At 39.2% G+C, this 288358-nt stretch overlaps 2 protein-coding genes and 1 pseudogene across 5 annotated transcripts; 1 reads left to right on the forward strand and 2 right to left on the reverse strand.

The window, feature by feature from the left end:
- Positions 1–42851: 42851 nt before the first annotated feature.
- On the forward strand, positions 42852–76000 carry WFS1 (wolframin ER transmembrane glycoprotein). Of its 2 annotated transcripts, none has more exons than XM_082282239.1 (8): positions 42852–42976; positions 44801–44992; positions 62145–62227; positions 65936–66080; positions 66917–67087; positions 67696–67776; positions 71556–71701; positions 73348–76000. In XM_082282239.1, the coding sequence occupies exons 2-8, from the start codon at positions 44806–44808 to the stop codon at positions 75154–75156; spliced, it is 2622 nt and encodes an 873-aa protein (XP_082138365.1). In that variant the 5' UTR covers positions 42852–42976; positions 44801–44805; the 3' UTR covers positions 75157–76000. The 2 variants fall into 2 exon arrangements, with proteins under 2 accessions (XP_082138365.1, XP_082138366.1); XM_082282240.1 differs by lacking the exon at positions 42852–42976 and adding an exon at positions 42990–43298.
- Positions 76001–83282: 7282 nt separating this feature from the next.
- Positions 83283–84311, reverse strand: LOC309572789 (pre-mRNA-splicing factor 18-like; annotated as a pseudogene). The gene has a single exon. The product of its transcript is annotated as a pre-mRNA-splicing factor 18-like (transcript).
- Positions 84312–96378: 12067 nt separating this feature from the next.
- On the reverse strand, positions 96379–240943 carry PPP2R2C (protein phosphatase 2 regulatory subunit Bgamma; the record flags this gene model as incomplete). Of its 2 annotated transcripts, XM_082282445.1 has the most annotated exons (10): positions 96379–96886; positions 106858–106949; positions 111615–111784; positions 124042–124206; positions 142883–143060; positions 145277–145389; positions 149618–149783; positions 150368–150465; positions 214348–214434; positions 240874–240943. In XM_082282445.1, 10 exons carry the CDS (start codon positions 240941–240943, stop codon positions 96595–96597), a joined length of 1431 nt encoding a protein of 476 aa, XP_082138571.1. In that variant the 3' UTR covers positions 96379–96594. The 2 variants fall into 2 exon arrangements, with proteins under 2 accessions (XP_082138571.1, XP_082138572.1); XM_082282446.1 differs by lacking the exon at positions 214348–214434.
- Positions 240944–288358: the final 47415 nt, after the last annotated feature.

A 288358-nucleotide genomic window follows, 5' to 3' on the forward strand; every position in this document is an offset into this window, starting at 1 on the left:
TTTACCTACTCCAAAATAAAAATTGTTTGGCAATAATTTAGTTATTACACTACTTATATCTAGAGCTTCTATCAAAGTATTAAACATACACCCAAATATACTAAGCACATCAATTACTGTGTGATATCCAGAAATGCAAGGAGAACCTAGCTGAAAATATGACATAAAATATCAATTATGTGAAATATCACATAAACATGCTTTATCTGGGGATCGAAAACACAGCTGTGAAAATACCCTAAGTCTTGTCCAGATGAAAAAAACCCAACCTAAGTTGGTACAGATAAAAAGCTCAAGGAGAGACAGACTCAAACTAGCAAAGCCACATCTTGTTAAAGCATATGTCACATGTCCACAATACTTTTAACACATGCTAGAACATACTGGATGCATTATCACATTTATTGCCTTGACAACAAAGCTAGAATTAATAGTACAGGATAGTCCTTGCTCAAAAGAACTAAAATTCAGGAAGAAGCAAAGGAAGTCTTAGCTGTATTTTCAGATGCAATCTGAGAAGTTTTTCTGGGAAGCTAACAAAAAGCCAAGATTGTTTATAATTTACTGGTTAACTGGAAGTTCTTCCCAAATGCTGCTCTGTGCCTGGCAAAATAATTTAAATAAAGGAAAAATAAGGAAATCTTTTTAAATAAAAAGTATTTGTAAAAAAAGTTATTTGAAAAGAAAACCTTACCATTTTTCAAGTTTTTTGGTTGTTTTTTTTTTTGCCCTATAGTTGAGGATTAAAAAAGAAGTTTAAAGCCAATGGAAACAGAATGTGTTGCAATAACCAAGTATATTTGTCTCCTACAAGTTTTTTTAAAACACCACATTTTCTCCAGTACTGACCTTGGATACTGGATTTAGGAAGGTTCTTCTGAAAACACACTATATCGAGGTGTGCTTGGTCTCAAGTACTAAATTCTCATTATTATTTAGCAGAAAGGCATATCTTCTTACTAATGTTCCAAGATATATCAGCTTCCTTCTATCAGAAAACCCCCGAGGTACCCCAAAAACATTGTCCTTCTTTTTGCATTTCTAATGCATGACATAACAATTTTATTTCTCTCTTTAGAAGACTGTCATAAAAACACTGAGGTGTTTCTAAAGGAAATACTCCTGTGAGAATTTGGTTTATTCAACATATACCATGTATAATTTCCACAGCTCCTAGTCTTTAAAATAAAGACTTTAGGCAAATAAATATTTCCCTTTTCATTAGTAAATGAAGACTGTGAAATTAATTATTTTATGTCCTCACTAACTTATTAATGTAAACACTATGTTTAGGATGCAATAATATATAAAACCCAGGGAATTTCCTTGCAGCAGTGAATTAAAAGGACTGAGATTCCCAGCTACTCACAGATACACCCTTCAAGATTATATCCTAAATCAGGAAAAGTCAGTAATTCTTTTCATAACTTAATTAAGATACAATAGATTAGTGAAAATTGTGATGTACGTATTTCAAATTTATTCCAGTTTGACCTGTTAATTAATATTTTCATTTTTAAAAAACCCACCCCACCCTACATAACAGCAATAAACTCACAATGAATTCCATTAAAGATGGAATCTTATGTTTTCATTGTCTTCTTTTAAGCATAGCACTGAAAAGGTGGACAAATCAGACTACTGCTGCCAGTCAACACAGACTTTATGGCAGCCAGATATTAGAATAAACTACAGAACTATATTTAACCCAAGAAGATAGGGTCTCTTTTATGTAATCCTACTTTAGGAGCTTCTAATGAGTTACTGCAGCCTAACCCAGATATGCCTTCCAGCAAGTTCCCTGCTCTTTCATGTCAACTCAACGATGAGACAATTTCATTGCAAAAATTGCTGCACAGCACAAAGAGTACTCTTGTTAAAAATGGCAATCATCAATATAATCAGTAACCTAAAAATAAACTTCTGCCTAATTAGCACATATTTATAATACAGAATCTTTACCTTTATTTGTATTGTATTTGCTATATAACTATAGTCATTGTTACTGAGAAGAGATTCCTAGGGCAGGTGAATATGTAGTCAATGGAATTAAGTAAGTAAAAAAAATTGTACAGTTCTTTGACACTAGAGTATTCACTCGAGAGAGCAGATGCCTACATTTACAAGTCAATGAACACATGCAGAAATTACTGAAAGATGCTTTAGGACTCAAATTAAATGTTAAGTGAGTTATTATCACAGTGGCCTCTTTTTGCCTTGAAAATTTACCGACAAAGATGCTCATCCATCTTAGAAATGTCTTCATCTTTCAGAGAGCATCCTCTGGGAGTCAGGCTTCCCCTGCTGAGGGTCCTGCATCCAGCCACCTGCCTGGCAGGCACATACGGCACGTGGGGATCAGCAGGGCCAGGGCGAGCACCGGTCACACGGCAACATCTGCCGGCTGATCAAAAGTGGCATTAATGAAATGCTAAAAGCAGTTTAGTTCACTCCTGCATGCTGAAAGACAGCTGTAGTGACAAGAGGTGTATGGGAAAAGCACCACACTAAGATTAGAGATGGTAAAAGGAGCAGGGAAAAGGATGAAGCTGTTCAGAACATGCTTTCTGACCCACGTCATCTATTGTGAACACCTTGCCAAATACAATCATATTATTGCTTGAAATCAAGCACAGCATGAAATGCAAAACAGTGATGTAAGAAACAAGGACAGGAATAATACTACTACAAACAAGAAATAGTGAAGAATTCATCACTACAATCTGTCATTGCATCACACAACTTCAATTCCTGTCATTTACAGATTTGGCTGTGTTTAAAGGGTTCTTAACTTGAAGTTCATCTCAATAAATGATCTCGACACAAAAAAATGTCTACACATACAAATAGTTTGAATTTCAGTGTCACTAGGTGCTTTCTTTACACTGTGTCTGCTGATGCTGCATATACAGGAAAAGCACTAAAAATGCAGTTCAGAGAGATGTCATTTCCGAACATCACATTGTCTCTGAGGCACTAGAATGCCTTTCTCTGTTATTATACCAGGTCCACAGATTTCAAGATTCAGAGCACAACAACTATACTAGACATGGAGATACATGGAGATATGGCATTCCCAAAAACAAACAAGGCCAATAGACCATAAACGTAGTATCTTGGCTTCAAATGCTAATTATTTCCCTGCAAAGCTAAAGTCCAGTGCAAAGTTCTTTTACTAATTTAGCTCTTCACAAAGGAAACAATGAGGTGCCTCAAAGATAAATAGCTTACATTTATTTTACTTAAATATTTTATTAAAAAACTTCATGACAGAAAAACAACAAATAATGGCCTCCAATCTAGCATAAATTTTGGCACTGACTTGGTTGTTCACATGACGCACATTAATTTTCATGCAGCTCTCTCTGGGAGAAAGGGAGGCATGAATCCTCCTCCAATGACCTGGTCATTCAGATGAACTGCAGAAAAGGGGCCAGGCACTGAACCATCTCACAGGCACCTATGGCTTTGTGTATATCACACACTGCACAATGAGGTGAAAGATTGAAAAGAAAGAGTCTAAAAGTTAATTTTCACTAAATGTGGCTTTGATAAACTGAAAGACTGATTTTTAGCATTCTTCTCAAGCTCAAGAAAGCTAATCTGTATGTCAAGGAAACAAACAATACAATCAGTGGAAACCCTGGCATTAAACAATGACTCAGCATTCTGACTGAGCCTCAAGCTCTGAATATACTATTTATAACATATTCAAAATTTACTCACTCAAAGAAAAAAAGAAAAAATACTAGTAAGCCAGTAGTAAGCTAACTAAAAGCAAAAATCAGAAATTAGAAAATAAGTAGCTTACTATTTAAAGAAAGAAGAAAAGGTCACTATTCTTAATGTAAGGGCAAGTCAGAAAAAAATCATTTAACAAAGACACTGTAAATACTCTGGAAATTTAAAGTCATCCAACATTACATGATCTTCAAGTAAAAAGCTGATGTTGAATTCAGAAAGAGAAATCCCATGCTTAGCACCAGTAAAATTTATTATCAAATATATTTCTTTGGCATTATAAGGATAAATTTGAATCTGATTACTAACATTTATTATTATAAATGCATAGGGCATATTATGAATATTCATGAAAGTGCATTACACAAATGCAAGATGATCTGTGCAGACTGAAATATATATTCAATCCTAGAAAGAAAGATAATCTCAATGGAAGAAAAGAAGCAATTACATAAAAAGGAAATGCAGAAAAAGCTGAAATTCAAGTTACACAGGAGGCTTAGGTGCTCCATGAATAAAGAAAGAAGAAAACGTCAGTAAGTGAGAAATCATGCTATGAAGAAAAAAGAGGAACAGTATCAACTACGTATACAATAATATGGAAATTATTGTACAGAGATGTAAAATATCAGCATATAAACTTTACTTATCAAAAATAGAATGACTTTTAGCCAGGTTAGAAAATGCAAAGCCGGGCTCCAACTTACAGGTCAACATTATGAACAAGGTGCCCTCCTACTGGCAGAAGTAGGAAGTCCAGAAGTCTTCTTGTCCAGAAGGATGACAAAGGCAATTATTCCTTTCCTGCCATGTGATAGGCAGAAGAACAGCTAAACAACCATCAGTTTTGAGTACACTGCTTTCTGCCTTATGAGGAAGAGGATGACAGTTTTGTCTCCTTGACATACTTCCAATAGCCAGTGCTCCAAACACAGACGAAAGAAATCAAATTCCCCTGGCATTAAAGGATGAAATAAATCTCTGCACAGAGAGTATTATTCCTCACACATATACTCAGGAACAGAAGCCGAGTCAAATTCCGATCCAGCTGGCAGATTGTCTCTTTGCTAGTTGCAGTGATGTAGACACCAATTCTGAACTGTATTGCTCAGCATCACTACAGGCATACCCAAGGCAAAAATCAGTCAAATATAAAAGTTTGGCCACATACTGCAGGTTAAGGCCCCTGTGAAACACAGTGTTGTTAGAAATGCTTTCTTTTATTTTTTCTTGTAGTAAAAATAATTAATTTTTTACATGATTTTCAATACAAACACCACAGCAGTCTACTCCAACATTACAAAAACAGAGAAAGAAACAAAAAATTTAATGAAACTGCTTAAGTAATGAAGCTTTGATATTTAATTGATTTGCTTGAAACTATGGATTTCCAAAAGCAAAACATTGTTTTAACCTGACAGTCCCATTGAGACCAATATTGCATACCACACTGCAAGCTTATTCTAAGCTGTTTATCAGGAAAATAGCATGCAGAAAAGACATCACCAATACAGAGCTGCCTTTGAACCTCTGCTTGCCATGGTTATAGGGTAAAGCTTCATCTTCACATCTGCATAGGTACTACCCAGTCTAGTTTGAAGCCCAGATGACAGAACCCAGGGTCAATAGTCTTCAGTGCCAGCTCTACAAGTCAGGATTTCCTGCAACTCATTTGCAACATTCCTCTTGGACTCAGGTATTTATTAGTTTATGTTTATTTAAACAGCATTTAAGTCTTCAACCACCATTTCTCCAACATCCTGCTCACCTAAGTCAAACAACCCTAGATACCACAATGCAGAATATTAGTTAACCAGAGAAACACAGAGCATAATGCTCCAGTCAGATCTATAAGCTTCATACAGCACAGAAGATGGTGCTGGGACGTACTTTAGAAATATCTGTAAAAATAAGAACTCCCTAATCAATGGGATGAAGTCTCTGTAAAGGGATGTTCAAGCTAGAGCACATTTGATCTTGTTTAACTGGCTCTAAGTCAAAAGGACAGCAGTGGTCAAGGAGAGAAGCCCAGGAACAAACCAGGGGTCTGCAGTCAGAGAATGGTGAGTGCATGTGCAGGACCAGATTCCAAAGGGAATCATTTTTGCTGTCAGTGAGCCATAACATCTCAGTGGAGTATACTGAAAATATTTACCTAAAAAAAAAAACAGGAAACAAATCCAGAACTACTTGACAGTTTTCCATAGAAGAGAAATTATTAATAATCCCAGAAGCCTTGCTCAGGAATTTTAACACATGTTTTTCAAGCCATCTCTCTGCTCCTGATTTTTTGTTTGACCTGTCTAGTACAATTTTATGTGTTACCCCAGAAGTGTCACAAGACAGAACTCCAGTGTACCACAGGTCTCTAAGTTGATATCCACCTAAAGCACATGGGGAGGAGAGACCTGCAGTTTGCTTCAACAGATTCAGAACACAGGTTGACTCTCACCTCCCCAAAATTTATGTTAAGATTAAATGTTTATCATCTCTGTAACAGTGGCTTTTACAAAGAGTGAGGTTACAATGAGGACAGCAATGGCTGAGATCCTGTACCAATGGTGCTTGCATGCAGCACTTTCAGGCAGCTAAATGCATGTCACATGAAGCATTTCCACCAAACACCTTGGAGCCTAGAACAGTTTCAAAAGCCACAGCAAAAATTAATGACAAAGTTCTCAAAACATTAAGAAAGACAATTGATACATTACTTAGAGAAAGTTAAATCCTATTTGCCAAAACCTCAGCACCCAATGCATAACATCTGAGGATTTCCACACTGAAGTAGGTCAACTGACAGCTACCAAAACACAACCATTATATTCCCTGCTTATGTGCTCCATGCAACATGGAAGCTGTAGGCATACATGTTACTGACAGAGCCATTCAGAAAGCCCAGTCTCAAAACTGACTCTCTTCATGTGTTCAGTAGGCAGGAGCACCCACCACCTGCACAACTCATTGCAGCCTTGCACCAAACACTCACTTCCCAGTGCCCAGCTGGAGGCTCACAGACCTTTAGTGACCTGATAAACCAGCACTCTAAGGGCAATAGTCACTGCCTACTTTATTGCCTTAGCCATCTCACTGGCAGCAATGAGGGAAACAATTGCATGCACACACTGCGAGAATTCCCCCTTTTCAAAGGCACAGCCATTTCTTGTCATCCAAAACCTACTAGGGACTGGGATGCAGTAAGAACCACCTGCCTTGCACCCGAAGTGTCAGTCTATCAAGAGTCCACAGCAATTACTGACACTGGCAAAACTCCATAGCCAGGAACTGTGGTCTGGCAAGTTAGCACACAGAAGATCCCCCTCATGACCAGTCAACAACTCCAAGTTCAGAAACAAACACAGAATTGCTTGTGCATTTCCAGTGCCTTCTACATGTTGTCTCCACCATCTGGAAGATTTCATCCAGGTCTGAGGTGTGCCACCAAACAGAACAGACTCAAACAGAGAGCACACATAGTTGGAGGTCAAATGCATCAATAGATGAAGAATACAGCTCCCAAAAACACTGAAGTCTTCTGAAAAATGCTAAGAAATAAGTTCTAGGGCAGTTCAAATGAAAGGGCTTAGCACATAAACTGAAAACAAAACTAAAGACAACCAGTGAAGACCTAACAACACAGACAAAGATGATATGAAGCTTTGTGACATGGATGTTCACAGGTAGGTTTAATGAGTTCAAAACTACAATACAACCTGATTAAATTTATTCACATTGTAATTCTGAAGTGTACTGTGTTAGTTTCATACTAATATAGAGAGATACTACTGCAGAAGAAGATCTGTGCACTTCGTCAATCACTAAAGTTTTAGTCTGGGGCTCCAAAGTCACGTCGATCTACTTGAATCCTCAGAATACATACAAGCACCAACCTACAGACCCACTTTTCAGAGCAGGTTTCATCAGTCAGAAACACCTGCAGTATGGGCCATGCTAAAAACTGGGGAAAAAAACCTGAAGTTGACTTTACTGCAGATTATTTATTGCTGATTAAAGAATGATATACCTTTAATCAAAGCCCCAAAACTGTAGCAGCTCTTCCCATGCACAGAGGTCAGGGTCACAACGAGTGTTAACTACTACTGTCAGCCTCATTGCCTAGACTGGTTGTTATTTACATCCAGTGTAAATTCGGAACACATGCAATAAAGTTGATGAATGTATGGATGATGGATCCATGTTATACAGACTGTAGCTGAGATCAGAATCAAATGAGTCAGTATCAAGAGGGTTCTTACTTTTCTACTTAAAAATCTACAACCTTTGCAAGGGAGAAGCCATGACAACACTTCTATCACCCACAGGGTGGGGCACATCTCAGGCAATATGGAACAGGAAAAAGAAAAAAACCGTCTGTGTAATTCAAAACCCCCAAAAATAAGAGTTTCATATTGCACAGTTTCATTGTTAAAGAATGTATCTCAGACTTAATAATTCCTTCCACATTAAAAAAAATTATTTCAGAAGACAGAATGACATGGCTTAATTTGTGCAGAACATGCACTGCTCCATCACGACAAAGCACAACAAAATAAGAACATGCAGCATTTTGACATCAACAAAGCTGCCTACATAGACGCCCACTCTTTCTTATTTTCTCTGCAGCATATTCTTTTAACTCACTCATTTCCTTCTGCATCTTTCTCACCATTCTTGACTTACCTACTTCCCATACAGCTTCTTCAGACTTGTCTTCACATGAAGACTGACCATGGAAATAGTTACTCCCTTGCAGACAGTTCAGAGTACAGCATCCATTTTAATTTTTCCTTCTCCCAATATATTTATATACCAATAAAAATAATTTCCTTGAGAAACAGAGACGTTATTCTAGAGTATCTGGAATAACTAGAACAGGAGAGTTATTCCACAGATCTAAGCTTCATGCTGTGATAGAGTCACACATTTGGTCCCACCTCCCAGTAAGGAGCTGGCAATTACTGCATTCCAGTGCAGGACCATAGATTTTATCTAGCTCCCTTACTCCACATGCAAATTACAGCTGATTGTGGCAGCTGAAGCAGGAATGCATTTTTGCATCAGATGTGCAAAAGCTAGAGTCCAAAAGAGCAAACATGCAGTATATATTGGGGGGGGGGGGGGGGGAGGGAGGGGGTTCTGCAGATTAGAATTATCATTCTTGAAAATCATGATATTTACGGCTCTGCTTTACTGATTTTGCATTGACAGATCTAAATCTTAAGAAATGCATTGTATTAATCAGCTCAAGTGATAAGGGAACACATCCCTTTAAAGGTTTTAGATATTCCTTTGCTTTGCGTGAGGAAATAGCAAATAGTAAATAATTGGAATCCTGTGTTGCTTTTGTGCTGTTTGAAGGATTAGCCTCTCTCAGTTCTTGGACAATATATATATTAAGTACACTAAGTGCTGTGATTAGAGCTTAAACACTGTTTAAATCAGAAGACATATCTCCAACACATCCCCTCCTAAAGCATAATTTACCATTATTATGCAATTATGTTAAAAGTGCTAGTATGCAGGAATCTTCTATTTTACCCAGTTCATCAGATATGCTGTCTCCACAAACAGATTTATCTGTATATTAATTCTTGGAGTATTTTCTGAGTGCACATTTATGAATGCACACAAAATTCTCAGCATTTAAATTTTTAGTCCTAAAAACCACAGCTTTTTTACCCAATATCTACATTCCTAATAGCTCACTAAAAAGACAGACTAAATCTAGCTCAGATATACCTAACTATGGCTATGGTCATGGTTCCCTTCTCTGATGAAGAAGTAGGCATCTACTTTCTAGACTACATGTCATCTAGGAAAGGTTGAGGTGAAAAGATGGAGAAAAAAAGTTGGAAAAAACCTAAAAATATTTCAGGTTTTCTTACACAATGGACAGTAGCAAAAAAAAAAAAAAATCTGCAAACAATAATATATATATATATATATATATATTTGTTATTGACATAAAGGCAAGGTTCGTACAATCAGCTGAATGCAGGAAACCTTTGGGTTTTTACTGCAAGAGGTAGTAATAGCCCCAACCTCCTGGCTGGTTGAATGTAGAACCTAAAAAATTCTGAGAAATTTCAGCATATGATGGCAATCTATTAAAAAAAATCCAAACAAACCCAGACAAAACCCAAAATAAACAAAAAATCCACCACCAAACCAAACTAGAAAATGTTAATAAAGGGATATCATGAGCTGTCAGGAACAAAATAGTCCAAAATATTCACTTTTCAAAGTGACTCATTGCAAAGAACATGAGTTCATGCCATTGACCAGTGAAACTTGATTAAAAATACAAAAAAGGCTCATCTAACCTTCACAATCAAGCATATACATCTTGAGTTCTGGAGCAGGAGGTTTATCTTCAAGACTTCAACCCTTCTTACACATGCAGTTTGAAATTAGCCAACAAATGCAAAAATTAGTCATAGGGGACTGAGAGACAGCAGAAGCATTTAAGGCTCATTTCCGTAGGAAGCAAGGCTACAGCAAATGTAATTTAAGTTTTTAGTAAGACTTTGCTATTTTACTAAAAACCTCAGAATTACCAGAACAGGCCATAAGTGTTGGGGAACAGCATCCCATCCTCCCTCCCATCCTACATGGTAGAGGCCAAAGCCTCACGCAAAAGCTAATAGGGTGATTATCTTGAGAAGGATTATGCTGCACAGAGAAGCTGAAGTCTGCCTTTGTGAGAATTAAGTCCATCATCCTTACTGGTGAGCTGAATTATTTTCTTCTGCCATAGTGCAGATAGATTATCATGTGGTCTTCCTTAAAATGAGTGAAACTCAAAGAACATCGATATAAGAAGGTGGAATAAAATGTATTTGCAGATCTTCCTTTTTGGATTAAGAAATAGGGAGTCCAGAAAAGGATACAAGAGGAAAAGTAATTAATTCTTTTATAAGAAATAAAAGTCTGCCACACTAAATTAGTGGAGTATGGTTATAATACAGTCTATACCTAACAAGCTTAGCAATGAGTGAGACATGATCTGTTCTACAGGAAATGCCAAGATGCGACTCAAGTAGATCAACATAAGGTAAAAACATTGTGAAAGTGGTGCTTTACACCTTGATATGGAAAAAAAAGGTCTATTCTTGGGGTTTCATTTCTCATTTCTAAGCAATTTAGAGAAGGAGCACCTCCCAACACACTCTCTCCATTCTGACAGGGACAAACATCCAGATAGTGCAGAAAGAACTATATGAAGCAGTTACTCCAAAATCAGAGAAGTACTTGCAGCTTAGAGACTCAAACAAAATGAGAACCACTGTCTCACATAGTAAAACCTTCACCCTAGCAACATGTCCTGATTAGACTCAGGGTAGACATGCATCACATCACCGCAAGTATTTACAAACGTGGATAATAAGCTTGTTCAGAGAATTAGCAGCCGCAAGAAAACAAGGCTTGTACCTTTGGGTAGCAGCTCAAATGCCAGCTAGTGAGAAGAAATGCAGAACATTGGACACTTTTTTGCATAAACAGAAGCATTACAGAGCAGTAAATAAACAGCTACCAGATGCTGGATACTGCACTAGATAGAAAATAGAAAAAGAAAATGAAATCTCAGCCTCATAATCACTGACATTTTGGAAAGCCTTACTAAAATAGTCTACTTCAGTTAGATAAGATAGATGTTCCTTGTTCTGACTGTTGAAGAAGAGGAATAAGGTAATTTTGGAAGAATCCATGGAAGATTATTCTGCAATGGCTCACTCTTACTCCTACCATACAAACAATAATAATAATAACAATAATAGCACATCAGTTTCAATTACACTAACTTACCACTTGGCTCACGTCATCTTAAAATAAATAGATAATGTTAGGATTAGATTTTAGTGTGTTATACTCACAGGGGAAAATAAAAAAAAATCACCTCCTCCCCCGCACAGCAGTTGAATCAATCAGATATGCAGACAGTGTCCATAATGAAGGCTGACAACTATGTTGACCATAGCCAAAGGGACACCATTTTTTGAGGTTCCACCCAGGAAGCCAAGCATTTCATCTGTGGCACATGCTGAGCATCAGTGCTAAATCAAAAGTGAAACTACAAAATGCACTATGTGACTCTGCTGACACTTCCTTCCTGGATGGAATGGTAAGATCTATCGCAAAAGCAACTAAAAGCTTTCAGTAGTAATGTCTTGTCAAAGACAATTGAAATGGAGGACAACTGTCAGTTATCCAAGAGGATGAAAGTTCAATTTAAATTGCACTAGGAAATACAAAAAAAAAGTACTTTCTGAAACAGCTCTCATTTCCCTTACTGTCATGGTAGGGGGCTAAAAAATGGGCAACATGGCGTTAAGATGGACTAAAAGTGAGAAGAAAACTGAACAAAAACTTCAAAGAGTTAGGAGAGACATTTTGATCCTCCTACAGTTGTGGCTACGCTAAGCATTTAGTAGAGAACAAGTAAGCAACACATGAACACATACACATAATATAAATAGCTCCTCTCTTAATTTTACACTGATTACAGAATGCCAACTTGCAGATTAAATATATAGGTTTTTAAAAACATCTGCAAGAAACAAATGAACTAATATTTACATCAAAGTTCTCTTATTATCAGAACAAAACAAAGATGTCCTTCAGCCATCTTCCACTAAAAACAAAGTAAAGCCAAAGCAAACCAATGTTGACTGTTTGAGGATGACATAACTACCACAAAAAAGTCTGTTCACTATTTCTAAACATTTCACCATTTAAGTGATTTTTCCTTCACCTTCAGACTTTCACCTCCAGAAGCTAGTTTGAGTTTATTGAGTTATTCGGCATGTTAACAGGACAGCACCAAAACAACTGCATGTGTATGTGTGTTTATATTTTTATATATATTTTATATATATAAAATCTGCATTAGGCAACTCTCTCTTAAAACCTAGGATATAAAGATAAATTAGAAATTGCCATTGACATGTAATTTCCCATTGTGGACAAAATACAGAGTGACTACAAGTTTCTGTGCCTAACAGAACAAAAATAAAATAACAAAATTCCCACTGTATTCCTCACTATATCAAGCACCTTATCCATTCCTGTCTAACTTAACAGCTCCAGGTGGGAGCTTCCCAAATACATCTGGCTCTTCATGTGCATTTATGCATGTGTTTGAGAGCCTATATGGTAAAGAAAGAGTGCATCAAATCCAAAGGTATCTGTGGAATTAAATGCCAGATCTATGAGCTTGGACTGTGTTGAGAGGAAAAGGGGAAGACCTCACCTACCACAGCACATGGCAGAAGCTTCTCTTCAGCTGCCATTCTTATTAGACAAACAAAGAGATGAAATATTGCAAGTAAGGAAGCAACCAACCGAGTTTTAGTGATCTCTAAGAAAGGCCCACAAAAGCATTCCATCTGCCAAAGTTGTATGATTTCCAACAATGTGCAAAGGATGGAAGTATCATGGAGAAAGAATGAATGAAAAATAAGTTTAAACTACATTGTGGTTCCATTTTGCTCCACTGACAATGAATCTATAACACCTATATTGAATTATTATAGATTTTTCCCTATTATGGAAGTTAGAGCTGATAAAGGTTGATATTTTAAAAAAACTTAGCAAAAATTAAACAGAAGTAACAAAATTTGCATACAAGAGTAAAACTTCCCAAGATGGAAAAAAAACCACTTTTTTGGATCATTAACTCAAGATATTCTATTGTATCATGTGAATAAACTATGAAACAACGACCATGAAACTGATTTTCCTTACTAATGCTGAGTAACATTGCAATAAGTACCCTAAATCAGCAATTGTTCTAAATATGGAACTTTTTTTCTTTTAAATGAGAAACAAAAGAGATGGAATGCATTTGTGCATATCAGTACACAAAGCTGCAATTAAGGCTGACTATTGTGCCTTCAAAATGATGTAGAACAGAGTTAATGAAAGTTGAAAGAAAAAAATCAGGATTACAGATAAGGACATGAGGAAGGGTTTGATGTTTTATTTGCTTGATGGCAGAGCAACTTTGGTTCAAAATTAATAAACAGAGATGCAATAATCAGTGGTACCTGTCCATATATCCTCTTAGACAGAGGCAGGATGCAACCAACCTTGCTTCTATACAAAGGGGCAATCCAACCTCACATTCTTCAGTATTTTCTGTTCCCTGACACGTATTTATGCCAGCTTCATCTGGTCTTGCACTATCCAGAAATACAGGCCAGGCCCATTTCTTTCTTCATATACTTGCTACTCTTACGTCTCCCATCTCCTCTATGATAATCTAACCAAAATGTTCTACAAGAAAAAAAAATCTATACATGAAAGTAACTATAAACATTTGCATACTGACAAATAATACTTACAGGCAGAAACTGACAGCAAAGCTGGGATAAACTGCAACAAAGATGGTGCTGTGGACATAAATGTACTAACTATGGAAAACAAAACATGAGCTTGAATGAGATGGACCTCTAAGAGAAAAATCTTAAGCAACCTCTCCTCCATCACTGTGTACTGCGATTAACATTTTAACAGAGCACATCTCTTTCAATTCAAGCCTCATTTATGCCTCACATATGGTTCAACACATGGCCTCTTTTGAGGATATTTCCAGCTCTTGCGTTCCCGTAACAACAATCTAAGACACAAAAGGAGCATGCATTTAAGTGGAGAGTGAGCGTTGCTCAGAGCATTTCCAAAAAGCAAATGGAAATAAAAAGCCTTAATCTACATGCAGAGAACTTAAATATGTTAGGCAAATCTCTACACCAATGGCCTTTTGCAGTACTTGTGTAAGTCTGCTACTTACTGTAGCAGACAAGCTTCAGTGCCTCAGTGAAGGAGTCCTAGGCCTGGCCTCCTTGAAGTTACAGAGCACCTCTGTAAACAGTGATCTCTTCACCCATAAGAAGAATCACCTCTTCTACGAGATGCAAGATTTTTGGCCCTTCTGTTTAAATCTCCAATGTATCTATTCACTTTGTATTAACAACCTAACTGTGCACCAATCCACAAACAAAAACCTCAAACCTCAAAACAGCCCACACTACTTCAGGTGCAAGAAACAAAGTCATCCCAGTGGACCAAGAAGTACAAACAGAGCAGAGACTGAAAACAAATGTTCTAAGCCTTACAGAGTATCCCAGCTTCTGTATCGCAGTAACTAATTTTAGCATTATTAACAGTAAGGCACATGTTGTTTCAATGCAGAACAAAAACACCATCTCAAAAGATAATTAAGGCAGAATTTAAAAGTCTTTAGAAAAACCTTCCTGCCTAAATGCATCATGAATTTGTGTGTCTTACAAAACATTTATTTTCAGGAGGTTTTGGAAAACCAACACAAAGATATTCACCCCTTGCCATATAAAACCTGAAACTGAAGCTGGCATCTCACAGAGATGAAACACAGCAGACCCTAATAAGCATTACAGAATTCTACTCCTGCATAAATACATAGGCACATCACGCTTGCTCTCAGTGAGACCAGCCATGTAAGAAGAGACACTACTGTGTCTACATGACGGGTTCTAAGCATAGAGCAGGGATCTCATGGAGCAAAAGGAGTCTCTGAATGAAGTGGGTCTCAATTCCTTCCCCCTTACAAAATTTGCTAGGATTTCTTTTCTTTCTTCCTCTAATAATTCTATTAATTTTAAAATAAATAAATACCGTCAGTTAAAATTAACATCATTTCTTAGGGTTGTCTGATTAGGCACTGTGGTGCATGGAAGTCATCAGTCAGGCTAGTAAAAATAGAAATAACTAACAAAAATAATTCTTGCTTGTTAGTCAAGCCTGTGTTCACTCCATCCTCCCCTAATTCAGAGATCCTGTAAATCTGCAGTGACTTGCAGGCCTAGCCACTGCTTTAAGGGCTGATGGAAAGAACTTTTTTTAAAATCTCACCCATTCACTAGAATAAACCAGTCTTGATGGGGAACCAAGAGAGGAAGACTACAGTGTGCAGATACTCCTCTCATCCAGCCCCCTGGAGTGATCTGTTCTGTAGTGTTGCCATAGAAAATGGAAAGGAAGCCTCCAATTAGGGACGAGGTCACATTTAAGCAGAGATATTATGTAAATAACAGCCAGCCAGCACTCTGCAAAAAAAAAAAAAAAAAAAAAAAAAAAAAAAAATAAAGGCCTCATCCTGCCAGCCCTCCAAGGGCAGGCCTCGGGTTTGCTCCTAGAACACCCGTGCCAGCAGGACCCGGCTTGCAGGAGCAGGTGCCACCCCCGGAGCTGCCCTGGAGACCCCCGGCACCGCAGGTACAGTCCAGAAGGGGGGCGGGCGGCAGAACCCTGAGGGGGTCGGGATGCTCCGGACCGTCACCCCGCCCTGCCGCGGGTACCGGCGGGGATGGGGGAGCACCGGGCTCTCCCGGCCCCTCCGCGGCCGCGCCCCGGCCCGCTGATGGCTGCGGGGGAGTTGCGGGAGGGCGGGGGCCGGCGGGGGACCGGCCGAGCGGGCCCCCTCGGCGGGCGGGAGCCGTCTCGCCCCGCCTGGGGACAGGCAGCCCTTGCCCCGCCAAGGACCAGCCGCCCTTCCCGAGGCTCCCTCGCCCGTCGGGTCACCAGCACGGACGGGAGAGGAGAGGGGCAGAGCCTCGCCCCGCCCCGGGATGCACTTTTTTCCCTTAGGCATCTTTCACGACCAAAGTGTCCGAGCGCGGCAGCATCCTCCCTCCATCCCTCCATCCCTCCATCCATCCGTCCTCCCTCCCCTGCCACCCCGTCTCCGCGCCGCCCCCGCATCACCCACTCGTGCCTCCCGCCGCCGCCACTCACCCACGCCGCGGCCGGCGACGGCGGCAGGGCCCGGCCAAGCCCCTGCCCACTCCTTCCCCGGGCGGATCCGCTGGCGCGATGCGGACAGAGCGGCGGCGAAGCACCGCCCGGCAGCCGCACCTCGCTGCCGGCGCCGGGTCCCTCCCCAGCTGTCACCGGCGGCCCGCCCTCGGGGGCGGCGGCGGCCGGGCCCTCCCGCGGCCCCGCCCCGCGCCCGCCGCTGCTCGGGGTGCTCGGCTGCGCGGCCGCGGCGGGTCCGCGGGCTGCGGCCCCGGGAGAGCTGCGGCGCACGGAGCCGGGCGCTGTGCGCGGCAGGGGCACGCTGTGCCCTCGCCCGGCTCCCCGCCTCAGCAGGTGAGGGCACGTCCGGCACAGAGTGCCGGGGAGGATGGACCCATTTAATTTTTTATGTCACACACGGCCGTCGCACACAAGAATTAGACACGGAGTTGTCAGATTAACTCAGCTGCCGGACGCTTGTAAACCCTGATGCCATTTAAAACCTCGTTCTTTTGTCAGAATGGAAGAGAATATCAGCTTGAAGCTCCCTGCCCAGGCTTTGCTGTGGGTTTCAAACCAGACTGACTCCTCTGCACCAATGTACATTGGCTGTGAACGCACCTTTGCTAAAATGCTGTTCGTGGTTGTATTTCTGTTGATCCAGATTCAGTGACTGATCCAATGAATGCAGCAGAAATATGTTTCTCTGAGCCAAGTACCAAGACCTCAGGGAGTAGGAATGGTCATGATAACTGACATGGCTCAGTGTTATGTTGATGGCTTATGCAGTGTTTGCGTAAACTGGCCCAGAATCAAGGAGAAAATAAGCAAGTTTACGACTCCATTTGTTTTGCTGTTTTTGTTGCTGCTGTTGTAGTGCTAGGTTTGTGCTTAGTTTAAAACAACAAGATGGCTATCAGATAATAGACTTGAAACAGGAACCATGATACACAAGAAACAAGCATCAGCCTCAAAACGTGCTCGAAGAAGTAGGTTGATGGAGTTCAGCAGAGAGGCAGCTCAGGGCAGCATCACAGGCACAGAAATTTGAGAAGGGAACACTTCAGTGTTGAGGATAAAACTAACACTATTGATGGCCACACAGAATGATTAAAATCCAAATTGGAACACACATTTTAACAGTCAAGGCAATTAAACAGTCAGAAACAACTTTTGAGACTACAAGGGAATAGGCATTGCTGGGCCATGTGAAGCAACACTTAAATCTCTTTCCAGAGGGAGGCATTTCAAACAGGAGCTAAAGGAATTCTTGTAGACAGAATAACCCCAAAAGTTCCCTCTCTGTAGAGAAAATGCTGCTTTTAATTTTAAAATCAATAGGAATTGAATGTCCCAGTTGGTGTTAATTACTTCATATAGTTAATTTGTTCCACTTTCTAAGAAAATTTCAGGTATAAATGTTTGATACTTAAGCTTTTAAAGAAATGCCAACGCATTTCTTAGTGTCTATGTTCCAAGACTGGGTTAATGAAACCATAATGAGCAGCTTGTTATGCTTTAGCTGCTATCTAATTGTTTTTCATTAGAGTAAGAATTTGGAGCCTTAGTTCTGGCCCTGGTCAGAGAGAGAGGAAATTTGATCTCATAAATAATATATGCATGGCTTTATATTAGTGTTATGTCTTGTGCAAGCATGCAATGTTGTGTTCTGAAGAAAGGCAAGATGTTCTGTTAGGATTTGCTTGTAATGTGTTGGTGCATAGGGTTGTTATGTGCAAATTATTTTCTTACTAAATAATTTTTGCTTTAAAGTACTTGAAAATAAAGAAGAAAGTGGAGTTTGTAACTTAGCTAGCACTTTGTTTCTCAGTATTTTTCATTAATAGAAGTGTTTGAGCTTTTCTTTTTTTAATTAACATAAATTTGATTTAATTTAAAAATAAGGTCATGTGATTATCTTGCCTGCACAGAGTCAAAAATATTAGCTTCCTGTCAGACATGGCTCTAGAACCTGCTCTTTTCCTCAGCTGGAGAGCAACCACCACTTCATGAACCCTAAAGCATTCTTTTGAGAGCGTGGAGTTTGATACCCACTAGAAGGTCTAGAAGGTGAGGGACCCACTGCACTCTCTGCACTGCACAGAGGTATTGTAAAGACAGTCCCATCCCCAAAGAACTAATGCTGTTAGTGGTTGTGGAATAGCCAAGAGACTGGCACATTAAGTGAAAGTAAAAATTTATAATCTGGGCTGGTTTTTGTTTGCCTGTTTATTTACAGCAGTGGAGTATCTTACAGGAAGAAAATTACTGGGTCAAGCCCAAGTTCACACAGGAATTCTGTGGATCAGCCAAAAATTATATCCTGGTAACTGTGTGTCCCTGCTGATGTGGGAAGCTTCTGAACAACACAGAGTGTGAAGCTGTGAAACCCAGAAGATGTCTGCAAAGGAACAGAAGTATTTTGCCCAGCCATCGGCTGATTTATTACTACTGATTGTTTGGCTAGTGTGTTACCAGCCTCCTAACTGTGCTGTTAGTGACTGGTAAAGCAGACTGAAATATTGAGTCTGAAAAGTGATATGTGAGCCATCAGCAAGAAAATACTCAGCTCTGTTCTGAATTCCTTAAAAATCAATGCTAATTCTTCATTCAATTCAGGAGGAATAAGTAACACTTTAAAAATGCCTTTAAAACCTTTTGGTAACTTTACAACTATGCAATTTAGAATTAGAAGCACTTTGACTTTATTGCGCTCATGCTGCAGTAACTATATTAAGTAGAAAGCAAAATAAAATTTCAAGGACAGGCCATAATTGAAAATTTAATTCATTTTTAATATTGATATTCTTATTTTAAAGAGCTTTAAGCCTGCAGACTAGCAGAAGAGTATCGGACTCCTTGCTCTAAATTTCCCTTTTAATCATAATAAAAATCTCTTGTTGTTAACAGAGGTGGTCCTCTTCAGTTAAAACTCAAAGTGGAAGAAGTTTTTAAAGTTTCAGCTCTTAACAATTGTAATGCTTTAAGCTTTTATATTCTTTTATGGAAAAAAAAAATCCTAGAGCACATTTGAAACTGGTTTACACAGAGAGGACCAGAATATCTGCTGCTGTAAATGTAAAAGCGGTGCATTGATTTTTTTTTTAAATTGTTATTATTGTTAACATTATTATTATTTACAAATCAGAAATACGCATGTAAAGAACAGGGGTTTTTTTAAACAGTGTAGGTTTTTTTCCATTGAAATGCAGCCATCTGCAGGCAGTTATATAATAGTGCATAGCAACAGTACAACAATTATGAACTATATATGGCTATATTTAAAACTTATTACATCACTGATTATTATGAATGTTAATACTGCACAGGACAGGCAAGAGAAAATTTCTTTTGAGGGGAACCTTAAGTAGACTGACTACAATTATGCACTTTAAAGGATTTGGGTGTGATCTTTTATAGGAGTGATTTTTCTAGAAAAGTTGGATTCAAGACGTCTCTTTCAGAAAGCCTGGGAGATTCAGAGTCATCGAAATGGAATGAGGTTTATTCTTTTAAGTTATTGTGGCATTGTGAAACTTGCAGTGGATTTTCATTTAAAACATTCATGTTTTAACATTCATTTACATTTTTTCAAAAGCACCATTTTCAGATTCAAGAGTGCTGGAAAGAGCTGGCCTGATTTTCTGTAGTGGAGATGCATTTTGCTCAGAGAGCTGGCTGCCAAGTGTCTGTATATGGGACGTCTGGGCTCCCTCTCCACATTGTGGGTCTCTGGCAAGGCTACCTTGGCCCTGGAGCAGAGGTGCCTCTTACACATCCCAAGAGAATCTGTCTTGCTGTGCAGTCATGTACAAAACTGATAGTGGCACCAACACATGCAAAAAACCCTCTCCTACCATGCTGCTGAAATTCAAAACACAGAATGTGTGTCTGCTGCACCAAAAGGGGAAGTGGTGCTGGTTTGTGCAGCTCACAAGGTGGGACTGTAAAGGTTTGGCCAAGGGCAGAACCTGCCCACGCCTGCCACATGTGTGCAGTGTATAAATTCTTTCTACAACACATATTTTGTCAGAATCTAATCTTCTTTTACAAATGGTTTAAACACTGATATGACAAGTTGCAGTATATCTGCTTGGGGATTTCTCCCATCTTTCTCACCCTATTAAAGGATTCTGCCCTAGGTGGGTGATGGTAGAATATCCAGAAATAGCATGTGTTGCAAACTCATGCTTCTAATAGGGAATAATTACCATGCATGGGTATCAATAGCAGCCTAAGGAATTAGACTGCAATTGAGAGTTGAAATATGTAGTTTTAACAATCATAAGTTGTGTTTCTGTATTGTACTGGGTGCACTGTACAATATTCCTTTCTTTTGTGTGTCAGCATGTGTCTGAGCAGATATGTATGCACTTTTAATGTTTTCCTGCACCTGTTTTAGAGAAGTCACTTATTCCTTAATAGAGGGGGAAGAGTCTTCTGGGAATATAGACCCTGAAATTAGGATTTATTATAGGTTTTGTATACAGCTGACTTGGTTAAAAGCTGCCTTGCTGTGCAGTCACATATCAAATTAAAAATGACATTATAAATAGATGAAGTTAATGACTGTGCTGTGGAATATGGGAATAAAACATTTGACTCATGCTAAAACAAAGGGGAAAACTGAAAATTCACAGTATATTAACCCATGTTTGGTCAAAGATGCTGCTATAGAAGCAAGCATAGTGCTTTGGATGGCAATTGATTTCTTGTGTTGCACTACCTGCAGAGCCCTCTTTAATGCGTATGCTGAGATGATTAGCTGTAATAAGGAGAGGCTAGGGATTAAAAGTGTAAAAATAACAGCCATTATACTTGTTAGAAGGAATTCTCGGAGGATGTGTGTCTGTGGCTCACTCACACTTGCTTTACTACCTGATGTATTGAGCTAGTCAGAGCTTTGTTGGAAAAGGCTGCTAAACATGGCTGTTAAAATCATGACATTTTGGTGGACTTCTTTTTCTCTTCATGATTCTTTTTCTTTCTTTTTAAAGATGACTTGTTAACCACCTTGACTTTCTGAAGACAAGACCTTATAATATAGTAAGGATCGATAATATTATATAAGTTCCTCAACTCTTGGGTTGTAGCATTTTTGTTACAGAAACTTAACGTGTAAAGGAAAAAATAAATTAAAATACGCTTTACTGATCTTCCAATTAATACCAGAATTCCAGAATTTAATCATATTGAATATTTTAGTACTGCTACAGCAGCTTATATGTTTAGAGTGTAGGTGTACTTTTCTTGCATCTGTGGATTCAAAACTGCAGGACATAATACAAGGTTATGCATCATTTCAAAGGATAGCAGCTAGTTGGAAATGCCACTTAAGATCTGCCACAGCTTCTGTTATGCACACTGATGCAAAGCTTCAATCAGTATGCAAAATCAAGAAATACTTTACTGCTGTCGTGCAAGGTCTTTGTTTGAGGGGAATATTGAGGAATTCCCCTGGATGTATCTTTCTTAGAGAATGAAAAAAGGTTGCTCTCATAAAGTTGACCTTTGTGAAGAAATAAAGGGTGATAGGGAAGTGAACAGATAGTCTGATAAATTCCTTCCCTTTTCCTTATTAAAAGAGAAGATGAGCCAAAGATTTGTTTATCTTTGGAAATGAGTGTGTAACTGAGCTATAGGAGATGTGTAAGATCTGCTGTTTCTCACTTGGAAGCAGCTCTCTTCAAAGACAGAGTAGGACTTTGAATACCAAATGTGGTCTTTTCTTTAGAGGCAGAAACTGGATAGGACCAGTTGCTAACCAAAGATACTGGAATCAGGGAATGTACCTCATGGAAGATGAAATGGCCCTTTTGTTACTCAACCCAGAGACACACTACCATAGTCAGTGAAGGTACCAAAATCCCTCCTGTACTATCATATCCTTGTAAATGCTCAGACGCAAAATAACTCAGGTTTTTCCTTGCTGTCTATAGATTTCTGGTGGTGTAGATCTGGATGCTTTTTTATGTAAGAAAAGTATATTTAGTCTCTGTTAAGTATGTTTAATTTCTGTTAAGTGACAGCTTAATGTGCAACAGAGAAAAATGAAAATATTTCTCAATTTTAAAAATTAATTGCATCACAAATAATTAATATTATGGTAAGGAAAAAAAATTAATTACCCATATAGCCTTGGTCTCCTTATACCACTTTAAAGGCAATTTCACATAAATTCAATAAAACTGGCTGCAATAAGCAGAAAGTTTAGACAGGATAAAGACATTAGCTCTGTCTTTACAATGTTTGTCCTTAGGAAAGGTACCAAATTGATTATTGCCTTAAAGTACACTGCTCAGAGTTCAGTAACAACTTGAGTAATTAAGAGTGTGTAAACATAGACTTCTGTCCAAGTAACATGGAGTGCACTTGTATTTTCTTCTGGCCCCCTCTTTTCTTTAGGAAAATAACTTTGAGAATAGAATAGAACAGTTTAGTTGAAAGGGACCTACACCAACTCCCTAGTCCAACTACAATATATACTAGTGGAGATTGCCACTACCATTTTGTGAGGGAGGGTGGAGTCACAGATAAAGACTGCAAATAAAGACTAAGGAAAAACAGGGATGCATGTCAAACAAAATTTAATTAAACTGTGTAATTGCAGGCTCAGCTAAAGAGTAACACTATGAAAATGTTGTGAGTATTTGCATAAGGTGGTATTATACATACAACAGTTTGAAAAAGGTTCAGTCCGTTGTTGTCTAGCCACAGTAACGTAATAGTGGATTCAACCAGATCGAGGGGGAACATCATAGTAGCAGGTATCAGTAAGTTAGGCTGTGAGAAGATACAAAGGATGCATAATGGAGGAAAGGGTAGTCAGCAATAGAGGTGACTGAACAGCTGAGATCCCTCAGCTCACACAGTATGAGCTGGTTGTTCACAGCCCAGCAGGTTCATGGCTGTGCTGCTTCCAGAGACAGCTTGGTCAGTCTCCATGAAGGCTCTCGAGAGCTGGCTCTAGCCACAGCACTTTGTAAAACATGGACTTTTTCCTCTGTGGCTCTTCCTTTGGTGATGATTCATGATTTGCTTCAAAAAGAGAGGGCTGCCAAGATGACAAATTTAGGCTGCAGATCCTGTGTGCAAATTAATTCTCTCTCTGTGCAGTCTTTCCGATTTCCCAAAGCTCATCTAAGGAGGCTGCAGGGCAAAAGGAAGCAAAGAGAACACTGTTTGTTAATACCCCAGAGCTCAGTATGAAATGTGTTCAATCTGGTAAACCAGGTAAAGCTTTTAAAGCACCCTGAAAATGCACAGAATTTCTGCATTATTTCCCTAGCTTTTATTTAGTTATTTATTTATTTATGATGTCAGTACAACTGCATTTGGAATTTAGCCTGCCTATCTCCCACAGTAGCCTTTCTTGCTCACATGGAATGAGTCAGGCATGGTGTGTATAAAACTCTTTGGGGTGCCAGATGTGAGATAGTGTAAGGCAAAGTATTTCTCTTCTTCAAAAAAGAAATGTTCTCTTGCCTAAAGTGAAAATGAAACAAAACCTCCAAAGGCCTTTTCTGTTCCTCATGTACCTATCAAAGGGTATAACAGTATTGAATTATTTAGGTAACTTTCCCTATTAGACTGTGTTCTTTTATGAATCATTTCAAGTGGCTTAGGCCCTAACCATAAAAAATCATAGCACATCCTAAAGACTTTGAGAATGGCCCAAGGGAAGGATTTTAGGTAAGTTAAAAATTTATAGCCTAAAAAAATTTGTGAACTTCAAATTGCATTTTAATGAAATAATGTTTTTAATCTTGACAGATGTGCTGGTTTTGGCTAGGGTAGAGTTAACTTTCTTCACAGTGGCTGGTATGGGGCTGTGTTTTGGATTTGTGCTGAACACAGAGTTGATAATATAGAGATGTTTTTGTTATTGCTGAGCAGGGTTTACACAGAGGCCAAGACCTCTTCTGCTTTTCATACTCCACTCTGGCAGGGAAGTTGGAGATGCATGAGAGGCTGGGAGGAGACACAGCCAGGACAAGTGACCCAAACTGACCAGTGGGATATTCCAGACCATGTGACATCATGCTCTTTATATGAAGTGTGGGGAGGAAGAAGTAGGAAAAGGGGGACATTTGGAGTGATGGTGTTTGTCTTTGTTTGTCTTCCCAAATCACCATTACCATGATGGGTCCTGCTGTACTGGAGATGGCTGAACACCCGCCTGCACATGGCAAGCAGTGAATTAATTCTTTGTTTTGCTTTGCTTGTGTGTGTGGCTTTTGTTTTCCCTTTTACACTGTCTTTATCTCAACCCATGAGTTTTCCAGCTTTTACCTTTCCAGTTCTCTCCCTGATCCTGTTGGTGGGGGAGTGAGCGAGCAGCTGCCTGGGGGTTGGTTGCTGGCTGTGGTGAAACCACAACACACAAGTTAAAAAACCCCTCCCCTTCCCCCTCTCACTCCACTAAAATTCCTGGTTAAACAACTAAAGGGAGTCTAACTCAAGAATTAAATTGGTCCCCTTTTTTTAATTCTGTGCCCCAAGAGCTTCTTGAAGATTTGTTTCTTCTTCCCACTCTGCTGTTGAAAGTTTTATCTTAAAACCAGATGACACCTTGATCATGTGTAAAGAGCAGATCTCTATTGCATGAAGTTTAATTAATGCAATCATTCACATAAGTATGTCAACAAAACCACAAAAAATAAAAGGCAGATGTATTACCAGATTTCAAATTGCTAACTGTGAATATTGTCAAACATTGTGTTAGCAAAGCATGATGCTGATTAGATATCTAAACTTGGCTCTTACTAAAATAAGTCTCTGATCAGTGGTCTCAGCTCTGTCCAGCAGAAAAACTTTTGTAGGTTTTTTCACTAATCTTAGTGAGATTAACAGAGGTAGGAATAAGGGAATATTCTAAATATCATACGTTTAAAAAGTGATATATTGCAACATGCAATTGGAATTGAGTACTTATCAATGTTCTGAAGATCCTCAAACCTTCTTTGAAAGCAGAGTGATTCACAAGGTGTGTTAATCTGAAGAATAAAGAAACGTTGATAAAAATCTCAAAGTTTAATGAAATGTTGATACATTATCTGAACTATCTTGTTCTCTGTAGCATTATTCCTAGTACCTGGATATCCCTTATAGCAGTTCCTATTGCTTCCTCTTCAAAAAACCCTCTGATGGTGGTTGCACAGATGGCCTGTTCTCATAAAGTTTTAATATCTAATATAATCTCATATGCTGCAATTTATTATTTCCTATTCTAACCCCTTTGAGTACTAAAAACATTCTCTTTGCAGAAGATTTTGCATATTTTGAAGTATCTTCTTTTCCAAGGCTGAAAGACTACTTTTCCCACTTTTTTTCCTAAATTCCATCTAGGTTTTTGACTCACTGCTCTCTGCTAGACTTTATCCCATGTGATTTGCCTCTTTCCGAAGTATGGACCTGGATTTTGAAGTGTGACAGCTGTGGCCTTACAATCCTGAGTAGTAAAGGGATTACTCCTGTATTCCTTACATGCCACAATGGCACTTGCTTTTATCTGAAATAGAATGACACTCCTGATTTATCATTTTTTAATCTACTGTAATCTCCAATCTACTAGTACACAGCCAGTTATTCTTCATCCTTCTTTGGCTTCTTGATCCATCTTGTTATTGACCTATCCTAGATCATAGATTAGGTCTATAAAATGTAACATACTGTATTAAATTCTTGGGTGGTTTAGGGTTTTTTTCCAATCTATTTGAATCATTTTAATGGTAAAATAAATGAAGAACTGTAGCAGACTGTCTTTGAATGTCAGGAGTCATTTTATTTAATCTTTCCCAGCTCAATTACAGTAAAGTGGATCCTGAATTAGGATAGGGAAAGAAGTAGTAGAGAAATGGGTTTGAATCTCTTCAAGTACTGTGATTTTTCAAGTGATTTTTTTCAATAGTTTTCTTTGAAGTTAACAAAGTCAGCAGGAGACTGACTGAAGACAATCCTCACTAGTGAGATGTGTGAAATGTCGTATTTTGTTAGTTTTAAACTGTGTTGATAAATTCTATTTCCATTCAGAAAACTAGGTTATCTCCTTCAGTGAAATGTACCTATGAATTCTGAATTCAATACAGAATATAATAGTGTCTTCTGATTAGTATATTGGAGAAAACAGGGAAATGCAAACAGGGAACAGCAGATTTTGTCATATGTCATATGAAAATATGCTCGTATTCCTTTTTATGAAAGCCAGAATGACATGATTTATTTGTTCATCAAGGGCAGTATTTCTAGGAAGTATATCCCAGAAGTGTATCTCTTGCTGTACCTGTGACTGATGCAAGTGCATTATAAATGCCTTTATCAGTGGAGAGTAATAAATGGTCTGTACTAAAAGCCAGATACTGTTCTGCATAGAAGTTTGGTTTGGGGGGTTTTGGTGGTGGGTTTTTTTTGTTGGTTTTTTTTTTGTTGTTGTTGTTGTTGTTTTTTTGGTGGGGGGAGGAGCAGGAGGAGATAGAAAAAAAAATTACTGTAGCCTTTAATGTTAAATTCTGTGTTCTTCCTATGAACAATCTAAATGGGGACAGGTGTAAGTACAAGCAACTAAGCTTAAATAAGAACATGAGGTCAAATTTTTAGATGGGTTTTTATTAGCGTTTAATATGTTACAAATTTAGTAATGTTTCATAATACCTGAAGTGTTTGTGTGCCTCCAAGCTTGGATGGCCTTTTCTTCAAATGTATCACTTTGCCTAATAAGCAACGGTAACTTTTGCTAAATCTTTGACTTATTTAACAATTTGTAAGGTCCTTCAGAAGGGCAGTTTAGCTCTTGCAGATAAAGAAACAGAGCTATAGAAAATGGCAAATGTGTGGCCTGAGTCAAGGCAGAAATTCAGTCCTGATCCCAGACTTTGCCAAGAAAGCCCATGCCTTTTCATGGGTGAGATGCAGCTGTTGTGCCTTATTGAGCTCAGTCCTCTGTCCCACTTAAAAGCAATATGAGTTTCCTGCCTGCTTTTCTTTATTGTGGTAATTAATTTTTCCCTCACATTGTTCTCTTTTCCTGTGTCTCAGGTAGAAACCTGCACCACACATTCAGGTAACTGCCAGGATTTCCTGTGTCCAGGAGGAAGCATTTCAGTCAAGATCTGTTTGTCTTCTGATGATCCATCTTCTATTCATAGCTGATTTCAACCCTACTTAGAGTATGTTTATGTTCAGATTAGAGATGTTACATGCAATGCTTGGTAGATGAGAAGACAATCCTGGTCCTCTTATTATAAAGAAAGAAACTTTATTACAGAAGAAAGCAGCTCAGACTGGAATTCTCAAGTAACTCCCTTAAATATTGGCATGCAGAACTCCAAAGAGAAAATAGTGAATGGTATATCTCTAGAAACAAAGTTCCTTTATAACAGAGCTATGGGGGCTTGAAGTTAAACACAGTTTGTCATCTTTCATCCTCTGAGGGTATTGGAGGCTGGAAAGTAAGATGAAAGGGGTGCTGTGTATGCATGTCTATGAAATGGACTTACTGAGCATATGCACCTGTATTAAATGCATTTGCAGAACTCCATCACATAAAAAAATCCTTCTTATCTGTGAAATCAGGATTTGCTGAAAGTTTTAAAAGTAGTCTCTCTATAACCCTTGGTACCAATTTTCCTCTTTCAGCAAATCATGGGTCTGAATTACTTATTATTTAGTGGATATTAGCTTCTAGCTTTACAAAATGCTTCTGGTCTTCACCATTCTGTATCTTTTTCATCTAAGCAGGGGAATGAAACAATGACCTATTTGTTGAACACATAAACAGTCATGCCAGTTTTGAATTTGTGTTTGGTTTTTTTTATGTCTCTTCAAAAAGGTCTCTGCAAAAGAGCACCTTGTAAGAAAGGAGAACTTTAGAGAACTTTTCTGATAACATTTAAGTGATTATTTTCTACTTTATGTAAGCTAATAAACCTAACTTGGCAGTGCATTTCATGCAGTCATATCCATGACATCTGCTCTATGCATTACATCTATCCATGGACATCAAGTTGCTGGCATTTAGACCCATTGTTTTCAGTAGAATCAATGAATGTGCACCAGCTAAATTCAGCAACCTAAAATAATTGAGATACTTCCAGGAGCAACCTGTTGTGTTTCAGTTTGTGCCTGTTGCCTCTTGAACACCACTGTGAAGAGCCTGGGTTCTTTACATCCTTTCATCAGATATTTATAAATACTGGTAAGATCCCCTTCTCCAGACTAAACAGCTTCAGTTCTCTCAGCCTCTCCTCATATGAGAGATGCTCTGGTCCTGCCTACATGGCCATTCACAGTCTTGTTGCCCACCAGAGTCTCCAGACCTTATGCTGTAAATCTGCTTTCAGCTGGGTGACCCCCAGACTGTACTGGTTAGTGTGGTTATTCTCCCCAAGTGCAAGATTTTACTCTTCTTTTGAAACACTTCCATTTTTAAGATTTGATTATTATCACCAGAATTTGTTTTAATTCTGGCATTTTTATAATATCTCTAGGTATACTGGCATGATTCCTTTAAAACATAAAGATGTATCTCTGTTCATTAAAAGAACCATTGCATTATAATACTGATTCTTTCCCATCACTGCTGGATATATATCAAATCTTCAATATTCTATGTCTTCAAAGCCAGAAAATTGCAACTGCATGAGTAGAAATTTAACAAAGAAATTATTAAAGGAAGGATTTTTAAAATTGACATGCTTAAAGAAAAGAGAATGAAAATGACAGTGCATGTCAATTCTAGATTCCAGGCTTCCTAAGTGGCAATAAGTGTTTGTGCAGGTGTTTTTTTACAACTTTGGAATGTGGGCTATCAAACCAGCTGTTTGACTTTCTATTCCAATGCTGAATCTATCTGGAAAGTATTACTAGCAAGCTTTTGGACATGCATATTAAAAACATGTAAAAACATGTAAAAGGCAAATTAGTGCTTACAAAACAGAATCTGCAATTATGAATCTTTTTCTCTATAGAGAGGAATTTTAAAGATACATTTGGTGCTTTAACTTGGTATATTGGAAATAGGTTGACTGAACATAGCACTTCTATGAGAGTAAAAAAAAGAAAGGATTTGGAAGATGGATAATAACATTGAGGGGTATGGATTAAAGAGCATCTGTAGTATAGATCTAGTGAACCACACTAATTCAAAAGGCAATAGCTCTTTCTGTATCTTCAGTGGAACGAAACCATGAAATTCTGTGCCAGAACAGAAACATTCATGTATAGATCTCTGGCCCTGAACATTTAAAACAAAAAAAAAATTACTTTTTGTGTTTAGCCTTTGAGGCAATTTTAGAAAGAGCTTTCTGACGATTGAGCGACATTCTCTGGTAAACTATTCAGGGGAAGACATTTTTCAAGAACAACTAAATACATTCATTTCTTAGGAATAACATTAAAGTTACTAAAATAACATAAAATTCCTGTGTCCCACGGCAGTAGGTACTAGAGACCACCTTGTGGTTCCAGAATTATTCTGCTGATGCTGCACTTCACATGAAAATGCAGGGAATGTTTCTTCCTCAGTCCTCAGACAAGTGCTACACAAAACAGGACTGTAAGGATGTCTTACCAGTAGCTTGCTGTTGTGCCATGGTTGTGCACTGCTGTTTTCATTTCATTAAAGTAGAACACCTTCCAGTTATGACAAGCTCAGCTTTGTCATAGGCAGTCATAGCTAAATTTAATGGCAAAAGTAGGGCTATAATGATTTATTTAACTCACAGATCAGATTCTGCTGTCCTGAACCTCACATTTTTGCTATTGCTAGCCTTACTGTTTCTTATTTCATGTTGATGTTGATGATTCCATGTTTATACATTTAAGTCATTAATGAATGAAAAATTGAAGTCCTTTTTCCTTTAACTTCTGCTACCATTATCCAGAATTCACCATTGCTCTAAAGAGGTTACTCAGTTACTGATGTCATACTTAGTAGAAAGCAAGCAAGCAAGCAAGCAAGCAAGCAAGCAAGAGCTAATACTGGGGTTTTTTTCATTTACTGGACTATTGTTTTCAAGTAGTTTGTACTGCTGTGAAGGAATTTAATTAGGAGCCAACAGTTGAAGTATTAATAATTTTCTTGTACCAACATCTGGCACCTCAAGCTAAGAACTTTTGTTCAGTTTTAGAAATCAGCATATTGAGCTGAAATCAAATTATGCAGCTCTTAAGTTACTTAGAAATTCTTTTAAAGAGTCTGAAAATTCGGACATTATTCTTGTGCTCTTTCAGTTTCATCTGTAAATACTGAATGATGCTAAGTTATTTTACTGTGATAAATCCTTACTTTTATTATTACTAAATTGTGCTTAATATTAAAAAAGCTTTTAATAACTTCTAAGCCTTCTGAGAGCCTTCCTGCCAGAGAATGTTCTGTTCAAAACAAGGAGAAAAGAATCTTGGGGTCATTTAAAATACTCCATGTGTTAACCTTATGTCTGTTTAAAGTATCAGAAATGTTTTCTCAGGCTGATTGGTTTTTCAAAGTATAGTTGTTCAGAACAATGAGCTCAAATAGCATGTGACAATCAAGGTGATTCCTTTTTCCTGCTTTGATAGTTGGACCTAAGCTGCAGTCTGTACTGAATCAGCTATGATCTACCTCACCAAATCAGCAGCTTGCTTTCTCTTGGGGCAATTAATTTGGCAAGCAGTTATAAAATATTCTCCTAATCATAAACCATTTTTTTACTAAAAAAATGGCTAGTAACTATGTTCTGAAATTATAAAACACATATTTTTTACCAGACATCTTACTCTCTTCTGTTCTAGGAGAGGCTACCCAGCCCCAGGAAATGCTTCCTGCATGCTTCTCTCTCTGATTTCTCATCCTACCAAATAGTGCTGCAACTGTAACAACTTACTTTCATCAAGAAGTACATTTCTGGAGAAATAAATTAATTTTAAAAATACTCACAACTCTTTATACAGTTTTCAGCTTTTATCCAGCTAAAAATGGCTCTAAAATGCCTCCATTCTCCCCAGCTCCCAAATGTGAAGGTGTTATTTGAGGCTGCAGGTTGAAATCTGCCAACATTTATCTGTTCACGATGTTTGTTTACAAGACTCTTGGTGTGAAACTATTGCTGTATCCTGGTTTCCTTTACACAGCCCTAGCTTAAGCCAGATCAACAAATTAATAGTGGAAAAATTTCAATAACTTGAGGAGCCCAGAACATGTAGCATTCACACAGATTCATAGCCAGCCACATGTCAGACTGGCTGCCTGTGTGCACAATGCAGTGAACACGGCTGGGGTGCACTGCCATCCTGAACATGCCACCTCTCAGGTTCCAGAATGTTTTGTGGATGTATGACAGTATTTCTCTCTTTCCCAGGGTCTTGCAATATTTTTCCCCTCTTCCAAGAATTTTCTTGCACAATTTTTTGTTGTTCATTTCTAATCAAAACACATAGGAAAATAACATATGGGGTGGGGAGGAATCCTAAGGGTCTATGGCTATCTTATTCAAGCCTTATCTAATCTTTAGTTAATAGACAGCTAATTCTAGGGATGCATCAGGAATACAGTCATATCAAAAGGAAATTAGTACATGAAACTTGAAGGGTGTATTTCATGGACAAAAAGGCACAACAGAAGATTAATTTTAAAAATACTCATCTACCTGGGAGAAAAAGAAGTCAGTCATACATTTTTAAAAAGAGTCTGGGCAAATAGTAATGCTAGAATGAGTATAAGGCAGAACAAATATGACCATACAACACAGTGAGAAAGGAAATACTTATTGTGTAAGGTGTGCCAAACCAAAGAATTTGCTAGTATCTGACTCAGTACTAATGGTGAGAGCCTTTAATTCATATTGAGCATCCCAAAATTCTGGCAAGCTAAATACTGATGCACAAAGAAGAAAAAAAATTTAATTGGTATAACATGATTTTACAGTACATGTGGTAAATCAACCGTCTTTTATTTCAAGTGTATTTGGTTTGCATGGCAAGGTTTGGTAGCAGGGGGGCTACAGGCTTCTTCTGTGAGAAGCTGCCAGAGGCTTCCCCCATGTCCAACAGAGCCAGTTCCAGCCAGCTCCAGGATGGACCCGCCTCTGGTCAAGGCCAAACCCAACAGCAACAGCGATTGTGCTTCTGGGATAACAGAGTTAAGAAGGGAAAAAACCTGTGCAGCTGGAGAGAGGAGACAGCCTATGTGAGAGAAACAGCCCTGCAGACACCAAGGTCAGTGCAGAAGGAGGGGCAGGAGGTGCTCCAGGTGCTGGAGCACAGATTCCCCTGCACCCCCCAGTGCAGCCCATGGTGAGGCAGCTGTGCCCTGCAGCCCATGGAGGTCCAGGGTGGAGCAGAGACCCACCTGCAGCCCCTGGAGGATGCCACGTTGGAGCAAGTGGATGCCTGAAGGAGTCTGTGATCCCATGGGAAGCCCCTGCTGAAGCAAGGTCCTGGCACAACCCATGCTGGAGCAACCTATTCCTGAAGAATTGCACCCCATGGGAAGGACTCATGTTAGACAAGTTCATGGAGGACTGTCTCCTGCAGGAAGGATCCCACACTGGAGTAGGGGAAGAGTGTGAGGAGTCCTCCTTCTGAGGAGGAAGAAGCAGCAGAGACAATGTGTGATAAACTGACTGCAGTCCCCCAATCCCCATCCTCCTGCATCACTGTGGGGAGAAGGTAGAGAATATGTGAATAAAGTTGAGCCCAATAAGGGTTTTTTTTCATTCTCTTACTCTCATTTGATTGGTAATAAATTAAAATCATTTTTCCCCAAGTTGAGTCGGTTTTGCCCGAGTAACTGGTGAGTGATCTCTCCCTGTCCTTATCTCGACCCATGAGCCTTTCATTTTATTTTGTCTCCCCTGCCCAGCTGAGTGCAGTGATAGAGTGACTGCAGCCGGCACCTGGCATCCAGCCAGGGTCAACTCGCCACACTGAGTTTGTTAATCTGCATTATACATTAGCTGTGCCAAAATTAAAAAGAAAATTTGCACCAGAAAGTTTGTAAAATTCCAGGCCAAAGTTGCATCAGTGTGCTACTCATCATACTAAGGCCTGCTTGGGTCCAGAAATTATGTAGAGACATATTTCTGCATGCATGCCTGGGTTGGAAAAGGGCTAGGTAAAATCAAGGGTGATGTAATACATACAGCAGAAAAATATCATTTATCATTAACAAATAAGGGGACAAGAGATTTTTTCAAGAAATTAGGATGAATGGGGTGAGAAATGTAAGCCCGAAATTACCAAAGTATAGGGCAAATAAGTGCATCTCTATGCAGGTTTTGCTATTGACACTTCACCACTAGTGGCAGTCAACTAAGGCTGTATGTGTTCAGGCTTTTTCTCCTTCAAAAATGCAGGATAGGAATAGAAATACAGGATAGGAATATAGCAGCTGTGCAGAACTTATAGAAATACACCTGGATTAAGTCTAGAAAGAGCATTTCTTTTGTAGCTGAAGATGTGAATTTGATCAGTCTAAATATGAACTAAAATTGTGAGACTTCTGTGAGGTTTAAGCTCCCACTAGTAAATTAGCATTTCACACTGTCTTCTCTTTGTAGTTTCATCAAAAGACAAAATTATTTCAGTTTCTCAGAAAGCAAGTGGAATATGTTACTTGTATTTACTTTGAAATAGCTGTTAAGAAGCCAACAGTGGCTATTGCCCAGCACACTGCTGTCTGTTCCCAGACTTTCTGTAAGCATTTGTACCTTGAGAGTTCAGAAAAATAGTTTTCTATCACCTTATTAGAAATCACAATTTTTCCCTTCTAATTGGTACACAACATACATTTCTACCATCTAAAATAATAGCAAATGGTTTAAAGAATGAAGAGTTTTATTGCCACCTGGTGGGAGTCTTGTGTGTAACATGTACTAATTACAGACAAGATTGGGAAGATGGTGAAATACCTCAAGCTAACCAACATCATCCTGTAAGATCACAGTCTAACTACATCTGGCATCATGAGAATAAGTAGACGAGTGCATTTGCTAAGAAATAACAGCATCAGTAAAGAGCTGCAACCTGTCCCTACACTCCTTTTAATGTCAGGTAAAGGCACTGTTAAAGTTAGTAAATTCCAGGTCTTTTGTTGTTAATCAACACACCTGGAGTACTGACATGTATAAATAAAATCTGAACAAGCTTTTAAATATGAAATATAGTAGAAAAGTATAATTTTCATATTACATATGGCATCTGGCAGAAAAATTGTATTTAAAAGATTTGGGGAAGATAGCCTAATGGACAAAAAACAGAGGTTTAAATATGCATTTTAAATTGACTGAACCCTTTCTCTTTATTATTTTATGTAACTGACAATGAATAATGTGAACTTTGCAGGTAATAATTCTGAAATTCTCCATTTATTAATTCCTTGACACAACAGAAGAAGGGGATGCCATCCAGAGGGATCTGGGCAAGCTCGAGAAGTGGGTACAGGAGAATATCGTAAGTTCAACAATCCAAGTGCAAGGTGCTGCACTGGGGTCAGGACAATTTCAGACACGAGTCAAGACTGGGAGAAGAATTCATTGAAGCAAGCCCGTCACAGACAGACTTGGGGATTCTGGTGGACCAAAACTGGGATATGCCACAGCAGTGTGCATTTTCAGCCCAGAAGAGCAAGCCTGTCCTGGGATGCATCAGAAGAGGCACAGCCAGCAGGCTGAGGGAGATGATTCTCCCCTCTCTACTCTGCCCTTGAGAGATGCCACCTGAAGTGCTGTGTCCAGCTCTGCAGCCCCCAACACAAGAAAGATGTGGACCTGTTAGAGCAGGTCCAGAGCAGGCCACAAAGAAGGCTGGAGCACCCCTCCAGTGCAGGCAGGCTGAGAGCTGCCTGGAGAAGGTTCTGGGTAGACCTTGCAGCATTTTCCAATACCCAAAGGAGATTGTGAAAAACATGGAGAGAACATTTTTATACGGGCCAGTAGTCATAGGACAAAGGGGAACAGTTTTAAACTGAAAGAGAGCAGGTTCAGATTAGATATTAGGAAGAAATTATTTACTCAGGTTGGCGAGGCACTGAAAGACGTTGCCCAGAGTTGTGGATGCCCCATCCCTGGAAGTGTTCAAGGCCAGGATAGATAGGGCTCTGGGCAACTTGGTCTAGTGGGTGGTCCCTGCCCATTGCAGGGGAGTTGGAACAAGATGATCTTTAATGTCCCTGCTGAGACATTAAAGGCATTCTAGGGTTTTATGAGTGTGCGAATTCACCTTACCTGGATATGGAATGTCAGGAAATGGTTACCGCAGCAAGTCCTGCTTTCTGATTAAACCCCCCAAGGCCACAATATGACAGAATTTGATATGACATGACTTATAGCATGTATTTCCTGACAGAAACTAAATTTTCGATGTGACAGTTTTGCACATTTTTGAAACCTTAATTAAATTCTGCATAATCTCTAGTACAGAATTCTTTTACATTAAACATGCCTAAAACTGAAACTAGCAAGGCAGTTTTTCAGACAGCAATTCATATGTAATGTTTTGTGGTTGGAGAACAACATTTCCATGTTTGCTGCTGTGTAGCAGGTGGAATCCTAGGAGGGACAGAAAGTAGTTTGTAAGAAAAAAAATTCCAAGTCTTTTGCAAAGTATTTACAGTTTATATCTCAAGCCATGTGCACTTGTCTGAAAAAGGAATGGTCATCTTTATTTGTCCAAAGTAAGCCCAAGATTACTTCCTTCTGAAATGTGTGAATAGGCTTATAGCTTTAATTTTTAATAGTCAAGGATTGAATTAGCTAGTTCTTCAGCTAAATTCTGTTTAACTACCAAATTGCAATTTAACACTGCCAACCATCAGTAATATTTCCTGCTAACTTACTTTCTCTAATGATATCCTCCACTTTTTTCTCCTGCAATTTTGGAGAAACCAAACAGAAAAATCTTTGCTTTAGAGCTTTTCTTCCCCCCTAATTAATGCAAATTGTTCTGCAGAAGAGAGGAGGGAAATAGTCACTTCAATATACTTGGGTGAAGAAAATATATGCACTATATTGATGTCAATTCTTACCTACCAAGGTTAATTCATAGCTACAGTGGAGTCAGGGTTTTAAGAATCTGTACATTTTACAGCAGTTCTTACAGAAATTGTTGCATCACTGCCTTCTGATTTGCATCTCTCATACAAAATCCAGTGCAAGGCTTCAGAAAGTAAAAGCAATCTCTTGTACTTGGGAATGCTGAAAATTACTGGAACCTGTTACCAAATGTATCAAACCAATCGTGAAGTTTTTGATAAACAAAAATCTGATCAAAATGGCACAGAAATTAAAAATCTTTAAATTCTTTATTTGGTATGGCTGAGGGAATGTTTTTGGCTTCATGGTTTCCTGTTCCTCTTTTGCATGCTTAAAATGTGCAATACAGTCAAAGAGATGGCACACACAAGTGTCCCGTCAACCTGGTAACAGTTGAGCACATACGAAGTTCTTCGTGCACTGCCTTGGATCCACTGCATTGTCTCAGCCATTCACACTAGAGGTCACTGTGAGCAAAAGATTAAGCTTGCAAAGGCACGAACACTGATGGATTGATTTACAGGACAAAATTTGTGGCACACTTTCCAATTTGAAAGGCTGACGCAAACCCATGTTAAATATGTGTATTAAATATGTTGTTTGAGGGAGACCATGGTACTTAATGTAACCTCATTTACTGACAAACTATTTACAAGCTGTTAAATAAGAAGTTATTCCTATCAAGAAATCCTTAGTGCTTGAATATGTCCAGTTCAATTTTAGACCAAATTTAATCTCTGGTGACACCAAACTGATTCATGATAAGAGTTCCAGACTTTGTTGATACTTGTTGCTGTTTTTTCATGTATAAAATTTGAGATACTATTCTTTCCTCCTAGGAAAACTGCCCTGCTTTCTCTAGACTGTGGCAGAACAATACAACTTTGGTTCAGGTGCTGCTTCCAGAGTTAAGTGAGCTGAGTCCTGTTTGTATTGTGGATTAGGAATGAAATCAGTAGCTGTCTCAGAGTGAAGTTGTGAATAGAACAAATCTAGAACATTCAAGGAACTGAATCAGAGGAGTGCACTCCCCTTTATCTGTTCCAGGAAGTGCGTCCAACCCAGGGCTTACCTCCCAAGAGCTGCTGTGTCAGGCCTTCCCAGTCTTTCTTATCACCTGCGTATCATTGTACCTGTGCCTGGTTTTAAAACCTTTTCCTCTTTCACAGTGCATGTCCACAATTAGAAAAGATGGCTGAGCAGTAAGTGCAAAACTGAACATCTGATGCCACAGAAGTCACCCGTAGCTTCCTTTAGTGCAGGTATTATTTTGAAAAGGAAAATGTTAACCCTTTCCTCATGACTGAGAGAGCTAATGGGAGAATGAGAGTGATGCTTTTCTATAAAAGCAGTGATGATGAACAATACTTTTGTGCTGCCACCCAGAGTACTTGGCACAAGGACAGTGGAATAAAGAGAGATTAAAAGAGCAGTGGACAGGGAATGATGGTCACATTACCCTACATACTTTAGTGTGTGAAAACAGTACTTATGTGGAAGCTACTCCAACCCTGAGGTAACCAGAGGCATATTTAATATGCAGATCTGTGAAGAATAGTCTTCATCACCATCTTCACAAAACTCCTCAATTCCTATTTTAACTGCTTTTTGTGCCCACTTTGTGTTTTTCCTTCAGTTTCCTCCTACCCTCACCTTTTATTAATTCTTTCCACTCTATGTCCATCCAAATGGCACTAACATCTTAGTTGTTCACATCATATTGTTGATTCTCTGGATTCTGTGTCCCTTGTCTCAGTCTGTTTAATGTATTATGCTCTTTCTGACAGAAAATACTTTCCACTTTAAATTACAGAGAGTTTTAAAAAAATAAAATTAAAAAGAAATCTGGTTTTGTGGTCCTTAATCTAATGAATAGTACCCAGATGGTCATGAGGGATGCTGCAGCTTTTATTGCACTAATATTACCATGATGTGATGCTTCCATCTATTAAATTATACTGTTAAAATGGGTGTGACAGAGTAAACAACAAAACCTATTATTCTGAAATTACACCTCTTGTCTTAATTGGTAAGGTGTGGCAAGAAAAAAAGAGATGATTTTTGAGACAGGTTTTAGGACAGGTTATTTAGCATCACTCAGACATTTTCATTTCCATAACATACTTCCTTTCATAACTACTGAAGATGCACACAGCATTTTTCTATGAATTTTTCAGCTCTTCTTACTCTTACAAGAGCACTGCTGACAAGGTTTTTGCTAAGGTTAACATTTCCAAAGCCATCCAGAGTAACCATGCCAAATCTGTTTCTGAATGTGCCACGGACTACAGAAATGGGCTCTTATTCAGAGGTGTTGTGAAAAACATATGGAGCTGAAGGCCATTCATTGGAATGAATCACACTTCATGCAGGTCTGTTTTCTTGGATGATCACTGCTTTCTCTCTCTTCTAGAAAGACTGATTAAATAGTTTTTCCTCTGGACTGATGAGAAACTGCTTGTTTGCCAGCAATGCTGTGTGATTTCATTTCAGTAATATAGGTAAATCAGTTCAAGTTGATGGATTTAATAATAAAATGTATTTTAAATGTTGCTTAGCATAATCTTTTGCTGTTGCAAATTAATTTTCTACTAGACAGACCTTTCTTAAACATTTCAATACTAAACATATGCCTAGATACAGAAATACAAACTTCAAAACAGAATGTGAAAATGTCAGTTTATATTACATGCAGTTTAACAGAGGCAACAAATGAGTTGCTCAGATTATTAGATATCCCAAGTGTATTTCTACAACTCATTGATGATTATATGGAAAAGCAGTTAATTTTAGCCTGTATCTTAGTACTGCACCTCAGATGGTCAGACAGTCATTTCTACTGCATTTCATCATCTTGAGTAAAAAATGTTTACAGAAATCAGCTAAAGTCAAACATCACTCTGTAAACCTTCAAAATACTTGTAAAAGGACTATTGATTCTCTAATACAGAAAGAATGGGTTTTTTACTTTGTTCTTGTTGCAACAAAGTTTTTGTTTAATCTGTGCTGACAGCAACCTCAAGCAGTTAAACAAGTGTCTAGTTCTGGACTCCCTAATACAAGGAACATGGAGGCACTGAAGTCAGTCCAACAAAGGCATTAAGATGATGAATGAGCTGGAGCATCTCTCCTATGAAAAAAAGCCAAAAGAGCTGGGCCTGTTGTCAGAGACTGAAATGTTATGGTTAATGGCTTAAACATTGTTATGAAGGAGTTTTGCCCATTATGGGAAAACTGTATAAAGAAGATGCAATCACCAAAGCCCACCCCACCATGAATATGCCTCCTGAGTGCAGCCTTGGACTGTGGGTTAAGCCGGCTAAGGGAACTCGAGATAAGGTGACACTATTGCTCAATCATCTCAGGTCTAGAGAAAAGCAAACAAGGCTGAGGGAGAAGAATGCACCCACAAGATAGCCAAACCCAGCAGCTGTTCTGAAAATCATCCCTGGCTGGGCTCGGGTTGGGGAGGCCATAGCCCACAGGCTTATCCGCTGTGGCCAGGTTTGCACAGACTGCTCCCCAACCAAAGGGGGAGGAGGAGAGTTTTGGGTGTGTGGCATAACATCTGGTCAGAGGCAGTGAACACCCATCCTCCCTCACACAAACTGGGCCAGCTGTAAAGCCCCCCACCCCAGGAAGGCCACATCCACAGGACATTCAGTGAGGGGCAGCTGAGGGGGTGTCATAATCCATCAAAGACCCCCCAAGTGCTGCCCAGACTGAGTCCAGAGGCCTTGCACCAGAGCACTGCATGGGATGCAAAGGGATGCAACAGATCCAGAGTCTGTTGTTAAAGTGTGTCAAACTTGTGCCCCTCAGAGCAGGTACCTGGGTGTTCCCACCTAGCACAAATGTGCATTAATCCATTGAACCCTATGTTTTCAGGGGACCCTCAGCACCAAGACCAGATGGAGAGGATCAACGGGACACCACTGGGATCCACAGAGTGGTGGTATTTTCTACTTAATCGGTCTCTGTCATTATCTTTCTCTCCCCTCACCTCTTTTTCTATTTCTTTCTTTCTCTTTTCTCTCTCTCATTTACTGTTAAATAAAATCCATACTATTGACTTTGGCATATGGTCACATTTGCACCTTGATTCAGGCAGAGGCATCTCATTCTAAAAATTTTAAGAACCTGATCATAACACCTGTTTAGCCCAGAGAAGAGAATACTCAGGAGCATTGATCAATGTACATGAAGACCTGAAGGGAGAGTGTGAAGAGGACGGAGACAGGATCTTTCCAGTGGTGCCCATTTGCAAGACCAGAGGCAGTGGGCACAAACTGGAACTCAGGAGGTTCCCTCTGAACATGAGGAAGCTCTTTTTTTACTGGGAGGGTGACCAAGCACTGGCACAGGTTGCCCAAGGTGGTGATGGAGTCTCCATCCTCAGAGATACTCTTAAAGCCATCTCAACGTGGTCCTGGGCAACCAGCCCTAGGTGGCCCTGCACGAGCAGGAGGGAAGAGCAGCTGACCTCAGGATGTCCCTTCCAACCTCAACCATTCCACTGATGCCATGAGTCATAACTGAAATTTAAATAGGTGCTGTGCCATGTTATTACAGTACTTCCATGTTTCTTCTCTGTAGCTGTAACAATTTGCAACTGTGATAATGCCAGATGGGAACTCATCATTTGTGATAAAACCAAAGTGAAATCAGTGGAATTGATAATGGAAGTTGTCATCATGTCTGAGTTTGGTTTACTCACAGTAATATTATCTGTATTTATGTAACACATGTGAGTACATAAGGTGTGCGTGACAATTCATTTACTACAAAGGTTTAGTTCGCCTTAACAAAGGACCTGATCAAATTCAGCAATGGCACTAACGTGCATCTTCAGTGTAGGATCAGACTTAAGCAACCACAAAATATTTTACATCAAGCCTTGCTGTTGTGTGGGTTAGTAGCCAGTATGGCAATTTTACCCTTGAACTGAGCTCCTCTGGAATGGCTTCTGCCATGTGTGACTGTGACTGTGCCTGTGGTGGAAAGCAGCAGGGGAGGCTTTATTTTACACTTCCTTTTTAGTTACTTTTCCAGCTACCACCCTCATTTCCACCTGTTCCCTAAGCATGTTACATCTGTTAAGCACCCCCACTAAATATCAAATCAATTGTATAAAGTAATATCTTGAAGGAAAGGTGAATAGCAGGGGGAGCAGATTGCAAGAGAAGTTTGTCATATCAGAGTGAAGTCATACTGTCAGTCTTAAGAAACAACAGGTAACACATGGCTGGTATTGCATGTTCCTGATGAAACCACATTACACTCAGACTGCAAGTGATCTTCTTAAAAGTAAATGTAGGGTTCTTTTTCAAATTTAAGTTTATTTTGAAGAAAACAGAACCTTAACATGTTTGCTTAAACTTGTTTTGTTAAAAAAAAAAATTTGTTATGCCTTCCAAGGCAAGGAAATGACACTGGGGGCTACATTTTTGTGTGGGGATTAAAAAACTCAACAGGTAGTGACCAAGAAGATCTAACTGATATTTAAAAAACATGAAAGCTCCCCATGATCTCCTGCAAACTTGGAACTTGTGAAAATCAACAAATAACTTATTTGAATGACTGCAGTTTAAATTCAATCTCCTACTTTGAATTTGTAGGTTTGTTTGATTGGGATTTTAATTAAAAGCTACTCAAAGTACCACACAGGGACACTGATTTATTTAAAGTAGCTCGAAAATAAAAATTATTTCTAAAAAGTAGTAAGTTCACCATCAAAACAACAGCAATTGACACATAACTTTACAGCTCGCTTCCTGCCCAGAAAACTTCCACATACGTAGCAGAGATGTAGTAGCAGTAACTTAAAGGACATTTAGAAAAAATCAGTTACTCAGTTACCGCCCTTTTTCCCATTCCCTTCGCTCCTATTGCTCTGTACCGAGAAACGCCGCGCTAGGGGGGAGGGTCGGGTGCAGCACCCGGGTTCGCTCACACCGACCCTGCCGCCGCCAGAGCGCTGGAGCGGGGCTGCACCCGCACCCCGGGCCCGCCGGCCCCCACCCGCCTCACCCGGCACCGCCATTTTGGAGCTGCCCAAGCCCGCCTCGGCCGCCTCCTTCCTGACACCCCCTCGTCCCCCACGGATGGGCGGCCATCCCCCGCCCGCTGCCACTGCGCGAGGCGCGGCCGCACACGAGAGCAGCCCCCGGTACCGCCGCCAGCCGCCCCTCCGCCGGCCGGCCGGCCCTGCATGGCCGCCTCCGCCTCCTGCTGCCAGCCCCGCCCGGGCCCGGCGGAGCCTCACTGGAGCCCTCCCTGAGAGCAGAGGGCGGTGAGTGGCAGTGGGGTGGGGAGGTGGCAGCGGCCGATGGGCGGGCCGGGGCCGCCCCTAAGGGCTGCGGGCTGCCGGCGGAGCCCCACTCGGCGCCCGGCCGCCTCCGGAGCTTCGGGGAGATTTGTCATCGGGGGTGTGCGCTGCTGACTTCGCCCGGCCGGGCTCGGTGAGCGTGTGGGGCGGGACCCCGTGCAGGACGGCCCGAGCTGCCAGCCTCCTCACGCCCCTCGCCGGGGCTTCCTGGCCTTCCGGAGTGGCAGGGCCGCCCGGGCACTCCCGGACTTCGCGACGAGCGAGGCCGAGCGAACTCCGGCGCTCCCGCCTGGGAGTGGCTGGCGGCGGTGGGTGCGGAGTCACCGCGGTGGGTGCGGAGTCACCTCCCGCTAGCTTGTGAGCAACCCGGTGGAAAAGTTGGTGGTACCCTTTGTAGGACAAGCTGAGAGTGACTTTTGGGACGGGAGTGTTTTTGCGAGCTGGCTGACTGGGAGGTGAGCCTCTGCTCGCGGCTGTGCTGGAGAGGTGCTGGTGCTGCCCGTTCTGGAAGGAGCCGGACCAGTCCGTGCCGCGCATCCCCCGCGAGGCGCCGCGGGTGCGGCCTGGCTGCGCTCGCCGTCCCTCTTACAAAGCGCTAAGGTCAAGTTTAAAACTGGAGGCACAGTAACTTTTGTGATTGTATAATGGTTAAAAATACTCATGCTGCTTTACCGGGAAGGTATTTTAATCTCTGTATTTTCCGAGGACTGTTTGAAGGTTGAACTGAACTGTGTTGGTTTATTTATAACTTGATGTAGAAACATAATACAGAAATGCATTTACTTGTATCAGTAAAATATTTTCTGCTTTAGGGAAACTTAATTTTGGCAGCCAAAATTACTTGTCAAATTACAAGTAATACGTTTGGCAGTGGCATCATGGCTAGTACTCTTAGCACCCTGTCGTGATTTTAGTGTTCTTTGAGTTGAAAAAGTTGTTAGTGAAGTGGTGTCTTTGGTTTTGGCTATACTACTTTCATCTTTATAAGGACATCTTCAGGTCGGTATTCTGAATTAATTTTGTATTTATACAGAATTTAAAAATACTGGTTTTTGCTGGATACTGTCTACAATGCTCCTTGCAAAGTGCTTAACTTCAGGGAAGTTGCTCTTAAGCAGCAAGGGTTACTATGTGTTGTGCTGTGGCAGTATATGCATACCTTTCTACTTCTGTCTTGTGAAAGCTAAACTTTCAGTAGGGATTTTTATACAAGTTTACTTATTTAGGGAACTTTTTACTACAGAGCAGAGATCCCCTCTTCTTTTTCAGAGGGCTTACAGTTAAAAGGTGTTCTTGTGTAAGGCCTTTCCCTCCCTGCCACATATGAATAAAATTTTCTAGAATTGAGATATAAAGGTATTTAAAGTAAGTTTATTTTGAATCATGGGCACTTGAGTTGGTAGTGTCCAAAAACAGCATCCTTGGTGGTTCCTCCTCCACTTTGCCATGCAGAATCCTACATCTCCTCCTCCTTTCCCTTCTTACCATTGTCTTTCTCTGTCTCCTGATTAGGTGATGACTGTTAACAAGGCCTTCCATATGAAATTAATTTTTCTATTATTCTAGACTTGTCCATTAAAAGTTAGGGCCTAGTCTTTATTTGTAGCATGTATAAGTAGAACATTAAATTCAAAGAAGTAATTTATATGCGGTATTTACAGGATTGATTAATTAGTTTTAGCATTTATTTACACTTAAAACCCAGTTATTATGAAAAAACACAGTCGTTCTGGCATAATGCTGAATATATGGTCAGACTCAGTCAACTATAGCTGCTCATGCTTGGCATTACTGAAGAATGTATAAATAAATCTTGAAGTTGCTATCAGCCTTCTTGCCCTTTTCTAAGCTTTTTGTTCACCTAATTAAACAAATACATTCATATTTCAAATTTTTATTCAGTTTTACATTGTAATCCTGCTGTTTTATAACTAATCATTATTTTCTTCTTTGGCAGCTAAAATGAATTCAGATCCTGATCCCACCGCAAGTCCCTCTCACCCCCAGCAGCATCTTGGAAGGTCCCAGCTAAATGCTGCTCCTGTGGACCATAGCGAAAACAGTCAGAGATCTGGAACATCTTCAGCAGATTCTGCAGCTTCTTCAGTTCCTGGCAACTCCCGTAGCAGGGAGAAAGCAGAAAAAAAGGGTAAGTATGATAGCAATTCTTATGCAAAATTGGCTTACATCAAACACTGGGAGATTATTGTGTGTATGTTTATTCTAAACTCTGTTTAAAGACACTGTAAAGTAGGAAAATAAATTTCTCTAGTTTGTTTTAACCTGTTGTTGTGGAAGAGTCTTTTCTACTGCAGCTTTCTTTGGGCATATTTTCGAGTTTTCCTATCTTAATTTTTCAGGTTTGTGCAAAGCAATAGGAAAGATGTTTGAAAAATTGGCAGGGAGATTTAATTAAATTTAGCATAATAATGTTTCAATTTCATTTCTTTATTTGGCTAGAACACATGCTAACTGTAGCTTTAATATGAATTCTAATGTGGATGCATAAGATACTACTGTAATGTAGACTGAGGGAGTAATAAGCTGGTACACGAAGCCAAAATTGAAGTTAATGTTAGCAGTAAGATAAGAATTTAGATTTACAGTCATCATACACCGTGAAAGGCAGAATGACGAGGTTCTTTTCCCCCACTTGCTGTGAAACCATTCAGTTTCAAAGATTGTGGAAATTTATGGGATGAGAGAAAAGTCTTGTGTGAAATGTAGAACAAAAAATGCCTAGGTCCTCCTGTATTCACCTGCTGAGTTCCACTTTTAATTCAGTTTGTCAGCTACCACTTGTGCAAGATGGTCTTGTGCTCAAGGTCTAGCAAATCCACTGCTCTTTAGCTTTCTTTAGAATTGGACTTTTGATTGTGAAACTGCTTATGTACATGCCCTTGTATTCACAAATATGAGTCTCTCTACTGAAGATAATAAGGCTATCTAAGAGTTTAAAATTATTAAATGTGTGAATATCATGTGGCAAATACCAAGCACAACTGAGCTCTGCTCATAGTTCAGGCCAGTATTATGGCTGTGTCAGCAAATCTATTGTGTGCATCTAACTCAGAATTGACTGTTGGAACCTTCTGGGTTCCCTATTCCACATGGAGGAGAATTTTTTTGGGATACCTGAATTTCTGACGTGCCTCACTTTTCAGGATCAATTTTGTCATCTAACCCATCTGTAAAAGAATTGAGAGATTATGGAGATTTGACACTTCTAACATTAATTACATGATAATTTAGAGTCAGTGCTAATAGGTATGTTTTCTTTCTTCATTTTCCAGTTTCTTAGTATGCTTCAGCAGGGAAAGAATAGCAACTATAATAGGAATATGGTATGAAGTTATCTTGGGCTTAGTTATAATACAATTTGAAAGAGCAATACATAGGTTTCTGTCGGTGGTTCATGCAAGATTCTGGAAATCAATACAAGCTATTTAGTGGTATTTTGCACACAGGTTCTGTCAGGTATTCTTCTCTAGCTAATTTGGATATTTTCTTACTCTGCACAAATGTTGGACTTTTAAAATCCCACTGATTTTTATCTTAGTTCTCTTTACACTCCTATGCATTTGCTAATGATTACTACATATACAGCATTGTATTAGAGATGCTGCTTATTTGTGCTTCAATAAAAGAGGGCTTTTGAGTATTGATGTATTTCTCCATTTCAGTTGTGACTCATTCCTGATTACTTTAAATCTCTTCCCATTAAAATATTACTGGTGCCTGGTGCCACTGTCATTGCCCTTCCTGTGCCCTTCTTATTATACGCAAATATTTAACACAGCAGAATGAGTTACCATTACTGTTGTGTCTTGCTGGAGTCTCTAAAAACCATGATTTTAGTGGATTTAGATAGAAAATATCTTCAATAACATATAATACACTATTTTCTTATATGGCTGTTTTAGAGTTATGCCATTTGTCTTAGTGCTAACAGTTTCCAGAACTGTATTAAAATAAAGGAAGTTCTGGGCATCACTACTTAGAAATGGGCATTTTAGTAGGACTTCAGAAAGAAGTACAAGTAAAAATACAAATTCAAAGATGTGCATGTGAAAACAAATACAAAAGAAAGTGTTATCTCAAACAGAAAATTGGCACTTCAGCAGTTCTCAAAATATAAGAACTGACACAGAATGTGTTCCTTGGAGTCACTAGAGTCCTTACCAATAAATAACATTCAAGTTGCTGATAGGTCTAGGAAAAGTGAAGGATTTGGACTCTCAGCCATGGTGTGTTGTGATTTAGCCTTATGAAAGGAAATGTGCTCCAGACCAAATGTTCTGGGAAGGGCTGCTCTGACTTCTTTCTTGGAAGATTTAGAAGTTGGGTAATGTTCAATAGTCACTAAGATCATGACTAACTCAGAGCGATGTAGAAGAGGACAGAAAAGACCAGTGCACTGATGTACAGAAAGCTATCTCAAATCTTACTGAATGTGTAGAACACTCCTCTTTAATGGTGACTTAGATATCTTACTCAAATTTAAATTACTTCTATTACAAATTTTAAGTTTGTATAATTTTCAATAAATCAACTGTGATTTCTGTTTGAGGAGATGCACACTGTACATCTTAATTATCTGGAAAGGCAGTTTCACCTCAGGACTATCTGCCACACACCCATGTGTCCTTCTCCCACAGAAGGTCACTGGTATCCTGGGCTACAGTAGTTGAAACATTGTCCAGCAGGTGAGGGGAGATCCTTCCCATTCAGTGAGCACTGGAGTGTTTCATCCAGTTCTGGGCTTCTGAGTACAAGAGAGACATGGAGAGAGTTCAGCAAAGGGCCACAGAGATGATGAATGGGCTGCAGCAGCTCTCCTGTGGGAGACAGCTGAGAGAGCTGGGGCTTTTCAGCCTGGGGGTGAGAAAGCTCAAGGGGGATCTATCAATGTGCATAAATAGCTGAAGGTAGGATGCAAAAAGAATGGAGCCAGGGTCTTTCCAGTAGTCCCCAACACAAAGACCAGAGGCAGCTGGCACAAACAGGAGGTTCCCTTGGACCATCAGTAAATATAATTTTTGTTTTTTCTTGTGGGAGTGACTGTGCCCTGGCACAGATTGTCCAGAGAGGCGATGGAGTCTCCATCCTTTGAGATACTCAAAAACTCTGTGGACACGGTCCTGGGCAGCCAACTTAGGTGGACCTGCATGAGCTGAGGGGTTGGAACAGATGACTTTCAGAGGTCCCTTCCAACCTCAATCATTTTGCTCTTTCTTGTAATACTCTTAATAGTGTATCTGTATTTATTATCTGTGCTTTTTCTTCTGGTTTTTCTTAGTATACACTGTGTTTAAGGCTATAGCATCAATGTGAATGTTAAGTAATTTGTTTCCTGGAAGCACACATCACATCATCTATTCCTGCAGCATTATCCATACCTTGTAGTGTAATCCAGCAAATTAAGGAATGTCTTGGCTCTGACTCAGTAAAGCACTTAAGCACACACCTATCCTCAGCTGTGCAGGTATTTCCTTTAGATCAACCTCTTACACTGCCATTTTTTTCTTAGCAGTTTTTCATATATTTTTTTCTATATTCTGCTAATGGATCATTAGGTAGTGTTTATATTATTCCATGTATAATTTCTTTCACAACAGGATGTAACAGTACTTTGAGAGTTTATTGAGCAAATTGAATCTGGGTTTAATGAAAAAAATGTTCAGTCATTAGGGTAATTTATAGATACTGGTTTTGTTGTGTTAAATAAGAAAAGGAGGGCATTTGTAGTTCTACCCAAAAGTCTTGCATTCTACTTACGTATGTTGTTGGGGTTTGTGTGTGTAGGAATGGAATGAATATCAATATGGCAGCTTTCATGTTTAAAAATAAATGTGAAAAAAAAAGGTTACTCTTTGAAGGATATTCATGGGCAGGTAGCTTATTAGTGAGGAAAGCTTATACACTACTAATTAGGGCTCCTGAAATCTTAAAGCCATTGAGTCATCAGGATCCATGTAAGCAAATTACAGGAGAGTTCTTGTATAGCAGAGAGGACCAGTGTCTGCGTGCTAGTGAAGTCTGTTGAAACAGACTAAGACTCTAATCTCTGTAAGACACTGTTATGCCTCTCAGGTGCACAGGCCCCTCACTTTCTGTCCAGGTGCTATATACCCCTTTCTGGTTTCTGTGTTTCAACCACTCTGTAGAATCTCCTTCATTCAGATACAGCCCTAAAGCAGTGTGAAAAGAGAGAGCACGGATGAGAGCTCTGGAGCTCCCAACACCAAATCCTCCAAGTAAGCTTAAAAACATCATTCTTGCTAGTGAAACCATTTCCTCTACTTATACACAAAGCAGAGCTGGGAAAAAAGCACTTTCAGTGTGGTGACTTAGTTACCATGTGAGTATCTGTTACTGCTGCTCTTAATGTTTTTTAAAAGAGATGCCTGAATTCACAGGTAAGTGCCCTGTATTGCTGAGTTAGAAAGTAGATTTATGTGTCCCAGAAGATGTTTTACTTTTGGTTCAGATGAAAGGAAAGCAGAGTTGAGAGAAACTTTTCACAATAAGATGGTGATCAATACTTGACTGTGATGTCTGGATTTAAGTAACTGCTTCAGCCACAACGGTGACATGAACTGGATGACTCTCACCCCAGGTGAACATTTATTGTGCTGCAGGTTATCTGGAAGAGTTAGCATTTCTTGTAATGCTTGAATACATTCAAGCATGTAGTGTCTTTCTTTCACTGTTTGCCAGTGAGCAGGTAAAAGAGGTCATGCTAAGGTACTAGAGAAACTGGGGGTAGCGTGAAGATGGTAATTTTTCATACTAGAGAAACCGGGGGTAGTGTGAAGATGGTAATTTTTCATATGTGCATAAAACAGATTTTTACTGGTTTATTACATCATTCATGCACATTTGTTAGCCAATAAGTTTGGAAAGGTGAAATTGCAAAGCTAAATTGCAGTGCTTGAGGAAAGGTCTCTTAAGGAACTAGTTGGAGTTTTTTTGTCTGTGATTTTGCTGTAATCTCTTGTTCTAGAATTGAGAACATATGGGAAGGTGTTTGTACAGAGAACTTTGCAGACAGAAATCAATTTCTTGTATTTTGTTTGTAGATATACAGAGTTCTGAGTGTACTTAGGTTATGAGAGGGTTTTGTATCTCTAGGAAGAGAATTATTTTATTAATTGACTGACTTTGAATTTATAAATAGTAAAAAAATCTTTTAAACAGTTTACAATGCATTGCAACAATTTACAACGGTGTGTCTGTCTCCAAGGCATTGCTAAATGATAGCTAACAAATAGGGAACCTTTCTAATTTACAAATATTTTCCAAGTGTTAGCCTCTTCCACTTCAGGTTACCAAGAACCTTTACTTCAAAGCTCTATTTTAGCACTTCTGTGTCTTTGCTTTTTGGCAGTTAGCTATTACAAACTAACTCGAGGCAAAGTGAAATGTTTGTGCAAAGCTTGAAGAAATTTCAGAAAAATCTTTGATTATTTGAAGGAGAAGATTTTGCCTTGAAGTGTTAATTACTTAACAATTTATCTGTCAGTTTATTAATGCGCCTTCAGACTTTACCTTTAAATTCTCAGGCTCCTGGAAAACTCATTTGCCAGGCTTTGCTGTGGGAGAGAAAGGATTCTATCCAAACAAAAGTTAATGACTCTATTTTCTGATAAAATTTTGGGACATCATCATTGTTGGTGCAGAACAATGGAAATGGGCTTTTTGGTGTCTGCTGCTGTTGTCAGCAACATGCTGATATTTTTACCCTATATGGGATGAGAATTGAACACCCATTTATTTGAGGAAACATTCTCCATCTTTCCCTCTTCCACCATTTTGAAATACATAAATAGTTTTTTTGGCTGATAACAAAGATGCTATTACTGCTAACAATTTTTTACATTCACATGATGAACCAGATAATGAGAAGTGCCCTAGCTCAGTCTTCATCTATTATTTTCCAGGTGGATCGATTTCTTAATCTCTTTATGATAACAAAATTTCTAGCATAGTCCCAGGGTGCTGGAAGAAATGAGGGTACAAGTGGAGGAGTATATTCGTATTAGTAAATGATGTAATGAAATGGGAGTGGCCCTGTAAATTCTTTGGTGCGAAGGACTCAACATTCCTTTTGTACAAATTTAAAAGTTTAATCTAATGGTTGGAATCTTTCTATTCAGTTTCCTTTGAAAAGGATCCTGTAGGTGTGTTCCACTGTGCAGACAAATCCCTGTTAGAGTACAGTAATCAAGGAGGGACTTGGAGCTGTTGTGTTGCTGGGGGGGCCCTTGCAGCAGCCGCAGCCCCACTTCATTGTTAAAGTCGGAAGGTGAGACTGGGAACAGTAAACTGGGAAGTAAAGCTAATCCTTTGAAAAGTTAGTTAATTATTGGAAGTTAATTATTATTAAGTAGGTCACTGTGCATTTGCTAAACATTTGGAATGGTCCTTTTTAAGGGCCCCTCTGTTTTGACAGCAAATGGACTGGTGGAGTGTCAATGTGGTGAAGTGCTCAAACTGCAGAATTGCTGAAATTCCATGAGCATTTTGCAGGTTGTTATGATAATTTCTGTCTGCACCTACAAAAATATGTGGACTTGGTGAGCTCTATGGTCTCAACTTCTCACATTGCTTTTCATTGTTTTTTTTTTTTTTTTTTTTGGTGGAAAGGGTTAATATTGATGGTTATCAACTAACAAATGACAAAATGCTAATTTACTTGTAACTCTACAGTTTTCGAACTGCAGATTTATGTCAGATTTATCCCAGCTCATTCATAAAGGATTCATCAGAGATGCCTGCATAGAAAAAGCAGCAGGACTGGCTCATTAGTTATGTGTAAAATTGTTTTAATGACTTTAAAAGATCATTGTACAGTAATAGCTATACTAGAAAAATACGGCTTTGGAGAATAGTTTTTCCTCCACTTTTAAAATTTATAGTCTATAATATCGCTCTTAGTCTTCCACCTACATGCTTTTTTTTTATTGCTCTCCTTACAATTTATGTTCATTTTGTGGGGGTGCAGAAGTTGTTCCCATTTCAATTTAATGCTATTTGATGACTTGCAGTTGTGGTGTGACTAAGACTATTACCATATCGACAAATGCATTGCTCGTCCCAGAGAAAGTAGTGTTGAGTCCTAGACTTGAGCAGCTCTGTAAACAAATGTTATTTTCTTCTCTCCCATCCCTATTATTACCTTTTAAAATAGAATGCCTGCCAAAGTATGCTAATATAAGAACTCCGAATTGTTCTTGGGACAAGTAGTACCATCTTAAGATCTGATCATGGAGGTTAAAAGTGTGAAAGAAAAACATGCAATGTACTCTTAATTATACCTAGTTCTTAATACGCAGTTAAGAATCCAGGCTTCTGAATGGATTAAAGGATTCAGCACTCATGGATGAGCAACTAAGCATCTAAAGTTAATAAAACCTTTTTTCAAATCGTTGATGTATGTTGTGCAAAGTATTTCTTCTTCATCTCCAGTCAGTTCCTCTGTGTCATTATATTTGATATGTACAAATCATGTTTATGACGTGACACTTGATGCCAGCTTTTAAGTGGAATGTCAGTCTTTCCAGAAACTTTACTCCTACATAGTTACTGCACACAATACCACTGAACTTTTGGAACTTGTGGAAAGTGAGTAGGAGGATTTCTCTAGAGACTCAGACTGGCTCTGGTGAACACTGAAAGCTCAACAGTACAATCCAGTGAAACAAAAAAGCTCTTAGAATCTGCATTTATTGTTGTAAAATGTACAGATCAACTTTTTTCTAAAAGTACATTGATAATGGAGTACTACCATATTCTACGTGTGGTTGAATGAAAGAGATTGAACATCTTTCCTTTTGGAGATAAGCTTACACGGCAGCCTCTAACAAAAGAAATTATTTTTATTTTGTCATTAGTTGTGTATGCCTTTACTCCTTAGTGTGTCTGAGATTCTAGAAAGCTTGTTTCATCCTGAAAACAAAACCTGTAATAAAAAGCTGTATGCTGTTCCCTGAAATTGTTGAATTTGTTTGTTTTTTTTTTAATTAACTTACCAGATTTCTGCTTACAGAAAGAACTTTTCCTGCATAAAATCCTGTGTAACACTATCAGAATTACCACCATACACTTCCAAGAGGCACTGGAGGTGTTATGTAGGACTTGACTCCAAAAGGAGTACATTCTAGGCAGATTCTCACAAAATGTGTTGCTCTCCCTGTTTTAGTTGATACCCATGGGCAGCCACCCCTGTAAGATTTCATTTTCCTACTTTTTCTTGATTAATTATTGCTTGACAAATATGCTTCCATTATTTACTTTCTATGTGCATGCAGTCTTTTTGCCTGCTTCCTACCCAATGTTCTAAAATTTCCTTCATACTAGCAAATGAGCTACTACTGAAAATCCACCATAAAAGGATTTTCTATTGCTAGTATATTTAATTTGTGAAAATTGTTAATGCAAATTCATTGACTCCTCTAACATAAATTAACTGGTTCATGTTTATGACAGAGTGTAATTTCTGATGATTCAGTCATGCTTTGGGGTTTGGTTTTCTTGTTGCTGTTTTTTACTTTCTGTTTTTTTTAAAGTAGCACAGTAAAACCACATGATTACAATACAATCCTGTCATAGTTTTGAACAGTGCAGTAAGACCTCTACTGACTTCATGAGATGCTGGAACTTTTTCTGACTGTACTGTAGCAAAGGTGAACACTGGATGAACAGAGAACAAGACTGATGAAAGCTGAGCTATAGGAGAATTCCCTTTCAGCAGTTGTCTGAGAATCCCATTCAGTGGTGCAGAGCTGAAAGATGCCAGGGCCTCAAAGTAGTCTGCAAATACAGAGGTTTTGCAGGTGGGTGATCTTTAGCAGCTGGATGCTTGGTTTTTAAGAAACCAAATTATGATTTTTCTTGTAGTTAATTTTGGGTTATTTCTAGAGAAGGCACTGAAATCCAGGGAACAGAACACATTTCAGCACTCTTAAATGCAAACTGAGGATGAAAAATTAATATTAAAAACTGACTGGCTTCTAGCAAGATGATTATCTTTGTAAGTATTTATGGTAATAGTTAAGGTGATGTGGTCCTTTGGTGTATTGCCGTAAATCTTTTGGCACAGGATTCATAGCATGTTTTTTACCTGTTACTGGCTATTTCTTTTTCAGTCTAATCCAATGCTGGGTTACATAGCGGAATTTTAATTTTTTCTCTGATGACACTTTTGGAAAAGAGTGCATTTGTGATTCTGAACTTAATTGTAGAACAGTTAGACCCTATCTGGAAGTACTACTTATGCACTTTTATTAATACTAAGAATGGGATAAGCTTTGCATGTTGCACTTCAGAGGCATATTTTAATGGAAATTCCTAGACAGAAAAAATAAGTAAAAATCCAGCTTCAAGTTTGTCATAATGGAAGTCATAAAGAGGCTTTTTCAAATAGAAATAATTCTATATCTGTCTTTTCTGTGCCATGTCAGTCTCCACCTACACATTCATTTGTTCATCTTACCTTGTAGAGCATGGTGGGAGGAGTGGAGTTTAGTAGTGAACATACTAGTATCCTCTCACAGTAGAAGCAAGTAATTTTCCTTGTAATTCAGACAGTGCTCCCTTTCAGATTCAATTACAGTAAAGCCTTCCTGCTAAAGCAGTAAAATGATGTATGCCTGAAGCTCCAAGTAAGTACAGTGCTGTGCAATGTGACAAAGTTCAGTTCAGACATCAGTGGTCTTCCTGGTATATAGAGACTTTGTTCATAAGTGGGAGAAGATCTAATGTCAAAGAAGACATTCTTCGCTCCCTGCTCCCACCCCAGTAATTTAGCTGGCAGAAATGCCTGGGGATGAAATCTTGTTCCATGCTACTCTATCAAATGTCTCAATTACTCTTGTCAGTTAATAACATGACCCTGAGGGAGATGCCTGACATCCTGTGACTTCTTATAAGTAGAAAACCCACTTAACTTAAGTAGTGAGCTTTTGGAATAAAGCTAATATAAACAAGAAGTGCAGTTTTTCTTCCTCTGGATGCCATCCAGCTTTTTCTTATACCTGAACTAACATGGGTGTGTTCCAGTTTATGAAGGCTCACTGAAGTTGCTGTCAATACTCAGTGCTAATGCTAGAGGTTGGTGATCGGCTTTTTCAGGTTCAATATTCTTGTTCCTTTTCTCATGAGAATCATTTACAGAGTTATTTACAACACGCCTGTTAGAGCCAGGGGCTTTTTCTAAATGCGGTGCTAGTGCTGTCCTTCCTTTATTCAGAATGTTCTTTAGGCTACTTGCAGCATAGAAATTTTTAAAAAGCCTTTTAAAACTCGTAGAAATATTTGGCATTGGCCAAATATTTTTAATTTGTTCATTCCCTTTGGTTTTTGTATTTGGAAAGACATTGAATAGTGTCTCTGTTAACCTTCTCCATTTCATTCTCAGTTTCTTCCCCAGGTTATAAAGCTCTGATAATAGTGCCTTATTAGCATTGAGGTGTTTTTTTCGTGTTACGCTGAGTGATAGTAGTTCAGAGCTTATCATTGTGCGTGCAATGATAAAGTGCCTTCGTGGTTTGCTGCATTTCATCTGGCCGTTTATCACTTAATTAGTCATTAAATCTTTCTGCCAGTTTTGCTTGAGTTTTTTGTAGTTGTTTTTCCTGGATAACACAGAATCATCAACAGATTTTGGCACCTTGGTTATTACCCCCTTTTTTTTTTCATTCATGTACAAATGTATTGAATGATTTAGGCCTTACTTTATATCCCTGTATGTCTAAACTGATAATCTTCCCCCTGGGAGAATGAAAGCTGTGTTTTTTGAATCTTCATATTCTATTTCTTAATATCTCACTTTTCCATGTAACAACCTGCATTCTAATTTGTTTAGACGACTTATGTGAGAAGCCTTTCTCCCTGTCTTTAGAGATGGAAATATGAGCTGGATCCACCTGTTTAACCCAGTATATCTTTTTTTCTTAATTAGGAAAAAAATGGGTTTGTATCTTTTGGTTTCTCCAACTACTTAACATATAAAGTTATTTATTAAATGTATTTAAAATTACATCCTGTTTCCGAATGTATAATTTTCTGGGATGTAGTTGAGGTCATTTTTGTTGCTTTCTGGCCTTTTTGTGGCTCTCTTTTTTGTCAGTGTATCTTAGTTGTGTTTGTTCAGACAAAAGATTAAAGAAACTACATTTAAAACTGTATACCAAAACCTAAAATTTGCAAAATCGTTTGGAAGACTGCCTACTTACCTTTGCTTGGCTTACTTTACTGGGCAACCTTGATAACAGTTTTCACCTGTGTCAACTGTCTGATCTTCTCATGTAACAGTGAAAATGGTTATGTATTTTTCTAGGTGAGTGCTCAGTGAGCTTGGAGTTGTGTTCCCACTGTGTAGGACTGAACATATCATTTGTGTTGTGCATATGCTTTGCTCTTCCTGACTGTTTTCAGTCACTTCAGGAATACTTGCTGAACTATACAATGGGAAGGCCAATCCAGAAATCCTGTTTCGTATCTTGTCATCTCAGATCCCTTATTCTCCCCAACACATGGGTTTTTTCCTCCTCCTCCTCCTCCTCCTCCTGCACATTCCTGTCACTTCTTTTTGTGAGCCCAAATGAATGCTTGAAGTCATGATCATATAAAGTGTGTGTGCCATACAGGTTTCCTTCATACTCTTAGTGTGGGTGTTGCTTAATGCATTAATCTTTTGTTTGATAGAGTTTTCATGAGCTTTAATATTTGCTTGTAAAACCTGTAATTTCTTTTAAACTTATATATTTTGTATGAAAGCTTCATTGTTGCTTCCTGTCTGAGAAAGTGCTTTCAGTTTTCGTTTTATCCTGTTCTCACTAAGTTTTCACCTTTTCATTCAAAGCACTTAGAAGTCCCTAGCTTGTGTTTGTTTAGAAAAAATTATTTGTTGTGCGTGATAGCGTGACTGTCATGGGGCTGGCCTTCAATAACTGTGTGAACAAATAAGATCTTAAGCTCAAAAGATGTAAGAAATTTTGATCCTTTAAAATACAGTTTTTTGCTTTTTTATTCCCTGTTCATGGTCTTTGGCCTCTTGCTTAATCTGGAATTCAGGTGCTGTAGCTGTGACCTAGGAAGAAAGCTGTGTGCACCTGGCCAGGGGGTGATATTAGCAGGCAAGGGGCTAAAACCCCTTTGAGCTGAGTAAATCCACTGCGGAGAGCTTTAATGTGTTTGTGTTGGTAGGAAAGTAAATCTACAAACACTTCTATTATTCAGCATGCCCTCTATTGATTCTTTCTACATGAAATAACTTTAGTAGATTTTTTTGAAGGAAGGCAGTGATTCCTAGTGTTAGAAGAGCACTGAGAAAATTTAGGGTGTGTGTGTATGATCCATTTTGTGTGTGTATATATACAACTAAAAACCTTTCTTTGTGTGAAAGGACTATTACGTGCCTTTAAAGGTTTCAGAATTCAAGAATGGAAGTGTCATACTCAATGTCACTTAAAATGCTAGGGTTTGGGAAGCAGTGTTTGTCTAAATTGTGTGTAAAACATTTTTGCTAAATACGTGATCAGACACTTCTCAACAAGTCAGCCAACTACAGTGATGCTCACATGATGTGATTCAGTTGTGTATGTTAAGGGTATTAAAAGGGTTGGGAACCTACTACTGATTTGTGCTAGAATACTGGGAAGGAAATCTTACGACATCCCCAGTTTATTTGTCTGTAAAGTCTTTTGCATTGAAAATATTTTTTATCTAGATTGTGTAAATCCATTCTTCAAAAACTTGTGTGCATATTGAAGAGTTTGTTGGGTTTTAGTCTTCAGTATAGTTTAAACCCTAAAGATAAGGTTTAGATATGTTATTTAATCTATAACCTATAATGGCATCTTCCTTTTCTGATTTAAAATTTTAAGCACTGGTATCTTGCAGTCTCACTTGGACTAATCCCCTACTGTGGATTGACTGCCTTTTTGTCAATTTAATGGCTAAATTTCAGAGTTAATGGACAATAATTGCTTCCTAGCATAGTATTTAAGAAACTGAAATGTTTCCTTTTTAAACATTTCCTGTTTCTGATCAAAACCTAACAGAAATAAAATGTAAAAACAGTAAAAATGCCTGCCTATGACAGAGTGAATGCTAAATTCCCATTTGAGCTTACAGCAACAAAGCTGGAATCTTATTTTATATGCCAATGTGCCAAGTAATGTGTAAAGCTTCAAAAAGTAAGTAATCTTTAGTTTTCATCAGCCTGTTTGCAACCTCCCTACATAAACACTTGTGTTTGCACTTCTATATTCTGACTATTTGTCTTGGAGTTGTAAAACATACTTTTTACTAGGAAAACAGAAAGTACTCTGTAGTTATGTTTTGCCAGCACCATTGAAGTCTATCACTTAATAACAGGCAGTTTTAGCTTAGTCTTCTTCTGAATGCTGTATGACGGTGAAACGCTACAGGTCTTTATGAAATGACCTGTTTTATTGTAATGAGTCTTTTTTAATAAATGCTTTCATAAAATGGGTTTTTAGAGACAGCTTTAACCTGTTCAAAGAAAAGCCTGAATATCAAAAATGGATATTTCTGTAGGCCTTCAAAGGTTTAAATGCTTTCTGTAGTATGATGACATAAATGCAGCAAAGTCAGAAATACATCTGCATCATACTTTGCAGATCACAAATAAATTTTTTTGGGGTTTTTTTTGAGTGAAACAGAAAAATTAAAGTATACAGTGTCATTTCATATTTTAAACCTAAGACTTTATCACACTGAATAAAGAAAAAAACACACAAAAATTTTATTAATAATGTTATTGTTACAATATCCATTAACTAATTTGTGTTGAATGATCTGTCTCTTGGAAAGTAGAATTATTTACTGGGAAGTGAATTATAGAGCTGCCTGATGATGAGCTAAACTTTACACAGTCTTGAGGTTCTTGGTGGCAGAGTTAGAACTACAGCAAATATTAAGTACTAACCACCCTTGTACACCCATGGTTTTAATTTCTTTCTTTTGTGAATGGTACGTGCTGTCTAAAACTTTGGCGCTTTCACTTGCCTGCTTTCATTTGAATGACTGCAGTGCTTGTGAGCCTTGAATAACTGATAGACTTCATTGGCTTATATTAATGCACCTGACACAAAACAGCTAGTGAAGTCTATTTTAATTGTCATAAGAGATACATGAAGTATTGCAAGATGAATGTTCCTGTCTTCTGGAAATTTTTATATTCAAGACAGAGTAAAATTTGACATTAAAAAGGCACGAGTTTTTAGCAAAGCTGGAAAATAAAAGCTTCCACTGACAGCATTTCCACTGCAGTACTCTTACGTGGGAGGAATACACATCAAGACATTTTCTGACTAAAAACATGCTTAAGAACAAGGGTGATAAGTTATAGTCATCACTTCTTATGGTATTGTTATGGGGGGAATGCATATACTCCTGTGTAGTTGTTTATTCAGTGTTGAGCTGAATTGAAAGAAAGTGTGTGTTGTCCATGCTTGTTCTAAAACCTTGTGTTTTGGACCTTTTACCTTCAGAGACTGACCTATATACCTTATGAGAAAGTAGATTGATAATGGCAGCCATGAAACTAGTCATTCATGCTTGACCTGTTTAACTGGCCTCTCGGTTATCTTTTAAGCAAAGGAAGAATATTGCTGGTTACAAGAACTGTATATACTAAGATTCTAAATTTGATCTTCACAACCTGTTCTTCCACCTTTGCCCTACAACTACAGAATCAACCCACAGGCATATTTTTAATTAACTATCTGTTATTTATATTCACAGACCACACGTGCAAGTACATGGAATTGATAACTGGGTGGGAGGGATTGGGCAGTAGGTTGAAAATAACAGCAGAAAGTGTTTCTTTCCCCTGGCAGTCAGCTCTGTTAGAACAAACATTTCAACAAGTTTACTGCAATAACACCACATTTTTTTTTCTCATTGAAGGAAGTAGTTCACCATAAGGCTGCACATTTTTAATTTTTCTTTTTTTTCCCCCATCTTTGCAAATACCATTATGTACATGTTAATCTGAAATGTAATTGCAATAAAGTAACTATAATCTGATGTTGTAAGACATTCCCATTTTGTTTCTGCAGTTTTCTGTTGTAGTTAAGTTTTCTTATCTAACCCATTCTTCTGAGCAAGAAGAGCTAAAAGGAGTCAAAGCTGTGCCATGCTCTTGTGTGCCAAGTGCAGCAGGAGAGAAAGGAAGAGGCTTTGCCATATAAACTTCAGAGAACTGCCTTTCTTACTAGGGTTTTTATTAGTTTAGCAAACTGCTTTCTGTCGTTTGGGTTTTTTCTTGTGTGTGTAAATTCTACTTAATTAGCTAATGCTGACTTCTGAATGGTGCCTCCTATATTATCCAGAAATATTTGTGGTGTTCTCAACATGTAGAAAACCCTGAACAGGGAAAGAAAAAGGTATTCCTAAAACAGCTAGTACTGAAATTTTGATGCAAAAGAGCTTAATGAATTTGAAAGCACAGGAAGAAAAAGAAAAGTGCTGCCTTGCCCAGCTTGTTTCATTTGAGTGGGGAAGGTGAATGAATATTATGCTTCTTTCAAACAATATGCTCTTTCCTGTAACAACTTGTTTACTGTTAGCAAAGAGCCCCTGAATGATGTTTGCTGGTGTTAATGGTGCCATCTGGAAAACAGGCTTCCAACTTGTTTAGAGTTCACGTTATGTTGGTTATATATCAGGGCAAGGAGATTAAGTAGTTAATTTTGCTGGGTTGCTGTTTACCTATTTTACAATAATATTTTTACAGCTTTTTGTAAAAGACCAAGTACTAAATGAAAATTATTTTTCATTATGTTCCTTTTTTAGCCAGACAATGTGTTATAATCTGGCGTTAGAATTTTTCCAAGTGGAACTTGGCAGACAAAACAGTGGCATGGTGAAGAAGAAATCTTACTTGATGGTTTGCTCTTGTTAAATACATCCATTTTAATGAAAGTGTTGGCTTGTAGCCTGTTCTTTGAAAACAGTCCCAGTACCAGTGATGTTAAAGAATGCAAGTAACCCTGTTCTTCAGGAGATCATGTGGAATGGAGTTTATTTCTTCCTTCCTGCCACCTTTTGTAGAGGAGCTGATACTGCCTGGCCCCTCAGCTGGCAGGGCTGCTTAGCAGCTTCTCGCATTGCTGCTGCCCCAGTCAGGTAGAGAATGTAACTTGGAGTGGATGCCTGAAAGTCACTTTCCTACATCTGGAAACTGCTTCCCAAGCATGCTTCTCATGCTGCCACTGCCCTCAGGATATAGCTATGAAGTGTCACACTGTGTTTGTGTGGGGTAATGTGGTAAATAGAGGTCACACTTTGGTGCTTATTGTAGAATTTGGGTCTGCCTTTCTAACTATAATTTTAGATTGGTTGGTCAGTAAAGCTGTAACTCTGAATCAGTGGTCAGTTGTCCATTTTTACCCAACTTAAAACACACAAGTTGTATTGATTTTTCTTTTTAAAATTTTTCTGAACTAATTTACAAGAAGACGTCTCATAAAAGAGTAGCAGTTCTGGCCTTTGTCAGCTTTGCCATTAACTAATTCTTCATTCATCAAGTAGCATGCACCATGATGTTGTTTACGAACACTGGATATCAGATAAAGGTCTTGAGTTTTTCTTTATGATTGGCTGATAGAGCAGTGTGATGCTTTTGAAGAAAACCAGTTGTTTAAGTCTGTATCTGTTCAGTAAATGGGAAAGAATAAAAATACTAAGTGGAGTGTGGAGCAAAATGAAAAATACCCAAGGATTAGCAGGTGTAATTGTTAGTTTCTGTATGCTCCAGAGATTGAGGAACTGAACTTTCAAATACACTGCTTTAAACGCTGATTACTTTTTCAAAATTCTAGAAAATGTTCCAGTGGTAAATAGAGATTGACAGGTGAAAGACTGAAGTCATATCAAGAAAAGAATAGTAATAGTACAAAAGCTGATCCATATTATATGTTCCACATGGGCTCATATTTATTGTAATGACTATGAATGTTGTATTGTACATTACATTGAATTGTAATGAAAATGAATATTGAGAAAGGAATTTTGTGGAAGTAAATCAGAAACTGTAAACTATGTCATCCTGTGGCATGTACCAAATAATAAGGGTAAATATACTGAAGTACAGTGCTGAGATGGAGGGTCAATATTGTCATAAGTTAATTTCCACTGTTCTTGCAAAACACTTGTGTTGGATTTTTTAGTTATGATTACTTAATTCTTCAACCACATGTAGCAATGATTTTTAAAATACTTCAAACTATTGCTAGTAAACGATGTTCTTTATCAAATTAATTTAGAGGGCATGAAGGAAGAACCTGAAGTGCTCTTTGAAGAACTGCTTGAGAGGGCCAAAGCTGGAGAACCAAAAGCACAAACAGAGGTAATTTTATATGGTTTTTGTCCAGTCTTCTTTGCTCTTAATTCCAAAAATAGCACTGCCTGCTGTAGAACTGTTATCACTTCCTCAGTTGAACTGTGTCTGCTTAGATGCGAAACTGTTCAAAGAAAGGTGATGCCATATGGTTTCTCTGCCTTGAGAAACGCCGCTTCCTTGAGAGCATGAGTGGCTTCAGGTCCAACTCTTTACCATGGAAAAGAACTGATTTTGCTTTTTTTTTTAAAGAAGCATGTGTGGAGGTGTGCAGATAGGGACTGTTAAATGTTGTTGGTTCAGCACTGCACTGTATACAAAGATACCAGGGCTCTTAGGCTGGACTCCATGGAAGAAACTGCCACTGAGGTGCTTTAGCAGGGTCAGAGGTTGGTTGGCTGATGTTTTGCTCATATACCATTTCTCTGGTGAATGTACACATTTTAGAAAATAAGCCCCTCCTTGTTTATTGAAATTAGCTGTGTTTACTTATTTAATGGCAGATAAAATTGAATTAATAATAGAAATTCTGTCCCTGAATTTGTTAGCACTTCAGGTTTTCCCGTAGATTTTAGAAAAATTGTACCAGGTTTCCACTGCATTCCTTTGTCTGGTGTATTGGTCTATTATAAATAGCTTAAAACTGTCTAGAAGAGTTTTAATTTGTGTTTAACTTGGTTAGTGTTTTACCTGAGCATTCTTTTCCAGCTTTGATGCCAAATGGGAGTGATTGCAGTCTCCTACATGCTCATTGGTGGTTTGGATTTTTCCCCAAGGATCACCACTCTTACTGTAAATAAAAATCAGAAGTGAGGATGGGAAAGAAATTCTTTTAAAGCTGGTAAAAAAAAATACAGCAGTGTTAGGCTTGTTCCCCATTCCATCTCAACTGGTTTGAGGGGCAGGCTGACCTCAGAGTTGCAACTTGAGACAGTAACAAATTTCTCACTTTGAAACAGCTGGTAGGTTTGTGGAGGATGAAACATTATCCTTGAGGGAATCATTGCTGTAAAATCCATCTTTTGGTGCTATTCCTCCTTATCAAAGAAAGCAAACTCCATAATATTCTTTCAGGATATAAGTTCCATTTGAGTAAGAATACTCAGAAATACTTAGAGAATCTTTAAGTCTATGATGCATATGTATGTATATAAATGATGGGGTTTATCTCCTTTGCAATTAATTCCACTTTCACTCCCTTCCTTTATCTCTTTAATTGTGTACATTTTCTATTCCCACACAATAATAGGATTCTTATCATAAAATGATACAGCATAAATTTTGCTTCAGCATGCCTGAAATGGAACGCAAAATACAGTAATTTCTTTTTTATGCAGTCACATTTCTTGTTACTTTTGGAGAGAGAATTAGATTTTAGTTTTTAAAACCCTAAAAGAAATTCATTTCTTCTCTATTGTTGAATACATTCCTTTAGAATCAATTAGAAAAACGTATTTTTATTTCTTACCATTGTAGGAGTATGAATGAGAAGCTGAGATGCCACTTTTGTGCTGTTTGTTAACAATTACGAAATTGAACACAAGAAATCAGATGGTTCAATGGCTGTCAACATGTATTACTAAAACTTCATGTATTTTTTTTTTTTAATTGCAAAATAACTGTATGGCAGTTACATAAATAAAACCCCCACAGCTGGAATTCTCTAATGGAGGAAAGGCAGTTCTGTGTCTTTAACCAGAGGATGTCTGCAAGGGGACTGCTTGAGATGACCACCTCACTTAGCAAAGCCGCAGACGGGAGCAGCCTTTAGAGAAGTAGTGTGAGGGTCTGTGTTAAGTTGTTACCAACTACGACTTAATTTCACTGTTTTAACTCATGGGAAAGAGAGAATCCCAGTCTGCTTAAATGACAGATCTGAGGTTAACACCTTTTCCTATCCATTCTTTGTCCTTTGACTGTTGCAGGCCAGAGCTTTGCAGCTGTTTTCAGGTGGTTTGATGTAGGAACTTTGCTATTAAAACCAGACAAGCCTAAAAGCAATTCAGTCATAAAACAGGTGTTACACTATTATTTTGCTTGTGCACTAGCCTTTCGTGCTATGACTAGTCCCAAGATCTTAGTTGATGTTGCAATAAGTGTTTCTATGTCCAAGAGGTCCTTAGAAACTTAAGAGCTAGATGATTAAGTGCTGCTACTCTTGAAGCTTTGCTCAAAATCTCAATGGCTATAAATACAAACATGCTTAAGAAACAGCTGTTCTTGTCAGATGGATGTTATTTGCCATGTAACTTGTCCAAGCAATTCCTTTCTGAAATAAATAGCTGAAGGTACATCTGCAGTTGAGTGATAGATTACCATGCAATTGCTGAAATCTTTTTTTCTTTTTTGTCTCATACACTCTCTTCTTGGGGTGCGCACTTCCCATTGAACTCTGGCATGACTTCGTAATCAATGTTTGGATTACCTAGCCTAATTTTCTCCTTGTTTCTGTATGGTTTTGGATAGCTTCACTGTATGTGCTATGGATTTAATGTCTCCCCAATAATTGTTTATGTGGAAGTTGTTGGAGCACTCACTTAAGTGTATGACACCAGTTAAATGGCTGGAGAAACAACCTTTACTGGAAGAAGAAAGACCTTTCTGATTAAATCAGTGCATTTAATCTACATAAGGATAATGTGATTTATTAATCTTTCAACAGTATTTCTTTAGTCACCTTTAGTGGCAGTAACAAATGCTGCAGTAACAAATGAAAGTTTCAGAGAAACTTTCAAACTGTTATCTTTTTTCCAGCAGAAAATACTCTGGATTTATGAAGCTATACTCTTAAGGTATTGCATTAATTGCTCCTAGAATGTAGCTGAAGTAACATTAGGGGGAGAGAGAGAGAGTGTGCAGTGAGACAAGCAAAAGCATTTCCCAGATTCTCCAGGTATGCAGATAAAATGTCCAGTAGTTTTGGTAATTTTCTGCCATTTAACTTTTTATTGCCTTGTGTTGTGATAAGCAGAAGTGTTTCATACTATTGCATAAATATATTTACTAGTATATTTTCATATATTTTAGTTTTTAGAAGGAAGAAAAAAGGTGGTGTTTTTTTCTTACCTGTAAAACCTGTAATATAGGCAGCTGCTTGGTAATTTCTGTAATCCTGAATAGCAGAATTTTTATATGCTTTTTCACTGAATTTTCTTGATGCTTAAGCAGTATTAGTTTTATTCCATTCACCAGTTAATCATGAGTTTGCTTTGACCTTCAGTGACTGAGCTGCTGTGAGTCAGGGACTGCACTGCTTGAAGCGTGCTTCCATGTCAAGGCTTTGTCAATAGCTTCATCTGAATTTCTGATTGTCACTGGCACCAGATTATATTACACTTACTTTTTCTGGCTCTAAAATGAGGCTAGCAGTATTGTCTGGTTATTGTTGTAGGAGGAAAAGAATTCAAGAAAACTTTTAACATTGGGAGCTTCACCTGATCTTGCCAGATGCCTGAGCACCAATGGCAGCTAATTCACTGACCTGGCCAAATGTGTTGCAATTCCTTCTTGTTTGCAGTTCTTCTAGATCTTTCCAATCAGAAGATCAGCTTACAACTATGTTCTTTAGTGCTAGGAGCAAATGTTTTGGCCTTTTGTTCAGAGAGAATTTATGTTAGCTGAGTTCCAGGGGGTGAGAAGGAAGAAGAGAGAGAGACATAGAGACAAAGTAGAGTGTATTTCAGTAATTGAAGGAATTTTGTTTCCTATTTATTATAGGTGGGGAAGCACTTCTTGAGATTAGCAGAAGAGGAGGATGAAGAACTTAACAATTGCAGTGCAGTTGACTGGTTCATCCTTGCTGCTAAGCAAGGTCGAAGAGAAGCTGTCAAACTGTTGCGTAGATGCCTGGCAGACAGAAGAGGTATGGGTTCTCTGAGGCTTCCTGCTTGCACTCCCACATTATCTGAAACAATACTGTACTCATTTTAACTCTGAAAGAGGGGCTAAAGTATGATGGAAATGATCGTGGCAAAATTGCATGAGTAGTTGCTAACAGACTATTACGATAGGTAATTCAAAAAGCATTAAATACCAATACTGCTTATTAAAGTATTTTTATTAATTATTTGCTTGAATTCCTTCATTAAATCCATGTTTGTTCTTCCCTTCCTCACCTTTAATTGAAGCTTCTTTTCTTTGACTCTGAAGATCATATATAAGCACACACCAGCTATGTATCTGCTGTTGTTTCATTCTTTTGCCCCTCTCCAACCTCTCTTCTAATTGGTCTTTTTCACTGTCTTCTCCCACTTTAAGATTCTCGTCTTCCTTCATGCTGCTTCCCATGCTTGGTCTCTTCTCATCTGCCAACTATCCGAACTCCTACAAGGGGGGGAAAATCCCCACCAAAACAAAAAAAGAAAAACAACTTTTATTCAGTTCTTGGTGCCTTTGCATGTCACCCATGCATATATGCACTACCTTTTGCCTCATCTGCTGTACTTCAAAAGTTGAAGTAAGACATAGTATAATGCATGTCTTGCACATCTTTGAAGTACAGTTTAAACCTAAGCAATGTGCTTAGATTTTGATAAGCAATAGACACAGATGGACATTTCCGTAATTTACTTAGGTGGTCAGAATGTGGCTGAAACTTGCTAATTTTCAGACTAAACTGAGAAAAATAAATTGTGAGCAAATCTACCATTTCTGCATGTGTTTGGGATAAGTGTATAATGTGTTTTTTCTTTTCTTGAGGCATCACTTCTGAAAATGAGGAAGAAGTGAAAAAGTTATCATCTGAGACTGACTTGGAAAGAGCTGTGCGAAAAGCTGCCTTGGTCATGTATTGGAAGTTAAACCCGAAAAAGAAGAAGCAACTAGCAGTTTCTGAACTACTGGAAAATGTTGGGCAAGTTGATGGTGAAGGTTTGTTCATGAACTGATTCATGGTATTGATAAAATACAGACTTATGAGCACAATACAGCTAGAAGCCTAAAGGGCTTTATGAACAATCAGGCACGAGATAATAGTAAATGTATGATCTACTTAAGATAATGTAACTCTTTCAATGACTAAGTGTCTTTTAATAACTGTGCTCTTTGAACCAACACTTGCTGTAGGTCGTGGGTCAATTAAGCACATACTCAAGTGACTATATATTTAAAATATCTTCATTTAGCACTCACTGTCTTTGGAAAATACGTATTTTATGGCTTTGCTGTATTTGATTTTTTTTTTCCTTCTAACAGTCATCCTGATTATACCTCACTAGATGTTTCAATTTACAAATTCAGTCTTCAAGACACCTGGTTCTCTCTGCTACTACAGCACTAAATGTTAGCTATGGCAGTCCTGTTTCCTTTTCTAATACAGTAACAGGAATATAGAAAACTATTGCCACTTCTTACCTATTTATATGTAAGTTTGTCTTTTCCTTACTTTGAGGAAATACCATTCTCCAGATGTTGCTGTGACTGTTTGATCACTTTAATTGACTGCTTTGATTTTGCATAAACTTCTGTTATTGAACCAGATGGTGAGAAGCAGCCTGGCCCAGTCCCAAAGTCCGTGCAGAAGCAGAGAAGGATGCTGGAGCGATTAGTGAACAGTGAATGTGAGTGCATGCTGCTGCTTTCAGTCTTGGCCAGTCGTTTTAGTTTCTGGTTTGCTTTGGTAAACAACGTTGTGCTGCCAGACTAAGAATGTATAGAAGGTTAGGATTGCAATAAACTGATAGTGTCAGTTTGTTCTGTGTGCAAGACAAATAATTGATCTGCATGTGAAGTCACGGAAGACATCACCATTAAAGTCAACTGCTAAAGGGAGTTTGCATGTCGTTTGTTATTTTTATATTCTTGCCCTTTCAGCACTCAAAAGTCTATTCAGCAAAGAAGATTTTGCACTTGCAATATTTTTTTTGGTTCTAACTGCAGTAAGCTTTCTGATTACAGTGAGGGAATTAATTATGCACCAATTCAATGCAGACAGATCCTTCACTCTATTTGCCTTGTTTCCGTTTGCCCTTCCCTTATAATTAATATTTGTCTTTTCATATTTGTTCAATGACTGATTTAGGAAAGATGCACCAAGACACTTCTTTCATTATTTACAGCAGCTTAGTTCATGTATTACGAAGAATTAAATCCCTTAACACACGCAGGGTCAGATTTGTAGACCTGAGTCTGTGAGTTTTGTAAGGTTTGGTGGGGTGGGGATTGGAATTGAAAGTTCTCCTTAGTCTGGCACAACTAAGAAATGCTGATGTGTTGTTGGGCTTTTAGGAGGAAAGTCAAAGTGTTTTATTAAGAAAATGAGTTATCAACAATGCAGCGTGTGTAGTTTTTCAAGAACAGTATTTAACATAAGGTTCAATTATTCATTGTCAGGAAAATCTCAGTTTCTTGAAATGCACTAAGTCATATGTAATAGTTCATGTGCAATCTAGATCTGTACTTGAAGAGCACTTTAAATGTCACAAAGCATATTATTAGATATATTTATAATAGCAACTAATACATCTGTTGTTGAGATTTTGTGAAACTAAAGTGTCATACATGGAATAGGGAGCCAAATATGGAGGTTTGCAGGTTTAAATTCATTGAAAGATTAGATTTACATTTCATTAGATAAATTTGGGCTTTACCTTCAAGGATTGTGCTCATTACACAGGTGACTTGAAAAATAACATTCCTAAGAAGAGTAGAATATTTCAGTTTTACATTAACTTTGACAGAAGTAAAAGAGGAGCAGAGGCACATACCTGTGTGTGAATAAGGGAGTAAGTGATGTGAGAAATAATATTTTGGAAAGCAAGCTTGTGGTCCTGTTAAACCTTCTGTGAGACTGTGTCAGCTGTTTTTGTGACTTGGCTGGCACTTCTGGGAAGTAGAAACAGTCCTTCAAGGAGAAGACTGTTGTGTTCCATTGTCCAGTCATTGTATAATAATGCAGATGTATTTGGGTTCATTTGAACTCTGTTGCATTGGGGTTCTTTCCATTCCTTTGGGTGAACTGGCATGTGCTGCTACTAAGTGAGTGCACAGCAAGTCATTTTGTTCTGGATTCTTCAGTAATTCAGAGAGTTATCAGAAAAGGAACTGGCAAATACGATTTTTTTTTTAAGGCTTAAATTGCAGATAAAGTAACAGGGCAGTAAATGAACCTATATGTAAGTGCAGGCAGAAATTGATGGGAGTATTTTTCTTTCTCTAGGGTGGATGGGGGGAGGCCAGGGAATTTATCATAACCGAACTGAAAAAAAAAATCTATGAATAATAAAGTAGAATCTACAAAATATGCTTTTTATATCAATTTAAGAGACACTTGGGTGACAAAATACTAATGACATTTAAAATTAAAAGTTTTCATCAAACACTTTAAGTAGGAATTAAGCTGTTACTTCTTCTCTAGAGAGCTTTTATCTTTTCAGGGAGGAACAAGAAAGCTGTTACTCTGCAACATTTACTTCTCTGACTCACTGAGTTTCTTCATTTACTTTGCCAGAAGGAGATTCTTCTTTCAGAGTTAGTACACTGCCAATGCTTGGAAAATAATTTTTAAGCCAGATACGTGTTTGCAGATATCTGATCTGGGTTGTCCTTAATGGAGGTATAAACAGAAAATTAGAGGTGACATTGTCAATGGGCAGTTGTTGCGTGCTTGAGAGGGTACATGTCATTGCAGTGGATAGGCCATCTATACATAGTAATTTAGTAACTCCTTCCTTCCCAGGATGTTGCATGATCCCATAACAGTGCTGTTAAGGTATTTTTGTGAGGTTCTAACCATGTCTGCTTGCTGATTCTGCACAAATAAAACTATTTCAGCACTGTATATTTTTTCCCAATAAGACAGTAAATTTAGATGACATATTTCGTATTAGGCTTAATCTGAAGCCCACCAAGACAGCTAAAGAGTCTCACAGATTTCTTGGTGCAAGTAATGTTGCCTTACAGTCTGTGAATAGTAAGAATAGTTAGCAAAAATAAATCCTTTCTTGTTTCTTGGGAGGCATGCCAGATGGTATTTTGTGGGACATAAAGGTTCACGCGTGGAGGAGGGGGAGTGGTAAAATTCCATGCAAAAGGCAGCATCCATATTCTGAGATTAAACCAAAAGAGAGATTGTAAGATGCTGATTTCTTGTTGAACTCTTAAAATTCCTCTTCCTGTAGTATGTATCTTGAGACAAATACTTTGTTTTGTTCCATATCTACAGTGTTTTCAGTATTAAATACTGAGCTATTTATATGGTGCTTCTATAAATGTAGCATATTTAAATTAAAAATTTTCTGGGCCGAAACCCGTTAATCCTCTGATTTTAAATTTTCATGAAGCACTTCAGTTTTCTGTCTCTTTAAAATCTCAAACTAGTATTAAGCAGTCCAGCTTTCATATCTTTTTGTCAGCTGACTAGTTAAATTTACTGCGTAGGAGGTGTGTTACAGATTTTTGTCATTCAATTCTTTCATGTATATAGCAATGTCATTTGCTTTAGTGTATGGAAAAAAATTGTTGTTAATTATCCTCCTTTACAAAATGCATCAAGCTTGTCTGCAGTAGAAACTAGTTAATACATGCTAATGTAGAGAACTGGGTGCAAAGAGTTTGAACCAGTGCATAAATCATCTTCTGTCCTGCCATTTCCCTAGATTTTTCAGAAGTAACCTCATGCCTCCCTTGTACTGACAGGAGTGGATAAAGATCTTCCAGGGCAGAGGGATGAATTTTGCCTCTATGTAAACTGAGCAGGGTCTATTTTGTTGCTGGCTATCTGTTTTAGATCACAGTTGATACCGTTTGGGGGAGGCCCTTTGTATAGCTACATAGAATATTAAATTAATACACTGTAAGTAACCTGTACTTAGTCTCATAGATATAATAATTGTGTATTTCCCATAATTATGTGTTTGTAACTTCTGAACTCAGAAAAATGACTGTTAAATGACAAATCAGAAATCAGTTTTTCAGTTGATGACATACAGATAATTCATTACTGCTCCTGTCCAAGTCTCTCTTTCTAATGCAGCTGTTAAAGATTTCTCTGAAGCAGATACAATAGTTTATGATTTAAAACCATGACCTAACGCAGTAGTCTTTTTTTTCTGTGGAATACTTGCAGATAAGCTACATTCATTCACTCTGTTCTTCCACTTACCAGTATAATAAACTTACTTGCTGGTCTTACAAGATGTAGAGTAGTCATACATTGCTAGCACAAGGAGCTGCTTGTTTTCAGCAGAGCCCTCAGGACAAGTTGCAAGGTAAACCTATGTTGTCAGTAATTCAGTTTTTGTAGACTAGCTTCTGGCAGGAAAGAAAATTATTATTCCAATTCATAATCAATACAGTGTTGTGATAAAATTTACTCCAAATTTTCATTTTATCTTTCTAGCTAAAAAATTTATTGCTTTGGATGACTTCGTTGAAATTACCAAGAAGTACGCAAAGGGTATCATCCCTTCTAACCTGATTATGCAGGAAGAGGAAGATGATGAGTTGGCAGGGAAGAGTCCTGAAGAATTACCCCTACGACTGAAGGTAAAAAGGCAATGTGGAACAGGTTATGTTAAATGGACTCTTGACTTAAGCATCCCAGACAAAATAAGAATGACTTGCACTTCTCTCTCAATACTGATGTTCAGTCTGTATAGACCAGTACAAGAATTGTTGCTGTAACTTCTTTTTGGACTTGACCTCATATATATGTTTTAAGTTTCATACATATGAGTCACGTATTTTTAAAAAAGGGATAATGGTTTTCCCTATAAGAGGACAATCTACCTTTATTATATCTTCAGTGAGGATTTAAATGTACCTGTCATCACTGCCCTATTTTTATTATAGATGTTATTATCTGCTTCCTATCTTTCTAATTTAAACAGGAGCAAACAGGCAGGAAAAATTATCCATAGCATGCAAATATTCTGAGGGGAATTCAAGAAAGGTGAAACTTGCTGTTAGCTTCTACAGCATTTGTCTCTGCTATATCTCTACATAGTGAAAGGAGAAGGGAAGATTAGGGTGCGTGCCTTCAATATTGGCATAAATTTTAAGTAAGGTAGGGGGTGTGTGGCTGCTGACCTGAGGGTTTTTGCTGTAGTTTTGTTCATTATCATAGTGTAGGGGAGGGGAAAAAAGGGGGAGTGAAAGGTGTCTCTTTCCGAGCTTTTGAATGGTAATCGTCCGAAAGAGATGCACTTACAAAGAACAGAGATACCTTCACAAATAAACAAGTTTTTGCCCAAATCATTGGGGCATGTGTTGTCCCAGTTCATCACAGTGCCACAGGTATTTGCTGGAACATTCTTGGCCTTTCCCTTGAACTAATTAATATAAAAAGGTAAGATCTGGGAAAACATAAAAACAGTCATTTTACGGGGGAAGGAGGATGGATTGCAGCATCTAATGTCCATATGTGGTATTTGAATGTGTGTTTGAAAAATCCTGTACCTTTTAATGGATCATTTGTAAAGGGTGTGGTTGGTGTTCAATCCAGCAGTTTCTCTGTTGTCCAGCAACTGTGATGGAAAATGCCACGTAAAATAGGTAGAATTTTAAGATCCTCTACAGTTATTGTTGTGGAGTTAAAAGAATCTGTAAACGTGTAGTAATTGAATTTAATATACTGCTGCCGCTTCCAAAACAGGTTTTGACAGCTGCATCTTTAGATGCTTGGGAAGGATTGTTTAAAGATAAAACTCCAGCTGTAAAGACTTCCTGTATGTGTATATGAATCATATACACTGCAGGAAGTAATGCCTATGCATAGAATGTATAGCATAATCCTTGCAGAATGTGGCAGTTACATGCTTTAAAGTACAGTACTTGCAGCTCAAGTAATGACTTAAGGTACTGCAGGACTGTAGCCATGTAGTTTATCTTCAGTATGAAGTTAGCAGAATATTTGACTAGGAAGCCATTTAATTATATGTGTCAAAGGTAATGAAATACATCTTGCCTGAAATCAAAATCGCCTCTGAGCTTTGTCTGACTGAATTAATCAAAATGGAGCTAATAATCTCAGACACAGTAATCTTATTTTATTGGCAACATTGATCTGAAATATAAATCTTTGCATGTCAGCTGAGGTTAGACAACTGGCTGCTACTGCTGCAGCTAAGAATATCTGTGATGTAAAGATACAAAACTGCTCATTAATAAAATGCTTCTTTCTCTTTTTCCAGGTTGTAAAATATCCACTTCATGCCATTATGGAAATTAAAGAATACCTTATAGATATTGCATCGAAGGCAGGAATGCATTGGCTGTCTACCATTGTTCCAACACACCATATCAATGCTCTCATCTTTTTCTTCATCATCAGTAATCTGACAATTGATTTTTTTGCCTTTATTATTCCATTAGTCATATTCTATTTGTCCTTCATTTCTATGGTGATTTGCACACTGAAGGTTTTTCAGGACAGTAAGGCTTGGGAAAACTTCCGTGCTTTGACTGACTTACTGCTTCGTTTTGAACCAAACCTAGATGTTGAGCAAGCTGAGGTAAACTTTGGATGGAATCACTTAGAGCCATACATTTATTTTTTACTCTCGGTATTCTTTGTAATTTTTTCCTTCCCTATAGCAAGCAAAGACTGTATACCATGCTCAGAGTTAGCTACTGTCTCAGTTTTCTTCACAGTGACAAGTTACATGAGTTTAAGCACATGTGCAGAGCCTTACACACGAAGGGCATTAATGACTGAGATAGCTGCAGGTTGCTTATCCCTATTGCAGGTATTACCTGGGAATTTTGGCTACTTGAAATTCTTAGGTAAAACCTTCTTTACAGTTCCTGTAGGCCATTTCTTTGTGATCAATGTAAGCATCCCATGCCTTCTGTTTTTGTACTTGTTCTATCTTTTCTTTAGAATGGCCCAACTACGGAATTTTAAAGGCACCTACTGCTACCTGGTCCCATACCTGGTGTGCTTTATGTGGTGTGAACTCTCCGTGGTCATTCTGCGAGAGTCCTCTGGCATTGGGCTCGTTCGTGCATCCATCGGTTACTTCCTGTTCCTCTTTGCACTCCCAGTGCTGGGTGTAGGCATTGCATTGATGTGTCTTGTCCACATCATTAAGTGGTTTTTGTCTTTGGAGCTCATGAAAATTGTGGTGACCCTGGTTTTGTGTGCTGTTCCTTTGCTCTTTCGATGGTGGACAAAGGTTAACTTCTCTGTAGTTGAAGTAGTTAAATCTCTCACTCGAAGCTCGATTGTGAAACTCATTCTGGTGTGGATTACAGCTGTAGTGCTGTTCTGTTGGTTCTATGTGTATCGATCTGAGGGAATGAAAGTTTACAACTCCACCCTGACATGGAATCAGTATGGTTTCCTCTGTGGACCCCGGGCCTGGAAGGAGACTAACATGGCACGTACCCAGATTTTGTGCAGTCACCTGGAAGGACACCGAGTGACATGGACTGGGCGGTTCAAATATGTGCGCGTGACAGAAATCGACAATAGTGCAGAATCTGCAATAAATATGCTTCCCTTTTTTATTGGCGATTGGATGAGATGCTTGTATGGTGAAACCTATCCTCTTTGTGATCCCAAAAATGTTACACTGGAGGAGGAGGAGTTGTGTCGTCTGAAGTTTTTGACAAAGCATAAATGCCACATGAAAATGTTTGATCGGTACAAATTTGAAATAACTGTGGGCATGCCTTTCAGTAGCAAAAATGGAAGCAAGCCTATCGAGGAGGATGATATAACCAAAGATATTGTGCTGAAGGCAAGCAATGAGTTTAAAAAAGTGTTGCTGAACTTGAGGCAAGGGAGTATAATTGAATTCAGTACCATTCTGGAGGGTCGTCTTGGCAGTAAATGGCCTGTCTTTGAACTGAAAGCAATCACTTGCTTGAATTGCATGTCTAAACTCTTACCTGCAGGGAGGCACGTGAAAATAGAGCAGGACTGGAGGAGTACAGTGCATAAAGCCATTAAATTTGCTTTTGATTTTTTCTTCTTCCCATTCCTGTCAGCTGCATAATGTGCTCGCATATTGGTTCAGTGGTATTTTCAGTGTCCACTGCATTTACACTACCAAAGGTGTGGCTTCTTAAGAGATAAAAAAGCCCCAACAAAAATCTGCCTTGCTGTAGAGATGCTCAAAAAGTGTGCCAATATAGAGCATTGATTGAGTTTTGCAAGTGTATATACTGTATCCTGACTTTAAACCCTGTATGACTGAAGTAATATATACTACTTGATTATTATAAATGAATGCAGGGGATTGCTGCTAATTGCATGGAAACTGTTTTGTCCAAAATGGATATATTGTCTGTGGTACAACACTAGATGCATTCACTTGCTCAATGTTAAAAGCACTTTACTCTTTAAGTATTCACAATGTGCCCATTTGTATTTTCACATGTATGATTTAGAATAGGTAGCTGACAACAGCTTATGTTGCATTTACTGCTTGTATTTATTTGGTGTTTTCTAGAAAAAGTCATTTTAGAGTCAGTACCTGATGGTGATGTTTGCGTACAGCAATCACTGTTTCACTGTTTGTCCAGAAGATAGTGACCACTGTTTTTTGAAAGGGCACAACATTTCACACCCAAGCAAGGTTTTATAAAGTCCCCAGGCTTTTACTTAGCATTAAATATTGTGTACAAAATTTGCTATTTGTCCTGATTGGTTACACTAAGGTATAGTCCATGCTGGTGTGTGAAATGCAAATACCAAGGCTGGTGTTGAGATGGTACCAGTAATGGACAAGCCACAGAAACTGAAATTGTACCTAAAAGTCTGTAGTGGAAACTGAAATAGAATGTTTGTTTAATTACTTGTATTTTGCAAATAAACATAAAGTACAAACTTGAATTAAATGGGTACAACATTTGTTCATTATGCTTTGACATTGTGACCAGTTTGTGTTGTGCTGATAGCAGCTTTCACTGAAAACTACGATTTAGAATGTTTAAAATATTCTGGTGTGAGATTCTTGAAGTTGCACTTGGCAGTTTTAAAGCCATCAGTGAAATCTGGTGTGCCAGGTGAAGTTTTTGTAGCTGTCAAGTCTACACATACTGCTTCCCACTGCTTTCATTGTGACTTAGAACCTCTCTGGCCACTGTGGCTGCATGTCACAGATCCATCCTGCCATTTCCCTGACTTCCCCCACTGAGCCTGCTTTAGGTTCCTTTTTGCCTTTGTGTCAGTCAGCACCAGGACCAGGGAGAGGGGTTAGCAGTGAAAACATGATAGAGAAGGGGAAACTTCTGGGGACAGTGAGGCAATGACTGCACTCCAGCTATGAGCACCCTCTTGAGCATTACCCAGAGCTGCAGTTGGGAAGATGCCAAAGGCACCTACAGATGTGCTGCCCAGTGTCCAGTCCAGCCCCCACCATTCAGAGCCCCACAGTTGTGCTTCAGCCCATCAGATAATCTATGAAGTAAAATCATGTCTTCAGGGTGCTTCTAGCTTTGAAAACCTGCCAACTAGCTCTTTCCACCTGGGGAAAAAAAAAGGAGTAAGGTAGCAAGTAAATTCAAGTTTTGACAGCTTCCCTTACTGGAAATAAGCCAAACTTAGGCCTTTCTCCTCCTTTTGTTAGATCATCTGTAGGCTCTTTTTAAAATACCCAAACGTTCTTCCCGGCTCTGAAATTTAAGCACAAAATATTTTAATTTTTTAAACTTTTTTTTCTCCTGACAAACATATGAATAAAAGTTTCACAATTTTGTGCATGTAAGGGGAAAAAAGGCGATGGTCTTGGGATTCAGAATTAACGTTAAAATTTCTCCTTTTAGCTTTTACCCTTTGTATGGATATCTACTTAATAACTTACTATGGTGCATTTGTTAGGAGTTGTTACATGTCCTGAAAATGAAAAAGTGACTCAAGTCAGATGTGGGAAGTTTTGCAAGAGGAGGGAGAGTACTTGTTTTCTTTGGAAAGGTTGCTTTTTAAGAGACAAAAGGCTTAATCCTGGTACCTCATCTGTATCATAATAACAACTCTGAGACTTGTTTTTCAGCCTTTTTTGCGGAAATTGTTAGAGAATATTGGCATATAACTTTTACTGAATTTTCAGACTAAGAATTATTAGCTAAAAATCTGGTTCCTTGGAGGGGGAGAGCTCCCTCAAAGATATTCATATCAAATATTGGTCAGATTCAAAGTTAAACAATTACCGTTTGTGCACTTACCTGAAGGAAAAAAAAAAACCAAACCCTAAGCCAAACTCTGAATTAGCTAAATCCTAGGAAAAATAATTCATGTGCTCTGTAGCGAGAGGCTGATGGGGATACTTGAATTTATCAGGTGCCTCTTTTCAGCACAGCTGGGAAGTTTTGCACAGTATCACATTGGAGGTCATTTTCCATATGTTCTCACTTCAGTGCAATCACAAGGGACAGAGGAGGCAAATTTTACTTCAAGACCTTTAAATAATGCCTTTTAATGCAAGTTCTCAAGTGTTTCTCCTTGATACTTTTAAATTTTTATGGGAAAAAGAGGATACATTAATGGTAACATAATGGATAGGTAGTCCATTATCTTGTCGGTCTAGTGTTCAGTGTTCTGAAACCTTTACCAAATAAATCTTTCCTTTCTAAAGTGTAACTTAGCTGACAAGCACAAAATTGCTCAAATTTAATAAGCAAGGTGTTTTTGCAAAGGGTGCCTCTATTTACTTTGTACCTTGCAAACAGAGCACAAAATAATTTGCTTTCATTCCTGCTACAGATCTGTATTCCAAACCAGACCATCTCCTAGGTTGAAGAGACACAGAATCTGGCAGCTGCTGTTAACTATTCAATTAATCCTACATTTATTATTTTCTTACTCAGTTTTCAATACATGATGAATTAGAAACGGTTCCAAAGGCAGGTGCCCTTTCTCTAGGCTAGTAATTCAGTCTTTTGAATTAGTATTAATTAACTGAAGAGGAGGAGGATATTACATGGCTATTGACACTTCTAAATTAGGTTCAGCTGTTCTTCTGAAAGTTCAGCTTTAGCATTTAGAATAAATATTCACTTGAATCTCATCTTCAATGTAACATGAAAAAGTACTCCTTGTTCTCCAAACTGGTACATTCTTCCATAAGCACAGAAAAACAACACAACACATATAGAAATTCTGAATAACTTAAGAGCCCACTCTGTAATGACTAACAGCATTTTGCAGGAGGCAAGAATGTAGAGTTTTGCCCTGTTCTCACAGAGAAATTACTTCGGTAGGTCTGTAGGAATTACAAATGGTTTTATTTCTTAGAACTAATGGGTCTTTTAAGCACCATAAAATAGCTGTTACTAATTGGAAATTTGTTTGCAATTTTTTTGTAATACGCAGTAATAAAAATGTTGCCCAGAGATGCTGTGGCTTCCCCATCCTTGGAGGTGTTCAAAGCCAGGCTGCATGGGGCTCTGAGAAATCTGGTCTAGTGAAAGGTGTCCCTGTCCATGGCAGGGGTGTTGGAACTGGATGATCTTGACAGACCCTTCCAACCCAAACCAGTCTGTGTTTCTGTGTTACCACTGGGGTAGTGCACTGTTTTCTTATATTCTTACACTGAGCTGCCTGTCTGCCTTCTGCCTTCTCTATTTCCACTGGAAAAGGCAAAAGAAGTTTCCAGATTGTGAATACCTTTTCAGTACTTTTGAAACCCATTGCAGCCTCTCAGGGTAAGGCTCACATCCAGTAATGGCTGAAGGAGGTTGAAAGAGGCTACGCTCCAACCTCAGCTTCACAGGTGAAATTGTTTGAACAGCAGATGGATATAAAGGAAACCAACAACTAGGTCATTGAGTTAGAAAAATACTAATCCATGCAGCAAAAATTAGGTGCAATTTGCCAACTTGTAAGGAGATAACATACCTGCTCTGGCACCTCCATTCAAGCAAATGTTGCGTGCAAATAGGATGCCTGGAAACCAAACACAAAATCACATCACTGTTTATATGCATTAAGATGGTTCATTTATTTTCATATTGTTACTCCAAAGCTTTAATTAACTTTTACTCCAGAAAAAAAAAAAAATCATTGCCATCGCTATTCCTCTTATAAATCATAGCCTGATGTGGAAAAGACAATAGTCACTTTCCCCTTAAGGATGGATGTTAAGCACTGAGAAAACTTGTGTTTTCCTCCCCTCTAACTAAGCTTGAACTTCAGGTTTTGAAGCAGAACAGGAACATAGAAACACTGCTTATAGCCTTCCTTTAAAATATATATTATGTGAGTATGGAAGAAAATTGGATATGTATCTGCCCACTGACAGCTACATGAAGCAGCTTCTGTAAGATTCACAACACTAATTTCAACATTTTCATCTGACAATAATTTTCATTTAAATCTGTGCAAGAAGTGATGATTTTTACTGCACATTGTGATTTGAGTGCTAAGTTAGTTGGGGTGTTTCCTCTGGGGTGGGTTGCTGGTGATGGAGCTGAGGATCTTGGCAATCCTACTGAAAAACTACTGAAAAATCTATGTACGTGTGTGTGTGTGTGTATATAATTACACTTCTGAAAATACACCAGAATCAAAAGAGCAGGAGGTTATTGATGATCAGCTTTGTACACAAGAAGCAGTTACATGTGCAGCACATGCCCCATGTGGGCAGTATTTCTTACACACACAGCCGGTACACGCCTTGTTTCTACACCAGAGCCACCTGACCCTTCAGTTTGCCCACACCCAGGTAAGTGGTCCCTAGAGCTGTCCTGTCCTTGGGGCCCTCAGGACCAGATGTGAGCTGTCCCTCCACAACCTCTGCCATCTGGTAGACTCTTTAAGCCCTAACTCCCCTCTCCCTGTTTCCCACATGACCTGTGGGTTGGCATGTGAAATCCTCCTTCCCTGTCTGTCTCACTTTGCAACAAGGAAAATAAAGCAGTGAAACTCCAGTGCATTCTGACTCACTCACACTTGCTTGTCCTGAAGGACAAGCATGTTTTCTTCTAGTTTGTCCAGACAGTGGGCCACTACCTTCAAACTTGCAAAAAAAAGGAAGATCTGTTCCCAGGGCAGTGACAATACCAGTAATTCGTGACTTGGCAGCCCAGACGTCAACAGCCTGCCTTAGGCTGATGAGTGCACACCTGGAGACATGGCACTACCTGCTCAAATAGGGCTCGCTATGCTTCACAAGCTGCAGTAAAAACAACATCCCCTCTGCTGGGTCTGGCTGGATCCTCTGCCCCAACACATTTACAGCTTCCTGCATCCTATGTTAAATTGCTAGGCTTAAGGCATAAGTTGAGTTAAAGTACTGTTAAGTTTGGGTGTTGTTAAGCTTTTTGGCCGTGTTCCTTTTCATCCTTGCCCACACTGTCTTTTGTCACACATACCCATGCACACCCCTAGATAGTTCTCAGTTCATTTCTGTTTTGATTTCGGATTTTGTTTGGTTTTGCTGGTGCTTGCTTTCCCTTGTTGTGTCTTAGCTGCCCTGTAAGTAGTAGAGTGAATCTTGCCAATGAACTTGTTGTGCTTTGTCACTTAATATTAAATCTGACTTTTGCTCTTACCCTTGCCAGTGATTTTTTAAGTGATCTCAAACACTGTTGTTAGTAACATCACCTCCTGGAGGTCTTTGGTGCTCCTGTGTACAGAAAGTGAGGGTTAACATGGGCCATTTCTCCTCCCAGGCAGTGCTGGGGTCTCAATCCTGGCAAATTTTTTCTGTTGAAACTTTTGTTCTAATCACATTATCTTTTTTAAGGTGCCAGGATCTTCCTGACCTACCTCTAGATAATATGCACCAGGTTGGGTTTTTTTCAGGGGCCATTTGGAGAGGCTTGAGTTTCCCCAACTCAGCCTGGCTTGTTCTACATGCAGTGTCGATGGGGTCTTAATGGAGCATATTCCGCAGTGTCTGAGGTTAGCCAGTGGAGTGTTCCCTTCATTACATATCTTTATTGCTTGGACAGTAGGAATGCTGTAGATTTGTGACATAAGAAGCATTGTGCCTCCAAAGCCCCTTTAGTCCATGTACAGCACAGGTTTGGAAGCTAGGAAGAGTGTGGCTGAAGCACTGTGGCCACCCCCACATATCTCGATGGCATCAGGGTACATTGAGCACCAAAGTCAACTAAAGCCGCATGTCTGTGGGTCAGACATGCCAGGCCATTGGATCCACACAGTCCAATAGATCTGATTGTCCCTTTCCTCTACCTGGCTAGAGGCAGGGCCCTTCTAGTTCTGGTCATGGTACACATTTCTCTCTTCCTGTAAGTGTGACCTGGAGGTCCCTTCAAGAGGATTGGTCATACCATCTTCCTGTACCACCTGGAGTCTTGTCCATGAGAGACCAGAGCACCATTTACCCTACATGAGCTTCTTGCATGTAGTCATTCCTCTTTTCAATTCATGTACCCGGGCTGCTACGGAAGAGGTGGGCTTTCCATCCCACTTCCTCATGTCTTCTCCATGCTCATGAAGGGAAAACACTAGACTGCCTCGCAGAATGTACCCTTTCTCCTTGGCTGAGGGATGCATGCTCCGAATAGCAGAGACTTGTTTGTCCTGGCAAGATATGGAAAATTCCCTCCTTGAGCTTGTCTCAGTTTCTGATGGCCCTGTTCAGTTTTCTCTTCCAAGCTTTGGACATGCTCAGCCAGCTTTGTTTCCACAGATGAGGCATGGGCCCATAAGGGGGCCGTGACAGTGTCCTCATAAATCCTCTCCTTCCTTCCATTGCAGCACTGCCAGGTAACGGGAGTACATCTCTGGTCCAAGCCGTAAAAATTTCAACCACATTTGCAACGTGCACTGGACACCATCTGGGCTCTTAGGGAATCCCTTGTCCTCTGAAAATATGATCTCCACACTCCTCTTAGACATCGGATACCTTGCTCCCTTGTGTTCCATTGTGCTTGCTGCACATGGAGGTCCTCCTTACAAAGATATCTATCCCTTAAATTTGCCAGCAGTCACCGCCAGAGGCTAAGAGTTTCCTGGGTTTTCCCAACCCCCTGGCCAATGACCACATCCTGGGACAGGGATCCCAGTTGCCCGGCTTCACTTCCATCCAGAATAGTGTCATTGGCTGAGACATCCCAGATGCAGAGCAGACAGGTAAGGATGGACTCATTCACCTGGCAAGTGAACTCCCTCCGCGGCTTACCCAGGGATAGAGACCAAGTGATGATCTCTGGCTCCATTTCTTCTGCTGGGTGTGAAGGTCATGCTGCCTCATCATCAGTCACTATGTGGACTGATTTGCTTTTTGATTTCCTTTTCTGAACAGGGGCAACTGCTACTGGCTTAGGCTGTCCTTCTGGCTCAGCAACAGTTTGCATGGATGTGGTGCCTCTTGCTTTGTTTCCTCTTCCCTCTGGCTCAGTGTTACAAATGGAGAGGGGAGTTTTAAACAATCTTCTGCCTTTGCCCAGGCCTCTGGCAGTAGAAAGTACTTTTACCGAGGTGGCCAGTATCCCAAAGCCCACTCTTGTTGCAAGTTCTTCATAATGGCTGATTAGGTCTATTATAAAATGAATTATTTATTTGATAGACAAGTTTAACAGACATAAGACTTAAACAGATTAACTTACTACACAGGATAAACAAAAGAAACACTACTAGTAAATAAACAACGCAGCACGAGTGAGGTACTTAATATTACAGCTAGCGAAGAAATAGTATAGATTAGGATTCAATGTATATTACCATCAAGTTTCTGATGGGGCATACATGGGATCCTTCCTCTCAGTTTTCAGAAAAGTATCCATGGAGAAGCATCCAAACCTCGTGGGAGAAGCCCTGCACGTTTCCAGGGAGCATTTAAGAGGCTTCTGTCGCCGTGAAAATTTGTGTAGCTTCTATATTGTAAAGCAGTGTCTTTAGTCAATGATATTTAATTTTTATCTCTCTCTACATCTGCTCTCCAGACCAAGATGTTTATTCTTAGCTGGGGGTCTCAGCCCTCTTGGCACCAGAGATAACCCCCATCAGGCATTTGTCCCAGCCTGTGTTATCTCATCCCTATGCACCAGCTGAGGTGCTGGTAGAGGTGGGGGGGGGGGATGTCCTGCCACACTCAGCCATGGTTTGTGTAGACACAGTTCCTGTTGATGTTCAGGCACATGCTCTACCTCGTCCATCATCTCGGGGTCTTGGAGACCAAAATGTGAGTCATGGCCTGGCCCCTGCAGAGCCTCACAGAGCATTGTACTCCACACACTTCGATGGGTCTGTTGGGAAGTGCTTCTGGCAAAGGGTCATGAGCCTCTTCAGCCCCTGTATGTATTTCCTTTGAGTTTCATCATTGAGCACATGGGCCACGTGCTTGGAGAAAATCTTTTCCCGCCCCGTCCATGCATGGATGCCAACCATGGTGACACCAATAGGCCAGGGAGCGTTTCCAATGGCCATCCGGAGATAGGCATTGTTTGCCTTCACATATTCTCTTTGCAACATGAATTTAATAATATCTGTTATTGATTCTTTGATGTCTGCAGGAAGTGTCCTTTTGCGGAGTCTCCTGAAGAGCGGCCTCAGGTAGGACTCTGTCTGTTTATGGGTGGCACTGATCAGCTTCCCCTGCACTCCCCGTTTCACATAGTCCTCTCTGGCATTCAACTCCTTGGCCCAAACCCCCAGAAGAAACTTCAAGAACTTTGTTATGACGTCCATATCATAGTGATCGTCACCCCATCCTAAGAAGTCTCCCCAAGCTTCTAGTTCTTCAATAGTAGTATTCTCCTCATGGACTTTCAGGTCGTTCGGGGAGTCATCATCTCCTGCTTCTTGGCCACCTACAATTTCATTCCGATAGTGCTGATCAATCTTATCCAAAGCATCCTTCAGGTCATTTCTCAGGCCCTTGTTCACTTCAGGTGCAAGAATTTCTATCTTCCTCAGACGTTGAAACGTATCATAATCTGTTTCTCCAAACAGCCTGATGGGCTCACCCCTCTCTCACAACCGCCTGATAACCTCCTGTCTGGAAAGAGTCATTGGTAACTTGTCCTCTGCTACTTCGAGTTCCAGCACTGGATTTGATGCAACCAGTGGTTTCTCCTCCTCTTCCTGCTGCCGTACCTTGTAGCCACATCTCTGGAAGTAGGCCTCCTCTTCCTTTTTAGCTAACTCACTGCGTTTGAAATACTTCTTATTTCCCCCCAGAAGCTCCTTCTCCTCCAGCTGCTGGCACTTCCTGCTGATCTCCTGCTTCAGGATGTCCATGGCAGTCCCAGAGGTATCAGCCCAGACTAGGAGAGGCAAACAAAACTGAAAATACATTCCAAATTAAATTCATTGCTTCTGATATTATCGTGCCGTAAACATAGTATATTAACAAAGCAATTTTGATTGTTCCCCTGGTCTTAAAAGGAGCATCATAATGGGTAAATAGGTCCCCATATGCCAAAATATACATAGGGTAAAGTACAACACTGAGATGAATACATTGAGCATCATGATGATCAGGGAGTTTTGTATCCCAATACACAAATGCTTTAGAACAAAATTGTAATTCCAATTTCTCTCTCAAGCCGCACATCAGGTGCCAATACATGTGCTGGTTTGAAAGTAAACCAGCAGGAGAAATGAACCCCACTCAATTACCTTAAGAGAAATTTCAGGTTGGAGTTAAAATTTAATAGAAATATTAAAATAAATGCAATGATGTGGGATATGCCCAGCCACTGCCCTGGAGGGATGTCTGCTGAGATAAGAGATTTTGCAATCGCCCAGCAGGACTCCCTGGAAAGGACTTTTGAGTCATGGTGAGGAAAAGTAGACCCACAATCCTTTGGGGGGCCCTATGCAGATCATTCTGTAACCCATTGGTCTATCCCAGACCCTCTGTAACCCATTGGTCCCCTTGCTGATCCCCTGTATCCCTATAAAAGACCAGTTCACCTCTGTAGGAACAGAGCTCGTCCCTGGCCTTCCCTTCGCCGGAGGGAACCCCCAATAAAGCTCCCTTCGTGCGGAACCAGCCATACGGGTCTTCTCGTCTCTCTCTCCGGTCTGGTTTGGCCTAGAGGCTGCCCTGCAGAGCTGAGCTGAAATCATGAGCTGATAATCACTAAAGAGCTGATAGCTTCTGCAAGGGCTCCTCTGCCAGCAGCTGAGAGGAAGATACCAGACCTCGGGCAGGCGATTCCTTTCGGGACCATCTCCCTGGACCGGTCATATCTTCCTGGGTCGCAGCCACGGACCCCACCACCAGCTGTAATACAATGATACACAGAAAACTGGCTTAAACCTACAAAATCAGAGTACAACCTGGCACCCTATAGGTCAGGGTGGTAGCCACAGTCTATCAAGTGATGGTTGCAGTCAAAAGGGGTGGTCTTGCAGAAGTTCTGGTCCTCCTCTGGATCTGTCCAGTGGTGGTTGTGGTAATGTCCGAAGTCCCCAGTTATGTCTGCTCAGGTTCGGGGGGGAGGGAGGAATGCTCAGTACCTCCCCCTGGGCATGGAGTTTCACAGTGGAATGATGTAATACTGTGAGTCATGGGATATTTGGAAGTCCTTGATTGTCTAAGTCGTTGCAGCTGCCTATTCTGCTGATGCCGTTGAGTACAAGATGGCCCATTAGCAGAGATAACTCCTCAGGATGGGAAGCACTGCTGGTGCTTCCCCGGAGGCAGTTATCACAGCTGAGTCATTGGTGTGCAGAAAAAGGAAATACTACCCTGCCTCGTGGGGTTTGCCTTTTCTTCCTTATCTCATTTAACACCCAGCTGGTAGCCTGAGGTATCAGGTGCGCCCTGGGCAGCTACTGCGAACGACCAATCATTACACTTTGTCAGAAAGAGCACCACAGCCTGGGAGCAAGGCTTTTGTGTGAGTTCTGGCAATTCGGTCCAAGTGGAAATGAAGATCATGCTGTGAGCTCTGGCTGTGCCAGCTCTGGAGTCCTGGGGGTACACACTCTCTTCTGTCACAAAACACTCCCTTGCCTTCCTCTGCAGCTCCACCACGGCACAGGGCAGCCTCTCCACAGCTCGTGCCACAGCTGCTGTATTTCCAGTTGAGTTCCTGTGGTGTTGCCAGTGCATCTGATTTTATTCACACTCTCATGTCAGCTGATATTTCTCTTAACTCTGTCCATGAATCTTATAATTACATGTTGGTGTACATTTTAGAAAAACAAGTTTTATGAAAAAGTGGTCTGTATGGGCTAAAACCTAAACTTCACTTAAAATCCTTTCATTTCATTGCCAAGTTTGTAGCTTCATTTGCTTGGCATTTTGTTTGTTATGAGGCTGGATTAGTCAGTGTTAGTGACATCTGCCTTGGCTTTACAGAGACGTCAGTGAATGATGTACAAAGGTAATTAACAATTCACGTTTCCAGTCTTAATTATTGGCAGAGATTTAGTTCTCATCTGCAGTTCGATGTCAGAAGCATTGCAGTGCATCACCCACCTGTTGGTGAGTTATACTTCTTCAGTATGTTCTTTCAAAAGTCAGAAAGCCCAGACCTAGGGCATCCAGGAGGTCATGTCCTAATGCAGGGGCATTAACCTCCAGAGAGAGCACATCTCTGTCTGGAGCTTCGCTGTGCTTGTTTGCTTTACCTATTCAGGAGTTTTTGCAAGAAAATGTTACGTTTTCCAGTTTGGCAGAGGGCAGGTGTCCCCTGGCTGCAGAGAGCAGGCGTCCCCGGCTGGCAGAGACCTCACCCGGCGCTTTGCCTCCTGTGCCATCAGGTGGCACTCCAGGCTCACGCTGCGCTTTCCTCCCTCCGCCGCTGTCTCCAGAGGGACCGCCAAGGAACAAAAGAATCAGGGTCTGGTTTTACTCCATTTCGAGGAGGAAATGCGGTCAGGGAAAAAAAAAATCCTCTTATGAAAAATAGATAACCATTTGTGAAGCCGATTCCCTGGCAGATACAAGCAAAGTTAAACAAATGCCGAGCAAAGGCATCACTGTGGAGTGTGCCTGCAATCCAAGACTGTGAAAAGGGAGGAAAAAGATTTATTTTTCTGTGTGATAAAAAACTGCACAATGATAAATGAACAGCATATGAAACAGTGCAGGGCAAACTTGTGAAAAGTGCAGCCTGGCTGCTTTGCAGCTCAGCAGGTTTTGAGAATGTTGCTTTTTCTAAGATCTTATAAAATAAGCCTGTCAGCACCAATTTGAATTGTCTGGTTCTGTAGTAAAGTGAGTAGTGACAAAATATGGCTCTAATGGTGCTGCTGGTGGAAACCCTGTTTTTCCTGCATCTTCATGTCTCAGATGCAAAAAAAAAATATAATGATAATACCAGTTTATCAGAGCTTAAATCTTTTTATTAACTCTGTTATCAGCACAAAAAGAAACAGAGAAAATCTTTGGCAGAGTTTAATAAAAACTTAGGTAGAAGCCATGCTGATTTAAGGGAAATTCTAACTGCAACTCTTGCTTGAGGTACCCATGGACTATAGTTAACACAAGGATTTGGGGAATGCAGAAAAATTGTGGCAAGATCACACATCAGGTAAAGGCCAATAAGAGAAACCCTGCAATACTGATTTTTCATCTTTTACAAATCAAATAGATAGATGACAGCAGGTTGCTAGAGACATGTTGTTCTATTTTTGTAGATGGCAGGATTTTTGTGCAATAATAGCAAGTTTGGGAACAGATAGGGCCCTGCAAACATTGCTGTTAACCATGGGAGACAGAAGTGCCTGACAGCAGGAGCTGTGTCACACTAAATTAGAAAGGGCTTGAACCAAGCCCACAGAGCCCGTAATATCCCGGGAATCAGTGTGTGTCAATCTCAGCATGGCCTGTCTTTATCTGAAATAATTTCATCACTTTAAAGAGCAAGGCATTTCAACAAAGCATCTCCTCTGTAGTTCCTCTCCTGTTCCTCCCTCCCTATTCATCGCTCATGACAGCAGAGGTGTTTCCACGACAACGTCATGCTGTTGCCTCAGGTGACAAACTATAACTTCAATAAACAATCACTGAAAATAGCTTCAAACAATTAATTAGGTAGTGGAAATGTTATTTTAATAGGACTTAGATGCTTTGGGAGTAGTCTACAGACCAAATTCAGATCAAGAATTTGTCTACAATCAAAGCCAAAGCTGCCATCTGAAGGTCAGGATGGATATCACTGCCTGAATACTCTAAGAACCCTCTTTTAAAAAAAATCGTTCAAGACCAAAACATATTCAATCCAGAAGATGCAATGCAAAACAATTCTGTGTTTGTTTGGGTTTTTTTTGTTTGGTGCTAAATTTTGTTCAAAGCACATGCTGGCAGGAATTTACCAACTTGCTCACAAAAGGCAGTCCATGGCTGACATGCTCCTCATATGTGTGCCCTTGCACCAGTATGACAGGCAGATGATGAGCCCAGCAATTGGTTTTGCAATAAATGGATTTTTCAGTTTTCTCTTTACAGAAGGTGTTTTCCTCAAGTTATAAATGGATGATTCATAAATCTCTCCTAATACTGCTTCTAGTAACAGTTCAATTGATCTTTAATCATTGTTTAAAAAGTGAATCTCCATGGAGTGCTTCAATCCTATAGCCCGAAGTTTCTCTAGCCCGGGGCAGCTCTTCTGTCTTGCAGCTTAGACATACACAGCCGTTAAGTGCAGATGGATACACTGAGTATATGCCTGTGCCTTATATCACAGTCCTCATTAGCTGGGGCACTCTTTGGGGCTGATAGTTGCCTTGGTAGAATTTCTTTTTTGCTTTATTTATTATATTTTCTCCAGAATAGTGCATCTATGAAGCAAGAGTGAGAAAGACAAGGGCTGCCTCCTTTCCTGTCCCATCAAGTTTGTGGGCTGTGCAAAGACCTGCCTTTGCAGTGCCAGATATGCTCCTACACCTTTCAGAGGCTGGTTATGGATTGTGCTTATGGGTTAAGTCCTAGCTTTCTGTGCAAAATATTTTCAGTCTGTGGATGAGGGACTCTGCACCACTCCTACTCTGTATTTCTCTCAGGCAGCTCCCTTTGGAGGGATTAACAGTCCGTGGAGCTCCCTTTGCAGGACAATGGGGTTCATCCCTGTGTGTCATCACACAGCTGGCATCGGGCCACTGAGAACAATGTAGAATGGAATAGAATGTGCACAAAATATGACAAGAAAGTTTTTGAGGCAGAAAATGGTGACTTGTCTAACCTAGCTTTTGCAGATGCCCTGTTGTTTTCATTACAACTTTGTCAGGTCAAGGATGAAATTCAGGTTTGCTGCAGGCATGGTAAGGAAACCTTGAAACTGCTGTTGTATGGGATATCCACATAAAACAGAGAGAGGCCTTGCTCCTGTTGCACAAACCCTTGGAAGAAAAGAACTGAGTGAAACGTGTATCTGAGAACTCATAATTAAGGTACTACCTAGGAAGGGAAAAGATTGGAATTCTAAGCTGTACAAATCAGGGAATACATCCTGCATCACAACAACTGTTGTGAAGTGATCACACCCCTGTGGCTATTTCACTCTGAGTTTTCATTATGGGACTCCTTTATTTCCCCTTGGAAAATCTTGAAGATCTTGCTTTGGTCCTATGGCCGTAAGATCAATACACAAAACCTCAGTGTTTCGCTGCAAAAAGATGCCTTTTTTCCACTCTCTTCCTGCAGGAGAGCAAAGGATGTGGGTGTGGGCCGTGACAGCACTCTCTCATTTGTGCAGGGAAGGGAGAAGCTTCACCCAGGTGCCTTTGGCAGGTGGATGTGCACAGGGCAGTTGTGTCCCTCAGGGGGAATTGCTGTGTCTCATGCACAACAGCCACGTCTTTGTGGTGGGTTTTATAATTTAAGGTTTAAACGGTTAAACTGCTTTCTTAATGCATTGGTGGTTGCTAAGATACAACCTCTCCAATTCTGTAGATCTTCCACTTGAAATATGCACTTTGGCAAACGGGGCTTTCCCCTCTGACAGCCCAGGAGATGGGGAGCCGACAGGGCACTCATCCTTGTGCTGGTGAGAAACTGCTCCCGCCTGAGGGGGCTGGGTTTGGTCCAGTGATGGGAATAACTGGTGGGTTTTACTGACTTCTGGCCACTGTATGTGGCTGAAGGAGGAGGCTGAAGGGGGAAAACATGAGGAGTCATAGGATGTGGTAGAAGGAAAAGCACAGGGAGAACAGGCAGCACAACAGGCTAGGAGGGTGTGTGGGGTAAGACTGGGGACTGACTGTAGAGGAAGCAAGGGAAATCTTTCTGTCCCCTTCTTTAGATAGCCTCAGGCTTCAATTGTCCTTCTTAAGCAAGAATCATCTTCTCTGCTCTTTGATAATGAATAGTGGCTCTCAGGAGTCTGGTTTTGGGACAGGTTTGACAAGACCTTGGGGATAAGTTATGCAGGGAGAGATTTCTTACAGTTTTAGAAAGTGGTTAGGAGATACAGATTTAAAAGTAGCACTAGACTCCTCAAAATTCATTAGCAATATTACAATAGCAGCTCAAAATAGTCAAGTATTTTTAAAGGAATCCTTACAAAATATGTGGAGGAAGGTGGTATAAAATAGTGCAGCTTATCTCTCATTTCATGCTAAAGTAAGTCTTTACCTGAGAGGGTTGCAGAGAATATTTTGAACATGTTGACAGAGCACAATTGGTGCAGCAACATCTCTCTTGAGTTTGCAGATCAATAGCTGTGAGAAACAGAGAGTGCAGCTGTTCATCCTGGAAAGGTGTTAGAAGAGATGTAAGATGATGATAATTGAACCAGCAGTGTTCTCCTCCCCACTGCCACAAGGCAGTCCAAGATGTGCATAAATTTACTGTGAGCATCACCTCCTGTATTGCAAATAGAGCACAATGATAGGATCTCTCCTATCTGTGGGAAACCTCTGCTGCTTTCTGCACCTTCCCACTAAGGTGAGGAGGAGCCTGGTCCAGAGCACCTTGCAGAGCTGCTGGGGGTGTTCAAGCCTCACCAAAGGGAAATGAAACCAAGAACCTGCCAGAGCTGAGGTGTTGGCACGAGGTATCGACAGTGGGCTGTCACTGCTGTCTTGCTTGGGCAGCATTTATATTACAGGTATAGAATGGAGGAACATCAACCTCTTTTCTCCCAATCTGACACCCAAATCCCAACCTCATTTACTTATCTTTTTTATAATTTACAGCGATCCCCCCCCCCCCAATTGTTTCTTCTGTTTGAGAAATGATGATATGATGATGAAGTCAAAGAAGGTGGTGATGGGGTTTCTGGAGTTCTCTAAGTACTCTTCTCCTTGCAGCACAGCCGTATTGCCATATTCACATGCCTATTGCCAGCTGAGGAATTTGGTCCTGTATTTAAAGCTGATCTGCTTGGATCGGGCCATTGCACAGGACATGCACATTAGTAGTATGATTAGTACTAATTTTAAAACAAGGAGTGGCTGTCCAGAACACTCCCTGCATACTTTGATCAAGTCACTGCTGTAGGGTTTATTTGTTTGAGCAGCCATATTACAAAAAGAATGTCTAGTGTTGTCATGACACGAAATAACTGTTTAATGGAATTGTTGGTTTAAGGATCTTGTCCTACTCATTGACTGCCTCAACTGGCAAATGGCAAGACAAATAATTAGCTGTACCCTGCCTGGCTGATCCATACTAATGGCAGCTTTCAGAGCTGAGGGAACTGAGGAGTTTACTCAGCCAGTGCTCCACGAAAAATGCTTTGTCCCATGGGCCAGATTTATGATCTACAACTGCCTGAAGAGTTGTGTTCACTTTCACGTGTAAAAGTTTGATCCTCATCCAACTTGAGTGAGAAGGAAAATAAAATTTCACTGCTAAGAAATGCTTTTTCATGGTGCACTCTGAGAGCACACCTTTCCAGAGCTGGCCTGTACAGAATATCCAGGCCATTTAATGGCTTCACAGAGACTAAGAAACATACCCTGTCCCTATAAAATTAGGCCTATTCCAGTAATCCTGGTTCTGCCACATGAGCAAGGTGACTTCATACTCTATGTTTAGACTCAATGCAATTTGCTGACAAGACTGCAAATGGAAAATAATTCCTATTGGGAGTGGGAGCAAATTGATAATAACGTTACTGAAAATTTGATACAAACGATCCTTCTACTTGCCCTCCCATCAGGGGCAACCAAAGGTTCCAGCCAAAGGCTCCAAATGTTTAAAGCAGGACAACTTGCTGGCAGCAAACAGCAGAAGCAGGTGGGTCACACCAGTATCTCCTCCAAGCCACAAAGGGTTAAATTGCTGTATTTAGCTACTAAGTATGCGTGTGAAAATTTCAAAAGCATGCAAGTGAGCCATCTGGCTTCTGCTCCTTCTGGGTATTGGGGGATGAAAAGGAAAACTGGAAAGGTAAATAGTGTATTGCTTGATGTGTTGATTTTCAGCTGAGATTTCTCTCTTCAGTGCCTAGTCATATTTGTCCATCTAAATGAGTGGGATTGACTGTGTCTTCCCAAAAAGGGGTGAAAAAAATTAGCATGTAAGCTCTGGGGGAACTGTGCAAAGCCACACTCTGCCTCGTGTAACAGCTGAGGAAAATTTATTCTGGACTGCACCCAGAAAAAGTCCTCAGCCTCTCAGTGTGTAACTCGTGTAGGGATGGCAGGAGGCCTCTCACCATGGGCACAAGCTGGATCATCTGCCTGGGACTGAGATTCCAGAGAGCTGCCCCAGATCTGGGGCAAGCGTCATGATCACCACGGAGAGTCAGGCATCAGCTCGGACTGGAAAGAGAATGGTTTCCTACCTTAAGTGTGTGTGCCAAGCCAGCAATTTTTTGGTTATTTATTTCTGTATTATATTTTATTTTCCCCTGTGGTAGAGATAAAGTATGGTGGGAGAAAGCAGGATGCTGCTCTGCTGGTAGCCCTCTGGTTTGTCACCTGGGCCAGTATTTGTCTCATTTGGGAGGCCAGGCCTGGCCACATCCCTGGCGTGCTCCCACAGCTGGAAGGTCTCAAACCTGGTCAGTGATGACACTGTTGGAAAATATACCAAGTTTACAATTTATTTTATAACTTTAGCCAGTTTTCACAGAATCACAGAATGAACTAGGTTGGAAAATACCTTTGATATCATCGAGTCCAACCTGTGTTTGCCTTTGCCCCCAGGGAAATTTCCAGGGCATTGTTCCACCAGGCGAAGGCCTGATGAGCTTAATATCTCAACAGACTGGAAGTAGCCCAAAAGATACCCAAAATGATAACGACCATCAGCAGAACATCAAGGAACACCTATGCCAGACACTGGCCCCTGGCATGGTTGGAGACACCTGGTCCGGAAAAGACTGATAAGGAAATCAGGGATCGAGGACCTAATTAACATCAGAGGTGAAGAAATCCAGATCCAGTAGGAAACCAAATACTAATAAATACATAACCTGGAACCAATGAACATTGAACCAGTGAATCTCTATGGGTTTTGACTGTATAAAGTTTGTGAAAAATCTGGTAAAATTCATGTGTCATGGAATGATCTTCTCTGCACACCCGGGCTATGTGTGGATGAAATTATTTCTGTTGTACATCCTGGCCAGAACAACATCCTGGCCAGAAATAAAGTAATGCCTTGATTCTCTAACACCAAAAATGTTGTTGGAGGGTTTTTGTTTTTCCTGCAGTTTCGGTGACAACACCAATGCCATTTTTTTTACCTGTGACTTTGTGTGTCAATTCACACTGCACATCTCTGATTCCACCTGTAGGAGACTGAGACTCAAGCCTCCTAAAGACCAGCTTGGGCTATGAGCAGAAGAAAAAGCTGGTCCCGGGACTGAAACTAAAGCATGTCTCCAGCTCTGCTACAGCTGCCCACACTTCATCATGCAACACCCTAACCCCACTCATGCATGGTGTTCCCTCCTCCACCTGCCACAACATTTGAAGTTCCCACAGTAGCTTGCCCTCCAAGTCCTGATCCTTGTGACTCTTCCTCCTCCATAAAAGGAGCTAAAACAGCTCTTTCTTGCCTAGCTTAAAAATAAGCGGTGCCTTGAAGTCATCTATTTATGCCTTGTTTTGGTTGTAGTTTTATTGAAAAAGCTGGTATTAACATATTTATATTTTTATTCAACAACAGTTAGCTAATTTGTGCAACACAAAAAATGCAGCCATGAACAACAGCTTTCAAAACAATCAGATTTACCAACTTTACCATCACTTACTCTACACCACTGAAAGCTCAAACTAAAAAGAGAAAGAAAGTTGGAAACGTTCACAATGACGATGTTAACTTTCCATACATTCAAGAAACCAGAAAACCGATCTGTTACTATGATGTTAAAGACAGGAACGGAATACTGGTCTTTGAAAGGTTTCTATTTATTTCCTTTATAATCACTTCATGGTATTTTGGTTGGGTATTTAATTAGTTTTATAAAGCTCCAAAGATATATTCGTTTATTTAATTTTAACATGTTATTTTTGGTACCCAAAGCTGTAACAGAGTAAGGTACTTCAAATTAAAAATGAAAAATGGTTGCATTAAGATCTGCTTTATAATAAGTTATCTACAGAATCTTACTTGAGAATGTTAAAAGCTAAATATATGTTTTACAGTATCTCTAGCTTTAAATGCCAATATAAGCTGATAGCATTTTTTTTTCTTTTTGAGCTGCAAAGATTAATGGAGGGGGCCAAAATTCAAAGAAATTGTATGACACCCTTGAAGCAGTAGTTTGGCATTAACAAGTTTTCTATACAATTTACCACACTCAAACCTTTTTACAAGGGGAAAAAAAAAAGGAAAAGGCAATTTTGTTAAATTTCATTAGAATAAATATGTACATATACTGTCCATGCCTGCTACAGCACACAGTATTTTATAAACAAACATTCTTTGTTCCCTTTAAAATCACCCCACACATTTCATACCGTATGTGTTTAGTGTGGCTGGAAACTGGTGCACATGCGTTTGTGCTTCTACACACAAAATATACAGCATTGATCTAGAAAACTTCAAACAGACAGATTTCAGGTGTGGTGTTGAATGAAATGTCATATAAAAGCTGTAGACTTCGTTTTTTAATTTCTTGTAAGCAGATTTTCACCCACCCTTCCCCCAAACCAAAATACAAAAGCATGCAGATCCCTTCAGCAGTACATTCTCCACTTACCAAGAAATCAGTCCATAATGGCTTAAAGATTTTTTTTCTGAGGAGTTTTAATATGGGCAGATTAACAGGCCATGTGAGTTGTGCTCTTTTATTCATGGTTAGAGTAGAAATCCTTTGGGATATTAAGTTTTCTGCCAGAGCTACTAAGGGTGCAGCAGAACTTTCCTTTCCTGAATTAAGAGGACTTCCTGCCCACTGCACCGTTCCCATACCATTCCTGCATGCCCTACTTTGTGTGTACTTTCCTTTTCCATTTATGCCACTAACCATAAGAGAATAGAGATAGATCTAAGAGCATTTCTTTGGAGGAAGGTTTTGTTTGGTTTGGATTTTTCATGTTTCTCCGGGACTAACTTTGTCTCCCAGAAGTGGCCTCATTTAAAAGCGTTAAAATTCACTGAGCGGTCCTGCCTCTCACAGTCCCATTCTTTTCACAGTTACAGATACCAGGCATTGCCTGTATTCCCCAAAGGCCAGGATTAACATAACCATTCTGCAAACAACAAACAAGGGACTTTATCAAGTGTCTAGCAGTGATGTAACTCTGTTCCCACTCAAGCTGGTCATTTCCTTCAAGGACAGCACTTCTAGCCAAGGTTCCAGAACTCCAACCCAAACGGTAGCATGGGTTTGTTTGTGAATTGCCAGGCTGTGTCTGACCAGCCAGGCCCTCCAGGGTGGCAATGCCAAGTTTTTTAATAGTCCTTACACAATGAAGATACTACTTATTGTTTTAAACAGAGAAAAGAGAACCATGGAGAATAAAGTCGAAATAAGCTGGCTGAGTAACTATACCAGTTTGTCACTTACTCACTTGGGAAGGTGAAGCACAAAATAATGTGATAAATAAATAAATAAATAAGAGAGTACTGTAAAGAAGGGAATGGGATGGGTGAGATGGGGCAGCTTTTCACCAGCAGGGATTCTGCTTCTAGCTCTAACTCTCATGAGGTCCCTCCAATGTGCCACGTGCTCTAAAGGGATGTGGCTATTCATTCTTTTAAAGAGGCTCGGCTTAATTGAAAGACAGGAAAACAGCACTGGAGAAAAAAAAACAATCAAGAGTTTGAGGCAAAGAGCTCTAACAGTATGGTAAATGCTGTGGACTGCAAAAGCAGGAAGGGCACCAGAAAACCACAGTCCTGCAAACCACTAAGACCCTCAAAAGGATGGACAGGAGTTGAGGAGCCTCAGCCCTCCTCAGGAACACTCCCAAACTGAATCAATACCCCTGTTTATTTAAAGGAACCAATACAGACCACAGTACTGGATTTGCAGTCGTGCCTTTTACTCATACAGTTGCAGTGATGGAAAATAATTGGCTTGCCACCAATAACGATACAGGCTGAGGGATGAAAGGATGCAACCTACAAATCCCACGACAGAAGCCACAATTTTTGTGAAGATCACATCCTTCTACAACTCTCAAGAGGCTGGTTTGTAAATATAGAGGGATATTGATAAATCTAGTGCATTTCTGAGTTCACTTTATCCTGAAATATGTACAGATTGTTTGTCGCTGCTATAGCAATGATGTTCTCGGTTGGGTGCCATGCTGTGTGCAAGATCTTCTTAGTAAAGTCCAAACTGTCAACACTGATGTCATCTTTCCTCCGTTTGCCTCCAACGCAGACCCTCCGGGGCTTAAGAATGGCTCGTGGTTTACTGCTCTCCCGGGAAGCCTCCAAGGTAACATCCCGCTTGGTGTTGCGGTCAAACATTCGAAAAAAGTTGTTATACGCACCTGTCATTATCACACTGCAGAGAGACAGACAGAGAGCGACAACAAAGGCAGTTAAAAAGCAGCTTGTGCAAAGTCTACCAACATGGCTGGATCAGGACAGCTGAGTTTAACCTTAGGGTTTCAGACAGGAAAGAATAAGAAAAAAACAGGAGTTTTCCCAGTACTCCCCAGAATTAATGGTTTTCTTCTACCAATGCCTTCCCCTTCCAAATTATTCAATGAAAATTACAGTTACCCCCAATAATGACCACTCCTTGACATCATGATAACCACATCATAAGATAATACAAGCAACATGTTTTAATAAGTCATTTTTAATTACCCTCCAGCTTTTTATGAGTGCTTAAGGATCATATATTTCAGGCTTTTTCCCTTTCTCTGGAGCTTTACCTTTAATAACAGCTGAGTTTTACCATGATTCCAGAAATAGTCTAAAAAAATTCCTACGTATTTCAAATCTTTTGATACAACAGTAAGGTTTAGTAAATAATTATATATTTTAAAGAATATTTTGAAGAAGGGTGTTTTGAAAGGTTCTGAAAAATCACATTGAGTTTGCACATGTAAATTCTTTCCAGATTAAACTCTTTCCCTTGCTGCAGCCACAGACCTTGCAAGTCCAGACATCGCTAAAATTTGTATCTACAATGCTTCTTAGAAATAAACACACTGGTGTCAGGATTCTGGCATCTCTTATATAAAGTTTGAATGAAACATCAAGTCAGGATATATTTCTGGGTCTGGGAGAAGGGGATAGAAAACATACCTCGATCTGTATAAAAATTACCTCATTAATCAGCTTGCAGTTTGAAATAATGGATTGCCAGTTGCTTCATTCCCCTAGTCCCTAGGGGAGGATATTTTGTCACTAACTTTAATGAATTCAGGATTTCATCCATAGCCCTCAGGTTATTGGATTAGCATAATCATGGATTTCAGAGCCTTGTTTGAAAGCTCATCCTCTGTGAACTTTTTCCATATGTGAAACTAGGGCCATTCTCTACTCTTCTATCTCAGCCCCAGGATGGTTTTTTTCTGAATTTCCATTCTGTAAGAGGGAATCCACCCCAAATGGTCAGGTCTCCACAGAAAAAGCTGTACAGTTTTAAGACTCAGGCAATCAGGAACTATTTGCCTTTCTAATAGAGCCCAAAAGAATTTGACGTGTGTGGCATTAATAAACAAATCTCCATCTCAAATGACAGCTGCTTTCACACTTTACTGTTAGGGGGGAGGAAACTGTGTTGAGCAGCAGACTGGCCACGGAAACATGGAGCATATGGGAGAATATGGGAGAACTCACAGGCATAAGCCATACTCTCCACCATACAGACACTCACTAGCTGATTAGATTAGAAGCTCCTGGATTCAGGAGTGCCTTACAGTGTGTGCACAGCCTCCAGCCAGCACTGTCTTGATCTCATTTGGGGCCATTAGGAGCGACTGTAATACAAATGAATGATACACGGGGAAAGCACAAATGTGAGCTGTGCCCCTCACTGCTGCGGCTACAGCTGGGGACTGAGAGCAGCGCAGGCTGTAGAGCTGCTGCAGGGTAACTGGAGTGGGTGAGCTGGGTTTGTACACTGGGAATCAATCACCCTGCTTCCATGTCTGCTGACTGCAGTCGGATGGCAGCTGGTACCACACTGAGCTCTGCGCAGCTCCTGAAGTGCCAAAGGGAACTGCTGCGAACCAGACGGCGCGGCACAGAGACCCAGCGCGCACTGCCCTGGGCGAGAGCTCACCCACAGCCTTCATCTCACGGAGAGGGGCTGCTTCCTGGAGACCTGCAGGAAGCTCGCTGCTGGGGGGATGCACAGGGGCACTTGTCCACACGCAGCCCCATCCAGCCCCGGCAGGGAGCTCCTTGCTGCTCTCCAGCAGTAGGACCCGCCCCTGGTTGCCTGCGGAGAGGTTTCCCTTTCATTCCGCACCCACAGAGGCCTGGCGCAATCCTGCCTAGCAAGGCACAAGTTAACAACCTCACAAGTTAAAAAACAGGAGTCAGTGTGACAGCTTGATAAAATGTATCCCAGAAGCCGCAGAAAGCCTATTGATCAAGATTAGTGCCCATTTCAGAAATTGAATCAACAGCAGTAAATCAAATGTTTCATTCCTTCCAAATCACCATGTCTTGTCATTACAGCTCCTTCTGTAATGGTAATTTGCAACATGAAAAAGTTGAGGTTATTTCATATCTCAGCACTAACATACACAATTTGTGATGCAAACAGTCCAGCTGTATATTTTCTCCCAGGCAAAATTTTGAAACAGGTTCATAGTGCAGGGGCACCTCTGTGCCATGGGCTGCAGAGCTGTGGCTCCCAGGGGAAAGAGGAGCATCCCCCCTGATGGAGGCAGGAACTGTCAAGGAAGCAGTTTTCATGCTGGCAGAGTACCAGTGCACCAAATGCAGAGAGAGGTGTTTGTTAAGGATCTTATTTTAGAAGATTTTGCTTGCAGTAAAACTGCCTTTACAGTCCATTTGCTTTTTAATTTCTTGAACTCTTGCATATTTTTTAAAGTCTTTCTTCAGTTAGATTTACTGCAGTTTCTTTTTAACATATGTGGATGACTACTTTTCATGCTGGCCCTATTTTTCTGCAGTTTAATGGCTCAGTAAAAACCAGCATTATGTAAATGAGAAAGTGCCCATTCTTGTTCAAGGTCACAAACACAGATGGATTATAACCTTACCTGCTGCTTAAAGTAATAAAAGAGAGTAGAAATTAGATGTAATCCTGCAATTTCTTTCTGTTCAGGAAAATACAATGTGCAATAGTGGAGTCCATGCGATAAGGAGATTTTTTTTTATAAATAGTAGAATATAAATTACAGCTCAATATAGGAGGAGTCTGTTCTGTATTCCCAGACACTGCTCTGCACAGCAGTGTTATGATAAGGGCTTGCACAAAACCCTTGCAAGAGAGGCTGTTTCAAGAAACCAAAGCCCTTCATCCAAAACAGCCCACACTACTTCATAGGTGTGTAAGGCAGCAGCCCAGGAAAGCTGTGTCTAACCACCTTTAATTTTCTTTAGAAGGCGGGTTTACAAGTTGTGCTACACAAGGTCAGAGGTACCATCATCTCTGTCATGCAGAGGTATTTAGGACGCAGAACACGCTCCAGTGCACCCCGAGGAGCAGTGTACTGATAGCTCAGGCTGGAGCAAAGCTTCAGCCTGACTGCATCAGCTCAAACCACCACAGCTACAGGCAGCATGATCACAAAAATCCCCAAACAACACCACACCCCACCCTGCCAAACCAACCAAACAAAAAAGCAGGGAAAAAACCCAATGGCTGCAGCATGACTACCACTACTACATTTCACCCTCTTCAGCCCAGCCAGTGCTCTGGAAGGAGAGACAACACCCCATACCGGCAGGCCCCTGCATTTGCACAGTCCCTCATTAACCCTCCTGCGCTGCCCCAGGCAGGGAACACATTTTCCTCTCCAAGCGGGGCTGCTCTGCAGAGCGCCCGGAGTATTCTCTGCTCCCTCTGTTCAAGCTGCTCCAAGCAAGGTCCGGGCAATTCTTCAGGTATGTGTGTTTGGAGTGACAATCCAGAATTTCCTCCTGTCTGCACTGACACTGGGCATGCTTGCTTATCAATGATGTGATCTGAGGCATCTCACTGCCAAACTTCAGTCCTCATGCAGGGTCGCAGTGACCTAGTCTTACCCCTCCTTTTTCTGTAACAACAATGCCAAATGTATTATTACAGAAGGTAAAAGGGGAAAGGGAAAACTCCAGTGCAGACCAATCCCTACTTTGATTGACTTTTCATTCCCTCCCTAGTTACCATTCTGTTCTCTTTTTCCCTTTCTTCCCCTCCAATTCTGACTCTGGCCTTTACCACGCTTTCCAGATAGGTTTCCCTTTCCCCTTCTCTTCCTTTCCACTCCTCTTTTTTCATTTCCATCTATCCTGCTCTACAATTAAAAAAAAAACCCCACCTTATCTACTTCTCTCTTCCTTTTCCCACCCCTCTCATGTCTTTGTTTTACTCCTGTAAGTCTCACTGCTCACCCTTTCTTGGTGATCTCCCCCAGCCCTCCAGTCTTGCAGACAACTTGCTTGGCTGTCCAGGTGTTTTGGCTTGCATCCCCCCTACCCCCCCGCCTTCTTTGGGCTGAAGGCTGGGGAAACAGCAAATCCCTAAGAACCAAAGCTCATTTAGGCAGGAGATGTGGTTTCCAAATCAGCAGAACATTAACTGTACATCTCCCATTCAGCTGAGGCTCCTTTACACTGTGCCATGTTGATCTGGTAGCCAGCAATAATTCAGGTAGGGTTGTTTTTCCTAAAAGTAAATTTTCAATCTGTAAAATTGTCTGAAATAAAGGATTTGAGAGAAGAAAGTTACTCCTGCTTGCATTGTAACAGTAATACTCAAAAGGAGCAGATGTTTACCTATGGATAATGATTTTATTAAATATGACACCAGTATTGTACCACTGATGTTTAATTTAGGGCCAGAGTTTTAGGGTCTACAGAAGCGACCTCTCAACTACTGATGGCTTTGGCATCTTTAATTATCCTAATACTTTTAAACATCTGAGTCTCAATATTTTGGTTTTGGTAGTGACTCTGTTAAATGAAATGCTTCAGCATGGGGTTTTCCCCTCTAAAAAGTTCTGCTTCTCTTGGGTGGTCAACAAATTCTCTACTTCACCAACCTCAAAGGCATCTGAATAGGATTTTCACCATTTTACTAACCAGCAATGAGATATTCCACAATAATTTTTAGGCAATGAGATTTCATCAAACATGTCAGTCACTAAGAATTGGCATATCTCTGTATTTCTCAGATCTGTTATTCCCATACTTCAAGTCAATCTCTTAAATGTTATCCATGTTGCAGCCATCCCTGCACACAACAGCCTTTATCAAAATTGCTCCATTCAGCTACATTCCTGGATGTCAGGGACTGCCCTGAATATTTGGGGATATCAGCTGGAATTAAGGTTTTTAAGGCTGGCTTAAAAACCAAACCAATACTTGCTCCACATTGTTTTATGTTGTTTTTCTTGTTTAGTTTGTTGTTTTGTTTTTTTTTTTTAAACTGATAATTTTTGGGCTAGCTCTGGCCCAGATTAGTCTTCCTAGATGCATAGAAGCTTTTACTCACCTGCAGATTTCTACTGTCTGGAGAAATTCAGCTCGTATCATAGTTCCCCTCCTTCACTGCTGCTGACGAGACCATGGAAGCCATGGGATGGTGTGACAGGACTAAGAGCAGGGCTCGGCAGGGCTTCAAGGACCCGAACACACCAGGCTTAAGGGTGATAGGGAAACCAAACCAGCCCAGCTGCCCTGCCCCTCAGCACAGAAGTGGCAAGCAGAACACCATTCCCTGGGGCAAGAGAGGCAGGGCTTGGACTTCGAAGGTGTGAGGGGAGGAGACTCAGAGAGCAGCTCCCACCAGAGCCTGCCCCCACACTTGCAAATCTCATCAAAGATGTCCCTCAAGGCACCCAGCATGAAAAGAGAGCTTTTCTTTGACCTGAAACTGTCTCCCAATTATATTTTGAGCCCCTAAATTTTCAATATTTCACTGCCATGTGTACCGGTGCAGAAGAGGACATCTGCAGCCTCCTAGGATTAACACGTAAGGTCCACCAGATCAGGTTTCATGACAAGCTGATCCAATAAAAAAAAGGGTCAGTTCCAGAAAAACTCCTAAACAACATTTTTCATAGGAATAAAAAAAAAAGATTAATTATAACAAAGGGAAAGGAAGAAGTACTGTTGCAAGCAATGAGGACCTCCTGAAATACCGGGAAATTTTCCTGTATGCTGGGCTGTGTAAAGTCTGACTGACTCCCCATCACAAAGAAGGAATTTATTTAAACTTCCTGGGGAAAAGGCTGCTGGAAAAACTTGAGACACAGGATTCAGGGTTGTGGCATCCTGGTACAGCTGGCTGGTATAAGACTGGGAGGAAGAACAAGGGATCCCCAAGTACTTCCAAGCTAGTATTTGACATGCCAAGCTTTGAGAACAAAATGATGTCTTCTAGCTCTCCAGCATGGAGTGTGCTGCCAGACAGGAATAGACTCTTAACATCTCATCCAATGGGATCTGCCAGTTCTGCCCAATTAGAGTGAAGGCTGATGGATATTCAGGGGGATGAATGACAGTTCAGTAGGAAAGGACTGACTGAACGGTTGTATGTGGCTTCACTCATCTGCTTGCAGCATATCACTTATCATGGCAGTATTTAGAAGTCTCCCTGGCAGGGGTCCTATACACCCATTCATTTGAAATCTTGAAAAAAAAATAGTTAACTAAGGTATTCACTTGCTATCATGTAGAATTTGTTCTTTTTTTCCTTTCTTTTTTTTTTTTTCTGGCTTCTTTACCTTACAAAAGGCTACAGAAGTGCTTATTTTTTAAGATAAAACTGAAAGCTGTTGACAGTGGGAAGGAAACAGTGTCCTCCAGGTTATTATTAAAATACCTGACTTGGGATGTGAACAGAAGAGCTAAATGAAATTGCTGTGTAAGTAGAGCTCACCTATTCTACCTAGTCATGTAATGATGTATATACAATAAAGATAACATCATTTTTGTGTAATATATTCAACTATAGATAATACGTGCTCATCTGGATGAATTAGTATAAGGCCCCTGCTTGGCTCCCTCCCCTGACCACTGCTGTTGCCAAAGTACATAGTGATTAATGTGCCCTTCAGCAAATGAGATCAGCTCTGTCTGATTGTATTAGTTCCTGTTCATTGGAGTAACTGAGCATCAATCACGTTCTAATCAGAGCTCACGTATGTTGACTATTTTTGTGAACAGCCTCACCATCAGGTTCTATGATAGCCTAGATTAACTTCTTAGTAATGACAAAACTTAATAAGAAGTATTTTCACCTAAATAATAAACACACTTTCATTTTTAACTGAACAATCCTGTCACTACAAATTGTCGTTATAGCTTTCAAGTCTTGCAAAAGATAAAAATAATATGTTTAGAACTGCAGTTATTACTGTTATGTAGATGGATTAATAATCTAAGTACTGCAGCATCTCTTCTGAGTACAATTGTCAATATGCAATTTTTACCTTTAGTAATAGTCCTTTTTAAAAAGCTGCACACTGAAAGACTCAAATTAAGTGACCTTACTGTTCAAATGAACTGTTTTTAAGGGGTACTGGTACCTAAATATTATTTAAATTATGATCTACCAATAAAAAGATATTCTAGTAATGTGTAGCAATACTTGTCATACTCATAAGCAAGGAGCTCAGAGGAGTGACTCAAAAGATGAGCATCACTTCTGATACATTTGACTCTTAAAAAGAAACAACTAAATTAAAGAGAGCTCTTTTCTTTTGTCAAATGTTTCCAGCTCCTCTACTCAAGAGTTTTTTACAGTCAAGAGTAGCACATTGTGTTTAGTGACAGGTTTGGTAATTGTGCATGACTAATAACGCCTCAGTGTCTGGGCAGTACAATAAATGAAGCCCTCACAATCTAATGTTCCCACTTAATAATTACTCCCTGCATTGATCTTTCTGATCTGTCAAGTAGGAATGAAAATATTACGCTCACTTTAAACCCTGATATTGAACAAGAATTCCATTATTACCAGGCAACTACCCAGAGAGCAGTCTTACCACACTAATGAGGACAGCAGCACTTCATCTGGCCAGAGGAGAGAGACTCTAGGCCTGGGAGTAAGTGGCTGCCCATCCTGCACAATGCACTAGGAATTCCCATCAAGGATAAGCAAAATTGTTTGAAAATACCTGAAAACTTCTGGATCTTTTTCAGAGTTCCACAATATCTACATGATTTGAATGCACTGTTGTTCTGCACCAGACTTAGGCAGGAATCAGCACTGTGTTTTCCAATAAATGCTTTAAATTTTGAATTTCTAATAGTGCGAAACTCAAGCAGTAACCACACTGAGAAAACCCTCTGCTAAAACACCCATTCATGTATGGGTTTGGGAGTTTCAGAGAAAAGTCCCAAAACTTGGATTTTCCCCTAAACTTTCTGTGAGTCATTCCCAATCTTTGACCATACCAAAGCCACAACAGCTGGTGCCCAAGTTACAATGACAGCAATCTGGGAAGTATTTTGCTGAGTGTGGTCCACCTATGTAATTTTGAATGGCCAGCAGTCGGTATCACAGGTGATACTCAATGCTGAGTTAATCCTTGTCAGAAAATACACCACTCTGGTGTGCAGGCAATAGAGATAATGGAATATATATGAATTTTCATTTGCACAATGAATGATACAAGGTAAAAGTTCCATTTCTTAGCAAAGACATTGGGCAGGTAGAGGAACTGCGCAAAGGAAAGTAGTCCAAAGAAAAGGTGCCCCTTACCCAGTGTACAGCACAATATTTGATCTTCATTTATGGAACACAGGACTTGTTCTGCACTTCCAAGTTCAGACACTTGTAATTTTAAGCGATGTTGCATATAACTGCTTTCACAGATTTCCTGAGCACCACCATCAGAACAGCTGGGTTTCTTGTATCTCCGCCACTCAGGATGGGAAGACAGCTTGTCACTCTTTGGACAGGTATGAACTACCTCTAATTTCCAGGTTATAACTACCTGTTGACACTCAACATCTACTTGCTGTTGTGTCATTATCATTCACATTTGCCTTAGCTAGATCTTCTTCCTCCCTACATATATCTCTTTGGTATACTTAATATAAGCAAGTAAAATCTTGGCTTCTCCTTTGCTAAGCTGATGAAAACCAAAGTCCTGGCCTCTCTTCTTTAGAGCAGCTGTCTATCTGCTCGATTAGTTCATCAACCTTAAAGATGAGGGACATGAAATGTGTAAATGCAGTTCAAAGGTCTTTGAATAAGAGCCCAACATAATGTCACCACTACTTCTCTCTCTGCTGGATAGCCCAGTCTTGCCCATTCAAGGATCATATTTGCCTTTTTCACAGATGTCTCAGACTGCCTGCTTCACAGTCCAGGCCCACTGCAGGGTGGGCAGGCCTGCTTCAATACAATGAGACAGACTGTTTTTCCCAAACGAGAGGCTGAGCTGAAGGAGCAGTTCCAGGCTCAGTGCCAGACTTCTGCCTCTTGGCTCCTAGCTCTGCTGAACCAAGAGTCACTTTCTGTCACTCAATATTGGCTCCTGTGCTTTCACATGCATTTTGTAGGCTGCTAATCCCTTCCACAGTCACCTAGCATATGAATGTCCCTGGGAGTTGTTTCCAACTGATAAGATGAAGGTTTGTGCTCTTTTTTTAACTAAAATCCTTACCTTGCATTATACTCTTGGATTTTATCCATTTTTGTTAACCCAGTCCTCTTGGGAGCTCAGCCATTCCTGTCCAATATTCCTACTCCACAAAGTACTGCCACCGTTTGCCAGCATTATGGCGTTAGCCCACTCCATCCTTGCTTGCACTCTCTGACTTGTGCCAGTATGTCTCATTAAAACATTCAACAAGATACTATGTCCAAGATAAAAACAAGGATCTCTCCGTCAGTGCATAGGGAAAGGGACTGCTCTGATGGAGGGAGGTATCAGAAGTGCCATTTGGCAGCAGTTTGCAGAGAATCAGAGGGTGCCTGTGGCAGTCCTTCCTCACACCCATTTCCAGTAAATGAACTGAATTTCTGAGGCAGGTCATGTGCAAATACAGGATCACATAAGTTTCCTTAGTGTGTCCGTGGGATTGTGTGAGTTGGCATCATTCTTTCTAGCTTTTGCAGCCTATTTCTGATTTGGGTGAAAATGGACATAATTTGAAGGGTTTTTTCCCCCAGGGCATGAGCCAAGGTTATTAAGGCATACATCATGTCTAAGGCAGTCAGAGACACAACTGCACAAACATACAAACATCTTCTATCAACCCAAACACTGGCGTGTGATGCCGTACACTGATGTGGAAAAGAACCACGGGTAACTACTTTTGGTTTGCTCCCCATCATTGGGGGGGGTCTTTTGCTAAATGAGGACAGAAGGATGGATTGATTACCTGTCTGATCCATTCCACGCACATTCAAACTTGTCAAAGATGCAGTCGTTTTCATAGAGGGAACATAACTTGCTTCTAAGGTAATCATGGACCTGTTTTAAAGAAAATAACTGTTATTCTTGAAATCAAAGAAAATACAAAACTCCCCAACCAGCCCTTCATGTTCTGCTTTATATTCCACATTCACTTTCAAAATATGCTGCATAGATTGGTAGCTCTGCAGAAGATACTGTGTTTAAACTCCAAAGAAGCTAACTGTACTTTTCCACAGCCCAATTAATAGGTGCTACAGAGTTACTGTTGCAGGAAGGCACGAAACATGCTTCCCTCAGCAGCCTGCAGACCACCCCTCTTCAACATATTTGTTTCCTGCTTGGGTGATTTTCTCAGTGCTAGCCTAATTCCCAGAGACATTTCACCAGCTGATACCCTAGATGTGCTAATTAATGTGCAAGAAATCTAATTTAAATAGTAACAAAAATGCCATATTCCAAGATAAGTGGACTCTCACTTATGGCAGAAAGAACATGGCTCTATTAAAAGAACCTGTATGGTATTACATTTATTTTTGTAAGGTATTTCAGAAGCCAAATACAGTACAAAGTTGTACTTGCACAGGCTGCAAATAAGAACACTAATTTAGCCTAAGGATTTCTCATATTTGGCTGAGACTTAAAAACAACACTGTAAATTATCATTTACTCACTGGAAAAGAGGGACTACCCAGCAGAAGACCTCTGTCCTCTAGGCCACACATCTCTGCTGAACAGCAATTATAAAGAGCATGACAACTGTTTCAGTCTTTTGCTGAATTTGATTAGTTTTCCTTCTGGATGATTTGATTTATTCCATAAGGAAATATGGTGGTAGAAAATTCCTGCCTAGATAAATTTACTAATGCACTTCCACTCCTGATATTTTCTTCTAGCTGCTGTAGAAACTGTAAAACAAAGATGTGTAGGTGACCTCTTGGAGAAACACACCAATCCAATGGAACAGGGGTATAATTTAGCTCTGCCATCCTGAGGTTACAGGTTCTTGCAAGCCAGTGAAATTATTCCTGCTCATGGATGCTCAGCATTCTCCTCTGGCCCGAGAGCACAAACATTTCTTCTAGTAAAATAACTTCTATCAAGACCAGATGAGGGACAATGACCTTTCACTTATATTTTCTTTAAACTGACCCATTTTTCATAGTCAAATTGTACAGTATCCAAAGAATATTTGTAATGTAAGGTTATTAAGGATTATACATTTTTGTTATGGATCAATTTTCATTAATAAATGAATGAACACTGAACTGTACATTAACAGATAATGTCTTATACAGCAATTAATTGGCAAATGGAGGAGAACATTTCACAATTAAATGCATTTACCGTCACAGCGAGCAATAGGTCAGAACACTTTTACTATTGATGCAGTTTCCTACATTCTCTGCAATTAAATCCTTTCCTTTTCTCTTACCTAAAACCTTTTTATGTTAACAGTGTAATTTGTTACAGAACTGGAATTCTTTCCTTTGTCATGTTTGTGAACTCCCAGTACTTGGAAGAAATAGAAAGGCTGCGTAAGGCAGAAGGAAGTAGATCACATTTGCCTCCCTGACTGTCATTTCTAGGTCTTTCTCTTGTTACCATTTCCAGCAGCCATCTGTCATGACCACTGTCATGTACACACCCTGTGCAAAGTGTGTCCAACTCCACAGCTTGGAGCTGAGCCTTTCTATCTTCTTTGTCCAAAAGCATTTTGCAATTCCTGTCTCAGACGTCTTACCTTGTCAAGACTGTCAGACTCACCCTACTGCCTTGGACAACCACCCTGTTCTTTATGTGGACCTTTTGATTACCACATTTGAACACATTCAGACCCTCAGAGAGACTATGAAAAACTAACTGGAAGAAACACTTAATTTTCACTGTTTGCATATTCATGTGCCACTACCGAGGGTAAAATCAGATTTGCCTTGTCTGTTATATATTGTTCTTACCACATATCAATAGTACTTGAATGCAAACCAAATTCATTCCTAATTACCAAGAACCTTTTCTTCACAGCAATGTTTTAGGTCTGACCCTCATGAAATTATCTAGCAATTCTGTGCTCCAGACTAACACAGCAACACAGCTACGCAGGGACCTGTTTTACTGGGACTGAATAGACACAACCAGGAATTGCACTGGTGATGCATGGTCCAAATCACTATGCTACAGAGCTTGCCAAAAGTGGATCAAGCTATTACCAGCTATGAATGCACTCACCTTACTGCTCCTAAGGTTTCTGCTGGGGTAATTCACCTGGCAGCACCAGAAGAGTAACCTGTGAGGCAGGGCTGCCTTGCAACACTCAGGCACTGACCATTCCACCACATTGCTCTTTTAGTGCTGTCCAGTGACCATACTCTGCCCTTTTTTCTTTTGTGCAAAACAAACAGGAGAAAATCATGTTGAAACATTGTCAGCAGATAATGTGTTCCGCAGGGCTGCAACAGCTGCTCTATTCAATAGCATTCTTTGAGCCACAGCACTGATAGGAAAAAAAACCTGCATGAAGAATTAATTTTTGTTTGCCATTTTTCTAATGTTAAAATTGTAAGCTGATAATGAAGCAGTACAGTTAGGGATTCTGCTCTTTATTACAATTCTGTGTGAAATCTCCTGTTGTGACCCTCACTATTGCAGCTAGGCAATATCTAAGTGGCTACCATGCAGTGGATGAAATGAGAAATTCAATCTTTTAATGAACACCTTTTAATCTTTTAATGATATACTTGTCCTCATAATTATGTGGATACATAAAATGAAAATGTTAGGTTTATTTGTTGCCTTCCAGTGATCTACCCCAAAAAACCTTTTGAGAAATTGCCAAGTTTATATATGAGATTTAGGTATGTGAGAGAGAGATATCTCTGAGACAAATTATTTAAGAGAGTAATTTAAACCACTTTTAAAGACAGAATTCTCTCCTCTCTGCAGCTTAAAAACATGAAAGGTTCTCAGAGCAGCTGGATCACACGAATTCTATGGAATCCTGTGCTATTGGCTTCCCAAGGCCCCCTGAGTTCCAGATTCTCCTTTAGTCCACTGCAATGCCCAACAACACATCTGTATATTCTTTACAAGGCACTGGATAGATATTTGAAAATGAAAGGCAATCCATAGATTTAAGTAAGGTGGTAAGAACAGTATTATATTTATTTATAAATAAATATTTAGTTGTATTTTTTTTTATTATATAAGGGGCTTTGTTGTTGTGGGTCTTGGTTTTTTTCCTCTATAAACTTCTGACTGCAATTATCAGTACTCATTTTCCCATCTCAGCATGAAGAAATATAACTTTTTAATTGGCCCTACTGTTGGGTGTCAGACTGATTTAAAAGTGGCCAGCTTGTTTCGCAGCTGCCTACATGAGGAAATAAAAGCAGGTGTCAAAATCAAGACAAACAGGTTGGCTTGACCAGCTATTCCTCCCCAGGGACATGGCTGCCTACTAAATTAGCATAGGTATAAAATAATATATTACCTAAGTTCCCAAAACCCGAGATTCTATTATGTTATATAAAACACAGTCTCGCCCTTACCCTCCCACTCCATTTTCATGGCATATCAACATTTCTAACACATTTAGCATTACAAGCACTGCCATTTTAAGAGCAAACCCAATTCTGTAGTCTTAAAGGTAAACAGGCTCAGACTTTCCAATATTAACACATTGAACAGTGAATGCTATACACTGAAATGTAATGGGTGCACTGAAAAACACTGGGGCCCACTCTGTTTACTGAATGCTAGCTAACAAATACTGGAAATTTTTGTTTGTTTTGACAAGAAATGCTATCAAACTCTCATCATGTTATTTTAAAACCAATCTTAATTATAGTTACTGTGAACCAATGTATCCCACCTGCCATTATTTAGACACAGAAAACAAGGGACTGATCCAGCACTGTCACAGGATTGTCTCTCAGTACGCAGCACAAGCCAGATGAATGGCATTTTTCCTACTTTGCATACACTTTTTTAGGTAACTTAACAGTTTTTTTCTTACTGCATTTTCATAACAAGCAGCTTCTGTGTCACAGACATATTTTCCTTCTTTGAGCCAGAGTCAAAAAATGTAAGCTCAGCCCTCTATTGCCAAACATAACAGATGTCAGAGTACAAACTTAGCACTGGCTGGAGCCACTGGCATTTTGTCTGGATAATATCGCAATGAATTCAGGCAACCAGATGTGTGTGTCTGGCATTTGTGAGCTGCTGCATCAGTGGTGATGCCAGGGTTTAACACGGATCACTTCTAGAACTAGGCACAAGGGAGAAACACACAGATCAAGCTGTAAAAGAAAGTTTGGAAATGACAAAGTTGTAAACTCTCAGCAGTCCCAGCAGAAGCTGAGTTCTAAGCAACATACAAAATCTTTTCCTCAGTTACTTTTAAATGTTAGTAGTGAAATACATCATTTAAAAGCAGATGCCAAAGTGAAGAGATGATTTCTCTTTTAGAATAATCATTTCTTTCAAGACCCTAATCCACAGGGAGTGCAACTTTGACTGCCCAGGCTTTACACTTCCTTACTAATGCTGCGATTGCCCTTTTCCTGCTGTAAGGATGCCACTGTGAGGATTTTAACCACCTTGATTAATTCTCTTAGCTTTCTGCTTCTCAGATAAAGTAATGAGAAGTTTACAGAAACATCCAGTTTTCGAATAGTGAGATCCTTTTATAATGTTGCATTTTAAGATGTAGGAGATTCCTACCTGGTACGTTTCTACAGGCTTTGTTTCCATGTTCAGATCCCAAACCTTGACAGTGAGGTAATCTCTTGTAAGCATGTATCTACCACTGTGACTGAATTTGACATCTGACACTGAAGAGATAATTTCTGAAAAAAATGATCTGTTACTGGGGTCTTCTGGTTCTTCATAAACTGTTCAAAGAAAAAGAAGCAAGACAGAAATCAGAATTGTAAAAAAAATTGCTCTGTTGTACAGTCTGAAGTGTGCATTTCTTGTGAAATATAATTCAATCTACCAAGGAACACGATACAGAATTAATCATATGTCCAGCACTTACTTTATTCTTTAAACTTTATATAAAAATACAAACTGTAAGCTTTAAACATTACAATAATTAATGTTATGGCTATGGACTCAAAGCATAACTTCAGGAAATTCTGCAGATACACTGGTTAGTCGACTACAGAACCCTATAGCAAGACAGTTCATGCCTTGCTCATCCTTTCTGGGGTCTGCGTACCCCATTTCCCAACATAACCAAAATCCAGGCGTCCCTGTCACATGAAAGGTATGTATATGTGGTCTCACAACAGTCCTGGCATCTCTGGGAGATGTGTTCACTCAAAGCCCGCCCTGCTTGCCAGAACCAGCTGGCCTGGTTGCAGGCTACTCATTGGTCATGTCTGAAAGCATCTGAGACTAAGCATGAGAATTTTAAAAAGCAATTGCAAATTGCAATTACCTCTTCCTAAGAGGTGAGCATAAAATAGACAGGGGTTTACCATGTGGATGCATGAACTACATAGTTGATGTGCAACTGCTGACAGCTCTGGAAAGGACTGAACTCACTGAATGTGAATGTCAGCAGCTCTGTGCAATCTGACAAGACAGCAGGTCATGAAATATTGCTTACACGATGTCCATGCATGAAAATCCAGCTCTTGTAGCTATGAGATTGGTCATCCCTGTTCAACTGTATGTAAGAATGATACTGGATGACTCTAGCCCTACCTTACAGGTGCCTAGAGCAATTCTGTTGTATTTCTGCAGGTACCTGTGGCCCTGTGATCCAACTGACTTCTATGGTGAACTTCAGTGGAAAGTCAGGCTTTCAGGGTCTTTTAACTCTCAGCAAAATCAGTAGGGTTTTGGGACCTATGCCTAGAATACTGTTTGAAAACTGGCAATTTAGTGAATGTCATTTTCAAGTTTCAAAAGCAGGTGAAGAAAAGCCATGTGATGAAACATGAAAACATGCTGAAAGTAGAAAAATTTTTTACTGTCAGTCAAAACAAAGGTTTTTATGTAGTCCATTGGGACATTTCTCTCTCAATTATTTTCTCCATGACTATGATTCAGACTGTTGGAAGCAACAAGGTTAGCTTCCGTTAGGTGAAATAATGTTCTGCTGAAAGTTAAGGGTGAGTACGTGGGTGAAGTATGTGGGGTAACGCAAAAAATTATGGGCAATTTTCTTTGGGGGTGGGCAGTGGAATGCAGCCAGGCGTGCACATGAGAATAAGGTCTATATTTAAACATGTGCACCACACATCTGAACAGTAATGAACTACTTCAAAAAGGGGAAAAAACTTTTCTTTTCAGATAGACTGTAAACGAACAACTTTAAATAGCTCTTCAAAATTTTGCCTAGACATTCTGCAAAGCAGGTATTTTGTAATTATCCTGTCAGATTTGCAAGAGAAGTCTGATGAGCACAAAGCAATTATCATTTCTCATACTTCTTCCCTTTAATCTGTCCAAACTATAGACTTGGCTGGCAGGAATTTCATCCTCCTAATTATGATGTGAAGCTGCTATTAAAACCAGGAAAGAAAAAAAAAACCCACACTAACTGAACTACACCTTAATTTGTAGCTTAGATAAATTTTCTTGGCTCGATGTGGCTCATCCAACTCCCGGTGATTAGAAGAGAAGTGATATTTGTACATGAATATTCTCTATTTTGTTAATTAATGAGATTAAACCATTTCATTCTTTATCTGCCCCATTTATTGCTTTTCTATGCTTACTGTGTTAAGTATTAGAAAGGCTTAGATTAATTAACTGTGGAACTAACAGAGGCATGAAAGTCTTGTATCACTACAGAAATAAAGATAGCAGTAGAAATTTTAGTAGCAGCAACTCTTTGGAGATAGTTCCTCTAGTCAGCATAACCAGTGCAGGAAAATTCTTACAGGAAATTAAGGAACAGCTCCTAGTGAAAAGAAGAGAAAGTTTAGCAACTACCAGCACCTGCCTGAGCAACCAGAACAGGGCATTAGCCTCAGGAAATGAAGATGAAAAAGAGTGTTCTTGGGACATGGCTATTTCTGGTTTAGCATAAACATAAGCTTATGCACATACTGCAAAAAAGCACCATCTTTCTTCAGTTTGGCTAATACAAGTTGAGAAACTGGAAACAGAACAGCAGTGAAGGGACAGCCTTGTGACATGGACTTCAGGCAACCAATTCAAATTCAGCCCTGACCTCTCCAACGCTGATAGGAAAAAAAACCCATTGATCTAGCCCATGGTTTCCAAAACACATTTTCTGTTTATTACTGTTAAGACTTATCTTTTGGAGGCTGCTCTTACACCCAGGAGCAATCAGTACCCGAAACACGAGATTTCAAATCTAGCTTACTTCTCTGTATCTAAATAAATCTTGTTAGATCTGAACTTTGCTGACATTTGATTATGGATTCTATTATATTCTTTGACTAATTCCATCATTAATTTCTTAATAACTAACACCTACCATACAAAAGGGTATTTAACTTTCATTACTATTGTTCTTGATAATGGTCACAGTGCTATTTATGTGAAAGACACAAAGTTACCTGTCTAGCTACTTAATGAACATAGGAATCACAAATAACATGATGTGCTGAGTTCTCACGTGACTCAGACTTAAATGTGACCTCGATGACAGGACTCTGGTATAGAGAAATATAATGGGATTACAGAGGGAAGTAGAGCAAATCTCTGAGTACAGCCAGTGTTTAAAGAGGAGCCTTCCAGGAAGACACTGTTCCTGCCCCTTATGCCTCCAGCAGATACATGGGTAAACTGGGAAGTCTGCTTCGGGAAACAAAAATGCTCAATTCCTTTCTGCACAGCTTCCTGCTCACAAGTTAAAAACCACAGTAGCTTCTCAGAGAAGTCCAGACTTTGTAGAGAAGGATGGGTTCATTGAAGGATACATGCCAGAGCTCTGTTTTCCTGAATCCTGAAGAAAATCTGTAGCATAAAAATACGCTGCTTCTTTCTTAAAAGGAAGTGCCATCTGCTGAAAAACAAACTCTTACCCTCCTAAAAAATATTCTTGTTTCCTTGTGAATTTCTCTGATCTAATGCAGAATGGAGACTTTCCTTTTCCAGTGGATAGGAAAGGCATCTCTAAGGTGTGCATTTATCATGCAGAAATATATGCAGATGTCTAAAGTTAAAAAAAAAAAATGGCCAGGAACTGCAAGAGTAGGTGGAAAGGTCCATCTCACAGCTTCCCCCCAAGACACTGGCCAAAAGAAAGCAGATGCCTCAGGGGCAGCTAAAAGAAGTGTGGTGCACTAACACCTTGTGGCTCTCATCTGTACTTGGGGGTCACAGGTGCTGCCACCTCAACTTCCCATCAATATGGGCCTGATTCCACACACCTGAAACTGACATATATTGGACAAGATACATCCAATTAAAAAAAAAAAAACAACCCAAAGTAATTTTCAAGTTCAGTTCTAAACAAGTAGCTGGGCAGAGCTTTAATCATTGCAGGGTGTAAATTCTGGCATATGTGAACTTTAAAAATTATCAAAAATAATGCTAAAATTGTCTTATATGGTGGGTGCAGTGTCACAATCTGATACATTTCCTCCTATATATTTCCTCCTGAAATCATCACAAGAAGGAAAACTTGAAGATGAACAGAAATCTGCTCCACAGATTTTGTAAGAAATTCCATCAGTCAGAGGATAAAATTATAAACAGCTTTAAAGACTCATTCTCTCTAGCAAAAAATCCCCACTGTTTTCTTTCTACCTATGAACAAATAATAACCTATGAAAGCTTTTTTTTAAGAGGATACTGTTTATAGTTTGTATCCTGTCCTGAAAACTTCTGATTTTATAGCCTTTGCTGTTACTTAGATTTAAATCATTGGAAATCCTGCACCATGAAATAAATCTCTCCCTCCCTCCAAAGACAGCTGATGGATTTAGAAATTCATCCAGTTCCTGTTCAAGGGTCACTGAAGACAGCTGTGGCAACAGTGAAACAGAGGCAGTGTGGTTACTGAGAGGGAGAGGACTGTGAAGACCAGGGCAAACCAAGTTGGTGGAACATGATAGAGAAAACAATTTTTCATTTTTATTATATAAGCAAGCAAACACTCTGCAGCTAGACTGAATTAAGAACTTATTACAGATAAACTTCTGGGTTCCACTGGTGCACAAACAACAGGTCTATTTCAACTGGACCTGGAAATACCAGTGGTGGATCAGGTAATCTCTCACTGGGCTTTAATTTCATAAACACAGAAAACAGGTTCAGTCCCAGGCCAAATAATTTATCATTTAAACTAAGTCCCCATTTAATTCCAGATCCCAAACAAAAATGGCTTCAATACCTGATTAAAACATATTGGAAAACAGTACTTTGAAACGTATGGAATTTCATTGGTCTTGACAAACTAGCCACAGTAAGAAAAGGAACAAGAACCAATATGCTTTCCTAATAGCTGATAAATAAAAAAATTTAACCAAAATAACAAATTATTTAACTATACTGTAATATTTTTAGATGGCAAATTTGCACTATTCCTGGGTCAGCTGTAATTTGCTCTATCACATATATTTCACCAAGATTAGCATAAAAAACTTAAAACTAAATTTCATTTGAATTTCTATCAAAATATAAATATTCTTTTTTTTTTTTTTTTTAAGTACATGACACTTGTTCATAACATTCAACACAGAAACCATTTTTTTGGTGCCATTTAATTCAAGAAACGCTACATCTTGAGCTAAGCATAGTTCTGGGCTTATCTCCAATGTGGTAGAGATCTCAAGAAGACATAAAAATGGGCAATAGAAATAACCAGAAGTACCAAATTACTTCCACACAAGGAATGGCTAAAGAGACTGGGGTCTCTCAACCTAGGAAAGACTGAGGGAGTCATAATTAAGAGTGGCATGGAAAGGATGAATAGGGAATGACAGTCCACTGCGTACACTGTCTCTTCCAACCCACAAGTAGGGGTCACCACGTGAAACTAGGAAAGGGTAAGCAGAGAGAAGATGGTTCTTCATACTGTGCCAAATTAACGTACTAAAGACTTTACTGAAAGATACTGTGAATGGTAAAAAATATACACAGGTTCAAAAGTAACTGCACAACTTCAAGGAAAGAAAAAACCTCAAACATCCATTTCAGTATTGTTAAATGCAGTAAGTTCACTTCCACTAAGGTCCCTGAACCTCAAGTTTCCAACTGAAGACTGCAGAGCGTGAAGATTATACACTTAGTCTGTTCTTACATTTTCTGTTGATGTTGCTACTGCCAATATTAGAGCCAGAACACTGGGCTAGAAGGACCTCTGATGTGGCCAGCTATAGTAATTTGTATGCACTGTTTAAAATCTATTTTAGGATTTCATACAAAAGAGTTCCTGTGTTCATTCTAAGTGAATCAAGTCAAACTGCAAGCTTCCATTGAAATTCATGGTCTCTTTATGCCTTTTAGCTTCATTATTCATGATAATAATTTGATTTACCATTATTATTTAGTCTATCTTCGACTATCTCTGAATGTTTTATTGTTTTGTATTAAGCCAATCCACTCATACATTCATCTCCCTTGGAAATTCTCTTTCAATAATAGAATATTCTGCTAATGTGACAATCTTGGTCTATACTGATTAATATGGTTATACATGATAAGTAGTTTTTAAATCTGCTTTCATAAGCAATCTAAATACAATTATTTTGTGAGACACATTTGTTTAACATTTTATATTACCATAGCCTGTAGCTGCTTATCCTGTTTTAAACTAAAAAAAGCACCTTTTTATACTTAGATTTTCTACTTGCTTTTATATAATTCAGAGGGCACCTCTTTGTGCGCTGGTCACTTACACATCATTTTCCTTCTTTTACTCAAAGCAAATTTCTGACCCTACATCAAGGCTGAAGTTTCACCTACTGTACAGCATTCCTTTATCCAATGACCCACTATCAAAACTAGGCTTCTCATCAATACCTCTAGAGAGCATGGCTTTTAAAAGTGGAGCCTCAAATCAATATTTAAGAATCTGTTTTACCATCTGCACTGAGTTGCCGCAGCTTGTCACAAACCATGAGGGAGGGTGCATTAGTGCTGAAAGGCAAAGCCAGATCAATAGCTAAAGATCAGTGGGTGGGAGCTTCACTACAGAGTTGCTTAGATTAGTATAACTTTACCAGTGAGTTTGTTAATAAAGAGAAATGGTGTTAAAGAGAGAAAAGGAATTGAAAAAACACAAAGTCAATCTAGAAGATCAAGCCTCTTTAAACCTCGGTCTCACAAAGACTTACGTGCATGTTTAATGCCACATGTTCTGAGCAATCCCAAGGAGTTATTGGGACATAAAACTACTACTGCTCTACACCCAAACTGATGTGTAAGTCTTTCTGATCTTAATATATAAGACTAGTGATAAGTGGGTTTTTTCTCCCCCAGTGAAATAAGATCTTGAAAGCTGGTTTCATGAGACATTAAAAAGCAGTATTTGTTGCTATCAAAAAAATTAAGCAAACAAGACAGGAATTTTAATAGACTGAATAATTAAATCAATCTTACAGCAATTATTTGCTCTATCTGTGTGTGGTTGGGGGAGAGGGGTTAATGAAACACCTCTTCAATCATAAATCATTTACCATTGCTTCAGGCTTTTCTCTTTCCTCCGAGTATTTGATAGCTAGAAGTATATAATTCAGGTTTTTTCTTCCTCAGATTTAATTTTAACATATCTTGCACAACTGGAGGAAATACTATATAGACATAATTGCATTTCAGTAGAAACATTTTTGAATTTTCATTCGCCGTGTTTTAAATGTCTTTATTATACATTCATCCAAACTGAGCAGAATGGAAGCTTTGGAGCCCATGCTAAAGGCAATCTGTTACTAAATTTCAGTGGGATTCCTGCACAAGGAAAGATCCGTTCCAGGATCTAGTTTAGCATGCATGAAATTGTAGTAACAGACCTTTAGTGACAGTCATAATTACAAAATTATCAGGATATGGGCACATTTTTTCATCGGGGATATAAAATCAGCAATGCATATATGCCTTTGTAGTGCATGCTTAAAAATAAATACAGAATTAGGATGAGGAGAACAAGCCTTCATCAAACACAGGGTCAAATAATTTCAGAAGCTCTGATAAGTTTCACTCCTGTCACATGAAACCTTGCAGATTTTGCCTGAAGTGGACATCACTTTGACAGGGGCCTCTCTGTGCACAAAGGGACTGCCTCTCTCTCAGATGATAACCTGACATGAGACCAGATGCAGAAATAAAAAGCATATTTTAGATGTAAAGCTCACACACAAGAAAAACAAGTTGTTTCTTTTTCAGTCAGACAATAAGCATCATTCATTTGGAAAGGTCAATATTAATTAGCAAATCCAGCAGGGATAGTCTGTCACAGGCTTTTTTGTGCATCTGGTTGTTCTCTGTGGCAAATGAAAGATAATCTATATTCAGTCAGAGGTCTGAAAGCTGTCTTGGCTCTGAAATTCCAACCTGCTTTAAACAACTGGTAAATAGAACTAATTTAATTTTAAAGATTCAACATGTTTAAGTAGATTATCCTTGATTTCTGTCTTGGCTGTTTCCACAGTTCTGAATTCTTTAAAATCAAAGGCAATCTCAAAAAAGCCCACCATATAACACAACTGAGTTACATGCCTGACTGACAGGACAGTGGCAATTATTCTTGGGGAAAGGCTGGCATTTCTTTCAGGCCCGGAATTCAAATAAAAATGTGGAAAAGGAACTCTCAATGGAAAAACCATCCCACTCAGCTTTGGGTGGCATGTCTGAGTCAGGAACCAAACTTGGAATACACTCTGCATTGCTCTGAAAACCATTTTACACTTTTAAGGTACTGATTGTCCAACCCATGGGATTGGGATGTACCAGCTGAGATGCTTTGCTCCGTTCAGGGAGAGTCCAGAGAAGATGGCTGTTGGGATTGCCTGCCACCTATAAAGGCTTCCTTGGTCAAAGGGAGGAGGGCTCTAAATGGCTCCTGCTACAGACCCAGAGGTCAGGAGCTTGAGAAGTCTGTCTGTAGGACAGAAAGCACCAACTCATGGTGACAGAGGCTAGTGCCCCCAAAATCTGTGTTTTTAAGATCACCATGGCACACAGAGCAATGAACTTGAAATTGCAACTCCACTTTGCTCCAAGTATTTTGCTGTAAAATTTGCACATGGGTAATGGATAATTAGAAATAGGGTTTAAGTCTACAAATACATATTAAGAAATGAATACTAAAAAACCCTTAAAGCAACATACAGAATTTAAATAAATTACTACTTCTGAAGTATGCAACCACTTTAAGATGTTAAGGGTATTACATGAAATATCAATGTGAGTTATACTCTTGAGTGACTTAAATTTCCATATTGCATGACTATACAGTTTATATTTACCATTTAATAATGGTTTTAATAATTCTGGTGAACTATTGAAAAAGCTCTTTATTTTTTTCTGACTTCACATGCTCAAGCTCAGTTTTCTTTAGCTGACTGCTTTATATTATATGATTTGTTGAAACAGCCATATGTACCCATCTAGCCTACAAGCTGTTTGGAAGAATGATATTAACTCCATGAACATTTATGAGGATCGCTGAACATAATATTAGCAATAAAAAAATAAAAACCAAATTAGCAACTATTTGTTAATTGAACAGTTGCATATTATGCTGTAAGTATATTTTTAGTCAGGATGATCTTACTACAACAGCATCCCTATGCTTGTCTTCCTTGTCACCTTAACCCCATTAAGAAATGGTGTTAAAGAGAGAATTGCATTTATGGAATTTATGGAATTTATGGAATTTGAGGTAGGGGTTAATTCTTTTATTTCTTCAATGTTCCCAGCTGACCACTCTAACAATGATACTTTTGCTGCTGTCACAGATTTCCATATACTGCCTTTTTTTCTACACTGCACTGCCATGCATGTTGTCTCATGACATCTCAAAGGCAATCTTTGGGTGTTTTGGCAAGTACACTATTTAGGTGAAAAGTTCCATATTATTTAAATTAATTCCCTATTTGTTGCTGAGGTTTGCCTTCCATAAATGTTTTAAATCTTTACCTATAACACCGTGGACTGCAACAACACCTTCCTCATTCCCACTCCTCTAATATTCTAAACAAGCAGGGACATTCATCTCTTTGGCACCTCCTCTCCAGAACATTTTTGATGGCATCCTCTCCCACTACTTGCGAAGTCTGATAATAACATGGAACAGCATTATGTATGTACCTGCTCTGTGGTTACAGATTGTTCTTTCCCTGATATACATTTTCCATGGCTACGTAACATTTTCTTGTGATCCTCACTCAGTTCTGCACGATCTATTACAGCTGTTAGAAGAAGCAGTTTCAGGTAGTCCATTAGAGACACAACACATTTTATCACACCTTATCAGTATCTCAATGACCATTTAAAATTCAGCTACTGACCTGATATTCTTTCAGTGCCTTACAAATAGATTTGATGGTCTGAGATAATTTTTCTTAAGGACAGATATCTCCATTACAACTCATCACACAAATTGGCAGCTTGCTATTAAATCTCAGCAGAGGTACCAAGGACGAGTACATATGGAAGTAGTCTCATCTCGTCCATGTCAAAGCCATGAGGATTTATAAGGGAAACCCTGTAGTGCTGCTGTCACTGATGCCGAAAAGAGGGATTTTGCCACTGAGCTTGGAAAACCAGAAATCTTCAAGACATTATAATTTATTAATATCCTGTGTTGGTGGACTTACACTACAGATATTAGTATGTAATTTATTTTTACAGTATGACACTCTCTAAGCCTGTACAAATGGAAGGGCCCTTCCCCCAAGAGCTGAAATGGACTTTATCAGTGCTATAGGGATTTGAATAAATAAGGGAAAAAGGAGTAGATGCAAAAGTTCACAACATATGCTCATTATCCAGGTATTTTTGTAAGTTTTACATTGGATCTTTCATCCCTAAAAATATGCACATCCATTACAATCTTGGAACAGCATCTGAAATACAGCACACAGTGATACTCGACTGTGCTGAGAAAGCAGGGATGTGTGGCACAACATGAGAGTTTACAGTGACTCCAGTTGTAGTGTTTTGCTTGAGAAGTGAAGTCAGTTATGGGGAAAGACTGAAAGACAAGCCAAGCTAGGAGAGCAGGGTACTGATCATGCATATGCACCAGATGTAAACTTAGCAACTGTAAAGAGGAATCAGATGTACAGTCAAGGTACTAGAGACAATCATGCAAATAACTTGGGTTTGTAGACTGTTTTTGATACATCCTTTTGGACTGCTATGGGCTGTATATAATTAACTTTGCTTGTCTCTGAGAGCTATACTGAAACCACTCCAATCAGCAGTACATGGGCCTACTCCTTTTAACACTTTGGAAATTCTACCATTGCTGTATCAATTTTGTACTGTACACACTCAGATTCTCAATGAGCTTGACTTGACTTCAGTGCAGCAATGCTACATTAAATGGCTATTTTCTAACTCATAGATCTGGAAAATGGGGTCTAATCAATGACCATCAGACCTTGCGCTCCCTTCTGGCATAAAATGCCTTCTTTCATCCAGTGTTGCTGTATTGTGGCTTTAATAAGTTCTGATTGGCATTTGGCATTGAGTTACAGGAGCATGGAGGCCTTATTAGCAGGAAGAAATGGAAGTACTACAAAATAAAACAATTAAGTGGGACAGGATAACTCACAGCATTGTGTCAGACTGTGTCATGCTTACATTTCACTTCATGGTATTGAATTCCCCCTACAAGTACAAGGAGATACAGCTAACAAAGGTAAAACACTTCTCTGCTTAGGAAATTGTCCTTGAAGGTTATTTTCTATAATTGCAGACCACATCCTAAGGGGCTCTGAGCATGTGCATTTTTCCTTGCAGTCAAAAGGCCTAGTCATAGGCTTTTTACTATATTCACTTCAGTTTTAAAAATACCTTATGTACAAAATCTGTTCACCACTTAGTCCTCATTTAATTCTTCACATGCTTTTTCCTCTCCTTTTGCCCCAGCTAATAAGATCAGCCTACCTCAAACAGGTTCAAGTAGGCACTGAATGACATAAAACCTCTTATGTGCTCTGGTAGTAAAAAAATTTCTCTTGAATTTCCTTCCAATGTTTCGACATTGCAAAAGAAACTGATAACCCAATTCTGTGAGCTGGAGGTGTCGTGGAGGAGCCCTAGACCTGAAGGTTACTGAAACAGAGCTACCACAGTTCATTCATGAGGTTCTCAGCTTCTCAGGAACCAAGCACATGACGCCTTTGTCCAGGCATTGTCAGTCTCAGAAGATCAGGAACAAACAGGTCGTTTGCATAAGGCAAAGTGCCCAGGCATGCCATATTACTGGTGGGAAGAACCACAGTCTGTCTTCTCTAGACCATAAAGAGCTGACAGTAAGGCAATATAAACATGCATTTTTCTTCAACTTTTACTTTGAGAACAGTCACATATTTTAAAATTTTACTTCCTTCTTACGTATATTTCAGATATGAACTATCATGAATCAGTTGTTCATCTCAAAATTTCACAGACACATAAAATCACGTAGGACAGATAACTTCTATACCAACACAATTTTCATTTATTCTCTCCTTCCCTCCCCCCCCCCCCCCCCCCCCCCCGCGTACTTATTGCATTTCCTCTGAGTCTGTTCTAACATAACATTGAAAAAATACATATAGGGAATACTGGACTACATTTTTAGGAAGGATACCGAGATTTCCTAATTCAGAAAACAGATTCGAAATTTGAAGGCAGTTTGACAATTAAAATCTACTTGCTGCAGCACTCAGAACAGTACTTGTGTATTCAAACCAGTATTCTCATCTACTTAAATACTCCCTCATCCTCTTTGATTTGTTAGGAATCTTCTCTCTTTTGCTAAAGAGTTCTGGGTTCTTCACTGATCCCTGCAATAAGAACCATAAGGGCAACCAGACACAGACATGACTGTTAGTTACCAAGGTCATAGCTAATACTTGCACAGGTGAAATAAAATTCTTTTGCTGTTTTCTTGTCAAATGTGCCTGCAAGTGAGAAACTAATACACTGGGGTATGCACACATCTACGTGCTGTCTGTGAATAGTAAGATTTTAATGACATCTGGGGCTCAATGGAGTAAGGACTTACGCTTGGAATGTTTGTCACAGAGAGCTGATGCCCTCATGTCGCAGAGTCTCAGGGATCCTTTGCTGCTGCTGTAGACAAAGAGATTGCAGTGATGGGGATGGAACTCAGAGGCTGTAATCACTTCCGTCAGGTCCTCCATGTTGGCTGGCTTTATATCTACAATGTCTGAACGGAAGTTTCATCAAGGAAAATGCAGATGTCTGCAGGTAAACCATGACTCTCACTTGAAGGAAGCATGCAAATGTACAGACATGTAATGCTTTTAAAGATATACTCACTTTTTTGGTAGTAGTGCAGTTTTAAATTTCCATACCTGGCCCACTTAGACCAAAAAGCAATGTCAAACTCAAAGTCTGCACGGTTTTACTGCAGATGCCATTAGCAGGTCACCATTTGTCCATGCTGTGCAAACACATCAAAGAAACAGTGGTGCAGGGATATAGAGTTCTCAGCTTCATTGAAACTGACAGAGAGCAGGTAGCTGTTATCTCCTGAACTTGCTACTGAAACCACTGCTCTATCCCAGATAATACAGACTGAGAGGGAACAATGCACAGCTCAGATATGCTCACTCCAGTAAGGCTCACTGGCTTTTATCATCATACAACTTAAGCTAAAAAATAGATGTAGCTTAAGGTAATAGACTGGGGAAAAAAAAGTACTTTTTTTGCAAAGGCACATGTGGCAAACACAGAAGTATTTATGCAAATAATTTTGGGTGAATCTATACTAATATGATTTCCTTTAAAAAAAATTATGCATGCTATTAGGTTTGCTATTTGAATACTTACAAGGAAGTATCTGAAATGGCAGTCTTAGGCTTTTATGTAAATGACGCCCACTACCAAAATCAGGATGAATTTCTGTGACTGAGAATCCTACACCTGAATCATTTAAGTGAACATCATCTGGAACAAAAATACATCAAATATCTACTTTCCCAATCACAAACTTGTCAGCTGGATGACCAAAGATTACCCACGTGAAGGGTAACTCACATGGTGCCTCTAACACTTACATCTCCACTCATACACATCACCTGTCTTAAAACCCAGGACCCACCCTGAGCCTGTGTTCGGAGGAGAAGGCCAGTTCATGGAAGACTGCTTATAGAGAAAAGAATGAAAGTAAGAGTCTCATGAGTGGGCTGTAAGAAAGCAGTAGATACAGAAGCATAAAATGAAAGAAGGATATATATGTAAAGCAGTACATTTAAATAAGATTGTTCATTTTCACATGGCCCCCAGCAATCTGCTACAGATAAGCCATCCAAATGTTAACAAATCCTTCGAACGAGAAGAGGAGTAACATTACCCTATTTTACTGATGAGTTTGTGTGAGAAGCAATAAAGGATTTGCATAAGATCACATGGGAAATGCATGACAGAACAAACTCAGATCTACTGAGTCCCAGTGCAGTGCCTTAAACACAAATCATCTCAGTGCCTGGATTCCCTGAACATAAAATTTGAATCAGCTGACATTCAAAATTTAAACATCTCAGAGGAAAAGATAAATGAGAAAATCTGTTTTATTGATGGCAAGAGAAATCATGTATCATGATACTAAGCCTGTTTCTGTTCCCACTGTGTCCACTTCCCAAATGGAAGACCAATCAAAGACCTTTGATTGATTTCTGTGGGAATGGGATACAGTCTATCATCACATTTACACTCTATACTTTGAGCTTTCCCAAAAATATAGGTCTGGAACACTACAGTGAAATAGTACAAAAGATTCAGAGATAATTATCTTGATGACTGTGCATACATCACACTGTTGTGGTTTTTTTTTTTTTCCCCATATGGTTTAGAAAGGAAAATATCAGCAAAACTATTAATATCTTATGACATTTAATAACAACTAGGAATGAATTAATGTTGCATTTTAACTGAATTCCTATTTACTTGTACTATCACATTTGCATCCATCTCCAAGAATCCATCATGATTAATATAAGTGCAATGAATGTTAAGATGTACAAACATTGATTTATGTATTTTATAAAGCATCAACAAATAATCCTGAAAAACAACAGAAAAAAAACCCCTTTATTCAGTTATGTGTATTTGGTGAATTTGTCTCAAGAAACACCTTTAAGTAAAAGCAATTGCTTTCAGGGATTGAATTGTTTTGTGGAGTTCAGAGAAATTACAGTTACTCAATAGAAGAATTTCACCTCTCAGCAGAGAGATAAATAATTGCTGAGTGATGAGAAAGATATAAAATATAAATGGAGTATGTGAAATAGTCATGGTAAGTATCATTTTTCTGGATGCTGAGGACACTATTGATGAATTTCCTTTCATTGTGTAAAATGAATAAACCTATGTTGAATAATGAAATTAAATATTCTATCCTCCTGCCAGAAAAGCAGAAAATACTTGAAACAGACTGCATTTCCAGATGTGATCTAAATCTCCACTGAGAAAGACCCTCATTTGCCTACTGAGGATCATAGTAAAAATGAAAATTCATCATTCCACTAGATTTAGAAAAATTAAAACAATAACACTGTGTTGAAGTAAACAACCAAGGGACTAGAGAGTCGCAGAAGAGATTTACCCCAAATGCATTTGTAATAATAGACGGAAAAACAGCCTTTGTTTTGACAGCTATAGAACCCAATATATCAAAAGAAGAATATGTCACACAGAAGAACATTGTCCTCCTCTCATGATTTTTGCCATCTATTTGAAAACAATCAAGTACAGCTTGACATGTGATGTGTGGGAACTGTATTTAAACTAGCATGACATGGTAAGGGCAAGCATCTCCCATGAGACATTTCTCATTTCTATTTTTCTATCTTCCCTTTGTGTCTTTTCTTCCTTTTAAGTACAGCATTGCATGGCAGGAAAAAATACTAAAATTTAAAAAAAAAATTGGACCAGACAGTGTGCTTCAGAAACAGGGCGTTTGGTGAACTTGAAAGGCACGAAACAGAGGGAATCTGGCAGAAATTGATTAAATGAAAATTCCACTGCTAAAGAGAAAACTATGGTAACGGCACAAATCTGTAGAGCTGTCTCTGCTTGCCCCTGCAATTGGATCTTGTGGAGGGTTGTCTCCAGGGGGGCATGGTCCTTCTCCCCCACTGCACTCATCTCTGAAATACCAGTCACATATGACTCTTGTTGTACCATATGTGATCTGCTTCATTTTCAGAATATGGATAGAACACCTAAGACCAAAGGTATCTAAGACAGAAAGAACAGAGTGTTCAGTTCACCACTGGCAGTGTACTAGGATATAATTCTGTTCTCCTAAAACAGTCAGTGTTTCTGTGCCTTAACAGGGTAGAAATTTCCCCTAAGAAAATGAAAAATATCTTCATATTGCTTTGACTCCCACACATGCTTGACAAGAGCAAGGCATTTTGATCCCTGGTAGATACTTGCACTAATGGAAGGTTGAACTGGCACCTTGCCAGTGATGGGCTGGAATGCATTGGCAGTCTTTTAATTCATTAACATTAAAACAAGGAATAGAAAATATCTTCTTGCTTGCAAGAAATAGAACAGGTCCTTCCCCCTTAACTATTTGATATCTTACATACCAGATCTGTCCTCCCCTGCTTGGCTCCATGAAACAAGATAAAGCTATGAAGAGGCCAGCAGACTTTCTAGATGCTCTCCACACCAAAATGGAAATGAAAGGTCAAGTACACTTGGCAACTACAATGGTGAGAGATGACGTTCTTACAGTTGGGTTAGTAGAGCTACAAGGAAAGGCAATTTTGGGAAAGGCAACAAAGCTACTCCAAGCAATACAGCCTTAACTTTGGCTGACCATCTATGTTGCCTTCCCCAAACTATTGAAGAACAGAAGTATAACAAAGGAGAGTGAGCAGGGCAGGGCCTGGCTGTGAGGAGGCTTTAGGGAAAGATCTGAGAGAGGGCAAAGAGGGAGAGAAGAAAAACACTAAGAGAGGAAGGAGGGAAGAGCATAAGGAAAGGCATGATTAAAATCCTGCAATGATATGCAGTGTGAGGTATGTGATGTGAGTACATGATTCAGCTACATGGTATGTTTAGTTCTAATCCAGTATTTTTTGCTGCTGTTGTGCAGCTGATAGCAAACTGAGGATAACAGGAGGAAGAAAATTTGTTCCATTGCCTCTGGGCCACTGATCTAACAGAAATATTCCCCTCTGGGAGAAGTCACTCCAGAAAGTTCTTTTTATTGCAGGTTACAAAGTTGACCCTCACCTTGATCCAAAATTCATATTAATCAGACTCCTCCTCTTGATCAGCTAGAATATAAATGAGCATGCCTGCTTTATGCTCATGCCAAAACATGTATAATGAGAATGTGGAAAATACATAGGGTTCCTGCTGAGCAAAAGAGATCTCAGAATAAGTTTCCTTGTATGATAATGAAAACATAGCAGCCTCCTTAAAACAGATTAAATTCCCTTTGAAGTGAACAGTATGCATAAAGAAATAGCTGCTTCATCTTCCCAAAACCATCGAGGAATTCTACAAGAAACTGAATTTTGTAGAGAACAAATTTGCAACTCACAAGCTATGGCATATAAAGCATTGAATCTTCTATCATTATTTTGGAATAATTTTTAAATGACTTGTGGATTCACTGCAAGAAGGAAATTTTTTTTTTTTTTGTGGTCAGAAGAAGGCTTGAAAAAAAAATTACTTGCCCTCTCCCCCTTTATTCAACTGCAATGGAGGAGGAGAGGCTTTCTTTAGAAAGCCAGACAAAATTTTCCATAGTAACTTCACAAGAAAAACAAAACTCTCATCTTTCTTATTTCAGTATATGCTGATATGACACTTCATTTTTATCCCTGCGTGGGACTTAGGTTTTTGCAAATTTAAGCACTTTAAAAAAATAACCTTCGGCGTAACGTATCTTACCAAACCTGGCTGTTCCCTGTGTTTTCTACAGAGGTTTGTTCAGGCTACTAATTTTGTCTGCATCTCACACCTACATTTCAGCCTAGCTCTAGAAAGATTCAGTGACTAATAGTTGAAATCAATAGCAATTCATGGAAGCTGCCAGGGCTTCAGTTTAGAGTAATTGATTACTGTGGTCCTGCTGAGGCTCTACACTTTTAATATAAGCATTTCTCTGAGTGGTTTCCTCTGTTAGTCATTTAGTGCACACTATTTTCATTACAAGGAGGGAACTGTGATGCTTACAAATCAAGCTCTACCAGTTTTACACTTCCTACATGATGGTTATATCATTCCTACACCACACGCCAGCTGAGAAAACGAATTCCAAATGGCTCCAGTCTTCTTCCAGGCTGGGTACATCAGGCCTTGACAACATCATGATGTGATTACATCATTTATTATCAATGAAAGAAGCAAGCCCTAACTCTTAATTAACCATCAACTCACTCCTTTCTTCCCATTTCTTACAGATAAGCTATATGTTTTCACTGTTGAATGATAATTCTACAATAGGCATAACTTGACAGTATGGACAGCACTGAATAGGGTCAAGCTTCTGAATCTCTGTATTTCAGGCCTGTTGTCCAAGAGCCAAGGGTTCCTGGACTGAACTGTCAGTAGGTTAATAGACATGGCCTTTTCTTCAAATTCCAATATTTTACCTTAGGCAAAGAGAGTATTTGTATTCCAAATATATTCCTAATAGCCACAGTGTCAATTTTTTCAATCACACAGCATTTGCCCAGTGCTCCACTAAAAGCATGTACTACATGGGTTTTATTGTAAGCCCAGAAAGCTGCATTTCGAATGATACATTTCTGTATCATTTGACTCTTGTGAACCACAAAAGCAGGAACTGCTGCATAAGTGTGTGCTCCTCTCCACTGTCTGGAACCTAATACGTGTTAATGCAAGGTATCGATCCATACTAAGTGGTACAATGCCAGCCCAATTCCATTTTTAATTTCATGGTCTTTATAACAGTGATTCTTCAGACATCATACTGGAGTTGGGAACTCTGACAACAGTCTCACACTGGTGGTGATTTGCTGAAAATACCAATTTAAATGATGTGATTTTGACTTTATCAAAGGTGCTCCGACAGTGCCATTATGACAGTACAAAGGCTTCTGCATTTTTCCTCGTATCAGGATTATGAGATACAGAAAGAGCAAAAACCACTATGGGGCCTGGTAGCTCTATGTGGCAGGCCAAACCATAGCCAATTACATTAGGTGCTGTGCAAACACAAAGTAAAGGGATTGCTCATGATATAAAGGACATGTACAAGGAGCATACAAAGAAGAGATTAAGTAATGTTAACACAGTTCTGTGGACTTCTGAGGTTTCTTATGTCAAGGATTACAGCCTAAGCTAGATGAGAAAGTGCTGTTAGTGGAAGAAGGAAAGTCATGGTCACAACTAAAAGGCTGCAGTAGCAATAAACTTGCCAGCTATTCAGCTAGAACTACCCATAAAGAGATTTTGGCCATGTTGAGGTTGAGATCTAGCTCATCCAGAGAATGAGAATATATTCAGTACATCCTCCTGTGTTATTGGCAGTGCACTTTTATACAGTGTGGGTAATAAGGTGTCTGCATGCTGGAATGACGCTCTTTGGGCAATGGCCTCACATTTATCCTCAGCATACCACTGTCAGTACAAGATGGCCCATGTCTCCTCACAGTCTAGTATGTAATGCTCCAGCCAGAGTCAAGCCTAATTTTACTCTCTATTTCTGTCTTCGAACATCATAAAACTTACAAGACACGAGGAGCACAAAGGTGAACACTCAGACCCTTTCTATGGGTTTAGGAACCAAGATGTTACTGATTTATCTGGCAGCTGCTAGAAACCAGAGTGCCTCAGGATGATGGGACAAGAGTTATTCAAGAATGTAACCTAAATATCAAACTTCTGAACCAAAGCTGAAACTCCTGGACTTCCTGTCTCAAGTTTCACTTGGAACTGGAGATACTTGGCAAGAAGTTAAAAGTAGTATCAGAAACATTCTCCATTCATTAAGTTTAAAGCAAAGTAGATGCAGTATCAGTGCTAATGTTTTACAGAGAATGAAACTGAGGCATGAAGTGGAAAAGGCTTGGCAAAGGTCAATTTAAGAGCCAGCAAGACCAATAGCTCTGGATTCTGATCTAGTGGTCTCTCTCCTCCCTACCTGCAGCTGTCCAATCATGGGAGTATTCACTCGGTTCTCTTCTTGGTTAATTGGTTTTGAAAGGTTACTATTATTCTCATTATTACATTTTTGTGACTTTCTCCCAGAATGCATACTGGTCTAAAGACTCACTCTGAATTTGAGGGATCTCATTCTGATTTTTGCAATATCAGAATTACTTTGCATTCCTGTTATCGTGATAGGATAAAAAGAGACAGCAGCAAGGAAGCCCTGAATCTCCATTACACAAATATTACTTGAAAAAAGAATCAACATATTTTAAATGTACTTAGTAAAATTTTATGAAATTGCTTTTACTGCCACAAATTCAGCAAACATCAGACTTTGCTGTATTCAAGTTACAGAAAAACAAATCTAATATAGAGGAGAAACTGCCTATGGAGTAGCTGCAACATTTGACCAAGTGTTGAAAGCAGAGAATTGTAGAGTAGCACTGCTAGGAAAGAGACTATTTTAAATGGTGCAAGTCACATTCAAACTTTATCACAGATAGGCCTGCTCATACACATTGCAACCAATGATTTACTTAGACAATAATGAATTTAGAAGTAAATTCATTTTTTTGTATGGAAAACTTTAATTGGAAAACTTTAATGGAAAACTTTAATTTCTTTAGGAACTTAATTTTTGCTTGTTTTTTTGAACAGAACACCCACATTTTCATCTGTAGACAGAGTAACATGCCTGCTTTAGCAACAACCATATGCAGATTAAATTTTCAAGAGCAAAGACATCATTATCTGCAAATACACAGCTGAAAGAAAAGGGGATGAATCAACAGAGGAACACTTGCCTTTGTAAATGCACACCTGCAGTCACTCAGTCACTGAAAGACTGCAAAGTCATATTTAGTTCATATATTTGCATATGAATTGATTATGATTTGTCTGAAACTAATGTTACACTTGGAACACAAATACCAGAAGAGCCTCAGGTACATATAAATTATTAATAGAAGAGCCTTATTAAGTCCGCCAGCTTAGCTTCTCTTAGGCAGTGCTGTTCTACTTAGTATGGTTAAGTGGCACCATGTACTACATAGTGGCAAGGGTTCCAAGAAATGAGTGATTCAACATCAATAAGGGAAGGATAATTTATAAACAAAAGCAATATAATCTCATCATTCACAAACCTTTCCTGAAATACATTAGATGCTTAACAGAAAACTGAGAGGGATCTACTTAGTTTACTGAAGAGAGTCCCTGGTAGTACAGAGAAATATGACATACAAAACTTCCCAAACTCCATCTTAAAAGTAGACAGGGATTTTTTTCCCACATGACTTGGAAATGAGAGATAAAATGTCCTTTTTTTTTTTTTTTTTTTAATGAATAATCTATATGCTAACAGGTAATCCTACCAAGAAATTTCTTCTTGGTAATTACTAAAATCCCATGCAGCTGAGGAAGATCTGTCTCTTAAATAAAAGCAGCCACAGAAATTCCAGCTGAAGAGTATAGACTCTTTAGAGCATTTAGAGCATAAAAGTCTCTCCTTCCCTGCATGCTTGTTATGGGAGTAGTAAAGTGAAACTATCTTCAAAAATAGCCAGATACTTTAAAAATAGCTACTTTAAAAACACTAATAAAAGCTTACATTCAAATCACCTATATTACATCACATAAGATACCTGATTAAAATCATGTGGCAGGACTTATTATCTAGTTGCTTCATTTACTTGAAAGGATTTCCAAAAATGCCACCAGCCTGCAGTGAGTATGACAACAGTCAAAACAGACTTATTCTAAAATCTGGTGCTATAACTTTGTGAAAGTTAATATGGCCTTTATTTACAGAACACTTCTGTTTCAAAGGCCCAAACTACTGCAATTTCACATGCAGTGGAAGTACCAAAGTGCACTCCTTACCAATGTGTACTATGACAACAGAAAACAAAGCAGTGTCTGCATTAATGAGAGCGTCCCAGCTATTTTAATAATGAGAAAAGCTTCTGAGGTTTCAGGTTCTCACTGCTCACACAGAACACAGAGGTACAGACTTCAAGCTTGACAATACCTGAGAAGACCACGTGAGCATTTTTATGACATCTGTCTTTGTATGGAATACTCTTCAAGCTAAAGATTTTTTAGCTAATGAGCAAAGCAAGTTATATTTTCTTCTTTTTTATGTTAATACTCTGAGAAAGACTGTGCTTTGCAAGGTTAATTTCAAGTCCAAACTCGCATGGGAATTAGAATAATTAGACTCATTTAAGAGAATTCTCCCCTCTGGCAGAGCTGATTAAATTATTTATACATTATCTTTTCATATAATTGCACCTAGAACTGTGTAAATGGGGTTTTTTGTCTAACTTTCAATAAATTCATAATACACATTTTTCAAGTTGGATACACCGACTGCACCTGTGACAACAGAGAACGGCTCATTTTCAAAATGCTTCAATGAGAAATTAATCCGGAGGGAAACACAAGCATGCAATTTAAAATCTTCCACAATGACAACACTGATTAAAACTCATCAACTGAAGAAATAAAATTAGTAAGACAATAAATCTTGGACTGAATCCTGTTACCCATTTCCACAGGAATAACTTCATTGACTGCAGTCACATTACACTAAAATATGAATACTACTTAGATGAGGATCAGTTCCATGATGTGACCCTTTATCTGTAATTTAATATTCTTTGCCATAGTTCCGACGTCCCTCTCTGCTGAGGATCTCAGATTCTGGATAACACCTGAAAGCTCTAATGCAATAAACCACTAGGGTGAAAAAAGAAATCTGGGGGTTGATGCTAACATTCATTTCAGCTCTATTAAGTACACTTTCTCTCTACAATACCAAGAAACTTGAGAAAGATTGAGATAATATTTTAAAGGGGATTCCTGATACAAAATAGGAACTTGTTTGCTACAGTCCCTATTAAATTGGAAAGCAATTGGCTCTGTGGACAGCTGTGAAAAGACATCTTTGCACCTATTGCAAAATTTTAAGTAGCTCCTAAAGTTGCATTGACTAGATCACTCAACAAACACAGAAATTCAGTGAAATCCCAGTTGCGTTCTTTAATGCACTATAAAGGAATTCGGAAATGGTTTTTACAGGCTCAGTATTTCACACTGTTCTTTATCATTTTCTACAACTCCAGTCAATTTTCTTTTTCCTTTTTACAATTCACTATACATTTTTAAAAAGTAAGAGTATTCTAATGCCTCTGGCTATGTTTTTCCTTACCTCTGCAGAAATGAAATAATAGGTATGGGTCTCTATATGGGGACAGCTGCATTAGAGAAGACACAGGGCTAGATAAAGAAATCCATTAAAATAATAACATAATCACATACTTATTCATTCAAGTTGTGTATGGACAAGAGTGATAAGTAAGAAAATTATGTATTCTGATGAACAAATTAATATTTTTATTAAAGAATAGATCTGCAGTGCAGTAATTCTCCAAGGCTATAGCTATGCTCAAACCACCTTAAATTAACTTCTTTAAAAGCAACTGCAAAATAAGGAAGACACTGGTCATTGCCAAGAATGCAAAGGCCTCAGCTGTAATTAGGTTTTCACAGCCAGATTCAACACATCCAATTTATTTAATTTGGAGGATGGCTATATAGGGAATATTTCCGTAACTGTCCCATGCCCTGATGACACTGGTATCACACACTCCAGCCATACACTGTCTGCTTTTGCTGCAATACAGATTTCAGCTGTATGGCCAGGAGGATCTCATTCAGGGATTCAATACTAAGATACTGCTTAACTAGCTCTGATATTGCTCCTTTGGCTATCAGTCATGCTCTGTCATCCAATTCTCTCTGACTGGCTGACAGACAAATTCCTAAGATAGGAGTCAATTTAAGGTGATCAGAATAGTTAAAAGCAATTGTTTCTGACAGGGATCCTCTGGCAAGGTGTCCTCTGGCAAGAAGCAAAACCAAAAAAAGTATTGAAAGACCACTTCTGCAAATTTATTCACTGCTTTCAGAGCTCCCTAAATCTGAACTTATAGATGCTTAAGAGATCTCCTAAAAGATGCTAAAAAACTTCTCTGTATTTCTTGAAAACAAATGATCTGTAAGGTCTTTATAGTGCCCACTCACACAGCGTTACTGCTGTAATTACTATCTAGTATTTGAATTACACAGCTAGTTATAAAGACTGCAATTTGCACAACCTCACATATAAATGCACAACTGTTCTTACTCTGAAAACCCTAAAAGCTGTACTCAATTAAGATATTCTAAATAATGATGACAACATCATTAGAAATAATATTGTATCTGAACTGGATGTAGTTTTACCTCAACAGAAGCAGAAGAACCAATTCAGCACCTGTTTTAGAAGCTGTATCTATGCTAGTGCCTACAAGACAGTCATTTAAGTATTCCTAGAAATGCAGTTCTCTGTTGGCACTTTGCACTGGGGACAAACAGAATTTTTCTTACAAATTAGTCTATTGAGAGTTCATGAAAGGCTCTGTTTACTATCGAGATTCTATGCAGTTCAGAGCAGATGACAACTTACAGTTACACATACTTACCTATTTACTAATTTCATCCCTTGATTGACACTAAAAACATTTCTGGTGTGATTTTAATAAAAGAATCCCCACTGCATTTTCCCTAACAGGCAGCCAAAAACACACACCAAGGACTTGTCCAGAGGGACCTGCACAAGCTCAAGAAATGGGCCCAAGAGAATCTCACGAGGTTTAATAATACCAAGTACAAGGTGCTGCACCTGGGTCAGGGCAAACCCCAGTACCAACACAGGCTGGGGGATGAAAAGATTGAGAGCAGCCCTGCCCAGAAGGACTTCGGGGTGCTCGTGGATGAGAGGCTGGATGCACTCACAGCCCAGAAACCAACCATGTTCTTGACTGCATCCAAAGTAGTGTGGGCAGCAGGTCAAGGGAGGGGATTCTGCCCCCTCTACTTCACTCTGGTGAGACTCCACCTGGAGTGCTGTGTCCAGTTCGGGAGACAATATGAATTGCTTGTATTTTCTGCTTACTTAATTCAAACAATCTTGCAACAAGAGGCTATTTTTCACACAATCTTGCAACAAGAGGCTATTTTTCACAATTTCAATAACTCCCTTAAATAGCCTTAACACCATCCTATCTATACAGCACTTTGTTGTGGTCCCATGAGAAGCGCTTTGTGGAGCTTTACGTTGGAGTTTGTTCCTATCCTAAGCCTCAGTATATGACCTATGATCTGTTGCCACCCAGACATACCTTTCCTGACACAGAAATAATAAGCATTAGGAATAAAACCTGTAAAAGAACTACAGTACCTGCTGCTAATCTATTAAATACATTGTAGCAAAACTTATTACTGAACTACACCAGTGCAAATGACCCTCAAGTTACCAGGTGATCTGGTATCTGCAGTTTCATAGGCAATTTCAAAATAATTTCTTTTTAATGCACAGATACTCTAAGCTGAAAGATCTCAAACCCAAAAGTTAAAAGGCCAAGTCAATGGAACCTGTCATTTTGCAGACCTTTGAGAATCAGATCACTTTAAAACAACCTGAAATAGATCATGAATTGTTGCTAAATGAGTAACAATGAACTTCCCTCTACTATAGTCATTTTTCTCATGAAAAACTTTTCCATTGCTTCAGATAAGAGTAACATAATTGGAAAATTCTTGGGAAAGACAAGGGTCTAGAAGGCTTAGGGACTACAACTCTTTTCCTAAATTCATCATCAAATGGCTAAATGCTAACATTGGCAAGGTAAACATTCATCTCTGTGACATTGAAGTTTTTGCTTCTTATTGCCTTCTGCAAGGTCAGAATTGTCATGCATTTTTTAAGACACTAAATTATTTTTCAAGACACTAAATTATTTTTCTCTGTCCATTAAAGCAAGCAACCCCTAGGAACACTTCTGTTGGTACTCAGTGAAACTCCCTCTCACTGCATTCTGGCAGTTTAGAAATCTCTTAAGCAGGAGAAAAGATACACTGATTTCTATTTCTCCAAAACAAAATCATTTTCACAGCATTTCTACATTTCTGTTACCATTTTTACAAGACTCTCTCCTGAAAAGTCTTCCACTTCACCTAATACAGAATTAGAGTATGGATGGAAGTAATGGAAAGCAGGATGTCTCTGGGCAACATTCAGATTCTGAGTTGAAATTCCAGTACACCTATTTGGTTCTCACAGTCTTTGTTTAACTGAGTATAAAGTGATGCTAAGATTGACTAACCTCAATATTTTCTTACAATTATTTAAAAATACTCTTATCACAAAATATTTGTGTGAAGTATGCCAATTACTTCAATAATACAGAGGGATTCAGTTTACAGTGCAATGATCAGCAGATGAGAAATGGCAATGCAGCAAGGAATCTAACAGTTAAGTATTGATACTTGGTGTGAACTTCATATATTCACAAGTTTCATGCTATAAAATTTCTTCTTTTTTAGTTTTTATCCTATTTCCTCTACATACTGTTCTTCCCCATGACTTTGCAGGGCACTGGAGCCCTCAGTCAACATTTCCAGCAGTTTACCTCAGAGTACAATTCAACATTTTTCAAAATGCACAGAATACAGCTGATCGTACTCAGGTGTAAGTTAGATATGAAAATCTTTGGTTTTGCCATTGTCAACTCTTACTAGAAGACTCTTTTACTAGAGAGCCAGTATTCGCTTCTGAAAAAAGTGGAGTCTAGCGAGGGACTCACATCAAGCCAGAACCTAATCAGCCCACTGAAACAGCTTTTTTCCCCCCCAGCTGTTCACATAGTAGTGTTTTAATGAGAAAGGCAAAGCAACCATTTCTCAATACTTAGAATAAGAGTGCTCTCCAAACCATGGGATCAGTGTGCATGGCACCTCTGCAATCCTCTAACTTACAGACCTGATTTTAGCTTTGCAGACATCTTCATTCTCCTTTAATGGGAAGAGAGACAGACACAACGCATGTGGGAGAGGGAGAAACTAGGAAGTAAGGAACAAAAGAACACAAATTTAAGGAAAAGCTACTCAAACGTCGCTAGTACCAACTCAGCTGGAATATGACTCCATGGTATAACATTCACCTTTTAAATACCTCATGGAGATTGATACCTCTTCTTGACAGAACAGGAAGTGCTAACATGTATTACCCACAGCTCTCAAAAGAGAAAAAAGGTCTGCCAGCTCCCAAACAGAAGGTGTGTTCTGGAGGAAAACAGTGCTGTGCGTGGGGGTGGCAGCAGTTTCTCACACCATACAGACTTGCTTTTCAGAGCACAGAAAATGCATCCTTGTGCACACAGCTTGTGCATAGTCATCCTGGCTCAGGCATTTTTATAGAAACACCCTTATCTCACTCAAGGTATAAACTTGCTCAACAAATACCAAGAGAATACTGCAGATCTGCTTTCAGTTTGGCATTCACATAGTTAGCACTGAGGCAAGTACAGGGATTTTGTAAGGCTGGCTATCTTCCCCAGCCTAGGCTGCCCCCAGAGCTCTGTATATGCCCTATATACACACTACATTCAGATGTGCAGTGGGCTGCCACAAACTTGGTCTCCATCAATGCACCATGTTATTTTGAGTTCTTCTATTTTTTCCCTGTTGTTTACTTCTTAAGTAAATTCATTTTCCCAAGATATGGTGCCTAACAAACTGACTATCTATGATATGCCTCAAATACCAGAATACATTAGACTGTAAGAAGGCCCTATGGTGATTTGTTAATTAGCTTAACCCTTTTGGGACACAGAGAAGGCATTTTTTATTAAAACAGGATAACCCTGGACTATATTGATCTGACTGAGAAATGAGTATTTTAGTCAAGATGAGTCTCAAGATGAGCACATCCTGGAAACAGCAATGTTGTTTCCATAGCAATGCCATGACAGCCTCTAGAGTGAAATAGTGCGCTACCAGGAAATGAAGGGAGTTCAAGTGCTATGAGCTACATAGTTCTGTAAGCAATCCAAATACATTCTCATAAAGAATATTTAGTGCAGCTAGATAGTCCAAAGATTGCTGTTAATGGCAAGTAAGCCTTATCAGTATGCTCCTGGCAGTCCTTTTTTCTCATTCACTTCACCCAAGATGACTATCTAAAGGCTTAACCTATGTGCAACACTGCTAAACCATTTCAGACCAAACATTAACAAGTACAGCAACCCTTACCTTACTTCTTTTCCAGTGCAGAATATCATCCATAATTAAGGTCACTGACTCTCGCTCTCCATAACACAACCAAACACATCAAACCTTTTACTGAAGAAAATCCTAATATGTGCTATTATTTACCAGGCTAAACTTCCCCCTTCCTTTTCTCTCACCTCCTCCTCTCCCTTGCCTCCTCCTGCCCAAACAATACTGAGCAGATCTGCTTGCAAGTGGGAAGCAATGTACAGAAGTCTTGCATACTCCTCATTAAAATTTAGATAGGCATAGCATAAACTCACTTGACTGCTTTTCACCCCAGTTAGTGCTTACGCTAATACAAAAGCAAACCAGAAAAGCATTAGTTGTATTTTATCTAAGGCTTTACCTAAGAGAAATATTCTGGTCAAATTCTGCAGAACTGACTTAAAATATTTTCCAAAGATTAAAGAACTAATTTAAGATCTCCATCGCTCTGTATTTTCAAAGAAATGAAAAATTATCAGTGATTTGTAAAACTGCTAAAATGATGGTGATAAACAAACTGCTCTCAAATTAAATTCTACAAGGCAAAGAACTTTACTTGTAAAACACCTTAGCAGACTGCTGCTGATTCAGTCTTTCTCCAGCATTTCCCATGCAATTTGTGAAGATGTTCAGACATGAACTGAATGTCCAGAAACTCTACCACTGTATTTGTTGTTTGTGTCATTGTCACAACCAGCCTCTTGGGTAAACAGATTGTAGGTCATTATATGTAGCAGTGCTGCCTCTGAGGGAAAATAGAAAGACGAATACTCATTCCTGCCAGACCCCTTATTAACAAAAGCCACTTCAAACCAAAATGTTTTCTATTTATTGTTTAAAACATGCACTTCAAGGAATCAAGCCTTGAATGTAAAACAGCAAGATGCTTCATTTCCCTTTTGCATTCAGTAAAAAGATGTGAAACAAGCATTTTTAAAACAGCCTCAGCCTCCTCCTGCCTATCCCCCTAAATGCGTTACTGAAGGCACCAAGCCCAGCAACATTCATTTATAATTTAAACTGTTTGCTTGGCAGAATTTTTTCACCTTAATATGTCTAGTCTTAATTGCAACTGGCAAACCCAGTGATTTTACCAGAAAATCATCTGCTTCCAGGAGATTTGTAAGTTGGTCTTCTGAAGGACAGAAATGCAGTTTCAGGGACAGATGTTGTTGTTGTTTTCCAGGGAAAAACACGTCCCTGCAATTTTACAAGATGTACAGGGCTCTATATGGACAGAAAGATACCTCTTGGAAGACTGATGCAAGTTTAACTTACTCATCCCCTTCTTCCAGTTATCATGGCCTCCCAGTTAATTTCCCAATACGAGCAATATTCTGTAACTATCTCACCTTCTCTTGGAATGCCTATGTCAAAATTTTTGTTTAATCAAAGAATTAGGTAAAAGTAATATGCCTGCTGACCTGGTTTTGACAACTGAGTAGAGACAAGTACAGCTTATATTGTCTGAAACAGTAGTGGATACAGCCTCTAACTCAGCCTGCTCTCCTGAATACATACCGGCATCCAGCCACAAAAGCCAATGTGCTGCCACCATGGGCACCTTAGCAAGAACATTTTGCCCCTAGAACTGATTATCCTGTTACCTAGTGTTATCTTCTATCACTGCCTAAACTCTCTCATCACAGTCCTCACAGATTTTCATTCAAGTGTAAAAGAAGCAGCAGTATCTTTATCCCAATCCAAGACAGAAATCCAAGTATTCCAAAGCCACTGTTTCAGTTACAGGAAAAGTTTCCTATCCTAAACTCAGAAACACTCTTCATTTCTCTCTCCTCATCATTCTTAGAACATACTTAGAAAATGAGTGTGTCATTATAAATTTTATCATATTTTAAGAGTTAAATCAATGAATCAATCAGAAGTTTTAAAGCATATTTTATCAGCAAATACTCAATAACAGGAATGTGCTAATGCTTGAAACAGAGTCCACACAGCTATTCATTTATGGTGATATTTCTGTCAGTAAGCTCTTAGTGTGGCAAATGACACTAAATCTCATGCTGTCCTCATGAAATATAATAACTATTTACTTGGTTTTTGAAACTTTTCAGGAACATTTGTCTTGGCAATCCATAGTTTATAAAATAGCTTTTAATAAGACAAAAGGAATTGCCAAAGGCAACGCCTTATCTTGCATAAGCATTCTGGAATGTGATCTGTGATCATACACAGGCGCACAGAGATTGCTGTGCTTGGTCTGACCCACTGCTCTGCCTTAGAAGAAAGATGAGGACACAAAATAGAGGAGAACACACAGCAGAGTCACATGTAAATGTTTTCAGGACAGAGAGAAGTCTGAAGGGTGAAGCTGCTGTGAGGAGGACACTGTCAGTCACACTGCTACTCCAAATAGGTGTGCTGGCAAATAATTTTCATCTGTCTTACTAAGGAATGAAGTACAGTTGCTTGGATATCAAGGCAGACATATCTGGACTTTGAAGTCCCACATATAAATTGTTCCTAAATAAACAGTCATATTAAAGAGGGCACCTATTTAGCTTGTTTAATCTACACAGGTGAAAGACAGAAGAACAATGTGAGTTTAGAAACAAATTGAAAAGATGTTCACTACAAACCCCAGCGTAAGGGCACCTGTCACTTGATCCTGCAAAGGTAATTTTTTAAGGACATTAAGAGTTGTTTGATTTAAAGACCATGTTTCCTGTGACATTAGCAAAGTATGGGTTAAGTTTCCAAGATGAAACCTGGCCCACAAAGGAAGAAATACAATCACCAGAGTCAGAGAGAACACCCCATCACATCGGTGCCTTCTCTTAGGAAATCTGCCTCAACAGGACAACTTCACTTTGACATCTAATAGTCCCTCATGTAAACCCACAGAGACATATTCTTCTAACTCTTTTTGATACACTCAAAAAGAAATCGGCAAAGGAATACAACATTCTGACCTGGCCCCATAACCTATTTCTCTTACCAGTCTATTTATGTTCTGCAAAACAACAGAGAATCACTTTTCTTGGCTACAGTCTCTTTTGCTCCCCCTCCAAGACACCCTGTTGTAGTGCAAGGGGCAGCCTCACAGATGGCTGGAATGATTCCACAATGGAGCTTTCAGGAAAACGCCAGCACTTGAAACAGCAATGCCTTCACTAATCACAGGCACAACTCACACAAAGCAGCTGAACCTCACCCCCAAACTGTGCACATCTCAGGCATTAGGGTTCTGGGAAGCAGGATGATGGAGAATGGGAGGCAAGATCAGGGAAAGGACTGACCCTGCAGCAAAACAAGGTGCAGTAGCTCAGCATGAAATGTCTTCAGGAAATAACAGTACAGAGTATTTTAGTCAGGTGGATAGCTACCATGCAGCTGGCATCTGCTTCCTATTTAAATGTCTTTCACCAACACCATCATTTTTCATTAAAAATTCCCTGATTTTTGCAATCTCTTAGCTGTCTCTTACAATATCTGAGCATTTTCTGTTACAATTACTGCAGAGATTCTGGTAAGTAAAGGTATATTTTAAAACCTGCAGAAAAATATTTTAAAATAGCTGTCTTAAGCCCTATTAATAACATGAACACTGAGCAAGGAATCACAATAAAGGATACTGAAACTCCTATCTGTGATAGCTAAATGCCAGAGGTTAATCCTGAGATCATCAGCTGACATGTATGTCTCACAGTCACTGTTGACGGATATTGAGTTGACATGATAGGTGTGACCATTAGCAAAGATTCTCCGGGGAGTGACTTCTACCATCAAATCCATGGGTTTCAATACAGGCACCTGCCAAAAAAAATACCAAAACACAAACCAAAAAGGGAGTAAGACAAAAATACTCTTTACTAGGATGACGAGAATTCCAATAGAGAGAAAGCATTTAGAAGACTGCGATACTATAAAACTTTTTGACAGTGTACATAAGCTGAATTTCCCCATGAATTAGTTGCTGGACAAGGCCTTCCTTGCCAAGGAGGAAGGGAAAGACAAGAGAGCCAGGCAGAGCGATGGAAAGCCTGGACTGTGGGAAGGGAGAGACTGGCAGCTGCCACAGGACAGGTCAGTCCCACTGCAGGAGCTACTGTCTCACACACACAGGAGGCTCCGGCAAGCAGTGAAGCACTAGTATTTTGCTTTTGCTAAAGGGTTTGCCATTAGCTGTAGATCATTTAACTGTATTTGTTTTGCTACTTGATATCTCTCTTTGAAAAAACTCAAGTGGTGAAAAGGCTATAATCTCAGCAAAACATAATAAACAGTCTTGCAAAACAAAGCCAACATGACACACTGTACATACACATGTACCCCTGAAAAGCCAGTATCACAGATTATCACTTGTCAGTGTGCCCTCGTTATTTCCCTGTGTCATTTGAAAGTCATGCTTCAATAAGTAGACACTCAATTTATTCACTATCAATAAAGCATTAAACACTATAAGCTGTGGTCCATGACTGGGACTATTTGATGTTGTTGAACATGCATCAGAAATATCATACATCAATCCACAAGGTAGTTTAAAGAGGAATACAGAGTAGTTAAAGATCTGAGTTTCACTTTCTACTAAACGAACAAAACAAAATTCAACCTTGAATTACAGAATATCTCAAGTTGGAAGGGACCCACAAGGATCATGGAGTTCAACTCCCACCCTAAACAGCACCGTCCCCAAGAATCACACCTCGTGCCTGAGAGCATTGTCCAAACGCTTCTTGAACTCTGTCAGGCTTGATGCTGTGGCCACTCCCCTGAGGAGCCTGTTCCAGTGCCCAAACACCCTGTGGGTGAAGAACCTTTTTCCAATATCCAACCTAAACCTCCCCTGACACAACTTCAGGCCATTCCCTTGGGTCCTGGCCCTGTCACCCCAGAGAAGAGATCAGTGCTCGCCCCTCCTCTTCTCCTCAAGAGGATGCTGAATTCTCAGACTATAAGAAATCTGGAATAATTTTGTTTGCCTAATCATACAGAATAGATAAATATTCCATTAATGTAGTCATCTTTACACTTTGGAAGCTTTTTTTCCCAATAGACAATATTGGCTTGTTTTAGAGATGGAGGTTATTTGTTTATTTTCAATAATAAAGACATTCTAGTGTTTATACAACATAGCCTTCCAGTTCTAACCTTTAGCCACTTCCTTTGCCACAACATCTGGAGTGAATTCAGCCAAAAAAGTCTGAGAGCAAAAATTTACATTACTGTGTAGATGATGGATCTCTTCTCCCAAGAAACAAGTGACAGGAGAAAAGAAAATGGCTTCAAGTGGCACTGGGAAGGTTTATATAGGATATTAGGAAAGATTTGTTCACCAAAATTTTTGTCAAGCACTGTAAGGGGCTTCCCCAGGAAGTGGTTGAGTCACTATACCAGGAGGTATTTAAAAGATGTCTAGAAGCAGCACCTGGGGACACGGTTTATTGAATATGGTAGTAGTGGGCTAATGGTGGGACTTGATAATCTTAAAGGTCTTTTCCAAACTAAACAGTTCTATGATCACACATGCTTATATGAGTTCCATGACTGCATCTTTTCAGCAATGCAGAATCTCAGGTTCACCAGAGCACAGATTACTGCAAATCCCATTCTTAAAATAATTTTTTATAAAACTGAAAAAGAGATGAAACTGAAATTTGGTGTACTGTCTTTAACTCAGTTGCTCTGAATGTGGCAAGAACCCTATTCAAAATTAATTACAAGTAAAATGCCTCCAGCAAACCAGGTTAAAAAACCTTTTATGAAAGCACATTAAATCACACTAAGAGAATTTTATCAGGAACAATAAAACCAACAGGAACTCTCAAAAATATTTGGTCAGTATATCATACAGCATTTGTGACCTGAAAATATACGGCAGATTCAACAGAGTTATCAGTCAGCTAAAGCTTCAGTAAGAATAACCACACAAATGACTAGCATTAGGTACATATTTAAATCCTTTAGTGAGTTAGCACTACCTTTTTCATACAGAAACAACTAAATTTTGGATGTGGACAGAAGCTTACCTGCAGTGATGTTACTGTAGAAAGATCTTTAAGCTTTCCTTCTTCATCTTTTAAGTTGTACCCCTCTGGTCTCTTATCTCTTTCAGTAATTTTCCACAATTTGATTGTTTTATCTTTAGAAGAAAAGACAAGTAACTGTCAGCATAGGAATTCTGAATGCAGTTACTCACCTTTCACAATATATTCCTTAAAGAAGTTTTTACAGCTTGGTTTAGACAGGTCCTGTGCTGAAATAGTCTGGGTCACTTCATTCTGCACATCCAGAAAATGTTGCCAACAGACAAAATACTCATAAAGCACATCCCATATACTCACACCGAGTCAGGGGTTCCTGGCAGCTGACAGACTGTGCAGAGCATGTAGAACACATGCTGCTTGTGTATGCAACCTGGCAGCTTGCAGGTGGAAAAACCCAAACTACTCCATGCTCACTGCTGAAGCTCAGTTTAACAATTTGACTTGGCAAGGAAATAATCTCAGTATTAAAACCAGTTTGGCATTAATGCCAGTTTGCTAGGTTATAAACAGCACAAGAACAGCATGGAGTACACAGCCAGACCAATGATGCCTTTCTGGTCCAATGTGGGAACGGGCAGTGGTGCATTGGTGTAACATCAGGAGCCCCTGCAAATGAAAGGCTGTGTAAAAAACGAGGCATTTCTCCCTCCTAATGGGAAGCAGCTGAGAAATAAGTGAGGGAAAGTTAAAAAACCCCAACCAAGCAAAGAGAAATGTGTTGCAATGACAAGAGAGAGAAGTAAGGAGAAAAAATATATTAATCTTGCATGGAATGGAATAAAATCTAGACTCTTCCTTTTTCATGACGGGTGAAACATATGATGAGAGAGTAACGGCGTCTCTCAGTTAGCAAAGCGCCTCTGAATCCAACAGACATGTTTTAAACATTTCACACTGTGTTTGTCTTTGGGTTTGGTTTTTTTTTGTAGAAGCTGAAGCTGCAGATTTCCTAATGCTGATTGTCCACTCCCACTGTGATCGATCTCCTAACCTGCCAACTCTTAACGCTTCCTAGACTGAAAAATCAATGCCAACTCTTCTCCTGCAAAAAATCTGTCCCTGAAATTCTGATGGTTGTTTTGCTCATCTGCTTGTGGAGCAGCCAAAGTCTTTCCAAAGCTTCTGCCCTTCAGCTGCCACCACTGATTTATTAACCCCAGTTCCTGCATCGTTTCTGATTTTATCCCACTTTCTTCCTTTACCCTTCTTTCCCCAAGTACATAGCAGAGCATAATCATTTCCCCAGTGTGGCTGATCAAAATACTCCTTTCAAATGCTAGTACAAATCACTTTAAAGACAGGATATATGAAAACATGAATTGATTTGCATTTCTTTAGCAAGTTTAACTTTGAACTTTTTTGTTTCAAAATCAGTCCCTCCCTTACTCATTTTTTTACGATTATGCATTTCTTAACGATATTGATATGCTAATACACAAGCAAAAAAAAAATCAGAATACAATTACAATCAATCTCCAGAACAAGAGGTTAGTTTAATCTGCAACTAAAAAGCTCCATTTAAATATTCAATAAATTTCACTTGTATTGTATATCATGTTAATTAATTATGAAAAATACACATGGGTCATGTCATGCACTTGGTTTTTTTGTTACATGTAAATAGTGCCTTCCTGCTGATCTAGTCAAAAGAATTATAAATATAGCATTGTAAAATGAATTATAAGAAAAAACACAAACAATTTTCCATCGTTAGACTTGACTGCTATTAATAAATCTATCCCTTTCCTGAGTGAAAACTATTTTATTAGCAGTTAAGGATATCATGTGTTGGTTTTCTTCTCCTTCATCCACTTCTGGACTTTAAATACTCCTTAGAAGTTTTAAGCATGCCTATATTTTGAAAAATATAAAAAGAATAGAAACATTGCTGTGAGGTTAAGCATTCTGTCTCAAGGGTGTTGTGAAGTTAAAATTAACTAACGTCTGGTAAGCATTCTGAAATCCTCAGATGAAAGGATCTGTATGGGCCAAATTCTGATCTACCCTATGGAGCTCACATTGAAAGTGGCCCAAATGTATTCTGGTACAGAAGACACCAATGAATCAGAAAAAGTTGTTATTATTATACTACAAAATCAGTTCAGTTTACAGTGCAAACTACAAATTTGCTAACTGCAAGCACTGTAAATCCACAGTGGGATTTGAAAGCCTTGGTGATTTCCTTCCGTCTCCTAAAGGCTCCATTAATTAGGATGCCACAATCGAAGCTTAGCTGATAATTTGTTGAAAACGTGGACTGGAAAGGAACCAAGATTGCAGAAACAATTGCAGAATCAACTTCAGACAGAAGTCCTCCTTGGAATGACAGAAACAGATTTGGGCAGTTGCAGACCTGCCAAGTCTCATATATTGAGGGTTAGATTTAGCCTGACCCTCCCCTCATGTTCCTGAACAGCAGGATGCTCCCTCCAGCACATGCAGTGGGCACTGTCCACCTGAGCATGCAGAAGGAAAGGATGCTGTTTCACAAGTCTCATTTTTCTGCAAAAAACCATGCATTAGATTCTAAATTACCAGAGAGCAAAATATCAAAGATTGCATTAAAATAGCAGGCTCAGAATTTAGTAAACAAAGATCAGTATTCAAGATATTTCTACAATCTGTCCAATGCGAGGATGTATGACAGGTAATGCCTTCAAGTTAGGAAACATGCCATTATCCTTTTTTATAGGCATGGAGTTGATATACATTGTCAAAGGCTTCTCCCAGGTAATCTGTAAGGCAGTGAATAATTCAACAAGGGCTGTTGGTACCTGAAGTTAAAACCACCTTTAAGAATATGCCAGGAGGTGAATATTCAGACTTCAACCCTGCTGTGCCAGGAAGCGAGGAACCCTCCTTGGCACACACAAATGTTTTGCAATTCAAAGCCAAAATCCAAAGCCTGTGCCAGTGGAACCATTTCTGTTCTCCTCACCATAAAGAGTCTGCTGGGATGCCCCAGAACTAAGGGGGAAAAACAAAGTACTTTTCCAGGTCCTAGGCTTCACTGTTGGTTGAAACTGGATTAACCACAGCAGCACTAGGACTGATTCTTTCTTTCTTTCTCCCCTCTCATGACAGTATGAACGAGAAAACTCACATCATGGTCTATTATCTATAACTCTAAAAGCTGAAAATCTGAGGACTTGGCTGTACTGCTCTGCGTTTCTAAAAACAAACTTTAAAATGAAGAGAGAGGTTTAGTTTTAATAATCTGCTTTTGTATCACAAGCTTGGAAGAAGCCATTCTTAGTTATCTGAAGAAGGAGGGGTATTTTGACCAAGGGAGAAGAGTAGAAGTAAACTCCCAAACTTCATAAGGTGACTAATCATTAAATTAGCATAAATCACCTGTCTGTAACAGATGTTTCATTCCAAATAACCAACAGTGCCCTGAAAAAGTCAAAGACAACTTTAAGTAGAACAAACTACAAAATATTAAAAAATTACTGTCTACTTTGAATTATTGTAAACATTATTTAATGCTATATATTTTAATGTGAAGCAATTGCTTTGCCCTAAAGTGTCAATTCACAAAGATGAGATGACACTATGTTTTATCAGCAATTCCCAGTTACCCTCAAACTTCTACAACAAAAAAGTCTTTTCTGATTACCTTTAGATCTAAAATTTAAAACCAGGTATTTTATCTCATGCATCATCTGCAGTAATAAAGTTTGTAGGTGTCTCAATGCTTCCTAAATGACACTGTGCATGTTAGGTTACACTCAGTTTTGACCCGAATTTCACATCAGAATATCCCCTCTTAGTAGTAACAGTACCTTCTTTATTCAATAGGCCTTAGACATGCTAGAAATGAGTCAGTATGAATATCCTATTATTATTCCTACTGTCTTCCCAAGATTTGTGTACCTCTTTAAAACTTAAATAAACTATTACGATAATGAATGAAAAGAAAAAGAAATTAATCTGTCACCTACATTCATTTACACATCTACAAATAATAAAAGTTATTACAAATACAGCAGAAAAAATTCTAAATTTCCCATGAAACACAAGCTGCTGAATAAGGTGATGCCTTTGTCACAAGATCTATTTCAGAATAGCACTGCATATTAATAGAAAAATGGATAGCTCTCTAAACATCTATGAATAATCAATCAAAAAACCCTCATGATTCTATGAATAAAATATACAAACAACAGATATCAGAAGCAGTATGACAGTCTTGGTAAACTCTGAAAGAGGAAATTACTAAAACAGTAGATTAAAATGAGCAAATATATACCGTCAGCACTAGAACACATAGAGCAAATACTGCAAATACTGATATGTCCTGCATACTCTCATCAATCTCACCATTTGTTGATAGAAGTGAGTGAGCTGCATTTTGCTGTGGTAACCACTTGATCTTGTTTATTTTTTCTTCAATCTCCAAGCTCTTCAGATAATCAAATTCAGGTTCATGGCTCTGGAAAGTGCTGTAAACATTGTACTCCCCCTGATTGTAAGGCTCATTTTTACTCTATGGAGAATAAAACAAAATGTTGTTTATGACAGCAATATATCTTCATCTCTTAGGAAAGGTGTATAAGCAGCCTTATAAATATAAAAATATTGAAAATGTAATTTAATTTCTCACTTAAAACATTATATTGACAGATTTGTTTCAACAAGAATGAAATTTCCTGTGAGTATTGAAACATTTAATAATAGAATTTTTGAAGAAATGTCAACTATTCAGGAAAGATTTCTACACAAGACACTGCAGATGGAGGGAATTTACAAGTGGAACATAAAGGTAAGCGAAGGTATTGTTTAAAATGGAATGGCACCATCAGGCAAAAGCTATTAAAACAAAGCAAAGTAAAACAAAAATAACCTCTTTTTTTTTCTTATATTGGATTTTGGAGCTTTGAATCATTTTTGTTTGGGACAGCAAACTTAAGAGTTAAAAATCCTTACCCTTTTTCATTTTCTCTCTAAACAGGTGGTGCTCTGTTTTACTGAATCTTGAGATTATAAACAAGTTTGTTAATTCAATTCAAGTATTAAAAATTAAGCCAGGTTTTATCAGGCTATTAAGGACTACATTGGTGACTCACATACCTCAGGTTCCCTTTGGAATATAACAACTCGACCCCCCTTGTCACCAGTAGCCAGCAGTTCTCCAGTGTGGTTGAACTCAACTGTAGAAATAATATCAGCTGGAGGAAGAAAGAAAAAAGGCAGATTTTAGACTGCTGCTACAACACAAAGTCACTAGAAATATCAGGCACTCCACAAAAAAATGCAACAAATGAGGGATTTGAAGGAATACAAATGAATTCACTAACACAAACAGGCTGCATGCCGTTACAATCTAAGGTAGCTACACAATGAAACAAGTGCAAACAGTAACCAAGCAAATTTGTGTTTCCAGCACATCTGCAGCGTGAGGGAGGAGAAGCTCTCTGGAGAGGTTATGCTTCAAGAAGAGCCATCTTGGGTGGCTATAAAGCTTTTTTTCAGTATTGGCAAAGAACAAAACTGGCCTCCTACTATATGCTCTAGCAAGGACGAATATAACATCAGTTCTCTTGCATGTATTATTTATTCCACAACCTTTCTGGTGATTTTAACATAACCCCCTAGCATGAGTTTTCTCAAATATATATTTGAGTCAAGAGTGCAAAAGCAAAGTACATGCAGCCTGTCCTACCACTGAGGAATGAAGGCGAAACCAGAACTGTTCACTGTGAAGTGCTGGCAAGAGCCCGTTCTAACCACTGTTTTCAGAAAATCCTTTCAGCACCGTAAAAATGTGTCATCAGAAGAAAAAAAGAATCTCAGTCTCTCTTTTCTGAATTCTCAGCTGCTTTTCCCTAAGCAATTTCATCAGTTTAAACAAGAAACCTCATCAAAACCTGAGGCCAGTCTTAAGCACATATTACTACACATGAGCATGAGAGGGAGAAAGAGGCTGTAGCAGCTAAAGAACTGGTTCTTCTGTTTGAATGACAGTACATGCTAGAATCATAATCCGCAGTTAATCCTACACTATTAGCATAATTTAAATTAAAATGCCTAGTGCAATAGTAAATTAAGAAACCATCATCTATACAATCACAGGCAAATGCAGGGTATTACCCAGAGATTGCATGTATGAATCCTCTATAATGATCAGTATTCACTCATCAGAAACATGGGCCAGATTTTAGAAGCGTCAGTAGTTAGGAGCTCCCCTTTAGGCATGAAAAGCTGCAGTTCCCAAACACGTTCATCATCCATCAGTTTATAGTGAGAACAATGAAGTGACAGTGGGCTAAGCTCTTTTGAAAACCTAGCCCCAAATGAGTTCACAAAAATTCAAAGGAATTGAAATAACAAGTGGATGTACCATTTACTTGATACATTTTATGAATTGAAAACATCTGTTCCTATTATTCTTTTAATAAACTAGCAGTTTGGTGTTAGACAGCTTCTGTTGCCAGTAGCTCTCATCAGCAACACAGCCATCAAAAGCCAGATTCTTACTCAAATATTATAAACTATTTACCATCTAAAAAGGAAAACTTTGCCCCAACCACAGTAAAGGAAAATATCTTTTCATTTTTTAAACAAATCTTCCCCATCAAATTCTTCTAAATCAAACCAGCATTCCGCCTTTATTTCCTCCACTACTCCATATATAAAGGAAGAAAGAGGAATCATAAATGGATATGCTGACTTTGAGAAAAATGGCACAGAGTATTTTGGGTCTGAACCCAAACGTAATGACATTTGATTTTTATGTGGACTTACACAGACTGCATATTTCATAGGTAATAACTACAAAAGCCTGAGACTCACTAAGGTATAGGAAAAGGAGAGAGACTCTGGTTATGTTTTATGATGCTCTGGGGCTTGGGATGGGTGGAGTTTGACCTCAAAAAAAAAGCTTTTTTTTTTTAAACCTAAAAATCTAATCAACTTTTCTGGCATGTGAAGTTCATTCATACTGCTTCCAGTGGAAGAATACTTCTTGGCTATTTTCCCCTTAACCTGAAGAGTTTGTACAGATAGGAGGTGTGGTCATCTGCTTATAAAATGATACGTGCATGATTTTACTCATTCAAAGCTGTATTTCACCCCAATCACACAGGCACAACTGCAGAAGCCTCATACTGACACTCCTTTTAAACTGAGGCTTATCTTAAGCATGCAATGGGCAAGAAGGGTAAATGCAGAGGGAGGAATGTGATATTTAAATATGTGTGTATGCATGTGTATGAGTCATGTACCTAAGACTTTCCCAACAGGTCACAAAAGAGTAAGACGAAGTAACTGCAAAAGGATGAATGGCATTTGAACTTATATGTGTGAATACACTTGCTCTTGGCCTGGAATACCTCCACAACATCACAAAATACTCTTCTCTTCAGTGACAGTGGTCATAAAACATACTGCACTTTACAGAGGGCACCAGTCAATGCCCAATAAAGTCCACAGCAGTATTTGCACAGCCTTCAATAATAACTGAGCCAGATTGAAATAAAACAGCTCTGCATTTTCTTACTATATCGCATTTGTCATTAAAATACCATGCACAGTTAAATGATTATTGTTTAAAGAAAAGGACTGTGGCCAGTGTGTAACAATGTTGTTCTGAGGCAAAATTCTGACCCCCTCCCAAGGTGTTTCTTCCAGATACATCTCTCCTACCTATTAGAAAAACTAATCCTGAGCTGGAAACTACCTATCATTTTCAAATTAACTTGTTCTGAAAAAGAGCAGATCCGATATTATGACCTTAGAGGCTATGTAGCTTGTTGGTAAAAAATTATCCTTGAATTGGAAGATCAGTTTTATTGATCCTGTAAATAACAGCTGAAAACAACAGCTATCTGTCCCCTGAGCACACACCACCACCCACCACCCCCAAACGTATCCAGCCAGCAGGTGAACATCAGTCATGCTGTTTTCTTACAGAGGATTAGCCAGGCTGGCTCTTCCTAAAACAGAGGAGGTAAGGACAGAATCAATCAACAAAGCTCTTCATACTCTGCTGCAGGACATTTCCCATAGTACTTATTAATGCTGTAGCAACATCAGCCACTATTGTCCCAATCCTACAGACTCTCCCACTCCAGAATGGCCCCTGAGCACACAGAGCAATTAATTCAGAGATTTCACCCTCTCCAGGATATATAAATGCACCACAATGGAAAAGCTGATGAATTTGCATGTACAGTAAGCCCTTGGCAAGGGATGGCGGAGATGAAAGACTCCTTCCAGCCTTCTCCTACACTACACCTTCCATATCTCTGCTGGCAGTGCCAAGCTTTCCACTAACGATTAGGATTATCACAGATGGAGATAATTTACCTATTAAGAATAATTATGGGTAACCTCATTGCCAAACGCTTACAATCAAACTGTAAATCCCATCTTTTCTCCAACATTAATATTCCTACTCCACTTGTAAATTTTCCATTTTGTCTATGCAGAAATGTATATAAATTTGGATTTAAAAGTCAAGATAGTCAGTATTTTCCCTCAATATACACATGCTGACTGAGAAAAGCAAACCCAAAACTTTCAAAAGACAAAAATACAGGCATAAACACCTGATTATCTGGTCCACATCCAGCCACAGCAAATTGTTCCAGTACGTACACTGCATTACAGACTTGAATCCTGAGACTTATTTTACATATTCACAGAAAGATATCACTTACTCTACACAGGAAGATATCACACTACTTTACAGCTTAAACTGTCAAGAAGCTTTTCCTGATCCAGCCTGAAGTATTTAATTCACTGACTCCTAGTCACCCTTGCCCTTTCATACCTCACTAATTCCTCTGCAGCTTCACAATTTGCACTCCTTAAATATTCTTAATGGCTATGCTGTTAATGGCTGCTGCCTAGGTTGATATATTCAGTTTTTGTGATAGATCTAAGTCCATCACTGTACATCTGGGCACATCAAGATAATTCAAGCTGATTGTACTGTCCTTTCCACAACTTCATGAGTGTTCCAGCAAGGATGCAGGCAAACAAACCCTAGAGCAGCCCTCCCTCAGGCTGAGTGCAGGGATGAAACAGAGCACAGGTTAATTTTGGCCTTATTTCACACCATTACATACTTTTCTATGTTCACCTTCTAGTCTTTTACAGCTTAATTTAAAGGAATAAGCTATTAAAAACCATACAGAACACAAACAGGTCCAAATACCTCTACAGTAAATTAGAAAAACCTTATCTATATAATCAATCTTCCCATCATTTTGGGGCACTCCAGCATAACAGCATGCGATTTTCCACCTAATATGCACTCAGTGAAGCTAAGTCTGAACACACTTACACATCTTCATATAGTCTTTTGATCAGAAACTTCAAGCAACTCTGTGGAAAGTTCAACTGCAATTTTCATGTGTTATTTTTACTAAGAATTTCTACCTTTCTGGAACCTTTCATCTGAAGACCCTGGTATATTTTGTTTTGCTTCAGAAGATCAGAAAAGCAAATAAAGTTTTGTAATTATTTCGTCCAGCACAGAAATGCAACTTTTTGAACAGCACAGCCCAAGTTTCGCGGGCAAACATCATGCAACAGTTCAGGGAAAAAAAGATCAGAGAATATGATATTCAACTGAATTCCAGGGTAATCCTGATAGAGAATTAAAGGACTTGGAATGGACCAGAACACTGGAATTAACAACAGAAGTCTTCTCTAAAAAAAGCTTTGAAATCCTACCAGTCAGAACAGGTCAGAACTTCTCATTAATATCACACCCACCATAGTCAGCACAGCAACACTGCCACCCTGAACTGACTGAATCAGCATCTGGGTCAGGTTTTTGTTGTGTGTGTTCCCAGTGGCTAGCAGGCAATCTTGTAGTCTACGTTATTTCAACCAAGTTCTGACCTGGCCTAACCTTGGTTTGTGAAATCCAATAAGATCACAGCACAATCTGGCATGGCTGCAAGCAATGTTCAGTCATACTGATACAGAAGTCCCTGAGGAGCACAATCTGGAAGAAACAACAAAGAAGCCTGCAACAAAGAGAACCATAAAACAAAAGGACAAATGGCAAATAAAAGAGGAGCAGCATTACAGTATCTGGAATAAAGGGAAGGCCAATACAAAGAGCTGTGCTGTCAGAATTTAGTCTAGACTAAGTGTTAGGGACCGAGTCCGGAGAGCTGGCCGGATAAACAACACGTACACCGGTAAGATTAAGCATCGTTCTCCCTTTATTGTTCAACTATGCAAGCTTTTATCTACTTTTGCAAAGATTCACGCCCAGTCCCTCTAGACGGCCTCCAATCAGCGGGGGAGCCGACCAGTGCATAACTTTGCCAAGGACTCTCAGGGCTGCCTGCAGCCAGGTGTTTTCCAGGCCTGCCTGCAGCCAGAGGCCTGTTCAGGGGCTTTTCCTCAGCAACCCTGGGTTGTCCAATCTTTCCAGGGGTATCATATGCCCCTGTTCCATAAGGAATCCCTCTACACATCCCCCGTTTTCTTTTTGGGCAACCCAGGTCTGGTCAATGATCTTTCGCAGCCCTGCTTTGACTCAGGAAAAAATGCACCCAAATACTATTAAGCCTATTATAACTACAAATAGCAATCGGCAGCCTTCTACTACCAAGGTACACAGCCATCCGGTGATACCCAGACCTTAAGCCAGTCTCCAATAGGGTCACCCATCTCCCGAAGGTTGTACAGGCCCTTCTGGAGGTCGGAGAGGTGCTTGTGAATTGCGACAGAGTGGTCAGAAAGATCCATACAGCACATACCCTGGAACTCTTCACAGTCGTGGCCGTGGGCTAATAGTAGAAAATCAGTGGCTGCCCTATTTTGTAATACCACATGCCTAATGCTAGTAACATCTGTGCTTAGCTCGTCAAGCATCTGCGAAGTTATGTTTAGTTCATCCCTCTTCGCCGCACCAGAAACAGGCTGCTCCACCCATCTGGGGACCAGGAAGTGGGCCAGCAGCCCTCGCCCCCTTTTTTCTTTGCACCCCCCCCATCAGTGCTGCAGCAATGACTTGTCCCTGCTTTTGCAGGACATTTTGCAGTGTTGTGGTAAAGGCAGCTGTTTGAGACGACTGCTCCACACACCTAGCACACATGAACATCTCGTCTACTCCTGCTCCCTGGGGCAGTGTGGCAAGAATCATCTTAGTTTGCCTATTAGCATTTTCAATGGCAAGGGTCTGGAACATTTGCTCCTGGAGCTCTTTGGAGAGCTCAGTTACGTCCTTCAAGGCTGCTGACAGACGGTCAATGAACTGACCATATGGCTCCAACAGCCCCTGTCGGACTGCCGCATACAGAGGAGACTTCTTCTTTTCGGGTACTGACAATAAGGCTTTGTGGGCAAGAGTCTGTAACAACTGATGAATGATTGTGGGCATGGTCAGCTGCGTCACTGTCGCTCCATAAGCCCCGCTCCCAGTTAGCACGTCAGCTTGGAGTGCATACAGTGGGTCTTGTGTATCACCTTGGTGTTTGCTAGCTTCTTCTTGTGCTAGCCGCTTCCACATTCACTCCCAGAGCAGGAACTGTGAAGGGGTCAACAACAACTGTGTGATGCTGATGCCATCATTAGGACACAGGACATCTGCTGTAAAGATAAGCTGCAAGATGCAACGTGTAGCTTCGGACCAGAGGCCGTGCATGGTGACCGTTTGCTTCACCTGCTGCAAGATCTCCCAGTCATGGGGCTCCCACCTTGCAGTGTCCCCCTGTATCAGTACAGGGCAGGCTAAGGCATCTACGGCTTGCCAATCTCCTTCAATGATTGCGTTACGGACAACTCCGTTCCATCTCCTTCACAATGGATCAGTCCTCGCCATCGGGGCTGATGGAGGCAATGGCTGCACATCCTCTTGCTGGGAGGGAAGGGCCGTAGGCCCTGTGCCCAGTTCTCCCAACGGGAACGGAGGAATTCTGGTGGCTGTCTTGACCGGTGGGTCCACGGGACGCCACGGTGCTGATAGTGTGGTTTCGCAAGCCTTAGCCTCCAGTGCGTCCTAATGTGCAGACAATTCAGCGAGCTTCTTCATGCATCATCTCTTGGTGCTTCTCCTCCTCTTGGGGCTGACCCCCGGCAGCCCTGGCTGACTCTGCCTCTGCTGGTGACAAAGCCATAGAGGCTGTTTTGCAGTCGGATGATGATCCACTGTCCAGTAGAGCCGGGTAGCGCGCTGCCATTTTCGGCCGGAAGCTAGGACTGCTTGCTTCTCCTCTGCTCGCCTGTGCCCCACCCCCCAGAGTCAGGAGGCTCCGCTTCCGCCTTCGCTTCCAGTTCTCCCTCAGGCTTCTGTGGGGTAACTTCCTTCCCCGCCGGGTCCAGCAGCTCCCGCAGCAAGCATACAGGTGCTGATGTCCCCTTCATTGGCCGACCCGCGGTCACTCTGAAGAGTTGTGCAACCCTGGACTCTGCCCTGGCCTCCGGCCGCCACTCCGTGAGACTCCCCTCTCTTTCTTTTCCGGTGCCACCACCCACCAGGGCTTCCATGGCTGCCGCGGCCACCTTCCTCTCTGCTTTCATTTCTGTGAGGGTATTAGTCACAGCTCTCCATGTTAATCCAAGAGCTTTAGCTTCTTTACCTTCCTTTCCACTCTCAATCGTGGACTGCCACAGTCTGTTTCCAACTTCCCACCACTCTTCGGTCAAAAACAAAAGTGAAGTGCATTTCAAAAACCCTTGTTCCCGGGCCCATATTATTAGGGCATGGAGATCTCCATCTTTTACAGTCTCGCCTCTCTTAGGCTGGCTAGGAGATGAGTGGCAGCCTTGTACTCCATAGCTGTCTTACCTGCGGGGCTTGCTCGGGCGTGCGAGCTCCGGTCTCCAGCACCACTCAGCTTTTTGCTGGGACACTCCCGCTCCAGCTCTCCAGGCTCCCCACCATCGGTGTGATGATTCGGAGTCTTGCCATGTTTAGGCGAACTGCATTTAAGCGAAATAAACTGCATTTAAGCGAGTAAGATCACTCGAGTCCCTGCTCGGGCGCCAGGCGTTAGGGACCGAGTCCGGAGAGCTGGCCGGATAAACAACACGTACACCGGTAAGATTAAGCATCGTTCTCCCTTTATTGTTCAACTATGCAAGCTTTTATCTACTTTTGCAAAGATTCACGCCCAGTCCCTCTAGACAGCCTCCAATCAGCGGGGGAGCCGACCAGTGCATAACTTTGCCAAGAACTCTCAGGGCTGCCTGCAGCCAGGTGTTTTCCGGGCCTGCCTGCAGCCAGGGGCCTGTTCAGGGGCTTTTCCTCAGCAACCCTGGGTTGTCCAATCTTTCCAGGGGTATCATATGCCCCTGTTCCATAAGGAATCCCTCTACAACTAAGAAAGAAAAAAAAGTAGGGAAAGAAAAAAATAAATGGAAAGAAAAAGCTTACTAACTTTTTTAAAGCTGAACTTTCCAAGATTTCCTCAAACAGCTAGAAAATAAAGTACGCAAAACCGCAAAGGTATGAAGGTCAGATGAGTCCTTTTCTGAAATTGCTGGCAGAGAGATCCTTGACAACTGAAAAAATTCCTGCTTGAAGTAGCAGTCTCTGCAAAGTGCATTCACTGTGGGCCACAGCAGTGTTATTCACCATCTTGGATCCAGGGATCGTAGGACATCAGAAAGCATCCTCAAAATTCAAGTAAGCACAGTGCAAACTCTCCCACATCACACCATCCACCTTGGCTGGGTCAGATACTTAACACTGAGAACCAACACACCAGAAAGCCAACCCTACTCTTGACAAGACAGACAAGACACAGCATCATAGAATCACAGTCATCAAGGTTGGAAGAGACCTTTAAGATCATCAAGTCTAACCATCAACCCAGCATTAAAACTGTAACCCCTAAACCACTAAACCACATCATCCAGATAGAAGTTCCTTGACCTACACACAAACTGCCTGATCTCCTCTCCAAGGCACCAAAACAACACAGGTTATGAGCACCAGCTGGGTGGCCAGATGAGGACAAATGAGAAAAAGGAAAGCACAAGAATGCAGGAGATGGAAAGAGAAGGAGAGAACATGCAAACATTAAAAAGAGCATGAGGAAGGGTGCGAAAGAGCACACCTGAGAAACTACATGCACACATGAGAGCTTAAGAAAGCATGAAAGGAAATGCTACAACAGAAAAGTAGTTTGAAAATAAGGATCTCTCTGCCCCTTTGCCCCTAGGATTATTTGTAACTCTGGTAAATCTTTAACTTTGTTTTTCTTCCTCATTTATTATGGCTTAAAGTCTGATGAGTTTGTGCTCGCTCCATGTTAGATGTAGGGACAATGCAAAACACAACAGGAAGCTGATTTTGGCTAAGGCAAGCCTTGAACACAGATGCTGCTAACAGCGGCAACAGTGGAAAAGCTTCAGGAATCACTGAAAGAAGGTGATCAGTTCAAATGAAATCCAGAGATTGGTGTCCACTACACTTCACATAGTTATTTTGTTAACTGGCACGTTGCCTAGCCTCTCTGCTAACACAGGCAAATATATCAAGGGCAAAAACCAAGCAGCCCCATTTAATCTTGTCATGCAAGAACAAGGTTTATCAGGCTAAATATCACCTTTCTTCCTGAGTACAACCTCTTCCTGACATGAAATCCAAAACCACACAGTCAAATGCTGAACAGGTCTTGAAAGACTCCTTGAAACATTCCTTGAAACATAACCCATTCAGCTAGGGATGGTAGTACATAAAAGTCAAAAAACTCCAAAGAATGGAAGCAACAAATTTTTCTTACTTCAAATCCTGGCAAGCACTGAGCTAATCTTTCCCTTTTCTTCATCTTTAATCTCCAACTTTGGGATTTTAGAAATGCTACACAAACACACCTTGGTGGCCTGCATCAGGCCTAGGTGACCATGAGACCACCATGAGACTGCTGAGTTTCACAAGTCCATTCATCCCCATCCTCAGGGACCAAGGAAACACCTTCCCATGATGAACATCTGAACATATGTTCAATGCTCACTCAAAGAGAAAACTTACTTGAAACAGAATCTAGAAAAACCAAACCCAAAGTCTTTACCCCCTCCATGAGTACTTATAACCACTGCGATTTATTCTTTCCAGCCTGGAGATTTAATAGAGTTGGGTTTTTCCTCCACTTTTTTTTGCATGTGTTTATTTTAAGGGCTTAGAAAAATTTTCAACAGCTTTTTAATCACATGCTAATTTCTAGCTGTATTTCTCAAATTAGAAAAATCAACTATTAGAACACAGTGTGGAAAAGAACTGCTTACAGGACAAATATGTAAAATAGATTATCTGGGTTCAGTGTTCTGTGCTAAAAACAGCACTTTATACTGAATGCAAGTCACTGAGATTCAGTGTTTTGTAAACTGACCCTCCCACATATGTATTCCTCATTTAAAAGCTCAAAGCCCTTATTTCAGAGGTTCTGGCACCCATCTCCCACCTGCAGAGTACAAGGCTTCCAGGAAAAGAGGCCCAAGAGACTTGACCTTCTGTCCACTGAGGTAAATGCACAGTTTCCCACCACTTAGGTAGTAAACAAGGTCAAGGAGCATTTGTCAGATGTAGCATAGCTGAAAATTAGGACACATTTCTCAAAAAATTGGCTACAGTTTAGGTGCACTTCAGTGTCTTCATGTTCAAGGTGACCTGCTTAGACCAGCAAGGTTGCAAAGGCAGAATGGCTAATTAATATTATGAATATTATCCTTGCTGAAGTCACCAAGTGCACTGCTTTATGCCTTCTTAATCTGAAACATGCAGTGGAATGATAAAAAGCTTCCCATGAATCCTTTTAATACCAGTTTAGGGCCCCCCAATGGTGGCACTGCACCCCCGTAGCACCCAAGCAGCTTCTCTGAGCCGTGAGCCTGCAGCCCTCCCTGAGCACTAACAGGCAATGCAGGGGCTGCTCCAGCTCTGCTTCCAGCAGGTACCTCAGCCACTGGGGATGGTCAAAGACAGGAAGCTTGGAAAACAATGATCCCTCCACCCTGTTCAGCCTGAACAAGATGAAAAAAAAAAGGCTAGAAAGCCTTTCAGTACATCCAAACCATTTGGTAACACTGCCTGTATCCATTCTTACAAGCAGTGCTTAGAACTAAGAAAAGACTGCAGATCAGTATCTATTTTAGCATAAAGATATGCACAGAAAGCTTCTAAATTTCACATTTCCTCAAATCTTCTTCACAGCTTACACTGTGTAACACATGCTAGTCATTTACTCTTCTGAGATTTTGGGGCGGCAGGGTAAAAAAAAAAGGAAAAACAAAAAATGCAGCCAGATCTTTCTTTCTTTGCTGACAGATGAGACCCTCATCTAAGCTAAGGACTCAGAAACAGGCTTGAAACATTCCACTTGATAAACATGAGCACATTTAGAAAATGTGTCAGTCCACTCCTCTTACCAACCCATGCTGAAGGACAAAAGAGAAAAAATTGCCATGGGCATCACATCATGCATTTACAATTTCCAGAGAGGGGTTTAAACTGGTACCCACAGAAGGAAGCCTGCCTGAGCTGGGAGCTGCTGCTCAGCTCCATGTTACTTCCCACCGAGGAGCTGCACAGCCTGGCTGTCAGCTACAGACAGATTAGAAATGGTGCTGCCAAGTGTTAAAAATGCTAGGCAACCGGGTTATTGAGAGCACAGAAAGACCTTGAACCTCGCCCTTCATTTTGGAGCAAATATAAGCCAAATATGGAAAGTGCACAAATTATTAATATACACCAATTTTACTTTTATTGTCAGAAGTGATTATGCTTGTGCACAATAATTACAATGATTTACAATAAGAAAATATCAAGTTTTGTTAAAAGCCTATTATAAAACAAGGACAAAAAAATCCCACCCATATTTAGAATTTTAAAGGAAAATAATTAATTTAAAATATATCAAAGTCTAATGAAAAATCATCCAAAATTTAAAATACACTCAATAACCAGATTCAATATGAATGTTATTTCCATATATTACATACAAACTTCAATAGAATTTCACTGCCAGCTGGTTCTGAACTTTCCCACCCCAACTCCTTAACTGAGCAATTAAATTCCAGAAGCAAAGCCCTCAGTAATTCTGTCACAGCAGTTCTCATGTTCAAAGCACTTTCCAGGCATTAAACTCCACAGCAACCCAAGGAAGTCAGCAAAGAAATGTCAGCATTCCCATTTTACACAAAGGAAAAAAATGAAACAGATCCTCCAGAGTTTTTATCCAAGATCAGAGAAGCAGTTTTGATTATACACATACTGAGGGACACATAATCCATGCTGTGGTTTAGCGAAACATTTCTATTTAATAAAGCTCTTAATCACTTGTCTAGAGACTTAAATGTTCCTATATTCAGCTCAATGAGTATGCATGTTGCTAAATGAATATACTGATGGAGTCCCAACAAACAAAGCCTCACAACAGCATGCACTCACGGAGAAAAAGCCCAGTGAACAGGCTTTTGGGTGAAGCTAGGGGGATATAATCTTAAAAATCAAGAAGGGGTGGAGCTAGAAGCTGGGCTAGAGCCAGTCTTTAAACACAGAGTGATGACAAGGCAGGCAGAGACACACCAGCCCTATCTGCACTAGCAAATGAAGAGCTCCAGAATGTTCTTGGGTTTTGCAGTGCTATGAGTCACACTGTTAAAGTGATAAAGAGAGGATCTTGAGAGGCTTTTGGCTGTTATAAATTGCTCTCCCCCAAACACCATTCTGGCATGGCTCAGAGGCTACAAGGCAGGGCCACTTCTCAACAGGCAGCGCACAGATGGCCACCATGGTTTGGAAGCTGCAGAATATCACCCTCATGGGCATGAGCCTCTCTGTGCCAGCTGGTCCCAGTGCTACCAAACATCCAGTTTGCCCAGGCAGATGTACTTAGGAAGTGCAGCTCATAGGAATCAGTGTGGCACACACGCAGTAACATTCACACTCAGCTATGCCAGATTATATTAGGGTTTCCTACTGCAACTGGCAGAGGCTGAGGTTTCCCAGCATACAAGAGGCTTTGGAGCCTGTAGAACTAGCACAAGGAAAACAAACTGTGTTTGCTTTTCTCAGTCGTAACCCAAGAGGGTGGATGGCAGTGTTTAAATCTTCTCATCAGAGACTCTGACTACAGGACCCAAATAAACTATATTCAAATACCGTGAGTAACATACAGCTCTAACTCATCCTTCACTAGACGTCTCCTCTGTGATTCCCAGCAGTGGACCAGCAAGCTAAGGTCACACACAGGGCTTGCTGCCTGTCATGGGAGCTCCATGCCAAGCCATGTAGATACTCATCTAACATTAGCATCTGTTTGCTTGGCAGGCTCCAAAGGCAATTCAGCTGACAACTCTGAATTTGCCTCTGGGTCTGTCACAAGATCATATAACTCTGGGACTTCTGGGAATACCTAATATTTCTTTGATGAAGATCATGCACATCATAATATATTAGCTCCATGCTAAGCATCCCTTGAAATCAGTGTTTGTGACCTCTCAAAATTATTCAGATAGTGTGGCCAGTTGAAGTGTATAAACTAAAGCCAAGTTCAAAGATTGTGCAAGCAGCTCTTGCTTGCATCAAGATCTCTTCAGCAAATTTACATAATGATCCCAAGAAGACAAAAATTAGATTTTTCAGTGTTAATATGGGTTGCTGTTACTGATGGAACACCAAATGCTGCTCCCAAGCTTGTCTAAAACGATCAGGCTAACTGTATCAGCTTTACTATCACCCTACTGCTTTAAGGTTGATATGCATGTGAAAATGATACTAAAAAAAAGGCTTGCACAACTTTATATTGGTCTAAAAGCTCATTTCCTAAGATTCAGTTCATAAAGGGCAAAAGTCTTTAGTTTCTACCTATATACACATACATACATATATATAAACACATATATAAAAATGCACACACATACATGTATGTACCCAACTGAATAAATGTGAGGAAAATGAGATTACTCATGTGCTTAAAATGAAGAGCATGCTAAATCACTCTATTATGTCAGGAAACAGATGAACTCCTGGCCCTGAAACATTGAATTCTAGATAGCTGGAGTGTGAAAAACCCAATGTTAAATTTGCCCTCAAGTTTAAATGCATCGTATTTCTATAATTACTCATTAAAAAAAATTACTGAAAGAGCAGAAGACATTAAAAATCAATGCACCTTTCCCCAGTCTGTGTCTGATAAAGAAACTTCAAACACTGTTAACAGCCTCAGGAAATAAACATCTCTGTTTGGGGATATTCCCGATGGACATCAATTACATAACAGGACTAGAGCAGCATATATTACAAATGCTATGGACAATGTCTAAAACAGGAACCACTTACTGGTCAAGCAGTTTCTGGTTTGTTGTTTTTTTTTTTTACTTCCGAATGTAGCAGCATGCAGGGAACACAGTCATTATTGTAGAACAGCCCTAAAAGCTCCTTGCAGACTAATAGTGCAATACCGCAAGTGGGAAATCAGACCATTCCCACTGTGTTTACAGCTATGGAACACAGACTTCAAAGCTTCAAACCTATGTTTTAACACTAAGCAAAATCAGTCTTTCTTCATCAAAAGGTTAAATGCCAAATGTAATTTTTTCCACCCTATCACTAAACCGGAAAAGTAAAAAACAAAATCATCTGGAAAAATAAACATTACTAATCAGATTTCTGTCTCCCATACAAAAACAGACCTAGAGGAATTTCCTTAGGAGGCTCCCCAAATCAGGGGGGCTTCAAAGCAAATGGTGGTAGCTCACAAATCTGCAGGCACCTTCCCCAAGGCCATGCCTCCTGAAGCCATATTGCTTGAGAGCTGCTAATTTGCAGCCCACATAGATAACATTTAGACACCTAAGCCCTTGACAGAAGCACAAGGCTTCCAACCTCCCCTAATATTCTTGAAGTTGTGCCTTGCAATCATTGTTGGTTGTTAAAACACAGTCCACAGTAATTACTGCTGTGCTCTCAAAGCAGAGCAGCCTTTGCTGCAATACAGCAGTTCTGAGATATGAGGCCAACTGAAGCCTCAAGTCTATTTTAGTCCCACTATAATTATAAATTATGGATATGTAGTCGAGATGCTTCTGAATATTTGTTTGCATGAGGGTGGTATTTATGCATTGCAGAGGAACACTGCAGAGGAATATCTGAGCTTGAACTGAATGAAGTGGCATCAGAGCCAATGTAAAACAGCACAACGCTGTGCCCGAGACATTGCTGCTCTCAGGACTCACTGCCTGTTCAGAGCTAACAACAAAACATACCTTTTCACCATCCTCCATTAAGCCATGTTGACAAATCCATCAAATACAGAATGAAGAGAAAAGGTGTTGACAGGTTTCTCCAAGGCAAAACAGAGGAGAAACACACTGGTTAGTTGTTCAAAGGACCATGATGAGGGAAAGTATTATTACCCAAGTCAGAACCACAGAGTAGATGCTGGAAAATTTGCCAGACTGGTTGAGTGGAGACGGGGACATTGTCTTCCCCATGCCTGCACCAGCATGCAGCTGCCATCAGGCCTCACGCTGCTGTGAAGGGGACAGATGCAGACCCTGGCACCATTTCCTAACCCTGGAAGAAGTCGACTCACTACAATAATTTTTTATCTTACATTGCTAACGCTATTGCATTAGTGATGCAATATTTATCAGCAAAGTAACAAAAACCCCTTTTTTTACTTCAGAAAGCAACACATCACTGTAATTTTTTAGGAATACCACCTCAGATCAAATACCTGATGTTTTTAGTTTAATAGCCTCCTGTGCACTTGCATAATTACCAACTAATTCTTTCAGAAAGAGGTTTGCCTCTACACATGCTCTGCACTAACTGGAGGGTCCACTGTAAAGCAGTAGCATATTGAGTAGACTGTAGGTACTGAGTACATTTTCTACCACAAACAATAAGGAGGATTTCTGCAATCGGCCTCGCAGAGGGATCTAGATAGATTGGAGCACTGTGCTATGATGAATGGGATGGAATTTCTAAGTAAAAATGTCAGATTCTGCAAGAAGGACTGAGTAATGCCAGGCACAAGTACAAATGAGGAGAAGAGCAGCTGGAGAGCAGCCCTGCAGGAAGGGTCTGGGGGTGCCGGCCAACAGCATCTCAGTGTGAGCCAGCAGTGGCCATGGCAGCACCAAGGACAAACCCTGTCCTGGGGTGCACCAAACACAGTTGGTCAAAACAGGCGACTGTCCTGCCGTGCTCAGTGCTGGGGTGGCCTCACCTGGAGTGCTGCGTGCTGTGCTGAGCACCACTGTTCAAGAGGGGTGTTCGGGTCTCTGAATGCATCCAGAGGAGGGTAACAAAGCTGGTGAAAGGGCTGGAAGGAATGTCCTGGGAGGAGTGGCTGAGGACTCTGAGCTTGTCTAGTTTGGAGAAAAAGACACTGAGGGACGACCTCATTGCTCTCTGCAGCTTCCTGTTGAGAGAAGTGAAGGGAGAAGTGCTGACCCCTTTTCCCTGGTATCCTATCAAAGCTGCATCAGGGCAGGTTCAGACTGGACAACAGGGAACATTTCTTTACTGAGAGGGTGGTCAAATATCAGAAGAGGCTTCCCAGAGAGGTGGTAGATGCCCCAAGCCTGTCAGTGTTAAAGAGACAATGCCCTTAACAACATTCTCTAACTTTTGGTCAGCCCTGAATCAGTGAAGAAGTTGGGCTACATGGTCACTGCAGACCCCTTCCAACGTAAGTAGTGTATCCTATTTTAATTATTTATTATAATACCTATATTTAATTATGGTATTCTCCGGATCACAACTGTCATGTACTTTTTTTCCCCAAACACTAAAAAGAACCTAGACATGAAGAAAGAGATGTGTCATATCATCATTTTGCAACACAGATAAAAAAAGAAAGATGGAAAAAACAAAATTATTTCCTCAGGATGCTGTCATTCAGAGAGGATCAAGTCAACCTCCTAAATCTTAGTCTGATGCCTTAGAATATACAACAAATTACTGTCTGTTAGCTGTTCATGAGAGTGTTCTTGAACCTCCTCAATCTTCAATCAAAACGGGGACTTATATTATTAGAGTGAACTTTAATTGGAATCAACAGGAAATTGTTTAAATAATGCATCATGCCAAATTTTAATGTGCTTCCTGAATATTCAGAAAATGCGTTCTCTGCACACAAGGTAAAAATATAAATTTTACCTTAAAAAAAAAAATCATGTGTCCTGCCTCAGAATCTTAAGAAGAGAACTAGCTCTTATTTCATTTTTCTATGGTTAGAATGGAGGCCTGAAAAAAGCAGCCAAGGCCTGAAAAATCTATACATCTGTGTCTCTTCTTAAGTCCTACAAACTTCCAGACTACTTAAGGCAAAAAATCCTTGCAGAAAGACATGAGGAAATACAGGGACACTACTTTAGGCTAAAATAACCTACCAGAGGGAAGCACCTACCAGAGTTTTAAAGGCTCAATTCAGCATTCCCTAAAAGGACTGCAGAACTTTACCTGTATCCAAGTACACTCACACAGGGAAGCTGAAACAGGCAGCAAAGCTTCTTTTTCCAGTAATTTTGCACATAACTTTGAACTCCTTTCAAGAGAAGAGACCCTTTTATCTGGCTTCTTCCATCACACATTGTATACCCTGGGAAACTGTCTGCAATAAACATCCAACCATCAAGCAGTCACTAAAATATTTCTTTTTCAGAAACTAGGCAAATGAGAATCATTATCATAAAGGCCCTACTACGAGAAAAGAAATTTATTGTTGTACTAATGTTCCTCCCGACGATGTGAGATAAAGAGTCTTTCAAAAGACGTCAGAGTAGTACCTGGCCTGCTGGAGCTAAAAGCATACTGATAGCTTCAGAAAGTCAGAATCAAACCATACAAAAATCTGTATTTTTCTGGTAAAGGAAAGCAGGACACTATGAAGCACACAGAAAAACTTCCAGCTCTGGATGTTTTTTTTTCTTAGTAACTGACAAGATTTACTAGCCAGCTGGTAAAATAATGAAGGAAAGAGGCCAGCGAAACTATACAAAACTAAGAGAAACTGCCTTGTACTAATTAGAAAAAATGTACAGCCTGATGACACTTTATAGACTTCAATTACCATACTCGGCAGGAAGGAGCTTTCAAACATCTGTATGATGATTATTCTCCACTGGGATGTCATTTACAGTGCAAAGTATTAAAAACAGGGCCAAAAAATCAATTATAATCTTTGTAAATGAGCATATTTTTTATCTAAGGGATTCGAACTTGTATGTGGAAATTGGCTTTAAAATAGAGACAGAATTTGATTTGACAATGAAAAACAGCACCCCCTCCCCATCTCATTTGCACAAAATTAAACTTAAGGATCATTAAGATAATAATTTGTATATAAAATGCTAGAACAAAATATTATTTGAAGTCAAGCCTAACAAAGCAATGGCTAACCACTGTTTTTTAGGTAAACATGCAGAAATACAGTCCATCGACCAAGATTACTTGGATGATTAAAGATATGTACACACTAGACAGGAACAAAAAATCAGGTTTTTTTACAGTTCTAAACTGTTCTAAACAATTATTTTCATATTTACATAGAAAAACACAAATATGCAAAAGTAATAGGCAGAATAGGAAGCAACCAATACCCAGTGAAAATGCTATTTCAATTGGTCCCTATTTAATACATTACAGTCGAGAATTAAGTATTTTAGCCTATAATAAAAGGAGAACAAAATAATTTGGAAAAACATAAATTACCAGACAAAAATATAAAAATCTAAAATTTACCACAGTAAAATAAAAAGGAAAAAAAAAAAACCCCCACAAACAAATAAAAAAGGTTGTTTGAATGGATTGAAGGTTTTCTTTTCTCATTTACTGATTTTCAGACATGGTATTTATCTCAGAGAATATGCTTAGAAGGTATGAGAAAGTAATGCTGAGAAAATGGCCAGAAAATTTACCAGACATTTCATCACAATCTTTAATCATGGGAGAAAATCTGGCAATGTTAACCTGACTTTGCCGATCACTGTTGACCAAGCACCATGAGTATTTTGTACAGAAAGCAAGATGAATTTAACTATCCTCTTGGAGGCAAAACTTATTTGTCTTTGTAGGGGCAGATTAATGACCTATAAACATACAGCCATACTACAAGAATATTTTAAAGCATGAACTAATGGAGAGTGCAGACACTTGATGAGTAATGCCAAAAGCATGCCATTCCTGTGCTCTAAAGGTTGTCTCCTGGTAATTAAGGAGGTACTAACCTAAGGTGTTGCATTTGACCTTTAAAGCCCTAAGCAAGCTGAAAACCTAGCCAAGAGACCAGGCTTTCTGTGCTCTTTACCCCTCTTTCCTTTTTCCTTCTGCTTTTACAGCAGTGATTAGAGAGAATCTGTCAGTCCCCCTCAGCCACTGTGTCATTTGGCCAGACAGGACCTGGACCTATTAAACCCTCATTCAAACTTCACAGCTCATTTCTCCTGGTGGGTACCTGGGGAGAAACTAAGAGGATACCCAGGAAGAGTTGTTTTATGAAGCTACCTCTCTGTTTTGTAGTAGGTTACTTGGCAGATGAGCAACTTGAAAATGCTAGTGGTACTTTTATGGTTAAGGCAGTTCAGAAGAGGATGAGATGCCAATCAGCTGTGTGTAATCAAAGATAAGAGGATGGAAGATGCTTTCACAATGCCTGGGCCTCTTCATTGACATGGAACATCATGGCTGTCACTGGTGTTCTGGAAAAAGGAACTGCACAACCTATTTAATATCATGTGTTCTGCAGAATTAAAGTAAAGTCTGAATTTCACAAGAAAATTCAAGATAACTAGGTTAATGCAGGATGTCTGCAGCAGAATTTCAGCTGCACAGCAGTTTCAAGCTATTTTGAGCAGCAGCAACTACTTACTTAAGTAGAATCAGCGAGAGGCCACATTCCCTATTGTTTGGGAATAACAAAGCTGGAACACCTCTAACAGGCTACCTAGGGATTACTTCAGCTAAATGCAGCTTTGTTATCAAAAAAGAAAAGAATTTTTTTCAGCCTGACAGCACCATAAAAACTCTTGTTCATAGTGAATGACACATGAACAGAGACTGGTGTTTATAATTTTCTGCTGGTTAAAGACTCATTCTTGCTCCCATTGAACTAAATGAGGCAAAACTGCCATTGATTTCAATCAGATTGTCAGTAGACCTTAAAGATACTAACCATCAGCACTTATTAATATGGAATTATCAGCAGAAAACATATTGACTAGTTGATCTAAATACTTTATCTTCATTCATCAAAACACTTAATCCAAATGAACAGAGACAGAAAACTGAACCCAGAGCAAAGGTCAGGCTGAACTTACAAATTGCAATGACTGCTGATACACATTACCAGCAGCAGCAGCAGCAGCATAATGGGTATTGTACCCAATCAAACCAGTGGACAGAATATTAAATGGAGAACACACAGCATGCACACACCCCCACACACCCACCTTGCAGTTCAAATCCTGCCTCAATCACAAACATCCTCCACCTTTTCATAAACATGAAAAAACCATATAAAATTCACAAAACTGTCTCCTTATCTGCTGAAGCTTTTATTATAAAAGCCAAAAATCAACTTTTGTCACTATAAATGCTACAATTCTTGTAAAAAGCTCTTAAACTCCACTGGTATTATTTTAACTTCAGAGAAATAATTGATGTACTATAAAGGAGAAAAAGAGTGGTAAAAAAATCTGAATTTAATTATATGAATGGTATTCTGTATACACTTAATTGCATAGCAGTAACACAACCACTTTCATTACTCTTTATAGCTTCAGATGCCCATTAGCACAATCCCCAAGGTTCCTTATGAATAATTAGATTAGAAAAGGGGGACTCTGATGAAACGCAATAGGATGCGATGCTTATGAAACAGCACATCTTGAATCCAGATGCTGACATGACAACATCATGAAGAGCTAATTTGCACATCCAAATTAATACCATCATGATGATAATATAAAAGAAAGATATGCATATGAAATGAGCTACAGAAAATAATGTCAAAAAGAATTGAGGTACTTATATTACAAAAATACATCTTTTTGACATTTTAACTCAGTTGGAAAGGTGTAAATAGACTAAATGTCATATTCATGAGCATAGATATACTTAAACAAACTTACTAGAATTTAATCCACTATTTGGCAACACATGGGCAAGCTGTTTAATAAATAGTTGTACCCATCAAACATGTGCAGCACTCACATAAACAGGTGAATAAATTTCATCACATTATATAACACATCTGTTTCTATTTGATACACTGAATATTTTTGTATTGCTTGATGCTTCTTAGGTATATACCATCAACTAAATCAGCAGTGATATATTTTTGAAGGATCTCTGCATGGGGCCAAAAAGACAGAAACAAACAGGGTTTAAAAATATTTTGAAGAGAGTCAGATATTTCTGCAGCTGTCCTGAGTTGTATGTCTGTGTATTTACATGTCTGAATGGTTAAGAAACACCTCTCTCAAATACATGTAACAGAAAATAATGGCATTTCTGCAGAAAGGCAAATAGGTCCACTTCCACTTCTGTGTCTCTGCTCCATGTACAGATTAAACCACAAGTACACGTTACAAGGCAGACTCTGCCATTTGCTACTCAGACACTGATGTCAAAGATGGCTCCTCTCTCCACATTTTACAGCTTGTAATATGCACGGATCCTGTTTGCCCTATGCATTTGAGAATGTGTTCTGGCAAGGCTAGCACATTAGTCTAAAGGATTTTAAGCTTTTAAGAAAAGTTCACATCAAGATGATGAGATCCCTTTAGAGTGAAGAAACATTATCATAAACCCAGAAGACATGATAACATTACTGAAAAATATGGCAGAAACATAAGAAGGATAAAAGTAGATAGATGGGACACAAGCAAGAGGCATAAAACTGGAGACATATTATAGATATGATAAAGCGACAATTTGAAACATAATGACTGGAAAATTTCTTGTGATGCAAGAGTAAGGAAAACCTCACTAGATAAAAAAAACATACATAAGGCTAATAATAACAGTGTTCTTCACTAAGCATTTAGGAACCTACTACAAAGTATCACTGAAACAAGGAGATCAATAGGATTCAAGTGATATATATATACACTCATGCACTTACCCACAAAATAATTATAACAATAATGACAATTACTGGAAATAACTTATGACAAAATTTTACTAACTGGAGGGCATATAAAAGAGAAAGGTATATCAAGAAAAATAAAGCAAACCCCACAAAACCAAAACAATTCCCTATCTTCACAACAATCATCTCAACACTGTGGAAAAGTAAACATTTTTCTGGACAAATGATACCCACTTAGAATGGGATACTAAAAGGGGACGAACAGCAAATCTTTCTACTTTGTGCATTTATGAGGAAGAACGCATTATTTTTGTACGTAATACTACACCTACTACATGCACAACAAAAATTACAGGTACTTCATTATTCATTCTCACAAAACACTTCCATTTAAAAGAAGTCTGAAGTGCCAGCTTCTTCATGACCACATCCCTACAGTCTTTGCTTATTGAGATCGATCAAACACTGTTTAAATCACTAGGAGTTCCTTCCAGGGACTTCAAGGGAAACAGTATCAGGACCAAAATCTATGAGTAGAATACGTTAACCAAAAATCAAACAACCAGCAAGACACAGAGGCAACATGCAGTGAGGAAACGTATGTGAGGCATAAGTGAAAGCTTTTTTGGTATATGAAAGCATTTTCATGAGCTCTTGCCACTGTAACCTTGATGCTTCCTGTATTTATCTGCCCTTTTTTTGTCACCCCTTGCTGTGCACTGTGTAAGTTATAAAATTCTGGTGGCATGTTCTTTTTAATCACCTAGAAGGCATCATACGCTCCTGTGGCACTGAAGTGAATAAATAAAATGAGGCCTTTCATTTTGAGAACACACAACTAACAGCTCTTAGTCATGATGTATGTTCTACTTACCCAAATAAAAGCCTCAAATCAATGCAGTCCTTCCTTCCAAAGGCAAAATATTAAAAAGTACATATGTTTTAAAAGCTCCTATGCATCATCCTAAAGCTGAAGTTGTTGACAGTCTCTAAGTGCATAAATTCACAAAACACCATGCCTAAAACCAGAGCTGGCACACTAGTTTGTTCCTCACAGTGTGCCCGCCACAGTTTGTGCTTTGCAGCAGCACTGAGACCCCTTTCTGGATTTACATGATGCAGATGAATGACATTTTGGTTCCCTTTACCCCTCATCTGATTTCCTATAATTCTTCATTTTCTGCACAAAGGTTGGAAGTTCTGCCCCAAAATATGCTACTCCTGAAACACTGTCAGATGATTTAGGGTAGTTTTGGCAGACACTGGTTTGTAAGTACATCAGCCTAGGTCTGTGCAGTAATTTATATGGTGCTAAGATCTAATTAAGTCCATGTACAATTTCATACATGTTTTATTGCTAACTTTTCTTGTGGAATGGTCTTACATGAAATGCATGATACAATATTAGATCTCACTAAATCAGGAGATACACATAAACTATCTAAAACCTAAAGAACACAGATACTAACCCAGGATGTCATCTCAAAACAGAACACCAATTCCTAGCATGAGAAAATTTGGCAGGCAGTTTCTGTGAAATATTTTACTATTTACTTTACTAGACACCAAAAAAGTATAATAGGTAACGAAGGGTAAAATAGCTCTGGAACAGGCCCTAAGCTTTTCAGTGTTTTCAGACTACAGTCAGAGAACTGATGACAGATCACAACCACCCTGGCAGCTGCCATGGCTTGGCAGAGCTGGGACACCACATGGCATGGATGGAACATGTATTGTCTTAATATAGTAGTTCTAAACATAAATGTTTTAAAGATATTTAAACACATTAGTAGGACAAAAAGAGGACAACAGAAGGTTGGTTTTACTATTACCTCTGCTATATCCCTGCTGTGCTCTCTTCTTACATTAGTCTAAATTTGCAGAAGAAACATGCAGGTTTTTTTAATATAAAGAAATTATGTACAGATAAGATTTGCAATAAAGCTCATCATTCATTCCTCCTTTCTAGTCTCTTTATTACCCTCATTCATATTGCTTTTCTGTCTACAGACCTGTGCCTCGAAGTGCTTCCTCAATTTCTCTTGCCTGAATAGGACTGTGGGACTTATCTGAAGGGTAATATTAAGTCGCGCTCATGTATTTCCAAGATTTTATGTATGCATCCAGTCTCTGACTTTTGGAGATCAGAATTGGAGCTTTAACTGTCCTTCTCTAGCAATCAACCAAATGCATAATTTTCCTGGACTTGTGATAACACTTCAGTCTATTTAAGTGCATTCACAGAGCTCAGTAGCATAAGTTGTTATTAAAAGAAACTCTTGGGAATCTATATGGTTAAACTTTCACTGAAGCCCCCATATCTTCACAGCCACCTAGATTTTACACTTGCCTAAACACCATGCACATTAAAGAGAGATGTGTATTAAAGACTGTATCTTCAGGTTGTCATAATATCCTGCCTGAAATAAAAAGGAATGAACTCTTAATTTAAAAACTACCCAGACAAAATCCAAACTACTAGCAGTTGGGAAAGATAATTATTGTCTCCCTCTGCTTAAAGCAAAAAACCCCCAACAACAACAGCAACAACAACATAAGAAAAAGCACACAAGAAGAGCCATCTCACACGTCTTTAGCTAGATCTGGAATTTGAGAAATAAAAAAAGTGCCAGTTGATGAATTACAAGCTTAATTAAATCTGGGATAAGACATTTTAGAGCCCAAAGGAAAAGTGATTTGCTGAATGTCAGCATGCTCAGATGCCCACCAGTGAGCAGTCCCTCCTCTATTCCAGGGTTTCAGTGAAGACAACATACATGTCAACCACAGTAGAAGAAACACAAACTAATGAAACTGTGTGTAAGCTGTAATTACACTGTCTCAGTGAATGGCACTTGGGGTATTGTGAACAGATTGTACATGTTACTTCACACAGGGCCTAATGAAGCGTTCCCTGTTCTACAAACTTCACCTCTTGATTTAATTAACCTTCATACCTATACATGCACTTCCTACCAGTCATAAATGTTGGAAACCCCTTAAATCAACAACAGTGCTTTTGAGCTACATTTGAAAAGTAACAGAGGTTCAGTTTTGTTCCGTTTGGCAGCTCAGAAGTAAATGGCAAGGAAATTTTAAGGTTCTTAGAAAATAATAACTCATATGGTGAATTTGTAACTAAATCACCACTCCTATACATGACATCGAATCCTTTAAATGAAATTGCAATGAAGCAGAATTGATTCATTCACAACAATAAAAAGTAACTAATATTTTACTAGAAGAAAAATAAATATTAAAATAATGTAGGAGAGCCAACCTTATGAATACCTTTAGATATTAAAATATGTTCTGTTTTGCAGAATAAATTAGATGGCTAGCTCACATCTTAGGTTTGTAGGCATAGCTTTGCCGAATACAAATATATAAATATATAAAACTAAAGCATTTTCACCAACCCTTAAAAATGGAAAGAACACTCACCACTGTTGTCCCAAATATAAAAATCATCTCACAGACCATAGCAGTTAATCTTTTACAAGTTTAGGACAGAGCAGGCTGCTTACAGCCACCCTCCAGGCCTCCCATTAGCCTTCATCTTCACGTTTGCCAGGACCATTTCATAATTTTCCTCCTGTACAAATTCCTGCTCAGACTCGAGCACTCAAGGACAAATCTCAACAAATGCAAAGGGAAGCTCTGTCTATTCTCCTGGCAGGACAAGCTGAAGAGGAAGGGAAACGGCAAACCCTCATTTCGCAGTTCTCTGCTAATGAAGGTCAGCATTTTCTGCTGCCCTTGTGTTTTTAAGGAACAAAGAAAAAGAATTGCACCTCACAGAGGCACCTCAATGACAGAAGAGCTACCAGGGCTGCTCCTGGCAGGCAGGGCTCAGCTGAGTTTCCTTCATGAAGACTTGGTAGCTATGTAAACGACAAAGCAAAATTGACACACTTTCTCTGCTTCCCTTCCACCGGGATTAGAGTTTGCATAAGATACTTTATATTTTACTTCTTTAAAAAATCAAGTTGAAATTACTTAATGCACACATTACAAAAACACTCAGAACTGATTTAGAGAATACAGGCTGCATTGGAGAAATATTAGTAAATTCTACACAACACAGAGAGCAAGTGAAAGCTGCAGAGATAATTTATGTGAATCTCCAAAGTCATTTTAATAGTACCTCTCATAAAAAATTAATCTGCGAAAGTTAGCGAGCATGACACAGAGGAGGAGAACCAGTGGACTGGATAGAAGTTGGCTGAGGGATAAAAGGGAAAGTTTGCCAGGCACAGAAAATGAGGACTCTCCTTGCATCTTAAAATTGAATCTTCTGTTCTTACATCCAGCTCTAAAGACCTACATTACAAGCAAAAAGAAGTACAAAGACCTCCCTAAAAGCCTATGAAGCAACACAATTGTTACTGTAAAAAGAACAAATCCAAACCCACATAGAATAGAGCAGAAAAAACCTCAACAAAATGCAACAACATTTATGGTTACATTCGTTACTCCAGAAGAGAGCTTTCAAGGAGGGAGCAGAAACCTGTGTAATAGAGGCCATAAAGCAGGGTTTTAAATTAACTGAGCATTCAGCCAACCTTGACAACTTAAACAGAAGGTACCACGTCTGTCCTTTTCCTTCACTGGAGCTATGCTATTCATGAGAATCTCAAACAATGTCAATGTCATTTTGGCATAAAGGATAATAATAATTGTATTTATGATATATCCCTCCAAAGCTGCGTGTGAGATCACTCTAAAATATACCATAATACATAAAAATATTTAGTGTATTTTAAACCTGTACTTACTATTTTTCACTTCAGTAGAAAATTTGCAGCTACTCTAAAGCAATGTAGTGTTCTGCCTTATACCATTTTATTGAATAACTAAATAAACAAGTATGTTGCTCAATAATGTAACAAGAGGAGTAGCTAAGCACACTTGCTTACCTCCCTACACAGCAGCTACTTACTCAAAGGCCATCCTTCACCTTTGTTATTCCCTCCTTGATTCAGTTCTTGGGGCCTGGCTGCATGGTAGTAATTTGAACTTCAAGGTACCAAGATGTAAAGAAATACTTTAATGCCACAAAGTGCCACACTCCAGTGAGGACAGGGACACAGAGCATGACAAATGACAGTGCAATTGGTGTAGAATGGTTGGGGGAACATTTGATACAGGATACACTTGGAGCTGCTGTGGTGGTAGCACAGATCCTGTTGGAAATTGTCCATCACTACACAGGCTGTGGTCTCAGTTGACAGCAGGGATGCTGAAAATCCCAACTGAGCTTTGCCTCTCACCTGGTAGAAAGCAAAACTAGAACCAATGCCTTCAAACTCCTCTGGTCTAAGCCTGAAGCTAAAGGCTCTCAGTTTCCAAGGTGGAAACTCGTCATGGGCAGTCTCCACTCGATTCCTGCCATTTTCTTCCCCTCTCCTACAGCATTACCAAACAAGGTGGCCACTCACAAGCCATCTCCACATAGAGCTCAGCATAGGCTCAGGAATTCGCTAAGAATCTGAACACATCTACAGCTCAGGATGCTCCACAGATTCACTCAGAGTTTGAGTCCACATCAATCAGAATTAAGTCAGAATTGGGTGACTTCAAGCCAAGGCATTTATGACTTGCATACTGAAGCACTCTGGGACCCTGTGTTTCAAATCAGAATCTGCATCACATTTTTTTAGAAACCTCTATGTGCCATGTGGTACAGGCATTCCCATTTTTTTTCAAGTTTAGACAGACAGCACTGACCCATTAACTGTGTACCCACCGAAGAGGAATAAAAAACGATGTATTATTGAAGACTTAACAATACTGGAAGCCACAGGGCAGCAGGTGAATCTTTTGGGGATGTCTCCTTGCACTCTCTTATCCTCCTTGCACAACTAACTCACAAACTCCTCTCACAGTACTTCATGTGAAAGTCACTGCTACCCAACTGAGAAGCAAGGCTGCTGCTGGCACCTTACAGACCGAGACTCTTCACCAGACATTCACAACTCTAAGGGCAGTATGAGCAGCCAGGCTGCCGTGGCAGGGACCTGGCTGTGTGGCAAAGATTGCCACAGAGTCCTTCACTGATGTATTCTGTACACTAACACAACTATGAACAGTCCTGGAAGACCTAAAAAAATCAAGGAAATGGTCAAAACATGGTAAAAAGCATTTTTGTTCAAACTTATTTCCAGCATTGAAAAAGTAGCTATAGCTTTTATAAACATCAACATGGAGTTTCCTTACAGTGATCACTTTCCCATCTGGAATGGTGAAAGAGTAACACATAGGGTATAATCCTGGATTTGTGAGAATTTTGAATGAAAAGGTAGAGAGCTAAGCTCATAGTAATTTTAACACCTTCAGATTCCAGTAACTGCAAGGTGCTATCCTGGGCAGACCATTGGGTTTGTCAATGTAAAAGTAGGGTAAGTTTTAAGCAAGGACAGTGGCCTCCCTTATTTCTTACAAAACAAAACTCCAGATGAACAACATGCCAGAATTCATGTAGCACAGACAAGAGCACGGGCTTCTGGGTCTATAATCAGTCTGCTTTTCAAAGCCCAAAGCTGTGAACTAATTTATGGCCCCAGTTCACTCGTATTTGCTACTACAGCAAAATTTAAAGCCAATCCAGCTGATACCTGGCTTCACAGGAAGGGCTTTTCACAGACCTAAGTAAAAAGCCTTTTTCCACTCTAACTGATACTATCATAGATCTTACTCAATAACTAAACCTAGATTCCCCCTTTTTGCTGTTGTAATACAAACAACAGGTGTTTTGTTTTTCCTGGGACTCTGAAAAATTAAGCGTCAGTGAATGAAGGAGTCCTCTATTTTCTTGTGTACCATAAAAATAAATAAAACTTGATTTGCAAAATCCTAAGCTGTATTATGTGCACTGCTTCAGACTGCAGCTGAATGGAGGCATTTTACTCTGGTCCTCAATTTCAGAATACAGTGCAGAGCAGAATAAAGCCACAGACATGGAAAAGCTATTTATAGTGCACGTGCCCCAAGGAGATATAGCTAATAACTAATTCATTGCATATCACACATTTGAATGCAATATGAAAACTTCCCAGTTACTTATCAGCACAGGAGAAAAGACCCCACTGTGGCTTTCTTTAAAATAATTAAGGATTCTTTACCAAAACATTTTAATCAAACTAACATCTCCACAGCAGTCTTTTCTTTCCTTGCCTTATAGCTATTTTATTAGGAGGTTCATACCTACTAAGTTTTGATAAAAGCGCTGATATAAGTTTTGATAAAATGATGCTCATTTTCCTAGGTAACACATTTCTTTATCAAATAGTTTTCTACAAGCTGGATTAAAATCCAATATATTACTGGTCATATCAGTAGGAAACAAATGGAAAAATCTGCTGAAGAATTCAGTGAGCTGTGTAACTGTAATATCTGCGTATGATGAGGTTTTGGGTTGGGCTAGTTTTTTGCTGTAGAGAAAACAGATCAGCTAAGTATTATTCCATGGACTAGATTGCTGAATATTTTATTACAAATGATTAAGAATTAAACAACAGACAAGAAAGATAAGGATTTGTAGTACTTGAGAGACATCAATAAGCACACTGAGCTTCTGTTCTGCTGCAAGTGCAGCAGAAACAAAGCAACAAGCTGACACAGTGCTCAGTACAATGACGGCCTTCTTGTTTCTCCACACCCACAATTTTTGTTTTCTTTTGCTTTTCTTCCACATACTGACACCAGGTGTTGTAACAGCTTGATTCAAGGAGAGTGTCCCAAGAACAGTGTGGTTTCAGCCAGTTCTGGTGCCAAGAAGGTATCAGAAATAAGCTGGCAGAGGAGGCTGTGAGGAGCCCCAGCTGGTGCTTCACAAGGAGCTACTATTGCCATGGGACTCTGATAACTCTAAGAGAAGAGTAAGGGCCCTTGGGAACAAGAAGGAATAAAAAAAATCCAAAACACCCCCACCAATACCATAGACTGTCCGGTGGCTCACACTTAGCAATGACCCACTATTTAATCTGGGCCTTCTGTTACTTCTTAATTAAAAGGCAAGTTTTTGTTAACAGGTTTTATGCTTAAATTAGAATTAATTGATATCTAGAACAACGTGAATGAACTCCACCAATTTGTAAATCAGTGCCCCTAGGGCACCTAGCTTTTACTGAGTAGCATGGCAACATCCCAATATTACCTTTACCACAGCAGAAGCAGCATGAAAATTATTTGTAACACAGTAAACGTAGACTGTAACTAGATATTGTGAGCTTACACAGCCTTTTATTGATGTTGTAGGATCAGTGAAAATGCTGGCAAACAACACTGAAGAATATATGCATAGATATCCTAATTACTTAAACATAACTTCCTTTCTGTTCATCAATCTTAACAGAAACAAAAGTAGTTACCTTGTACACGGAATGTTTGTTTGCAAATTTATCAGTCATGAAGGTCAGTGGGTAAAACTTGAATAAACATATTCTAAATCTTCAATTAAATTTAACAGAAAGAATGCAGATCTCCTTCAATAATCCTTTTAGGGCTTGGGGGTTTTTGCCTTCAGCAGAATATTCGATAGCATTAGAAAGCACAGCTCAGTGATCCCTGAATACCCATTTCCAGAATCAGACCTTTCATAGAAAGGATACACTACTTTGTCTGTGTGCATTGCTTTTACTTAGGAAATTGAGAGAAGCTGACCTGAGGGTTTTTTAATTTTAGATTGAGAGAGGGCTTCTGTTTTGGGGTTTGGGGTTTTTCTGGTTGTGTTTTCACTTCTGTTGTTTGTTCATTTCACTATGTTTACTTTGTCACATGTTTATTGATCATATGCTTTAGTCTGAATCTCTGTAATATGCAGAAAAGAAGTATGTCCCCACTGTAGAGCAATCGAGCAACAATGTATTAACTAGGATCATTAAAGCAAGCAACGTAAATTATACTGGCAAATATCAGACAACAAAAAGTCGCAAAGTGTAGTTATAAGAGGGTTTAAAAATAACTACTATGCAAAGTAGCATCAGCTGCTTGTTTTTCAGTCTGAGCTAGAGCATGTCCAGACTACCTGCAACACAAAATATGCAAAGACTCTACACAACTTCTGAAGGCAGAAATTAGCTTAGCTGCTTAGGTTTCTAAATATATTAAGGGTACATCAGCTATTGAAACCAATTGCCACTTCTTAAATTTTGCTCACGCAGCATTTAAAACTTTGAAGAGCACAAGTGCTATCTAGTCATCATATTAATTCTCTAATCGTGACTTCTCCCATCAAGTAAGTGGCAGATAACTTTTTTATATGTTAATACTTAAACTAATCTTTATTAATTGCTGCCCCAATATAAACTCACTAATGGCTTCATTACATCAATAGGTGAAGAAATAAAGCCCTAACAGAAAACACTAAAATCAAATAGTATAATAAAATATAATATAATACTATATTGGATATACGCTTTTCTGTCTTTCCTTCAAAGATCAGAATTACCTACTTTCCCCAAGAAATGCCAAGTATTTCACTTTTAACTTTTAAAACAAGGGAGCAGTGCAAAGCGTGTACATTGCCAGAAATGCAAATTCATTAATTATCAAACCTGTACATTTTAATGGCAAAAACCATAGCACTGCATATCAAAGAACTGTGACAGCACATTGGGTTTGGAATCTTCAAATGTACAGCATAACACTGTTTGAGTCAGCACCTTCTCTGTAACACAGGGAAGTGAAAACATCTTTTTGAAAGAGCAAGAAGAGAAGGCTAAGCAGTGATCTCCTCCTGAGGTGTATTTATAACCACTGCCCTGCAAGGGAGCATGGTTACTGATCATGCTGTCTCCTGATGATGTACCAATACAGGATTCTGATGTGCCAGTACATCACCTTGTCAGAAGCAGCTCGAGCAGCAGTAAATAGCAGCACAGTGAGCACGTGCTCAGGGACCTTACAGTGCTGAGCGTACATAAAGTTCCCATCAGTGTGCTGCTGCTGAAGAACCAGCCCCTGAGCTGCTAGCCATGGTTGCTCTGCTTCCAGACGGGCACGCAGGGAGAGAAAGTGAACCACTACAAAAGCAAACACCACAAAACACTGCATTATATTCACTGCTCGAACAGAGCAAGGCAGAATAACAACAAAAACTTTCTCTCCTTTACATTCTGTCTCAGTGTGTGCTTCTTACATTAGTACAGCCAATCCTCTCCCAAACCAACCTAGAAATTTCTTCCAATGAACACTGAAATCTGCATCCTCCACTTGTGTCCCGTGATACTTATCCACACAGAGGAAGTGGACTTAATAGCATGAGTTGTATATCACCACATTTTAACTCCAGCTAGTATCCAGCTGGGGCATCTTGAGTCTCATTTTAAAAACTTCAGTTATATATGAAGACCTTTCAAATAAAGGATCAAGCTCTGAAAAACAATCACATAAGAAACTCACTTGCCAGTAATACTTCTCAAGATACCTTTCTATAATTTAATTAATTCACCGAGTAACTACTAAGCCAATATAAAATCAGTCTGTGATTATACAGCCAAATGCAAAAGCATATTACAAAAAAAATAAGCAAATTTCCAATTTTTCACTGCTTAACTTCATTAAACATGCTTCTCATTTAACAGTAGCAGCATCCCTGGGTGTCAGGTATTTCTAAATTCTGAAATTAGTGACTATTAAAACCCTTTCAGTTATTATCTGGATTTTAAAACCATCCTCAGCATTTCACTACTGTTGTGGTACTATCTATGCTAAAAGAACTTCTTCATGCTCTAGTCGTGGTGCAATGTGGGGTTAAGGAGAACCTAAGCCATCCTCTCTTCTCTCATTTATCAAGGGCTGGAAGATAGACTGTCCACATCCAGCACTTCCAGACCAGACATTAAACTCGAGCCTCACGCCAAAGCATATGGTTAGCTTTCATTTTCTTGCCAGCTCCCAGATATTTGCAATGTAGTGCCCACTTTTTCTCTTGAGAAGGAACCTTTCTCAAGTCCTTTCCTGTTCTGAAATTATTTTATTGGCAGCCAAAAATTTCCTAAGGATTGCAAATAAACACAGAAACACAATATTTTAAAACTTAAACCCACCGTAAAATACCATCAGAATTTCCTAGAACTAAGAAAATTAATTTACCTCACATTCAATCGGAAGGTATCCCTGCCCATGGCAAGAGGGTTGGAACTAAACGATCTTTTAGGGCCCCTTCCAACCCAAACCATTCTGTGGCTCTGTGATTCAAATGGTTTGACCTGCCCAGATGTTGAATAGACAGATTTAAAATAGATATAAAGACTTATCACAAACACCTGGCAGTGGAGAAGATAAGGAAGAATTTGACATAGACCACTACAGCCAGCTGCATATCACAGACTGCATCAAACCCCAGCAAAAAAAGATCTACTCATCTTCCTGTTCTAGTAGTGATACACATAGAAAATTTACCAATTATTTGTGTGCCAAAAGTGTGACCTGTTGCTGTCAGTTGAAAAGACAGACATATTTTTCAATTATTTCCTGTATTGTACAAATTAGGCAGGAAAACTATTGAAACCTTTCACTAACCTCTCAGCAAATATATATATTTCAAAACAACTACAGTCAAAAGAAAAGTCATCTATAGACCAAATTTGCAAGGTCGAACACCAGTGGCACCCATTCTTTAAATCTAATATTCTTTTGCCAGACAACAGAATCCAGATGTTATACAGCAAATTCCAAGACATATAAAACTCACAAACTGAGTGTGAGCTTTTACTGTGGTCAGCTGATGGTTCAGTCTGTGGTTGGTATGGGATCTCCCTCGGCAAGGCATGGACATTCACAGGGGGCCAAATGTACCAGCCAATCTGAACAACTGTTCACTGGAGAATCCAGATTCTCTCTCAAGTACTTAGTGCACTAGGAAGAAGCCACTGGAAAGATTTGTTCTCTGGGTACAACACCAAAATAAGGATAAAGCTCAGCATTTGAAGGTGGAGGCAGCAGACAGCTGCAGCCCAATAAGGAGCACAAATGAACCAAGAAGATACACACAGAAAGCATCCCCCCTGTCTTAGAGCAAAAGAAAAGACAGCTTTGAAGTCTCCCAACTCAATATCTAAACTATACAAAAATCGAAGTTGTAATAGTCTGTACAATTGGATTAATATTCCTCCAATGTCATGCTCAGATAAGACATTTTAAAAAACCCACTTAAACAGTCTTAATTTTTAGGTGTACTACTCCAAAAAGATCTTTAAACTGGTAACATTCTGTATTATGAAAGTTATGTCCCTGTAGTTCAGGAGAGACACAGGTAGGAAAGAATATTTTCTCATCTAAAACAGAAAAGAGAAGTTCTGACCTCAGAAAGCAGCTAGTTGGCACTGAGATTGCTTGCTCATTCCAACAGCTAGCTAGAGATACCACAGCAGACATAAAAACTTCATTATTAACTATCATTTAGAATAGTACTTACTGATCTATTTTTTCCTTTGGATAATACAGATGTTATTTTATACTCAAAATCTATGCTTTGTTAGAACATAGCCTGTTTTCACTTTATGACTGCTGAGCATACGAAGTAAAATGATAATGTGTCAAAAAGGAAGTGGAGTTTTGATTTAGGTTTGCACTCTTCCATGGGTAGTAAAACCAAATAAAGTTGTGTTGCTAACAATCCCACTGTCTTGCCACTGAAGCAAGTTTGTGAACCCCATGGGAGGCTAAGTTTCCCACCAAGCCGCAGACTTGTAAGGAACTGTCAACATCAAATGCCAGAGCCAGGCCAGAAGTCTCTTTCAATTAATTTTTTTTGAGAGCACTGGTGAAGAGATAGTCCACGAGAATGGGGACAAATTGTACTGTCACAACTACCCAAAAAGCAACAGAATCAAGAGTCAAATGACATCAAAAATGGTTAGTATACATGACTGTACCTTGGTCTATCATTTGGAAGATATAACTTATCAGTGCAAGCAGTGCAGCTTGTCTAATATATTTAGGGCTAAGCCCAGATGGATTCAGTCAAGGAAATCTGAGGATTCTAGATGCCACCAGAGTCGCCTTGCGCACAAGCTTCCTTATAGCTTTCCCTAAAAAACAAAGAAATTCAAGACAAAAATGGTGAAAACTCTTCTCATCTAAGGATAATTTTTCAAGCAGGAACAAAACTGCTGACCCTGTAAGCAAGCAAGCACCTTGTTCTCCCAATCACTTTCAATAATAGAAAAATACTTCCTCAGTGGATGTTCCCAGACTTGCAAACATGAGTTACAAGCTGCAGCCCAGATCTCTCTAACTCCTATGTTCACTTACATCAGTGAAATTAGCTGAGACTCAAGAGAGTTTCCTCTCTCATTCTCATAACTCCAAAGAAGTAGAAACTAACTTTAGAATTACCAGCCCTCATCTAAGTCACTGAAATAATTCAGTACCTTGAAAATGCCTTAATGTGAAACCCACTGTATAGCTGTTGAAGGAATTCAACTCATATTAATCAATTTACCCTCCATCAACAGTTCAACAGAATGCTTGTTGAAGCAGTTTGCAGAAGCATTACCTGCTTCAGTCAATAAAATTTAAAATGGAGCCTGCAAAATCACTCTACAGGATCTAGAGAACAGGTGCTCTTTCCCTTTTAAAGGCAGGCTCTTCCTAATGAAAAAGAAAAAAGTGATAAAGGAAAAAAAATCACACAAGTGTATAAATAAAATGCTCTATTTCATAGACATACACTGAATGTAAATCATCTGAATATAAGGAGAGGAAATTAAAGAACCGGATTTTATATTAATATTGGTATTCAAACCAAAGCAGTACAAAGTATCAGCCTCATTCCAGGTGTGTATAGCCAAAGACAAAAATCTTATGGACACATGAAAAAATTTATTCTCCATTTTAATTTGCATCTTTCATTTTTCAAAAGCTTTTCTTTTCTAGGAGTTACATCAGAAAACAAATACATGCAAGCACTGAGTAGGAAAAAAAGAATATCTATCATGTATTTCAGGTTGATTTCAATGCTTATTTACACATGTTTATATTTAAATTTGCAGAGCTTTGGAATTCAGAAAGACGAAGTGCTGTATCAAAGCAGTTCTTTTTATTAAGGCATTTGTCATTATGGGAATCTAGTCCAGACAGCAGCAATCCATTCAAGTTAGTTATTCAGGTGTGTATTTGCATGCACCACACTCTCCCATGTGAGAATTTTCTTTCTACTTGTATTTTCACTATTAAAAGCAGTACTTCTAATAAACAGTGAATCTGAATCAAGCCCACACTATTCTTTTGGTGGACATGAGGTGAGTTCTCTCGGTATGTAGATATCACATCTCTAATACATAATTTCCAAAATCAGTGGAGGTGCAAAACTTACACCAGTAAGGGACTGGTGTGCATCACCACTTGCAGATTCAGTACAAGCGGTGAAGAACTATCAGTCTGTGTCTGCAACACGTGAATGGTTAGCAAAGCAACATGGAGCAAGCCATGGCTTTGAACAATCCATCAGAGCACAGAGTATTCTTTATATAACCAAACTTAAGCACACTTCCCATCTCTCACAGTGCACTTTGCTTAAAAAGGCAGAACTCTACTAAATGAAATCCCACTCTTTATGACTTGCCTCAGAAGCTGGGTGGCAAGTAGACAGGAGGAATTATTAGCCAAGGGCAATATCTAGATGAAGTCATATAGGAGAATACACATACGTTAGGGGTGACCCAAAATTCAACCAATATTAATATCTTGTATAAATGTTCTTGAAAAAGTATTAAAATGCAAGGGCCACCGCGGAAATTGCTTTCAAGAGTTTGAATATTCTTGTCCACTTTCTGGCTTAAGAATTTTAGATGCTCAACATGTTTTAAATTATATAATTGATTTTTCTTGAATCAAGAACAAATTAAGTTATTTCTAGATCTTCTATGTCACCACTGCAAGAACTAATCTAAGCATTTATTTGCAGCAAACAATTATACAAGAACTCTGACAAGTTGTATTTCTATTTCTCTAGAAGCCTTTTGTTGAGGCCTTTACATTTACATTTCAAACCATCATCCCTCAATAAAGTCACTATATCCCTGATATCAAGTGAAAATCCAGACCAGGGACAATAATTGTCACTTATTTAATGGCAATGTGCTTATGAACATTTTGATTTCATAGTCACCTTCAGGATGTCTTCCACAGTGTTTTAATACCCAGAATGGTTACAAACTAGCCTTACTTTTCAGAAATGCCCTCCATACATTTTAAGTGCATGCCACCAAAAGGCTGTATCCAAGAAAAACAAGCTCTCATTCTTTGCTCTCCCTCCTGTATCTACACGATAGCTTTTTTTTATAGCTGAAAAATCAATATAAAATATCCCATGTTTATTACAATACAAAAGTATCTGCCATACTCTAATGGCATAAGGACTACTGGTCATTTGTATGTATCTTGCAATATTCCTTTACAGTAAGTTAAAAAACACTAATAAACAATTAAAAACTCATATAACAATAAAAATCTCAACTGAAAATATCAGAAGATAAAATATCAATGAACTCTGTAATTAAAATCCCATTTGTAAAAAGAGAGCATGCTTAAAAACCATCTCCTCGATGTATGGTTTTTATGTACTCATGCATCCAGTGGCAATAAATAAATGGGAAACACCACACGTGTTAAATTTGACCATACAAACCCATAAACTCAAAATACATTTCTTGATCCACCCAGACTTTTCTAGGGTTTTTGCTTCACTGAAAAACATAGGAGATTGTTCCATGAATGTTTTTTAAAGCATAGATTTGACAAAGAAAAATTAATAACTGACCTAAAAAGACTTTAGCCTGTTTAGCTAAACAGTCACGGGAAACAACCCATGTTCTACTTATTAGGAAAAAGGAATCCCAGTGCAATAAATTAATACTTACTCCTTATTATAAGCAAGGAAGAGTTTTACTCTTCCTTTTATTTTCCTGTGACACGACTGGTTTAAGCTCTGCTGGTTTTCAGTTTGTTCTGGTTTGCTTTGAGGTTTTTTGGTACTATCTTGGAAGCTGGATTTTTCATAGTTTGCTGAGCTGATGCAAATCTTCATCTTCATCTCTTGCAAAGTCATGTACCACGTTCTTGGAAACCTGTGTTTCCTGAAAATCAGAGCTTTACTATTCTGCTTTACTATTCTGGTGGCTGCACAATGAGGTTTACCTGGGTGTCCAGTGACAGTGAGGAATTCAAACATGGAAATTGAGCTATTATGAATGTCTAAAAGCTCATGGTCTCTACCAGCATCATTTAAAGACTCTCCAAGATTCAACTTCATCACTTAGTTACTATTCTTAGTCAAACCCCTGATAACTAGGAGGTGGTTTTGTTCACAGCGAGAGCAGAGCTATCATTATTCACTGCCAGCACCTTAGTCCACAGTGGGACATTATTACCTGCATGCAGAAATGAAGGGGTAGCACGTAAGGCTCTGGGACAGCAAACAAAAGCTCTCATGACACTTCCGGGAGGAAAAGGCAAAGGCTTCTTCAGAATATCCTGCTATCCACAGGGAAAGGACTGTTCCCCTCTATTGTACAGAGCACACAGACAAAAAACAATTCTAGAGGAAATCCTTTCTCTGTCTAGTTATTTCCATAATCAAATATGTATTTCCAAATACTTATCAGGTGTATTGTTTACATCTTGATGGGCTTTTAGTATGTAGCACTGTTTTTTTCAAATGTGATTTCTAAACTTAAATCTAAAAGTTTCATTTTTTGATATAGGCATTAATTCAGCAGGAAGTTGCTTTGTCTAAAACAAGCTCTGTCTTTTATTTGTGCTGCTGATACAGTAGCAGACCGGGTAGGTAGGACAACTACCCTGCCTTCAAGCCAAGAAGCTTAAAACCTTCTTGGACCAGCAAAAGTCCTCCTGTTTTGAATAGTTCATCTGTCACAATATACGTCTCTCTATCTTGTCTTTCTTTTATCCTTGTAGCACTGCCAGGTACGTGTCAGCATCATTAGAACTTCAAAAGCCTTATAGATTATCTAGCAGTTGTTCAGAATTTTCTGATTAGCCAAACAGCAACACTAAAATTGAGCAGACAAGCAGAGTCTGGCAATTCTCTATGTGCTAATAGCACCTTGTCAGAAACATACTACCATTTAGTAACACAATGAAAAACAATCAAACATGGATACAGAATTTAAAAAAACTAATAATTTTTTAGCTAGGAATTACTGATACCTTTGGGTGATAAAACAATATAGAGAAATTAGTTCAGTCATTCAATTTTTACCATCATCCTGGAAAAGAACTAGTGCCTTTTACCACCATTACTAGCATTCAGTAACACATCACAATATATACCATATACATAGACTGGGATATTTTCTTGAAACTCAAATTCTGCCTTTCTCCCAACCTCTCCAGATTCTTCAAGCCAAAAATACCTGCTCTTTTGACACAGCTCTAGCCTATGTGACCAATTTCTTATTCTGGGCTGAATCACTACAAAAGCCAGCCGATTGGTTAAAAATAAAAAAAGAATGCTGAATACCATAGCAACTGGCTTGCAGCCTTGCTAACATGCAGGAAGGATTTTTTACTTGAACAAGAGCTACAAGTGAAAACACCAGGCCAAAATCAGATCTGGCATAATATCAACAATGCAACAGAAAGAAGTTATTTGACCCCTCCCCAGTCTCTTCCCTGTAATACCTTTTGTACAGCAGCAAATCTTCAGATTCCTATTAAAACACAGTTCAGAGAGCAAATTAAAACGTGTGCCACAGTATTGATTTTATATATACATCAATACATGGCAGAGTCTTTGCAAAAACAAATAGGACTAAATGCTGAAAAATCAAGTTATGAAAGTAGAACAATAATAGAGCTTGATCTTCACTTTTAATTAATAGTTATCTCTTTCCATAACTAAAAGGATTAAAAGTTTCTGAAGAAACATCTCTAAATACAGATAACACTACCTTGCCTGATATAGTGATCACTTTTAGGAATATCAAAGTAGTCACTTAACATCAATACCCTTGAAGAATTGTATCAAATCTATAAGGAATACATTTGAAGCAGCATATTGCTCTGGAATTGCTGCAAGAGTATGTGTTCAGGGCAAGGTATTGGCAGGGGGTGGGCTCTGTAAGAAGAGACCAGAAGCTCCCCCATGTTGGACAGACCCACTGCTGGCCCAAGCTGAGCCCACAAGTGGCACCTCTGTGATGACAAATTTAGAAAAGGGTAAAAAACCTGTTCAGCAGCTGTGAGAGAGAAATGAGAAAACATGAGAGAACCAGCCCTACAGATGCCAAGGTCAGTGAAGAAGGAAGGGGCAAAGTTCTGCAGGCACCAGAGCAGAAATTCCATTGCAGCCAATACAGAAGACCATGACAATGCAGGTTGTCCTCCTGCAGCCGGTGGAGGACCACAGTGGAGCAAATATTCACTCTGCAGCACATGGAGAACACCAAACTAGAATATGAGGAGGTGCCCTGAAGTAAACTGCAGCCCATGGAGAGCCCAGACTGGAGCAGGCTCTGGACAGGAGCCATGGCCCATGCAGGAAGCCCACGCAGAAGCAGGTTTACAGGCAAGAACAGTAGCCTGTAGGAGCAGCACATTCCTGATGGACTGTACCCCATGGAAAGGATTCATACTGAAGCAGTGGAGAAGGACCCATGTGGGATAAGTTCATGAAGGACTGTATTCCTTGAAAGGGACCTCACGCTGAAGCATGGGAAGAGCATGAGGAGAAAGAGCAGCAGAGATGAAATGTTATAGACTGACAGCAACTCACTCCCCATTCCCCCTGCACCATTCAGGAGTGGCAGAAGGTGGCAGGAAAGTTAGGAAGGAAACAGGGAAGTTGAGTCTGGGAAAAGAGGGGGGCAAGGGGAAGGTGGTTTTCGGTTTGGTATTTTATTTTTGGCACTAACTTTCTGTATTTTTAATTAGCAATAAATTAATCTTTCTCTAGTCGAGTCCGTTTTCCCTGTGACAGTAATTGGTGAGTGATGTTCTCTCCTTATTCTTTCATCTTACTTTCTTCCCCTGTGCTGCTGAAGATGGGGAGTGAGAGAGCAGCTTGCTGGGCACCTGGCAGCCGGCCAAGGTCACCCCACGACGGAGTTCTTGCACTTGGGGAAAGGCATAAATTCCTCCCTCAACAACTTAGGCTATGAGTCTTTGCTTTGAAGTAGAGGTACCCATCTGTTCTAGGTCAGCTGTAATAGGTATTTACTGCATTGCACAGTGAAGAATCACAGCCCTGCCTCTTCTTCAACCGTGTTTAGGGCGGCTTTACTCAGGAGACTCTCTTTGCCTGCGTTGTAAGGATGCTCAGTGACTTTGGCTTTACAGGCCAGGGGAAATCTCAGCCCTGCTCCTCTTTGGGCATCATTTAAGAGGTATTCAAAACCTCCTATTAAGCATTATCAAGTGAAGATGACAAGACAAATGCCCATAGCACAGCTACCTAAACTGCTTTTAATATTAGGGTTGATTTTTAAATCAAGCCAGAGTTAAGTCCATAACTCCACAGTATCAAATTGATTTATTTGGTCTATAAGCATAATTTCTGAGATTTTACTGGTATTATAGAGTGTTACAAGCCACCCACACCCATGAAAATCCATGTACTTTTTTTGAAATTAAAATGAGGGGAAGAGCCTTACTTTGGGTTCCTGAAAATAGTGGCCTTGTTTTCTATTAAGGAAATAATGAACTATGGGGTATCATATTAATATGTTTTCTGTATCTGACAATGGCCAAAAAAATTTTAAGGTGTTTGGAGCTCCAAACTCATGCAGTCTTACAGGAAAACTTTATGTTCCCAAGAAACTCCTACATCAGAGACCACAGACCTGGAATGAACAAAACATACTTTGCTTTTGGGAGGTGATTCCATCATACTGATGATAAATTGCTTGATATGTTCTATACATGTTGAAAATGGGCACATTTCTGTTTCATCTCAGATCTCTGATGTATCATAATTCAGACATGAAATCAGCCTAATTTTAACCATACATCTGTGCTTGATATGTACATATCTCAAGATATATTATAAATGCAGACATATATATATAGGATGAATACAGGCTTTGTTAAACACTATCTCAGAAAGTATGCATGCCCTTTATCTTCTGAAAGATACTTACTTTATTTCAAAGTCACACTTTTATTTACTTCACATTCCATAAAACTTTGAAAAATTGCTAATTTGGCTCCACAAACAGTAGACGTCAAGAGTAGAAATAAGTAAAAGCAGGACAAAGAGAGCCAAAGAAACTCAGCAAAGCTACATTCAAAGTTTTAGTTGCCCTTGATTTTAAAACACGTGAGTTTCCAGTACTTCCTTTGCTCATCAGGTAAGAATGCTTGATGGGCTGACCATCACAGAGTGATCACTCTTACCCATTTCTCATACTTTCAGAATGGGATTTTATGGCTAGCTTCTTTTGATTTACCTTTATTTTGTTTACAAGGGATGAAGCAAGTAATTTTTTTTCACTTGAGCACTATCCAGGAATTCACATCAGCTGCTTTCTGACAAAATATGAAATAGTACTCTGTGGTTACTATTACTCATGCAAGCACACATTTTCCAAAAAAGAACTATACATAAATGTATGCTGGAAATACTGATATGCTCCTGGAAGTATGGCCCTAGCATGTGCAAGATCAGATTTTGTTCTCCTGCCAGTAATTCTATTCAATTTATGTCAATGACAATCTATTCTGTTCCCCAAAACTGTGAATTTTCTCTGAAGAGTTTACAATCTCAGGTCAGAATCCAAATAATAAAGAGGACAAGCCAGAAAAATCATTATTCATTCTGTTTATTTAAATGTACACACTCACTCTTGCCTATATAAATCAGAAAAATGTGGATCAAGGGCAGTAACTTTTTATAACAAAAAAGGTCAGACTCAAGGAGGACTGGATACAAAACTGTCAGTGACCTCAGCACCGAAACAAATCCTCCATGCTCAAATTGGCATGAAATCCATGACAAAGATGCAGCACAGATCCAGTGACTGAAGCATACGATGATAAGGCCTGAACTAGTACTCGAGAGTAACCATCGTAACAATGGCTCCAGCTGTTTCCAAGACTTTGGGAGAGGGCAATACAAATGCTCAGAATGTCAAAGGGAATGCTGATATTCTGTTACCTTTCATTTGCCTAGCAGAAAGGCATAATTTCAGCCTAAATACTTCCATTGTTCTTATTAAAATTTATTATGACAAAATTATTATTTAGACAAAATAATTATTGAATAGTACTATCAGAAATTGTAAAACTAACTTGAACCACCAGTTTCTGTATTAAAAAAAAGTAAACTGCTTAGGAATACATATCTGCATGTCAGCCCAACTGATGGGTGTCTGGAAGCAACTCATTCATGGGAAGGAAACTCAGTGATAACACTGTGGAAACTGCTCCTCCTACTAAACAGTAATGCTGATAAATCTAGGGTCCAGGAAAAGTATTAAACACAAAAGAAGGTATCTTAGCACAAGCACAGTATACTCAGAAAAAAATTAATCTTCATTATTACAATTCAGTTACAGGAAAACATCTAAACCATTAAACAGATGTCAGCACGCTGAGTCTTATGTTATTACAACCTTTTAATGTAGAGCCTCTTTCTTTCCCGTAATATTTAGATTTCTGAGTTCAACAGTGAGTTGACCTAGGCAGTGCAAGCTGTTCTGCAAACTAAAGATGTTTGCTTGGTTAGTCTCAGAAGAAGCTGTGTTAAACCAGGAATTTAAAACAGACAGGTCTATCCAAACACCTTGTCAGAGATCCCCTGCATTACAGACAAAATCAGCAGCCCTATTGAAATATGTAATATTACTCTCTCTGAGAAGTTTTTCACCCTACCATGGAAATTACAAACCACAGCAATGACATGACCTAAATTGCCAAAAGACACCTGTAGAATTTGTAGCTAAATAAGAACAAAGACTCTTTATTTTAGATCAGTGAAAAGTGTCCATCTACACATGGTCACTAGTATAGAAGACAGAGTCAGTATCACTTCATTCAATTTTCTGTAGTCCAGTTAAAACATACAAACAAAACAGTGTGTGCAATACAGTTGGTGTGTGAGACAGAAAAAGGAGAAACAAAGAAAGAGAAAAAAGGCTTTACTTTTATTGTAAGTATTTAGTGTTTGTATTATCTCTGGGACATCTCAGACTCTAAATAACAACATTCGGAACATCCACTGTCTACATATACCACTTCCTCTAAGACGCAGCTGTTTTGAAAAATTTTTATTGACTGCTTGTAAAGTGACAAAATACAATCAATGAACTGTAGGCACCTTTACCACATTTGCTCTTCGTAAATTCCAAGGTCCATTGTCATAAGGGATTCCTGTAACCAGCCATCTGGGATGAAAACAAAAATAAGTGACAGGCATCCCTACCTCCCAGTCCATCTCCAGAATCAACCTCATAGATGCTCTCCCCTTCCATACTGTCTTTAGGATGCAGCAGAAAGCAAGATCTTCCTCAAATGATTTTCTCAGGCTCCAGAAGGAAGCTGAATCCACCCACTCTGCAGCCAGCAGGTGATATCTTTCAAATAAAAACATAAAAACAAAGCTGTTTAGCCACCTCTGGTATACAAGAGATTAATTTAATTTCATTTAATGTCTCCCTTAAACCATCAACTTTTCAAGACTGTGTGTCAGTTCTACATCCAACACTGCAGCTCCTTACATCAATACAGTCTCTTCAGTGGGTATCTGAGCTTCTTTTCCCTTGTAAATTCAATGGTGATTCACAGTTCAAACCCTCCACCCAATATAAAGAGGTTACATCAGTCCAAATTCCAGGACTCTGTTAAGGTGGAAAGCCTCAGCACAGATCCATGCTCGTTGATGGCCTGACAGGACTAGAAGCAATATACTATATACCCACATGATTAGCTCTTCTCTGGCACACTGAGAGTACTGTGAAAACAAACTACATGCAGCTTGCAAACAACTACACAGACTGAAAACACACAGATCATGTGGGTTCACTTTCTTACAACTCTTATGGTTATTTTAAATATAGGTGGAGAGAGAGTATCTCAGTTTAGCAATGGATTTGATTTGCAGATGACTATCAAGAAGCAAAGCGTAAAGATGGGTGTGAACAAAAGAATAAACCCACCTCATGGTTTATTTAAGAGAAGGACAATAAGAAAGCAAAATTTCTTTTCCTTAAATTGAGCCTAAATAGCTGATTGTTTTGCTATGAATGTCCTGTGTAGCTATTAGTTTTTACCAGCACCTTCTCTTTCTGAATAAAAGAGAAATAACTGACAATTAATTAAAAGAGGTACTAAGGAGTCAGGAAATATCCTCACATTAGTGTGCCTTTGGCAAAAAGAGACAAAAAGCAATCATGGAGTTACTAGATTAGTTTTGCAGCAATGGAGAACTGTCATGTGTCAGATGCTCATGATCTAGACAGCAAAGCAAGAATGAGCTCCAACAGTGTAAGATTTGCAGTATGGTTATTTTAAAACAAAGGACAGCAGAAACCAAAAGGCATCCAAAAAGAGCTCTCTGCCACAAATGAACTCGGACAGGCCAAGAACAGAAAACACAGTGAGAGAACAATGAGCAAGTACATGAATGATGTGATACATAAAACTGTTCAGCTATCAGTAGCTAGTCATGGAGCAATGCATTAGCTGTTTCCTTGCCAGTTTCAAATGAGCAAATAACAACTAATTTATATTTGCAAGGCCTTCTCTTTTGCTTTTTCCATGTCACTAGGAAAATAATCAAACTGGCCCATGCAACTGTGTCTTATTAAAGGCGTGGAAAAGAGGAAAAAAAAATTTCGGATTATCATGAACTGCCCTGCATTCAACATTAATTCCCTTCTTCAACTTCCTATCAACAAGAAAGCAATAAACACTACAAACAAATCTGTATTCAGACATCAGGTAAAAGAAACCAATAGTTCAAGTATTATGTCATTTTGTTGACAAAAAGAAGAGCATACCTAGAAGTCTCACACCCGATGACCTCTATTTCTTCAGTTCTTCCTGCATCTCTCTCAGCATCTGCATGTTTTTGTAGGTTTTCCGCTGGTTGAGCCAGTGTAGGTGTATGCCATGTAACAGAACATGCATGGCACTGTAAAACACTGAGCAGAATTCCAATGGAGTCAAACTTGTAGTACAGCCATATTATGCTGCTGATGCCTCTTCTTAAACTTGAATCAGCAATTAAAGGTGTTCTTCTAAATCCATTTGCATGTTTTTCAGAATGTCTGCTACTGCAGTTTGCCATAGAGTGAAGACTCAGAAAGGATCCACCATAATGCTGATTTTTAGTGATGAACTACCCATTGCAAAAATTTGGTTAAAAAAATATTCCATACTCTTAATTTTAAAAATATGAAAATACATACCAAATAAATAAATGCAACACAACAGTAATAGCATCAAGCTCAGGCTGTGTATTTACACCTGAAATATGTACGCTCCATATGCTGATTTAGGATACTCAGAAGAACATTAACAATCATAGATCCTGTTTATAAAAGCAAATGCCCTCAAGCAATGAATACTGGATCCCCATGATCAAAGTTCTACTGTCAGTGTCACAGGATTCAGTACTACCTTTTCTAAACAAATGGGTCAGATGAACAATTAACCATAATTTTAGAAAGTCAATCACAGCCCTTCAAATGTAAGAACTTTTCTTGTAAGTTTGCTTTTGGAAAGGTCGTCTTATTCTGCTGACATCTGGGTTTTTATGATGAATGCTAGAGTCCTCCTGCACAGTAACAAAGAAACACGTTTGTATAAAATAACTGACCAAAGGACATTGTGCACTGTCTAGAAACTAAGCATTACATTTTTACCTGGGCCTTATGCCTGCATATGTGGAGAAAAAAATTTGTGCCCAGCATAAATGCCTACTTCTACATCTACTTAGACACAGCTGTTGCACAATCTAATATGTTGACTTATCTGTAAACAAAAATGTGTGTCCTTATGAAAAATCCATCAAGTGTCTCATTTTTGTCTTATCCTGATTAACTAAATGAAGTCTGCAAGCCTTTATCAAAACCTGTACGTGTAGAAAGTACACCTACAAGACAGTCAATGCACAGGGGTTGATTACTAAAATTAAGTACCAGCACTGAAAAACACAAGCATTTCAGTGCAAGATTACTAAGACAGTAAGTGGAATCAAAGTCTCCACTGCCTAGTTTGAAAATTACTATTATTATTCTTATGGAAAATTAAGATTAAAAGAAGATAAACAGAAGAAAACCTGTTTTTAAATAATTATTTTATTTACATTTCATTGTGAAACAACTATTCTTTATTACATGCTTGCTGTCACTTCCCACTTGGCGTCTGTACCAATATTGCTTTTAATAGCATTTCATTCACAGCTGAACCTTTGGGGGGTGGGGGGAGGCACTGTTAGTAGATACAAAACCCCCTGTTGTTCTGGTCTGTGGCTAAGAAAACTTTTAATTAAAAACTGAAAGCAACAGTACTGAGCTGCTCAAATGTAATCACAGCAATGGAGTAACCACAAAGGTGGAATTCTTAGTAAATAAGTGCTTCATGCTTGGCTGTATGTTTACCCCATACACAACAGAGAGAAAAACCTGAAATGTTTCAAGTCAGTCCTTCCACAAAGAAAAAATTCCGAAGAAGAAGAGCAGAGAAGGAGGAGTAAAGTTGTTTTAAAACAGAATGTAGCAACAAGCTTGATACTTTTAAATTACAGAGCATTTGAAACCTACATTATAGGACTCCTTTAGTCACATAGTTTCACTGTTTGGAAGCTTCTTGATCATCTTGCTCATTCAAGTCCTTCTCCCTACTAACATCATACATAATGAGACATCATATGTCTCATTTTCGACCATCAAAACAGAGAATAAAGCCATGTGACCCAACCATCATTTGGTGCTGTCTTCTGGTCCTTGATGAAAATGCTATCATGAGAGGAAAAAAACCCAATGAATATGTTTACTTAAGTCTTAGGGAAGTCTTAGCAAAGATATTTCTGGTGTTGAGGGAACACGACACAGAAGGAGGCTCAGGAAGAGTCTCACCAAGACCAGTTGTTCACAACTTCTGCCTGAGTGTATTTCTCAGAACCATCCTTGTCAGAGCAAGGCAGTGGGTGGTGAAGGGATGAAGTTGGGAATGCATAACTACTTGCATTATTTATATATTTTTCTCTCAGAGTGGTTAAAAAAGCCTCACTGCTGTTTTAACCCAAGCCAAGGAGTTATGTTCCCAAGCAGATGTGCAGACGGAAGACCAATAGACAACTGCTGTCATTGGTCGCCTTCTTCAGACCAGAGCCCGGCTCCAAGTGCTGATGCATCCAAGAAAACCCAATCACATGTAAATGACTGCAGTCCCTTGATCTTTCTGAAATGATGTGGTTCACCCTCTGGCTGCGGATATAGGGTTTTGCAGTATTAATCCCCACTAATGTAATGTAACAATACCACTGGAGTATATGTACATTTTGATAACAGCGTATGAAGAAGCACAAACTGTGTTACAAAAATCCAAGTACGATAAGAATATTCATATTTGCACACTTTAAACCTTCAAGGAACTTGACAAGTTTAATTCTCCAATTAAAGTCAGAGACACCGCAGTTTTCTAGATTTCATATCAAGTGCTGAGATAACAAACATGCCAAAATTAAAATGCAAAGGGAAGACTTCAACTCACAGAATCTCTGAATAGTATGGACTGAAAGGACCTTGAAGAAGATCATCTAGTTCCAACCACTTACCACGGCCAGGGACACCTTCCACTAGACTAGGTTGCTCAGGCCCCTATCCCTGTCTTCAAATGCTTCAAAGGGATGAGGCAACCACAACTTCTAGGGGCAACCTATTTTAGTGTTTCACCACCCCCACAGAGAATAATTTCTTCCTCATATTCAATTTAAACCTTCCCTCTTTCATTTTAAGGCCATTCCCCCTTGTCCTGTCAATATATACCCCCGCTAGAAGTCCCTCTCCAGCTCCCTTGCAGCCCCTTCAGGTACTGGAAGGGCACAATGAGGTCACCCCAGAGCCTTCTTTTTCCAGGCTGAACAACCTCAATTTTCTCAGCCTTTCCTCACAGAAGAGGTGCTTCAGCCCTCTGATCATCTTTGGGTGTCTAAGTCACCTAGCACACTGCTCTGCTAACTCAAAGACCCCAGCAGTCTCAAATACAAGTTGTGGGTGCATGTTTCCAAACAAAATTTTTCACAATTGATTCCTACATAAGCCCAAACTTCCAGGCTGCAGCTAGACAGACCTTTCTCAGGTGTACACTGTCAACTCCTGCCCATAAATCTTGGAGGGTGGTGCCATATCTGCTTCTGAAAAAATAATGTTTCTCAAAGTTTACCATCAAATGGATCTACAATGAATTATCAGTGATCTCTCAGTCCTGTGTCTCTGCAGGCAGCCAACCTCACATAAGGAGTGCTGCTAAGCTAGTTATTTTTGCTTTCTCTTCATTTCACTCATTTGTTGTAGGGAATTTATTCAAAGTTAATGAATCAGTCCAAAATTCTTCATGCATATTTCAGTGTTTTTCAAAACAAGAAACCAACATTTTAGAAATGGGCATAAATCTTGTATTCAGTCAGGCATGACCATGCTTGAGTTGTCCTGCAGTAATACACTAACAACAAGCCTTCCTGACTACCAGACTTGATAATCGTAATTCCTTCCTAACAAGGCTTTCAGTGAGACTTTATTATTCAGAGACAGCCTGAGATGAATAGATTCACTGTATTTCACCACAAAGCTGCATTTTTTTGAGGTATCTCCATACAGAAATCTCAATGAAGTCAAAAGGAAGTTTTTTATAGACATAGGCATTTTAAACACTGACAAAACCCTCACTTCTCAATACGTTAAAATAAGCTGCCACTCAAAATTTTGCAAAATACAGTGAAGTGCTAACTGGTTTTCTGGGAGCAGCCATGAAAAGAGATCTGTGTATTCTAATCCCACAAAATGCAGTTCAGGGAGGGGATAAAAATCATTACCAACAGATGAATTTCACAACTTCATTCCTCCAAAATAGCCATCTGAATTGGCAAGAGGGGTGATTTCTGAGGTACTTCATTTCCACATGTTTTCCATAATAAAGTTTACGTTTCAAATACCTGTTTTATTCACCAAACTGCTTTACTCCTCCCATCACAAAGCACTTGACTTTCCAAGTGCTTTTCTTTATACACATATTGTGACCACTGTGAGAAAGTTATTTCATGCACTAATGTGCAAAAGGGTTGGCAATTCAGCCATTGTTTTAGCAGAACAGACTAGCACAAAACCTTTGACACAGTACTCCATTGTGGGCCAGTGCCATAAGGTACAGTGTGGACTGTGCACTGCAAAACAAGAATTTCCACCAAGCTAACACAATATTCTCTATTATCTTAGAAAAATAATCTTGCAATCTGGTTCTTTTGCTAATAGCAGAAACAGTAGCTATGACATGTGCAGAAGCAGTAGAGGCCAAGCTAGTATTTTTTTAAAGCCACCTGCTGATGTTGATAGTGATCTGGAAACATACACTACATACTATGGTTTCTGTTCTAGGCATACTAATTCAATAACAGAGGGCAGGATATTATATCAGAAATATTTTCTTTAAAGATGTGTCTAAGAAGCCAATTTCTCCAACTTGAGCTTTAGTACACAGTCAGTAGGAATCTGTGTATTGCTGCAAGGATTAATGAAAGAGTGAATTTGACATTTACACAAATTGATTTCTGCATACAGTTAAGCTCTAATACTGTTACCAACACAAAGCACACCTTAAAAGCACACCTTAAAAGCAAAACCCAACATGACAACCCACAAAGAACATCATAAAAACACCCCCAGAACATATCTCCTCAATAAAGTAAATTTTCAGCTCAATCTAAATATAGTCTTCAGTTTAAAAAGATAAGTGTTTCACATTAGAGACAATGCTAACAAAACAGCAGAATTTTTCTATTTCTAGTAGGACTGTCTGTTTCCAAAGAAGAGAAGCTGTATTTATTTTGAAACCCACATTCCTATTGCAATTAGCAATGACTCTAGAAGCATATAGTAAAAAAAAGGACTAATCAAGGTATTGATCAAAATAGGATTTGATGGAAACTATACACGAAATCTGAACTAAAAAAAGAAAATCATAAAAAGAAAGCACAAGTGAAATAAAAAAAAAATCATCATCATCTTCATTACTAGCTTAGTTTTATTTAGTAGTCTGCAGCACAATACCCATTTTTTAACCCATTTGCTTTCCTTAAGTTTTAGCTGAAGGTCTAAATGAAGCATGTAATACATACAGAGTATTTTCTCATTTGCTTTAACATTAATTTTCAAGACAATGTTGAAAAGCTGAATTTATGCCCAGCTGTGGTTTTTATAACCAACTAAGAGAAATTTAGTTTGTATGCTAGAGCAACTGTGGAAATCAATTCTTAATCTATGACCTTGCTTACCACAGCTTGAAGCCTTGCAATAAATAAATGCCTTGAGCCACACGTAAGAAACATTTGGTGAATCAGAGACAAATAACACAAACCTATATGTGTATATATAGTATTAGAAAGGTCATATAAAATACAATATAAGCTTTTTTCTTGCTCTAACATAGTAATGTTTGAAAGGCAGGACCAGGCAATTGTCTGCATTAATATCCAGGTGAACAGTCACAAGTACCTATTTTCTTTTCAAATTACAGTGTTCATCCTTTTAGAGGACTTCTTGTAGCCCACCTTTTTTTTAGTGTGAAAAATGCTATAATGCTTAGAAATCTCTGAAAAATATCTATTTTCTTTGTCCTAGCATATGCAAACTCTTTCTCTAAAGCACATTTAAGCTTCCTTGTGAACACTGTGCAGCATTTCATCACCAACAACAGGAAAACACATGCCAGAGCTCATGTGTTAACCTGCACTTAGTCACAATTACCCTCTTTTATAAGCTGAATCTCTCAAATCCTCATCCCATATGGTATTATTTCTCACTGGAGTACAAGCTAAAAGAAAAAAGAACCTATAGTAATGTCTCACCACTAAAATTCAAAAATAAATCCTGTAAACAAACCTGTTCCTCCTTAAAAACACACCTTCCATTCTTCATGTATTTGATTGACTGTAGATTTTAAAATCAAGCAGTACAACATAGTGCTAGTTCAGCTAATTTCCCTCTCTTGATTGTCTCCTTCCTGAAACACTGAAATTCAAATGTGACTGTGACTGACACTCCTTTTGAGATTAGCATGGCATTATTAGTTTGCACAGCAGGTGGCCAAAGTAACTGCTGGAAAGGTTTCCTTTATTTTAACCCTAAAGGATGTAATCTAATACAAAACGAAAGAATTTGGAGGCTCACAATTACCCTTGAATTGGAATTGTACAAAGAAACCAAAGCAGAAAGACTGTTTTCTTTAAATAAGAGTTGCAGTCAAGGTAGATCATTAGGTCCTTTCTTATGTTACATTTTCACAGATCCTGGGACGCTTGATATGCAGAAGAAAAGCTAGACTTACACTGAAATTATCAGGCTCATCCTACTTCGTTCTACCTACGAGCATAGGCACACCTAATTAACATCCACAAAACTTCTCAGGAGACTTCTGAACTTCTGTCCTCAATGTATGGATTTATTCCACTCTAAGGGCAACTCTTACAAGTATGATGCCAAGTATTTATTGGTCAGAACTGATGCCAGGAAATAGAGAAACTTTCCAATGGAACACAATGGTTTTCATACTGAAAAATAAGCTGTGTTTGCACCTACCCCAGAAGAAACTACTCTTACCAACAGCTAAAGAGCAGGAGGAAGTACAATCTCGTGCATGCTTTTCTCAAAAGCAGGAATTTTAGCTTGGCAGTGACTTTTTAATACCTAGCTAGAGTGATACACTCTCATTTCGAACGGAAGCCTCTCAGGTAACAGCAGCATTCTGCAGATATAAAAGCACATGCAGGTCTCAAATTCCCAAATATTTTGAATATGACACTAACTAACAGAGATCTCCACAGTGGTTTATGGGAACAGGAAGCTCTCAGCATGGCCACTGCAGAAGCGGGGAAGCCCACACAGCCTTCCTGGGTGGCCACCAGCTGCACAGCCTGCAGTCCCTCACCAAACTGAGACCCACAGCACTGTGCAGCAGTCACTACCAACTCTCTACCCAGCTCCACCTGCTATGTCCTGTCGGGCATTTTAAATTAGTCTCCATGTTACAGTCTTAAAGGCAGTTTGTTCTAACTGCAGGAGAGTTGCTTGGTGTATTAATTTGCATTGGCAGAAACTACTTCCCCCCTAACAAACAACAAATTTATGTTACAATCTGTAGCTGTTTATAACCAATGACCCTTACAAAACAAGTTAAGATTTAATATTTGTGAAACAAAGCAAAGTACTCACTGATGGCTTTGTATCAGCATAAATGACTAATTAATTTAATCAGGAAGCTCAAAAGATAATGAACTTGATTTATTATAAACACAGGGGCTTGCCCTCTTATAAAAATGACTTGCTCTGCAGTTCACGACATATTGATTTATGGCACTACTTATAATTCTCTTATTTTTAAATTTGATAGTGGGTGAAAAATGAATTAAAAGTAAACTGGAAAAATACACATTCCCAGTGTAACTTTACTCAATTCCACAGCAATACTCATACATTATGTATATCCCAGTATTTCCACCAACAGTAAAAATACAAAACTATCTGAAAAACATGCAGTGAGTAAAAGATTCATTTGGTCAAGATTACAGAAAGAGTAATCTTTGGCTTTCTCCTACACGACCCCTCATTATTTAGTGATACCTGACATCTGTTGCTGAGACCAGCTGAACACAATTCAAATCCGGTCTATCCAGGAATAACTGAGAGAGTCATAAAAAAATCTCTGAGGATAGATTATGAATCAATTACGGCTTAGAATTCCACCAGAGAGAGAGAGGGAGAGACTGAGTCTGTCTGGAATCTGGTAGACGAGAAAATAACATCTTTGCAGAAAAGCCACTTTGGAGAGCACTTTGCTCTGTCCTGACCCCTGCACCATCAGTCCTTTACCTCACTGAAGGGCCATTTGTGGACAGAGAGCACTTAAAGCATGTCAGGTCCCCATGACAAGGTTTACAGATTTACTGCATTACATTCAAACTACACAATACAGTGATAAATTTTACTGTGCATATCTTTTAAATAAACATTAAAACATTCATGTCAAATCTACCTACACTAAGATTAAAATGGTTAGGACTGTCACCCATGTGAAGTCCTTTAAGTTTCTCCAAAGAAAATGACTGCCATAAGTTTTCTCTTTCTGCATATTTATGTTGCAGATTTTTGAGGAACCCTCAGGTGCATTTCTATGTATTTTGCTGAAATGTCTTTCATAACTCACTGGTAACCAGCAAAGTTCTCGGGCTTATCTTAAGTTTTTTGAGTAATCACTGGAGTGCCAGGGTATTCAAGGGCACTGTTACACAACTGAGTATAAGTACAGTTTCTCAATTATTATTATTGCATCGTTATTTGCAGAAAATAATTACAAAGGGCAATGTGAAAATATACTGAATGTGAAGAATGTTTTCAGGGACTAGACGATCAGCTCAGTCTACATTCAACTCTGGAGTTCAGCTAAAACAAACCATATTCCTCAGGGCACTGCAACAAATGGATTATCATAAAACAAAGACACTTGGCAGCAAGGTTCCTATTACAGCTGCTTCTTGTGCTGACCAGTCACCATGACCTCATGTTCCCCTGTTTTAATACACCCTCACACTGTCTCTTTCTTGTCTCATACTTAACACTACATTCCTCTGGGCAGAAACCACCTCCCTGTGTGTTTACAGAACCAGCTGTGCCTAGTGAATCAGTGCTATCACAGTTTAAATAACAGGAATGATATGCATCTGATTCTGGTTTAGGGAAGAGTTGAACAACACATTCAATTAAGTCTCTGCATTATCAAAGGCCATGGAAATCTTTATTCTTGAGGTGAGGATTTTTCATATTGTATTGTCATTTTGGTATCTTCTTTCTACCTTTTTCAACCTGAAAAAAATTTAGTCACCCATCAGTTCTGATATCTTTGCAATTATTACCACAACCACATCAAATGCGAGCAAGAGTAGTATTTTCACCAGCACTTCTGTAAAATAATCTCTTATTTATCTCCAGCATTTCTTCCAAACCTTGTGGCACAGAGTGGAAGTCCCAGAATCCAGACTGGAATTCCGAAATTTGAAAGATATCCATCACAAGATTGCTAAAAAATACCTGCTTTGGTCCATGAGAGGCACACAGGACCAACCTCTGCTCTATTCTGTAACCACTCACTGATGACCAGATACCAAACCCCACTTCTGCAAAGCTCCAGAAAACCACCTGCTACTGCAGTAATTATAGTAAATATAAAGACCAGAAGGTATGGGATACATACCAATGTAAGACACAGTATCATCAGGCTTGGTTAGCTCAGTTAGCTCTGATAGCCTGTGAGAAGTCCGGGAGTTACTTATCCAATGTCACACTACAATCATGGTTGTCTGAAACTGCAGACATAATTTTTAAGGACCACTGATTAAGATAGGTTATCTTCTTTGTTGGATTTTTAACTCATGTAAATGCCTTACAAATAAAGGTGCCCTCATTCTATGAAGTGAACCATCTGGAGTTCTTTTTTTTTTTAATCCACAGTGTTAGAGGTCAGGCAGAGAAAAAGAGTTCAGGGGAGGATTTGGAACAACTAAAAAGGAATGAGAAATATGAGTCTAAAAAGAATTAATACAAAAGAGGAATCCTTATCTGCAAAATGAGGTTCAGCTATTTTACACAAAAAGAAACCATTACTAAATAAGAAACTAAATACAAATTCGCTGGTTAAATCTGGGTTAATGTGCTCATTCTGGCTGGGGTAATTTTCTTCACAGTAGCTAGTATAACGCTATGTTTTGGATTTGTGCTGAACACAGGGTTGATAATACAGAGATGTTTCTATTATTGCTGAGCAGGGCTTACACAGAGCCAGGGTCTCTTCTGCTTTTGGTATGGCCACTCTGACAAGGAAGTGGGGGGTGCATGGGAAGTTGGGAGGAGACACAGCCAGGACAGGTGACCCAAAGTGACCAAAGGGATATTCCAGACCATGTGACATCATGCTCAGTACACAAAGTGGGGGAAAAAAGAGGAAGGGGGGCGGACATTTGGAATGATGATGTTTGTCTTCCCAAGTTACTGTTACATGTGATGGGCCCTGCTCTCCAGGAGATGGCTGAACACCTGCCTGCCCATGGGAAGCAGTGAATTAATTCTTTGTTTTGCTTTGCTTGTGTGCGTGGTTTTTGCTTTCCCTATTAAACTGTCTTTATCTCAACCTATGAGTTTTCCAGCTTTCACCCTTCCAGTTCTTTCCCTGATCCTGCTTGTGGGGGACTGAGTGAGCAGCAGCCTGGGGCTTGGCTGCCAGAGGGGGTGAAACCACAACAGTTCTATACAGAACTATTATGGCAGTGAGAGTAGTGCTACAGAGCAACATTTACTGGCAACCTGAAGATCATCCCAACCTGCAAAAATGTCTTAATTGTGCTATCTTCAGAAGGAAATGTTTTAGACAAAAAAATTATATTAAAGCTTATATTTTAAAAGGTACTTCTGTTATTGCAGCAGTAAGACTGGAAACTCACTCTCCCAGGCATTTATTTTTGTAACAAACATTTAATTTCATATTTGGTTGTGTTTGAAAACTCTCATGGAAAGCTAAGCACTCTGCTCTGCTGCTACTGTGATCTCTGACACAAAAAATGATATCTCAGAAATGGTATCACTGAAAATGATAGCTCAGGTTCACTAGCAGGCTTGTTCTGCTGAGCTCAGCAAGAGAGAAAGGCTGCCTGGTATCAGTCACTCCTAGAGGCTATTCTGACTTGCACTTGCTGGCAAAAGTCCTTCAAGGACCATCTGCCAGCCAGAACAGTGGGGGGCGGGGGGGGAATCATTCATGTGCACACTCAGGTACTGCCAAGTCCTTCCCAATTCTCAAAAACTTCTAACAGTAGAAGCTACCACAAGCAATATTTAAGATGTCAGTATGCCAGTTTTTTCTTCTGTGGAATCCTCAGTATAGAAGCACTCCACAAAAAGAGACAAAGAGGTTACATAGAAAGAGGAGAAGAAAACTGAACAGGAAAAAGAATTTATCTTTTATGCTCAGAATATTACGGTTATGGTCACAGGACCATGGTCAACATTATCAAGCACTGCAGGATAACTATACTGAAAAGATACATCTCAAAAGGCTTATTGGAAAGGCAGGGGGACACATCAAATATACACAAAAAATGTTTGCACAATAAGCTCATATCCTCAAAATTGCTGATACAGGTCTATTTATTTAACCTATTACTATAAAAACACATAATAATCCCAAAGCATTCAAAACAGGAAATGCATAGCCGCTTATGTTCCAATAAGAGAACATTCTGTTTCCCTCAATCAGATTTAAAGACGCAGATCAAAGAGAAAACATCTAAAATTAAATGCAAAACCTTATTCTGATTTGAGAAAAGAAAAAAAAATCATACTGCAAATACATAGATATATACCCTTTAAATAGATGTACATACATACATATTGCAAAGTTAAGAGATTAATTGGTTTAGCCTGTCCTGTTATGTGTACCCATTCCATGCTTCCAGTTTTATTTTTCTGTAAATGCGCCCTTGAAGGCATCAGCTTATATAGAAGGGCAACAGCTGTTCAGCTCTTGGCATGATTAGGATTTTCTCCCTCTATGGTATTGGACAAAGAGCATGGTGATCCTAAATGAGCACACCCTACAGCTTTACTATTAAAGCCTTCTCTTCCTTCCCACCATGAATCTCTGTTGCTATCCCACTATTCATCACACACTTTAAGTGACACCTAGCATTTAGATTATACTGAGTCTTAGACACAGCCTATGGAACAAACACACTTGAAATTAGTAATACTGACTTCAGTGAAATGTTTGGTTTCATACCACAGTGCTCTCTGCCCTCTAGCACAGTACCAGATCTTTTAAAAGAGTGAGCAATGACAGAGGTTTTTCCCTATCATCAAATCTTCAGTTTAGGTTTTATGTTTACTTGGCTCATGGAAAGAAAGAAAGAAAGAAAGAAAGAAAGAAAGAAAGAGACATACTTGGCTGTCCAGATGAAGCACAGTGTAACTGGTGACACACTGTAGACAATGTAAAACAAGTTCCTGCTCTGCAAGGAAAATTCCAAGCTAACCAGTAAGCCCCAGTCAGGTGAGAAGTAGATCTGCTTGCTGACATTGTTTATAAATCTCTCCAGGATGGGAGAGGCTTTAGTTTTGTTTTACAGTGGCTTTTGCTGATCTGTTGATATCAGTCACACTTCCACTCTCATTTTCATGCAGCTCTACAGCCAATTCCCTGAAACACTGGTTCAGCTTTTTTTTTTTGCACATTGATACTACAAAACTGATTCTGTGAACAGGGAAGATGTTTTCTGTACCTAACATTAACACAGTAGCATTTTCTTTATTCAGGTCTTCTTCCTGTGAAGGGAAGTCACCGGCAGGATCAATGTGTGGAATAGATCTCTGTGACACAGCCTTATCTCTTAGCAGAGTTTCAGCACACAGACTCTATGTTACCAAGCTAACAGCATAAGCAAACGAGTACAGATATTAGGAAGAAAAATACCATCATTAGGAAGGCATTAGAAAATAATGTGGTGCTCTATCAGCACCACAGATTAAAAAATTTTATTACTTGCAGGCAAGGCTCAACTCAATTTGCTTCCCAGCTTCCTTTACCTTGTGAAGTGTTCAGCTCAAAATCAGCATGAGATCTACTCAGAACTTGTGTCAGATTCCAGTCCAAGTTACAAGAAAACACACACTTGCACCATCTCCAGCAACAGAGATTACTCCTCACAAGAAATCCCTATACACTTACTAAGAGGTTCAAGGGTAAAGGCAGCAGGTTCACAGTGCACTTGTCACAGTCACTGCACTGTGAGCTGTAAAACCAGGAAAGGCAAAGTGCACAGGCCATAACATCAGTTTTCTTCTGCACAAGCATTTAGCCAAGAGGGTATTTTATGGGGAGATGCAGAAGAAAGCAGGGGGAGGGAAGGGAGAAGCAGCATCAGCATTAATCTAGCGGCACCCACCCTACAAAGGCCCCAAAGGTCTCCCAGTATGCTCTGCACTATCAGGGACAGCACAGCCCATCAGCCACCAGGCAGGAGTGGGGCATGAGACAGCACTGAATCAATTACTTTGAATCAGACCTTCAAACTATTGCCAACCACTCAGAACTTGGGAGCCAAACCTCAATTTAGTACAAACACAAGAAATAAAACCAACCTAAAATCCTAAGAGAAACACAACCCCAACACCTATTTACAATTGAAGCTTCCTTTCCAATTACACATCAATTCTTCTGAATGTTTTTCATAATTCTGGAGGTTAAAGAATACTGTCCCACTGTGCTCTACCTGACATAAATATGCAGTCTTTACTCCAGCACTCTTACAAAATGAAGTAAACTAGCACAGAGACTCTTTTCTCACAGACCAACAATGTTGGTACAAACACTAGTAAAAAACCCCTCAGAATTTAAAAAAAAAGAAAAAAAAAAAAAAAAGGCAATTGCTACCCAGAATAAATGTAATTCTTAAGTTATCTCCACTGCTTCCATCTTAAAGAACAAACAGGACACTGCTCTTCCAACCTGGTCACAAACAGCCAAAATACATTTTTTATTCTTTCCTACTCAATTATCAAATTAAGCTTTTTTTTCTTTTGACAAACCACAGAGCAATATAAATGGCACGAGGTCATTCAGCACTTAACACACAGATAGGATCTGATAGACTGTTACAGCAAAACCTCTAAATTCCAGCTAACAACTCAGCTTGTAAGAACAAATCAGTTTTCTGGGATTTTAATCACTAGGGTTTTTTTCATTACAGATTAATAAAAATTAAGGGATTGATTAAAATTTAAGTGCTTTTTAAGATGCATCTGTCCTTTAAAACAAATTACGCTTTTTCCTGAAGCATATTCTTAATTTTTTTAAAAAAGAACACATTTCCTAATTTGCTTCATCTCCCTATAAGAGTCTAGAGTATTTGATCAAGCAAAAGAAAACCTACAAAAATCCACAGCCTCCTGGCACAACAACCATTAAAGTGCACGAGAAATTCACTATCAGTTCCAAATGCAGAGTAGATGAGCTTAAGAAAGAAACTGCAAACAGTATTTAAGTGCAAACAAACCTTCCTTTTTCCCCAGAAAATCTCAAGATGCTAGGGTCTCAGTATTTACTAATTTTTCATTTGCTGCATACTAAAGTAGAAAAAACTTACAGAAAATTTAGATTTCATCAGCCTCAATACCCTTGAGCTGTTAGATCTCATCAGTCTTCCTAGGAATCAAAAAATGACAAAACCAAAAACCATGGGGTTTTGTAGTTGATTTGATAGTTTGACTTTGTGAAAACTCACCTCATTTTTGAGTCAGGATTTTACGGGATGCAGAGCATGATGGTTACCTGTGTCATCATTATGATAATCAGATGGCATTCTCTTAAGGCTCCTGAAAGAGGATTTACATTCTCTATCACCTTTTCATTTTCTGTCTGCATATCTCATCCCTGTGTATGCAGCAATTTTTTGGTTGAACTGTTTTCAACATCTGAGTTCAAATACTCTGCTACAAGATTAAAGGTGACACTCTCAAAAGCAATTTCAATAGGCCTAAATTTTCTAGGCACTCAAAAGAAAATAATTAAATGGGTGAAATTGTTATTGTGGGACTTGGGGGACTATTTGCTTGTTTTTTCCTTGCACAGGGTCTGCTACAAATACATACTACCTGCATTACTGGAATATCCAAAGACTTAGGCAGGGTCAGCTTTATGTGTGCACAGAAAAATATATTACCCGCCCTGTAAGAGCTCACAGCAATGGTTCTGCAATGAGTTCCATGTGTGGCAACACTTAAACCTTTACAGATGCCATAGTATTGCTGTAAAATACTAAACAAATTTAAAACCAAGCATTTTTCATGTACTCTGTTATACAGATTGATAATGGTATCTTGTGGCAAACTGGACTAAAACTGTGAACCCAAAGACTAATAGAGGGTAAAAAACTTAGTCCTTCATGAAACCCAAAGAGACACGTGACAAATCCCTTCCTACAATCCCAATAATTCTAAACAGTAACATGATAGAAGCCTGTGAAAACTATAAGTCTATGAAATCTGTTGCACAGCCTGATAGTTGAGCAATGAGATTTCATTTCTGGTAACTTTGGTACTTTAGCCTCCCTTTTACTTACAGATGCCAGTGGCATAACATTTTGATTAGAAGGCATTTCCTTCTGCTGTATCTCAGTAATTTATTTTTAGAAGTCCATTGCTGACACATAAAGCATGTCTAAGTGCCTCAAAAAACCACTTCCTTTTGAACAATCTAACATTACACAGTTCCTTCCAGATCATCACACACAGACTAATGAATTCCACCCTAGCTCCAAACCTGCTAGGGAAATGCTTTTCAAGATGTATCTCCAGAAGACTGGGAATAGGCAAAGTCCCTTCTGGTTCTATTATAAACACACCTATATTATCTTCACAGACTGAAAGTCAAAAAAGGACCAACATTTTAGCCTGAGGGTTTCCCAACTATGCAAAGACCACACATTATTCAATGTGAACCAAAAATGTTTCTTATTCCTTGTTTGCAACCTCTGTCTCTGACACTCTGACACTTGATCCAAAATTCTGACTATGTCCCTTAAACTCTCTTATCTAGTGGTTGGTGAAAAAAATGAGATTGTAAACTGAGCCTGAAGCCTCAAACCAATTTACTGCATCTTCAGGAAAATATTTATGTACCCTCTTGAAAGACTGGTTTAACCTTCCTCTACTCTCAGTCCCTGGGAAGAAGCTCTGAGAGGCTATACAATCACTAGGATATAACTGGAGGTAAAGACAAGTTGATAAGGTGGAAGCTCTTAAGACAGGGATCTGTAACTATGAACGTAATGCCAAAGCCTCTTCTCATGTAAGCAATCACAGTAGAAACAACAGATTTGTGTAAGGAAAGACTCCAGGATCAAGGAGTTCTGGGATGCTCTGGGCCATGTGCTGGTTTACAAGTGCGCTACTTTAGATCACCACTACTCAGTGTAAATATGCAGAAAAAAATCAGACTCTGCATTAATTAGTAGTCACAGAAAAAAGATGCAGAGACAGAAAAATGAATATGGTATGAATAAATACTGTGTGAAGAAAACAGGCTCCATGACCATTCTTTTGTGTTTTACTGAAAATGTATTTTTGTACTTGAATTTAAAATAAAGTCTTTTATAAAAAAGGTTTAATTGTGACAAGGTATATAATTATCTTCAAAGTTTTACATGGCAGAGAGGGAGGTTTGAGCTGAAATTCTGGACTTCAGTATGTGGGAGGCCAACCCCAGACCTCTCTACAGCTTTGTCAACATCAGTAAAAGATTAGAAATCTGTACTGCACTCAAAAGAGCTGAAAAAAAAAAATCCACATGATTTATTGGCACCATAAAAAGATTAAGTAAGGTGACTTACTAGTAAATATCCTAAGGCCATGTATTGTCATGACAAGGATCCTCAAAATTGTTCTCCACTTTATGGACCAGTCTCAAATGACTTCTCAACAGGACTTTGTCATTAATTTTAATTATGAAAGAAGTCAATATCCCCTGCCTGACAAAATTTTTAAAAAAATTAAAAGTTGGGAACTGTTTTAGCTGTATATGGAATGAATACTATTCTGACTCATATCCTTTAAAGAAAAAAAATTAAGAAATCCCTTCAGGAAGTCTAGTTTGACTAGGAAAATTAACTCTTCTTACTTTATGATCTTGTGGAAACAGACAGGAACAACACTAAGTTTATACAATTACTGAATTGTACAATGACCTCTTGTTATCATACCTGTTTACAAACAGCCATAGAAACAGAGTTAAACAAACTTAAGGGCCTACACTACAAATGACATTCAAGTCATTGCAAATCCTTCACTCAGCAATTGAAACTAAAAAAGTAATCCCCATGACCTAACAGGCTTGCTAAGCCTTTGTTTCCCATTTTCTCAGATTTATTTCAGTATTTAAGAGATGTAAATTTGAATGAAAACAGAACACTTCTCACTGTATTTCAAGTAGCTAGTACTTAAGTAACTCCTGGAATGTATAGGAGAATTCATTTTCCAAACTGGTAAGCATTCATTAGTTTTGCTCTGAAAACTTGCATCAGTCATTAATTCCTCTCACACAATTTATCACATATTTCTGGTTTGGATGACAACTATCTATTGTAACTGCAATACATACTCTTTATTTTCATATACTGTAGAATGTTGCATGTCTAGCTTTAGATAGGCAGATTTCATTAATAGTAAAATTATCTAAAAACGAACATTAGTTTACCAGCTTAATTGATGTTAATATCTAAATTACATAGTGATTATGAAAAGAGAAATGGTTAAGATATGGTTTTGCAAAAGAAACCTAATCATTCATTTAGATACTGGAAACCAACACACACTTTCTTATCAATTTCTGGTGCATTTCAAAGCATGCCTCCTGGGCTAGTGCCCTGCAGCTCCTCTTGCACACATAGCTGCCACCAGTAACTATTCTTCTGTACCACATTTACAACCAGGCTGCATTCAGTTATTCACATGCCACTTCAGAGACGTGTACATAAGCACTGACAAAGTCTTTAACAACAAAACAGTGCAAAAAGAAAAAAATATACAGGTGCCATCCAACCACAAAGAAATATCAAAATGTGACAGCAGTCAAGCAGAATAATGCAACCTCAACTAATCCAGCCCACGCTGCTTTATGATACATAAACTGATTATCTTAAAGACTGGTGGTTCACTCAAGACAAGGGGTCAGCCTCCATCCAACAGCCTGTCCTGCAGGAACCACTGCCCTGCAGCAGTCTCTGCACAGACAGAGACTCTTCCTCCCACTCACCTCCAGAAGTGACTTCTTCAGAACTGGGCTGAGGAACATTGGCAGGACAGTGTGGGGAAGCTTGCATTGCTGCCGCCCTTGCTATACCTGTCCTGTGGAGAAATAGAGGACTTAATTTCCAGGGCTGTCAGACAGCACCTTCCACATTACAAGTGATGGAAAAAGAAATTAATTTGAAAATGCCCGATTTGAGTGAGTACATTTTGGGGTTTGGTGAAGAACCCCCAGTTCCTACTGAAGTATTTGGATTATTTTCACATCTTCTGTGCAGCTCCGTTTGCAGCAAGCTGGATTCTTTGGTTCATGAGCTGATGACGCTCTTGCCAGTTACCTATTTAGCAAGCTGAGATATGGTCATTGAGAACCAACATAACAAGACAGCCTAAATAAAATAATTAAGGAAATCATATTTAAAACAATCTCTGAACTCTGACATGAACAAATAACCATTGAGCAGCTCTCCCTTCTACCTCCTTTTCAAAACAGCAGTTTTATACTCTTTATACATTTCCGTTACAGAAACCATTACCATATGAATTACCTAACAGAGGAACAGTTATTTTGCTTGTCCTGTCCAACCCACTCCATAGAGCAACTTTATTTGACTTCCACATTAATCTACATAGGGTTACCACAAGAATCGATCCTAACAAACACCTTTTTCCTTTTTAAAGGAGAAAAGGAAACTTTCCACAGTTCTCATGGTTTCCAGCAGGGACAACAGCTTTCAGCCACCAGTTTTTAGTATGACACATTCAAATGATTTGTATATCCCAAAGTGCAGTGCATTAGAGAGACAGAGACAAAAATAATTCTATCTGAAATACATGAATAAATCATTCTTTTGAGCATGGTGATGAATGCAGTATTTTACAATTTCCAAACCAACTCTCTAAAGCTCTACTAAAACAAGTGTGTTTGTTCCAAAAGTGATCTCTGTACCTTTCAGGAGAACCATGGTGGATTTTTTTGGAGGAAATGTCAAGTTTAGACACCAAGGACTGGAAGCTAATGACCAACCATTTTATTCTGGTATGAGTGTGCACCAAATACTGATGTTCACAGGCAGGAACAATTTCCAATAATTAATTGGAAAAATATCAGCCTTCATTGCATTTGCTTAACTTTGGTCAACAGCAATGTTAATCTTGCAAGTGAACTGAGAGACAAGACAAAGCCTATACATGTGAGGTTTTTATATATTATTCAGAACTGCTGAAAAGCATGGAAAGCAAGACAAGAAAAATGTAATTATAACATGGCAGAGCAATTCTGCTAAGGAAAAAAAAACTAACCGAAAAAACCCCCACACACTTGTATTACATCAGTTACTTCAACTGAAGAGTAAATGTAGGGGTAAATAGAATTGTTCACTTCTTACTTGGGCAAAACAGACTTGTGCATCACTCACTTCCTTAACAAAGTGCCAAACAGCCTGTTCTCTTCTTTGATTTTTTTTTAATGTGGAACTGCATACTATTTTTCTCTAAAGTTCACCCTTTCCAATATATTAACCCCTTCAAAGCAATGAAACAGTTTGTGTCTCTGAATATCTGCTAATTGGAGTATAATTACAGCTGTCTATGAGCTATGACTATAATCAGACTTTGGCCAAAATATTTGAAAGAAATCTCCAAGAGAAATAATAACAACTGGTCACATATATAATATCATATTTAATAAAACCAGTATTTAAATATAAAATAAGATACAGCAGGTTGGCTCAAATAAATAGGACTGATTAATTCTGTTCTGGGCACTACAGATCAATGTCCTGTTCACCTTCTAAGACAGTGATTATTTTCAGCATTAACAGGAATTTTAGTAAATCTGCTCCTTTTCTTTGTGTGACAAAAACAATGGGTATCAGAAAGAAGCAAAATTAAAAGAATGTGACAACCTTAGGTTTTATGTGTTGCCTAAAGCCCTTTCAGAGCCACCAAAATCTGTCCCCAAAAGCCTGTGACACGTGGATAATCTAGATATTACAGTAACAATGCATTGATATCACTGATCAGATCTCCAGAGAAAAGAATTCAAATAGTTTGAAATATTTGGCAATATCTTCTAATAAACACTGAAAGGACTAGGACTCCCAATATATTTACCCTCACTGAAACGCAAACTGGCAAATGCTAAAACTGGGGGGAGGGGAACCTTTACAACTGAAAGCAAGAGCTGAAATGGTCACAGTGCAGATTTTTGTTTCTTTACTTTAGTAATCTACAAAGACATCTGTGCCATGGTTTTCACACTTTGAGGGTACCATTTATTTCAAAAACAAGCCTTAAATGTTCAAAAACAAACATTATGTATTAATGCCTGAAAGAGCCTTTCCTTTGTTTACATCCTCCTGATTTTCTCCAAACAAATTATTGTTCTCCAGCCTCTCCTACAGTCTACATTGACCTATGTACACCAAGCACTTCAAGAGGCACTTCAACCATATGGGATAGTTCTAATAGGTAGGACCACTTTCACTGTCTGGGAGAGTCATTCATGGAATTAAAAAAGACAACTTTGTCTCAAGAGGAAGATACATTCCAGAGATTACTCCAATTCAAACAGAGAGCTCTTACACGACAGAGAGCACATGCTATTTTTAGGATGAATATGCATCCTGCCACCAAATCCAAGCTAGAATACCTCGTCTCCCTCCATGTTTAAATCTTGTGTAGACTCTATTGTGTACATAAAGGGACTCTAATCACTTATCACCTCCACCAGAAATTTTCATGTGAGTCCTATAGAAATCAATTGTTTTTCTACAGTTCATCTACCCATTGAAAAATGAAGACAACCCACCTTTCAGTCTCCATGACTGGAAAAAGAAATGGTGAGCAGTACATTGTGCAGGCCTTTAGATTAATGAATCCATGCATCTAGGGCTGCACCAGTGGATCCCCAAGTGACAACATTCAGCTGGTGCTTGAACATAACCTTTCCTACTCACTGCAGGTGTGAGAGGACTGTAGTCCCACCTGGGTCGCTCCAACCAACCTACAGCTGAATCATGTCAGTCACCACTGTTACAGAGCCCATACTTAAATCCCAGCACCCAGAAATGATACTGCTGGTACCCGAACTTTAATCAATAGTCTCCACAGAAAAAAGAATAATAGCAGTTTCAATGTACTGCATGGTATGGTTTTGCTAAGAACCTATGATTTTTTTTTACACAAGCTAAAAAGAATATTGATTTCTTTCAAGTCCACTGCACACTAAATATAATTTCCACTGTTGCTATTTGAGATATGAGATAAAAATGCCATCTTTCTCACTAAGAAAAGAATCAACAAGTCTTTCCTGAAGCAGAAATGCCTAAGGCTATTTAGCATATTTCAAACAATCTTGGCAGCTGGAGGTAGCCAAAAACATACACTAATTCATGAAAAAACATACAGAAAATTCACTTTGGTGCCAGCCAAGCTTAGGGTATGTTCACTTTTCACTGTGGACTGCAAGACATTGCCAATCTAAAACATCCACAGTGATAATTAACATTAAAACTCAGTGCTTCACCTCCAAGTTACAAACCATGGAAAAGCCGTAAAGCAAAAAAAAAAAAAAAAAAAAAAAAAAGACTCTGAGTAACTTCAGGAGGTTCACCAAGAAGTGCAAAATTCTGCACTTGGAGTGGAAGAGCTCCAGACATCTATCTGAAAAGCAACTGTCTGAAAAGCAACCTGTGGTGATCCTGGATGCTAGGCCAGATATGAGTCAACAGCGGGTTCACACCAGCAAACTCCATGCTGGCCCAACACTAGGAAGAAAGTGGCAAAGTGGCCAGAAGAAAGAGGGAAATCATGCTCCACTAACCCCTGATGAGGATACACGTTGAGCAGTGAGCAAGAATACAATGCTCTTCCACAAGTGACTGAACTAGATTATGACAAAGCTAACCATTTTTTTAAGACTGATAATTTGAAGCGAGTAATTCTGCACATGGCACACAATTTTTCTTCCAAAAAATGCAACTGTGCAAATTCTTCAGCCATAGTCTGTTCCTTCATAGCGGGTTAATCTTTCAGGTTTGTCCTCAACCAAAGAACTCTGGGATGCTCTTAACAGGAATCACCAACTACAGGAAGACTCCACATCAGCTCAAGTATTTACCTAAATGTTCTACACATAGCTCAAAGACCCCTCTGTGTCATTATAACACTGTGAACTTTCTGGAATCTGTAAAAGCCTAATTTAGGAAGACAATATCAACCTAACAAATAAGCACAGACCCAAATGGGCAAATGAAGAGGAAGAATTACTGTTTTCTTAAGACATACATTTTTTTAAGGTTCTGGTAGAGACAACCCTGAAAAGTATCTATAACAAAGAAAAATTATTTAAGGGCTAAAACTTTGTTATTGACATTCATGAAATATCCTGTAATTTTTTTTTTCCAAGACATTTAATTATACCTTTCACACTACTCATGCATTGAAAGATCTTCTGGTTAGCATTAATTTGAATTCTATTGCCACATAAATTAACACAACTTAGACACATTTATCAGCCCTTTAAATAACAAAGTGATGTGTCCAGGCAGCATATTCTTGAAAGGAGAAAAAGACATACAATTAAAACCTGAACCGCAATTACTTTTCATTTCAGAAAGTTAAAAAGTAGCCTAGAGCAAATTACCTCCAAGAGAAAATCTGGAGAGCAGTTTTGCTTCAAGCAAAGACTTAACAGTATTTAAAAGAAAACAATATACAGCATGAGTAAATCATATAGCAGACAAAAGGGTCAAAGAAAAATAAATGGGTTGTACTCAAGTTAGTATAAATCTGAATGTATTAAGCTCCTAAGGAAACTTGCAAAGACAGTATTAAGGTCACAGTATTCAACAGGGTAATTTTAACCCTGATTTTAACCTTGCATTTAATAAATCATATTATGCATTAGAATTTTCAAGTAGATTTCCTAACTTATTATGCAAATGAACAAAATGGTAATTCTAAATAGCTGTAGTAGCTACAGAAAATCTGGTTCCTTGGTTAAAGGATAGCATATGGTTTACTGATAAATAGAATTGCATTAAACCCTAAGAAAACTGACTAACAAATCCACATGATTTTATGTTGTGGTGAACCATGGCCAAAGCCAGGGTCAGCCAGATCAAGTAGACCCAAAGGTCCACTGGTTTGATACTGCCACAGCCCAAAAGCCCTGAGCGCTCACAAGGCTGTGAAAAACACATAAATCCGTGCCTTACCATTGGCCACAGCCCTCCCTGCCCTTATTTCTCATATTTGGTTGTATTTCCAGAGAGATGTGTGTTCTTCAGTTGTTAAATAGGTCCTTGTTATCCCTCCCCGCCTACCACTTCTCCCATTTGCTGTAATTCCTTCTCCCTGGCTGATGTTCTATTGGTTACTTTGTGTTTTCCACGCCTGTTTCATGGGGGTACAAGACTCCTCCAAGCCATGCAGCTTCGACTTGGTTCTGTGGATTTTTCCCTGCAATAAACCCCTTCCTCCACGAAGGAGTCCCTCCACTCTTTTCCTACCTCCTTGCGTGCCTTCGACACCGGTGGGCAAGGTCATCCCGAGCAGATGCTTCGCTGGCCCTCCCCTGCCGCGATCAGTTTCCATCTGTCCTCGCTCGAGGCAGGCAGAAGATTGCTCAGTGCCTGGGACATCATGCTAGCCATCATGGCACCATGGCAATTTTACCTCCCAGAAACTTTTGTGCGAAACTGAAGAATGTACTTACATTTCCTGACAGCAGTAGGAAAATCTAAGCTTTGTAGATTCTAACAATTCTGAATATGGTAGATGGAGTTCAGCCACATTTTCATCTTTACCTACTGTTGTCCTAAAGAACGAAGCCCGCAATGGTATTGAATCTGTGAAGATTTAGCACACTTGAAACTTCCAGAAAGGTTTCTGGGTGCGTGCTAAGATAAACTCTTCAAAAAAAGTTCTTGCAGTAGCAGGGGTTATAAACTACATTCTCACACTATATACAATGTGGTACTGAAGACAAAAGTGTCTAGGGTTACTGTACAAAGCAGTTAGAACAAGCAGATGCAGAGATTAAGACAAATTAATAGATTTATAGATGCAGGATAGGTGTAGAGGTGAGGCACTGGAGCAGGTTGGCCAGAGAAGCTGTGTATCCTCCTTGAAAGTGTTCAAGGCCAGGCTGGATGGAGCTTTGAGCAATCTGGTCTAGTGGAAGGCGTCTTTAAGGTCCCTCCCAACCCAAGCCATTATACAATTCTATGAGATTAAAATCATGACTCAAATCACAAACAAAATATATACATACATACATATATTTTTCTGGACTTACAATATGTACATAGAGTACAGAGAGTACAGTTATGCAAAGCCATGCACCCAGATCCAATCCCACTCCAGCTGGTGCCAGGTTCTCAACAGACTTCATTGGATACTAAGTCACAATTACACAAATGCTTTTAACAACCCACCAGGATTTTAAAGATGGTCTTGTTGCTCTTTTATAGAAACACAGACCTTAGTGTCCTAACAAATCTAAGTAATGCATTTCAGTTTTTTAAAACCTACCAGAGTAAAAAAAAAAAATTAAATTTTAAAAAATTCTATTATTTAGTCACTACCATTTCTCATGAGAGGCAGCTGTCATGTCTTCAAAGGTGTCATAAACCATCAGAGACCCCCAGAGTTCCCCCTGACTAATTTTTGGGGCCTTCCACCAGAGGACTGCATGTGATCCACAGTGTTACATCAGACAGTGTAAAAGTGCCCCCCCAGTAAGGGAAGGGTTGTCCAAGAAACCTGAATGTTTATTAACCCATTGAATTTTGTGTTTCAGGGGCTTCCCCCACTCCCAACTGATCAAGATGGAGACCATCACTTCAATCAATGGACACCAAATAACCACAATCAAGCCTCCTTGGTAGATGGGTAGATATCTTTCCTCTCCACTATCTACTCTTACCCTTTCTTTCTCATTCTTTCTTTTCCTTATGTATTTTCTTAAGTGGTATCTTTATACTTTCATACTGTTATATTACTACAGACAGAAAATAACCAAAATGGCTACATACCTCCTTTCCATTGCAAGTACATCAATCTAAAATAATCCCTACATAAACATATATATATATATATATATATATATGCTTATGTAGTCAGTGTCATTTCACTCTAATCTACTGCAAGACATCTATTAACAAGAATCTCAGTCACTCTCACCTGCAGGGGTGAGTCATAACAAACAGTAAACTTAAAAACCTTATGATAATATGTTAACCTGTTCTTCAACCATGTCTGTTAATATTAACATATTTAACTGGGACCTTACCCTGGAAGGACACCAGGCTTCCCCAAAACTCAGAAACTCCTTTTCAATAAAATGGTGCAGAAGTAAGGACTCTTCAAATTTAAAAACAACCTTTGCCCTGCACCTGAGGGTCATCTACAGATCAGTTAATCAAGTCCAAGATGATTCTGAGTCACATCTGTGTCCTTTAATGACAGTAAAAGAATGGTACTAAGGGACAATCCCAGGTCTTGCACTCCTGAGATTCAATGGATATACACACAGACAACAGAAAGAACTTGGCAAAGAGTACCAAACAAGTTGTGGTTTTGGCTGGACACCCCTTTTTTTTTTTTTTTAATAAAGATTCCTGGAACTTAAGGAGTAGCAAGTACTGCAGATAAAAGCCAAGTATCACTACAATCATGTCAAGCATCAAACAGAAAGGGAACAATTGTTGTCAAGGAAGGAATTCTGTGTCCTTATTTCTTTCGCCAGCAGTGCTTGGATCTACATATTCCTGATGACTCTGAAGTCTGAGCAGGGAGTACTACTGCCAGAGAGAAAAATGCTGAGAATTTAAAGCTTTAGTGTCCTGCTTGACACAGATATGGAACAGTTGCCTTCTGGCAAGAGTTAAAGCTGGTATGGAAATTTCACAAAAGGAATTAAAAGATGGTCTGGAAAGTGGCCAAGAGGAGATCAAAGGAACTTTAGCAGTATGAAGACACATACCAGAAGCACATGAAAAGGAACTTCAAGACAGACCATTAGGTTTAAGAGTTAAGGTTACCCATCTGTTGCCTGGGTAGAAGGCTGTGTGAACCAGGGGAAAATGTGAATTACTCTTGTAAGATATTTAGTCCAAAAATATTCATGCTCTCTTACATACTTTCCAGTCTTGACCACATGTCAGATGTCTAGAAAAACAGATGTATTTTAGATTCAGCCCAAATTTTGAACTACAAGAACTGATCAACATGTCCTTCTTCCTGTTCTTCAAGTGTGGTGTGTTACTGGACCTGAGATTCAGACTGGGGAAAAAGACTATCTGATAGCCAGTCTGATGGCTATCTGTGAGTTAAAAGATCTTAAATACAGATAAACTACAGCTCATGTCTTAGATCACATTTATTGTTGTAAATATCTAATATAGGCATGAGTAATCAGTTATTTTACAGAAACACAACATCAAAAGTGGACAGTTTTTAAAGCAGCTAGCTTTGAGAGCAGAAATGGACCATCCACGGATATGATCTGGGTCGCCCCAGAGTTGAAAAGAGGAGCTCTGGGGATTCTGAGTTGGATAAATACTAAAGGGAATGCTGTACTACTGCTTTTAAGAACTAACATATTTTACAGGAGGTTACACAGGTGTTTTATCCCGTCTCTACCTTAGCCCGGTGTGCTACTACTGAACTCTGTCAATAAACTCTGTTCATGCTTCCACCAATAGGAGCAGTTTGTGAAAAATAAAATTGGAGAAAGGAGAATCTTTCTGTGCTCCATCAGGTTTCTCTGCAGGCCACAAAACAAGGAACTGAAAAAGCAAAGACTTTTTACATAAACTCACAAGAACCACCACTTACAAGCTAAAACACAAGACTTCAACAAATTCTTTGTGCAGGACATGTAAACAGGTGAAGTTACTATTTTTATGAGAAAAAAACTGTTCTCAAGTTGCTTGAACTGTGCAGCAGCTCTCCTAGTATCAGGTTGAACCCATAATGGCATGTCCTAGTTGAAATGTTTAGGTATCTCTTGCTGTCACATGTAGTCAATCTCATCTAGCTACTTGTATTTTTTTTATACTCGGGCATTAGCACTATTTCCCTAATATATCTTGCCATGCAAAGTCCTACAGGGTTTCACTTATACATTAAAATCTCGGATTTTGGAGTCACAATTTCTGGACTGCAGTGCAAAACCGACAAAGGCAAAGTACAGGAGACTCTGGTAAGTTCCTTTATTCCTTCCCTCAAGTTCAATTATTTGGGTTCTGTTACTATGATAGAGTATGTCTGTGCTCATATGTGGAGATATACTCACAGCTTTTTACCAGCTAGTCTCATAGTTCAATGCCTCAGAAAGCCTCGGGCAGCCTAGAGAGGCAGCACGGGCAATCCGGCACTTCAGTAGCTCTAAAAGCGGCAAATGGTAGCTGCAAATCTAATACCACCAGCAGAAGCAAAGAGGGAGAAATAGAGCTTCTGGTTTGCCTAACTTCTGCAATTAGAAGCTTTCAAACAGAAAACAGAAACACACAGATGTTTGCAGAAAGGGGTGCAAAGCCAAAGAGGGCAGGTCCCCCCTTGGTCCTTTCTTTTATTCGGAGAAGGGGAAAGGGGAGGACTGGGGGCAGAGCTGGGGTGACCGGCCAATCAGACACTGCTAAAGAGTTTGAGTTACAGTTGGTTTTGCCTGCTCTTGGAACAAAGGAGTTCAGAACACATGGCAGAGGCAAATGTCTTGGGGAGGGGGAAGGGAAGCTCGGAACAGGCAGCAACAATTCCCTATTTTTTTTTCTTTAAAGCTGGGTTGTAACTCTTAGTAACTTAAAGTACATAGAACAGTAACAAAACAGCAGTGCAAAACATAATTGGAATCTATCATCCCTACAACTCGACAGGACTTAGGTTGCCCTTAAACTAGTTCCCCAGTTAAAACTCAGGGGGTTAGTCAGGACATCTATGGTATAGGGCATCAGGACAAAGATTTACAAAATACAGTGCAAAATGTGAGTGTAAAGCAGTGCAACTTAACTTAAGGGATTAACATCAAAATCTGCAGTAGGGAGTTTACTTGAGGGTGCAAAATCAGGATCTTTTTTACGGTGTCTCCTCCAGGAGGCAGTTTTAACCTCCTTAACTTTTGAGGAAGTGACATAAGGTTTTACCCATTTCCCTGGGATCCACCTCAGTCCTTGAGGGGTAGATACACTGGCATACCCACATCCCCAAGTTACAAGTTTGTATGGTCCTTGGATTTTTTGAGTCTCTGGGTCCCGGATCAGGACTTCTGGACTTTCCTTCAGTTTCTGTCTCCCAGTGTTCTGGAAATGACGGTAGGTGGGAGGGTTCGGATCCTCAAAGGTGCTGTTCAGGAAGTTTATGGTAAGCAACCGCTTGCTGAGTCTGAGGACAGGTGAGTTGAGTTTAGTGGTCCCTGACTGTTGTAGCAGCATTTGCTTGAGGGTTTGATGGGCACATTCAACAATGCCTTGTCCAGTTGGGGAGTGGGAAATACCTGTAACATTCTGAAATCCCCACTGCTGATGAAAGTTTTTAAACTCCTGGGAGGTGTAGGCAGGTCCATGATCAGTTTTTATCTCCTCAGGTATACTGAGCACAGCAAAAGCTTGGACAAGAGGTTTTTCAACGTCTTTATCCTTTTCACCAGCATGTGCAGAGGCATACATAGTACCAGAGAAGGTATCAATAGAAACATGAACACGTTTTCATCTCCCAAATTCAGGGAAATGTGTGACGTCCATCACCACACTTCACCACTATTAATGCCTCTGGGATTGACCCCCATGCCCAGTGATGGAAGCTGTAGCTTCTGGCAGCTGGGACATGTTGCCACTATTGCTTTTCTCTGTGTCTGCGATAGATGAAACATGCGGATAAGAGCAGGAATATTTTGATGGTACATGGCACGGCTCAATTTTGCCTGTTTAAAAACTTGGAGGAGCTTTGGTAAGTCGGCTGATAAAACTGTGTCTGCTGGCATAGCCAGAGCATCAGCTCTATGATTACCCTCTGCAATAAATCCTGGCAGGTTTGTATGTGACCTCACATGCATGACAAAATAGGGACGCTCTCTGTGGGAAACCAGATAAATTAGCTTTGAGAGCAAATCATAAATTTTTTTGTTGGAGATTTCTTTTAGGAGAGCATGCTCAGCTCTAGCAGTTAACTCCAGCTACATATGCTGAGTCTGTGACCAAATTAAAGGGTTCTTTGAGCCTCTCAAATGCTCTAATGGCAGCTGCTAGTTCAGCTACTTGTGGTGATCCCTGGATTACTTTGATGACAGATTCCCACTTTTGCATCTTTGGGTTTTTCCATGTGATCACGGACATTTTACTTTTTCCTGAAGCATCTGTAAAAATGGTAATCGCATCGAGGGGTTTTCTACTTTGAATCTCTCAAGGGAGGAAAGAGAATTTCAGATTAAACATGTCATGTTTTGGGTAATGACTGGAGATTTGGCCTGAGTAACTATCTAATACAAATTGTAAATTTGTATTATTTTGAAGTAGGTGATCTAATGTGTCTGTTGTTACAGGTAAGTAGATGCATGCAAAGTCACATCCTGCCAGGGTGCGGAGCCTTGCTCTACCCTTCATGATAATTTTTGCCATTAGTTCTTGTGGCTGTGTGATGGTTTTAGGAGGTTGGAGTGGAAGGAATACCCATTCAGTTATGATGAGGGGTTCCTTCTGTTCTTTGTCCCACTGAAATATGAGGCCGTGAAAGTGTGGTACCTTCCCTAGAATGACAAGCTTACAGGGTAGGGAGGGTTTGTCTGGTAGAAATGATCTCTTGTATCTTTTTGAGAGACTGCCTTGCCTCTTCTGTCAGGGATCTAGGGGATGCTGGACCACCTTCCCCTTTTAACAGGTTTGCAATAGGAGCTACATCCTCTGTGGTGAGTCCTAACCAGGACCTTAAATACTTCAGTGTCCCACAGATCTGTTGCACTTCCTCTAGTGTTTTTGGGTTATTATTAATGGTGACGGGTGTTGGGGTGATAGAGGTTTCTGTGATTTTGAGTCCAAGGTATTTCCAAGGGCTTGTTCACTGCATTTTTTCTGGTTGTAATTCAAAGCCCTTGGCCTCTAGGGCCTCAATCACCATGTTAAGTGTCTGCTCGAGATACTGATTATTGGGAGCACATAACGGCACATCATCCATGATGGCTTTCTCTGATTTAGCACAGATAGGAGATAGAATTTTAGCAATATACTCTTGGCAGAGAGTTGGGGAATTTTTCATACCTTTGGGAAGCACAAGCCAATGGTAACGTTCCATGGGAGTCTCATGATTAAGAGATGGCACAGAAAATGCAAATCGAGGGGCATCTGCAGGGTGGAGTGGAACATGAAAGAAGCAATCTTTAATGTCAAGAACAGCTAAAGCCAGTGTTGTGGGAGCATTGAAGGTGATGGCATACCTGGTTGAAGGGGACCCATGTCTTCAATAACCTTATTGATTTCTCTAAGATCTTGGAGGAGCCTATATTTGTTCTTTCCTGGTTTTTGTATTACAAACACAGGAGTATTCCAGGGGCTATTAGTTCGTACAATATTCCCTTTAGCCAATTGTTCAGCTACTAATGTTTTGAGTGCCTCTAAGTTTTCTTCTTTTAGCGACCACTGGTTAACCCACATTGGTTCATCTGTTTTCCAAGTTAGCTTTTGTGGTTGGTGCTCAGCTCCAGCGGCCGCACGGGAAAATTTTGTGTCTAGGGGTGATATCAATTTTTGTTCCCCACTGAGATATGGCATCCCTTCCCCACAGGGTGAATTTGGTGTCTAGGACATATGGACGAAGTGTCACTATTTGTCCTTCAGGACCTTCAATCTGAATGGTGTTTTTGGATTGCTTCAAAATTTGGGTACCTCCAATCCCTTGTATGATGCCCTGAGATTGCAATTCCCACTGCACAGGCCACTTATCAAATGGAATGACCGACACATCAGCACCTGTATCTATCATCCCCATGATACTGATTTTATGTGATCTGTGATGGAGCTTACATTCTACTACAGGTTTATCATTTCCCAAAACCTCCGTCCAACAGATGGCTGGGATATGACCATCTGTGGGCAGGTATTTGGGCAGTGGAATGGCCTGTGCAATGACTTGACCCTTTGCCATAAAGTACAGTGGATATATACATTGTACAATTAGGTTAGAACACCCATTCTGATCCACTTTCATGAGTGTGGGTGTAACCTCTATCCCAGCAGGTGTTTCCCAAGTGTCCCCAATAATAAAAAGGTATGTAAAGTCTGGCATGTGATCCACATTCTGGAATGAGATGGGTATCACAGTCTGTTTGTTGTTGTTGAAATGGTGTGCTTTATCACAGGTTACCTTAAACCTGAGTCCAGAAGTCCAAGTTGCTTTGTCTGCAGCCCTATTTATGTCGGAACGCGGAGCTGTTAGGACGCGTTGAGTCGCTAGTTTCCCTGCTGTTGACCTGGGGAAACAGTCTTTGGAGAGTTTTTATCAGCAGTTATAATTGCTCTGCAATTGCGAGCTACATGTCCCTTTTTCTGACAACGATAGCATACAAAGTTACTTCGAGATTGAGTTTCCCCTGTACCCATAGCATTCTCCACAAGCTCCCCCACCATCCCCACTTTTTTCAAAAAGGGAACAGCTGTGTTCAGCTGCACCTTCTTTGTACAGACTTCAAGGATGGATTCAACAGTCGGAGGAGGATGCAAAGGAAGAGCAAGGATGACTTATTTGCAAGCATCATTCGTATTCACTTGGAGCAGTTTGAGTAGGAGCACTTGTTGGAGGTCAGGATTAGGGACCTGGGAAAAGATAGCTTTGCACAAACGGTTATAAAAGTGAATAATATTTTCATTTGGCAATTGTTTGATGTTGGTATAATGAGATGTAGGAGTCTGAGATGGTAGTAATGTTAAGGCCTTTTCAGCAGCATGTGTGATTTCAGTAAGAACTGGATGAGGGATAAGTATTGCTTGTTTTTGGGGATTTGCAATATTATTGTCATCAGATAAAAGGTCTAATGTGATATAATTATTGTCACAGTCCATGTAATTATCTGGAGTTTGCCACAAAATTTGCAATAAATCAGATAAAATTATTTTCCATTGTTGTTTCCACAACACAAAATCACCAGGTGTGAGAAGAGTTTGCATTATTGTAATTAAATCATGAGGTACAAGTAAGTGAGTTGCAAAAGTAGCACTTAAAAGGCTCTTTAAAAAATTACTATGCATACCAAACTCCTTAATTGCCTTGCACAAATCCTTAATATTAGAATAACGAAAAGGGCGTCCAGCCATGGTTAGCTGTTGTGCTAGTACGAGAGAGTGCAGTAGTAGCAGCAGCAGTTACTTCCTGGTAGCCATGGGTTCCCAGATTTAAGGGGGTACTCACACGACTGTGGGAACCTGGGGTTGGACAATGGGAAGCAGGGGCAGGGAGTGGAGGGGCAGGGATGGGGAGTGGAGGCAGGGACGCAGCAGGAGGAGGGGAGGGGTTGGGGGCGGGGTTGTGGGAGGCAGGGGCGGTACTTGAGCCATGGGTGGGAACAGAGGGAGGGGTGAAACACGATGCTGTGGGGGCAGGGTTTGGGGCAGGGACAGGTTCCAACACGGGAGTGGGAGGGGATGGGGACAAGAAGGGATTTGTGAGGTGGGGGAGAAAGGGATTGTGGGAGGTGTAGTTTGGAGATGAAGAAACTTTGCATCCGCCATTATTGGAGACAAACAAACTCGGAGAAACGGGGTTGGGGGGAGGGGGTTTTTCCCAACCTGAGAGCACGTGGCAATGGCTGTCCCTGGGAACAAAATCAGGGGAGAAGGGGTTTTTACGTGCGCTTAAAACATGAGGGCTAGAAACTGGGGACAATGGAGTGGAGAAAAGGGTTTGGAAAGGTCCTGGGACGGGCTCCGGATTCCCATCCAAGGCAGGGTGCTGAGGAAACACGGGTGAGCCAGGAGGACGATGGAACTCCTGTGCTGAGAAGCAGTCTGCTCTAGCTGTGTTTTCCAGTGTAGGGGAAGAGGGGTCAGGGACACAGGGGTTGTAAGAGGGTGTAAGGGAATTAAAAGAGGATTTCTGCGGTGGCTTTTCACGTACTGCTTTTTTCTTGGCAAAGTGTAACTTAGTAACAGGAGAGGAAAGAATTCTGAAACTGTTTCGTCGCCTGAACACCTCAGAGAGGAGAGTTTTCTCCCCCCCTCATCCCAAAATTCAGAATATCTCATGTCCTCGGAGGTCAGATTAGGAAAGTACTGAAAAAGTCATCGTACAAAAAATTGAACTAGATTTTTAGGGTATTTATGCCCAGTACAAGAAAGGTAGCTTTGAACTTGGTAGTATATTTCTCTATGGTGTGCAGAAACCTCAGATCCCATTACGAATGCAGCACCACAAACCTCAGTCCCAAATCGCAAAAAAAGAGGAAAAAAAAGAGAAAATTTGCACAGGCACCAGCTTAAGACAGAAGCCCCTAAACCAGCAGGGAAATACTCACCAGAATTCTGGATTTACCACAGGAAAGCTGGTCTGGAGGAAAAAAAATAAGCAAAAAGGGTCTTCTACTTTCCAGCCGTTCCCTCACCACGTGGTGTGGGGGACAGTACAGGCTGAGGCTCTGGGCCCGCTGTTACGCAAAAAGTAACAGCACGCTACAAAGAGCTGGCACGGCAGGATGTGCAGAGCTAACTCCAGCAGACACGCAGCTGCTGGGACACCCTAAAAGTCTCTCAAAACTGAGGTTCAGAGAGAGCACGCTGGGTGCCAGATGTGGAAATATACTTACAGCTTTTTACCGGCTACGCTCATAGTTCAATGCCTTAGAAAGCCTCGGGCAGCCTAGAGAGGCAGCACGGGCAATCCGGCACTTCAGTAGCTCTAAAAGCGGCAAATGGTAGCTGCAAATCTAATACCACCAGCAGAAGCAAAGAGGGAGAAATAGAGCTTCTGGTTTGCCTAACTTCTGCAATTAGAAGCTTTCAAACAGAAAACAGAAACACACAGATGTTTGCAGAAAGGGGTGCAAAGCCAAAGAGGGCAGGTCCCCCCTTGGTCCTTTCTTTTATTCGGAGAAGGGGAAAGGGGAGGACTGGGGGCAGAGCTGGGGTGAGCGGCCAATCAGACACTGCTAAAGAGTTTGAGTTACAGTTGGTTTTGCCTGCTCTTGGAACAAAGGAGTTCAGAACACATGGCAGAGGCAAATGTCTTGGGGAGGGGGAAGGGAAGCTCGGAACCGGCAGCAACACTCATATGCACAAACAAATTTCTCAATGAAGATTTTTAGATCAAAGGTACTTAGCAAGAGGGACATTAAGGACTTCGAAATATTTGCAGCATTTCAGGAAAGGAGACTGCCAAACTGAGTATATTTTAAAGAAAACAGTGTAAATTCAACTGCTAACAATAATATGACTGAGTTCAGTCATTAAAATGTAAAATATAGGAATAGCTTCCTGTGCTAAACTTAATATAACTACATCCATCACGTCTCATCTGTAATAACCAGCCTGATGTTTGCTCTGTGGGGTCCAAATCACTAATCCTTCCCATTTACAACTTCCTGGCTTTCAGGAACAAAAATAATTTTCTGTCTAAATATACTTACACTTAAAAGTCAGAAATGAATCCCTTTGCAAACAACTCTCCACATTGGCAATCGCCTTTGTTAGTAATTATTTATAGTGCAGAAGCATCAAAGCTTTCTGCTTTCACATTTAACATTACTACTATTACTACCATTTCCCAGGTACATCCAGGACAGCCGCCAAACATTTTTCCAGTGTACTTATAGTTGGTATTTCCTCCCTTCCTTCTACTGTGCATAAATATTGCAGAAGCCTTATAATAAGGTGGTTTTGAAGGAGCACAGCAGTAAACTTCACTACTCTGTAAGTCTTTCCCACACTGACCAAACCGGTGCACACTGAGCAGGTCACAGGGAGCAGCAATGGGACCCTGATGACAGATGGCAACTTTGCACCAGCAGAAGACAGCACTGCCCACGGCCACCCGTGCTCTCAGGAGCAGGCAGCTGTGGTGGTTCCCTCCCTGACAGCAAAGGACAAATATAAACCAGGCCAAGTCTGCTGACATTTTCTGAAGAAGCCTCAGTTGGTGGGCTAACCATCCCCTCTTTCCCTGCTGCTCTGATACTTCCCCTGAAATAGGAGAGGCTCCAAGAGCAGCAGGGAAGGAAAATGGGCATCCCAAGCTACAGACTCCTCTGGAGAATGGGCAATTTGCTGACAATAATGGCAACCATGTCAGTTTCAAACCAAATCCCAAATTTTAAATACCTTGAAATTAACTTGAAGGTATGAAGAAGTAAAAGATATTGTCAACAATCTAAACAAAAAACCAGGGAAAAATCAACACAACAAAGAGCTGTTTGTCTGTACCCTCTACAAATCACACTCAGCAGTAATTTCTGCAGCACAGCTCAAAGTTATGGCAACTAAAACCTTTCACTTGGATGTAGTGTGAATTCTTGCAGACAGTAAATCTTGAAGTTTTAATATAATTGGCTGAGTTGAAGTATCATTGCTGCTAATATATGCAACTTACTTGTCTTAAAACTAGCACCTTTTGTAACATTTACATAGTAACACAAAAGGCCTCTGCTCTGTTTTCTTCATCTTTCTGAAATGCATGCGGAAGCACAGAAATGTCTACTCTATCAAGTAAGCACGCATTTAATCCTGGAAAATAAAATCCACATTCAAGGAAACAGTTTGTCAGAAAGCTGCAGCTCATCACCACCATAGAGGAAAATCAGAAATTCAAGGACACTGCTTCTCACACCATGGTGTAAGGAAAATTTTGCTCCAGTCACAGCCAAGTCTCACTCCCCTGACCAGCAAACACTGTCACACATAGACCAAAACAGACTGTCAGTCATACAGGACTTGAAGGACAGTGCCCTACATACCAGCTCTTACTGTCTCCCAGTGCTGAAACTTCTCCATTGCCATTCCAGTACTTCGAGATTCACATTTCAAGCACAGCAACTGGGAGGAATACAGACACACCAGAAACATGCAGTAGCAGTCATCCACAAAACTTCTGTGAGTGTAACACATACCGTAACACAAGTGCACACAACATGCACAAAATCATATTCATATTGCACCTGAGCAATGAGAATAACCATCATCCATAGGACCACTACTTGACTCTTAGTAAGGCAATCCAGGAAATTCTGTAAGATGTAATAATTCACATCTACCTATTTCAAAGAGACTGCATATGTGAATTCTGCTTTGAGCTTCACTGCTGATTAAAGAGAATATACTTGACCTAAATCTTCCATTCAAAAGAAGACTACAGAATACACATCTGACTTCATCTTGTACCGGTTATTCCCACATCACAGATCTGCATGCAGCAATAAAAGATATCAAATCAAGCAGGGTGTCAAACTAACATGTATCATTACAAGAGTCATGTGCTACCTTGGCAGCCAATTCAGGCCCACACTCACCAGACCACTGTGCCTACTTGTTGACTTTTTCTACTTAATTATTATTACTGAATTTATTAGTTGAAGTTTTCTTTTTATCACAGCACAATGTAGAAATAAAGACATTCTATCAGAAATTATTTATGAAATAATAACAGATCCTGATTTACAGCTATACACTTATTAAAGACCTCATTCCAGGTTCTGTCAAATTGATACCTCTCAAACAGTACAACATGATGTTTTTTTGGCTGGATGAAAGTTTAGAAATAAATTATTGATAATTGGTGATCAGCTCACTGATTGAAAATTATTTTTAGTTTCTATTTGAAGTGTTCATTTAACATCTTAGAATCAGGAGGAATAATATGGAGTCATTAAAAATTGAGGAAAAAAAATAAACAATCATTTAATTCAACTCTGATGATCTTTATTTCTACTAGAAACCGGCCCAGAAACTGGTAGAGCATGTTATGGCTGCCTTTAATGCAAACACTACTACCACAGGCAGCATTAACCTCAGAATTTATGCAAATGGTGGTTTTTTGTAGAGTCATTAACTATTTGCAACACCTGAGTCACGGAACAACAAAAGCACTGCAAACAGGAAGAAGTAAGGTAACACTAAGCAATAAGTTCTAAACAAACTTGAGTTGAACTGGAACTAGAGAAAAATAAACCAACTCTTAGTCTTTTACTTTCTTCTGTACTCTAAGTAAAACACATAAATGTCATTATAACACAGATGTTTGCACCCTTTTCTTCTCTTTTTTGTAACAGATCGATCAGTGAATATGAAAGAAAAAAACACTGCTATATTTAACAATACAGATTTATTACGAATCTCATCTCTATGTACATTTGTATTACTTGTCTTTAACTGGCAAAATACAGTCTGCTTTCATTTGCATTCAAGTAATAACAAAAACAGGAACAAGAGTTTTTCAGCAAGGAAATATTCTTGAGGAAAGGAATTCTCTTACCATATATAAAGCTGCTTTGCTAGGTGGGGGTTTTGTTCTTGGGAAAGAATTGGAGAACTTTCACCAGGAACCAGTAATATAGACCACATTCATGATTAAGGGCAAACTTAGCATTAACCTAAGAACTGTGGAAATAGTTGATCAGGAAAGTGCCTCAATATGGCTAGAAGTTCATTTAAAACCCTTTCTTGTTTAAAAAAGTCCCAGAAGTCCCCATAATAACTTGATCTAATTTTCTGAGTTTATTACCTTTCCCTGGCCAAACAACTACACTGAGATTAGCCAGCAAATACTTTGTGTTCTCTTAGCATACAGTCCTTGAGACAAAGCCTATGGTGATTAAATAAACTGTGGATGGAAAGTTTCAAGGATACAACTAGTAATGATGTAGTAGTTACACAGCATAAACAGTAAAGATGGATTACCTTTTCATGGCTGTAATAAAAGACAGCTCTTCTTCATGATAAAATATTCAGTGTTATTGTATGATGTTTCACATTTTAAACTGATGCAAGAACAACATCTATTATTCTCTAAATTCACCATTTAAATATATGATATATTGCTGAAATGTCTGAGATTTACATAGAAAACATATAGAAAATACACTGCGAAGTACAGTTTCATAATGATACATACACTAAATAAACTGTTCCCATGGTGAACAATGACACTCACTTTACCTGCACAATGTTGTTTAGTTTTACACTATTTAATACTTTTAAACTGTCAGTTTCAATTAGAAGAAGATCTGGCAGAGACAGTGAGCTTGCATGGATCATATCATATATCTATGCCTGCATTTTATCTTACACACACATTGCACTGTCCATGTCCTGAACTTCTGTTTTTAAGGCTTATATGTCACTCAATCTATTACATGTAACAGTTATATAGTTAAATATACCATAAACATTTCTATTTATGATGTTTCTTGTCTGCTGGCACCTGGAAAAGCTCCTGATTGGTGGAAGTGGGTTCTTTTTCAGCTCCATGTTCTCATTCTCATGGAAGGAGCTTAGCTGGTTTGTCATGTAGCTAATATTCTAGATTGTTCTTTTCTTTTGTTAATACATCTTATTCACTTCTCCAGGACCTCTGGCACTATACAGCAACCAAATACATTTATTATTTAGATAGTGAGTGCAAAATCGTCTGTTGATTACATATGCATGTGAAGTGAGCCAAGGTTGCCATCAGTCCCTAAGGGCAACCCACCAAAACCAATGACCCAGCATCAGAGATCTATCCCTTTGCAAACAGGGAAAATTGCAGCCCAGCTTAATCCCACTTAGTAAACCTTTACAGGGTACATGTGACACGATGAATAACTGTCATCGGGAGAGCAAGACATTAAATGAAGATCCAAACCAAGTGCATGCCTTGGAAGCATGTCCTGCACCTCAGAGTGGATCAAAATTTCCTCTCAGGATGATCTAACAACCAGACCTTAAACAAATCCCATCCTTGAAGAGGCAGGTCTTCTGAGGAGGCAGTAACAAGTTAACACTAACATGTGGGAATGCTGGGAACAGCAAACTAAGCAACTCCGAAGTCCCAGCCTAGGATCAACCATCCTAACCACAATCCTGATTTATGATTTCTTCATAAAATAGATTTGGCAAAATAGAGACAACAATCTTACGAGTGCCTAACAGACACAGTATGAATGGAGTACTTTGAATGTGTAGCTGGTACGGCATCACGACAAGAGCTGCTGGCAGTGTAATTCACACTGGCTAAATCCATACTTCCTTTTCTGGGCTTGTTGGAGTGAATTGCTGCCCCATGTCACCCATGCAGACATTGCCTTAAATATCTGTGCTGTGCAGATCCAAGCTTTGAGTAGTGCCAATGTTTGATTTTCCTGGATGCTGAACCCCACATCCAGCTACAGGTTTGAGTGAGTGAGCAAACAGATCGGGCTTCAGTGCAAGCCAGTGTGACAGCAATGCTCCAGCTCTGCCTCCATGGCTTCACCCAACTAAGCCGCATGAATAAAGATTACAAAGTCAGCAACATCACTTGGATGGAATAAACCTTATTAATCCAAATCTTCAAGGCTACCCACAACATTCATCTGAATATCACTGTGAATAAAAGAACCAAATCCGTGCACAGAAAGACATAACTGTATCCTGTTTAACAAGGGGAAAAGTTATGCTTTTACAGGGTTTACCCCTATTCTTACTCGACTCAAGGAAAAAAATAAGTAACACAAGTGACTAGACTAAGAATGAGCAACAGTTTCCAGGGAAATTCTAAAACTTTTTCTAAATGAGTTCTGTAAAAAGATTAAAATCATCAATATTCACAACATAAATCCTGAATTGCTGGAGGTTGAGAGGAAGAGTTACCTCTTATACTTTTCTTAGTAAGTAGAAATCAGTGAACTAGACTGACCAATGGTGAACCTGAGCCAGCAGAGTGTACTTGTTCACTATATTCATCCAATTAATACTTCAGGTATTAAGATTAAGATCTAATTAAAATTATATTTGAGATGTTTAAGAAAGAAAGCTCATAGATAAATTTATGTCAGATGAAATTTGATAATTTCCTCTAATCTTGATTACTGGAGAAGAGAGATACTAACTTCTTTAGTTAAGGCAAAAAGAAAAGGCCCCAAAATCTGTTTTCATTATCTGCAGAGGACTTTTCTTTAAAATCATTAGGAAAAAAAGGAGGGGTTTTATCCTCTATAATAAACATTTCACATGGTTATCATTCAGTGTGTTTTATACTGCACCAGTAATTCTCATTATTCTTCAAATAACATATTTGAGGACATTAATACACCATTAACATGATTAACTTTTTCACTGACGTTAAGCCATATAGAATCAAATGGCACAATTTGGCCATATACATGACTAGACAGTGCAGGTCAGCTTCTGCCCCACTGCACCAGTACAACTCCACTGACTCCGCTTCCATTTCCAGGCCTAGACCAAGGGAGGAACCTGTGTCTCTCCAGAAACTGGAAGTATAAACAACTTTTTATTCCTTCCTGAAACAGAGATATTCCTTAAAAAGGCAGGGATCAATTCATATGCTAGACTTGTCTGCATGCAACCTGTAATATGCCTTCAACCACCAGAGAAGCATTCCTCCAAACAAATTTGGGATCATGGAGGTGAAACACACCCTTTAACACAGTTTGGCAAGAACAGTGAATTTTGCTCATTATTTCCGTTAATTGTTAAATCAGTAAAAAACGGAGTAACTGAATAAACCTGGCAGTTGACTAAGAGTGGCACCATTGATTCCTGCAACCCACCAGGAATATAGCAACCATACCATGCAGTTCATTGCTCTGAATCAGATCCTGTGTGGCTGATCCCAAGGCCCTGAGACAGCAAAGCCTATCAGCAGTCCTGTCAGTTTTACCATTAATCTTAAGCACAGGTAACACCAAGGGAACTCTAGGACTGTAGGACATTCTCTGCCCGCTAAAGCACACAAGCCTCTTTTATGCCCCTTCCCCCCTCACTGTCCACAATATTCTTGCCCTCTCCCCCACAGACTGACTGTACAGTAACGGAGGATCATGTTTCTCCCATCCAACCCATCTTCTCTTCCCGTGCCTCTCCTCTCTCCTCAGTGCTCCTACAGTTGCTGTGGAAATAACACATTTTACTGACCCAACACCTCCTGGGCAGCTGGTTCCCACAGCTGTGGTGCAAAAGGCAATTAAGATAAAACACAGCTCAGCAATGAATCACAAGCCTGAACAGATCTCAGAGGTCATCTAGTCCATTCCTCTGCCCCACGGGAGGCTCGGCTATCCCCATGTCATTTCTTACAGACATCTATGTCACCTGCTTTTAAAAACTTCAGCGATAAAAATATCACAAGCTCCCTAGGCAATATATCCCAGTATTTCACCACCTTTGCAAAGTTCAATCTTTCCTCACAGCTCACATTTTCTAAGCCTCAGATCCTTTTCCTCTCTTTCTTTACAAGTGTCACCAGATCTTTTCTATTTTCATCACACAAAAAAGTCCATTCAAGCAGTTTGCTTCAAAAATTACTTTTGAAAGTAATCATTGAAAAATTTACTGTATATTACTGCCGGAATTAAATCACCTTTTTCCACTGTGCAACCATAACGTAATTTTAAAGACTTTAAATGACAAAATTATTCATGTTCTGCTTGTTTTAATGCTATATTGTAGTTGTGCGTATGTTACAGGAGAAGTAGGGGCAGGTAGCCACTACTGTCATATGTATGTCTATAATGCCTATTACCAGAAACAGTATAACAACAAATCAAAAAAATTTTTGATATTTAAAAACCAATTCAATTTTCCAAAGTCATGGTAAAGCCACATTTGTCACAGATAATCCCAATCTTACAAAATAATGACCTATCAAAGAGATGAAATTTGACTTTGGTCAAGCAAGCAGTTTTGTTAGGAACACATTCAGTCCTAGCGAGAGTTGAGAAAATCAGATTTGGCTCACAGCTTTCCTATACCCTGAATTCATATGTCATCTGATTGCTTGGGCTTTTTTAAATCACTGAGAAAGTAAAACAGAAAGGGAAGTAAAGCAATACTATAGTTAACCCACGTCTTCATGATTCTTGCTGGCTTTACTTTCTTCAGTGAACAGTTAGAGGAAGAAAGTACATATAAAGGTTAGAAATACCTTCTTTTGTAAATTAATTTAATCTGCTGCATGGAAGAGCAAGGACGGAGGACACCACTTACCAAGATTTTAATACTCTGAAAACAAGATAAAATTTTAGTTATTCACAAAAAGCAATGAACTGGTAGATTCTCTAATACACTGGACACAACACAGTATTTCTTCATTTTAAATGGTGGATTGCAAAAGCTAAAGAAAAACTTGGATTGGACCCAAAGAAGTGTAACAAGGTAACACATTATTGCCTTTCTATTGTTCCTTCATACAGCACTTAACATGTCACAGGACCAAATGCAAAGCCTGTGAAAGGACTGAAGGCCTTTACAGATGAGAAGTCTTAAAGTTCTTTCACAGAGCCAAATCTTTAAACAAAAAAATACAAAATCCCACAGAAGAACAAACAAAGCACATTTTAAGCACCAGTTTAACTAATGCATTCATTATGCATTTTAAACAAAGTGTATCAATGAGAAATTAAAATGTGTGATGCTCCTCTTTGAGCTGAAGGTCTCCCTGGAAAAATTTCACAGATAAATCCATTCCCTCATGATTTTGAAGATCTTTTCAAAGGTGTGGTAATGTCAGATATAACAGATGTGAAGAATTCTATTACACCTGACAAACTCTGCATTCCCAACAAGAATTACACTAGTCAGAGATGAAAAACTAACACTTTGCTACTGAGGATTTCAAGAACAGATGCCAACATATTTAATGATGACTTCTGATCACAGGAAAAATATAATATAGGCCAGCACTGGTATTTGAAGCGTATTTTGACCCATTTCAGACAAGCCCCTCCATGTGCAATGACAGAACATCCACTCCTTATGATCCAAGTATCAAGTGAAGATAAAACATGAGAAAAAATCTAACACTTGCATCAGCAGTGTCACAAAAAATACTAAAATCCTCCATGTAATTTTTAGAACACCCATGACATATAGAAGAGGAGAATACAGATTTGCAAAATCCACAAGGAATTATTTTCCTCAGATTGTAAAACTGAGAGACTTGAATGTTCAATTTTTAACATAGCTGCACATCTGAAAATCACCATGTATCAAGTACACTGCAGTAATTATACTTGCATTTTGCAGAATCTAAGGCATGAATTTACAAATTTAAACAAAGTTTCTTCAAATGTTATTACAGGTGACAAATCTCAAAACATAAATAATAATTCTGGAAAAAAAATTAACCAAAACTTCGAAACAAATTTAAAAATTGACTGAAACATGAACCAGAGTGCAAAGAATGTCCTAGAGGCAAGATTAGAAAGCAATTACACCAGTCACTGGTAACAGTTACAGTACACAGCATTTTTAATTTTTCTTCTGAAAAATCTGCCTTGTGGTCCCAGTATGACAAAATCATCCTACTGTTTTCTCTATTCTAAAAAAATTAAAATCATCAATAATCAAGAGAGCATCAGCTGATCACGTTTCAGGATGCAGCATGGGAGTATTAAGTGACTGAGCATTGATCAAATGACGACAGATTCTGGAGACTGTGTCTCCAGGAGTATTGGTTGACCCTGATGTTAAGTGTGTTCATATTATATAAGCCTACACTGGATTACTGGTTCTGCTGCTGAAAAGTGCTGTTAAAACTGCACATACAAATACATTTGCAAAGACAAGCACCTATGAACACATTTCTCCTGTTCAATCAATCTTAAAATGGCCTACTCTTAAACCAACTTTCTGGCAAGGAAATACAGACCAGTACCTGACCCAACCATTTCACTGTTCTCAAGGTAAATTCTCTCAGCATTTAATGTGTGTCACCTGCAGGAAAATTCCTTTTATGTAATAAGCTAAAAGTCACTGAATGATTTTAAATGAAGGTGCCTTTTCTTTTCTCATGTACCTTGCACAGACACAGGGGATGGAAAGAAGGCAGCAGTATTTCAAAGGATGATGCTTACATATCCCTTCTAAATGTATACAGTTCTCTAGGGAACAATCAACTCAGCAATGTCTGTAATGCTTGGGCTATAATTACCAAAATGAGATGCATAACCTTTATTACACCAGCAAACAGTTAACTTTGCAAATAATTTCTCTTACTTCAGTGCTCTCAAATCTTTCATCCTTTTTTTTTAAGTAATCAAGTGCTTCCAGTCTTCCACATTGCAGCTACTGTGCATTCAATGCCAGGTGCTGCACACCTCACTAGCAGAAACTCAGCACAATGCAAGACCTTCTCCAGCCCGTGTAGTTTCATATACTGCTGTAGCATGACAGAATGTCTCTGGGATTTAGAAAATTCAGACAGATTCTTTTGCTACATCCCACAGAAAAACGCCTTGAAAATCCCCCTGTTTAAAAAAGGAAAAAAGGAACAGCCTGCATCTCCAAACATGACAGTGCATTCCTGGCATAGAATATGCAATGCAAGAAGAGAAAAATGACAGTATTTATGTTACCTTCAGTCACATAGTTGTGGTCTCGCAGAAAGCTGTGGTTAATTTTCCGTGTGTCCGTGTCCTCGCCCATTTACAGCAGGATTACTCAGCATGCCTATCCGCAGTGGACTGATAGCATCAGCAGAGGTCGTCACAAGAGCACCATCCATGCTGCCACTGCCTAGCAGAGGCGGGGAACACACCGGGCCACTGAGCACAGCATAATGAGAGCTACTGAGGCAGCACAGATTGGGGGTGTGCGAATAACGAGCGGGGAAAAAAAAAAAAAAAAAAGAAGAAAAGAAGGGGGGAAAAAGGGAAAAAGAAGTAGCGGGAGAAAGCCGGAGGGAGAAACGGCTCCGAGAAATTACGAATGCAGAAAGCCAGTAGGGAGCTCGCGTGAAGGGAAAAGAGGCACTTCTCCCACAGTTAAAGAATAGCCCCGTCGCTTGGCCAGGTACTCCGCGCACAGGTGCCCCCGCAGCGCCGGGTGCCGGCGCCGGGCGCTGGCGGCGATGCCGGACTGCAGCGGGAGCCGCCCGCAGCGGGCTCGGGCCGCGCCGCTGTCACACGCCTGTGCTGCATCAGCGCTGGCCCCTCCCCGCCCGCCGCCCGCGGCCCAACCGCACCGCATCTGCATGGAGCAAAGTGAAAAATGACACTGCAGGTAATTATTTTAGCTCTTCTGCCGGGGCGATGGGCAAGGAGAACAACTGAGGGAGGGGGTGAGGGAGAAGAAACTTCAAGCCGATTAGACGCGTTTGCATCGACACGTAGTGCACACGAACATGCGGCCACGATTTTGTGCTAGTCGTACTGTCATCTGCAGCAAAAGCAACAGTCGTTCAATGTCAGCCTCTATAAATATTACCGAAATTGCCAAATATATGCCTGTGCAAAAGTATTCGTCAGAGGCAAGGCAACCATTCGGAGGATGTAAGATAATATAACTGTTATTTATCTTTTTTACTCCCGGTTTTGTAGATAAATGTAGAATTACAAAGTATTTAAAAACAATCTCTCTGGCTTCCCTGTACAGGAAAGAAAAGCTGGACAAAGGAAGTGTTTGCAGGTCATTGGATTTTCTTAAACCTGCTACTCTTTCAGTTCATTATCCCATCATCTCGGAAAAGCAGTGTTGAAATATGTATACTCAGAAATACAAAAATAATTAGAAGATGAGAATTACTCACTTGCATTATAAAATAAAGCTTGCTCTTTAGTCCAAATGTTTAATGGTTTATATTACAGCAAAATTATTTCAACTGAACAGACAAGAAGCTTCCTTTAGCTTTTGGTATCTATTCAAGAAACCACAAACTGTTTGCTGCAGAAAGTATGTATTCGGAAAAGGTAAGCACCACTAAAGTTTAAATACTGGAACAGAAAACAAATGGCTGTATATCAAAAGCACCACTACAGCATGACAAGGGAGTCGACAATCACAAAACCAATTGAGGAGAGAGAACAGTCCTGTGCTTTAGGCCCTTGAATTGAACATGGAAAGTACAATTCAGCTGTCAGCATTACTACAGCATTTTGTGTAACACTGGATGAATTTTTATAGTTTTTTTGCGTTTGTTTTTCTTTCTTTCTAATGAACTAGGACATACAGTTCTTGAAGGAAAATTCAAGTACCCTGCTATTCCTGTAAGCTGGCCTGTGACTGAAAAAAGTAGAGGACTATGTAGAAACTTGCTCAGACATAAACATCTAATTTCAGGATGAAACAAGGCTGGGAGGGAAAGAATAGCAACAGAATTACCTTCTTCCTTTTCTCATTAATAAAGCAAAATAAAACAGAACCATCACCAACCTGATAAGTAAATATTGTAAAATCTTCACATTTGAGCAGGTGGGAAAGTAAGAGAAGTTACGCAGTACTTGCATCAGTACAGAACACATTTTACATGTATGTGGGTTTTGGGGGTGACAGTACTAGAAATGTTACTTCTGCATTGAGAGCATCAGTCACTACTATGGCAGTACTGGCAGCTCTCCAGTATGTGCCCTATCCTCTTCATGAAAGAGGAAGGAGGCCTTGAAAATACTGATATTTAGATTGGACAAAATGGCTCTAATCTATGTGAGGGAGCTGGTTTATCCTGCCATTCCCTGACACATTAGGTTCTCACCTTGGAGTTGTTTTTCCAAATACAAAAGGGTCTATGAGCAATACACACTGCACACTAAATCCCAACTCTGCTGAAGTCCTTGACAAGGAGTGCCACAAACAGCCAGTTTGCACTCAACTATTTAACATGACAGTTAGACCAGTCTGGGTCAAGAAAGCACTTCCCTTCAGCATCTGTGCAGGAGACAAACTGCCTGGCCTTACAAAAGTAAACTAGATGCTTCTGTTAGGGACCTAAGCTCCCCATGTACTCAGTGTCACTTAAACCTCTCATTCTCCATTTTCTACATTGGATGCTTAACTGCTCAGTCAGGCACCCAAGTTATATAACAGCATTAGAATCACAGAATCATTTAGACTAGAAAAGACCTTTAAGATCATCAAGTCCCACCATTAATCCAGCACTGTCAAGGCCACCACTAAACCATATTCCTAAGTCTCACATCTGCACATCTTTTAAATATGTCCAAGGACAGTGACTCCAAGACTTCCCTGGACATTCTGTTCCAACTCTTGACAAGCCTTTCAGTGAAGAATTTTTTCCTAATACCCAATCTAAACCTCCCCTAGCACAACTTGAGGCCATTTCCTCTTACCCTGTTGCTGGTTGCCTGGGAAAACAAGCCAATCCTCACCTTGCTAAAAGCTCCTTTCAGGTAGTTTCCTGAGCCTCCTTTTCTCCAGGCTAAACACCTACAACTGCTCCTCATAGGACTTGTACTCCAGACCCTTCACCAGCTCTGTTGCCCTTCTCTGGACACTCTCTAGCACCTCAGTGTCTTTCTTGCAGTGAGAGGCCAAAAACCAAACAAAACTCGAGGCATGGCTTCACAAGTGCTGAGTACAGGGGGACAATCACTGCCCTGCTGGCCACACTATTCCTGATCCAAGCCAGAATACGACTGGCTTTTTTGGCCACCTGGGCACACAGTGGCTCATGTTCAGCTGCTGTCAACCAGTACCCACAGGTTCCACTTTCCAGCCACTCTGTCCTCAGACTGTAGCACCACTGGGGGTTGCTGTGACCCCAGTGCAGGACCCAATACTAGGCCTTGTTGAACCTCATAAAACTGGCCTTGGTCCATCAACCCCATCTGTCCAGAATCCTTTGTAAAACCTTCCTGCCTTCCAGCAAATCAAAAATTCCAGCAGTAACCAGCTGCCAGCTAGATATAACTCCACCCAGCACCACTCTCTGGGCTCAGCCATCCAGCCAGTTTTTACCCAGAAAAGAACACACCCATCCAAGCCAAGAGTTCTCCAGGAGAACGTTTGTGGCAAACTGGGTCAAGGGCTTTACTACATGTAGGCAACATGCACAGCCTTTCCTTCACCCAAGAGGGTAATTTCACCACGGAATGAGATGCACTGGGTCAAGCAGGACCTGCCTTTCATGAACCTGTGCTGGCTGGGCCTGATCCCCTGATTGTCCTGTACGTGCTGCACGATGTTGCTCAGGATGATCTGCTCCATGACCTTTCTTGGCACTGAGGTCAGGCTGACAGGCCTCTAGTTCCCTGGTTCCTCCTTCCAACCCATCTGGTAGATGGGCTGCACATTTGCTAACCTCCAGTCAACTGGGACCCCCTCCTTCCAGTTACCCACGGCTGCTGGTAAATGACGGGAAGTGCCTCAGTGAGCACTTTCACCAGCTCCCTCAGTTCCCTCAGCTGGATCCCACCCAGCCCCATAGATTTGTGTGTCTAAGTGGTGTAACAAGTCACTGACCATTTCCACTTAGATTATGACGGCTTCATTCTGCTCCCCATCCTTGTCTTCCAGCTCAAGGGCCTGGGCACCCAAGAACAACTGGCCTTACTATTAAAGACTAAGGCAAAAAAGGCATTAAGTACTCCATCTATTTCCTCATTCTTTGTCACTATGTTTTCCCCTGCATCCAAAACAGAATAGAGGTTCTCCTTAGCCTTCCTTTTGTTCCTGATGTATTATAGAGTGTGGATTCCTCTGTGAAGGTAACACTAAGAAGCTTCCTCCTATTGCTGTGATGACTCCTAAAACGGAAAGAAACGTCACCTTGCAGGGTATTTGACCCCAAAAATCAAGCAGCACATTTGAGTAAAAATGCATAGGAACAACTCGTATCTATAAATACACAGAAAATTAATGTGTTCTCTCCTTTCCAGGAAAAAGAATTATATAGAAAACTTATTATTGAAAATAAATAGATAATAAATTTGCAAATGATGGGTACAATCTCAAAAAAGTCACACTGACAGTCTGTAAAAAAACCACTGAAAGCATTTTCTTTTTAATACTTCTAAATTTCTGTGACCAAGGTGTCTGCAATTTCTACGGTGGTGGAGAGAATTCTGCCCTTCTTGTTGTTCCTGCTCTTTCATGTACACTCACCAATAACTGCCCTTTATTTGTCCTCAGTCAGTTCAAACTTCAAAATTTCTATGGTCTGTCATTTAGAGTCTACACTGGTTATTTGTTAGGTGCAATTTAAGCAGTTAGAGGTGTTTTCATTTTTCCTAGGAGCCAAGTGGATATTTTTTTGTGAAGTCAAAATAGTAACTCCCATGCAGAGATAATTTTCTCCACTCACCATTTGAATAAGAGAGGTTTATCGACAGCTTCCTTAGGAATCACATCTGGGTCAAATCACACTTACCTTGTTTTTCCTATTTTAAAGTTCAAAAAAAATCTCATAAGGAGAAATGGAATGACGAGGAAGCCTTTAACAAAAACACCAGACAATATTCCCAGTGTGCATGCAAATGCTTTCCCTAAGATTATGAGCCAAATCCTTACTGTGTGGCAAATATTAGCACTCCACTGACTTAAGTAGGTCAGTTCACATGAGAAAGATTAGCAAAACTCTGCTCTAAATTTGTAGCACAATGCAAATTTGTGAGCCAACATTTGCAGATAACTAGCTGCGCCATTTTAAAATGCTACTTATCAATCCCACCTATAACCTACATAATTTGATCTGGTCAAATACCCAGGGAGAAGGTGGTGAGTAAGAAAGCTTTAATCAAAAATACATCGGTTATTTGGACTTTCATGGCAGTTCATAATCCTACTCATAAAACAACCCTCTAATTGAGCTGAATACAGTACAAACAGAGAAATAAAAGAGCGTCCTATCTTAAAGAATTTATAAGTAAACTATAAAATAGAAGAGCTACATACAGATCAGCAGTGACATTTAAGTAAACGGTGAGTCAGTAATGAGGATGGAATCCTGGTTTAGAGCTTTCTTCAAAAGAAGGTCATTAGAGACTGTGGAGAGAAGCAATAAACTGGATTCAAGAGGTTGAAAAATAACTGCATAACAGGAATAAAACGAGCTTAGACATAAATGGAGAAGGACTGGCCAGCAGGTCAAGGAGAAAAGTAAAAGACAAGGGCAGACATGACACAGATGCCAATACAGGCTGTGGGTGTCAGTAAATGAAGCGTTAAAAGGAGCACAACAAACAAAAAATGGATCTGCAGGAGAAAAATCTCATAGGACATGAAGAGAAAATATTTAAAGAGAGAAATAAACCTACATTTCCCTTTCTCAGAGTTTTGGGCAGAAGAATTGAAGAAAGGGGAAGGTAGAAGGGAAAAACAAAACAAAAAAACAGTCAACCAACCAACCAACAACAACAACAAAAAAAAGCCAGAAATGGAAGCCAGAGGCAGTAAGTACCCCGAGAAAAAACTATTTATGATACAAACGGAATTGAGAATGTGAGGTTTGGTAACAGTGTAGTCTAACAGTAAGGAATTGAAGAAGATAGAACAAATCTTTGGCTGAATGACTGTCGATAATGTTTGCTCATCACATTTCCAGCAGGAAGCTCTGCAGCAGAAGACAGAGAGGAATTAGGCATTAGAAGGCAATTTGTCCTGAAGGTTTACTGTGTAATTCTATTTATAAACACCTGTTGAATATATGGCCATCCTGTCTTGCTCCTGCAGAACATTCATGTTCTTCTCTTAAACACATTTTCCTAAAAAGACTCTGTTTAGCTTTGCCAGACACTGAGACACAACCTTTAATAATTAAAACTCTCGATATCTGAAACAGAACATCATCAGGTACTCCAAGTCTGCGTTTTACTGCCCCCAAATTCATCACTCCATCTGAATTAGAGTAATTAAGCTTGAACTGCAATTGAAAGAAATAGTAGTTGAATATTTAAATATTTTGTCTAACTATACTTTTTATACATGGATCATTCTGTACTTCATTTAGTAAAATACACTGGCTTTAAATGAAATTATACTGAATTTTGAATCAGCACAAAACTTTAATTATTTTTAAAGAACGAGACTTAAAGCACTGTGATGATAAAAAAAATCCTTATAAGCTGCACAAATTTCATCAAAAAGACTATCTTAAGATATTACCTTAATTAAATGTTTGTGACATCAGAGGAGGTTTTTAAGAGCTTTGACAGTATTTGCTTCTAACCATATCCTAGTATCTGCAAATTGTGCAAAATAGTGCAAGTTTCTTCAAAGAAGGTAACACATACAATTAGCCAGCTGCAGGAAAAAATACAACAAAATATTTAGCCAACCCTTGACAGTTATAGCTCATTGCATCTGAACAAAAAATATTTATAACCACATGTTGTCTCCCTTTTTGCCTATGTACAGAGATGTAAAATGCCCTGCTACTGACTTTTTCAGCTAGGCCATGGGTAAATTAGTTTTGCTGTTCATTTATTTATTCATAATGTCCACAAAAATAACATATAGTACAGTCATAATTCTGTTCAAAATACTTTCATTTAAAAGGACAAAGCAACAAGGAATGTGATAAAAAGCTACTGCCTTAGACTTCCTTCAGCTCTACTCAGCTTGACAGGGAAGGGACTCAGAGGTCTCAGTCAGGTGTAAGACAGCAAATTCACTCCCTTGAGTTTGTGTAGTTTTCTTTCTCAATATTTGAAAATCCTAAGTTTAAAGTAATAGCTTTCAAGGTAGCTTCCTCTGCTACCTTGCCTTTCTTAGTACTGCTGTGCAGAAACCCAAGCTAACTTTAAACAAGTTAGAGCTTTACAACAGCTCAGCCCTGATGGCAGAGACAAGAGCATGAGCTCTGTGCCTCGGAGGGAAGTTACCCCACATGTGATTAAGGCAGCAACAGTACAAACATCTTTCCACCATTGCTTATTTTGAAGTCATTCAAGTACAGTTTATTAAATGATGCCTACTTGCGAAGGAATTCAGCTAATGGCTTTGTGATATTAATGAATGTATCATAAATTATGCTGGTAAGAGTTTGCCATAAAAATACGTATCTGCATTCCCATACATTTCTGAAGTCCTTTTTGTATTTGTTTAATAGCTAATATAACATAATATACAGCACTACCATTCCTTTTTAGATTATTTCTGACAAAAGCTAAACAAAAGCAAATAGATACTGCCAAATGCTAACATAAAAAACAATAGAAGAAAAATTGTATCAGTCATAGCTCTCAAGTAAAAATTAATTTTGTCTAATTCTAACACCTCAAAAGTAATAATTTAGAATCTTTACATTTACAGCATTTAATTCATATTTCACTACACGGTCTTCAGTCATTTAATATTTAATATTTAATATTTAAAATTATGATGCAGCCCAGCAATTTTAAAAAAACTAATGACTGCTATCACAATTGAAAAAATGCCATTATTCAAAAAGGGGAAGTTTCTTCAACACACTACCTTTCACTGTGTTAAATCTAAAAATAACAGCTGCCCAGAAGAAGTAATTTATTTTTAGCCTACATACTCCAGACAGAGAGTAAAACTAATGCCTCCCAGCAGCTGGTGATTCTGGAAAGCAAGCAATTAAAACTTACCATTGAGTAATTTAAATTACAGAAGCCAATTTCCGTCAGTGTCTTTCACCCTCTCTGTTCAGGTGAATGTTGCATAAGGATCCTGGGCTGAGGCAGTGCTACTTTAAGATTTGCAGAAAGCCAGAGCATGGGATGAACTGAATACACACCATGCTCACTGTTTTTCACACAGGAGCCAGCAGTTTTGCTCTTATTTTTCTGTGATGTGCTGATGAGAGTTGTGAAATTAATCAATATGAAGAGCTCTGGGCCTGATTTAATGATTTTTACTAACTCAGAGAATGCAGCCAGGATATTTGGACATAAGAGTTCCTGCAAGAAGGCTCCCTGAAGCAAAACAGATGCCCTGAGCTATGACACTCCTTTTCCCCCAGGATGCCCCTCTGTGATACAAGTTCCTCTCTAGGGCCACGGCATCATTCTGGCTGGAATGGAGGTTTCCCCATCCTACCACAGCAGCTGCACACCACGACCCTCTCTGTGCTCCATAATGATATGTTAATCCAGTCTGGCAACCTACACTGGGCACTGCTCTCAGATGTTTGCCATGAAGAAAGGAAGAATTTGGAAACATAAACAGTTTCCTATCAACTGGCCTGAATCTGGCCAGAGCAAGCCTGCAGCAAAAGAGCTGGAGCTGTATTAGAAACAGCAACTACATCTTTGCCTGGCCCTTTTGTGGTTTAAAATCACATCTCAAACAAGTCCTGTAACCTATCAACTAGTGAGCTCAAGGAAGCAGGTAACAAAAGCATGCACAAATTCCAGGAGTGAGTTCTGCACACTCTAGACGCAAGTTTTAATTTAGCAAATTTCAGAATACTGTAACAGATTTCAACAGGATCTAGGTTTAGCAAGAGATGGAAAGCAAGGCTGCAAAATTGTAGGGGAAGGAAAAGCAGAAAGAACAGACAAGATGCCAAAAGGAGATGCTGGCAATTTTCCCAGAACTTACTAATATTGGAGGTTAAGCCTATTCAATGACTGCAGCAGGAATGGGGAGAGTGGTCTGAGGGAAAGAGCACAGGATGAAGAGTAAAAGACCAAGCATTAATGCCATCTGTGAGGCTTTAGCCACGTCATTTATCTTCCTTATTCTTTTTCACTCTTCCACTGCCTTGCCTATTTAAACCAAAAATTACAAGAGCATAAACACTGTCTTCTCTAGTACAGTCATCACATGGAGACTGATGCAGGACCCTTCAGCAATGCTGATACTTACGAGACACTGCTCCTAGCTAATGAAGCTCATCTGTTTGTAAAATAAGCTTCTGCGTCCTCTAAAACATGAGGCAGATTATTTACTCCACTGCAAACAACATCACAGTAAAAGAAAAAAAAACCATAGGAGAAGAGTTCAAGTTTCACATGGAAAACCTCTCAGTGACAGGGCCTGCCACTGTACCAAGCAAGCCAGAGACCTTGGTGGACAAAGGAAAACAGAGCCTGAGGAAGAAAGTAGGGCTGGGGACAAGTGTTGAAACAAATGCTTCCAACCTAGCCTTTAACTTTCTCCAGAGGTTACTCTGCTCCGAAGTTTCTCAAACTGAAATGCTAATACAAATATAAATATATTCCAAATAAGAAATATTATGTTAGGTTTGGTATCATTGCATTACATGCTGGACAAAGCATACTACTAATTTTTCTAATTTAGTTTAGGTTTAGAAATACTTTATACAGGTGTTAATTAACTCAAATACAGCATCACTTGCATGTTGCCTCACACCTAATGTATGAGACAGCATGTACTTTGTTACTGCTGTTTGGTATGTATGGATCACTTTCTCTCTAAAGAGACACCCTATGACAGCATCCTCTCTCCAAATTACCCTACAACTTCAGTAAAGCTCACTACCATGTTCTCCCGCTGTGCAGGGGAGAAAAACTCTTTAAATGTCTGTCTCTACATGCAAGTCTTTAAAATCATGCTGCATATAGTTTATTCGAACTAAAATTTTTATGTTATGCCCTTTCTTGCTCACAAAAAGCAGAAAATCTACCCACACTACTAAAAATTTATGAATTTGTAAAGCAGCAGTAGATCCTAAGGAGGATGGTTAAAGTCCTGCTAGAAAGGGCTAGAAATCACAAAGGAAATGTTTCAGTGGCTGTTCATGATGAACAGATCACAGGCATCAGAGTGTACAGCGCCAGAGGCTGCTGATGGGGACTGTCACAACAGTGGAGCCTCAGGACAGAGCTGTGTGCTGCCTCCCTGGCAAGTCACCCAGCACACTGTCAGAAATGCTCTCCAGACAAGACCTATCACTGCACAGCCAGGCAAGGCTGCAATTACAACACTAACTTCATACCCTAAGACAAGATGACCCACATCTCAAGTAACTTTTGTAGACGTCAGGCTCTGGAGTGGGACATAAAGCCTGCTGAGACTGAAAAGCCTGGAAAGAGACTAAGAAGAACCTACACATATATCCATGGTGCAAAATAATTACAAAATTGTCACTTGAAGGCCCTGGACAATCCAGAGAAATGTTGCTTAAAACACAGATCAGAAAGCGCCTGGAAAAGGAATTTATAGCAGGGATACAGGCACTGTCAGAACTTCTTTATACTGTGTAGACATATGTGTGTGCATATTTATCCAAGAGAGGAATTGGGAAGAGAGGGAGAAAAGCAAGTGAGAACAGTATTCAAACCCATGCTAAAGGTCTTATTCATCCTTCCTGAATAGCAATAGGCCAAAACACACATTTCAGCAGTACCCTGGTGTGGCATCTGGGTGATCAGACTACCACACAGTCAAACCACAAAGAAAGGAAAACAGCTTCCAAAGAAAGGAAGACAGCTTCCAAAACTCAGCATTCTGGAAAGATTAAGCTGATAAGATACAGAGAAATCTCGAGAGATGGGGCTTGAACAACTTCAACAGAAAAAAAAATCCAGAGGAAAGAGATCAAAGCAAGTACAAAGAAACAAACTTTCCACACGAGATCAAGTGAGGAAACGGGAAATTCTTTTCAATACTATGGCCTATCACAAAATATCAGAAGCTGACTGAGAATTTGTAACACCTCTAAAGTATTTGTCAGGAACTGTGGTGAAAGGACAAGGAGTAATTGCAGGTGCAATTTGGTGCAAATCGAAAAGGGTGCAAATTGAAAGACGAGAAATTTAGGTCAGGTATTACAAAGAAAATTTTTCACTGTGAGGGTGGTTAAGCATTTGAACAGGTTTTCCAGGGAGACTTGTCAATGCCCCAACCCTGGCAGTGTTCAAGGCCAGGCTGGGTAAGGCCTTGAGCAACCTGGTCTAGTGGGAGGTGTCCCTGCCCATGGCAGGAGGGCTTGGGACTATGATCTGTAAGGCCCATTGCACCCCCTTAACATTCTATGATTCTAAGACTTTTCAGACTTAAAAAAATAATTAAAAATCAAATCAAACTAGCAGATTGTATTCACTTTCACATTAAAATGAAAACCACAGGCACTCTTCCTACCATTTTGCTAATTCAGATTTCAAAATATTTCAGGTAATAATAATTCAGGAACAATTCCTGCACATGGCAAGTCTATTAAATAAAATCAACATACAGGATCATTTCTTACTAGTTTTGAATTCTACACACAGTCATACAAAGATGACAGCTTTGAAGGGAACTTAGCCCAAAAGACTATGATTTTCACAAGACCACAGAATAATGACATGGCATCTGACAGGACATTTAACCTGACTCCTTCTTTTCACCAGTGTAATTAATTAATTCAGATAGGCATAATGCAAGCAACTTTTTCTCCAGCCTTACACCACAAAGAGCACTTGCATATTTCTATATTCTATAATAACTAAGGTGACATGCAAATCCAGCCCTCTTGAAGCACCTGCAGATCCCAGCCATCCTTGGCCACAGAGGCAAACAAAAAAGCAAAACAAAAAGTGGTTCTAGAAAATGACAGAGTGCTAGATTTTTTTCTTGTACATAATATTTACTGCAATAGTGCTGAAACAGCCTCAAAAGAGAGGAAAAAACCTAGTTGCATCAATATAAACAATGATTTTGCTGTTAGCCTTTCCTTCAGATCATCCAAATATTTAAACTACTGTAGCATCTGATGTACAATAACAAATACTGCACCTGTTGTAAGAGCTGAAATTTCTGAAATAATACGTACTTGGCAAAACTAAAGCTAAAAATAAATTCAAGCTATTAAACATGGGGAAAAAACCACCAACCCACAGGAAACAAACACATAAGCATTCAATGGTGTGAGAAAAAAAAGTAATTTATATACAGAAATGTAGAAAGCAAGCTAGTACTGTGACATTAAAAGTGTGCAAGACACATTAAACCTAGAATTTTGAGGAGTATGAAATCCCATACTACATTGCAGTAAACAGCAAATGCACCTAAAGGTTCTGTTCCACTTCTGGCCACCCTCATACCAACAGCAGCAATCAAAATTCAGAAAAACAGAACAGATCACAGAGGTGATCTGACACTGGAATTTGAGAATTCCAAAGTAAACAATGACTGAGAAGACTCCTGTAGGAATAAGCTGAAAGGAATGGAAACACAAACATCAAATGAAATCATTTTTATTTTGGCTCAGGACATAGTAAGTGCAGATTAAATTATAGGAAAATTTACAAGGGAGAGTACAAGTGGAAAGCTATTAATTGATTTCACAACCTAATGAAGGACTAAGCACCTACAAATTAAGTGCTGCACTGAAAACAACAGCGGTGCCTGGCCCCAAAGAGAATCTGGAAATGTGGGATGAAGTGCTTTGCCTACCCAGTGTGGAAACTGCCCACACAGGGGGAACTCCCTAGAACCAGCACCCCGGAACACTAAACACAAATGTTCATACACTCTTTCTAGAGTTTAGAGGTCTCAAATAAGGTCGCGAAGGAAACATGCTTGCTGATACAAGATCTAGAGCCTGAGTATGAATATAATCCTAACAGTTGGTAACACTGAGTATTATTCCCTGAAAAAAATGGGAGACAGTCTTACTTTATCACATAATTGTGTGCTGCTAAGTCATATGGGAAATACAGTATCATTTCCTTTTAGTTCAAGAGAAAAAAAATCTTGATAGGGACATTTACCGTATTTCCTGCTAAAGTTGCACCAGGCATTAATAAAAAATGTATTATTTGTAGAACCAGAAATTACCTTGAGAAGACATCTGTGTCTGTGATGGAAATGCTCACCACGGCCAGGAAATCTCAAATTTTCGAGCCAAACTTGAGGTCAGTTCTAAGTTTTTGCACTAGCAATTACTTTACGCAACAGAAAAACAGTCATTTGAACAGGATCTGGAACCACAACTGCATGCAAAAGTGTGTAAGAAAAAATTCAACTTGGCAAAGGGGAACAGGAGCCCTCACCCAACAGAGGCCAAAATGCCCCAACATAACCTGCTGTTGGAGAAGAAAGGTCTGCTAAGCAAAACCAAGACCCAGTGCATCCCTAATTACTTTAACAAAAAAGAAAGAGAGGAGTGGCCACTTAATAGTATAATTTTTGCTAAACTCTGCAAAATTATATTTAACCATACTTACAGCTAGACAGGGATTAACACAGTTGCTGAGCAAGCATAAATGCTAGGTCTTAACACATCTGTCGTCTGTAAGAGAATGAACTAATTTAAACTAATGAACTGCTGAGACAGCGTGATGCGAAGACCAAAGCATGGGAAAAGTAATGCAGTAATGGTACGCTTAAGACAATTATAAATCAAAGAAAAGAGAATGATGTCTCTAAGCTTCAAGGAACAACTACCTGGGGAGGAATGAAGAAAACTATCTATGAGATACCATACCTAAGGGCACAGTGACCAGTGATCTGAGGACAGAACAGAAGCAGGAAAACAACAAGTGAGTAGTCTGGGAAAGCAGGGAAGTGAGCTGTGGTTATGGCAGTTTGGCAAGAATAAAGGCAAATTCAAAAGTCAACATGGTGGGCACAGCAGAAGAGGATCAACACTACAGACCCCAGCAGCAGAAAACTGACTTTTCGTAGAGACATCAAGGTTTTTCTCTGAAACACCTTGATACACCAGGAAGGATGTCCTTCAGTCCCTCATGCCCTGAGTGCAGCTGTAAGAGAGGAGGTTGGTGTTTCTTATCAGTTGGGAGGGCATAAACACCTTAAAGTAAATATGTCTACCATAATCACAAAATCACAGAATCACAGAATGCTTAAGGTTGGAAGGGAGCACTGGAGGTCACCTGGGCCAACCTCCCTACTCAAGCAGGGTCCCCAAGAGCACATTACTTGAGATTGCATCCAGACGGCTTTTGAGTATTTCCAGAGAAGATGAAATTACATATGCTAATGACTATGGGCTGTTCCTCAAACCCACTGTCATTTATGTAATCTCTCTAGTTACAGAATTCCTCTGTCAACACCCCCACTGCCATTCTTACCTCATCATAACGTGCCTCATGGTCTGATTGCTGACACTGCTCATGATCCTGACTTGTTCTGATTATCCAATAGCTAAGTGCCACTGGTTTTTAGTTGTCATTGCTTTGTTTTGCCCATAAACACTGTCGACCTGTAAAAGCTTTTTAAAAATCCTATCTCCTTGTAAAAAGAGTCTTCTTCCTTTCCAGATAATACTGCTGCACACCCCCTCCATCAAAGCTAACCCATATTAACACAGTGTCAAAAACATAACACAAAGGAAATACAATTGCATTTTTTGTTAGGCTAAATGTATGCATGCAAGAAATACTCTAAGCCTGGCTTGAGCTTTCAGGGTAATGTCTTAGTTTCAGAAACTCAGTGAAGAAATGGGAACAACCTGGTAAATTTAGCCATTTCCACAGAGGCATCCTATGAGCTTAACTACATATATTCAAGTATATTTAAGCAGAGAGCTAAGCACTGTTTAGTATCTAACTATAAATCTCATCCTCATACTAGTTAAGCACTTCTAAAAATTTTAATATGCAGATATATTATAATTTTTTTTTTCAAATAAGATGTGGCAGAAACATCTGGCAGTATGCAATTTGCATAGTTCTATTTAAAGAAATTTAATCTAAAGATTTCCTCAGTAGCACTCTTAGAAGTGTAATTTCTGTAACTCCTTGGGACAGTAATTAAGAGTGGCTTCATAATTATTCAATTAATCTATAATAAACCAGGAAGATTTATATTTTATTTGTGCCAATGATGGGAGCTGTTCAAGTTCACCAGCAGAACATGAATATACCAGTAATTTTATAGAGTATCACTTCAGAGGAAGCATAGTAAACTACTTATTCTATCATATCACATTGTTGCAGGCAAAGCTCAAGAATAAACAAGCAGGTCAACATATGGTGGCAATAGCTGAAATAGTAACAAAGGAATAGAAGGAGAACAAAAAGTTGCATTTCTACCTTGCATTTAAACATCCAATTCTCCCTCTGACATTCCAACAGCTCACACACATTTTGTGAAGACTGTAAATTTGCCCCAACCTCCACTGTGCAGCTGAGTTGTCCTACACCTTGTTGGTGTGGGCAAACATCAGCACTGCTGAGTCCTGTAAGACAGCTCTGGCCACCACAGGCAGCAGAAATGGCTCAGAGCTTTCAGACCACCCATTCCCACATTCCCCAGGACTGAGGACTCACATTTGCTACCAGAGGATGAACAGTCACCCTCTTCCCTTCCCTCCCCTTCCCCAGCTTTGGCTGTTCCTGAACTAGAACATTCTTTCAGTTTCAAGATCATTTTACTTGTTTCTCTCTTACAATACCATCAAACCCCTTGAAAACTTTTACAGTCCCACATACAGTCACATATAATGAGAAACACTTGTTGCCACAGCGATTCTTCAAAATTCTGTTCCTGCCACTACCAGTAAAGGTTCTGCCATTAACAAGAGCCTAACTCACCTATACTACGTTTTAAGGCCGAGAGCCCATGCTATTGCATTGCCTATATTCCATTTGGAAAAAAAAATCCAATTAGAATGGATTCATGACAAGCTAGACTCTGACCTTTAGTTTTGACTTTGGCTGCCTTTTGTTTGTTTGTGAGGCCCTGTAATTGTTTACACACAATATAAATTGAATCTGTGGCATGTGGAATCCAGGCTCTGCAGCCTCCATAGGTAACCTAGGGTTATAGGTTAAAAAACATTGACATCATGACAAATTGCTGCAATTTGAGGAATAATCTGAAATCCTGCTGGGACACAATTGAGTCTGTGAGCCTAGTTGTTAATGATAATAAAAGCTGACACAGTAAAAATGATAAAATTAAAGAGAACACCCAGTAATATAAGTACCTCCAACATATGACATTGATGATCCAGTTTAGGGGGCCAGTAAAAAAATCACCGGTGAGTGATAATACTCCATTTCCAGTTAAAGAACTCTCCACTCACTTGTGGAAATGCTTTTGTCTTTTCTGCTCACAAGCTATCTGTTTTGCCTAATTTTCAGAACATGCAGTTTTCATAATATCTTCAGTAATGCAAGGTCGTAATTCCACTTTCTGATTAGTTTGTGTCTATGTACCAGTAGATAAAACCTGTATTTTTCATGTAGTACACCCGTGATACCTTTCTCTGTCTCTCTGACATATCATAAACCAGCTGGCAACATAAAATATAAATTGGCTAGCTATAAGAACAGATGAATCATTAATTACTTATTCTGTACCAAAATAAGAGAGACCAATTTTACAGTATCAAATAGCAAATGTAGCTGCTAATTAAAATTGTATTCCAAAAAAATCCCCAAACTCAATGAGCATTATTTAAGATTGGGTTGAAAATGATCTTTAAAGGTCATCTAGTACCCCCTATATATATATATATATTACTGTTTTAAAATATTAGCATTTCTCAGAATTTAGAAACATCAGTACTGAATTTTGCTTTGGCTTTGATTCTGTATTTTTATTCTCCAACAATATTTAGATATTATGGATTAGTCCATTTCATTATAAGCTTTTTAAGATTTTCATTCTCTAATACTAAATTGTACCTCTCACAGGCCTCACACTTCAGATTATTATTCTCAGCTTTGCAGGATAAGGGAATAACGTCTTCTCACAAATGCAACCTAGAAGACATAAACTATATGCTGCTAATGTGAAAAAATCACAGAATCCCAAAACTAAAGCTAACCAGTTTCTGACATCTCTTCGTTCTGATAACATGGCCAACCTGGAGTCAAGAGCTTTCCGTCAGAAATTGGCTGTATGATGAAGAAAAAAAAAAGGAATACAACAATTGATAGGGTAGACTGGAAAAGCCTGAGAAACCACTGGGATTTGTTTTAGAAATGCAAGAAGACTGAGATTCATTCTTTGGACTGGATGCTGTGATAAAGTCTAAAACAGTTAACACCACTGACACTTGGCTTGCTTCCAAACCTCTTCCAGATTAATCCCTAAAATAAACACTCAAACCTGAAGACTGAAAGGTTAAAAGAATGCCACGTCTTTATTCATAATTAGCTGCCAACTGCTACACTTTGTTATAATACAGAAAATGAATGTAATGGATCTGCCTTTTAATGGCAAAGTGCATTTACAATTATTTCCAGAGGGTCTTTTTACATCACTGAAAGCTATGCATGAGGATCCAAAGCTGCAAATGCAGCCCATAATCTTCATGCAGTGGACTCTGAAGATAAGGACTGTTACACAGACTATCCAGTGCCTTTTGGCACACTTTTATGTTGCATGGCACGTAGGTGCTCAGAGTTTTATATTGCTACATATTAAAACATTCTGAAATTTCTACATTTTCATAAGCAATTTATCTTTTTCTCATGTTATCTTATTTCTCATAAGATCTCATATTTCCTCTACTCCTCTCCATATCCAGCAGCTTCTCACTGACATCCGCCAAAGAGAACACCAAGGACAGGCCAATCAATTTTCTTCTTAGTAGGATTTTCTTTGGTTGAGGTGGAAGCCTTATCAAAGGAAACAGCTTTCAAGAGCCCATCTACAGAATACAAAGGGGAAATAGTGCCCAACCGAAAATAATGTGCAAATTAGGTTTTCATTCAGGGCACACAATTTAACCAATTCACAACTGATAAGGAAAAACAGCATGAAACCCTTCACTGGTGTGAAGCACATTGAAGCAACAGTTCTTAGACAACTTCTTCAAAAGCCAACGGTGCCTAGGATAAGTTGATTGATTTGGTCATTTCTTCACCCAAAATGCTGTCACTGATCTCTGTGTTGCCTGGTAGGCTTCTGTCAAGTTCTACAGACTTTTCATAAAGGTCTCCAGATCAAACAATTAAAAAGTTACAAGTTCAAATTTTGAAGTAATGTTCAAAGAGTATTTCCTATCTAATAAGACTTTCAAAAACACTTCTACATTTAAATGTTGTGAACTGTAATCCAACACACAACTACTTAGTATGAGAACTGACCTTGTTCTAAACACTCTGGTGTATGGGAAATAGCCCTAATTATTTGGTTTGTCAAGAAAGAATTTTTTTAATTTGATTTTGATTTTCAGTAAGAATAAAATATTCTAAATATAAATGTATTTTCAAACTGTACTATAATAAAGCAACTGTAATTATACAAATCTGATGAATGCTTTGTCCCACTTTTTACACCAGATTTTTCAGCATTCTGCACACAGGCTTTTATCCTTTCTTGATCACAACAAAGCAGCACGATCACAAACAAATCAAGGCTCCACACCCTGGACCTTTACTAATTTCACAAGAACCTTCATCAATTTCACAAAGGACTCCCTCTTGAAGCAGGCTGATTTTATAGGAACTTTTGTATGGATTGTGCAGATTGGGGCCCTTCTTGCTTTGTCCTTGAACAAATGAGCATCCACTTTGGCACACTTGGCACTAACCCCACATTTCTAAAATTCAAGTGTTTTTCTGAGCCCATGCCCAGCCCTAGAAGAGAATGAAAGATGGAATAAAACTACAAAAGTTGCATAGCTTCTTATTTTGACAGTATCATTTTAAAAATTCTTAAACATTATAAAGTGTTACATTTGCAATTTTGCTCCCTGTAAAAACAAACAAAACTACAGTAAAGCCTGAAGCACAAACCATGCACAATTCAACTATGCTACACATGCTAAAGGAGAATCTGGTACATACATAAAAGAACTTTTTCCAAGATCTTTTTTGTTAAGGAAATGACTGGATGTGGCACTTAGTGCCACAGTCTAGTTGACAAGGTGGCGTTAGGTCATAGGTTGGACTCAATGATCCCAAAGGTCTTTTCCAACCTAGTTAATTCTGTGATTCTTTGATTCTTTTAAGCACTGAATCACATTTTATGATGAAAGACAGAAAATAAATTCTAGCAGAGTTGCACTGCATTTCTACAGAGTTTTACAGGGACGAGTCTTGAAAATAATGCTAAAAATAGACAACACAAACGTGCAATAAAAGGTCTCATAAGTATCTTTATATACTTGCCATGGAGACACTAAGCTATCTAAGGAAGCAGCTGAGCTTTACCATATGAACAGACGCTCTCAAATCGAGTCTTCCCAGCTTTCAAAAACATTTCCAGATACTAGTGATTAGAGAGATATCTATATTGAAGAAAATAGATTATAATTTATATAAATATATAAGAATATAAATATATGTGTATCATAATGACAAAATAAAAAAAATAAAATAGATTTTAAAGCTTTGTTGAAAGTTGCAGAAGTAACAGCTGAACGTATCTAGTAGTTTCCAAAGACAATTTAGAATGAACAATGGAAACTTGACGCTTTCTTAGTAAGAGTACTTAGGTATTCTAGTGTTCATTGCAAAGGTGAAGATAAATTTAGATTTTATAATTAATTCAATAACACATTTGAACAGGGATTTAGAGAGGTCCCTCCTGGGAACTTCAAGAATGAAAAAGAAGCCAGAGCAAACCATGACATGGTTGTGCAGCTATGAAATGTTAACAGCTGAACAGAAGAACTGAAGTAATTTTCCCTTCTTAAAGCAAGCACCATAGTTTAAGAAAGTCATTGCCTCTAGGTTTCACAGTAAGTCTAAGGACTCATAGCCTTGGGAGCAGCCTCTGCAGTTATTAATCTCAGTAACACACTTTGCATGAAGTCATTTTAAAGGGCAAAAGATGCAGAATTTAATATTATATAAAGATAAAACATAAATTAATATTGCAAGGACAGTCAGGACACTGACCTTACTAACACTATTTATACAGCATCTTTAATTAACTTAGTATATTTAGAACACAATATTTTATCTGTAAAACACTTGTTTCAAATCAGCTACACTTTTGGAAGATTATGGAGAATTCATTCGACCAGCACCATCAATATTAAACACTGTATGGAATGTTATCTTGAAGTAGCATTTAAGCTACGTATATAAAATTGCACATTATATAACTGGACATATTGTAGAAAAATCTGAGTATTTACTACATGCACAGATTTGGGAGCTGGCTTTCATGTCACTTCAACTAAATAACAGCTAGTAATATTACTTGGAAATGCTGTCTTAGGAAGAAAGCAGAAAGAACAGACCCTCAATTAACTATCATGACTAAAATATTTTCATGCAATTTTTAAATTGACAGTGCAGTTATAGGGGAATTTCTCACTTTTATATGATGTTAGTGAGGCCTTTGTTTCTCATTTTTAAAAATACACTGAACTTCATGTAAACTTTAGTTGGGATTTCAGGACATGACCCATTTTGAAGACGCACCTTGCTTTCTACTGAAATGTGTATTACCTAACACAATACAAATAGGTCAGTGCTTCTGTTCTAGTTCTTTTTGTTATAGCTAAAATCAGTACAGACTAAAATTAATACACACAGCAGATAAAGAAAAAAGAAGTTATTACCATAGCAATTCTCAAGAGATACAATTAGGTCACAAAAACTGGGGGAAAAAGAGCAGAAGCATCACTTCAAAATCAATAGGCACTATGAAAGGATGAGTTTAGCAACTCCAAAAACAACTGTGCATTAAGCAAATAACCACTATAAAAAGAAAGGAAAAGGTGTTCACCTAAGGTTCAAACACACAAAACCAGTAATTCACATCACCATAGTATTACCAAACTATAAGGTGATACGCCAGCCAGCCTTGGACTTTTAAGCAGAAAATCAGTAACTTATATTTATAAAATTTCAATAACAGAAAGGCAAGAGGCTGACAAAGTAGTTTATACTTAAACCCACAAGCTTAACTCAAATGCCATTTCCTTTTACAACATGCTCAATAAGACACAGAGTGTTTTTCATCATAAATATGATGCAGCACAAGTCAAAGAAGAGAGTTTTGCCACAGTTCTCAGTTTTCTTGTAGTCACAACTGATGGTTAGAAAAAAAAAATCAAAAATGTTGTGAAACTGATGAATAACTGCAGTTAGAAGCCAGAATTACTGCTGCTATTATTGGTATCATGTAGAAAGCTAGTAGAGAGATGGTGAAATCCATGGGCTGTCCTTTCTGTTCCTCATGGAAACAGATTCCTCTGGCTTCTTGTGCTGGCCCATTCTCCCTCCCACCTCCTTCCTCCCTTACTCAGCTCCAGACACAAACCCTCTGTTTTAAATAGCCATTATATCAAACATCTAAATTAACATTATAAAACCTCCTTACTTATAGTTTCATGTAAAAACATGCAAAATTAAGAAAATACCTATATCACCACTTGAATACAATGTGTGCCAGTTATTTAATATGCATTGTATATGTTACATTCTCATTCCACAGTCATCTTCTGTCTTTCAGAAGATCAGCCCTAAGGGACAAGGATACAATATTTGTATGCTTTGCAGCAATACTTGTGCACCACCATTCTCTTACATAATACTGCTTGGTATGACAAAGTTTCCAGCTCTGTAAAGGACAATGTCAACAAGATGCAGATTCAGAATCTACTCTTCATTTACAGCAGTTTCTTTTTTGAACAGCTGTTTTTCTGTTTACAAAAATGAGATTGAATACATTTGAGCATGAAGAAAAGTGAAAATTCAGCACTTGTAAAAGCAAATATTATTTGGAACTGCAAATAAGAGCATAATATCAGCAGTACATGCTCAAAGCTCCCTATATCTCAGTATCCTGACAAGAACAGCAGTCTCAGGAGGAATATAGAGAACAGGGGCAGCATAGAAAAACCTTTCCTGGGCTCCAGCAATTTGTAGGTCAGGGACTACCTCAGAAGACAGCTTTTGGATTTCTGTCAGTCTCTCCCAGATTTTTCTTCCATGAATGTATCCAATTGCTCTTGAGCATATGAAAACTATGGATATCCCCGTGGCAGGAATGTTTCACCAGTGTTGTGTGTCAAGGTTTTTCTAATAGTGTATAGGGATACTTATGCAATTATAGCCCAATTTACATATATTTTAATCAGAAAATAGAAAATCTGGGGTTGCATTTTTTTAAAATGAAATGCTTTCTAATTAGAATATATCAGAGTTCAATGTAGTGCTTTTTAAATGCAAGATTAGTTAGCGCTTTTAAGTCTAAATATTAGCATGTTGTAACTTTTGGTAAGAAATGGCAGCATCTGGAACAGCTGCTGGCTATTAACAAGAACAGCTTGCCTCACACAGAAACATGGTATGACCAGCAGCATCCTTCTATCGTGCCTGTGGACCAGAGAGACAGTCTAGTGCCCTGCTTCTGTTAAAGCTGACTGGTCCCCATCCACACTGCTGTGAACGAGCACCTTTAGATCAGCTCATTTCATGTCCACATTGCACAGCAGCTGGCTTGTAACTCTGCTGGGCTACTGTCATAGGTTAGCAAGCATAGTCCCGGAAGGGACGTCCTTGCTAAGGGGTGCTTACAGTTTCCTCTGGGAACTGATAGAACCTATCAGCTGGCCAGTTTGAATATGGACAATTCTCTAAGCCACTTAAAGTTGTGAACACCTCTGTGATCCACATTTAAGAATAGGCAAACTCCCCCTCCAAGCTCTCTCTCGTTTCCGGCGCTGGCACAGGTGGCTGCGGGCCCCGTGTGGGGGCCAGCGGGCCCGGCCAGGCCCTGCTTGGGCCAGGCTGGGCCGGGCCACGGCCATCCTGGAGCCATGGACCTGTTCCAGCCGTGGAACCCCCCCCACTGCCTTGCCGTGGGCAGCCAGAGCGGCTCGGCTCTCCCCCCTCTCCACTGCGATAAGGGAAATTCAACATTCCAGCTGCAAAGCTGCAAGGCCGAGGTGAGATTAACCCTTTTACTGCTGTGAAGAGCTGAAAACGTGAGGGAAGAGAGAGAGGAGATGCTTAAAGCTGAAATTCTGTTGTGAAGCTATGATATATCAGAGTATCCTGTTGTAATTTCATGAAGATATGGGGGGTGGAGTGTTCAACTCGTAAGCAAAAGCACCTGTGCTGAGATAGGCAGATGCTGATGCAGCTGTAATTTCATGAGAAGTTTGAACAAGGAGAGATGAACCAGATGAGGACTTTTGCTCCAAACGGGAAAGGAGAAAACCTCAGTACCTAGAGATGCTTCCAGAGATAGTCTTAATGATGAAGATGATGAAGACCCTTTGCTCCCAGGGAAGGAGAAGGGCCTCTGTTTTTGTTTCTGAACGGCTCAACCTTAAAATTGTACCCCAAGAAACTTCAAGAGTGGACCCTCGAAAGCAGTTGTGGGAAAAGCTGCAAGTCGGGGGAAAGGACTCACACGCAGGCAGAGAGACTCCTCTTCCTAAATGGACTGAACAATATTTGGAAGTGGGCGGCTGTCTCGTTGTGATAATGTTTTCATAGCATGAGCAAGAAGAGACTTCTCTTTCTAAATGGACTGAACAAGGTTATTATGGAAGTGGTAAACAGACTGAACATCTTAAGGGTTGTTTTTTTCACATTGTCAGTGGGAGAAGGGAGGAAGGTGGGGGGAGGAGGAGAGTTCTGAAGGTGGTATAATTTTTTTTTCCTTCCCTCTTTTAGGTCTGTTAATAAACTTTATATTCTTTCAAGTTTGGTGCCTGCTTTGCATTTCTCCTAATTCTTATCTCACAGCAGATAAACAGTAATGAGTATTTTGGACCAAACCACTACACTAAATTGGTGTTTCTGCCCGGTTGCAAACCGAACCCGCGACAAAGTGCCTCAAGATGCAATGACTGTTGCTCGGCTGGGTTTGTTTTTTTTCAGTTCAAAGTGATTGAAATTATGAGAAAGCTGTGTTGCACAACCCCAGAATCAGAGCATGATGACAAAGTCACATGCATAGAAGTAGGTCAGGTTAGGGCATACAAAGATGCAAGTACTGCTGGGGCAGAGCTCAAGCACAGCCAAACTTGGCACAATTCACATCTATACTGCCCCAAGCAGATCCTGAATACACTACACCTCTTGTGCCTGAGTTTTTTCTTGAAGGGAACTACTTCAAAAGGAAGTGCAGGAGGTAAATTATCACATCAAGTGAGCGAAGTGTGGGGTCAAGCCAAGCTGGCACCATGGAGACACTGTGCCTTTGTCTACACTGCTAAGCTAGAGACAGAGTACGGGGCTGGGTGCTGGCATGCAATTTATGTCCCATTAAGCGGTTACAACAGCTCCCAGAACAGCTTTTGTCTGTGTCAGTTAGTGCTCTCCTGCAGTGTCTGGGAATGGATCGAGGACAGCACAGGCCAAGGACCATACCAGTGGGTAGTTCAGATGTATCATGCAACTTTGCTCTGGACAGGAAAAGAGCTTATCCATTAAGATGCAAATTTTTATGTTTCTCGGCTTTAGAGCCAAAGGAGAAATCCTGGTCCCTTTTATTTACTAGTACTGTCTCTTTACCACAGCTCCCTCTGCATTCTTAGCTCAGCATGACCTAGGAGCTCAAGGCAAGATCATATCCCTTCCTACACCCTCCTTCCTTTCACAGAAGTAAGGTCAAAGCATACAGACACACTGGTAATAGCTTAGTTAAAAATAAAGAAACACAAGACTTCCATTGTCTAGACTAGATTAATGAATTAATTATATGGGGAAAAACCCCCATTATGCTTCAAAATAGAGAGCACCTTAAAATTCTGCTTTCTCTGGCTCTGAACTCCTGATGCCCTAAGACACCTCTCAAACTCAGAGCACATATTTTTGTACATAAAATAGGCAACAAGTGAAAAATGAGAAGTTAACACCTTTCCTTATACATAGATGGCAGGAAAACTAACTTTCTGTAGTTGCAAGGATCTTGTGAGCAGAGACCCAGTAAGGAAAGTGCTGTACCTTACAGAAAGCAGGCTTGGTTCCCCAGTGACAATGAAACAGTAAGTAAAGGATAGATTCAACACTACTTGCAGTTAAAAATATCCTATCTGTTTTAAACAAGACTGAATCAGTTATCAGTAAATCAGTGAATAAGTAATCTCGAGATATTAAAGGAAATTTACTTTCCAGGAAAATCCATATAGAATTTGCTTTCATTTAAAAAAAAATCCTCACTGCTTTTAAATTCATCCCTAACTGCTGGTTGGTCTTTTTGCTTATTTGATTGTTATTATTTTTCTCATTTTGTCATGGCACTGCCCAAAGGCTTGCTCAAACTGATGTTTGAACTTACACTTTCTGAAGCATAAATAACATTAGCATTTACCAAAACCAATCATATTCAACAGTCATAATAAAAGATATAGAAAAGTAATGATAAAAATAGACAGACCAATGAATTAAAATGAACAGGCTCAGTATCCTGGAAAAACTTCACACTGGATACTAATCCTGGATTTTGATCAATGTAATGTATCAAAACAAACAGAAAGTTTACCGGGTGTTTAATCTTTGTACATCACATTATTAAGAAACATTTTTCTAATACAGTGGAGAAACAGAAATACATTTTCAATTCTTGTGTTTTAGCACATAAAAAAGGCCAACATGAGACTCTTCTTCCAACAGGAAATTACCTGCTGTGCTATTTGAAACCAAATCCTGAATACTTTCAGAAAACAACCATCAAATTAAAGTTCTGTGGGCCTGTACAACTTTAGAATTAAATGTGGGCCTGTACAACTTTAGAATACAAAAACTTGGTAAAGAAGTATCTCTACAAAACTTACACCACACTTTACTTTGAATTAATTGTAAAAGTTAAAAAATAATAAAAGAGGCAGGAATAGAAATGAAAAATTTAAACAGCTATAAATCAAAGAAAAGTAGCACAAATATTCATAAAGAAACATGGAAGCATTCACATCTAGATCTGGACCTGACTGTTGACAACCAACAGTATTTGGAGCTGACAACTGTTATGTAATATGGAAAAGTTCACAAACTCAGACCAGCTGTTGCCTGAACCAGCTTGTACACCCCACATAAACCATCTGAAGAGTGGGCATCTCTCAAGCCACCAACAGCAGAAAAGCCAGAGACTGAAAGGATAAGCAGAGTGACAAGGCATGTAAACTGTATAAACCTCCAGAGACATATCCATATTTTTAGTCATATAAATTATGGGAATCTGTACTGTTTTAATTCACAGCTTCTCTGGGCAACTTGTTAAATGTAACATGTTCTCAGGTCAAGCCATTTTCCAGAATTATTTCCTCCACTATAACCCACAGGCTGAGGCAGGTAGAATGGCAACGAATAGCTGCAAACTCCTGCAAAAAGTTTTAATTGGAGTTTGTTATCTGAGGTGAACTCCCTATCCAGTACAGAAAAATTGTGGTTAAAATAGTAGTGAACAAGGCAAGAAGATATTCAACTCTGTTACTGAAGATGAAAATCTCCTCTGCTATTACAGAGGGGAAACAAAATCACAAAGAGCTCTGTTTTGTTATGCAAGACAACAGACTACTACTTTTGCCTGAAATGCTTTTCTTTATGGCATCTGTGAAACTTAGCACCATTTCACTACAGTTGTTTATATTGAGATATACATTTGGAGATGTTTTTATCTTAACCATTTATCAAAACTGAAGTTCATAAACAAATACTTCCTGAAGTCTCTCCTCTTTCTGTACCAGGTACTGTGCAGACATTTACTATTGACTGTAATTTTTTAAACCATTTTGGTACTGATCTTTTCAGCAGGAAGAGCTGTGGGAAGCTCCAAGAGGAAGGAGAGAAATGGCGGAAGAAAGACTCATGGGGAAAAAAAGATGATGGAGATGTAAAGGACATGAATTACAATTCCAGAGATTCAATTTATTAAAAAAAACTTTTAAAATAAAAGCTCACACAGATAAGGAAAAAAAAACAATATAAATCTGACCAAATGCAAACACTGCAGCTTGGTTCTGCAAGTGTAAAAATGTCACAATCCGAATAAAATTAATCACTTCTTAATTTGACTCCTGAAGGCTGAAACTGAAGCTGAGCAAGTTCATTAAAGAATGAGTAACAGCAACAAAATGTTTCTGCAGAAAAACCTCCATTTCCTTTAATGCTCCCTGTCCATGACCTCTGCAACGAACAAGAGCATCTGAAACACGCGGGGCTCCTGTTTCAGTTTGTCTGCTGGTGTTGGTAAAATAAATACAGAGCAGGGAATGGTTCCCTTCTCATCAGCCTCAACTCACCATTAGACACTCGCATGTCAATGTACAGGCTCAATAATCAACATTTATTTCCAATCAGTAAGCTCAGCTCTTCAGGTTCAGGCTTGTCTTTAGCAATCTCACTACTTACCCCTCTCCCACCAGCACCACTCCTTACAGATGATGGCATAAATTACTCTGCTAACGCTTACAGTAAAAGCAGTAAACATGGCTTCTCTCCAAAACAGCAAGAGGGAAGATTATAAAGTCATAATTTCTGATCATCTCATGAAATAACTGCCCAGGCATTCTGTGCTCCATCTGGTCTGTGGTTATCAATCTGTGATACACCACCTCCCAGCACGGACTCAAGCTGTGACAGAGGTGCCATGCCAGATGAAAACAGACAGACTTCCTACCTGTGCAGGACAGTAAGACTGAAACTGTGTTGCTAATGGTTTTGTGAACTTCTTTGAACAAAGACAACTGCATTTGAATTTAAAGGATGAAAATTAATGCCATTTCAGTTACTTAAAATAACTTCATAATATTTAAAAGCTGTATTCCTCGCAAGATTAACCTGAATTACACAGATCATTTTGTTTTTCTGATTGTATCTCCACTCAACACTACAGGTGAAGCTAGATCCTGTAGCATTAGCTCTCACCATTTTATATTGCTCCCAGCTTTCAAACATGTTGCACACCAGCATTTTTATTTTAAAGAGACTTTTTGTGACTCAGTACATCTCATGTTGCCTTGGTTAAATTCTTCATGCTTCTTTTCAGCTGGCACAGTAGAGACATAGCTGCTGTTTGTTTCATTATACAGCCTGAAGCCTTGCAGTCTGGGCTTTTGTTTTGTAATCACCAAAACAAGAGAATGAGAGGACAGATTTCATTATACATATTAGAAAAATACTTTAATTTGTGCTTTCAAAGCTAAATAGGCCATAAAAAGTAGAGACCCCAGTTAGTCCCTATTTCCTCCAGAACCTTCTAATTAATTTTCCATAATAAAAGGAAGGTTACAGATAGGGTAACTGGCAAAAACTTTACTGCTGTAAGACAAAGTGGTCTATTATGCCCCCAGAAAACACACCTTGCATGACCCCTTATCAAGCAAAAAAGGAAGATATCCATGAATAACTGGTGATGTCCTTTTAATTGAAGCTTTCTATGCAATACTGCCTTGCTCATCTTAGTTTTGTGTTTTTAAGCTTCTGAAAACACCAAGCTTTCTAATAAGAAATATAGTAGCTAGTCAGCATTTGCCTGAGCTCTGAATTCAGTGTTTTCAGCCAGGCACTGCAGCTCATTCACAGCAACACTCACATTTTGTTTTGGTTTTTTTTCCAGAGATTCAAAACTAAACCCTGAGAAAAAAATTAAAAGTTTTAAAAGGTTTAAAAATCTTGGGCAAGAGGAGTCTAAAACCTACCTGGATTATATGTATCTAATAGCTGTAACAGGTACACACACGGAAGGCATCCATTCAGGAGCTTCCAGAAAGGGCACAAGACACTGGAAAATGTGGCTAACCATGGCTAACTGTCATTCTTCTGATTCTGTAAAGATCAGTGGAAGAAAAATACAAACTGGTGAGTTTCAGAGATTCTGAGATTCATAACCAAGCCCCCAAGGTGACTGGGCCTGACCTCCTGAACACACCACACAATTCCTGGCCAAGTAAACTGAACTGGGCAGGGTGGCAGGTTACTGTGTCCCTGCAGCTTCCAGTGTCTTTATGCTCTTACATTTAATCTTTCTAGTAAGTTGCTTTTCCATCACTCAGTTACTTGAAGAAACAAAACATTCATCATTCACTTTCCAATTACAAAATACTTTTGTTGTTGTTTTGCCATTAAGAGTGTCATAGATTAGCTATGTTTAGACTCATCTCTGTGTCAGCATAGTCACTCGGTTCTACTGAAGCACTTGATAGAGAGTCCTTCATTTTTCTTCTTTTAGGCCTTATCATCACATTTAGCTCCATTTTCCAAAACTAAAACTCTTCCCTATCCATACTGATTTAAAGATTTTATTGGGTTTTTTTTTTTTTGGTCGTTTTAAGGTGCTGTGGCTGATCTTGTCTTATTCAGTCAGGCTATTTCTTGAAACCAAATATGTCTGCTTAAATATCATCTCACATTTTTGAAGTTCTGTGTCAACTTCTTTCATCCAGAAATGGTGCAAACCACTTTATTTTCATATAAATGAATAAAAATTCCTTTATTTTAAAATACCATTTTGCTATCTTCATCCTCAAAGTCATGACACTATTAGCTGCTAGTCCTGTAAGTATTGCAACTCAATTTATTGCCTTACAAGTAGTTCCAAAAAGCTTTTTATATAGACAATAAAAAATTATGCAAGCAACTTCAACAGTAGAATTTATGATCCTTTCCCATCTGTGAAGGTTTCAGGCAGATAAGGGTAATTTGAACATCATCTATTTGTACAGGTTTTTTAATCTTTGTAACAGCACAGGCTGAATCTACATATTGCCAAGCAATCACATAAATTAACAGGATTGTGTGTTGTTATAAAATAAAGACACAGGTTGAATTTTCAATTCATAATCTGGGAAACATCTTTAGATCTCAATCCAAAAGCCATCCTTGAATTGTAAAACCTACACTGTCTTACATAGGGGAGGTTCTGAAAGACTTCGAGAGGCCTGAAGGACACTGTTGAGAACTCCAATGAGTAAAGGAAAAGCTGAAACACCTGAAATCTACCCTGTGTAATGGTGACTTTTAGCACTGGTACTCTACTAGTGCCTAGAGATTTGTTAACAGACCAGAGCCTTGTGTGCTAGGCACCACACAGAAGCAGCACCGTTAATTCTTCACAAATTTATCCTCTAAACTCATTAGAATGATAGTGAAGTCCAGTCACTATTGCTGAGTAAAGCTTCTAATGGAAATAGGTTTGTCCAGCTCTGACAGAGAAACTTGCAGTCTCTGTATGCTACAGCCTGGCAGCTCCAACCTGTCAGCAGCCCTAAGAGAAAACTAGTAATTTCCTGGAAAACACAGCCAGATGATAATCATATCTGTAAACCAGTCCATAAGAGCCTGAGATTGGTTCCACAGGCCAACCCCAGAGAAGGAAATCAGATAGAAAATGTATACAGACAAACTGGTCTCCACTATGCAGAAGATCAGATTGAAGGAGTATTCTACTCACAACACAATGCTCTACAGAGACAAACAAAGTAGTTTAGATACTGCAAGTAGAACAGAGCAGTCTGCTCAAAACAGTACAACTGAGGAAGATGAAAACAAAGCCAAAGCAGGCCAAAATGGCTCCCTTCTCCTACAGGATTCGGCTCTCCCAGCAGGTCACAATCCTGCACCACGCAGCCAAAACTTTGATGTCCCCATGCTGTTTTACATTTAAAAAATCCTTACCACAGAAGGGATACAAGTAGCAGCAAATGCACTTACGGGTCACCTGCAGTGTTCAGAGGTGGTGTCACCAGCAAGGACTTGGTTTCCTAAATCACAGCATCTTGTCTGAGGAGAGGCACCACTGCTGGGGAGAGGCAGAACCCACCTAATCTGGACCAGAAAGAACATATTTGCACACAGGCACGCTAAAGCCTCTGTTTTGGGGTTAGGGTTTTTTTAGGAAATAGCAAGGCCCTGAGGCAAGAGAGAAAAATCTTTTACTGCTGTGGGTAGGGATGTCCTACAGTCTTCGTGACCAAGCAAGTGGAGGGTTTTAACCACACAGACATCTGCTGTGTTGAGAGGACAACAACAGCACGAGGCTGGCAGTGCAGGTTGCGGCACTGCATTGGTGAAAATTTCCTAACACAAACACTGAAGGGGCTCACTAGCAGCAATGCTGCATAAGCTGCCACTCACGAATAGGGATAAACTGGTTGGTGATCCTTGTCCAGTGGCCTGGGTTGCAGTGGCCTCAAGATGACTGGCTTGAAGACATGGAAAAAGGCTGGAGAGTTAAGCAGCAGAGTGAGGAGGGATTTTAGAACTGCAGATTGAGGTTTATTCAAGGAAACAGCTGGGTGAAATCCCAGAAGAACAGGCAGAGGGAGAGCCTGGTTTTTGAGAATTCAGGCAGGAGGAAGCCTGTGGAAAAGCTAGGAGTTCCAGCAGTATGCCCACTTGGCTTAGGAAGAAGCTTTTTGATGAGCTAAAATTTAAAATGAAAAAGGAAGATGAAAACCAGGACAGGCAAAAAAGAAAGAGTACAAAAGCACTGTTCAGAAACTTGGGCACAAAACAAGGGAGGCCAGAGCTCACCTGAACACAGGTCTAGGAAGGGAGGTTTCAGGAATGTAGGGAAGCCATGAGCACGACAGCTGTAAAAGGAAGTTCAGAAAACGTGTGGGTGACAGACGGGGGAGAGAACACAGTGACAGACAACAGAGACAGACAACAAGAGAAAGACTCAGTGTCTTTTTTTGTCCCCATCTCTATACAAAAAGCTTCTGCACATAGCAGCACACTACATGTGGGAGGCTGGACCATGCAATGTGAGCATCCCTTTAAACTACCATTCCTGGGACTAAACCATAAAGTCAAATAACCAAAAATACTGCAGAACTTAAGTACCATGAAGGATTTATCTTGTAGTCACAGTGTTTGTCTTATAATGACTCTCCATACATGAAGTTATACATATCCTTTAAAGAAATATTCTTGGGGGATTTGAATTGTAATTTACTTGTTCCAATTACAGCCGTGTATTGAGTGTGAGCAGGTCATTTTGAAACAGTTTTGAGTTTGTTATTATCTGCAAATTGCAACCAGAGAAACCCAGACTGTCTCATCAATCAAGACAAAACTGAAGAAACATGTTTCCAGTAACCTTCAACTGCTGATAAGTGCTGATAATTTTATCCTGTTGAACTGCTACTGCCCTATATCAGTGCTCTGAAGGACAATCAAGCAAGCTAGAGAGAACTGAGGAAACAAGGTGGAAAGCACTGTTCCTTTAATCTGTAGAGGTCATCTTCTACCCTCTCCACCAAGGCAGCTGGAACACCTCTCTGTAGTGTGTTTCTAGATCCTTTGTCATGTCAGTTGATGTTTGCTTTCTTACTCTCTCCCTTGGGTAAGCAATGTTTCAGGAGAAAAGTGGTTTTAATGCTTAGACAGTTGTCTGTGACTGGAAAATGTAAGTATTCTTTATGTAAGGAAAAACAAGCAAAAATGTTTTAAGAATAAAAGGTAGTTTTATTGTGTTTAGAGGGAATAATAATAATTTTTTTCATCTTTTCTAAGTGAGAAATCATAAAACATTCTCATACTACAGAAAACAGGGAGTTTGTGATATCTAAAAATATCTTTATAACTCCTCATGGTTGCCAAGTTATCACATGTGTAAGAACTTATCTACAATATACTTACTTGTCTTGCTTCTCACCTAAACTGAACCCCAGAAGAGGCTTCATCCCTTCCCCCAAAATAGTCCTGCAACAGTTGTTTCACACGATCTTCAACAGAATGGTGAGCACCACAGCTGACAACACTGTTCTTTAGCTTGACAGTTACTTTCTAAAATTAACCTTTCATATTTAGTTACTTAATCTTCCTACAGTCCAATTATGAAGACATTTCTTATTGAGCACAGTATTAAGCTATAAATATTAATGAAATCATAAGCCTTGTCTATTGAGCATGGCATTGACCTGTAATTCTCCTGATAATCATTTAAATCTATATAAAGAAAATATAAACTCTCAGTTAAACAGTCAAAATCATACAAAAACTCCTGCACCTCTTTTATAAACTGTGGAACATAGGAGTAAGAAAATAAGTAATACTGGATTATATTGGGAAAAATTTCTTCACCAAAAGGGTTGTCAAGGACTGGAACAGGCTGCCCAGGGAAGTGGTTGAGTCACCATCCCTGGATGTATTTAAAAGATGAGCAGATGTGGTGCTTTGGGAGATGATTTAGTGGTGGACTTGGCAGTGTTAATAGTGGGACTCTATGATCTTAAGGCTCTTTTCTAACTTAAATGATTATATAATATTTTTTATTTACCTTCAAGGCAAAATATGTATCTACTATAGCTCAGAATTAAACTGTGTAAAGAATAAACTATTTTGGAGATGAAACTTATTTCTCCAATTGGATTTAGAGTTTTATTTGATATTTCCCACTACTTTGTATTTTTCTAAGTTACTAAGCTGGACAAAGTTTTTAACACTGTAATAGTCATTGCTATATTTTCAGTTTCTTAAAGAAGTATACATATTTAGAATCTCACATTGGACTAAATAAATAAAAGCAAGCAAACATAATTATATCTGTGAATAAATCACAAAAACACAGACAACAGTGAAAATGTGTTTCCAAATAGCCAAAATAACTCAATATCCAAATAACGATGAGGTTTCTGCTTCTATGAACATTATACACACTCTGAGGCAGTTCTCAAACACAGTCCTACAGAAACCTACATTCAAACTGGTTAAAAATGGACCCTTTTCCCCTCAGAGTAAAAAAAAAAGAGGGAATCAACCCTCCATGACCCACAAACCAAGTCCTGCTTGCAAAACCTTGTTCTAGTGGACCTCTGTGAATCTCAGCATTCATCAGGCAGACCATTAAGGTCCCAGGTTCCTCTGGACTTTACTGTGTAACACTGTGAATGCAGTGGTACAGCAAACACTGTAAACTGCCAAGGCATATTGTGGAATAATGAAAATCACATCCAACAATCACACCAAGAGAACAGTAACTGTTCTGATGATTTAGTACTCTAAGGGACACCATTTTTAATGTGGGAATTTTTTTTTACTTTTTTGAACTTTGGTGCCAAAAAGACAGAGACAGGTCTTTCAAGAGCTTTTAAAAAAAATTTACATCTCATTACACTTTAATTCACCATGAAATTATAAAAGTGCAAAAATCACCAAAGATACAGCCTTTAAGAATGACTGCAGAAAAATATAGCCCTGACCAAAGCATAGATATAAAACAGAGGCAAAATGAGACTAGAGGAGTCTCAACCTCTTATCCTAACCCAGCTCCCCAGTACAGCCACACAGCTTTAGAGCACCTGAGTAAAAGCAACAAGGACTGATTCACATGACAGAGGCCAGAGCTGACACAGAAACTTAGGTGGTACCTCAGTTCAGAGCCTCTAGGTGGAAGAAGAAAGCTTCATAACCCCAGAGATCTATTCAGGGACCAACTCAGACACAGGGAGAAACAACTTACAGCATATTTTCAACAAACTTTGTTTTTCTCATCCATTGAATTATCCTTCACATGTTTTGATGCTCAAAAGCCATGAGGCTTTCGGTACAGTGGCTCAGTCAAAGAAAGTGGGCAGCCAAGAAGCAGCCAAGAGCTCCACAGTCACTGAAGGGCACAGAAACAATCACCACTCCAAAGAATTGAAGCAGAGCTACAGAAAGTTATGCAAGATAACAGGATTTTTTCCACAACTAATTAGAAAAAGTCTAGGACTTACAGCAACGTGAATGTCTGTCCTTAATAAATACTTACAGAAGGCCAGGATATGAGGGGACTTTGTTGTGTGCACAGTCTGAGACAGAAAAGCAAAGGGAAGATCACAGTGATGCCCCTCGTTGACAGCATAGCTGATAGTGCCAGCTTCCTCCAGCCCACTGAAACAGAAGGAGCATAGCACTTACAGCCAACAAAGCTGATTTTATGGTGTTACACTGCAAGAGTCACACATACAACCTCATCAGCACTGAAGTTCTTCCTGGGGCTACTTACTCACGGGCCCAGCACAGAAACATCTTCTAAAGATACTCAGAGTGCAGTACCAATCCTCTGAAATCAGCTACATCTCCTCCCTTCGCTGATAAGGTATTACACAGTCACTACCTAATTGGGCATAAAGGGTACTTGCATAGGGCATCACTCATCAACAAATTCTCATGCTACCTGTTTGAATATTGGAAGCCACAGAAAATGTTAGGGCCTTTTCCCTCCTTCCTAGTTCTAAATCTTCATCTTTCAAAAGCAGTCATGACAATACTTCATTTTGATCACATAAAGAGTTCCTGCAGAATGAAGAATTACGGATTATATTTAAATTACATATACAGTTGAACAGAGGAATACCAAATAAATACATTAAAAAGAACACTTGTACTTAAGTAAAGTATTTGCTAGCAAATTAGATTTTATTTATAGCTACCAGCCTTTCTTTAACTATTAATAGAATTATAACCATAATGCCACCAGCTGCCAAACTGAAACAAATCTCTCTACCTGTCAGGCCGCTTCATTGCTGCGATAAAGGATTCTTTCTTTCGACTTGATAAAAAATTTTTAGTTTGCCATAATTGTTTCTAAACCCATTCTTTTTTGTTCAAACTCAAAGGAGCATTTTATCTCTACCATGAAGAGTTACTGATAGTTCCTTTAAAACCCTGAATGTAACTTCCAAAAAACAGCAGTATCCATGAGAGGACAGACAGAGCTAGAAAGTGAGTTTTCATATGTAATTTACAACAAATTCCACTTGTGATAAATATCAACCAAAACATTAGTAACAATATTTTATACAAAAATCATCTGAATAAAACTGTACATTTACTTACCATATGTGGCACACATAGATTTCATTTTCCTTCATAGATAGCTCACCACCTAAATCCTGAAACAAAAAAAGCCCAGGCAAAACACCAAAACGTCTTTACTTTTTATGTGAAAGAAATGACCAACACAAACATGTCCTAATGCAAAACCACAAGTGCTCTATGTATCTAAATTTATCCATGACTTAGTGGAGAATAAGTGAGACTTCCCTTAACATCTGAGGTCAATTCTTTAACAACTAAAGATTCAACTCCGTGAACAAAGGTCTTGAGAATTCAGTGAAGCCACACCCTTAGACTGGAGACCTTTACATAAACCAGAGCTTAACATTTTTATTTAATACTTGTTCTGAGAGAGTAACTCACAGCTTCAACTTGACAACTTAACTAGGCATTGCAAAACATTTTAAGACATATGCTTTCTCCAAAGGGATCATGGTACAAGTTAATTTTAAACTAGTTTAAAAGCTAAATTAGAGCTTCAGAAAAAGCAGAGAGGTTTGATGTATTGTATCAATACACTTATCACAAGTCTAAATCCTGCACTATATTTAAAAAGACAGCATTTGAATACTTAGCTAAATGGAAAGCACTTAAATTATGAGATACAGCTGTAAAAATAACACCTGCTCTACTCATTCTTCCTTGAGGATCTGGTTAGATTAACACATATGTAATACTTATGATTTATTCATTGGTTTCTGAGTAGAAACGTAAAGTAGATAGACTGAACTATAAAAAACAGGTCAGTATAATTTCTCCTTTTAACACACTTGAGAAATAGCAATATGAGCCCTGTCAGATTGTACATGGCTTTTTTTTCCTTGTTTTAGAACAGGTAATTTAAGCACATGATTCAGTTATAACAGCACTGATACATTAAGCCAGGAAAATACAGCCAACACTACTTTAAGAAATCTTGGTTCTCAGATTCTAAAATTCAAATACAGAACTGTAAGCTCTAAATAAAAACTAACTTAAAGAAACACAACAGGAAGCTTGGTCTTCTCTAAGCACACATCCTTTAAACAGTTAATTAAAAAAAAATCATTTAGGAGTCTGATGATTAATACCTAATGCACTGAAGTAGTCACTATGAGGCAAACAGCACAGTTCTCTCTTAATGCCCTACTGGCCCACTGTTAATATCAGCTAGACTAGGAAAACTTTGATAAATCCTGACAGATGTTGCTTCCATGTGGTATTTCTAAAAATTTTATACTACAATGCATGAAATTGGAACCTGAAGTGAAAGGCTTCTGCAGTAGAAATAAGACTGGTAAAGGTATCTTCCATGAAATAAAAATCACCCCATTCCTCAGTAAGTTGCTCTAAAAGCAAGGACAAAGGGTTTCAGTGCACAGTAATTAAATCTTTCATTTAATGTTCATTTGGTAAGGGGAAAAAAAAAGTAAATCAGTACTCATTTGTGGAAGCACTCAGGCCATGGGCAAAAGCCTCCAAGACAAGGAGTTTTACAACATTTCTAGCAAAGACATGATGGTTTCAGCTGATAATCAGAGATACCTGGCAGAGGCACCAGGGCTGTTTGGGCTTTTTTTGGAAGATGATGATTTGTAGTTCCATGTTCCATTGACTGAGATCTGACAGATTTTCCTAATAAACATGTATGATCTACAGCCTAGTAAAGTATTTGCCTAGGTTATTTTACAAATTGGCCTCAAACATATTCAAAAAACACATGAAATTTTCCCACAGTCTTCAACGTGAACCTGTGTTGTACATGTGTTCCAAATTTCAACTCAATCCATATGGGACTAAAAACCATTTTTATTAGTTTTTACTAGAACAACACTTCAAATAAACTTCATCAGAATACAGTTGTTTGAGTTACATTTTTAACTTTTCAAGCACATAAGAAAAGAGAAACAGGAGGAAGAAGAGTAGGCAATCATAATGCAGCCAGGCTGTGTCCACAAGGATGTGGTATGCAATAAATAGAAACAGAGCGTGGCATATGGGGACTGTCCATCAGTAGTTACACACTGTACCAGCTGGCACCACAGCAGAAGAAACTTTTAAGAATTTCTCTGGTAGTCTTAATTTATGAAGCACAAAACTGGATTTGTCCTTTCATGGAGGAAAACTGTTAATTCAAGTAAAAGATGTTAACAACAGGTGTTGAATCAGGCTCAGCCATCCAGGATGTGCAATTATACTGAACAGATGTGCATGGAATAAAAAGAAAGGCTAAAAGCATCTTAATACACCAAACATTATGTCCTTACATCTAGGTACTGAAAGTAAATGAGCCAAATCCTTTAAATTTTTACTCAAGCAAATTACTGATAAAGCCAACAACAGTCTGCTCATCAAGATCCTTAGTTATAAAATTTCAAACTTACAGGAGGACTACTGTTCCCACAAAGGCCCCCTCATAAAATTAAGATCCCTATTTCTTACTCAAAGACTAAAGGAGTGTAGGACCTAAAAGCTGTCTTCATAAAAAGGTAGTTATTACCTAGTTCTGCCAAAAATTATTCATTTAATGCTGCAATCACTGTGAGGAAATCCACAGTTCATGTTATGAAGCAGGCCAGACTAAATTGTTAAAATTACCTCCTTTTTTGATCATCAGTGTCTCTCTGAGTGCTTGATGCTGTGACATCAAAGCAACAAGTGACAACATTTGCCAACAGAAGCTGTCATAAATGAAATAACGAAACAAAAAGAATAAATATTTCAAATATTAACTATTTTTAAACTATCTTAGTATTGTCTTTAATATTAGAGATAAAATAGATCAATTGCACACCCGCTTTCATCAAAACAGTCCAGCTATAGTCTAATTTATCAAAGATCACTCACTGCAGATACCCTGAAAATGTCAGCAAGACTTTATACAGAAGAATCCCAGTAACAGGTATTCCCTAAGTATGAGTTTTCTCTAGCACAGAATGGCAACAACATTGTGTGGGTTTTTTGATTTTCCTGGAAGTTACTTAATGCCTGCCTGCAACAGTGCGTTACTAACACTTCATGCTGTTTTTTAAACTTGTCTAACAAAAAACATTAACTTTCAAGTAGTGAAAATTCGCAATTACACTCAGTACAATGTTTCCAACTTTTTAATTTTATATGCATCTCCCCTAGGTAGACTAACAGTGTTTTTCTCAATCATATGTATGAAATCTAAATTACACAAAACCAAAACTATAAAATACATTTATATTCTTTTCATATTCTACATTTGATCTACAATTATAGCATATTTTCTATATTTTCCCCATGACTATCCCTATGGAGAAACTGCAGTCAATGCAGTAAAATACTGCATGTCTAGTCAAGCAACAAAAGACAGAACTAAGAGAAAAAAAAGTAAAAGACTGTACAATTAAATATATATTCTGTAGTGTGTTTATCCACAGAAGATTACTATGCTGTATAAAAGGAATCATAAAAAGCATTTCACAAATTAGTGTAAGACTTGGATAATGCCTACAGACAGTTACAATATTGCTATAAAGACTGTTAGCCCTGAGAGAGGAACTGCTTTGTTTTTGACATGGAAACAAATGTACACATCCACAAAGGGCTGGGGTTTTTGTCAACATTTTCATCTGCCTGATCTCTGATGATTCTGTCAGACATTTCAGTACCAAGGCAAGACACAGTGAGCACAACAAATAAACAGACCTAAAAGATTCTTCAAGCTAGACGTAGCCAGAGTTTTCCCTAAAGAATAGAGGGTTCACCTTCTTCTTACCAGCATAAAAGGCAAACATTTTCTTTTACTCTGTGTAAAACCAAGAAAAGCTGAAGGCGAATGCCACTTCTTTAAACAAACAAAACACTGTACAGGTGCAGAGGTGTACAGCATATATAGAAAAAGCTATAAAATAAGGGCTGTGTTATTTCTTTTTACAATCAGTTATTGTTTTGAATCTACTAAAGGTTGTTTCTGATATTTAAAACACCATGATAGTGAAAGTAGACAATTGCCCTTGAAATCCAGTGTACTCAGAAAAGCGGGGAGACTTAAGCCCTGTGCTTTTGCATAAAACATAATATTTTAACATATTATATTTATATACAGTATATAAACACTAGTATATTTACACAGTATCATGCTGAAGGGAAAATTTTAAATAATGTCAGAAAAGTGGTCTTTAGATTTACAATTAGTCTGGACTTCACTGCACATGATTCCATGAGGAATTTGAATCACACTGAACAGCTGGAGGTGATTGGGTGGTGGGTTAGCACAACTGCTTTGCATCTCTGCAGGTCCATGTGCACAAAGGCCATCTCAGTGGCCACAGCTATCATCGGCTGACAAGAACTAAACTCTGTCTCTGACTGGATCCAAAGACTGACAGGACTTCACAGAGCTGGATGAATTTCTGTGGGTACTACCTGCATTCATTATATGTTTTTAATCACCTCTCTTCCTGCCAAGAAATCCTGTCTTCCAGAAAGTTTAAATATTTTCGTATTTAAAACTTAACTTAAAATGTATAACAATTGCAGCCTTAGGTCAGCAGTTTCCATCTTCTGTAAGACCTGTACCACTGAAAATGTACTTCCACAGCTCTCGGAATAAAGAAAAGAAATCATGATGATTGTTGAGCAGAATCAGCCATTCAAGAAAATATAAAGTACTCTACATGACAACATGGAAAAAAGGCAGAGGTCTAACCATCTTAAATAATGAAGAAGATTGAGAAATTTTAAAAAAAGGTAAGAGTCTAAAAAAAATTTACATAATTCAGAAGAGAAATGCCTTGAGGAATACAAAAATCTAACAGCATATGTGAACAAAACCCACATACTCTATCAAAAGGTATTTGTAGGAGATCAAACTTTTTGCTGATGAAGACATTGTAAAAACAACATTTTAATTATCTGTTTATATCTACAGGGCCGGAATAATAACCAGTTTAAATCCTGCACATCTGTTGCTGTATTTTCTCAGTATTTCAAGGACACAGACCTTAAACCTTACCCCCCTACTGGCCACCTACCAGTCAGATTTTCCTTCTATACATGACATATTGTTACTTTGCTAAAAGCCAAATTACTGCACCTGATCTGAGAAAAACAACCTCCCATAAGCTGAGCAACTGCATCAGAATGGGGTGGCAGAGGGGCCCAGCACAGCAACACAGTTTGTCCGAGCAAGCATGGCCTGCACTGCAGAACTGCCTGCACTGTGTCACACTCCAGCCACCCCAGGTCTTTTTCCATCAGCACATCTCATAATTAAACCCATGATATGCCTGTCACGTTAGAAGTCATCTGAGCTGCAGCAATCAGAATTCCCATTTGAATAACGTAAATCACCATAATGCAACCTAAGCCCCCTCTCTACAATCAGCAGCACAGCCCTTCCACAGTGTTCACACGCTGACCTCTGAGACTTCAGGCGCTGCTGACTGTCCACTGACAAGCCTGCAAATATGATATGACAGACTCAACCATAAAAATACAACAAATAACCCTTCTGGTTTTATTACTTGTCATATACTACATGTATTAAAAAATCCTGAGCAAATCTCCTCTGGGAAGATTTGAAAAGCTGTGATTTAACAGACATTTCAGGCTTTTCAGAAAGGAGAGGTATCTATGTTCTGTATCCCCAAATCCCACCCGAAAGAGGGGAACAAAGCCAGCAGCTACGACTTCATGGTTTCAAGCAATACTTTACAACTGTTCCCTGCAGAAAAACAGCTATCACCTCATCAGCAGAAATTGATATGAAAAGCCAGATTTCTGCTCCTACTGAAGTCAATGAAAGTTCTACTGTAGCATTCAGTAGGTTCTAAATTGAGTCCCATCAGGATAGAATTCATTTTTTAACTATTTTCTCCTTTTTTTTAAAAGAGCAAAGTTAAATATTAATTATTATCACCTGCAGACAATTACAGTCAAACCTTGTGACTTTGTAATAATGATAGAGATACTTGACAAGATTTTCTGAATTTTGCAAATTAACCAACTGAAAAAACACAATAGGAAAGAAACACAATTTACTGAGTTTAGTTAAAATTGTTTATACCACTTCATAATGTATTAGTCAATCTGATATATTGCATCTTAGTTTTCAGATCCTTCACTTGCATTTCTGGATGCATTCAGTATCATTACTGCAAAGTGATACTTAATGCTAGGAACACAAAGGAAGGTATGCCAACCTCCTGAATGCAGTAATAAGCTTTTATTTCTCATCTAAATCCAAAGATTCATTGCTCACATTGTTTCCATTTTGCAGTCAGTTAGAACTCCAAAGCCACAAGACTGTCACAGTAGCTAAACTTTCAGAAATTTGATTTTCTAAATGTTAAATATTATATATAATTTTTAGATATCTAGATATAAAATTAAATATGGTCTACTATTGAAACGAGTTCTGAATTTGACTTTATTTTTCATAAGGTTAATACCCCACAAAATTATGACACAACATAATTACATTTGAAATGTGTGAAAATTACATCCCTATCATTTACTTTTGTCTTTTATAGCAATTTGTAAGTATTTATTCAAAATCTCCAGTGCCTTTTGTTTTAATTTTCCATGTTCACACAGTTGTTTTTCTGCATTTGTAGAGATCCTTGAAGCAGCTAAAGGCAATTGGAAAAGAAGTTAAGATGCTAAAACAGTATTTTTTTTTAATTAGCAAGAGACTATGTGAGAAGATATTGTAATTACTTCAACTTATTTCCTTAATGTTCTCTTTTTCAAGCTAAATATTTCTGTAATGCAAGCCATTTTCATTCAAAACTACTTTTTATTTCTGTAGTTATGTAAAGTCTCTCTTTATCCGTCACACAATTCTTAAGAAGTTATTTGCCAACAGTGCAAATGCAAATAACCAGAAATTAAAAACTGCAGTATGTATGTAACTCGATGACTGCTGCATGCCGGGATCATCAAACTTCTAATCTTACTTTATTCAACACACAACTAAGCTCACTTAATGTCATACCTGCAGTTGTCTTGTTTTCTGCATACTACTCATTATGTGGCCCAATCCCTTATATTTTCTATAGTTTATACCTTCCTACACAGCATTTCCACTGACTAAGAGTGTAAGAGTGCCTACTCAGCAATTCAGCATCCCAACCTAGACATCTAAAAACTAAAAACACATGATCAGGGACAATACATTTTAAAGTGCACTGCTTCTCACCTTGCACAGAAACATCGCTACAGGGAAAGATTCCAGCTCTCCAGAATGCTAACAACATACCTTCCAGTTTTTGCAATAGATCAGACAGGGCTTACAGAACAGTCTTCTGCACTTCACTACTCTGATTCATCTGCTCAACCAGGTGAAAATTAAACCAGCATCATAATATAATTATTATACTACAATGTGTACACGTTGGGCATTTAAATTAGGCTGCCCAGGCAATTGCATGCTTGATACAGCAGTTCTGAAGTGCTCCTGAGAAGGTTTTCAAAGGTAAAAAAATTTCCAAGTTCTTAAAAAAAGGAAACTTATTCCAACAGATGACAGGAAACATAATCTTCTGTAACTTTGCAATCATAAGGTCTACTGGAAAATTCCCTGTTTCTTGAACCAAGTAGGTCACTGTTAGCTAGAGAAACTTACCAGTCTGTACTGTTAATGAAGAGCTGGTCCAAAAGTACATACCAAGAACTTACTTGCTGGAGTACAGCTTCACTCCCAATGCCAGCAATGATGCCATGCAGGCTTCTAGCACCAGAAGCAAAGCAGTTCTCAGGTAAGCTGTGTTACCCTCTAGGTTCTGCAGGAGACTCATCTCCATGTCTCTCCTCCCCTCCTAATAATGCCTCTTCCCATGTTTTCACCTCATTCCCAGTCTCTGTTCAGGCAGCTTCAGCATGTAACCGTGATGACCAAGTACTACCAGTGAATTCCACACAGTCAGAGTTCTGATTTCCAGGACAGTGCCAGTTCATTCTTTTTACTCCAGAATCCTTTTCCAAGGTACTCCTGACAGCCAGTACCTGTTCCATGTCAAATCAAACAGTGATTCTTCCTCTACTCTGCCCCCTTCCAGCAGACAGAGAGAATGAAATTCAAAGAAGAGAACAGAAAGTTGTAAGACTTCAATACCAAAAAACATCTCTGATTCCAATCAGATCAGAATTGCAGTTAGAGAAAGGTCAGTTCAGCTCTGCATCAGGGAACATTCCCTGTATGCTGAGCTGACAGAAAAGGGGGGGGGGGGGAAAGTCCATCTACACACTTCCACCAACACTTACATGAGATTATTTAAACAACCATTTTTCAGAGGTTGGTAAGTCGGTCAAAGAAGAGTGGGTACTCACAGGGATGGCCAAAAACACTCTTAAAATATTCAAATTGATTATATTCACCTCGTCAAATTGAAGTTTCTCCTTCCAAACATGCAAGTACTAGAGCTTTTTCAAGGAAAGGTTGATGGAATTCTTTTTTTAAGGGGAAAAAGGATACCAGGCATCTTCTTGTGAGGCTTATGGTCAAAGCCAAGTTGGCAGTCTTGACTAGAATTTTCTGTTAAAAATCAGCCTGAAGCCAATCCAGGGAAAAAAAAAAAATAGCCTCAATGGTTAGGAGCTGGTGAAATTCGGAAACTGGAAATACAATCCTGCAAAAGGAACCATCTTGCCTTCAATAACAGAGCACAATCAACTCCTCTACAAAACTTCTATCAGAGTTAACAAATATAATTCAAACACCTCTGTGGTAATTTTGACAGGATGTCAAAAGAAATGCTTGTAGATAAATGTAAAATACTAAAAATTCTTTAAAAATTAAACTGATTTAAAAAAAAAATAATAATTCTTTCAAGCTCATTGTAATTGACAAAAATACCTATTTTCAAATGAAGAGAAACAACAAAAATCTTTAACATATGAGACAGTTTATTCTACATACCAATCCTCCATCTACTAACAGTGACTAACATGTTGAAGTCAAATCCTATCTCATACCTAACAGCCCATGGTGAAAGCAGATGGTTTTAATCCCACCAAGGAAATTTTCTTCTTTGTTGAGAACTGCGAGGTGACATGGCCATCCACTTTCATCAAAGTCCTGTGTTCCATTAGGAAATCCATGTCTCTGGGGGCACATGCACACAGAGGAAGTTATATACTGGAGGAAAAACACATGCATAAGTAGAGTTACACCAACTTTCTCCTCCCTTGTCAGTAAGTGTTGAAACTAAGACCTGGTTTCCAACACCAGGCACTTTTGCCACTACAGAGAAAGCAGTTTCCCATAAAGGCATTTCCTGCCACAGGACCCCCATCACCTCAAAAAAAAAATGAGCTCATCATGATCACCAGCAACCCCTGGCAGTAGTGACTGTCCATTTCTCTTTCCTGGGCCTGTACGGACAGTGATTAATTGTATAAAATAACTACATCAAGTCATCCAGCAACAGTTATTGATCAACTTGTAATGAACACAAATGTAAACTTAGTGTTTTCTAGACCCTGTGTCTATTTATGTATTTCTGTTTACTAAAAATAGATCACTTTCAAGTGGAACATTTTGTTGTTTTCCAGCTATCTCAAATCATCCCTATGCAGTTCTTAGTTTCCACTGAAGTTTGCCATTACTTACTTCACTTCAAATACCAGAAGCACAACTACTACATGCAAGAGAACAGAAAGAAGAAAACAAAACTATCCTTGCAACTATTCACACTTCAGGGAAGCCCCAAAATAATAGCTATACACACTGGAAAAAGAAATGTTGTAAGGATGTTGATGGAAGTTTATGACCACAATGGAGTTCTTACACAAAACTTACATCCTAAGCATTCACATTCTTGTTTCAGCAGGACATAGAGCCTTATGATTCAAGTTTTATCCAAGACTCTGCTTACACACCTGCTCCTTGAAGAATTGCCATGATTCACAACTTCCAGTCCCCTTCCTCATTTCATAGAATACAGACACAGTGACGTCACTGTGGAAAGGCTAGACCAACTCTTCATCAGATGGCAGCCAGAATTTAATTAATTTTCATGTGTTTATCTATTAAGAAATTGTTGAGCCACTGTGAATGTTTTAATTTTCAGATGGAGTCCAAATTTCAGGTTATAAATTCTTACACAAGAAAATCTGCATTTCCTATACAACTTTATTTTAGACACACGTGCAATAATATGTGTGCAGTTCCTAACTAGCTTTTGAGCACAATGAAACAGAACAATAAAGCTTTGGGAAGGCAGTGGGCTGCAGAGCAAATTCCCCTAACCCTGGCTTTGAGGTAGGCACTGATGGTCCCTGTAGGACTCTGCCGAGCAGAGATAACAAGCACTGTCAAAACAGGTTTCCTAGAGCAGATTGCCTAACAATCTGGGAAGGGCAGGATCCAAAGATTTCCCAAGGAGAACATTTTCACATCCAATCAGTCTTTCAGCACTGCCCAGACTGTCCATAAAAAGGCTCATATAGCAGACTAAGATATGATGGAGGGCTGAGAAAAATCAGTCTGGTAGAAACTAGATGAAGTCTAAATTAATTTTTTTGTAGTTTGAAGAGAAACTCTTATCATGAACCTTCCTCATCTTGTGTCATTTCCCTTTTTTTCTTTTATTTTAAATGACTGGTGTAATACAGTTATGTGGTGATTTTTTTCCAAATAAATTAAGAGGTATGCCCCAGTCAAAGTGATTTTTTTTTTAAATAATCATGAATACTCAATCCAGCCTACAGATACAATAATTACCCATGAGAATGGGACTTAATATACCAATCTTCAAACATCATGGCCTCTCTCTCCACTGACAACATCTGAAAGGCTAAAAAACATGGTATAGATATTTCAGCCAACCAACTCCTGGAAATCCTGTAGATACTATTTACAGACATTTTCTGCACCCATTATTGTAATTGAAATATTTATATTTTTCTAAATTAAAAATATAAATTCAAAACAAGGACACTCCCATTCCTTCACTAACCCTCATAATAATTAAACATGTCTAAGATGACCAAATCAGCAGACTTAGCTGGCAAACAAAGAAACCAAAAGTATCCTATGAGATATTGAAAAGAAATATATTCCATATGCTTTGGGATATCTTATAATGGAACCTTAAGCAACAGATGGAAGTTGAATAACAAGATAGATGGGTACATACAGATAAATATCTGGTTTATTTATCCTTGGTAGGCAAACAAGTAGACCCCATTAGTTGCAGGTTCAGTAACAGGGGTAAACAAAGAGAAAAAATAGAGTCAGGTAAGGAAGCAGACCAGATTATATTTCACATTCAATATTACTCCCTTAAAAGTCAGCAGAAAGACAGAGATAGTAATATAATCAATTGTACATTACAAGAAAGCAAAAAGATACACTAATCCAAATGGATGCTTTTCCATTTTTTCATTTCTGCACTGTTTCAATAAAATACAGATTCTAATACCAAGAGATATAAAATGTGAATGTAAATACCTCTAGAAATTAAAATTTATGGCTCTCCTAGCAACCGTGTCTCCAACAGTTGCATACATGCAGTATTCTGCATGGTATTTCGTGCGAGCTTTTGTGCTCTCACAGCAACGAGGTTGAATTATGGTTGCTGTGGGAACTATATCTTTGAATTTCTTGACTTGTGCTCTCATCTGAACTCAAATGTTACATTTA

Source organism: Coloeus monedula (genome assembly GCF_965178545.1).
Source record: "Coloeus monedula genome assembly, chromosome: 5".
Lineage (NCBI taxonomy): Eukaryota > Metazoa > Chordata > Aves > Passeriformes > Corvidae > Coloeus > Coloeus monedula.

Coding starts and splice junctions, on each gene's coding strand:
- WFS1 (XM_082282239.1), top strand. CDS start 44,806: ATGAATTCAGATCCTGATCCCACCGCAAGTCCCTCTCACCCCCAGCAG. Junction 44,993..62,144: donor GGAGAAAGCAGAAAAAAAGG/GTAAGTATGATA, acceptor AAATTAATTTAG/AGGGCATGAAGGAAGAACCT. Junction 71,702..73,347: donor AATTACCCCTACGACTGAAG/GTAAAAAGGCAA, acceptor CTCTTTTTCCAG/GTTGTAAAATATCCACTTCA.